This window comes from Alligator mississippiensis, chromosome 9, assembly GCF_030867095.1.
Source record: "Alligator mississippiensis isolate rAllMis1 chromosome 9, rAllMis1, whole genome shotgun sequence".
Lineage (NCBI taxonomy): Eukaryota > Metazoa > Chordata > Crocodylia > Alligatoridae > Alligator > Alligator mississippiensis.
In genome coordinates, this window is record NC_081832.1 from 910,422 (window position 1) to 1,157,344 (window position 246,923).

The window sequence follows — 246,923 nt, forward strand, 5'->3', positions numbered from 1 at the left end:
ACACTGGCGTCTGGGCCCCAACCCGCCCGAGCTTGCAAATGCAGCGTGCTGCACCCCCAGCCAAAGCCCTGCCCTTTGGCCGGGCCGGCCCAGCACTTTGCAGGGAAAGTCTCCCAAAGTCCCCTTGGAAAGTACCAAGAGCTGCTGAGCGTGGCCCTTTCCCGAGTCTTCCAGCCACCCCCGCCCCACACCTCCTCCCTGCCGTGCGCTGACAGTGGGCGCAGCGGTCAGGCCCCTCTGCGTGCGTCTGGGGCCCGTGATCAATGCTGACAAGGGCAGGGGAGTCCTTTCTCCCCTTGCCAGCCCTTGGCGAGGGAAGGGGCAGTGTAATGCGCAGAGCAAGCAGCCTACGGACACTAGCAGGCAGGAGCCAGCCTAAGCCAGAGGCAGATTCAGCCCGGGACAGGAGCAGCTGGTAGAAATTGGGATGATGCAGTTGGACTGGATGTGACCTCCTGGGCTCCCTCCCACCCTCCTGGTCTGTGATTCGATGGAATTCGAACCCCTTTCCCTAAAAACGATCTTTCGGGCGGCTGTTGCGGAAGTGAGAGCAGCTCTATGTCTGGGGCAGGGACAAGGACACGGGCCGCGGTGCTCTGGGGCTTTGCCCCGAAGGGAGAGTGCCGAGCCGCGCAGCACGTGGCGTCCTGCAGCCCGGCCCCGGCTCTGTAACTCGCCGTAGCGCGCTCACTCGCTCGTTCTGGGGCTGACGACGATCACGCGGATGAGGCTGCAAGCGTGACCCAGGAGGGCTAATTGCTGCCTGCGAGCCCATGTGTCAGCTCCTTTCAGGGAAAGGAGTTTTGGGAATCCAGCGCAGGCCAGAGAGGCTCAGGGCAGCTTTGCTGATGCAACAAGTCTCTTGCTTTATTCAAACACCTGCTTCCCGTGCTGGGAGCCGAAGTCCTGCAGCACCGTGCTGGGCACGGGAGCGCAGGCCTCGAGTCAGTGCGACGGGCGGCCCGGGAAGCATGACACGGAGCAGGGGAGAGTGGATGCCTCTTGCTGCTCAGATCCCATCCCTGAAGCTCTTGCTCTCCCCTGCCAGGAGCAGAGCGCAGGATGCAGCCCGGGGCTGGGGGAGAACTTGCCTCTATCTTCTGAACGCAGGGCAGGGCGGTTGTCAGCCGCGCCCGTGTTGCCAGCCCAGTCTCTGAGCATCCATCCCGCCGCGCAGGCCGAGCCTACAACTACAACGGATACCCGCAAACAAAGCCGAGACGCGGGGCTGGGGTGGCAACGCGCTATCTCCACGCAGGGGAGGGGAGGGCGGTGCCGTTTCTTTTAACGCCAAGCACCGGTACGAAGCACGGGCTGCCCGACGCCCAGGGGAGCTGGGCTGCTCTGAAGGTCGGTGCGGGGAGGAAACAATCCCAGGCACGGGAGCTCCTTTGCAGCACGGGGAGGGCAAAGGGACAGGCCTGCTCATCTGCTGCGAGCAGGGGCGCAGGGCAGCACCGTTCTCTGGGCTGGGGCTGGGGCAGGGCAGGAGGGACATCCCACCAGGCCCCAGGCAGCAGCAGTGCATTAGGCACCCGTCAGCCACGGCCTTTCCTACACGTGAGCCTGTAGCACTGGAGAAGCGCGAGCCCAGCCAGGCCCAGGCCGCCCACATCGGCTCCCCCTGGGACGGCCAGCGCGCCCCCAGGCCGGCAGGAATCTCCCAGCGAGTGTCCAGGGCTCCTGCAGCTCCTCCCTTCCCTGCGGTGCGTCGGTCAGGGAGGGGGTGGACCACGCGGCTCGGGGGCTCTCTGGGCCCTGGGCCAAAGCATCGCTCGCTCCCGCTGCTCCAGCTCGCCCAGCAGGTGCAGCACGTTGTCGGTGAGCTCGCCCCGGGGCCGGCCCATCCCGCCGAGCTCCACGGGCCGGAGGCTGGCGTGGGGAGGCGGGTATAGGCGCGGGCAGCAGACCCCGTTCAGCAGGAGCCAGGTGGCATCCGGGTCCACGCGCATCAGGTGGAGGAAAACGCTTTGGAGAGAAAAGGAGAGCAGTGTGAGAGGGGGCTGGCAACGGGTGAGCAAGCGGCCTCGGGCTCGGGACCTGGCGCCACAGTCGAGCAGGGCAGGGGGAAGCGCTGAAGCCAGAGGCCTGGGCGCTCGGGGAGTGAAAGGCTGACCCAGAGGAGGGGCCAAGGCAGGAAGGCGTGCTGAGGTCCCGGTGGACGTGGTAGCACCAAGGCCTCTGTGCAAGGGCGGGGGAGGCAGCAAAACTAGGGACCCCGGGCAGACAGGTGGGGACCTCGCTGCTGCTGGAGAGAGACGAGCTAAAGCAGCCCGTCCTCCCGCGGGCAGGCGCTGCTGGGTTTGAGATGCGGCCCCACGGGGCGCTGCGGGCGCGTCTGGGACTCGGGCTCTCCCAGCAAAACACTCCTGATCGGTCAGCTCGAGGCAGGCCGCACCGGTTCTGCTGGAGGGCAACAGCCCCTGCCTCCAAACACCCTGGCCCAGCTAGGAGCTCAGCTACCAGGAGCTGGCCCCGCTGGCTGAGGGAACAAAGCAGCATCCCACGTGGGCCCTTGGTTGGCTGTGCAACCCCGGGGTGCTCCAAACGCTGCCCCGATTCGGGGTCCTTCCCGGCAGCCTCTGCGCCTGTCCTGCTTCTTCCCGGGACAGGACTGGGTGGATTTTGTTTGAAAGAAAAGCAGCAACCTCCTGCCCTACTCCTGCTGCTTCCCCGAATGCCCCTCTGCCAGGGAAGGGTGGAGCGAAGCTCGGGGGGCGTCCTCTGGGTTCAGGATCTGAGCCTCTCGCACCCTTGGGAGTCTTGGAGCAGGAGGAGCCGGGGGCCGAGCGCACCGGCGCCCGCTTGGAGCTGGGCCAAATGCTCACAAGATGGCGAAGGGGGCAGCGTGGTGCCGGGGCCACGGCTTGCACACGTGCTCCAGGACCCGACTCCTGCTGAAACCCGCAGGTAAATCCCCAGGCCGCCTCTTTGCACCCGCAGACACCCAAACACCTCTCTGACTTCGGCCCCGACCCTGCAGACAGCTGGCCCTGACTGTCCGAGCAGGGCTGCCCTCGGTGGGCAACTCGGGGCCCGCGGCCACTGCTTGTTGCCATGCCCGCGCAGGGGATTATCAAACCACGCGAACGGGTAAGTAAACGTGGCTGAATGTTTGCACCGGGATCGGGATTAACAGAGCTGTTTTGCAGGAGGAGGGGGGTGTGAGAAGCAACCGCGACATCTGAACTCGCGACGCCTGTCCTGCCACGGGGAGGCAGAGAGAAGATGGGTCGTGGGGGAGACGACCAGGTGCCAAGGAGCCTGCGTGTCTCGACGGCACTGGACGCGTCTCCCTGCCTCTACAGAGCAAACCCGAAGCTGCCGCCCCCAAAACGAAGCCAGCTCCCTGCAGGGAGCAGCCCCCAGGCTGGGGGTCCTGCTGCCCGAGACCCCGTGCTCTCGAGGGGCCACGAGAAGCAACAGGCAGCTCGGACAAGCGCAGAAGTGAGGGCCAGAAGCCCCCTCCCCTGCCCCCACACACACCTGCAACCTTTGCGCTTTTGCAAACCATGCTGTTGTGCAACCCCCCCATTTGCTCTGCAAGCTGCCAGAGGAGCTGCCTCTACCGTGGGCACCACGAGCCACCAGCTTGTCGCACACTACACATTACTAGGGGTGCAGCAGGGTCCCCACTAACCTAAGGATGAGCTGACGCCCACGGGTGCTCGCATGCACGCGTGGCTGGGGCGCTCTTGTCCCGCAGACGCACCGGGGAGCACGGAGACCGCGGCTCCTTCGGCACGCACGTGCTTTTGCCAATCAGGCTTCCAACAAAGACGTCGCACTCCTCCCTCTCCCTGCCAGCCGCTCCGGAGAAAGCGCCTCTTGAGAGATTATCTCGTCCCTGGAGGACAGGAAGCACTCGGCAGCCTCTTGTGCCCATAATGGCCCGAGGCGAGTGATTATCTCCTGATAACCTGGAGTGCTGTGCCGCTGAAATAACAACTTGACTTTTACATTTTCAAACTTACTCCTTGGCAGTTCCTAAGCAACCTCTGTTTCCATGGCAAAGAATCCGGGGGATAATCCAGGGGGTTTTTTCCTTAAATTTAAATGTAATTTTATTGAATTTTGCTTTGTGCAGGTGGCCGTTTTAGTGCGCTCCAGCCCAGCCTGCCATTGACAGCTGTCAATAAGTATCCAATAAACTACGGCAGCCAAACCAGGAGAGGCGTCTTTATCGCTGTGTAATCAACTCTGGTGCCTAAAAGGCCCCAAAATAGCTCCGGTTTGTTCCAGTCCTGCTATACAATTCGCTCCGCTGGCACCGAGCGGAGGGCAGCTGTTCTGCCTGCCTTGCCCTGAAGCGCCGAGCGCAGCCACGGCAAACGCCGGGAAACGATGCGATCGGACGGCCAGACCGACGGCTGCTCTGTGGCCTCTTGCTTCCCTCTGCCGAACATCTCTAACCAGGCAAAAGGGCTCGTGGTGGACCTCGGCAAGGCCGGACGCAAGGGACACGCACCTACCTGTCCTGCAAAACCCTGTGATGTTGAATGGGTTTTTTCCCTTCCAATTTGACCCCCACGTTCCTTCGTGAAGCGCTTGCACCGCGCCGGGTCGTGTCAGGCTCCTCTCCAAGCCGCACGCCCGGAAAGGTGGTTCTGGGGAACGGAGGCCGTTTCTGGATGCTGCGGCCCTCCCGTCCGTCTCTTTGGGGTTTGAACCGATGCTGCCAGACGGATCTCGTGGGAAGTGAACGGGGATGTTAATGTTCGCGTTGCTTGTCGTTTCCTCGCACGAGACCCGGGTGGAGAGCAGCCTTTTCCTCTGAGACGTGTTCACTTCGAGGCGGTGTCTTCCTCCCCGAACACGTGTACTCCCCACCAGCCATGGCGGGGCCTGCCCCTTTCTACGTGGATTCGGTAACACGCAGCTCCAGCATGCACGGCCCCTTCCTGATCCCGATCCCGCTCCCGCTCCCCAGACCGGGTCAATAACCCCTCACTTGAGTCGGACCAGGCGGGAGGCGCTTGAACCTCACACCGATGCCGTTTCCTTTCCCCCAGCCGAGCTGGCTCTCCTTCTTGGTCGCTGTCTATTGGTGCCTGCTGGGTGCTTCACTAAGCTGAACTCGCCAAACTCATTTAATCCCACGAGCTCATCTAATCAAACGGCCAGCTTCCACAAATGGGATTAAAGAGCTTCCCAAAGGTGGCCCGGCGCTCCAGATGGACAGCCAAAACCTCGCTGTATGCAGCTGTGGCAGCTTGGCCAGGGACACTTGGCCCTTCCTTCTCCCTCCCTGATCACAGAAACCTCCCCGTGGGCGCCAAAAAGCGCTCAGATGGGGCCCACTCCACGGAGCGGTATGTGACCACGCCGGGTCCAACTCTGACCCTCGCTCTTGGCACGTCGGGCATCAAGTGGCGCAGTCAGGACCCAATCTGTAGATCGGCACCAGCTCCGAGCTGTGAAATGCCAGTGCTCGCTGCATCTAATCAGCGCAGGGACTCTCAGCCCCTCTTTGCTGCGGACGGTCGTTGCGGCGGCGGCGACACGTGTTCGAGCTGTTGCTCGCACTCCTGCTACGTTTCGGGCTGCTGTGGTATTTCAATGATCTGTTCCTGTTCTCACTTTGGTCTAAAGCTTCAGGAAGTCTTTCGCCCACTGGGAGGATGATTTCCAGCCTCGTGCCCTGCTTCCACGTGCAGGCGCTGCTGCAGGAGAGGCTGGCGCAGACAGCTGTGGTGGTTTTCAAGCAGGAAGAAGGACACTGCTTGTTATTTAAAAAGCAGCTCATGTGCTCAAACAGGGAAATCTTGCGTAGCGAGGAAGAGACTGTTCTGAGAGCAAGCTTGGACTCGCACAAGCTACAATCCCTTGCCGCCTGGGGCTCGCCTCTGTCCAACAGCGGCTAATACTTGGGGCACACGTAGCCACAACCCCCTCTGCACCCCAGAGGTGGAGAAACTGCAGTGTGTGTTATCCAGGGAAGCCGGGGGTCGAGGTCTGTGTGCTGGGGCGGCTGTGGAGCCCTAATGGGCTGAAGCGTGCAGAGCTAAATCCTGGCACGGCTGAGCAGGACATTTGTGATGAGGGCTTGCCCCGTGGTCAGCTAGCCTACCAGGGGGTCTGGCCTAGACAGCCAGGAGTCTGGTGAATGACCTGAGCTGGTGGCTGGCTGGCAGGGGTGGTCTGAGATCCCGGAGGGCGATCTGGAAACTCCCCTTGGAAGTCGGCTCTGCCAGGAGGAAGGTGGCCTTTGGCCTCACTTGCTTTACCTCTGTGCCCAGAGCTGTCTCTGGGGACTCGGCCCCTCGTCTCTCACCCAGGGCGCTCGCTGCTGCCTTGCTTGCTGCTGGGTCGCCTGCAGAATGAGGCTCGGGACCCCCAAGATGCTGGCGGAAGCTGTCTGCCCCTGCCTGCCTTGTGCAAAGGAAAGGAGCTTGTGCTAACTGAAGGGTCACGAGCCCATGCTGAGGAAGCCTCTGGAGAGAGAACGGTGGGAGCGGAGACGGAGAAGATGACAAATGCCACCCAGGTAAAACTGCGCCTCTGCCCCAGCTCAGACCGAAAGGGGAAGGCTCCTGTTTCCCCGAGCTCCAAGCCGCGTGGGCTCCTTTCACAGCTGAAGGGAATGCAATGGCATGGCACGCCAGCCATAACTCATCACAGCCACAAGCTCGACGGCTTGACAGCAGGCAGCCAGGCCAGGCCGTGCCGCAGCGCCTGTCAGCACGTCAGAGGCGAGTCCCCGTGCAGCAGAGGTGCCATGAGTTCAGCCCCTGTGTCTCAGCCCTATCTTCCCGCTCAGACAGCGAGCCATGCCTCCGTGCCAGCCCAGGCAGGCCCAGAGCGTGCGGTCGGCTCTCCCCGCTGAGCTGGGGAGGATGGGACCTGGCTTGCTCCTGTGCCCCACAGCAGGTTTGCAGATGGAGGAGGCAAATGCTGTCTCTGCAGGCCCCTCCTCTGGTTCCTACCCAGCAAAGACCACAGGCTTTTGCGGCCCTTGGCTCCGTGTGATGTGCGTCCCTGCTGGGATGCAATGCAAAGCACTTGCATGGTGCACTGGAGCAGCCAGCACCCTTCAGACTATGTTCCAGATGTCGGTGGGCAGAGTCCGACTGAGCCAGGTGACAACAGGAGCAGGGGAGGGAGAGAAACAGTGGGTACTGGGAGTCCCTTAGCTAATGACTGCAGGTCAGAGAACTGGCTGACGGCCCCTGTTAGCACCTAGCAGCATGGCCACTCTCCCTGGCTTGTCCCACGGAAAAGTGCCCAGTGTTGATACCTGAATGACTTGTCTCCCAGATGCACAGGAACGCAAAAAAACAACCACCCCGGCTGTAGGGGACAAAGGAGGGAGAGAGATGCCAGCAAGAGCCCCTGCCATAGCGTACAGTCAAAAGGGGAAAGGAGAGGTCGGCAGGGAGGGGGAATGCAGGACTCCGGCCAGAGCTGGGTGGCGAGGATGAGACTCCCTGGTATCGGGGAAGAGGTGCAGGAGTCCCTGTGGGGGACGGGTGTGGGGGGTAGTACAAGAGGAGCCCGTGGGGTGGTGGGGAGTGAGGCCCGGTGTGCAGCGCGCCTGGGCTGCAGATGTATCTAAGCTTGTCTCAAGGTGTAGGAGACAGATCTGAGGCCCCCGTGCAGGCTGGGACATCTGCTCCATCACCCGAGGGCCTTGCCTTCGTGTTAGCAGATGGGGCTGGGGGCGAGGGAATGGGGATACCCAGGTTTCCCTCCTCTTGCCAGATGCAGCCAGGCTGCACGACTGTGTGCTCACGTGCACGTGCGTGTGTACATGGTTACCTCCGGGCCGCCTCCTGCAATTTCACGGGCTGTCTGGCGCTGAGGTAAACCAGGCAGGCCCCCGCCACTCGATTCAGGTCGCCCTCGCCTGCGGAAACGGGAGAGATGAGAACAGCAGGTCACCCGCTGACCAAGAGGATGCACTGGGGTGTTGGGCTCCCAGCCCTCGGGCACCCGAGCCCACAGCTCTGCTCACCCGGCCCCTCCAGGGCCTTGAGGCAGGGCAGAGCTGGGGCCACGCGGCGCGTTACCCACAGCTCTCCGGAGGTGCTTGGAAATGGAGGTGTCTGGAAGGGATGTGGTCGTAGCTGAGCAGAAGCACAGGTCGGAGAGGAGGGATGGGGCCACAGACCTCGGAGCCCACCCCATCTTTCCCAGGTACTCACCCATGTCTAGCTTCTCGCACAGGGGCCCCAGGCCCTGCAGCACGGCCAGCTGCATCTTGAAGGCGAGCGTGTGGCTGTACACGGGCCCCGCTCTGGCGCTGACTGGGGCCTGGCTGCGGAGGGAACCGGCCAGCTTGGGCAGGACGTCTTTGGAGAACCGCTGCCTCAGGAAGTCACCACATTTCTCAGCCAGGGTACACAGCACCTGAGAGGAGCGCCAAGAGCCCGTGGTTATGGGGGTGGGGGGGTCTCTGAAGGGGTTGCAGCTCCGCAGCAGCCCTGGGGATCCTTCCCTGGTGGAGCAGCGTCTGCAGCCTCTGCTCTATGCCCAGGGCAGGGCAGCTGAGCTGGTGCATAAAGGGCGAGGCTGGGAGGTCGAGGTCCTGTCCTAGCCTTCCCGATACAAGTCACTAACCACTCCCTGCCCAGTTCCCTCCCTCTCAGTCGGGATAATAGCGTCGTAGCATGCCACGTGGCCTCGGGCCCTGCAATGAGACCTACGAGGTGCTGAGAGACCCTCTGAGGGACGATGCTGCAGCAACACATCTCCACAGGGACCACGATCCACGTTTCAAGTACGCGGTGGGGACTGGGATCTGCTAAATACGGGCGGGGGGCACGGCGCTTTCCGGAGTGACTTACAGGATGGCACCATAACCTCTTCCCGCTCGTCCCTAGGGTGGGAATGGGAACCTGTGTGAGGCTTGGACCTGAGCCTGCACGTAGCTGGACCATGTCCATGAGGGACCTGCTCCCCCTGGGATGCCTGCCTGAGGCCAGCCCTGGGCAGGGCACGTTTTGGGGCTGTCTAGCATGGTGTTTTCTGAAAGGAGGGAGGAAAAACCCCTCAGCATGGTGTATAATCATGCCCTGGACTTCCCGAGCTGTTAACTGGGTTCTGCATGATGGTCAGTCGCTCCCTTTATCTCGGGGCCGTGCTGGGCATACGGGAAACTCAAGGGAGCAGGCTCTGGGGTTGAGGCTATTCTGTCGTCTGTGCAAGCCGCCAAGAGGCACTTGCTGCAGAAACACCTCCTGGTTCTGGGCTCAGGAGAAAGGTAGGCTGGAGGGGGGAGAGGCAACCTGGAGGATGTCCCCATGAAGACAGAGTATGTGCGTGTGTTTGTGCAGCTTCCTGGGAGCCGGGCACAGCTGCCAGGCAGCAGAGTGCTCTGCAGATCTGAGCCCAGGGCCAGGGTTTAATACAACTGTCAGCTTGAAGATTTGCTTCTGGTGCCCCTACAGCCCCATCTCCCTTACACTGCCATCACCAGGCAGCCCTGAGTGCACACTCAACTCCTGGGCACTTCATAACGGTGCTAAGACCTGGTGGCTTGCATGGGGGGCCACAGGGGCAAGGGCACTGGGTGCCTGTCCATCATGCCCTCGGAGGGTAAAGGAACCTGGAACCTGCCTTCCTCCCCATGCCTGTGCAGCCAAAAGTACAGGCACTCAACAGATAACGTGGTTCAATGCAAGGAGAGTGTCAGCATCTCATTCGTGAACAGCGTGTGCCCAGAAAATACCTGACCGTGTGCTGCAGGGGAGCACACCTTTGCTCCGCATGGCATTTAAAATTCGCTCTGTGCTTTCCCCCTCCCGAAGCCCTGCGGACGACAGGGCAGCTGCTTTGCTGCTGGCTGGCTCTCCTTCAGCTCGAAAGCTGCTGGCAGGAACTTGCTGCCGTACCTTGAAGGCTCTGAGCACCGCCAGGGGGTCGTCGTTAATCAGCCGGGTGACGAGAGCCGGCCAGGCGCGGTGAGCCATGGGAAGCAGATGGTTGTTGTGAGGATGCAGCACCGTCACGCCAAGCTCCAGCACGTCCAGGACCTGCATGAAGGGCAAGGCACAGATTGCTGATGCCCCGAGAGCCTGGGGCCCCCACAGCTACTGCAATGAGGATGAAGGAAGACAGGGCACAGAGGCTTTTCTCCTCCCGACTTGGGATCGAGTGAGCAGGGCAGGGCACACAGCCCTATCCCATGAGCACCGTGCAGGGAAACAGCCCGACTGATGCCAAATCAGCTGCAGGGAACAGACTGGCATGAGTGTGAGATCTTGAGCCCTGATCCTGCACCTGGATCCATACAGCCAGACCTGCATCCCCATGGGAGTTGTGTGCCTGGGGTGAGCTTGTGGGACAGGCATGTCCCGGTGACCCTGAGCAGCAGCACTCGCGGAGGAGGACGCCTCTGTCAGCCTTATGACAAAAACCCCTCGGTGCTGCCTGGGCAAAGGGAACCAGCTCCTGAGCAGTGCTGTGCAAAGGACACGTCCCCGGCCTCACCCTGGATGATGCGGTTGGCTTTGTCTGTTATGGGGTCCCAGCTCCGGGTAAAAAGCAATCTCAGAAACAAAGCTGCTCTTGGGGATGAATCCCCTCTTCTCCCAAATGTCAATGCTTTCCCTTTGCAGAAAGCCTGCTGATCCCGGAAGGGGGGAAATCAGTTTCATCCCTGCTCTGTGCAGAGGAACGCGGGAAGGTTCCCTTCGTGGGCAAACCCCGTGCCCTGATATGCCATCTGGCACGCATGGTGCTAACCTTCAGCCGCACCCGGAGGCTCTTGTCAGACAGCAGGTGGATGCACCGCTCCATCACGTCCTTGGCCACCTGCGCATGGGCTGGCAACGGAGCCTCTCCCTCTGCACCGGTGTCGTTGCCTTGGGGCTCCTCCACAGGGGGCAGAAACACCTCTGCAAAACGGAGCACAGTGTGAAGCCATGGCACGGCCTGGAAGCCTCTGCACGCTTCTCAGGACATCTGGCTGACCTCCGCATCGCGGCTCTTCTCCAGAGGGCCAAGGGTGGCCTCTGGCATTTGTGAGTATGTGTGAGCTTGAGCCTGTGCCCCCCAGACCTGGCATGTGTGATGCACTACCCCAATGGCAGCAGCCCCTTTGGCTAGTTTCCGCTGGGCTTTCCCAGGCACAGGAGCAAGCACAACCTGGCATGTGTTCCCCGCCACGTCGCTCAATGGAGCCGAGAGCACCAAGCTCAGGACCGCGAGCCCCTTGCCCTCCCCCGAGGTCAGCAGCGTTCCCATGCCCAGCACTGACCCTCCTCCTCCGGGTCTGGCAGGTCGCCCTCTGCAATCTGCTTCTGCTTGATGTAGTCCAGGAAGAACCGTTCCACGTCCTGCCCCGTGGTGGTGGCGGCGGCTGTGGGAATGGCTCCTGGAAGCTCTGTTGCACCAGGAGACGTCTGGGCTCCCTGTTGCTGCTCACTTTGCTTGGCCAACACGAACCACCGGGCTACAAGAGAGGCACAGGTGTGTCCCTGGGAATGGCAGGTGCCAGCACCATGGGGAGAAGAGCCTGCCCATTCTGCCTGTACGGAGATGACCTAGAGAGCATCCAACAAAGCTCTCTGCTGGGGGCAAGGCCCAGAAGCAGGCACTAGTTGACTAACAGGGCTGGTGTGTCCTTAGCCAGGGCTGGTCAGAGCCTCAGTCAAAGGACCTAGGCCTTCAGTGGAGCATTCGGGCATCCCCCGTCCCTTGTCCTCTTCCAAAAAGAGGCGTTGGGTTTTGGGGGAAGAGCTGTCATCTTGTTGACAACTTGAGGGTCCCCCAAGCCCTCCACTGGGGCTGAAAAGAGTTTGGGGGATCATGCAGATAGGAGAGAACCTTTTCCTAAGCCCATCCCTGATGGACAGCAAGCCAGGGACATGCCAGGGATGGTGTGGGCTACCACAGGTGCTGAGAAGCGTCTGCCCCAGCCTGGGGCACAGGGAAGACTGCTCTTGGCAGCCGCTGTCAGGAGGCTACAGTCCAGTATAGCTGTGACCTCAGACAGGCCAGGTGGGATGGGAGGGACGTCTGACAAGTGCAGGACCCTGCAGATAGGCAAGGAGGGAGAGCGCACACGGAAACAGCCAGGCTAGAGGTCCATCTTCTCCAGTCTCCTGCCGCTAGTGGATGGCAAAACCCCAGCAGGCAGTTACCCATCTCTCCCCCTTCTCCCAGACCCCCTTTCCCATCCCCGTCTGGTCCCTTGCTCATTCTGAAGTGCTGCAAATCTGGGGGGTTTAACCAAAACTTTCACTGGCAGAAATGGATGGTTTAGTGCTCTCTCTTTTTCTGCCTGAGCAACGTCTGGAGAAGTTTCTTATTTCCCCTCCCGACCCCTGAATAACTTTATTTCCCTCTTTGGCCCACCTCCACCCAGTGACAGCCCTCCACCCCGGGGCTGTTGCTGGGCTGCACCGGTCAGCAAGGGGCTGAAGAGAAATGATTGGAAAATACCTAACGCTGCCATTAATGAGTGCAGGACCCTGAGGAAGGAGGCAGCCCGGGAGTCGTAGGACTGATCAAGTGTGAACAGAACGTCTTGGATCACGTCCTCGACCAACGGGAGCAAGCTGGCGTCCGAGTGCCTGAGCATGGTCTCCAGGACCCGGGAAGCGTGTGGCTGATGTGCCACGCGGCGCAGGCTGAGGGAGATCCCATTCACCAGGTAGTCCGTGTTCTCGCTGATGAGCTGCTGCACAGAGCCATAGCCACAGGCCTGGCAGATGTCCACCATGGTCCCCGTTGCTGTCTGGCTAATGAGCAGAGTGCTGTCCCCAGCCTTCTCGAGCACGGGGTAGAGGGCTGACATGAGCAGCACCCGAAACTCCTTCCCCAGGGCATGCGTGAAACAGCCGACCCCTTCCAGTTGGATGCAGATCTGCCAAATGTTGCTGTTCATGGAGCGGATGGTCAGGTTTGGCTCCGAAGCGGCAGCAGAGGACAGGATAAGAGTGCTGCTGTGTGCACCCTCTGGCAGGGCTCGTAGCCTGGACGGGGGCATTGCCAACTCGTCGCTAGGTTCCTCCTGCTCCTCCATGCTGGTGACCAAATGCCAGTTTGCCTGGCTTGTGTATTCTTCAAGGATGGACGTTATAGTCCCTTTGAGGTCGTCCACGCTGGGAGCGGCTTCCCTTTCATGAAGGACATCCACCCCCAGTCCAGCAGCTCCTGTGATCAGCTCATTGAGGACCAGAGCAGCCTGCTTCCGAAATGCAACGGACTCGCTGTACAGCCCCGTGAAGTGATCCACCAGCAAATAGAGGTTCCCATAATAGCCAAGAACCCGGCACACCTGCTGGAGGAGCGGAAAGATCCGCTCGTCGGTGAAGAACCGGAAATACTTCTTCTGGGCTTGGCCCTTCTGCAAACCATGCTGCAAGGAGGCAGGGAGCTCGCCCTGGCGCCGTTCTTCCACGATCTTCACGTCGGTCACATCCAGCTCCAGAACCTGCATCAGTGCTTTGGAGAGGCGGTGGAGGTGGGCTGTGGAATTGAGGACGATGTTCATCTTGGAGCCTAGCAGCTTCAGGGAGCCAAGCAGTATGTTCAAGGTGGAGAGTTTACCCCGGTCATCCTGGGAAGTCATCAGCCGTGGAAGAGCCGTGGCCAGGGAATGCAGATTCTCGGAGAGAACGTCAGCCAGAGCCCTGTTCTCCGTGATCACCTTCCGCTCCGCGATGCTCCGCAGGACCTCGCTGCTCCTGCTTTGGACCTTGGGGCTGTCATCATTAACGAGGCCCACCAAGGCTTTCAAAAGTTGCCCGACTGATGCCACCAGTGACTGACTGCTCTTCAGCATAAGGTGATGGGCCAACTCCACCAACTCCAGCCTCACCTTCCAGTGCTGGTGAATGGAAGAAGACTCAACTATCTTGTGGATAAGCAGGGAGAGTTTATCAGCAGTACTTTGTACCCAGTCGGGTCCTCTATGGACCATGAGGTCTGCTATTCTGCTTTGCTCCACTCCCGGCTTCTCTTTTTTCTCCGGAATTCTCCTGAGCTGCTCATCAGCCATGATGAAGCCCACGGTCTGATAAAACAGCTTGATGGCAGAAACCGTGATCATATGACTTTGTTTGATGTCTCCGGTGATCACTCGGGACAGCGTGATGGAGATCCCGGGTAGAAAAGAAGCAAACAAATCCCCACACCGCTGCGCTTCCTCCTTGTCTAAGAGTCTGTGATATTCCTGGCAGTCGCACTGCAGAAGAAGGGCTTGGAGGCACTTCAAAGCCGAGGTCCTAATTTCCTTTGCCTTCTCCTGTTCTGCCAAGGCCAGAAGCAAAGACACAGCAAATCCTAAGTGAGGAAGAGTGGAAGGCTGGTACAGAGACAGGAGGATGTCCCCGTAAGCCGAATGCATCAGCGCTTGGAGTGCTTGGATCACAGCCAGTTTTACTTCCTCCGACTGGGCAGGCGGTCGCTTCAAGCCAGAAGGGGAAGAGAGGCACGTGCAGAGCTCGGAGAAGAGCTCGTGCAGGAGGTCCGGCTTCTTCACGCATGTCTCAGAAAGGATGGACCTGATGCACTCCACCACGCTCTGGACAAGCCTCTCCCGTTTGGGCCCCGGGGTCTTCAGGGTGAACCTCAAAGGGAAAAGGACGTACTCCTGCAGTTCCTGGAGGGCCGCGGCACTGACCTTCTGCAGCTGGGCTTGCAAGCGCTCCACGTTCTCAACAGTCTGCACCTTCGTGAGCTGCACGCAGACCGGCCGCAAGACCCCAAAGGCCTCCTGCGGGGTATCGAAGACCGCCATTGCCTGGCAGCGACTCCTCCTATGCGTCTCTAGGGATCATCCTACAAAAGGGAGAGAAGCAACACCCTTTTCAATGAAAGCAGCACGACAGCGAAGGCAATCTGCCTCTTGCACATCACAAATCAAGTGGAATTGCAGCTGTGGCTGGAACTGTGACAGCAGGCGCCGGAAGGAGAAAGTTAACATAACTCCCTGCCCCGCAGTCAAGGCAAATACCGTGCAGATCATTACACTGCATTTCTGCTGCAGAAGCGCTCTGAGATCTCGAGTTGAAAAGAGGCGGGTATTCTGGTTTTAAGAGCTTGGCATTATCACAATTATTCAGATTCTAAAAAGCAGATAATCAAGCTCAATCCTGCTCATTTCCCAGTCACCCTCACGTATAAATACCTATAATGCAATGTACTTCAGTGAAAATGGCTTAGACTGGTCATTTCTGACTGTACGAAAAACAAGTCACTGGGTAGGGTTAGCGCTTAATAGAGGCGCTGTAGATTCCCAGGGGCCAGGGCCAGGCTTTCCGGTTAGGCAGAGAATATCTTCCGTTTTAAAGTGATTGATTTCTCTTGGGGTTTCTCTGCTCCTCCAGGATTTGACTCCCATCTCCGCTGGCTGCAAACCCGAGCATTCATAAACAAGCCTGCAACTCCGGTGTAGCCACACGGGCCTCAAACCATCACGCTGGGGAGGGACGCGGGGGTACTTCGACCGAAAAAACAGCACCCGCTTCTCCCCCGCCCGTGTGCAGGACCGCGGGGGGCTGGGGCCTGCGCTGCACGACCAGCACCCCTGGACCCCAGAGCCCCTGTGGTCACTGGTGAATAAAGGCAGTGTCCGAGGCAGTGTCGGGGACCCCCCGGCCTGCTGCTTCTGCACCCACGGCCTCTCGGGGGCTGGGCTGGCAAGGCAGGGGCACCCAGGAAGCACCCAGCACAATGGGCAGGGCATGATCACACCCCCCCCCGAGGTCAGGGGGGGCTGGTGCTAGGGGCTCTGACCCCCCCATGCAACCCAGGAGCTCGGGTCATGCCCCCCACATGCTGCTGGGGGAGCCCTGCCCCCATTATGGAGCAGGGGCAACCTCTGTTCCCTAGCAAAGAGCAGAACCCCCCGCCCATATCAGGGGCAGGACCCCCCATATCAGGGAGACACAGGTTCCCCCTGAGCCTCCAGCTCCTACCTGCACCACTATGGGGGTCAGCCACATGCCGGAAGTGCCGCCCAGCCCGGCGTGAAAAAAGTTCCCTAAGCATCACAGGTAGGAGGGAAGCGCCAGAAAGATCTCAGGCGAGCGCATACTGCGCATGTCCAACTGTCCGAGACAAAGGTTAGAGCGCATGCGCCGTTCACTTCGCGCGCGCTGAAGGTTAGAAAAAGGCCTGGCTGCGCATGCGCCCCGCTCGGGCGGCAACGGCCGGGCCCCGAAGCGGACGTAGCCGGGGGGGTCTTGTCCCTTTTGGCGCCCCGTAGCATGGTGTCCTTTGACCCGCCGCGGCGGGGTGACAGGTCGGGCGGCCATCTTGTGGCGGCGGTGGCGGCGGCGGGTTGTTGTTGCTGAGGGCCCGTCCCCGCGGGCGGCCCCGCCGGCGCCATGTCCTCGTTCTCCGAGTCGGCGCTGGAGAAGAAGCTGTCGGAGCTCAGCAACTCGCAGCAGAGCGTGCAGACGCTGTCGCTGTGGCTCATCCACCACCGCAAGCACGCGGGGCCCATCGTCTCCGTGTGGCACCGGGAGCTCCGCAAGGGTAGGCCCCGCGGCGGGGGGCGGGGAGCGGGGCTGGCCTCAGTGGTGGCAGACGGAGCAGTGGGCTCAAGCTGCGGAGTGAGGGTCGCTTGAACTTTATTTTAGCCTGGTTGTCCTAAAAGCAGTACCCCCCCCCCCGTGTGACCCCTGAGGAGCCTCGCGGCCTCCCTTCCCCGGGCCGCTCCGCAGAGAAACGCTTCATTTCGGGCTCAGGAAGCGCGTGGCTCGTGTGTGTCCGGCTTCCTCCGCGCCAGGAGACCCAAGCGCGTTGCTGGTTAAGTGAAGATCGGGGAAGAATAGGAGCCGCTCGGCGTAATCGTGGTAAAACAGACCCCCGGGGCGTGCGTTAGCGCGGGCGTGCGAGGGACACGCCTGCAAGGCTTGGGGTCACGCTGCTTTTCCAGGTCGTCCCTGGCGTGCGAGGCCCGGGGCCACGGGCAGAGCGAAAACAGCAGCACGGGCTGTAGAAAAAATATACGTGTATTTTACATGTAGATAGGTCTAGAATATACATATATGATCGTACTCATCTCTTTCACACACTTCGTGCTGGGAACACCCAGGGCGCTCCGGTGCCCCGAACTGGGAGCGCGCCGACGAGAGCGGGCGCTTCACCGCTGTTGCTCGCGGCCCCCGAAACTGAGCGAATGCTCGTTGTTTTCCCTCCAGCGCGCGCGGCGCTGCACGTGTTCCTGTTTGGAATCGCTAGGGACGCTTGTAAAAGAGTAACGCTCAAAATCTGCAGGAGTGTAATCGTTTTGCATGCTGCATTCAGCTGCCGGGAAAGCAGATGTTGGAGTTTTCTAACCCAGCGTTATCTAAGGCATTGGTTGTTATCGTAAACAGCAAGCTTGTGTTTCTGAAGAAACCCAGGCGGAGTCGCCAGGGGAGCCGTAGCTGAGTTTCTTGACTGTTTTGCGAGTGAAGATGTAGCCATTAGGTTGCAATGATATAGTTTTAAACGTATTCTAAAAACGATCCTCCTGGAGGTTCTGCGCGGGGTCGACTGGCATTGACTTACGGTGCGGGATGGAAACACTCAATGTAGACCGTTAAAAAAACTTGTTGCTAATTGGCTGTATCTATTGAGTATTGGGGGTGGGGGGCAGTTCTTTTAAATAAAAGATCCCAGTTTCAAGCTATTCCATCCCAGGATAGATGTTAAATTACGCAGATTTGTGCAAAACTAAAAACCGCTATTTCAACAAACTTGGTTAACACACAATGTCCGTTGTTATGTTGTTTTGCATTAAGTTGCGTTATCTCATTTCCATTTTAATCTATATGTGTGTTTTCGAGACTTAATGTGTGTGCAGTAGGCTGAGATCTGGAGATGAAAGATGCCTTAGCAGATAGCAATATTATCAGGACTGTTTGTTTGGGTTTTTTTAATACATTACAGAACAACTCTAGCTGAACAACTATGTGACTCAAAGCATTAGCTACTTTTACAACTCTGGCAAGATTGAAATGGGGAAAATGTCTTGCCACTTAGTCTAGAAGTGTGGACAATTTTGGGAAACGTACAGTTGCCTTTGGGTAAAATAATAAAACACAAAATGAAAAATAAATACAAGTAAATTTTATCTTCTGTCCTTTCCCAGCAAAATCAAGTAGGAAGCTTACGTTCCTATATTTAGCAAATGATGTCATCCAGAACAGTAAGAGGAAGGGTCCCGAATTCACTAGGGAATTTGAATCAGTTCTGGTGGACGCTTTTTCTCATGTTGCCAGGTATGTTGGTTGATCGTTAATTCATTCCTCTTCCTTTTCCCCCGTTCCCCTCCCTCCCAGCCCATCTTTTCCACAAGTTTTGAATTCAGGTGCTTTTCAGTTGTGGGGGGGGGGTGCTTGGGCCTGGAACAGTTAGCCAGTCTTTACTAGGCACTCAACTCTGACTCTTTGCCTGTATAGAAACTATTAATTATGCTTGCTCTTGGGAATCATGAGAGACATTGTGGGAGGCTGGTTCAATTCTGTAATGTAATTGTGTAGCAACAACTTTTCTGTGCAGTCAGTTCCTTTGTACTTTAAATATTTTGCAGTTATCATCCAGAAATCTCACAGCTCTGTTTAGAGAGGGAAATTATCCCATTTTTAAAGGTGGCGAAATCGAGTGGTTAAGTGACTTGTCCAAAGCAGATAAGCCTCCAGGAGAGTGAGTCGCTAATTATGTGATTCTACCTCTCAGTGGAAGAGCTGGAAACAGACCTCTGTTTTCCTTACTACTATATCTTTGGTCAATTTGCTGGACTCAGATTTTTCCAGCAGGAGTGTCAAAATTGTTCATGTTCATCACTGTATTAATATGAACACATTTAACTCCCGTTACAGCTTTCTGTTTCTGTGCTGTGGTAGTGTTTGGTTTTCAGACAAAATGTGGTTTAAAAACTCTTCATATTTAAGCTAATAAATCTAAGCAAATTCAAGGACTGGCTAATTTCGGGAGTGTATATATAGGAATGAAATGTTGCTGTCTTGGTTATTCCCAACGGAAATTTTTATGTAAACTTTTTTTTTTTTTTAACATTACTTGGCCAGTGGGTTAGCAGCAGTTCTTGCATGTGTTGTGCTTGCTTTTGTTTGAACTTTATTTTTTTTAAATGTGTTTGTAGGTAAGAGAAGATTCTGGAGTCAAATTATCTTTAGGCTTTGCTAGCTTTATAACAATTGTCATGTGATGGGTCGCTGGGGGAAAGGGCAGCTTTGTATGTGGGGAGGTGTAGGGTTAGGAAGAGGTGAAATGAAAACATTAGCTGTCACAGGATGGAGCACCAGCTACTTAAGACCTGTTATGATACTATTTGGGGAAGAGTTTAGTCTCTGAACCAAGCAGTTTATGGTGCACAAGGGAATTAAAGTGAATGTAGTGACAGTGTGTTTTGGATAATGAAGTAACTTTTACTACTATCTCTTTTATATTACTAGGAAGTCTTGATCGTTTAGGTGACACTTAATAAGTAAATTCTCATTTGAATGCCTAAGGACCATAATAATTTCCTTTTTAACTAAGATGTCATTGATTGAATTGCGAAAAGTGAGCATTATAAGCTGCTAAAAAATCTGTGGGTTTTCATAGCTGCTTCTACAACACCAAAAAGATACTGGGGTTTTCCCCTTCAGAGGCCCCTGTTTAATCTGGGAAAATAGAGTAGAGTACTCTTACATAATGTGATTTCCACCTTAAGGGAATCTCTTTATGTTGTATAGATTACACCAAACAGGACAAGAAAATCTGTCCCTAAGCTCACATATCCTGTGATGAGTGCAACTTCTAATTTGCAAGATGGCTTTCTAAAATGTGCTTGTGCTTTTTATCCAGGTTTTAACTATTCTTTAATTTTTGAACAGAGAGGCAGATGAGGGCTGCAAAAAGCCCTTAGAACGATTGCTTAACATCTGGCAAGAAAGGAGTGTGTATGGCGGCGAGTTCATACAGCAGCTGAAACTTTCTATGGAGGACTCGAATAGCCCTCAACCCAAAGGTAAAAGCATAATTCTTTCTTTTTTTTTTAAGTGACAGAGAAGCCTAATTTAAAAGGTTAACTACTTGCCATTTCCTGTTGCAACTCTTGATATGCAAGCCAGCTAAGACATTGTGAGCTTTGAGAATTAGTGCAATAGTTGGGCCTGGTGTTGGAGTCACTAAGATGGCTTTAAGCTTCTCAATCCATAGCGATGTCTCTGTTAGGGGCTTACATCCAGTCATTTCTGGCTCTTCAGTGCGAATGGACACACTCTGGATCTGTCTGTGTTGGTGTTAAGGAACCATTTTTGTTACGGTATTACCAGCTGCAGGATGAAGTTGGCATCTTTGTGCTCCTTGAAGAGGGGGGCAGTTGCAGTTATGATCCAGCCTTGCAGATAATGTGATAACCTGTAGAGCTCTAAAGTGCTCTAATAGTTAACAGATGTGTACCCAATGAGGTGGTTTATCTACCATGGTTTGAGCTTTAGCATTTGGATTTGTTTCATTGTGCATCATCATTACAATTCACCAGAATTTAACAATGGCTTTTGGCGGTCAGAAATGGTATGGTAACAAACCATGTTGCAAAGAGATGCAGGGCATTGAGTCTGTTGTTCTTTTCCGACCCACTGCTGTGGTGGACCCTGGAGTCTCAGCTTCTCTTTCATATCAGAAGAAAAGCTTTTCCAGAACTGGATAATTGCTGTCTAGTCAATTCTGAAGGAAGGAGGTTGGACACAAATGGTTTCCAATGAAGAAAAGCTTTCAGCCCACTGTGCAGCAGAGGTTGCATTTGAGAGTCTCCCTTGAGCCATGGTAGTTTCTTAGAAGAGAGAACACACAGCATCTTCTTTGATCGAGTTTTATCCAGTTACCTTGTCAGGGACCATATTTGCTATAGGAAGTTCGGCTCAATCCTGGGTGCAATGCGCTTCTTCCTTCCTAATCCAGTGAAAACTAGTCTAGTATGTCTTGGGTCCCTTGTCACAGAGACGAGCAAAACTGACTGGGAGACAATTTAAGAAACCGTCTCTTGGACACATCTGTGCCTGCTGTAATCCCTTTCTTCTAACGTGCTCTCTTTAGACAGAATCAGTAAGAAGGTGATAATGAGCTAGCTTCAACAGCATATGCGATTGTCCTTCTTAACATAAGCTCTGTGTAAGATTCAGAAAGTAGTATTAAGAGCATGTTGTCAGATTTCCATTAAACCCTTTTTCTGTTTCTCTGCCAGCTCGGCGTGCCCCTGGCAATGGGCTTTTTTAATGTGCTACAGTTCTATAAATGACTTTCCTGAGGCAAAACCACTTTCCCAGCAGCAGAGCCTTCCCAATTAAGGTCAGCAGGGACAGCCAAGCTGAATCCCTCTCATTAGGAAAGAGGCCTCAGCCAGAGTTCTCCGAGACTGGTACTTGATCCAAAATAGCCCAAAGGGTGGTGTCCTGGACACATTGCAAAAGATACCTGTTAGGGTAGGTTTCTTAAAATGGTGAAGGGTTACAAAGGAGTCGGCTGGCTAGGTTTCTGTTCAAATGAGCCAGTGCTGCTGTGGTATACGTTTTATGGCTAACCACTTGTTACCCGCTTACAACTCTGGATGGACATCACTGTTGTTTTAAATCCAACTAAAATGGCATTGCATTTTTTCTAAAGCCTTGACATCCAAAAGCCAGCATGTCTGATATTTTGCCACACTAAATGTAGTATTGTTGTGTGCTGAACTTAAAATAGTATTCATATTTACTTGATCTTCCTAACTGTAACAGGACTTCGTAGATATTAATAGAATAATATTTTAAGAGCTTCATCGTATATATCCAAAATTCTGGAAGCCGAGTTTTCGTCCAAGTAATTGAAAGATGCTGCAGTGTTTTACTTAGAAAAACATGGTTCAGAGTTTCTCAGAAGTGTAAAAATTGTTACTTTTTTTTTTCTTTGTCAAGTTGTGCAGTTTTTATTTGAAGCTCGGGAGATAGTTCTAGAACATGGAGATTTTCTGTTTCTGGTTTTGCCGGTTCATTTTGTACTCGGGTTAGTAGCAACTGACACCAGCTTTAATGTGGCAGAATTTCTGTAGCCGTGTGATTATAAATTGGCTTGCCTCCAACTCTTATTGGGCACTTATCTACATCATAAATGCCTTCATGAAAATTGGCAGCCAGGTCAAAGATTGAATGGATCATAAAGGAATATAGCAAACCTCTTGCTTGGTTTATTTTTGAGGCTTTTCAAGGACAAGATTGATTGTGGCTATAGAAACTGTACGTGTAATATTAGCATTCCTAAAAATCTGTGACGTTAACAATTTCTGGGTTTATAAACTACCATGGATGTAATAGGTTGGAAATTTATAGTATAAGTATATTCAATGTGGTAAAAGGTGGCTTCATTAAAAGAAAGTTTCTGAAACTCCTGGGACCATTTGGCGCTGTGATGATAATATTTTTCGTTCTTAGCCAGTGCAGTAAGTCAATGAAAAGAATTCTGTGACTATTTAATGCAATGCTGTGAAAAGCCAGTTATGGTTGGAGCCTGGTTGGATGGAGGCTGTTAGCCGAACAGGATGGTTCTGAACAAATTCCAGAGCGCTTACGAAGTTGTGAGACTTCACCCGATGTGGTGACACACGAGGAAAAGGAAAAACCTCCTCCATGTTCAGCACTCTGACTTGTTGAAATATTAGTTACCATTGCGCACTGATGCTTAACTGATGTGACTCCCTCTTCTTCCCTTCAGACCTCCTTGTGAAAGAATAGGAATTAACTTCTAATAAACTTAAATCATGTTGGATACATATCATTGTACAAAGTATAATGTATGAGTTAAGGAGACTAATGCATGAGGAGAGGAGGGTTCTGAAGTCCTCTCTCTTCCAAGCAGATTTATTTAATAGATTTCATCTCCTATGAGTTAGGGGCAACTTTTTATTTTGGAGACCTTTTAAGTTTTCTTGGGGAAACTTGAAGAATATATTTTTCTTTATCTACAAACAAATGTATTTGGACATCTCTGTTTAATTTGTATCGTTCTTGTATTATACCACGAGGCATCTAATACATCAATCAACTTGAATGATGTATCAGTTCCCACAAACTTTTCCCACTGATGAAGGGGCTTAAAACCCATCGTTGAAGTGGATGGTGCATGGCCACGGCCAATAGATTTTGACTATAGCAGTTTGAAATTTGGCACTCTGCATTTAAGGAGTTTGTATTAAATGTGCTTAGCACAATGCAGAAGTGATTCTTCTCTAACTGAGCCATAGTTAAAACTCCCAATCTCTATCGGTCTGCACGCGTTCTGAACGTGCAAGCCTGGCTCCTCTTAGCAAGCATTGCTCACTGGGGCTGTGCATGGGCACTGTGTTCCTCTGTCCTCGACAGCACGTGTGAAGGACGGAGCACCTGTAACTGCGGCTCTGTTCCTTCTCTTTCGTTGGTAAGTTGGCATCCCTGGTGGTTTCTTGCTTGTGGATTATGGTTTGATTGGCTGTGGTCTTACGTTTTCATTTAAACCTAATGGCTTTTAAATACCCCCCCCCCCCCCAAGATTTTCCCTTCTTACTTTCTCTAAATGTTTCTTCAAAACCAAGGCTAAGGGCTGATGGCAGAGAACAGGTCTCCAAGCTTTAAATTCTGCCTGTGCAACAGCTATCCCCCTGACTGGTTCTCATACAAATTCCTCTACTGCTGTTTGCTGAGCAGAATGAGCCTCCTGACCCAAATACGTGTGCTATTTGTAAGCCCTCTCAAAGGGCACAGAAGAACCGTGATGTCCCCTGCAAACACTTTTGACAGAAACTAAGTGTCTGTGAGTAGATCTCAAAAGTAGGCTGTTTCTACTGTTGCTCTTCTGGGGTGAAGAGACCCTCTGGCCTGAGGAAAACTTGCTACCTTGAAGCACTTTGAACCTTCTTGTCAGTGCTCTTCAGCCAATGGTTCAGGATGCCCGAAGTAGGGGCATACGTTGGGAGCAGCAATCTCCAGATGGGACATGATGCTTATCTCAGTCCTTGCTGCTGGCCCAGAGAAAGGGTACCGGTCATCACCTGTCCTCTGGAGTAGTAGAGGAAGAGTCTTCCAATTTCTTTAGTAAGGCCTTCATTCCTGTACTCCCTCATCCCAAAGAAGAGCAAACAGCAAAGTCTAGTTTTCAGATTTCTCAAGAAATGTCTCCCTTGCTCTGGGTTTTGGATGGCAAACTTTTTCTGAGCAATCCTTCCGCTACTGGTTAGTTGTCTACACATAGGGCCTTGCCTTCCATGTCTGTCCATATTTGCTTTTCCTGGTCCATGGGCTTCGCTGTTCATTTAGAGTCCTACTGCTTGGCCTTTCACAGCTCTGAGGTTACACTGAAAGCCCAACTGTCAGAGCCGCTCTCCAAAAGGGAGAAGGCCTCAATGTACATTCCCATCTCTACAGTGACCGAGCTGAAGTCATGCATAGCAGAAAGCTGCCAGGGATGTTCATGTAGTACAACCACCGTTTCCCAGACTTGTGTTTCCCTTTGCACAACCCACAGAATTTGTAGGAGCCATGCTGGACTCAAGGTTGGCAAAAAATAGGGTTTTCTTCAGTGATTCACATTATTTCATTCATTTGACCATGTCTAAGACTTGGTGAAGTATTTGCTGCAATCTGCTGGTTTCCATAGTAGCTCATATTTGAGTGACTATGTGCATACTTATACCTCTGATCTCTTCAGGTGCAGTTAAGTATGGCTAAACAGACTAGAGATGAGGTACTGGTCATCTCTGCTTTTGTTTCCAGATCCTCAGTACACCTGCTAGAGTAGAGTACTGTTTCATCCAGTGCCACTTTCAAAGACTCTGACCGATGCATCCATGTTGGGCTGGGGGCATGTTTGGGATCTCTTCATACCCTGCAGAGGCTTTCGCATGCATGTGCGCTAGAACTCAACTGGCCTGCAGAAGACTCCTGCCTCTTTGGGACACCTACCTCTCAGCTGTGGTAGTGTCCATCAAGATGTATGTAGTGTATAAAGAGACAAAGTAGAGTCCCCGGCCCCTTGCATCTGAAGGCAATGCACATCTAGGTCTAATGTGGTGTGCAGCGGATCAGCTAAGAGGAAAGGTCCATCACTTACTAGTAGGAGATAGGAATCTGTTCTAAGTTAAGAGTTTCTAGAATGGGGAGTTTCCCTTCATAGACCTGGTGCAAATAGTCCTGCTCTGGGGGTGGAGTAAGCCCAACATCTGTGGCAGAAGCATTTCTGACCTTGGAGAACAACCAGTCTTATCCCTTGTCTCCCCTTCCACTAATTCCTGAAAAGATAAGTCAGGACAGCTCAAGAAATTACACCTTCTTTATGGCCGTGTTATTTCTGCCGTCCATCCTGATGCCTTCGTCCAAGCACCTCTACTGCTTCTAAACCCCTCCAGTATCATTTTATAGAACCAAGACCTAACCCTTGGACTTGGCTTTCCATGCGTTTTGGGCTGCTTAGTGTCTTCAAAACACTCTGGACTCTTGATGAGCTCTGTTAGAGCTCCTCTGGCTGCTCTGTCTGCTTATTGCCTGTCTCCTGAGGGTCTGGTTTTTTGCAGTTTTTTCCTCCCATCCAGCAGCATGTAGATAACTTTGTTAAAACAGCATTTTTTTCGTAGCCATGACCTTGGCTTGCAGGGTGGTTGGAATTCAGGCTTTTTATGAAGAAAAGGCTGTGGAAAGCCTGCCACTGAAGAATTTTTTCTCAGGCCGCATCTTTTGGTTTAAAAAAAAAATGGTTTGGGGTTTTCACGTGAATCAATTTATATGCTTAACAGTAGTTTAGCAAAACTTCATGACTCTCCTGGGGAAGCTAGACTCCACACACACTACATGTTCTTAAGGCTCTGTTCTTTTATCTTCCCAGAACAAAGCCATTTTGTAAACCATAGAGGCTCTTTGTGGCTTTTGGTGATAAGTCTAAAGGGCAGGCTCTTTCCTCTCAAAGACTCGTTTTAAATGGGTTACTGACTGCATTAAGATTTCCTGCTCGTTAAATAAATTACCTCTTCCCTCTTGAGGCAGGGCATGGTCTGCTAATGCTTAGACAGAATCAGTTGCTTACTTTAGGGGAGTCTGAGACTTGTAGGGCTTCTCCTTGGAGTGTAGCTCATGTTTGAGTCGTGACCTTTTTTGGGACAGTTAAATCAGATGCGCAATTTGGAATGTTTAATAAGGAAGTTGGAAGTAGCGTTGCTGAGCAGGTCATCACTGGCATCCCCCGCGTGGACAAATGTATAGAGAAGAAAAGGCAAATTGAGGGGTACCTTTTGGTTCACACATTCCTACGGCTGTCACCTTTCCCTGCTGATGCAGAGTCCCTTCCTGAATGATGTGTACTGGTGAAGGAAGGCATGCACAGCCATGAGTGCAGCTGGCAGCAACATTGCTTTTCTGTGTGCATGGCACGTGTACCCACCATGACATCCATGCAGACTAAAGTAATCTCTCTTTTACTTGAATGCTTTTGACCATCCTCAAAGTGATGGATCCACAAAGCAATGGATTTTCTAAAGAAAATAAAATTGTAGGTGGATTTTAGAAGCTGTGATGGTGTCATTTGTTGAAAATGTAGAAAGAGGTTCTGTTCAAGTATGCAGATGTGATGGCCAACTTGAAGGTCTTGCATTGACACTTATGCGGGTCTTTAGTTACAGAGGAGAAGAAGTCTTTGAAGCGGACATTTCAGCAGATCCAAGAGGAAGAAGATGATGATTACCCTGGGAGCTACTCACCCCAGGACCCCACTGCTGGACCATTGCTGGTATGTCTGGAGGGCTGAGGCTGGAGAACTGTGGAAGTGACCTCTGCAAAGATGTATCCACAAGGTGGAGCCATTAACAAGTACAATCTAGTTAAGGGAGGCGTTCAATTTAGGCTTGGGAAGTCATTGTGGAATTGAATAAATTCCTGTCCTAAAACCATTAGGTCAAATCTTCTTGGGTGGACAAAAGGCAGTATGGCATCCAGGTGTGAAAGGCTTTTTAATATTTTTAAAGCTTGAAGTCAAACCTTGGGCAGACCTCTTGGTTCAACCAAGATCCTTATGATACTGCCAGTACAACAAAATAAGAGACTAATTAAAGGAATGTATTTAAAAAAAAGAGCGAGTGGTTTGTGAACTCTCAAGTAGTGTGTTTTGTCTTAAGAATGTTCACTCTAGATTTTGGGGAGAATCTAGTTCAACAAGAAAAGCTAACGGGTAGTTTTATGTACCCTGTGTTTGTCAAAGCTTGGTGTCACGTGGGTTTATAAGAAGATGAATGCTAAAGTCACTTTAGAAGACTCTCACCTTCATTTGAGAGACTGGGTCACTGGTGTTTAGTGATGGGAAGAGAATGGCATGGAATAAACGTGAGCAAAACCCTCCTCCTTAAAGGCTGCAAATTGGCCATGTATTAAAGCTGTGATTATTTGAAAGAGTTGAAAGTTTAGTAAACCATCTGCCAAATGGATAGTGTCTGTTCAAAAATTGACATGAGCTAAGAAAATAAGAACTGGCACCTTTAGGTACCTTTATAGCTTTTGTTTCTCTTGATAATACCTGCTTTACGTGTCAGTTACTAGAAATCATGGATGTCTTTTAACCCTTCAAGCCATATGAAGCATTGAAAGGGAGAGGGTTTTTTTCCCTTCAGAAATCTGTACATTTTGAATGGAAATTTTGTGTATATACCTCAATAAAACCCCATCTAATTTAAACTAGAGATTAAACGTTGGTGTTGTAAGAATAATAATAAAAAAAACTAGGGCTGGCAGGCATCTGAGGAGGTTATCTAGTTCACCCCCTGCTGCAGGCGGAGATAATTCTGTTTCAGCCGTTCCAGACAAATATTTGTCTAACCTGCACTTAAACTTCCAGGGACAGAGATTCCATAACCTCTGTGTAATCGGTTCTAGTGCTTAACCATCCTCCAAGTCAAAAGCTCTTTCCATTATCCAGTCTTAATCTCCCCTGCTGCAGTTTAAGCCTGTTGCTTCTTGCCCTGTTTCCTGTGGATTTTTAAAGCACAATTGATTGCCATCCTCTTTTAACACCATTTTTGTGTAGTTATCAGATTCCTCCCTCAGCCTTCTCTTCTCTAAATGAAATAATCCCTGTTCTTCTAACCTTTCTTCATAGGTCATATTTTCTAGACCTCTTTTCATGTGTGTTGGTCTCCTCTGAGTCTGTCCAGTTTGTCTAATTTTTTCAGGTATCAACAGAAGTAACAATTGTATCACCATCAAAGGATACAGATACACGCTGTGTCAATGTGAGTGTTACTTCTAGTGATTTATGTGACAATACATATGTAGCAAAAATGCCCCCATTTTAACCTTACTTCAGTCAGGGCCAGTGTTAGGGCGATTTTAGCTAACTTGCAAGGCAGGAACCTGCAGACCTAACAGATGGTGACAGCTGCTGTGCGCTTTGGAGCAGCAGCAGGGTCCCTCCTCCCCACTCAGTGCCTAACATGTCCACATGCTTAGTGTGGTGAGCAAAAATGGATGCTTTACTCCAGATCAGGTTTCAGCAGGGCTCAAGAGTGGAAGAATGACTTCCTGTAAGTTGGGTTATAATGCTTTTGTTAATAGCCTTTTCGCAACAGTGTTTTATTCAGTTTGCAAGGCACTGTAACCTCAAGAGCCTTCCCTGCAGATCTGCAGCCTGGTCATTTCCCATTTTTCATTTAGACATTTGATAGCTGCTTCTGAAGAGTAGTCTTTTGCCTGTGTCCTTGTTGGATTTCATCCTATTTCATTTCCAGTTTCTCAAGGTCCTCTTGAATCCTAATCCTGTCCTCCAAGTTGCCACTTAACCCACTTACTTGGTGTCACCCACAGATTTCATGAGTTTATACACAAGTCCATTAACAAGTATATTGACCAGTACTGGACCCAGCACAGCCCCCTTCGGGAAACCCACTTGATTACCTCCTCCCATTTTTACTTCAAACTGTTGATTACTATTCTTTGAGCACTGTTACTTGGACAGTTACTTATCCACGGTTGATAGTGGTCTCATCTGGCCCGTGCTACCTGAGCATACTTATGAGAACATCATCGACAACTGTGTCAAAGAGAAGTGTGATCTGTGTCACCCATTTCCATAACTGCCCCAGCTCCTTTCTGTCCCCCTTCCATAAGGATGGTTACCCTGCCATAGAAGGAATTAGGTTGATTAGGCACCATACCTATGTGCAAGATAAGCCTCCTAACTGTATATGTTTGTATTCTTCCTGCCTGTCTTTCCTTCTCCCTCTTTGAACTCTCTTTAATGCTTCTTTCTCCCAGATTCCTTTTCTTGCTAGGTTAGTGGGAACACCTTGGGTTTACGTTTGATTGCACTAATGACCTTTTTTCTGCGGATGTGTCTTGCTGGAAGTTGCAAAGAACTAAATGAAACTGGCAGAGTGGGATTGATGGAATACAATGCAGTCCACTTAATTATGATAGACTCTCGAAGAACCAGTTTAGCCAGAGGGGAATGGTAATGGCAGCTGCTCAATCAGGAGAGAGTGCTCCATAAAGTCAGCATTTAGCTGGTGCCAAGTGACTAAGTGGTGCTTAGCCAGGTGTCAGGTATGAAATTCCAAAAGTGTCTTAAAAGCAGATGTGGCCTACAGATCCCAGAGATTCGATTAAAAACTGCCCTGTCCACATTGTCTCAAGCTGTGCATACACAGTTGAATAAAAAGATGCCTGGAAGCTTGCTTCTCAGTCAAGGCAGGATAAAGGAACAATCCTTAAAGGAAGAATAGTACGATTAAAAGAAATAAAACCATACCCAGAGATGAAATGCATAGAAAAATTCTATTTTGTTAATAGTATAGTGTTAATTCTTACAGTCTTGTCTTAAATGGTTTTAATTGGATGTGGGACCATCCACTGCGGTGTCCCAATTAAGATGATTTGAGTGTGTTTATATGAAAGTCAATATATCTGGGCTATTTTAGAGTTTTAGTGGTGCTCTGTACAGTTAGTTATTGCAGCATTAAGGGGGGAAAAAAAGGAAGTAGGACAGTGAAGAGCACTTCATAAAAAGTAAATAATTTCAGCACATAATGCCATGACAGCATCTAAAGCAAATTGCATAGCACTAGTAGTATTTAAAACGTGGCTGCAGTGCAGTTATTTGGTGCTCCATTTAAAACACAGAACAATAGGCTGCTTTTATCTTTCTATCCTGCAGACTGAGGACTTGATCAAAGCCCTTCAGGATCTGGAAAATGCAGCATCAGGAGATGCAACAGTACGGCAGAAAATTGCTTCATTGCCACAGGAAGTTCAAGATGTGTCGCTACTGGAGAAGATTACAGGTAAGAAGATAGAGTGCAGTAACCATCAAGTACTGGCTGGATACATTTCGTATGCTTTTGGGGTGTTAGTCTTAAAGTTCCTGATGGTTTACAGGTAAAATTTTCTGGCATGTAATTGAAAGGAAAGGTGCAAGTCTCTGATCCATTCCCTTGGACCAAAGCAAGCTATGCATTTCCAAGAGCCTTTAATTGCTGTCTCTCAAATAGCTTTTAACAGTCTCATTTTGCAATGCTGTAAAGAAACAAGAGCCAGAACTTTCATACTTGGTTCCCCAAAGTTGAGCATCTTAATTATGCATATTTGGGTATTTTAATAAATGGCCTGATTTTTTTCAGAGGTACTGAGCACCCACAGCTCCCTTTGCAACAGGAACAGAAGCTCAGCACTTCTGGAAACCTGATCATTTTTATATAGATGCTTGACTTTATGCAACCATGTTTGAAAATGTTGTCATAAGAAACTGGGAGGACATGCAGACAGAACTGATTTGACTCTTGTTCTTGTAAGTATTTCTAATTTTAATTTAGACTTCTTTGCGAAGTATCACTTATCGGCTCTTGAGAGTGTGGAGTCACTGGCCGCACTACACATGCAGGCACTGACTGTGCAGTAAATTTACTACCTGCATATGGAGATAGATTTATTGTGCAGTAAAGTCAAAAAGCATTAATTGCACATGTAGATGTGCCCACTCTGTCCAGCTGTGGGAAGGACAGGTGTGCGTTTATAGGCAAGCTTGTATTCAGCATATTGATGAATATTCATAGATCAAAAATGCATGAAGCAGTGCACATCTTGCATAAATGCCAGTACCCCATGATGTAGGAAACTAAATTCTGTAGATGCAAGTTAATACTTTGGCGTAATTTAACAGATCATACAGGCTGCTGTTATAGCTCTTCTGTTACCAGATTTGCAAAAACTAACACAGAGAAGAGTTCATATTTTTTAAGTGTTCCTTCATGCTCAGGTTCTGTAGAGTCCTAGCCATTTGCAGGTACCTCTGAAATGTTTCTTGATTAGGACTCCATTTCTTTACAAAACCTGGTAAACACTTATGAATGAGTGATTGTGCATGTAGTTGGTGAATCAGCCCCTTTCTGTCACTGAATAAAAGGGTTTTAACTGAGTCATGTAAACTATTTACCACCTTTGCACCTAGACAAAGAGGCAGCAGAACGTCTTTCGAAGACTGTGGATGAAGCATGTTTGTTACTAGCAGAATACAATGGGCGACTGGCGGCAGAGCTGGAAGATCGGCGCCAGCTGGCACGCATGCTGATTGAATACACGCAGAACCAGAAGGATGTATTGACAGAGAAAGAGAAAAAGCTAGAAGTGAGTACTGCTCTGAGCAATGCTAGACACTTTACCCTGTCACCGAACATGTGCTTGACTTCAAGCTAAGAGGTTTTTAAGTGAGCACATGGTTCTAGCACGTATATTAGTGAGTTATCAATGATTTTGTTTTCTATGGGGAAGAAAACAGCTGTTAAATATTTTTGTTAAGGTATGAACCACTCAACTCAGCTGTCCAGTCTGTCATGCATTGCCTTGAGAAATGTGACAGGAAATGGAAAAAGAAGGCCTAGAATCTGCATTTGTTTGAGTGCTTTTATTTGACAGATGTTTCTGGTTTGGGGTCCAGACTCATGTTGGTCTTCTGTTTCTGGGTGAAATCCCTAACCCCACAAAAGTCAAGTGGCTATGCACTTCTCTCTGCAAGTAAATGATGCTTTTTTTAATATGTTGTCTATTGTTGGGTGCCCTTCGTTTGACTTCTAGGTCTTAATTCTTGAGAACTTGTCAGATATGTCTTAGTGCCTGCCAACCTACCCAGCTTAGGTTAAAAAAAAAAAAAAGTAGCATTTTTAATTCCTTTACCCATGAATGAAAATTTGCGGTGGAAACGACAGCTCAGATTTCATGCCAAAGCCAGTTTGAACTTGGAGGGCAAGAAACTGCTGTAAAAGTGAGACTGTTCTGACTGGAAGTCAGCAGTGACCAGAGCCCTAGAGCACATACATGGGCAACAGCAGACAGTCAATTTATCTGAAATGTTCTTTTTGTGCAGGAAATGTTTTCAGTACAATTCCCTGGGACTAATACGGGAGTTTAATTAACGATTCTGGTTGTATGTCACTCTGCCATCTGTTGAACTGCCCCTCAGCGACACATTAAGGACTTCCTCTACACTGTTGGCTGCTGCTGATTATGAACAGCTGCTGTTGGGTGGGACATGAGTTGCAGTAGAGGACAAAGTCTTTGAGAAGGAGACCCAAATGTAGAACAGTTCAGTGCTTTGCCCTCATCACAGCTTGTCTTCTAGAATTATGGGCGGTACCATTTAAGTTGAACTGCATTTTGACCACGGATCCTTGTTCCATGTCTGTACATGCTAACTTGTGAAAGTCTTTGGATTACAGTATATGCAATCACAAGTTAAGGTCAGCTAGAAGAATTAGAGTTGCTGCATTCAAAACTATCAGCTGCTGGATAGTTGCATCATTTGCTAGATCATTAGCTTTAGGAGATTAAAGCCTGAGAGTTGAGTTTATAGTGGTTTTCTTGTGATTTTTTTTTTTTAATTATAAAAACAGTTTCACATAGGAGTTTGAAAGGTGCTATAAAAATCCTCTTTGGTATGCAATGACTTTGTCATCAAGTAAGGCTCATGGAAACCACGTGTCATAGTCTTGTTTTGTCATCTTCAGTGCTACAGTTAGCTCCACTGAGTAGCTTGGTGTACGTTGCTGCCTTTTTGTGTTACTTAAATGAAAAGCCAAGGACCTTCCTAATGGGCTCCACAGCCTGTGTTTTAAAACCTGTCCATTTGAACAAGGCTGAAGCTTTGCAGTGCTCATTTGGAAACTTGGGCAGTTGCAACTTCAGATTAAAGCATATGATAAACAGCCAATGTCCCTTATAATTTAGGCTTATCTTTTTTTAAGGGCACTTCCGGCAAGGCACCTTATTTGAAACTTAAAGCTGGTATAGACAAGAGTATTGACAACTAAGGCCTCAATCCTTTGAGCACTGAAGCAGTTGTGCAGCTTTTATTCACAGCACTAACCTTCTTGACTTCAGTGGAACTAATTGTGCTTAATTTCATACATATGCCCAAGTCTCTAAAGCATCAGAGGCAAAACTTTATGAATTTTCTTAATGGGTTGAATTCTTTGTCACTTCAAAGCAAGGTGTTGATGTTGAAAAAGCACTGGGAAATCTTGCAAGGGTAAATATTTATAAATATGAAAGAATAAAGTCGGGCACCTCTGAAGATTTCACTTTTAAGTGCCTAACTGATATAGGAAGGAGCATGAGTTGCACCTGTTTCAAGCTGCAATCTTTAATGAAAGAATATACTGAAGCATTTCAGCTTTCCTGACTTGAAGTTCAGTATGTTGAAAGATGGTAATATTTGTATAAATGTAGCATGGACTATCTGTTTGTCAATTCTGCATTTGGGTTTGATGTTCTCACAATAAGGGGGTAGATGAGGCCTTGGATTTAACTTTGTAGCAGTAATAGACATCTTAAGTGGGGAATCTCTTATCAGAAAATCAGTAAACATTAACAGCAATTAAAAAAAACAAAACAATTAAAGAAGCAAGTGTAAAACACCCACTCCAGCTATTTGAAGTTATAAACATGAAAAATAAAACACTAGCAACATGATTTGCATTCAGCCTGTGCTGATATTTCTCATTGATATGACATGCTTTATTGTTACCACTTTCCAAAACTCTGGAACTGCTGGCTGTAAATGTTCCATCATCAAATATAAATCCCTTTGCTTTCAGATGAGATGTATTAAAACAAAAAAAAGTCTATGTTTTAGGGTAGTCTGTCTACTTCAGTTGCTTCACTGGTTCAGTCAAGGCTGATGGTACAGGAAAAAATCAGGCTTCTTGTTGGCAATATGAATGAGGCCTTTATTTTGTTGACAAGTGTAATACCAGGTCAAAACGTATATCTCTTTGCATCTTTGTGGCACTTGATTTGCTCAAGAGGGGAAATTTTTCACAGAGATAGTAATGAAAATAGTTAATCTACAGCTCTGGGAAAGCGGCTTTTGCTGTCTAAACAGTAGGGTTCTTATTTAATGTAAAGAGCCCAATAATACAATCACTCATCAGCTATGGCAAATTCTGCAAACAGACATTATTTACATGGATTGAGAGTATTTACTTACATTTGGCTGTAACTCAGGAGATTTTGAAATAACATAACTCAAGGGCAACTGTTGCCGGTTGTAGAAAAGTCATTCATCAAGGCATGATACTTTGTAGAACGTGAGCTTGGACAATAGGCTACAGTTCAGATGTGAGGCGAGTTGAAGATTTACCTGGGCAAGAATCCAAACATTCCTGTAGTACTGAGCAAGTCTCAAAGTTAGGGATAAAAAATATAGGAACTATGGTCTGGGGCACTATTGCCTTTAAAAAAACCAAAAAAACGCCAGGAACCTATGTAGGAGTCGGGTTTGAAAAGAATAGCAATTCCCAATGCAACACTGTGCTTAAAATGGATCTATAAACAGTGGACTATGGAGTAGAGCAAGAAAATGGTGTCGCCTTTTGTATGGTATTGGTGAAACTCCTCGTGGAAGACTTCTTTGTCAGTGTAACCACTTCAAAAGCAGTGTGGAAGAATTGGAAGCAGTTAAACTACAAAAGAAATTAAAGGTCTGAAATAGCTGCCTGCCTTGAGGCTGCCTAGAGAATATAGCAGTGATTAGGACTGGAAAGCCAAGATGAACCACTGAAGCTGACTACAAGCTCTCCCCCAACCTCAGTACATGCTGGGCAGAGTAATGAGGTTCTGGGCCGGGCCTTGCAAACAGTTTTGTAACAACTGAAGACCATAGGACTGAGTAAGATGAGAAATGAAAACAACAGCAACTTCATCAGGAGGTATCTTCCAGTGACCCACTGTTGGGTGGGGATGTGGATGGGCGTAAGCGTAGGAGAGATGTTAGTGAATTAATATTGCAGCGAAACAAGGACGCAGCGTGCCCTGGAGAACCGGGGCTCGCTAACTGTTTTTGTAGTACCGAGGCACAACAGCATCTTGTTGGCACTTCTCGGTGTTTATGAAGCCTAAGGCTAGGAACAAACATTTTATTTGTCCCTGGACAAATTGTGCTTGTGTTTTTCTTGGAATAGAAATATCTCAGGATTGACATGTACACACTGTGCCCTTCTAATCAGGATTTAGATTGGCTTCCCCGGGATTGCATTTATTAAATCATTCTGTGATGTTGCAGGATTAACTATTCGCACTCCTTATCCCATGAACTTTTTTAGGATTTATCCCAGGACAAGAATGTCTGAACAGTTGTGTTTTGTCCCAGGATAAAATGGTTCATCCTGGGACAAATGCAATGTCTCTTGATGGCCTAAGTGTTACGAGTGAAATAGCAACACAGTGTAAGCCACTTAACGTGCTAGCAAGCAAGGCCGGCACACATTTGCCAAATCCCATTGTTTTCAATACTAAGGGTGCCACTTAAGCCCATTTTAATCCTGACTGCTGTTTTATGAAGGAAAAGTCTGCTCAATTTCTCAACTCTTGTGACTGCTGGATACACAGAGCTTGGTGCTCAGCCCCTGCATAGCTGGTGGCTCCTCATTAAGCCCGAACTTGGAAAAATTGGCAGATTAGTCCATTTTAGGCCACTGAGGGCAATTGAGAAGGGCTAGAAGGATTTACATCCCATTCCATCTTACTGCCACACAAGCTCTCTATATACAGCTTAGACTGTACTTCAAAAAAGCACAACTCTAGAAATCATAGAGTGCTTATTGCCATATAATCATGTTGCCATATTTTAGGTGAGGTACAGTGCAGTGTTGCCCTTCTCCGTAGCATAAACAATGTTTGACTAAAGCTGAATGACTGGAAATCTGCTTGTGACCTAAGTCACAACTAGAGCACAACTATTCTTGAACTAGAATAGATGGCACTTAGCATGGAGGGATTGAATCCAGCAGATAATGTAAAATGTATTATTTCTACCATTGGTTGCACCGACTGACCATCTGGGCAGATGATGGTACTGCTTGAACATCAACCTGGTGTGGCCGGCAGACCGATACCTCTGCATGGAGCAGGGAAGTCCTCAGGGTGCAGGAATAATGTGTTCACGACTGGAAGTGTTACATGGAGTAACTTCTTAACCTGACCCTCCAGTGGGGAGCTGAGCAAGAAGAGCTACCGTTGTAGGGCCTGAAGTGCAACCAGGAGCAAAAACATCGTGTCCGGTAAATTGTAGTGAACAACACAGTGAGGACAGGAAGTGGGGCTTCTTATTTGAAGAACCAGAAGCAGAAAATCCCAGTTTGCCAACAAAAATGGCCCATCGGAAGTTCTGAACACCGGGCTGTTTCTTTAAGAGAAACTCGGATGAAGTCAAGTCCGTTGCTGTCTTGCTGCTGTGAAGTGGAAAAGGAGAAATGAGTTCCCTGCTGCCTGAGGCTGCTGTCTGCCCGCTCCAGTGTAGACCGTGGCGCAGATCTATTCACATGCCCGTTCTGCTCAAAGCTCCATGGGGGAAAAGGGAGCCACACTTCAGACACTACTGTGCTCTGTGACACCAGCCTTTCTGTCTTCAATTTGTTTTTAATTAAGATGAATTCTTTTTCTGCGTTGAAGAGCATGAAATCAGACAGATGGAGGATGGTTCCCTCTCTGCTGTATTATCTGCCTTTCTGCAGGGGGCAAATGGATTGCAGGGGCTTTCAGGAAGCCGTCAAAATAACCACGGCATCTATTCAAGCACTAACTCATCAGAACTTACCCAGGAAGTATCTGAGGGTGTGCAGTTCTCTTCATTATGGCCATGTGTTTTCCCCTCCGTTTGACCTTGAGAGCCATGAGATCAGACCGCAGAACCGGGAGAGGGGCCCTGGCGGATCTGCATTTCAAGCTAGTGTGTACAAACTGGGTCTGCCCTAAACCTGCTGAGATCAACGGCTAGCAAGGTGTCCCCCCCACACACACAGACTTTGGGCTCTGAATTGGCCTCTGGGGTCTCTAACTTTTTGCATGAACTGTAAATAAATCATAGCTGTTTATTCTTCTCCCCACTTGACTTGGATCTGTGTGCAGGGTTTCAAGGACTAGGTTAATTAGCTGGGCTGAGATGTTTCCTTATAAGGCTCAATCTCTCCTCTCCAGACAAGCTAGCCTGGCTTTGCAGCCAGCTGGGGTTTATAACTGATAGGGGGAACACTCATTTTTCCTGTTTTACTCTTAGCTGTTTGGCATGTTGACCAAAGCCTTGCACACAAGTGTGGGAAAATGCTGTTTGTAAAGTGCTAAGATGCTGTACAAAATGGGATGAAATGGTGTTTTTCAGATCCTCTTTAGTCCAGCAGGACATCTATGTGGTTGTAGAACCTGTTCAGACTTTATAGGGAAGGGCATGATACTCTGGAAACAGGAAAATCTTGCACTGTTTGTAACAGTAAAGTAGGGCAGAGTGGCTGGAGTTCAAGGGGCGTTGAACGTCCTCTACAGAAGTGTGCTTTGCAGCTTTTAACTTGCAGCCGTGGTCTTTTACCAGAGGTGTCCGTTAATTTAGAAGACCAGATTAAGGTTGAGGAGGCATTTTCTGTAACAAGGAAACAGTAAATGTCATGCTAAAATGTTAGTAGAGTTAATTTGTTTTTGTCCCATGTTTGTACCTGTTAATAATCCACACAGGGTAAATAAAGAATTAGGTTTTGTGGAAAACCTTATGGTCTTGCTTTAGTATGTTCTCTTGAAAGCTATAGAAATGTAAGAGGAGGGCTTTTTTTAGCCATGTGAATACTTGTTGCCCTCAATTTGGCAATAAAAGGCATATCATTTGTTTAAACTGCTGCTGTTCAATTGCAGTATTTTTCCCCGCAAAACTTCACGCTGGCCCTTTCCTACAAATACAGTGTCCCTGTGATAGTGCTGTCCTGACTTACATTTTAATGAGTCCACTTCCTGAAAACACCTTTAAATGCTGCCTTGAATGGCAAGCTGGAATAGCCAAGGGATGTCTGTCCAGGTTGTTGTATAATATTGCAGATCTTGAAGATCTTCGTGCATGCTTACATGATTTTAATTGTTCTTAAACATAGACATTGTAGCAAGCTTTTGCCAAACCAAATTCTAAACATCAACATTTGTACAACTTTCATGATTTTTTTCCCTAATAGTGCATGTTTTAAGTAGGCCTCAAAAATCCCATCATAAATAGAATTTTGCGCTTATGGAGAAATCTGTTTTGTAAGCTACAGCATAGATACTTGCAGCTCATTATCCACGACTCAAGCTTTTGTGCTACAATCCACCTTGTCCAGAAGAATTGCCTTCCATTCCAATTCCCCACGGTAAGAGCAAGTTAGGTTGTGTACAATCTGACATGCTTAAAATGGGGTCTTCAACATTTTATTTAAAAAAAAAAAAAAAAAAAAAAGAACGTTAACCTTGGCAAGGTTTAACAAAAGCTTGGTTGCAAAACGCTGCTGTGTTGATTCACCGTAAAAGAGATGAGGCTGTCTGATGCAACTTTGGAGGACTTAAACTGTGTTCTTATTAGTGCTGGGCATTATACACCAAGGGGGAAAAAAAGCTCTGGTATTATCAAAGCTGAAAGTTCGGTGCCATTTAAACGTGGGTCACTTCTTAAATGCTCATTTTTTTTCACCCTCTCTAGCACTATTTGCATAATGGCACTATGTAGATAATAGTCTTAATCAGACATGTCAAGCAGTCTGTGTTTGTACATACAATTATACTGCAGTAAGGCAGAAATGGATGTCCAGAGGGCTGACACCTTCTAAATGTCACACAGAATTTTGTTAAGAAAGCTAGAATAAATGCTTTTCAGTGGATGCAGTGCTGTAACAGCCGGCAAGCGTACTCCACAGTCGCAAGTGGAATCAGGGGTGGGCAATGCAAAGTCTAACCTAAAATTTAATCCACATAGTGAGACTTTCTAGAGCCCCCCCACACCGTAGCACAGCAGGGCGAGCCAAGTTCAGCAGCGTCCTTTCGTTATAAATCCCCCGCCTTGTCAAATTGCGTCAGACTGCTAATGCTCAAGGGTTGCTTCTTGAGAGAACATTTTCCCATCAGATCTTTCATCTACTCCCTGGAAGGAGGTGTTGTTTTTGGACCTGCGGTGGAAGGACTAAATGCTTTAGCTCACTGAACAGTAGAATTGTAGCTTATTCTGAAAGCAAGCACTGATTAGGAAGGGCACTTGTGTTGCACAGCGCCAGCTTTCTCCAGCTACAGCAAATATTGAGTCAGTTTTCATTACTTTGACCAAAAAAGGCAAATAACATCTAAATGCTATCAATCTTAATTAGAGCCTCCTATGCAACACGGCAACAGCTAGGCACGTAGAGTACAGGCTGAGACCTCTGAAAGCAGCAGTCTCTTTCAAGTGTTAGCTGTTTGGTAGAATCGAAGGGCTTTTGGCCCAAATCTTCAGATGCATTTTCAGATCATGTTTAATTGAAGAATATTGGGCTTTGTGTAAAAGATGACACCTGAATTTTCTGTTGCAGGGCACTCAAGCAGTTTAGTCTGGAATAACTAAAACCAGTAGCCTTAGGACAGGGTTGAATACTACTGCTAATGCCCAACCCTGAATGGAGAGGAGACAGTGTTTTGTTTTCTCAGGTTCTGTATAGGTTCTTGTATTGCTCCCCTTCCTGTACTAAGTGAGCATCTTTGTGGCATATTTAAGCAGTATAGTATGTCGTGTGTTATCTTATCCTCTGTAATGGACTGTAGAAAATGATATATGTTGCTGTATTTTAGAAGACAAGGTCAAATAAATATAGCTTGTATTTAGAGCCAACGATGGCAAGGTTTGCAGCTCTTAGTTATTATGGGAGCTCATTCCAGTCTCTGGCCAGCCCCACAAAAGCTGTCTCTTGTGGAGAAGAATCTGCCTGGCTTGGAGAGAGCTCCAGAGAAATAAAGCTGTCAGTGGTGGCCTCCATTCTGGAACTTGAGTTGAGTTTCTCGAACTCCATCACTGCAGGTGTATTGAACATCTGGAAGGTTAGGACTGAGGCTGAAAAGATGATTAGGCACATTAGAGAACTGGGAACAGGTCCAACATGTTCGCACCAGGCCGTTTTGTGGAAAGACGGCTGCAACCTTCTGTACCAGGGGAAATTTCCAACGACTGAAGTCTTCATGCCCAGGGATCGTGCACTGCTGTAGTCCAGCCATGGGGTGATGAAGGCATAAATAACTGAGGCTTGTCCGTCCCTGGCTCCTTGTGCATGTTGAGAGTTGTTCTGTGAATCTGCATCCAATGAAAATCTCTCTTGTCTTTTCCAAGAAAAAAAAAAAGGTTGGAGCTCTTACTTGAAGTTGTGCACTTCTGTGTCAGGCTTGTCATACCCGCTATGGCCAAGGCCTCAAGAAGTCAGGGTTCAGATGATGCTTTTCACATGCACAACATCCTTGACAGTATTGCAGCATTCAGCGTGGCATTTCTTTCTTTGGAGCAGGGTTAATTACTCCAGTTACTGACTCTGGCTTAAGGTTTTGACGCTGGCAGCAGAAATCTTTAGGAGGATAAGATGTAGAACCTTAATACTATATTTGGGCAGATGTCATGCCTCCTGTACTTTTCAGTGACCCTCTAATGCTATGATTTCCTTAATGTCAGCCTTGTCTGGAAAGATTCAACAGTAGGGTATTAGTGTCCTGTCTTTAGACTATAGCTTTCAACTCGGCAACGTCTGGGTTTTGTTGTGCCTGTCGGTCACTTCAGCTCAGTCCACTGCCTGATGTAGCACAGGTGTCTTTCTGCTCTTCTCTTGTCATCTCCCTCATCAACACAGTGTCTTCTAAGCACCAAGACAGATGGCAGTTATCAGCTGGAAAGTAGGTAATATCTCTAGTGCAATCTTTGCCCAAATTGGCAGCCTTCTGGGCTGTCTCAGACCCTTCGAGTTAACTTGCAGGCCTGTTACCCTGAGAAATGTCCCTGTACTTTCTCCTTCCCAGTCTCTGACTTTCTCTGAGCCCGGTTGTTTGTCAGCTTCTGGGATGGGTCATGTCTGTGGGCACCTCCCGCAATACGATTAGCAATTGGTTTTGGGGTAGGTGACACTCCTGTTAACCTACCTGTAGGGCAGACCTCTCAGAGCAGTGCAGAGCTGTGCTCAAGGGGCTTGACTCAATTTACCATTGATGCATGTTCAAAAGCCATTTAATCGCAGATGAAAAGCATTTACCTCATGGGACTGGGGGGTGCAGGAATTGCTCCGTGTAGGGCACATCTCTAAATAAGGGTCAGCTGTTAAATGCTCAGAACTGGTGATTCTCAGGTGGATATTTTGAAGCTGCTCATCTTAAGTGTAGGGACAGAAAGCCAGAGTCTGCACACCTCTGCAGTGCTGAAATCCAGGACTGATGAGCATGTTTGATGAAAGTTTTTGTGGGTAGAATTGGCATTTACTTCCTCAGGCTCAGCAAGGCATTTCAAACATTTAGGCAGGAGAATCTTTCCAGGAAGGGAGGAACGACTTTTTTTGTAAAGGCAAAAAGGGAATGATGCTGAGCTTCTAGTGGTGCTTGTTTTCTTGCACTGATGACTTTCTGCTTTCCTGCTTTCGCAGAGGAGGTTGGACCAGGCGACCTTTGAGGTCTCTCCCAGCGCTGCGATTCCATGACGTCAGCCTGCGGGCTGCGCTTGGAATTTGTATCGCCTCCCTCCCCGTGTCAGACGCTTTGCTCGCACTGGCCCTCTTGCCCTTCTCCATTTTTCTCCTGCCTGCAGTGAGAAGAGGGCAGGCTTTCTTGTTGCAGAGCCTCCTCTGCGTTGTGGAGCTCAGCAGTCCTGAGAGAGCTCTGCCCTTTTGTTCCGCTCCCAGCTCAGCATCCATCACTGTCTGGCAGATTATGAACGACAATTTTCAGATAGCCTTCTGCCAAGAAGCTGCAATCTCCAGACTCAGCAGTATTCCCCTTCTGTCTGTGAGCATGCATCGGACAATAAATACCTTTTGCTGTCTATATTCTGAATATACAGGAACTTGTGTACTACCAGCTCTTTTACAGTACGTTCCTTGCTCATTTGCCGAATTTGAGCAGACCGCTCCATTTGCTGTCATTCAAGGGATGGCTCTGTATAAAGTAAACCTTGCCATTGCTTGTGAAGTCACCATTGCTCAGGCTGGAGCAGGAAGGGCTGCTTTGCCCTCTGTGCTGCCCAGCATCCAGGCTCCTTTTCTTCTATATTGGCACCGGCGTCCTGCCAGAGAAATGCGTCATAGTGTAGGAATGTGCACATGCTACTTGGGCTCTCCGTGGAGATCTGTCCTGCCTCGGCTTCCATATTTTTGCTCTTGTTTCTTTTGCAAGGCTGAAGGATAAAAGGAGAGACCATCTGCCTTCTCCCCTATTTATCATTCCTGGTCTCCTTTCCCTCTCCACCAATTTTCTTGTCCCGTTTCAGTATAGGAAATCTGCTCACTGCCCTATGTTGTCTGGGTTTCACTCCTCTCGAATCCCTGCCTTTCTTCATTTGAATGGGATTTAAGTCATAACCCCTGACTCCAGTTTAGTTCAGGGTTTGTCAGCCAAGGGTATGGCCGTTGGGGGTACACTGATCCAAAGAGGTTGAAAACCCCTGGTTCAGTTCTTTACTAGTTCAGTTTCCTCAGCTGCCTCCATCTTAATATGAGCTCCTGTGCACCAGCTCCAAGGCCTTCCAGCACCTTTCCTACTTGGAGGTGCAGGAGCTCTTCTCCCTTGAACCCCTCTCTGGAGAGGGAACAACAGCAGTTCATGAAGGAAAAAAGGGCTATTTTCATCTGTACCGCTGGTTGACATTGGGCCAGTTTAATCCTGGGATCACAGAAGCACTTCTCAAGCAGTATGATAGAGCTGGGAATTGATCACCTTCCTACCAAAAAACCTAAAAAACCCCCTGCTCCACCAAGTTTTAAACTGAGACCACTGGGGGACGGGGGACTACCGCCACTGCTGGCCCGCTGAGCAACCTTTGCAAAGCCAGCAGGCCAAGGCACTTAAGGGAGACCACCCCTGCCCCAGCCCTGGTACAATCTGTGGGCAAGGCAAGAGCCCCCAAGGGGGACACTTGCCTGCCTGTACACAAATGCCAGGAGCTTGGAAGATAAGCAGGAGGAACTCATCCTCCTGCTTAACACAAACAATTACAATGTCATAGGGATAATGGAGACCTGGTGGGACTCCACCCATGACTGGACCACGGGGATAGATGGCTATACCCTGTACAGGAGGGATCGTGTAGAGAAAAGGGGCGGGGGTATAGCTCTCTATGTTAAGGAAAGCTACACGTCCCTGCAAGTTGATATTGGTGACCAGGGTGGACGGCTGGAGACCCCCTGGGTTAAAATCCGTGGGGAACACGGCACAGGGGACACGATGGTGGGAGTCTACTACAGACCTCCCACCCAAAGTCCTGAGCTTGACCAGGAGTTCTCCCAGGAACTGGCTGAGGCCACATGCTCCAGGACCATGGTTATCATGGGTGACTTCAGCTACCCAGACATCTCATGGGAGGATCACTCAGCAAAATCCGAGCAGTTGCAAAGCTTCCTATCGTGCGTGGATGACCTCTACCTGACTCGAGAAGTCTACAGGCCAACGAGAGGTAAAGCGCAGCTCGACCTAATCGGTAACCTAGTGATCGATGGGAAGCTGGGTGACAGCGACCACGAGCTGATCACCTTCACCATCCGCAGTAAAGCTGGCAAGTCAGTCAGCAATGCAGAAGTCCTTGCCTTCAGGAAAGCCGACTTTGACAAGCTCAGGAGGCTTGTCAGGCCCTAAGGGACCACAGCCCCAGGGGGAGGGGAGTTCAGGAAAAGTAGTTGCCCCTCAAGGCAGCGATCCTCAGTGCACAAGCTAATTCTATTCCATCTCAAAGGAAAGGCAGCAAGAGGGCACAGCAGCCCCCCATGCTCTCCAGGGATCTAGCAGACCCCCTGAGGCTAAAAAGAAAGGCCTACAAGTGATGGAGGATAGGATTCACCTCCAAGGAGGAATATTCTGCACTGGTCCGGTCCTGCAAGGAGCAAACCAGGACAGCCAAGGCTGCAACTGAACTCCATCTAGCTTCAAGCATCAAGGACAATAAAAAGTCCTTTTTCATATATGTGGGGAGCTGGAGGAAAAGCAGGGGAAACATTGGACCCCTGCTAAACCAGATGGGACAACTGACACCCAGGAAAAAGCCAGCCTATTAAATGGGTACTTTGCGTTGGTCTTTCATCAGTCCCATGGGACGCCCATGCCCGCTACGGGACAGGGAGGTCTGGGTGAGGGAGATCCCCTGCCCTTCATCAATGCTGACCTCATGAAGGAACACCTTGAGAAGCTGGATACCTTCAAGTCAGCTGGCCCTGACAATTTACACCCCAGGGTACTCAAGGAGCTGGCGAGCATCATAGCTCAGCCCCTGGCACGGATCTTCGAGAGCTCCTGGTGCTCTGGTTTAGTGCGTGAAGACTGGAAGAAGGCCAACGTGGTGCCTATCTTCAAGAAAGGGAGGAAAGTGGATCCGGCTAACTATAGGCCCATCAGCCTGACCTCTATCCTGGGGAAGGTCTTAGAAAAGTTTATTAAAGAGGCCATCCTTAATGGACTGGCCGACGCCAACATCTTAAGGGATAGCCAGCACGGGTTTGTTGCGGGTAGGTCTTGCTTGACCAATCTCATTTCCTTTTATGACCAGGTGACCTATCACCTGGACAAGGGAGAAGAGATTGAGGTCGTATATCTTGACTTCAAAAAAGCCTTCGATCTGGTATCCCATGATCACCTCTTGGCTAAACTGGCCAATTGTGGCCTTGTGTCCACCACGATCCCATGCCCAGGAAATTGGCTCCATGGTGGGACCCAGAGGGTGGTGGTTGACGGAAGTCAATTGTCATGGTGCCCTGTGACCAGCGGGGTCCCCCAAGGTTCTGTCCTTGGACCCAAATTGTTCAACATCTTCTTTAATGATGTGGACATTGGAGTCGGAAGGAGACTGGCCAAGTTCACTGATGACACCAAATTTTGGGGCAAAGCATCCACACCTGAGGACAGGAGGGTGATCCAGGCTGACCTGGACAGGCTCAGCAAATGGATGGATGAGAACCTGATGGTGTTTAACACTGAAAAATGCAAGGTCCTCCACCTTGGGAGGAAAAACCTGCAGCATCCTTATAGGCTCAGCAGGGCTACACTGGCTAGCACTACGGAAGAAAGAGACTTGGGGGTCATCATTGACCACAAGATGAACATGAGCCTGCAGTGCGATGCTGCAGCTAGTAAAGCAACCAAAACCCTGGCTTGCATCCATAGATGCTTCTCAAGCAAATCTCAGGACATCATTCTCCCCCTGTACTCAGCCTTGGTGAGGCCACAGCTGGAGTACTGCGTCCAGTTTTGGGCTCCACAATTCAAAAAGGATGTGGAGAAGTTGGAGAGAGTCCAGAGAAGAGCCACGCGCATGACCAGAGGTCAGGAAAACAGACCTTACGACGACAGGCTGAGAGCCCTGGGGGTCTTTAGCCTGGAAAAGCGCAGGCTCAGGGGTGATCTGGTGGCCACCTATAAGTTTATCAGGGGTGACCACCAGTATCTGGGGGAACATTTGTTCACCAGAGCGCCCCAAGGGATGACGACTAGGTCGAACGGTTATAAACTCTTGCAAGACCACTTCAGACTGGATATAAGGAAGAATTTTTTTACTGTTCGAGCCCCCAAGGTCTGGAACAGCCTGCCACCGGAGGTGGCTCAAGCACCCACATTGAACTCCTTCAACAGGAAATTGGATGCTCATCTTGCTGGGATCCTGTGACCCCAGCTGACTTCCTGCCCTTCCTTTGGGCAGGGGGCTGGACTCGATGATCTTCCGAGGTCCCTTCCAGCCCGAATGTCTATGAAATGGATGAGTACGTTTGCCCCTGAGCTCCTGCTGCACTTTAGCCTCGTAAGCAGCACATTTGGTTTATGAGCCTGGTTGAACCTCATTGCAATCCCATCCTTCCAAAACATTATACTGTGTATGTTCATGTAGGCGTTTGATATATAACGGTCTGTTATTCCCTCAGCACGGCAAATCTATACAGATTCAAAAGAAGACGCAAAAGGAAATTCTTATTTGTGTGCCTGCTGGAAATTTATATTATCCATTTATACTCCCACTCCAGGTGTAGGAATATTCTGCATTATTATAATTGACTCTCTGGTATTCGTGCTATTCTACTTCAAAGCAGTAAACAGATGAGAACATAAACCCATCACTCATGACTGTAGGAAATTCTCTGCTTTGACATTTGGGGAAGGTGGGAGAATTTCTATCATTGAGAAGACGAAAGAGATTCTGATTAAAGCTGTAAACCCTTCCAAAAGTTGTTTCTCTCTAATAAATGCCCATATTTTCTTCTTCAAAGATGAAGGATTCTGTAGTAAACTGCTCGTCTCTTCCTACCAATTAAGTAAGAAATCAAAGTAAATATTAAAATTGACTGTGTGGAGGCCTGTTTAGCATACTCTTTAAACTATAACTTTTGTTTCTCACAGATTACACCATAGTTTAGAAAGCACTTAAAAATGAAGAGCAAGCAGTTGAAAACATGAGGAAGAGCAAAAGTCGATGGGCCAATATGGATTAAAATAACCATCTTCTGTGTCCATTTGATATCTTAACGCTTTTACCCCATTTTCTGCAGAGAGAGTGCGCTCTCAGGGATCATGTAACTTTGTGAAGTGGATAAAAATCTTAACCGGATTTTCCAAGTAGACTGAGTTTATTTAACACGTCTGGGTATGAATGCAAGAGACTTCTCAAACAGTCTCAGAGTCCTTGCCAGTCTGTTGGAGTGGATGTCAGGCGGTTTTCCAGGTTCTCGGGCTGCTCGCTTTCCTCCGTTTTCCACAACAAGGGGTTAGGTGCATCGAGAAACTCCTCTTCAGACTGTGGAATTCGAGGCTGATTTCTCTAGTGTTTGCTTTCTGGGCTTCTGTGTTGGTATTTACTCCTGGGTACCAGGTTCCTGGAAGAAGTCTTTCAAGTGCCCTCCTCAGTATCTGTGGTCCTTCCAATATGGCCTTTGCTATTGCTGGTTTCTGAAAACTGCCAGTGACTATATTTTTGTTGTTTATCTCTGTCCCTCGATTTTTTTTGCATGCACATTTGGTGATCGTGTGCTTAATTCCGAGTTACTGCTAATACATCAGTCTAATGCTAGAGCTGTTATGGTCAGTAATCAGTTGGCTAATACAGTATAGATAAGCACTAATAATGCAAACTGCCTAACAGTAATGATTTCTCTTTATTCTCAGCTACTTTTATAGCCCACGAGGGAGTATCTACCTAGATTGGTTTTGATGCCGTTTTTTAAAAACATAGGGAAGAAAAGAGATTTCTGTGAGCTGGGAGATGACAGCTTTGTCTCTCACATACGTTTTTGGTAGAAGTTGATCTTCTTCTGCTGTAAGGGGGCACATTGACCTTCTGCAGATAGCTAAACCCCATCCAGCCCTATCACTCGTGTCTGAGGAGACCCTCGCCGCTTTCTGTGCCTGCGCCGTCATTCTAGAGCAGGGTGTAATGATCAATCGAAACGCACAAAATAGGGTGGATGGGACAACTTTACAGTCCAAAACGGCTGATTGGAAGTTTGGCGCTCTTAATGGGACTAGCCATCACTACCTTAGTTGGATCTTGTTCCCTTATGATTGCAGATGAAGTCTCCATGCTGCTTTCTAGGCTTGGCAGAAAGATGGCAAACATGCTTACAAAACTAGAGTATAAGCTGCACTGTTAATTTAGGAGGCAGTTAAAGGAAACCTTTGTGATGCTTTGAGCCCTGTTGCAGCCATGCAACCCAAGGTAATCTGGTTTTTTGTTTTTCAGATTCTCAAATTGATTTCTTAGATGAAGTGTGAAGAGCACAGTGCCTCTAGTAGTGATTAAGCATGCCAGCCACTGAGCTCTCTGCTAGTTTGCAGGGAAACTCGCACCCTAGGGACCACTGGACTGCCTTACCAGTAGCAGGTGTATATGTCCAGGAGGGGCAGATCCAGGATTTTTCTAAAGGGGGGGTGTGTGAGCAGTGATTGGCACTGCAGGGGCAGCTGCACCCCTGCTCCCTGCCTCCCCCCACCCCAGGGTGGGCAGACTGCACGGTGGGAGCAGCAACTGAGGTCTTCTAAGTTCCTCATCCAGGTAAGTCTTCCCTCACCCCTGCCTTCCTCTCTGCACAGCAGCATGTCCTGTTCCCTCCCTTCCTATTTCACCCCTTCCCTGCCTGCTGCTCACCACACTGTGCCCAGCTGATCTGCGGGGGGAAGCGGAGGGGTCAGAGCTGCTCCTGCTCTGCTCTGCTCTAGCCAGGCTACATGTGGAGCCCAGCTCAGCTAAGGGCAGCAGCGGCACCGGCAGCAGCAGGCAGTTTCCTTCCTCAGTGCCTGCTCCTGGGCTGGCAGGGATGAGGAACCTGCCCGCTGCTGTCACTGTCCCTTCTGAGCCTGGCTTCCTGCAGAGCCCAACTGGAGCAGGGAGGAGCAGCTCTGAAGTCTCCCCTGCCTCCATGCATGGGCAGCCTGTAGGCAGGCGAGCAGGGGCAGCAGTGGGGACATGCTGCTGAACAGAGGGGAAGGGGGTGGGATTCCTACCCAATTGAGGAACTTAAAATGGTCCCCAGCTGCTACTTCCATGGTGCGGTCACCTGAAAGGGGTGGGGGGGAGGGGGTGCCTCCCCCTCTGAATCCACCCCTGGCTCTCGAGTGCTGCAGCTTGTGGAATCCTTGTCAGTTTGTGCTGGGAAAATGAGCTGGGTGAATGTCGACAGCTATTGTCAGAGCTAGTGTTCTGCTTTCTGCTGCAGCCAGAGCTCTGGGAAGCTCAGACCGCATGCGCTGGCATTTATAAAAACCTATTCTTAATCTTCGTTCCCTTGTCTCTTCCCCTCAGGAGTATAAACAGAAGCTCGCTCGGGTAACCCAGGTCCGCAAGGAGCTGAAATCCCACATCCAGAGCCTTCCAGATCTGTCGCTGCTACCCAACGTTACAGGAGGCTTGGCACCTCTGCCGTCAGCTGGTGACCTATTTTCAACTGACTAGGACAAATGGTGCCCACATTTACCAATTCCCCTTAGTACCAGCAGAAGTAAGAAGACTCTCTCTGGTGTTGACTGGAAATCCAGTCTTCCAACGATCTACCATGGGAAGGGACATGCAGACCTATTTTTCAGACTACCAGCTGTGCATGCTCTCTCTGTATATTGTCTCATGTTGAGGGGAAGGTGAAGTGTGTCTGTGTGTCTGTGTGTGTGTATGTGTGCGTGTGTGCATGCGTGTGCACCAGTGTGTGCACTCCGAAGAGAGGGGTATAGAGTCCATATATATTTTGAAAAGACGAACCTTACTCACATTTCCTGTACTCAGATTAGTTTCCGTTTGCTCTTAGCACTTGTTACTCCCACAGAAGTCACGAATCGTGTACATATACCTTGGAAGCTTTCAAAGAAATGTTGGACTTGATGACACTTTTTTTTTTCTCTATAAAAGTATCAGATTATTTCTCAATCAGTTTTGTTTGTTTTAATCTGGTTTCTGAGCTTCATATCCCTGAGCAGTTGAATGGCTAGTGTCCTTTACAGGAGGGCGTGTGCATATGTACTGTACCATACCAGGGCAAGAAGGATGCGACTATACAACCACGGTACACCCGAACCTTTCGTTAGACCTGTACTTGCTCTTACTCTTGTAGGAGTTGTACGAAGCTGGTTCCTATTTGGTATGGTGCCTATGTGTATAAAGCGCGACTGTGGGCAATAAAAATGAACCATTTTCTTGTGCTAAGGGATAGTTTCAGAACTTATACTCTGCTGAGCAGTGCAGAACTGGATATTACCCAAGCATGAGTGAAGTCAATTCTGTTCCGGCTCCTTTCTTTTCTTTTTATATTTATACCACATTTATCTTCTCTGTATTATATAATCAAGAAATGTCCATGAAAGTTTTGGTTTAACTGCCACAGTCATGGGATATACAACTAGTGATAGCCCATCACTTTCACTTCCTTTGAATTTGAGGATGATTTTATTGAAAACCTTAAGGAATTTAGTTTCTTTAGCTTAAACAAAGTGATTTGCCGAACTGAAGTTTAAACGTGGTATAAATATCTTATGTAGAGAGTATCAACACGTGCAGACTTGTACGTGGGCACACATTCTCTCTGCCCATACACCAGTATACATGCACATATAATGTAGGAAGGTGTGCTTAATTTTGAATCACATATTAATGTAAGTTGACTTTTTTTTCTTTATATTGGAGAAAACTAAAAACAAAAAATGTACAATGCTCTCGTCTAATACCACGATCATGCCAGCTAGTATTTTACAGCTCCCATGGGTGTAGTCAGGTTTAAATTTTTGTGTATTAGCTCTAACAAACAGACCTCTCTGCTCATTGAAAACCATTCCAATCTGGCAATGTATCCTGTTGAAATTCAAACGCCTCTTGCTAAGATATTGCGAGATGCTGGAAACACTTGATCTAGTAATGTAGGTTTTTGTAATACAGAGGCTAAAACTAGTAAGGCTAGCTGTGTTGTATTTGTGCCTCGCTTGTAGTCTTAAACTGCTGTTTTCAAAGGTGTGAGAGGAAACCGATAGAAATATGAAACTCATTCTGTGTGCTCATTAATTTATTTTACAGGGAATTCAGTGACTTTTATTTAGCATTCAGCTAAACTGAATGAACTAGCATCTCTGGCTTAGCTGGCGAAACGTCCATGTGCTTTTCCATACCGACACTTGCTTTTTTTGGCCCTTTATTAAATTTCTTGCTGCCCATCTCTGGAGTCTGTTTTCCCCTTGGCAGAACTCTCCTCTTCCATGAATTGATGCAATTGGACAGTCCTTTGTCTAAATATTTTTGGACCATTTAAGTGCTATATATTCTCTGCTTTTGCCAAAAAAACCCTCGAACACCCAAACCAAAAGATGCACTTCTGTCCTGTCCCAGCTCAGCAGAGTTAGCCCAAGGCTATATTTCAACTGGTAATCATTTCCGACCAGCAATTGACTGCATAACTGTTATATGACAACAATGAAGCAAAGCTGTCGTAGAACTTAGACAATTGTGTTGGCATCTCAAACTGTGTGGGGCAGATTTTTCTGTGAGAGAGTTGTATTTTTTTAATTGAAATGTTTTGATTTTTTTTCTAAATACATGTGTGTGCGTGAATTGTTTTGGTCTAATTTAAATGAAGTCTTGTGGTTTATAATTTTATTTGGTTTTGCTTTTTGGGCAAAGGGTGCACCTAGTGACCTGAGTGGAGCTTTCTCCAGGTCAAACAGATTTTTCCCCAAAGCGTGTGTCTTTTTTAACAAAATTTAAATCTGTACATGAACTGATTTAGGAATTAATTTAGAAGTATAGGCTGCCATTTGTGGCAGCAGTATATTCTGAAATGTCTCATAGATATCTATTTTTGAATAAAGAGGGTGTCGTTGAAAGGCAGTTGTTTTATTTTTATTTTTCTATCCGCAGACTCCATGTTGCTTTGGCACGCCCTGAATTTTGCTCGGTTTAAAGCTGTAGTTTCAACGTGCAGCAGCTGCTTGAAGTAGTCTTCACTTTGAAGAGCTCTGTCGCTGTGAAGCATCACTTGAGCCTGACAAATTGACAGTTGCTCTTTAACTGCTTGCAAACCAAACTAATGCATAATTCTCCTAGATCATCATGGCATCAAAGCAGACTCCTCCACTGGACGATCTTCTGTTTGGAGGGCAGAAGGTTTAGAAGGCAAATCAATCCGTAATTAATCCAAGTTGCACTGAGGCACATGTGTAAATAGCTGCATCCTCTAATTAGAGGTGGGAGCCAGGAATCTGACACCGAAACAGTTCTTGGTGCCTCTGTACTACACTGTCTGCAACCTCGCAGTCAAACGTATTTGCCGTTGAGAAGAGTGTGTGAAAGCAAACATCACATGGAAGTATGGTATGTGGACCAGGGCATGTATGATGCTATCATGAGGCTCTTCTGTCTAGTTGGCTTACCTGAGGGCTCCTTAAGATGATTTTAGAGCAGACCCACCTCATATCTAACATACCTATCGGGCTTGGAGTTAGAGAATGTCCATAAAACATTTTCCTGGTGTTCAAATTGTATACCAGCTTAGAAAATCCTGACCGAAATTCAGGGCTACTTTCATGACCATGAAAAGCATTTGGGAAATTGGGCACCCTCTTCCAGGGAGTGAGGAAAAAACCCATTCGACTCCCTTCACAGTGAAAATTCATCCTTTCCTGGCAGCCTTAAAAACTAAGGGAAGACTTTGAAAGATGCCAGCAGCAGGTAGGTGCTAGGCTATCTCCCCTTCGAGTTAAAGTAACAAAGTAAAGAAACTTTTGTTTTATTCAAGACTCTGTCTTCTACTCTTCTGTATGCCCTGCGGTGCTGGAGGATGGTACTTGGGCCCAGCGTAGGCTGTAATTAGCTTTTCCCCGTTGCTAACCCTGAGCATGCAGGGCTGTTGTGAAAAGCCACTGTAAAACGAGCAGCAATAACGTCCTCAAAGGGTAAAGCAGCCTGCAGCTGCCCTTGTGCTTTAGAGAGGGGGTGGGCAAAGGAGATCTGGGCTTTGGTCCCTTCAATACAATGGCAGGATGGGGCATGTGTAAATCACGGAGCATGAGTGTGTGTCCTGGAAAGGAGGCAGACTCAATGCTTCGCCTGCCCAAACCTCTGGCCCCCTCTCTTCTCTGACCACCCGGTAGTCTAGCCATGACCGGATTGCACACAAAACATGCATGCATCTACATAGCTCAGTCAGCATCTTGAGACTTTAGTAAACTTTACTCCAGTGGCCAGATGCATTTCAAAGTGCCCCTCCCTACTGCCCCTTGGCCCTGAAATACTTATTTCAGGCATTGCGACCTTGCATGTGACGGGTCCCAACCAGTTGCTTTTCACAGTTGAATCCGATCCTGGTTATATAGTCTATTAAAACGAGCACCATTTTCAACATTGCTTGTGCTGCCAATGCCAAACCTAGGTAGTGCCATGTGATAGATGAGGAGCATCCCTAGCTGCATTCAAGTCGAGGATAAGACTTGGACTCTGAAGGGGAAATCTCCTTTCATGCTGGCAAACAAGTGATGTCATTTTCAAAAATATGGCCCCAAAAGTCAAGGCAGATCTCAAGATCCTAGGACAGTCGGGCTGGAGGGGCCTCGCGTAACTAGTGCAGCCCCCTGCTCGAGGCAGAATCGTCCCGGACTCGACCATCCCAGCCAAGCGTCTGTCCAACCTGCTCTTGAAAACTCCCCAGGATGGAGATCCCACCACTTCTCTTGGCAGCCTGCTCCAGTGCTTGACCGCCCGTGTGCTCAGTTCCTCCTAATCTCCAACCTCAGCTTCCCCCTCTGAATCTTGAGGCCATTGCTCCTCTCCCTGTCCCCTTGAGGAAAGCCCATCTCCATCTTCTCTGCCATTGCCCTTCAGGTATATGAAGACTTATCAAGTGCCCTGTCTTGCAAGGGTGTAGTTAAGACTCTTGTATAGTTTTATTTTTTTCTTTTCTTTTAATCTTTGTTAAAAAAAAAATTTTTAGCTTTTAATGTTGAAAAATGTGTGACATCCTGTCTGCAGGGAGCTGAAATTTATTTCCCTAATTTGTGTGCCAGTACTCTTGATATTGCCACAGCTCAGTGAATAACTGATACTTTATTGCTGCTCCCCTGCACAGAGGGAAGGCATAAACAATGAGCTTTAATGAAAGTGCAGTTCTTCTCTGAACAGTGACTTTGTAAAACTTGCATTTTCTTGAACACGGTGTGTTCAATTACACTTGCTTCAGTGAGCAAAATAAATTGTTCCTGCTCCTTTCTTCTGCTACCCTCTACCACTCAATGGGAGGTAGAAAGGGTCTCTTCTGGCCTGGGCAGAAACAGAGCCCGTTTTGGAGTTGGCTTTTAATAGCATGTCTCTTGAACCCATCCAGTACTCCTAACACAAGAACTGCAGCTGCCCAATAACATTAATCTAATCAAAAACATTCATTAAATCCTTTGGCGCAGTATCTACAAATAGTTTTCATTCTTCCAGCTCCAAAGGCAGAATTGTCTGCCTCTCTCTCGTGATGTTAGCGACGAAGAATAGTGTTTGATATCCAAACAGGAGCTAGCGTTTGGAAAGCTCTGCTCTACTTCAGAAGCGAAAAAATATTGGAGATGGAAATCACTGAGATGCAGCAACCGTGCAACTGTCAGTGGGATCTTTGTGCGTGTTTCTAAACTTAAACGGCTGGTTTCGGCATCTGAGGAAAGCTGTGGTGGACCACGTTTAAGAAAACACAAAAGAAGTCCAGAGTTTCTCTTTTGGATGGCAAATGAATTATTAAGGCAGTGAAATCCTGCCTCGCGATCTGCATAAGCGTCCCCTCCAGCACAGTGCTCTGGTTGTAAGATTTGTGATTTGACTTGAGTTGAGTGGCCTTGAAGGCTGCGGGGTTTATTTAGCCCTGGGTTTGCAATTCAACCCCCTTTTTCCCTTTAGAAGAGAGAAGCCACTATGGACAGGGATGCTCGTTCCCTCATGGATGACTCCAATAAAGAAGAGCTGCAGGAGGTCCAGCTCAATAAACGTGAATGGTGCAGGACTCGCTGCTGCTGGGGGTCGTTGTGTTAATCATCTTTGGAGTTGTCCACACAGTACGGGCCAATAGCTCCTCATCACCTTTCCACTAAAGGATGGTTTTCTGATGACAATGAAGATGCAACAGTGAAGTGTCACGGAGGTGAGACAACCACCCCGGCATCTGCCAGGTAGCTGGAAGTGATGGACTCCCCGGTTAGTGCGCGGCTTGGCTGCCTCTCATATCCCCTTGCATCTCTAGAAGCTGCTGAATCTGGCATAGAGCAGACCAGGGCATTTCCAGGGTAGTATGCAATGCCACACTGCAGCATGCTCCAGGGAGAAGAGCTCTGAAGACATCTCTTTTCTACAGTGCCACTTTTCAGAAGGTACTGGATTTTGGGGAGCATTTTTCCCAGAGAGGGAAACCACTTTGAATTTGCTTCTTGCATGTGCACATATGGACTCGTGGGGAAATGGGCCTATAACTGGACACTGATGATGCCTTGAAACACTGTTCTGTGCTCCAGCCTCTCTGGCTGTGGTGACCAGATCCTCGAGACCCACCAGGTCCTAACGTGGTGACATCTCTTGCTGGATGTCCCCGGGTCGGGGGACAAGCCGGGGAAATGAAAACGCCTGGGGCACTAGGAAGGCAGTTGGATGGGGTTGTGTCATGATCTACTTTCCTTTTGCCTTGCAGCTGAACTGCAAGCTTCTGCCATCGATTCCTGTTGCACTCAGAGGACGGGATGTCTGACCTGTCGTGTTGGTGGCAGAGGGTGACTGATTGCCCAGGCCACTGCCATAGCCACACGTGGTGTCTGGGGTATCCTGGGTCTGTCAAGGGCTGAGGGAGCAGATCGTGTGGATGTCGGGTCCCTGTTGCATTCTCCCTGCCTCTGCCGCGTTTGTCCTTTGGCACAGAGTGGGCTGCAAAGGATTTTCCTCCTAATCCCTCAAAAGCAGCTTTTTGCAGCTTCCCTGATAGTGCTGGCAGGGGGTGTTGTTATCTTAGGAGGATGGATGACTTCTGATGGGTTTTCTGTTTCCTTTCAATTAGCTGTATTAGTAGCAGGGGAAGAAGGGGACATATCTCCTGGCTGGTTTCCCTGCGCTCATGTTGCTGTGGTTACTGTTTTTTTTACAGAGGTACCTGGTGCCAAAGAGTTGCAAACACCACCAGCCAAATGTGCCACCTGCAACGGCTAGCAATTTAGGTATAATCTTCTCCGATTTCCAGGAGGGTAGAGAGAGCCCAAGTGCTGCAGCAGGGGAGCAGCAGTGAGACTAGCAGGCTCTGCCGACTCCAGCTTTGTCTTCTGTGACTTTCTCTGGTTGCTGGCAGGAGTTGTGTCCTGGGCCGCGTCGCTCTGGAGCAGAGACCGAGTGTCAAGCCAACAAGGAAGCCGGGTGTGCGAGCTCTGCAGGGCTCCCCGAGAGCCTTCCCATGCTTCTCTGGGCTCCCTTTGCAATGCCACGCCAGTCCTGCACGGCCAGGGCCTTTATCTAGTCAGCCAAGCCTGTTCTTGGCTCCTGCCACCGCCTACCAGTTGAGGGGAATGCAGAGACCAGGGGGGCACGGAGCAGGTGGCCTTGTGTCCTCCTCCTCGTCAGCATAAGGGTAACAGTCCCTTTGCTGGCCTCAAATGTTCACAAGCAGCCGGTCCCTAGCACAGGTGAAGGAAGCACAGCAGCTTCCTTCCAAGTAGGTAGCGCCCCTGAGTCGATGGCCAGCGCCGCGCTCCGCTCCTAGCATTGCTCTCCCGACCGTCCCTGGCAGGAGTTCAGGGCCCAGGCCTCTGGGAAACGTTAGTGAGCCCGTGCTTAGGGCCAGGGTGGTGGCGGAGGGCAATGTAGTCGAGAGCGGCAGGGGGAGAAGGGGAAGGTTGGCGGGTGAGCGGCCCCTCGCTGCGGCAGGGTCGGTGCCGCTTGGGCACTAGCCGCAGAACCCCAGTAAAGACCCGTTTCCGTCGGCTCAGCTGGCTGGTCGCAGACCGGTCTCTCTGCCGTGGCGGCAGTGGTTATGAAAGCCCCTTAAATCCCCCGCTGCTGCAGCCCCCCCGATCACTTCTCTCTGCCGCTTCTGCCTCGCCTCTGACAACAGATGTTCCTGGCAGGCGGCCCGCTTGCCTTGGGGGAGAGATGCATTCACCTGGCTCCTTCTCCCCGCAGCTCCGCCTCGCTAATCCCCTGGCACATTCCTCCTTGCATGGGTTTTGATAGCATGGGGGCAGCCTGGGGCCACTGGCTTATTCCTGCCATGCTGTTTTCTTGTGGAGCCGGGCCAGCCCTTTCCCAATGAGCCTTGCGGGCTCCGGGCTGTGTTGACTTACCCTGAAACAAACCCATGAGACGAGGGTGTGTGCATGTGTCTCGTTGCTCCATCACCCGCTGGTTCGGGCACTAACCTGGGATGCAGAGACCAGGGTTCAGCCCCTGGTCAGCCTGATTCACAGCAGTGTTATTCGGGCCGAACAGGCTCCCATAACTGGTATCTGGGCAATGGGGAGGGGGATCTCCTGGTTACTGCTTGACATGACAGATGAGCCCAAAGACAGGGAGACGAATAGGCTGCCAACAGAGCCACTGAGCCAAAGCACTGAGAAAAATAGCCCCAAACCTGATGTGAAACTATGCCGTGGGGTTGTGGTGGTGCTGGCTGTGCACGTGGGTACTCTGCTTCCACGTGCCCCTGGGGGTTTGCTCGGGTGAACGGGCACCGAGACGCAGCCAGCAGGCTAAATGCCAGGGGCAGGGACATGCCTTGTAGCCACAACTAGCACGGACCTCGGAAAAATCTGCCGGAAAGCAGTCTTGTCCCAGAGCTGCTCTGCCCCCAGGATTTAACGCGTATTGGCTATCTCCTTATTTCGTGTCAGCGGGTCTCCACTTTCAACTCTTTGCTGCTGTTAGGAAGAGCCCCAGTGGCACTTCAAGAGCAGCCGATGTTGGGACCTTCTTTCTAGGCTGCTTGGCTTTTGGAAAGGGATGCATGAGTGTGAATGGAAAAGAAGTGCTTCTGGCAGAGAGAGGCAGCTGCATTCGCGGCTCTGGTGTATTTTTACGTCATCCCTTTGCTTTGTGTGCATCCGTCCTGTGCTTCGCACCTTTCTTGCCGGGGTTGAAAGGCTACTGGGCCACTACAGCTGCACCCGGTACCGAATTGGAGCCAGCATCAAAACTCTGCTCCGGGTTTCCTTGGCTCCTAAGGGTTGTGTGAAGAGTTCGCTCCAGGCGAGCGCAGAGATCCTGTTCTCATCCTCCCGGTGACTGAAGGCACTCGGCAGAGAGCGTTGCTTCCAGGGCCGTGCTGTTTTTTGCGGTCTGTGAAAACTGCCTGGCTGAGCCCCTGGGATCCCGTTCCTCACTGCTGTCGAGTTGCCACACGCCTGGGCACAGGTGGCCGGTGCTTTGAAAAGGCGCCATTGAAAGTCCTACAGAAATGCAAAGCCGCATAGTTTTCTTTTTAGTGCAGCTTGCTGGTCCATTAACTGGAGCCCTCGAGGCCATGACAAGCTGGCTGGCATTTCCTGGGCAGGGCGGGTTATTCTCTGCCCGTTTGGAGCTGTCTTGCACCGTCTCAGCACTTGGAAAAGACATTCAGTGTCCAGCTGTGTCCATGCAGCTGCAAATGCTACTGCCTGTGCTACCGTAGTGCCTAGCAGCCCTCGCTGTGGGCAGGACACTGCCTGTCGAGCCCTGGGTGACCTAGAGCAGCGGTTCTCCGTCTCTGGGCCCTTCCTCCCAGCACCAGGCTGCTCTGTGCGTGCTGGTGATGGCAGGGACAGCAGGGCAGTTGGCGCTGAGAACCAGGGTGTGCAGGGGATGAAAGGCTGGGAACTACCGACCTGGAGCCTTATTCACGCGGTGGCTGCATCGCCCCAGCCTCGCGTTGGTATTTTACCCTGTGCTGGGAAAGACCCCAGCTCTGCTGGCATAGTCCGTCAGCCAGGCGTCGTCGTGGCTGTATGCAAGCGGCTGATGGAGAGGCCTTGCCCTTGTTCCTCAGCTCCTGGTGCATGGGGTGGGGTGGCCGCGGGGGGACGAGTTGGGCACAGAGCTGTGATTAGCACAAGCAGGCTCCCAAGCTCACCGGCCCAGCACTGCAAATGGATGCACATGATTAGCGCTGTGCTAATCATTATTTTATCAGTCCGGGTTGACTCCAAGTTATTTTTTTACTGATGCTTCGAGCCCCCGGGATCCCGGCTCGGCACAGCCATGCACAGTGATGGTCCTTGCCACGTGGCCCTGCAGCTTTCCCAGCACCGAGGGACGTTCCTGACCAGGCGGAGGAGCTGGGAAGGGGCCTGCCTTTAACCCCACGCTAGAGGCTCGGTGGCGACGGGGGCTCCAGGGCAGCCCGTCCGGCCCTGGGTGCGGTGCGGGCTGCAGCGGGTTGCATGCTGGGACTTACAGTGGCTGTTTCTGAGGCTGGAATGAACAAACTGGCTGTGCTGAAAGCTCCCTCTTCTCCCCGATCTGCTCAGCTGACAGACGAGAGTTCGCAGCTGGGGGTGGGCAGTCGCGCTGTCCTCTGTGTCCCCCGAGGCAGAGGTGAGGCCTGCTCCGAGTCGGCCTTGGAGAAGAACAGCCCTTTGCAGCAAATGCGAGCTCTCCGCTGGTGTTCACGGATGAATGCAAATCCAAGGCCCAGAAACGAGGGTCCAGCCAGCTGGGACATCTTCACCGCTGCTCCCCCCATGTCCTGCAATAGCACAAACTCATGGACTCACACCGGGGACTCGGTGGCTTAGGCTCATCCCCACTGATTTTGCCCCATGCTGTGCTGAAAAGTGGCAAGCCAGACGGCACGAGTTCAGTCGGTTCAGACCGGTGTTCACCCAGGGGACGTTCGCCCCCGCTTGCCCATTGTTGGATGCCGGCAGTCGTGGCCTTTTAGCAGCTCTGAGCGCTGAGGTTACGCGTGCAAAGGGGAGGTTGGGAAAAAGACAATTTCTGAAGCTAATTATTTTTGCTGGGCAGCTCATTACGTGAAGTAGAGCCTGGGTAACGGTGCGGTGGGGATTATTAATGACCCTCTACCTGCTCTGGAGAAAGTTTTACAACTGAAGTCATGCAGCGGGGGCAGAGGAGGGTGCAGCCGCTTCACGTGTTGCCTGAAATAGGAGCTTTGGGGGGGGTTTCCCCCTTCAAGGGCGTTTAAAGGTTTTGCCGTGAAGCACCGAGCCGCGGCAAGAGCTCCAAGCCAGGAGGGGCAGGAGGAGCTGGGTAGCAGGAGCCGGACCGCCCTGTAGCATAGACTCTGACCTCTGCATTGGCCAAGGAGGCTTCCAGCAGTGGTGGTCGTGGTGGCTTACGTGAGATGGACACGTGGCAAGAGGGAACAGGGCGCAGTCCCTGTCTGCAATGACCAGCGAGTAGATGTGCCCCTAGTACGGGGCAGCAGCTCACGTACATTGTAAAGCACGTAGCGTTTCCCCCCAAGCTGCCTCTGTCCTGCCCCTCAACTGATCACTCAACCCATCTTCTCCCAGCTGCCCCTGGACCACCCGGGTGTAGCTCGGGATGCTCTGGACAGGATACCCGGCGGGCAGGCAGCTCGGAGAAGTGTTGCATGTGCCCCTCCCCTCCCGTCTGCCTTTGCTCGGTGCCCAGCGTTTCCTGCTATCCCTTGGAAGTCGGGAAACGAGAGGAATAGGAAATGAAGCAGGGAGACTGGGCAAGGAGCAAACGTTTTCCCTCATCCTGCAGACACAAAGCAGGCGTCTGCAGGTCCCTGGATGCTGGCGTGCGAGCGCCGAGGGCAGCAGGTTTGCTGGGGTGAGAGTATGGCTCGAGGGAGATGCCCCGTGATAAAACCTCCCTCGAGAGAGGGCTCGGGATCCGGTTAGGCCCGTGCACGTTCCTGCTGAAGTCCAGGGACGGCGCAGACACCGCTGGCCCTGGAAGCAGCTCAGGAATGTGTCACAGCGCAGGCTTTTCTTGCTGTGAAAGATGAAGCGCTGCACACCCCGGGGTCCTTCCCGCATGTAATTACTGCTCGGAAACGGGCCCTGACATCCTTTCGCTGCCCGGCTCCGGTTCCCCACGGGGACCAGGTCTCCAGAGTGCCGTAAATCAGGAATGAAACTCTCAGCTGTAACCGTGTTTGTGATTCAGAGGTAACTTCCTTCTCCGAGGAGCAAGAGCTCAGCCTGCTTCTAGGGACAAAAACCCAGGCGTCCCGGCCGCGGCGCGCGGGGCTGTGAGCAGAGCAGATAGCAGCGGTGAGGCTGAACGAGAAGCTAGGGAATTCCTGGGTCTATTGGAAAATGTCCTTGGGGATGCAGTACATTGGCAGATTTGTCACGGTACTTTAGAAAATGTAAACTGCCTGCCGACCCGCTTTGTTCTTGATAGCATGCTTGCACATAGCTCGTCCCCGAGGGAGCAGCAGATGATCCAGGACTGGTAGGCCTTTTCCATCACTGTCTTCCTGGCTTCGGAGTAAATAAAGGGATTTACAGTGAGGGTGACTGAATGAAGCTGAGCATTCATTTTTTTCCCTTTTAAACGAAGCTTTTCCCGAAGTGAGATCGCTACATCTGTTGCAAATTGGACTAATAAGGTATTGCCAATGAGGCATTCCAGCTTGTTCATTAGCGTTACACGTCTTGCTTTCCTCTTTCTGTGACACGCCGCTGTGCCGTTACTTAACGAACGGTTTCAATAAGACTCAGCCTACCGAACGGCAAAGGAGAGTCCGAGATGTTCAAAGAAGGGGTCTTCTGTCGTGACGCTCAGGGCTGCTGCTGTTGTGCGCGGCTAAATAAACTGACTGGCCCTTGACACGAGGTGTGTTTTTTACTCTGCAAAATGCTGAATTCAGCTGTGGCATCTCCTTCACGGGAGGCTTTGGAGAGGAGTCCGCGCTCTGGGCCGGGCTGGAAGAGCAGGGGCTGCCGAGAATGGAGCTGGCTGACCTTGGAGGGTCCTCCAGCACCGCGATCCCTGGTTTTGTGTCTCTCCCTCGCCACGGCCCTCTGCTCCTGCTGCCCAAGGGCGTTCTGTGATTGCAGAACAGAGTCTGGACAGCTTTAAAAGCCTAGCAGGGTTTGAAAGGAATCGGTCCAGTCGTCCCCTTTGTTATATCTGGCAGGAGAAGCAAGTGCGCTGCAGTGCCGTCGGCCTGTGTTTACTTGCCTGGCGGGCTGGCGGAGACGGGGGCTCTGGCAGCATGGGGGGGACGTGAGGGTAACTGGAGGGAAGGGTCTGAGCTCCTTCGGCCTGCGCGGAGCCGCTTCGCCTCCTTTTTGCTCCGTGATGCAGGTCTCCCGTATTGCACGTAGGAGATGCGGAAGGGGCCGCGTGAGCGTTGGCCGTGCGCCTTCCAGGTGTGCTCCCAGTAGAAACGCACAAGCGGGACCGGACGTGAAATGCGGGCGTCTGGTTCTGGAGCGCGGTGCCCGCTGGAGAACGCTTCGCACGCGGTGGACGCCGCCTGGGCCTCCTCCGCTCGTTCTGCCTGCTGAAGCTGTGCTCCTCTTTGTCTTTCCAGATGCCCGGAGGCTCGGCCCTGCTCCCTGCCTCTCTGCTCTTCGTCTAGTCACTCTCCTCCGGCGGGGCTGGCGGGCCGGCCCTGCCGTCACTGCCCAGATGCCTCCCACGCAAGACATGACCCCGACGGGTGGCACCGCTTGGAGACCTGCCTACGTGCAGCTGAGATGGGCACGTTCGCCATGGCTAGGGCCGTGCTTGTGCCGCTCGACTCATCCATGCAGCAAAGCTCCCTGCGGTCTCCCATGACCAGGGGCTGAAGTCTGCCTTGTATGTGCCTGTGCTGCCCGTTTGCCGCCCGCCTCGGGCTGATGCTGCAGGAGAACACGCCTGGCCCTTAGCGCAACGCAGAACCGCCGCGGCGCCGGCGGGAGGAGTGCCCGGCGCGGGCAAGGACGGAGGCAGGAGCTCCCCGGGTGCAGCGAGCAGAACTTGCCCTGCAATGAGGTGGCCGTCCGGCCGTCCGGGGGCTCATCCATCCCCTCTGATGCCCAGGCCTGCTCCCATGCCTTGCGTGGCCCAGCTCCAGAGGAAGTCTGCCCTGGTGCATGGGGAAGGCTCATCCTGATAGCATCTCATTTCTCAGTGTAGAGATATGTCCCTCTATGAAGAGTACACGCGACCCTATTTTCCTACTCACTTTCTTCCTGTTAACCATCAGGGGTGGGGGAAGTTCATTTCTTTTCAGGGACAGGATTGAGCGGGGGCAAGTTGCACAGGTGCGTCCAGGTTGGTAAGGGCCCTCCAGGGTGCAGCTGCCTTGGGGAGGTGACGGAGACCCAGTCTGGGGACAGCGCGGGCAATTGTCCTGCCCGACTGCTGCAGGGTTCACGTGGAAGCAGCGGGGCCAGGACAGGAGGCAAAGACGGAGGGGCTGGCAGAGAGGATGAGCACCTGGGGACCTGGCGCAGTTGGCCCAGGCTGGTGCAGTGCTACAAGCCTCGTGCTCCCCCCGCCGCCTGGGCGACCCGTGCAACCAGCTGCCGTCGGTGGGCCTGGTTGTGGTCTGCTTTTGGGAATCAGTCCTCTTCGTGGGAGGTGTGGGCTGAGCCCTGGCTGCAAGGTCAGGACCAGACTCCTAGGGCCAGGAGCTCAAGGATTTAACGGGGGACGTTCCTATGGTCCCACACTTCCCTTTGCTCCTCTTGGCGCTTGCAATTTCCTTGCGTCTCTCCCGTGTCCTTGGGCCTGGCAGGCTCCGCAGACCTGTGTCCCATCCCTCTTTCCTGGCATCCTTGAACAAAGTCGAGCGCATTGGGCTGAATGATGGGAGGTGCGAGAGCTGCAAGAAAGGAGCCTTTAGTGATTCGGCCAGCTGGTCCAGCGCCCGCGGGAGCCTGACAAATGCCAGCACTGAGATGAGAAATGCCTGGAGAGACGCCCCTCGCAGCTCCCCCATCTCCACTGGCCTCGTGCCCTGCCGCCTCTCCCGCCCGCCCCTCACTCCGTCCTGGCCGGGGCTGGAGGCGAGGTTGGTGCTGACCCGGTGGCTCTGGGGCCGCGTGCTGCATTTAGCATGTCTGCTCTGCTCCCCCTGTCTGGCCCTCGGGGCCGGGGCTGCGTCCCAGCACCTCGGCAGAGGCCCAGAGCCTCCGTCCTCTGCCGCAGCCCTGGGGCCGAGGGTTTACAGCCCTGGAGCCTGCCAACCTGTTCACAGCCCTCGGGAGGTGCCTCCTGCAAAGGGAAGAGACCCGGTTCTGCTAACACGTCCCCGGCGAGTCGCGTGCCACCAGCAATGTTGGCTGTGGGCGCTCTGTCCCCTCCTGCCTCGAGATGGGTGTAGCTGTGGGGAGCTCTTCAGCTCCTACAGCAAGTTCCCTGCGGCCGGCCCGTGTTGTCCGCGCAGACGAGCATGGTCCCGCTCCCCACCGAGGTTTCTGGGAAACTCCAGCTGGATGCCGGCCGGGCAGCAAGTCCTCCTCCTCCAGCGCTTTGCTGGGTCGTGGGCAGCGTGATTTCTCTAGAGAGCTCGCGGCTGATAAAGGGAGATGATTTATTCGGGAATTATGCACGCCCGGAGGGTTTTTGGGAACTTGGTGATGGGAAGCATTGCTATTAGTTATGTGGAGCCGGTGGGGGGATGCTTCCAGGGCACAGGGTATCGGAGGAAATCCTTGGCTTAATCCATTTCTGTTCACAGCGTTTCTGCTGGGGCCGCTGGCACGAGAGCTTAGTGTCACTCCTAGCAGATGTCAAACAGGCCTGGACTGGGACCATGTCAGCAAGGGCGACCTAGGGGAGAGCATCCCATGGGAAACCCCTGCACATCTCCGGGCAGGGCTTTGCAGCACCACAGCCACCACGCTGGTTTCCCACTGTCCCCCGGCGCATCCAGCCCGGCACCACGGGCATATCCCAAGGGCCCCGATGTGCTCGCAGGCGGAGCACATAGATGATTTAGTGGGTGGGAGGACCGGGGGCTGGTGCCAAAGCCTCGTAGCCGGCTGGGCATGGAGCCGTTCCCTTTGCACCCCCAGCCTGCTGCAGTCCCGTGTGAGATGAGCCGCTCCTGCTGGGTCCAATTAGAGGCAACCTTTTGCAATGCATTCGCTCGTGAAATTTGCTGGCAATCTGGAACTGAGAAGGGAAAGGTGCAAAAGAGGCCAGAGCCGCCTCGCTGAGCCGAACCAGGAGCCGTAAAGGCTTTAACGAGCTGCCTCTTAGCCGCTCCAGCTGCTCGGGTGCCAGGGACATGGCTGAGGAGGGAGCCCTAAAGAAGATGGATCACTGTGCAAATCCCTCCCTAGTGCCACAGCAAAGGTTTAGAGGCTCATTTAGGGCCAGGCGTTCGGGATGAGTGTGTCTGCCGTCTGCTCCCAGCTCTGCTCTGGCTGTGGCGTGGGCTTCTCCTTGTTTGCAGGGCTCCAGACCTGCAGCTGCGTGCGCAGCTCGGCCAGCATCTGCACCAGGGTCCCCAGCAGAGGGGGAAGGCAGCCTTTGCAGCATAGTTGTGACAGGGTCCCTCCAAACTGGGCACCTGGCACCCGCCCCCAAGACGGCCAGGGTTACGGCAGCTAAATACCATCATCTCTCGGGTCCGGATCTCAACCGTGCCGTAGGCTGAGCTGTCCTGTAGCTGTCCTTTAATTGCAGGAGGGCAGGAGCTAGAGGCCTGACCCCTGTGCACCCGGGCACTGCACCCGCACGGTCCCTGCCCCAAGGAGCTGGCTGTTCATAGAGGCAGGGCAGGGAAATGCTGGGAGGAGAAACAGTGGGGGTGGAGAGGGCTCTGGCCTGTGCTCTGGGGCTTGTTTGTAGACAATGAGGTTTGGGGGACCTCAGGAGTCGCATCTAGTCCAACCCCCTGCTCCAAGCAGGACCAGCCCCAGCTGCATCATCCCAGCCAAGGCTTTGTCTACCCAGGTCTTCAAAACCCCCAAGGATGGAGACTTCACCACCTCTCTGGGTGACCTGCTCCAGTGCTTTACTGCCTTCCTAATATCCAACCTAAACTCCCCTTGCTGCAACTGGAGCCCATTGCTCCTTGTTCTTTCATCTGCCCCCACCGAGCCCAGTCCTCCCGCCCGTCTCCCGGGCTGTGAGGATCCTGTCGTTCCTTGTGACGGGACGGGCCGCCCCGCAGCAGCCCTGGAGGAGCTGCAGTAAGGATGGGAGAAGGAGAGGGGTCCCCCAGAAGGAGCTGGCAGGGGAGCAGTCATGGTGGAGGGCTGCGTGGGTGGGCGCGGGGCTGGCTGTGGGCAGGCGGCTGTGCGGGGGTGCAGGTTTCGCTGCAGGTGGAGGCTGGTGCAGGGTTTTATTGCAAGGTTTGCTGCGTGCTCTGCGTGGGGCTGGGGGCTCTCTGGGGTCTGCATGGCAGTGATGCCGTTGGCTTGGCAGCTGCAGAAGCAGATCAAACTATCTGGAAGTGCCTTTGGGCTGGCGCGTGGGTGGATGCCAGGAAAACCTCTGCGCGGGGGACCTCTCCACCCTCTGAGGCAGAAAGGAGCAGCATCGCCCCAAATTCAGTGGGGAAACACCCCTGCTCCCCCCGGGCAGGGGGACAAAGCAGCCACTCAGGGTCTACAGGTGGAAAATATCCTCTTTATTCAGTGCTCGCGCCGTTGGGCCGTTCCTCGCAGCACAGTATTAGTGGAAAGGGAGAAGCGAGCCCCTGCCTGGGCTCTGCTGGGGGGTGCGTAGCGTCTGGGTCTGGGTAGCGTACGGGAGCGTGTTGCAAAGCCTTGCTCTGCCTAGCGGGGCTCAGAAATGCTCTCGGCAGCGGGGACTGGGACCAGCTGTGGCCTCGCCGCTGCTTAGCTCCCAGCTCAGGGCAGCGTTTGTGCTGGGGTCAGAGACCGTGGCTTTCCCAGGCCTGTTCAGATGCCTCCTGGTTTTCCCTTGCACGCTCTGGGCGCTGCTGCTGGGGAGGTCCAGGGAGGGAGGGAGGTTCATGCACCTCCAGCCTGGATGATGTCCAGGGCCCAGGTAGCACCGTGACCCCTGTTTAACCCTTTCACTGACAAGGGACGCGGTGGCCACACTGCACGGACCCACGCATGCCCAGGACTGCGTGTCCTGATGTCCCAGTGACCGTCCCGGAGACCGGGAGCCCCAGGCCAGGCCTTAGGGACGCCCCATGCCTGCTGCCTGCTCTGTTTGCTTCCTTGCTCTTTCCCCAGTGACTTCCCAGGCTGGGAAGCCCCGTGGGCATGGGACCACCTGGAAGGGGCCTGTCCTGTGGATGAACTCAAGAGCGTGGGAGACAGAAGCGATGTCCTGTGCCCTTGCACATTTGCACTAGTGACTCTTCCCCAGAGCGGCGTGGGTCAGGGGTCACAGGCAGGGTCTGGGGCCCAGGCATCCCCAGGCGAGGAGAGTCGTGATGCACGAAGCCGTGCCGCGAGCCTTGCACATGCTCTGGCAGCAGCACGGAGGGCACCGGCAAGGGCACGAGCACCAAGGAGAGCCCCGAGCCCGGCGGGCAGGCCTCAGGGCCCGCTGGCTCCCCCGCTCCCTCCCCTGCCCCCCGAACATAACCGTGGGCACAAGCTGGCGGGGCGCTGCCTTTGCAGCCGGCTGCAGGACCCGGGGCGGTGGGCTGGGGCGCCCGGGCCTCCGTCCCATCCGAGGCAGGGGCTCACGCAGGGCAGGAGCGTCTCACGGAGGGCGGAGGAGGCCGGGCCCGCGGGGGCCTCACTTGGGCAGGGGGGCGATGATGACGTTGCGGAAACCCTTCACCCCCTTCAGCTTGTCGCTCTCGAAATCCACCACCAGCTTGCGCAGGCCGGCCTGGCGGGGCATCAGGTCCACCCGCGCCTTCGCCTCCTGCCCGGGCTCCACGGGGCAGTCGCTGCAGGGAGAGAAGGGGAGGCAGGATCAGCCCGCGGCCCCGCTCTGGCACCTTCCCCAGCTCCCGGCATGGGGGCAGGGGCCGTGCACCCTGCTCCGGTGCACCCCAGCCTGTGTCCTTGCCCCAAGGCTGGGGGCAGCCAGGAGCTCCCCCCGTCCCTCCCTCCCTCCCGGTGTCTCCAGGGCGTCCTCAGGCTCGGGACCCCCACCGCGGCAGCGAGGGCACCTACAGCTCCTGGATCTTCTGGCCCTCGGTGAGGCCGGCGCCCTCCACGGTGAACGAGCAGCCGTTGAGCGGTGTCGCCAGCGGGTTGGTCAGCGCGATCTCGGCCACCAGCTTCCGCTTCTGCTTGGGCTCCCCCAGTATCTGGACACGCAGAGGGCAGGCCCTCGGTCAGACGCAGCAAGCAGGGTCTTGCACAGCCCCCCCACGGCCCGGGCACCCCTACGTCTGCCTTGGCTGCACCCAGCCCCTCTCCTCCCTGCCCCTCCTCTGCGGGGTGAAGTCCTTGCCTTGCATGGCCCTGGGGGGGCAGAGGCAGACCGGCATGGAGATTATTGCCTTCCCCCTTCTTGCTGCTCGGCAAGCACAGCTGCTCTCGGGAGTCCCTTGCCTGGGGAGGGCAGCGGGAAACTCCCCACTCCCCGCCCTTGGAGCAGAGACGGCCTCTGCTTCCCCCCCCGCGCTCCCGTGCATGCCCCCATCCCACCCGCTGGACCGTGCCCCGGGCTGCTCAGTGACGTGGAGGGAAATCCTCGGCCATCGGCATCTGAGCCTCGGGGCCCAAACCCTGCTGGGCTCCCATGGCTGCTTCTGGAGGGTCCCAGGAAGGCAGGAGGGAGGCAGCTGGGAGACGTAGGGAACAGCTAGAGTCCCGGGTTGGATTCGGGCCCTGGGAGGTGTTGGGCTCTGCCCTCAGCCCAGGGCCGTGCCCGGCCGCGTTGCCAGCGCCTTACCCTGATCTTGATGTCCGGGTTCTTGACATAGATGTCTCGCATGGCCACGATGTGCTCCTGGGTCTGGTACTCGACCAGCAGCGCCACCACTTTGACCACGTTGTCCTGGGTCAGGCAGTGGCCGTACTTCTCATACAGGACGCGCAGCGGCACCACTTTGTCTGCAAAGGCAAGCGAGGCGAGGGGCCGGGATGAGCCGGGACGCAGGAGCTCCTCTCCCTCTGCCCGCGCGGCGCTGCACGGGGACGGCCGCGGCCCCGATCCTGCAGTGCCCAGGGGCAATGACGGTGATCCCAGCCGTGGGCCATCCTGTGCCCGTGCTGACGCGCAGGCCCCACGGGTGTCTACACTTCTCTGATAAACAGGGCTCTGCGTAGCTGTTACCCCGCCTCAACCACTGGTGTTTTCCAGCCCCGTGCCCCGGGTCCGTGTCCCAGTGCTGCAGACCAGGGGCTCGGCGGGCTGCACCGGCCAGCCCTCCCTCATCAAGAGAGAAGCGATGCACCGGGAAAGGGCAGGGATGTCCGCCCCAGGGAGCAGATTCCCAGGGTAGGGTTGTTGGGTACCCCCGGTCAGGCAGGAGATGCCCTGACCCTGGGCTGGGGTGGTTTACGCAGGGATCGTGGGTCCTGCTATAGGAAACCGCTTGCCTCGAGGCCCCTCTCCTGCAAGATCTCAGAGCCCTTTGCAGACAGAGGCCCTTTAATCTGGTGTAATCGTCCCTTCCGTCCGTGCCCGGGAAAACGCCAGCGAGCGAAGCGGGCAGGTTTAGTTAGACCGGTGTTTAATGGAGCCCGAGGAGCAGCGCAATGGGCTCTTTAAAGACAGCGGTGTGGCGGGACTTCGGCTGTACATCTTTTCCTGATTGCATCTCAAGACAGGGGCCTTTTAGAGGAACAAGCTTAATGCAGCTAGGCGAGCACGGGGTGATTCTTTTAAAAGGCTTCTGCTGTCTCGAAAATGCTGCGGCAACAAAGCTCGATAAGGAGGAGAACGCCCTGCATCAAAGGGAAATTGGATTTCTTCCCAGGCGCGGAGCAGCCCCCCACATCAAACAGCGACTAAACGAGCGTGCGCTGGAGAGACGGAGCCGAGAAAGCTTCACTTCCCCGCGCTCATTAATTCCAGAAAGTCATTTGATTAATCAAGGATCCATCTCGGCTTGTTCTGCAGCCTCTCGCACCTGATCAAAGGGGCGTGCGGGGGCGGGCGGGGGGGGGCAGCATCTGGAAGCAAGGCCCCGTCTGTGCTAGGAAAGGTCCTTTTGTACTGCCAACACTTCCCGAGTCTCTAAAGCCAAGTGTCCCCGGGGCCTGGGAGCCCGGCCCTGTGATCATTTCATGCACCGCTGCTATCCTGAAACCTAGAAATGAAACTCCGGCGCTCTGCCGATGGCGCCGTTCCTGTGTCGCCGGCAATATTAAATGTGCACGAGAAACACGGCTGCTCCCGGCTGCAGACGCCGAGTGTGAAGGCGCTCGGACGGTGACCTGCGTCATGAGAGCCGGCTCAACCGTGGCGCGGCGGGCAGAGACGCCGGGGAAGCGGGTGATGCAGACTGGGAGGAGGCGCGCAGAGACGGCCACCTGGGAGCAGGGCCGAGGCAGGGATGCAGAAGCTTTGGGGAGCAACAGCCCTCTTCTTGGGAAAGCTTGTGCATCTCTGTCTCCATTAGTCTATAAGGTGCATCGCTGCCCTGCCCTCGAGCTGGCACCCGCCTGCGGCGGGACGGCTGAGCGGGCTGTTTCAGTGCAAGAAGGAAGGATGTCGCACGTGTGATTTCTACCACACCTTGAACTCTCCTTTGCAACACGAGCTTTCGTTTCTCCCCAGGAGCACTTCTACAGTCGTTTCTCCTGTGCCTGAAGAAGGGTGCTTGTGCCCGAAAGCTTGCAATTAAAGACATTTTTTCCCCCAAAATCTAGTTGGTCTAATAAAAGATATCACCTCTATCACGAGTTGGGATTTCTTTTGCCTCTAGACCAATACGGCTGCAACCTGGATACCTGACTTCAAAGGCATTACTCTTTAGCAAGGCCAGGAAGGGCTTAAACGCCCCCAGGCCTTGGCCCACGCTCCACCCCTGCTCCATCCTCGGTGCAAAAGCTGCGGTGAGGCGGGGGCCGGGTCCCCGCTCTGCCTCGATCCCGGGTGGAGAAGAGGGAGCTGCGACACCCCCTGCGGCACCGGGGCATCGGCCACCGCCGTCTGCCCCGTGCCCGGCAAGGAGCCCAGCCAGGGGGTTTGCAGAGGCGGGTTTGGCCAGGACGTTCCTGCCTCTGGCGGGGCTCGGTGACCTCCGAAGCCCCCTTCCAGCCCGACTCCTCTGCGTGGCTCTGTTATTGCAGCTGGTGTTGGCCTCCGCAGGAGACGGGAGAACAGATTAGCTGCCTGGCTAGGTCTGCCACATTTAAAGCCCTGAAGGGTCTGTACAAAAATGATATAAACCAGCCAATTTAAAAAGACAAAATATCTTTCCAGTGACCTCTCGAGGAGAGGATCGGGGAAGGGAAGCGAGCCAGGGCCAGAGCCGCACGCCGGCAGCGTCATCCCAAGGACGGGGCAGCTGTGCCCTTTAAACGGCAAAAGCGCAAACTAATTAACTACAGGCACCGAGATGGGTTTTTCAGTACCCGGTTAACCCTCTCCTGTCCTCGCTTGCCGCGAAGGAGGCGCAAGTCCCCGAGGGCCACGGGTCAGGGCAGCCGGTCTCCTGTGGCCCAACGGGGCTGCGGAGAAGGGTGAGCAACTGTGCCCCGCTTGGGGAAACCCTCTTCCCTGGCCGGGGCAATGAAGAGGTTGCCCGTGTCTGAGTTTCCACGGGGGAGAGAACAAAACGGGGAGATACAGGCATCTTTTGGGAGGGCAGGGGTGAGCTTGGTGAGCCAGACACCAAGACAGAGAGGGAGCACGAGGCCGTGGTGCTAAGCACCGTGCCTTGGCTCCGTGCCGAGAGACCTCACACAGCTGCTTTTCCTCCTCTCGGACTCTGTTTCCTGCCCCCCACCTGATACTGCTCTTTATCCTTTCATCAGCCCTTAAACAAACCCAGGGCAGTCAATAAACAAGTGGAAAAATACTGGCGGGGCCCAAACCAGCGGAGAGGGACACGGCTTCTCAAACACTACCCCTTCGGAGTCGGGGCGCACGCGTGCAGCTCAGCACGGGAGCGGGGCTTGTACAGCAAGACCCCACGTCCAGCGGGGTCAGCCCGAGCAGCACCGAGTTACACGAAAGAAAAGCTCGGGGCACAAGCAAGGCAGTTGCACGAGCCAACAAAGAGCCAGAAACTGGCCCCGGCTCCGTTCACAGGGGGAATCGGCACTAGCACCATCCTGGTGTTGGGCTTCCACTAGCGTGTGTAAGTCTAGGCAAGCCGGGCAACGCCGTGCTGGCCCAGGTCACCAGCACTCATCTCCAGGCTTGCACAAGCAAAGGAAAAGCTTCACGCATGTATGCAGGATTTGCACAGGGCCGTGTGTTTGTGCACACAGGCTTCATTTGCACGGCCAAACGGCCGTGCTCGCAAAGGCTTCCACGTGCACAGGGCAGCTGGCACGAGACCCTTCGGGCAACAGGGTGCCGGTGTGCGGAGATCTGACCGTGAGGGTCTCATCCTCCCTGGACGCCGCGGCTGTCACTCCTCCCTGCTCTGCCGGGCAGGTTTGGCCTTCGGGGTGTGCTGACGGGATTGCACTGCCAGGCAGGTCGGGGAGCGCGTGCGTGCCGGGAGAGGGGAAAGCCGTCCGGACAGCTGTGCACGGACGTGGGGCTGAGCACAGCCCCGGCCACAGCGCCCATGCACCAAAGGTCCCAACAGGCAGGTAGCGCCCGCAGGGATTTAGGAAACAGTATGGAGAGGAATGAAACCGTATCCGGGTCCCAGATGCAGGGTGACGAGCCGCTAGAGCGTGTGCACCGCGCCGTGCGCTGCCTTCAAAGGCAAGGGGCATTAGCAAAGGCTCTGCAGCACAGGCTGCGCAGTGCCACGTCTGCCTGATGGACAAGAAAGCCTCTGGCTCCTTCCTGCTGCCTCAGACACGGCTGCTGGAGCTGTGCAGATAGGGAGTTTGGCAGCCCTTTGCAGCTACAGAGGCCCCAAAACTCAGCTGTCGCCAGCTGTTGTCAGGCCCCGGCTGGACCGGACGCTCCAGGCCAGCGGGGTCTTGCCCGGGGAGCGGAGAGCGCCTTTGCCCTGCTGGGCCGTGCCAGGCGGGCGCCCGTGAAGCCGGACCCTTGCCCGCGGGGACTGTCCCTTACCTCCACGGGGCGGCAGCGTGACGTTGAGCAGATCCTTCATGCCGCACTCGGGGCCCACGTTCCCGTTGTAGCTGGCGACGCGGGCGCAGAACATGAGGCGGCACTGCCGCTCGGCATCGGTGTCGTTGTGGATGGCGGCGACGACGTCGAAGTCGCAGCCGTTGTTGGCGCCCTGCGGCACCTTGATCCTCATGGTCATGCCCGTCTCCTCCTGGGGCACCGGCCTCTTCTGGCGTTTGGCTTTGGCGAACACTTCCCGTTCCTTGTCGGAGCCTGCACGGCCCCGAAAGACCGCGATTATTACCAGCCCGGCCCCGCCAGAGAGCCGTGGGGCTGGCAGGGACCCGCGGGGTCACGTCTTTGCCTTTACCCCACGGCCAGCCTCTGCACGATGTCTGCGGGTGGACCGGCCCCACGCGTCCTTGTTGCACGATGCTTCCCCAGCCTCCCTCGTTCGCCCTCCAGCAGAGCTCTGCCTTTCCCATCACCGCCGTTTCCCCCTGGAGCTGCCCCCACCCCGGCCCTCCCCGGGCCCCCAGGGCGTACCTTCGGGGTACTTGTAGAGGTGGGTGATGTCCTCCCTGCTGTCTCGGCCCACGCCCTTGGTGCTGATGCTCTTCCCCACGATGGAGGGGTGGACGGTCTTCTTCCGGGAGCCGTCGCTCTGCAGGATCCAGTAGATCAGGTCCGCGTTGACCTCCGTGAAGACGAACGGGATGTCGTACTTCAGGACCAAGTCGCCTTCCTTGATGGCTTTGACGGGCGAGGGGCCGCAGCAGTAAACCCCTGTGGAAGAGGGCTGGGTTATCGCCGCACGTGTGGCCTGCGCAGTCCGTGCGAGCGGGCGTGTGCAAGAAGCAGGGGTCGGGGGGGTCAGCAATGGGCATCTCTTTCCTCCCGACCTTCGCTCTTCTCCTGCGGAGTGGGGTCCAGCGCCTGCCACCCGTCATAGCCAGCGGAGAGGTCGGGACGGGCCATCCACGACTCCACCCAGCAGTGGAAGTTCCTGGGAGGAAAGGAAAGGGGAAAGGGAGAGTGGGCGGGCTGGGTGTTTGCCAGGGGAGCCTCCCCGCAGCGCCCCTGCCCGCTCACCATATCATGTCTTTGGATCCTTGCTGCAGGCTGCCTCTTTCGTCCAGGTAGCGGTCGATGACAAGGTTCTGGTTGGTGTCATGGGCAGAGTTGTAGTTGGTCACCACGCGCGTGGGAATCCCCAGGCACCTCAGGACTGGAGAGGAAGCAAGAGCGGGGAGAGGTGAGGCACGGCGTGGCACGGAGGGCACGGGGTGCGACGCAGCCCTCCCCTGTGCTGCTGCACGGACTGCCGAGGACCCTCGAAGCACCTGCCCGTGCGGGGCGCGCACCCCACCCTGGCATCGTCCCTGCCTCAGGCACTGATATGGGACCACGCTCTTCCCCGTCCCCAGGGCGGTAGATTGGCTCTTAGGTGCGCCATGCCCCGAGAGGCAGCTCCGGCAGGAAGGGTGCCATACGGGACTGGGACGGCACAGCTCGGAGATGCCGAGATAGACGAGGCTGGAAAAGCGCTTTCAAGGGAGGGCGCGAGCCCGCAGGACGCAGCACCTGCGCCTGGGATCTCTGAGCTGCTGCTCTCGGCGAGCAGGTCCCCGGCAGCGCGGGAGCTTCACGGGCAGCCTCCAAGAGCAGAAAGCTCCAGCCTTCCTCGTCCTCCTTTGAAAGCATCGTGTTATAAATCCCCAAGAGGATGCACGAGGTGTGTGAGGCCAAGTGCCAATCTTTTTTTCTTATGGCAAAAACTGCACCAGTGCGCGTGTGTGCATGCACGTGTGCACATGCATCAAGGACCGATTCGGGGCCTGACCCCGTTCTCGCGTGCACCAGCGTGAATGCCCGGCCCAGCGTGCAGTTGCTTTGCTTTACATCAGTCTGAGATGAGACCGGGGTGCTCCACGGGGGGAGGCCACGGAGGTCTGTCTTGCAGCCATGCACATCATCTCCCAGTGCCTCGTCTCTGGCTGGATCAGGTTCATGGTTTTAATGTACAAGGGCAAGTTTTGGTGGGCACAGCGAATGCCGCTCCTCTCCCCTGTGTGGTGCAATCTGCGGGCTGGGGGAAGCTGAATGGCAAACCCGATGCCTTTTGTCCTGCTTGGGGGTCCTGACATTTGGGTACAGCTGACATCGAGCTGCTGGGTGTTCAGCTCAGAGCAGGTGGCAATCACTGGAAGCCCCCCTCTGCCCCCCAGACCCTCGTGGGTGCCTGTCCAAGGGCCGAAGTCTGATCTTCTTGTGCCAGTTCGACTCTCACACTGATTTAATTAGAATCACTCCTGTCTTGCACCATCGTGAGCTGGCTCAGAGTCACAACCGGCGGGGAGTCTGAACTCCCCAGCCTGGCCACCCTCCGCGCTCCTCACCTGTACAGGCCACCGCCGCGAAGACCCAGCACTGGCCGTATCTGACGGGCTGGCAGCCAAACTTGCTCCATCTCCGCAAGATCTCCACACTGCCTATCCAGGACATGGGGCTCACCCCGTCGCTGTACTGGTTGTCCCAGCGCCCTGCCAGCACCCCCTGGTCGTCATTGCAGTTCACCTGCAACGCAGTCGGGAGGGTCCCCGGTGAGGAGCGCGTACGGGCGGGGTGGGCAGCAGGGTGTCCCGGGGCTGCGCTCGCACCGGGTGCATGCTCACACCGGGTGCACGCGTGCAGTCAGATAGATAAACAGAGTAAATGGCTGCACGCAGACGATCTGGGAAGGGCAGATGCGATGGGTCAGGGGCTCTTGGGGTGCTCCCGGGACTCACCATGGCGCTTACGACCCTGCCGATGTAGACGGGGCAGTTGCGGCGGGAGCAGTCCCGGTTCTGGTCCCGGAAGAACTTGGGGTTCGTGTCCAGCAGCAGGAGGCACGTTTCCACCATGTTGTCCTCGAACTGGTGCCGATGGAGGAGGGTGGGAGCAGAGGGGGCAGAGCCGTTAAACCAGCGGAGCGGGTGCAGTGCGGCGAACCCACCGGGGCTGAATGAGCCGTGTCCCGGGGGCACGAGACATCGGAGCGGGACGCTGCCCCTCCTGCCTCTCTTCCCTCATGCTGTCCCAGAGGGACATCGCATCCTCCCGCCAGCACGCCCGTGGCGGATACCTGCACCCGAGCGGGCCCAGGCACGTGGGAGCCAGACCCATCGACTGCCCTGTCCCGACACCAGCAAGGGGCAGCTGGCACTAGCCCCTCGGCTCTCCCCCTCCATCAAACAGGGACAGGACCCCACCTCCTGAGTCCAGGAGCGGGGTATAGTCAGGTGTTTGCACAGCAAATGCCTTGGCCAGGCCTTACTTGTCGACCTGGGGCGCGGGGAGCCAGCAGGAAGCTGTGCCCCCAGTGCCCCTGAGACAGTGGCTTTGCAATGGTGCCATCCTGGCATTTCGGGGAGGCTTTATCTGCAGGCCTGGAGCGTGCATGAGGGGGCGGGGGGGAGGCAGGGAGCCTGCCCGCGTGTGCTGTGCAGATAAGGAGCTGGTGCATGCCCAGACTTCAAGCCTCAGCATGCCCCGCTGAAGAGCGGGGCCGCCTGCCTTGGCGCTGGGCCACGAACCTGGGTCTCCCGCTCTGCAGGGAGCTCGGAGGCATGGGCAATCATCCCGAGCAGGGTGCAAACCCCTTGGGACCCAAGCGGCTTGTCTCCCCAGGCACTGGGGAGATGCAGCTGCCTGGGACGGAGCCCCAGGTCCCCCCAGGTCCCCCCAGGCATCGTCCGCGCAGGCGCACTGCACTCCCACCAGCGTACGCAGGGGCTCAGGCTCAGCCCGTATCAGCCCACGCGGCCGGCTATTGAGCAAGGGCCTCGCCGTGTTTCCCAGACAGCGTGTTTCTGCTGCAATTAGCCCTGCCCGCCCTGCTCCCCCCAGGCCTCTGTGTAATGATTTATGGGCCCGCGTCCCCTCCGCGCTTCTCCTGGGTCCTGCAGTCAGCATTTCCCCGGCCATAACGAGGGTGTAATTTGTCTGCCTCTGCGGCCCGGCTGAGCGAGACTTCCTCTGCAGCCTTGCTGGCCGTTATCGGGGGATGCAGGCGGTCGTGCCGGACACCGAGCGTGGAGGAGGCGCGGGGTTATCTAGCAGTGTTCTCTGCAGGGCCGGACTCTGCTCTCCCAAGAGCATTTAACATCCTGTGCATATCATGCGTGATCCCCATGTGCCACTGCCCAGCTGCGACGGGCTGGAAGGACCCCGGGGAGCATGCAAGGGTGCAGACTGGGCCCCGGGTGCCATGACTCAGGCATCCAAGCGCAGGGGCTCGGAGCCGGAGACTCACCTGCCCGAAGTTCCAGGGTGTGGAGACAATGAAGTCGTTTGAGCCCTGGTAGATGATGCCCTGCTGCGTCAGCACGTACTCGGTGCGCTGGTCTTCATCCTCCAGATAGACGGTGTCCTCTGCAGGGGGGAGAGCACAGGGACCTACTTCGGTGGGCTGACCGGTGAGGTTATTCAACAGCCTTCGAATGGTTTGGAGTAATACAAAAGCACCCTCAGCCAGCTCGCTTCTGGCATCGCCCGAAAAGCTATTGTTCCCTGCAAATGTGTTGGTGAGCCACTGCCGCAAGCTCTGGCATGCATCGGGCTGCAGCCAGGGGAAGCTGCCCAGCGCCCGTATCTCGACAGACTGGGCACCCAGCGCTGCAGGGCCTGGGAGTCGGTTGTGTCACACGGGGGGTGCCGGAGCTCAACGGGAGGTGGCAGGAGCACACGTCGTACCCGTGGGGGAGATGGACAAGGACACGGCAAGTCCCCTGTCCGGTTGCAAGCCTGGCCCTGGCCAGAGAGAGTCCAGTGTTGCTTCCTCCTTCGGGGCAGTGTAGGACCCGAGCTCTGCTGGGAGCAGGGGCTGGAAGGTGGGGGCAAAGGGGCTGCGGGACGATGCTCTTCTTTGTCCTGTGCGGCAAGCCGACGCTTACCTCGGTCCGCACTTATCTCAGGGCACCAGTGTCCTGCTGGGAGCTGGCCTCAGCAAGGAGCTGGGTGAGACCCAGATCAGACCCATCTCCCCCCCGAGACTGCCTCGAAGCATCACCGAAAGCCTCACCTGGACACCACGGGTTGAAGAGCAGGATGAAGTCTCCCAGCCGGAAGCTGGTGCCTTGGTAGCCGGTGGAGGCCTCCATGGTCAGGGTGTAGAGGCCGATGCGAGCGTCGGGCGGGGAGCAGAGGGACAAGGAGAGAGTCGTGCCATCCTGCTGCTCCACCGCCGCGCTCCACGCCGACGCCTGCAGGCAGCTGGAGACGGGGAAGTGGCTCCGGGTTCCCCAGGTCTCCGTGGGGCACGGTCCTAGCAAAGGCAAGGGATCTGTTAGCTCCACGTGACCCTGCCTCTCGCCCCCAGCCTCGGGGCACGTGGTGCTCTGCCAGCTGTCCTGGCCCATCGTGACACCAGCCCTGGGGTGCACCGGGGCCCTGCTAAACCCGTCCCCCTTTGCATGGTGTTCGCTCTGGAGGGGAAGGGGCAGCTGTACTGGGGGCCCCTGGGCAGCCCGGCACTACCATTGACTGGCTGCTGTGCTGCCCCGGCCCCTTGGCCGCCCTGCACTCGAGGAGAGGGTGGCCTGCATCGCTGCACCCCTCTCCTGCAGCCGGGGGGTCCTGTCCGTGCATCGCGGTGTAAGCAGCTATGGGGTCCTGGGGCCAAGGCCCTTCAGGGTGGGGAGAAATAGGGGTTAACCTTGAATGTGCTGGGCTAGATCCAGAGCCCGTGGGGGCTGCAGCTGTTGCCCTGCTCCTGCACAGAGGTTGGCTCCCAGCAAGGAGCCGCTGACAAAGGACTGATGGGTTGGGAGAGCACGACAGGTCCCTAATGAGCGACTGACGTGACGCAAAACACGTGTGAGCAGTGCCCCAGGGCTGCCGCTGCTGGGGCTGGCACGTCCTCCTCCCCGCGGGCACTGCTGGCGCGTTCTCGCGCGTCCCCGGGGAGCTGGGCAACTGGGGCTCGGGCACCTTCAGGCCCAAGAATGGGGCTGGGGATCATTTTGTTGGCAGCTTGCTTTTGTTTTCCCACCCCAATTCACTGATTTATGGGACACTGGAGAGTCCAGCAGAGTCTGAGCATTGCCCAGCCATCCTCCCTGGGCGCCAGCGCCTGTCTGGGGACCCAGACAGCTGAAACCCAGCTCGGGGCCATAGGGCAATGCAATAGCCTAATGCCAGCGGGTGCCTGCGGGGCGGGAGAGCGGGAAGCAGCCCAACGTCTGGTCAGGGCAACAGGACGGCCCAGTCCCTTTGCAAGCTCAGCTGCACCGGAGCCTCACGCCGGACCTTTTGCAATCAGAAACCGAAGGAGCGCAGGGCTGGACGGGCCCTCGAGGGTCCTGCTCCTCCAGCCCCTCGCTCGGAGCAGGGTCAGGGGCTGCAAGGTGTCCCCCCTGCACCAGAGCCTGGCCAGGCAGGCCTGGCCCCAGGGGCCGGCAGTGACGCCAGTAGCGGCTGTGCAGGACAGAGCCCTCCTTTCACTCCATCCCTGCCCGCAGTGGCAAGGTGCTGGGTTGCAGACACGCCGGATCCCACACGCGGCTCCTCCCGGGCCCGGGACAGAGCTGCCCTGTGCAGCCTTCCTCCCAGCGCTGGCTCTGGGCGGCCGCGATGCTGGCAGGGCCCCGGGGCAGGGCTCTGCGTGCCTCCTCCCACACTGGGAGCTCTGTGTTACCCTGGGGCCGTGCCCAGGCTCCAGCCCTGGAGGGGATGAGAGCATCCAGGCCAAAAATACACCCAGTGACACGGCTGCTCCCCGGCCTCGCTTGTTTGGGAGCAGCTCCGAGCCCCGAGCACAGAGGTGGAGCCGCAGCCCGGCTGGTTACTCATCTCCCCGGGGACCCCCACCCGGCGGGGACAGCGTGTCCTCCCGCTCCTCCCTCCCGAAGGCTCCTCATCCAGCGCGACTGCCAGGCAGGGCGGCTCTGGGAGCTTTCCACCCAGCTGGCACCGTGCAAACAGCTCTGCCTTAAAAATATCCCCTGCGTGTTTACACTTCAGTCAAGCCCCTTCTCGACAGGGCAGGGCTATTTCGGGACTGGTGCTAACCAGCTGGCGAGCCGAGGTCTGTGCAAGCCCTGCCTGGGACCAGTCTGCCGGCGTGCTCTCTGTGCCGGCTTTGAAGAGGTCCTGGCGCTTCCCTCCACCCTGCGTCCTCAGCCCATCGGCCTCAGCACCGTGCTGACCCACGCACAGCTGCGTTTCGCTGGGGCCTTGTGTCTTCTGTAATGGTCTGGGCTCGCGTAGGAGAACCGGCGAGCGAGGCAGGTCGCGTGGGCTGGACGGGGCACGGACAGCTGGGCTGCGGCTCAGCACACCCAGATGCTGAACATCTGGCGCTCGGTAATGGCTTGTGGCCTCTGTGCACTGGGAGTGACGAGCAGGTGCCCCCCGCACAAGCTTTCAAAGGACCGTCTTGCGAATGCTGCGGTGCTATTTGCAGACCCGGTGCGGGAGGGCGGGGGGCTGCCTCCCCCTGTCCTCGGGGGGCCGGAGCCAGGCACAGCCCGTCTGTGGGAAAATCGCTCTCCCTTTGAAGGTGGAAGGAGCCGGGCTGGGGACAGGAAGGCTGCCGAGGGCTTTCTCATCGGCCCCACAGGTCATGACTAACTCCCAAGACCTCCCTGCCAGGCCCTCTCTGGAGAGGCTGGTGCAGCGTGACCGTATCTGGTCCACGCAGCCGAGGTGCTTCCAGGTCCAAGGAGGATGTTGACCTGGTTGTGAGCTTCCTTGTATTGTTCCCTGCCTCTTCCTTGCTTCTCCTTGGCAGAAAGCAGGTTTCTGATGGGTCGAGATAACACACCAGTCAAGGTCTGAGCACGTCTCTCCCCTTGATCTCAGGTCCGGGGCGGCCCAGCTTGCAAATAAAGGAAGGGGCAGCGTCCAAAATATCTGGGGTTTTCAAGCAGGAGGGAAAGCCATCGAGCTTGTTTAGATGCTGCAAGTCCACGTGGCCTGCTGCAGCCTCGGCAATGCCGTCGGGTGCGGTGTGGCCAGCCGCTGCTGCGGGCTCCCTGTACGCGCCGTACCCCTGCCTCCGCGGTGTGCAGGCGTGCATATACCTACCACACCGGGGAGCACGACTGTAGCGTGCCGTAGCTGCTTTGCAGATGGCAGAGCCGAGGCCCGAAAGGGAGGTGACGTGAGCTGCCCAGGGGCACAGCGCGAGTCTGTAGCACAGGGACCGGGGCTCCCAATTCCTAGCTGGGCAAAGCTACGCAGGTATAACTGCTTTTCAGACCCCGTTACGAGACTCGCCAGCCACACGTTGCATGCATTTAACTCAGCTGGCGGGAGCGCAACCAGGAAGCGTGGACCCGGGGCCTCATGGCCAAGCGTGCAGCCAGGACTTGGGAGCCTCGGTCGCTGTTCCCGGCTGTGCTACGGACTCGCGCTGTGCCCCGGCATGGCGGCAACGCGAGGCTCGATGCGCTGGCCTTTGTTAGGCACCTGAGATACTTAAGCAAAAGGTGCTCTGGATTTATAAAGTATGGGAACGGCTCCTTTCCGCAGAGGTCACTCCAGCTTCGCCTTATCTTTGCAGCGAGGGACACGGCTTCCTGATCTACACTTGATTGCCGTCACCGTTGTATTGCGCATCCCTCGCGCCGTGCCGCGGGGATGGCTTCTGGAAGAGGCTCTCCCTGGCTGCCGGATGAGACCTCTCTGGCTTCGGCGGTCTCCTGACTGACGGGCTGTTATTATTATTAGCGGTAGTAGCAGCACGCCCGTGTTTTTCCAATTATGGTAACTCGCAGCTTGGCCGCGGAGGTGCTGGCTGGGAGTTTGGGGATGCCTGAGGCCCGGGCAGGTTTCAAGGCAAGCACCAGGCAGATGCGGAGCCTGCCCACCCCATCTGCCCGACTTGTCTCCATGCCTAAATGCCTCCGAACGGCTGGACAACGAGTGCCCGTTGCTGGCGGGGGGCAGCTAGCGGGAAACTCGAGCAGATAAACACCTCGGGCTTGTTTTTCTCTCCTCCGCGACCTCCCCTTTCCTCCCTTTGCTTGTTTTCCAAGGGTTGTGATGTGGAAGAGTCTCTGCCTCCGTGCTTCTCCTCCCCAGGACCTTGAGAAAAGCAGCTGTGACCTTGGGATCGGCTGCTGGGGGCTTTTAATTGGGGCCGTGACCAATTCCCGACCCAGGCAGCGTCTTCCCAGGCTTCGCACCGATGCAGGCCAAAGGGAAAGTCGCTTTGGCCCCAGGCTGTAGATTGACTTTGTGGCTTGTACAAACCAGCAGGCATGGTGGGCGAAGCAGCTGTTCGGCTTCCCGAACAGAAATGTGAGGGCTGCCGCTTTGAGGCTTATCCGTACCTCCGGTCTCTGCCCACGGCACGGGGGGACATGGCTCGCGGCCACAGCAAGCAGCTCCAGGCTTACCTGTTCGCACGTTGAGGGCAAGTGTGTCCACGCTGTCCTCATACCCCCGCCCCGCGAAGTGCAGCACGATGGTGAAGGGCTGGCCCCTCCTCACCACGAGCCGCTGGCTACCCATCTCCTCCGTCCTGTGCGTCACCCCGTTGCTCTCGTGCTGCAGGTCGCATGTTTCCAGCACCAGATCTGCAAAACCAAGAGCACCGTACGTTGCACTCTGGAAAAGCTGGGAGCCCGAGCCCCCTCCTGAACCCAGAGACCAGGCCCCAAACCCTGGGAGGGGGTTCACTCGCTGGGGATCCTTCCCTGTGGCATGACAGCCGTACCCGGGGCTGAATCTCACTGTGCACACACACTCATTCACCGCCGTCTGGGTGCACATGCCACGCACGTGCAATTCACACGCCACATGCACATGCAATGCACACACCACGGGCACGCAGTGCATATGCAGTGCACGTGCCACGCATGGGCCTCCCCTGCATTTGAGGGTGCCAGTGGCACTGGTGAAACCTGTCTGAGCTCCTGGGTTTTGTGTCCCTGGTCAGCGAGCGTGCACGGGCTCTCGTCCCCTCGGGTGCTTTGTCTCTGCCGGGGCTCCTGTCTCGGCTCGCGGGAAAGTAGCTCAGAACGGCCCGTGGTCGGCCCCCAGCTCCCATGTTCTCACTGGCACTAATTACTGGTGACTTTATCTTTGTAATTTAAATGGCCTGCTTGTCTGGGAGAGAGAAGTGGCTCTGATCCAACCCCTCTCTTGGGTCTTCATTAAGGGAACGAGCTTGACAGCATCCTCCTAATGCAAGCGCAGCTCCCCGCCTCCCCCTCCCCTGAGGGGTGCTGTCATCCGGCACAGCTGTCACTTGGGGTCTCCTCGGGGGCAGGCGTTATCCAGCGCGTGCCGGGCAAAGGGCTCTTGGACTGGGCCCGCGCTGCGGCAGCGAGAGGTAACATGCTGGGCCTGCGCCTGCAGGGCAGAGCTGGGCTCAGGACCGAGCTTTCTGTGCCCTGTCCTTGCACCACAGCCCTGCTCTCGGGCGCAGCGGCGGGAAGGATGGAGGACAAGCCGGGCGTGCGGCCAGGGCTGGGTCAGTCTCCCTGAGTCGGTCAGGGGTCAGGCATGGGGGAGCTGTGCTGCAAAGGAGCCGGCCGGCCGGCCGGCCTGCCTTTGGAAAGGGTTTGCTCCCCGGGTCCAGCAGGAAAGTCTTCCTCTCCCTTCTCCCAGCGCATTTGAAATCCCCACTTCTTTGCTAGGACTTTCCCTGCTCCTCTGCCCGTCAGGACAGCTTACGTGCAGGCCGGCCGGCCGTTCCCTGGAGGGGCCAGCCATAAACGTGCTGACAAAGGGACATGGGATGCAGGCCCGGAGCCAGCCGGCTCCTGTCTGACACTGATGGAGCGGGGCCTGCGCCGTGCGAGCGCTCGGCGAGCCAGGTAATTGCAGAGCCCTGTCCCTATTGTTCTAGCACGGTGCCCCCGGCACTACACTCTCATTCATCATTGTTCAGGGCCGGTGACCCCTGAATGCACCGCAGTCAGACAGATTAGTTCCTGGAATAGGGGAAAGTATTAATGTAGGGGAACACATCGCTCGCTCAGCGCCGGGCTGATGGAGCATGGACAACAGGGCAGGATTTACACAGCGACAGCCTCCGCGCTGGGCTTCTCGGCTCCTGCCACTCGGCTCCTTCCTCTCTCAGCCGCAGGGCACCCGGGCAGGGTGTCCAAGGGCTGCCCGGCGGCACGGGGCAGCCCCTTCAAGAGCAGCTGTAAGGACTGCTTCTCACCCCCTCCGTCCTGTCCCGTGGATGCCAAAACCCCTCACCACAACGTCGTGCCTGCTCCCCGCCCTCAAGGAAGGAAGCAAAAGAGGCGTCCCTCGCTTTCACCTGCTGGAGCAATGGGCTGCAGAGGAGAAAAGCCAGCATTTCTCAACAGCTGGGAGAGCTCAAAGGATCCACAGCTCAGGGCAAAGCAAAGCAGTCCCTTGGCCGGCCAAGCCACGGGACCGTGGCCAAAGCGTCATACTCTGGAAGAAGACTTCCAGTTCCCGCACAGCAGAGCTGTCGTGTGATCTCCTGCCCGGCTGGATGGCCAAAAAGTTTGAGACAAAGCAGATAAGGTGTTTGTGAGCGAGGAGATCTGCAAACCCTTTGTTCCCCTTGGGCTTTTCCCCCCGCCCTTGGCTGCGGCCGTCTCTGGAGCAATGCAAACTGGAAACTGCGGGTGTTGACGCCTGCCGGCCTCTCTGGGGCCCAGGACCTCGGACCGGGCACAGCTCCACGACTGCAACGAGAACAACGTGCGACGTGCCCACCGTTCCTCACGTGCAGGGAACGGTGCTTTGAAAGCACCCATCATCAGACTTCCCCGTGTTTGAAACAACCTTCACCTCGCACGGACGCTGGCTCGACAGCTGCACATCTGTCGGCCAGGCTTTTACCCACTTGTTTTCTTAAATGCGGAGGAGATGCTTGGATGCTACCGCGATGGGGACATTTAGCCCCTCGGTGCCCCATTCCCTCCTCATCCTAGGACCGCACAGAGGGACCCTTGCAGGCATCTCAGGGGGCAACACTCCCCGTGGGTAGCAGTGAGCTCAGCCGCATCCACCTGGCTGGAGCGATGCCTCCTTGCATCAGCAGATAATCTTCCTCCCCCATCTTCCACGCCAGGCACCTGAGCATCCCCAGGCCTCCCTACCCGTGTCCTCCAGCTGCCCTGTGGCACAAGGGGTGAGAGGAGCTGGAGGGCTGCTCTGCCCTCTCGCTCAGGGGTCCTCAGCCGTTGCACACTCAAAGCCCCTCCGAAAACCCCGATTCTGAGCTTTCCCTTGTTTTTTGATTGACAGAAAAATGCTACAGCAATTCTTCTGTTGCAGAGACCTCGGAGAGCCGCGACCGGGCAGGATGTTTGCGACGCCGTGGATCTCTGCTTGAAATCTGGGTTTCTCGTGGGAGTCACGCGTGGTGCTGCATACCCGACAGCACCCCGCCGTGCCCTTCAAAGGCTCTCGCGTCACCCCCGCGTGCCACGGCTCCCCTGCTCTAGCTGCTTCTGGGGGAGCATGGCAGCAAAGCGACCCCGCTTTCTTTGAGATGCCACATCTGCCCTTCTCCTTTGCCTCCCTTTCCTCTTATTTCATCTCCAGAATACGTTGCCGCTGAGGTCACGGGGGGCTGAACTGACCTAATCTGTGTTTTTGCACCATTCTTCACCGGTTTGACCCGGCTGCTGAGCGCTCGCGGCTGTGCGATGCCCCGAGGCACCGGAGGGTTTTACTGAGCCCGATAGCAAGGGTCGCACTGCTGGTTTCTGCACCCCATGGGTTATGCCCAGCTCCCTCGCACATGAGCAACCTCATTTCTCAAGACCTAGAAAAGAAAAGTCTCCCTTTCCCTGGGAAAGACAGCTCAGAGAAGCCCTCTGGTCCCAGGGGGATTTCTGCAAGCCGGGATGGTTTATTTTTTTTTTATGGCGTCTTCAGATAACTGCCTTAAAATAGAGCAAAACTTTAAGCAAATACTTTTACAGCGGCTGCATCTGGCACCCATCGAAAAGCAGCTCGCACTTGGCAATGTTGTTTTACCGTGTCGCTCTTCGCAGCGCCGCGTTATTACGACAATAGATGGTTATTGGCCTTGAAGTCTAGGAAAGCATTAACTCAAATATAGTTGTCTCCCGGTCCTCGCAATCTCCGATTTTCATCTTTCTCATTTCCTAACACGCCGCGCTAGCGTCAAGACTTTGCAATTCAGTTTTAATAACCTGACTGTCACATGAAGTCCCAGACCCAGAAACAAGTGCCGCGCAGGGAAAGGAGCCGGCTTGCTGCTGTGGGGTGGGTTTGCTGAACCTGCTGCAATGCTCCCTTTAACTCCTCAAGTGGCCTGCCTTGCACACACGGACGCATGGAGGAAGGCTAGTAGCCAGGCACGCCGCTCTACGTGCGTGCTTGCAGAGCAGCCCTGAGCCAGCAAAACTTTTTTCCACCTAGGAAAGCTTTAGGAAGCAGTTGGCAAGGAAAACGGCGTGAGCAGCTGGCAAGGAAAGCAGCCATGTATCCCCCCGTGGGTTTTACCTTCAGCCATGGTGTCCCGGGCAGGAATCCTGTTAACTCTGCTTGGTCTCGCCTGGCTGTGACCGTAGCTGAGTAAAGGAGCTAATAGATCAGCGCCCTCCTCCCCAGCTAGCCCTTTATAGAGGCAGGCACAGCCCACACCCCTCCGCTGGGTGGATGTCAGGCAAACTTAAGGCATGGGGGGGCGGGGGGGAACGAAGCTGCTTCCAGGAAAAAGTTAAGTCCACTTTTTTTGTTGTTTTTGAACTTAGAGCAGTGTTTGTAATAGCTCCTCTCCCCACACACAGGGAAAAAAACCGTATGACTAAGGGGCGGAGGGAGGAACTGGTGCACGGACACTTCTGTACAGATAAGCAGTCTCCCGCTGGCCCCTGCACCGGGCTCCGGGGAAGGGATCCTCCCCGTGGTCGTGCTCAGCCCCGGGAGAGGAGGGCAGGCTTTTCCCCATGACCGCTGTGCTCTAGAGGTTGCTGGTTTTTTCCCCTCAGCTGTTGGGTGTTGGCAGGGGAGGCTTGAAAAGGAAACCTGGTGCTGCTGCAACCCTCCTTCCCCCTCTCATAAACCATTCCTGGGGGCTTATGCAGGGCAAACAAGCCCCAGACACCTCCGGTGCGTGAGGTCCTTCCCTTGCCCTTGCCCCAGGCCTGAGGGGGAGGCGCAGGATGCGGCCAGGAGGTGCGGGGAGCCAGGCCTGGCCTCCCCTCCCAGCCCCGGCGATGTCCCCTGCGCTTTGCACCGGTTCCTGCGACGCGGCACGGCACGGCACGGCGGGACGGAGCAGCGTCGAGCGTCTCAGGAAAACCAGTGGCCAGCGCCGAGCGCCTCTGCCCACGTGCCAGCTCGGAGGGGAGGAAAGGCGGGGGCGAAGGAGGCGCTGGCAGGTTTATGGGCTCAAGTGAGGTGGCGATGGGTAAACCGCAAGCCGTGCCTGGAGGGGAGGTGCGTCCGCTCCTTCGCTCCAGCTCTGAACTCCAGCAACTGCCTGCCTGCGGTCTCGGACGTCCAGACCCACCAGGCCCTGGGACAGCTGCCCTCCAATCCAGCTGCCCCCCGGGAGCAGGGTAATTCATACAGAGCAGGTTCCCAAATGCTTTCCCTGTATTGACTCTGATCTGCCTCGGACTGGAGCTCCCCGGGTCCGGGAACTGCGTCCTATCCTGTACGTGGGTGCCCGGCGGGGTTGGGGGGACGGGACCTTTCCAGCCCACCCATCCCAGGAAAGGCAGTGGAGTCACTTTGGTCTGCCGGTGCTACTGAGACACGCAAGGTTTTCGCGGCTCCCCTGATTTGCGAGAGCGCTGGGCAGTGCATGCTCTTGTCTGCAGCATCCAACCTGGACTAAACCAGGTTTGTCATCGGGCTTCTTGCTGCAGTTCCCAGAGCTCCGGCACTGGCACAGAGAGCAGCAGGGGGTCGTGCTGACCCCTCCAGTGTCCACTGCAAAATTCGCAGCGTTCGTTCACTGTCTGGCATGCAGACTGTCCAGCCGTGAGAAGCCCACGTTCTGGATCAAGACGACCGACTCATTTGGACGCCGCAGCGCTAGGAGAGTTGGACACCCGGCTCGGTGGGATCGGATGGGAAGCCGAGAACACTTTTCATGCAGGGAAACGACAAAGCGGCGGGTTATCTAGGCAGAGATACCAGCGGTGGCGAGTTTCCACCCTGGCGAGTGGGCTTTCCCATTGCAACAAGAAAGGCGTGCGCTCATGGACAGTAGATGTGCTGGGGCCCAGACAGGTGAGCTGTGGCTGGGGGGAAAACCCTCCCTGCGTAAATGCGTGCTGGAAGACCAAGGGCTCTGGCCACGGGAATGACAGGCGAGGTCTTTGTGCCAGGATGGGTCTTGCAGGAGGCACGGCGCTGTGCCACGCTGCACGGCGGAGGCCTCAGAAATGGGCTCTCCGCAGTGCGTGAAATGGGGCAGGCAGGGCAGGGCGGCTGGCACGGGCTCGCAGCCCAGCTGTGGCCGGGAAGAGCCAGGTCATTCATAAGGCTTCGGAAGGGAGGCAGGGAACAACGTTCAAATGGTGCAATAGATCCTGCTCGAGCAGAAGGCTTGGGACCAGCTGTGGTTAATTAGAGAGTCCGCCATGCTCTAATTGGCTCCACCGCGTGTGCACGGCCCAGCGAGTCAGGTGGGAGCCGCATCTTGAGATGTGTTGCTGGACCCGCGGAGGAGCTCACGGCTCATGGTCTGCGCTGTTCACCCGCCAGTCGCCCTCCTCGGGAATCGACCCCTCATGCCACGGTGGCACTGGGCAGATGCCGAGCAATGATGCTGGATGGTCCAGGCTCTCCTCTCCACTGCATCCAACTCTGTTGGCTGCTATGAATTCCCCTCTGCCATGAAAGCTGGCATAAAGGACCTTGGGCCTGGTTGGAAATGCTTGGCATTCGTTGGAAAATGCTGATGCATTGAACAAGAAACATTTCATTTCCCAAACACATGGGAATATAGGTTTAGAGCTAAACCAAATCACCACCAGATTCCTCCCAAAGCAGATACCCTGTTTTGGCCCGCTCCGCACCGCACGTGTATGTGTACGCTGTAATGAAGTCATTCGTGAGATGATCACAATGATTATTTCTCAATAGTCCGTTCTGGACCAAGGACCTTTCTTGTCAGGACTCTTGATAAATGAGTTCCTTCAAAAAGTCTCTGTTCTTATAATGAATATTTCTAGCAACACCATTTTGCTGGAAAGGCCCCAACCAGCTCCACTCCAAATGCTTGCTTAGCACAGCTGGTGCAATTAGCAGCACAGCGCGCGCCAGGGAGGAACATGACTGCAAATAGTTTTTCTGCCCAGCAATTTTAAGAAAGGCCAAGGGGATGTGCACAACCAGGGGGCCGTTGTAGGATGGTCCGTCCGATGCCCTTGGTATTAGGGGAGAGCCTGAGAATGGCATCCACTTTTCAACAGTCGTTGTCCCTAGTTTAGGCGATGACTTTGCCTGTACAGCTTTGATGCTAGTCCCAGGAGGTTTGAAATGCCGTCGCATACGTTTTTCTCTCCTTGCAGTGGTTTCTCTCCCACTTCAACTCTGAGTGGATATTCACACTCCTCTGGGCACTTCCTGGGGGTCGGGCAGAGGGAGGAGGAATGAGAAATTCCCAAACCAGGTGTCTGGTGTGGAGTGCTACAAGAAGCCCGGGCACCGCTACAGCACTGGGTTATGACCCTTTATTACTCAGCGTTGGCCGTGCTCGTCCTTTGGAGATGCTGTCCTCTCGATGCACCTAGTCTGCTGCCTGTAATTTATAATAAATAGGCCAGTAATGGCCTTGGCTTCTCTGCAAGGCAAATCTAAACCAGATTCTTCTCGCTCTGTTTTCATTTGGCTCAGACACGAGCTATTTACTACCTAGCGATGGGGGTGTTTGTGTGCACGTCTGCTGGAAGGAGACCCAACGGGCAGGATGGGATAGTGGGGGAGGCTGTTTAATAGTTCGGGTGGGTTTCACCCATATTTGGGATCTCAGGTCAGATGAATACTGGGTCAACGATGATGTCCGACGGGTGCTGCCGTTGGCCTGGCGCAGCCCGGCTGGGCAAGCAGCCCTCCTGCCCGTGGCTGCGGCATCATCGGGGATCGGCAGCTCTCGGGGGAGCAGCGCGTGTGAGCTCCCAGCAACGTCCACAGGCTCCCAGTAGGCCTTGCTGGGCCCGGGGCTCTGCATCTTCTGCGTGGCATGTCGTCCTGATGGTCGATGGCCCCGCAGCTGGGTGGGATGTTACTCGCCCTTGGCTGTGAGAGCCGCTGTGGCCAGCGTCTCATGCAAGGAGCGGCTCCACGCATTCCCGGCCACCCAGCATTCCTGTGCACGCCGTGGAGGCGCTGGAAAGGCCCCCGGATGTGGGACGTGAGCCGCCCGCCCGCCCGCCCGGGCATGTTATTTTTGCTGTGCGTTGCAAGCGGCGAGCTCAGAGGAGGAAGGTGTTTGCCTTGCGGGTGCCAGCAGTTTGCTCAAGGAGGTCAGCAGACTTGCGACTTCCCCTCCTGCCCATCCTTGAAACAGGAGCCTCTTCACGGCATGCACCCTCCCTGCACAGACAGGCCCGGTGCTGTTTGCTTTGCCGGGTGTGGGCGCGCTAGTGCCCGCAGCTCGTGGGGTTGTGCTAGCAAATCCTGACTCAGGTGTTGATGCAGACGGGCGAGCGAGCCCCTGAGAGCAGGCGCGCTAGTCATCTCTCTGCTTCTTTCCAGACGTTGCTTCACGTTACATGGATACGAGGGCCACCACCTTCGCAGCCCGGTGTGGAGGGCTTCTCTAAGAAACCCCCGGGAATAAATGCGTCATGTCACAGCGCCCGGATAGCCCCAGGCAGCGGCCGTGCGAGTGGCTGGTGAGGGATGGGGCAGCCAGACCTTGGTGGAGCAGGTCGGGTCAGCGTGTGGGTTGGAAAGCTCGGAGGCACGTGGAGGGGTGGGAGGAGACGGGCTGGTGATGCAGGAGGCGATGGGGAGGGTGGGTGCAGACAGGCCCGATCTGAGCGAGCTGAGACCACTTTGCCTTGGCTGTCGTGGGTGGGCAGAAGGCGCTGCCAGAGCCAGGACACCCGAAACACATGTCCTGGGGCGTGAGAGCTGGCTCAGGGGTATCGAGGGGCTGTGGCTCCTCAAGCACGCTCTGCTTTGTAGGCATCCGTGAGGCTGCAGCGCCAAGCCCGTCCGAAGAGGAGCCGGCTTTTGCTGAGCCCACGAGAGGCTCCAGTGAGCGCTGTACCATGCATTTGATTAACTGGCAGGTGGTTTCTTTCTAATAGTTCAGGGCATCCGTTGCACTGGGAGCAGCCCGAGGCATTTGTTGTCCATATTTGTAGGTCACTTAGTGCCACGGGGCCGTATGGACGATGCAGGCCCCTGGGCCCCACAAGAAAGTAATGGAGTAATGGCATTATCCGATCACAGTCATTCCCATAGCGAGGACAAAGGACAGACTCTCATTTTTGAAGGTTTCTCCCCAGAGCCTGTGTTTACGTCCTGTGATGCCTTTCTCGGCAGGAAGGTTGCAGTAGCCGGCACTGCAATGATTATATAAGGACGCACCTAAACCCTATTGTCCCAGGCACCCAGCCGAAGAAGCCAGGCTGGGTGTGCGGGGTCCGTAGGGGCGGCGGGGAGGCATCCTCCCCTTAGTTATCATGTGTGGGGCAGGGAGAAGGGCCGGGTGGGGAGGGCTGCAGCACAGACAACGGCTCGGGTTGAAGGAGCGACAGATTGATCGGTTCCCGGGTCGCGCTGCCCCAGATCTGAGTGGCACGGCCAGGTGGCTTCCAGCCGGAGCCAGCGCACCGTAGAAATCCTAAAGCCGTTTAAGACCCGTTCCACATGAAAGAACAGGGACAAAAACACCGACTCCGGGGCTGGCCTGCACCATGCACCGGGCCCAGGGCGCTGCAGAACCGCACGGCCCCTTCCCGCAGGGCCTTCGTGGAGGCGCAGAGACAGGCGCAGGCGGGGGTCTGAAAGCAGGGGCAGCTCTGCAGACCTGCCTCCCAGAAGAGGTGACGTTGGTGCAAAAGCATTTCATGTGCTGGAGCCAGGGCAGGCCGGGAGGTTTGTGTCTGGCAGCAGGAAGCCTCGTGTCCCAGCCCCTGCCTCAGCTCCGGCTGCAGAGGATGGTGTCTGGCGGAGCAAGGCACGCAGCCCGGCGTGGCTCTGACGGCACACAGAGGCTTTCTTGGGGGAGCCCCACCTCTCCCCCGGTCCCCGGTGGGGCCCTGTATTCGACACCCCCGCGCTGCGAAGCAGCGAGGCAAAGTGAAGGTCCTGCAGCCATCCGGAGAGGACCGGGGCGGGCGGGGGATGCGGTCCCTCTTCCCGTGCACGGCTCCGGAGGACACGAGATAAGGGAGAGCAGGAGCAGGGGAGGATGATAGGACCTGGCAGAGACGAGCCGCGCAGCGTGGAGGGGAAGGGCCAGGCCTGGCAGGCGGCAGGGCGCTGCTCGTACTCACGCCGCGGCCAGGGCAGGGCAGCCTGCTTCGCCCCGCACTGGGGCAGGGGTGTCCGGGGCCGGCAGCGAGGAGGGAGGCGGCTGCCAAGCGGGGTGTGAGGCTTGCACTCCTGCCAGGCCCATGTGAATAGCCGGAGCCAAGTGCCTCGATATGTTCTGGTTTGCGAGCCGTGCACCATCCGCACGCTCGTGCCTCTCCCCTGCCAAGCGGCTTCCTCTGCAGCGGCCCCTTGGACGGCTGCTCCCCAACCCAGCTTCGGCTTGTGCTCGGGCCCGTCCTTACCCACGTGCTTTGCCCAGGGCTTTGGCACGGGCACGGGCACGGGCACCGGGTCTAGGTGCACGTTACGTTGCAGCCCCGTCAGGTGAATGACTGCCCCAGCACCACCAGGCTGCTGGGCCCTTGTCCCTGCCTCTGGGCCAGGTCCCCTGGGAGCATCATTCCTCCTGGACCTGCCAGCCACCTGCCAGGGCACCGAGCGGGGCCATCGCTGCCCTGCTGGGCTTGAGCCTTGCAATGTGGAGCCGATGGCGCCGCACTTCTCTCCTCTGCCGGCTCCGTGCAGCGCAGAAATGCTGCCTCTCTGTTCCCATCTCCGCTCCCCGTGTCCTTTGCAGCTGCGGGAGTCGGCATCAGGATTCAGTGGGGGTCGGACCCCAGCCGTCTTGGGTAGGTTTATAGCCTGGATCACAGTCCGTACAGCCCCGGCTACACTGCTGGGATCCAGCTGTGTCCTGCTCTCCCATCCCTGCAGCAAGGTTGCAGAGAGGATGGAGCTGGGCTGTGCTCGGTGGGAGCAGATGGCAGGACAAGGAGCAATGGGCTCCACTGCAGCAAGGGAAGTTGAGGTTGGATATTGGGAAAAACTCTCTCCCGAGGAGGGAGGTGAAGCCCTGGAGCAGGCTTCCCAGAGAGGGGGTGCAGTCTCCATCCTTGGAGGTGTTGAAGCCCTGGCTAGACAAAGCCTTGGCTGGGATGGTGTAGTTGAGGCTGGTCCTGCTTGGAGCAGGGGCTGGACTCGATGTGATCTCCTGAGCTTCTTTCCACCCTTGCTGTCTGTGATCCTGTGAGTTGGGGGAGCGCCAGCGCGGATGGCAGGCCTGGACGCTCTCCTCCCAGGTACCTGCCTCCGGTGCAAGAGCAAAGGGAGGCAGCGCTCCTGTGCCATCGCTTCGTCTTGTGATGACCCAGGAGAAGCGGCGATTGAATTCCCAGGGCAGAACATCCTGGACTTTGCTTTTCTAAAACAAAAAATGCACAAAGGAATTTATTATTGGAGCATTCTTGTTCTCTGGCCCAAAGCCCGTGGTTTTTAAGAGCACAAACACAAACCTAGCGAGTGGCTCTTGCTTTATGCATGATTTCAGAAATCCTGCCGACACAATGGGGGGAGGCGAGGGGAACGGTTTCATCTGCAGGTTCGCTTTAGCGGCAGCTGGTGATTTGGTTTGGAGGCTGGGAGCGGGGCCGGGGGAAGGTCGGGCTGGCGTCTGAAGAGCACAACGCTCGAGTCTCCTGGCAGAGGATGCAGATGGTGGGAAATTGGTTTTAAAATTGCAAAGCAGAGAGCGTGGAGGACAGGCGGGTCAGCGTGTCGTGGAAAATGAGGGTGTCTGGAGAGTCCTGTCCCTGCCTGGCTGCTGGGGAGGGAAGCCGTACCGGACACGGGGCCAGCTGCTGGCGGGGCAACGTGCCGGGGTCGGTGCTGCTGCAGCGGTGGAGCTGGGCATCGTAGGGTCTTCCCGCCATAGGAACGGCTGTGAGATTTGGGGGGCATTTGCTAGAGAAGTTAACCATTAACCCACGACTAGTCTGTGGGGCCACACTAATGCCACGGCAGCCTCCATATAGAGGTTATCTAGGCCCCCAGACTCAGCTGAACGGCGTATCTCAGTGCTGGTAGAAACCCGGCCCGGTCCCCGCGCTCTCTGCCCCCTCTTCCCCCGTGGTGGCGGCGTTTCAGTGGCCTCTAAAGAAATCCCTGCCTGGACACGCTCTGTTTGGTTTGCATGTGAGATGCTCCAGCTCTGGGGTCCTTTTATTGCCCATCAGCTTGCTAATCTGCCACATTTGGCCCAAGGCAGCGCGTCTCCCGGGGGTCAGCGTGGTCGAGCGAGTCTCCTGCTGCTCGACCCTGATGTCGGGCTGTCGCCGGAGTTGGCTTTGATGTAGGAGAGGATGAGGGATGAGGTGCTGGGCCCAGTGGCCACTTCTAGCTCTTGTTTAATGCTAGATAAGGAGCCGAGGGCAATGCCAGCCTTCGTTGGCCCTTGCAATCGTCAGCTGTGACCGTAGGCTGCGTCCCTTCAATAAGGAGGGCACGCTTCCTTCCAAAAGCCTGGCCACGCATCCCTGTGCCGTTCTCCAATCTATCATTTGCATGAGACGCCGGGGAAACAAAGACCGCGGAGCAAGACAAACCAGCGAGAGGATGAGTTATAACACGGGCCCGTGGCAGATTGAAATGCATAAATCTGGCTGAAGTCAAACTCCAGCCTCCCCGGCTGTGGCTTCCACCCTGCGGGGGGCAGGAAGGACCCGCGGGAAGCAGTCGTGCTCCGTTCTGGCTGGGCTGCGTGCCTCGCAAGGGGTCCGTCCCCCCGTCTCTGCGACCCCGGGCTGTCCGTCCTCAGAAACGCACTGGCCAAGCGTGCCGGTCGCGCTGCTTTGTGCTTTCTCGCCTTTCCTCGCGGGGCTCCGAGTGCCTTGCAAACGCGACGCCACTGAGCCGGGACCACGAGTGGGATGGAGCAGGATTATCCCCGTTTTTCAGGTGGCTTAACAGAAACAGAGAGACGAAAGCAACGTCCCCTCTTCCTGCAGGGCTTCGGGCTTCAAACAATGCCTCAAACAACCGCCTGTGTGTTTTCCAGCAAGGTGCCCGGTGTCATAATGGGAACACTCACAGTTTCCAACAGCCTCCAGAGGCCGGGCAGCTGGGTTAGTGGAAAACCCAGACCTCCCTTCCTTCCCTCCCCGAGGTCAGACCGGCTTGGATGTGGAGCCGTGACCCCTCATCTGTTTTCTCCGTTATTCTAGCAGATTCCTTTGCGTTTCCCAGAGCTCCCTTATCTCTGCCGGTTGCCGGCCGGGCGGCCGGAGGGGAAGGGCACGGCTCGAGGTTTCTCTCTGTTCCTCCTGATGGAAAGGAGCCGCTGACAAAGTCGGCTCCATTGCCAGGGGCCTCATCTGTGCTTGTAATTAAAACAAATGGTTCACGCAGCAGAGCTGAATGCTGTTCGAGGCCACGGCAGGCTGAGACGGGTCTCTGCATCGCTGCCCGCTCTGCCCAGAGCTCCTCGTGTCTGTTCGCCCGCCCAAGCCAAACCCACGGATGTGAGCGCCGCCGACCTCTGGGGCCACGCGCCCTCGTCTGACCGGGGATCCGCTCTGGCCCCTCTCCCTGGCACTGAAATCGGGGTCCAAACCCCTAGCCAAGCAGCACATAAAGTGCTCTCTTCTCAGCACAAAGGGGAAGGCCAGGGTCTGTGGGAACGGGAGAGCGCCCACGTCTTCCTCTGGCCTGCAGCATCCATCCTCAGGCGTGTTTCTTTCCATCTCGTCACCACCACCGCGGGGGAGATGCCCTCGCTCACCATGCTGTGGGCCCTGCCAGGCTCTAACGGTCAGAGCAGAAGCGTTTGGAGAACTTGGAGTCTGCAAGAAAACAGAGAAGAGGAACAGCCCCGGTGACCTGGGGCCGACACCAGCCGGTTCCTGCTCCCTGCACCAGTTCAAGCTGGGGGCAACTCTCCTTGTGCCATCTCTGCCATCTGGCCCCCTCTCTCTATAGCTTTCTGCAGAAAAGTCACCCTGGATTCACATGGTTCGTGCTCGGTCTCCCTCTCCCCAGGCAATCTCCCCTCCCCTCCCCTCCCCTCCAGCACCCTACATGCAGCCACATCTGGAGCAGAGCATTCACCTCTGCAGGGGATTTGGAGAAGAGCCACGCACGTGACTAAGGATCGGGGAGGAAGGGATGTAGGAGGAAAAGGAAGAAGTGACCCAAACATCTACGGCGTGCCTAAGCAACCATCGCAGCCCACGCGCTGTCTGCGGGCTGGGGACCTCCAAGGTGGGAGAGGAGCCCTCCAGGGAGGGGGCTGTCATGGGGCGATACAGGCTGGATATGAAGCCATGCTAATACTTCTACTGCGGCCTGGCTGCAAGAGGTATCCGGCCAGGGGGGAGTCTCCCAGGGAAAGGGGCGCAATCCCACTGCTGGGCCAGGCTGAAGGCTGCATTCGCGAACCGAACAGGCAGGAGCGAGCCTGCGTTGGCCAAGGGATGACCCGTGGCTCAGGAGCCCTTGTCCCACTTCCTCCTCTTCCGCTGCTGCAAAGTGAAGCAGAAAGCCCCCCCGCGCTGCGTGGGCTGGGGGGTATATTTGTCTCGGCGATGGTACTTATTAGCGCTGCCCTGGCTCTGGCCGGGGTGACTCACTTCCTCCATTACGTCGTGTGTTTTTAGCTCACATCTCTCCCATGCATCTCTCTTGCGTTGGGATCTTGCTGTTCTCCAGGCGGTCCCCGGTCGCCCGTCGAGGCACGGCACTTTCTGTGGTGCCAGACTTCTGCGGTGGGTTTTGGTGCCCAAAACGAGCTGCGATGAGTCCGTGCTGCTTAGCAAGGTGCAGGCCCCTGCAGCCGTTCGTCTCCTGGGGATGCTGTGCACCGGGCAGCGAGTTTGGGCAGTCTGAGGGCCCGGCGGGCTCTCCGTTTTCCGCGTGAGAAGCTTTGGGGTGGCCGGAGCCGGGGGAGGCACGTGCAAAGGTGCATGCAGGTTTCCTCGAGCGTGTGCGCGCTCCGTTCCCCGCCTGCCCCCCGCTCCCCGCAAGCTCGGACCCCTGACCCAGCGAGCGGTCCCTGTTGCAGGCATCCCTGCGCCCCTATTGTGGAGCTGCCGCTATTAGATTCTCACCCTAGTTTTACATGGGTTGCTTTTTATCAGCCACTTCGCTCCTCTGTTTTGCTTCAGAGATTTATTAGCTTTTCCCTTTCTGAAGAGGGATTATTTTCTCAACGCCTTCAGGGAACGACCGGTCTTTGGACTGCAAATAAACCCAGCGCAGCTTAAAATAATTGTTCACGTGAAACCTGCTCGGAGCCACTTCTCCTCGTGCTCGATCGGTCTCTGCGGCACAGCTGGGCAGCGGGGAGGTCGGCCACCACCGAGGCCTCCCACCAAAGCCCTTGACAAATGATTTTGCCATTTCGTGGACCGGGAAGAGACGATCATTAACTCCCACACTTGGCTTCTGGAAAGGTTACAGCTTAATTGGTCGGATCGCCAGCCATAAATCAAGCAATTGAAGGGTCAAGAGAGACACGGAGAAGTTCTTACGAGGCAGCTGGAGGGCTTTCCTTGGGAAGAGCCATCCAAATGAGCTCACAGAAACTCGGGGAAGGGAAGGGAAGGGAAGGGAAGGGGGCACCTGAGCTCTTCAGAGCAAAGCTGCGTCTCTCCGGGCTGTGGAAATGCTGGGCTCACGTCCTGCCAGGAGTCGCAATGTGCATTGTGGAAAGAAATGCAGGATTCGGCGGTGTTTGTTCCAAGAGAAGCGATGAATTGAGGGGTTCGTCGGTCGGTGGAGAGCCCCAGACTCACCGCGCGCACCTCTCCTCCCTTCCCCGGACAAGGAACAAGGAGTTAATGGGAGAGGACGTCTCTTCCCAAGACAGGAGCCCGCTGGATTTTCCTTGGTAAAGGAACAAACTCCCAGCCAAAATACAGATTTGTTTTCACCAGACAAATGTCGGCTACGTTTCTACTCAGCTCAGCGCACACCCAAGAAGGACGGGGACTGGCCTCTTGTCCTGCTTTCCAAGGGGGTTGCAAGACAGATTGCCTTCCTGTTAGACTCAGTCTCTAGCCTCCCTCCAGCGCACACGGGTAATCACCACCGTTGCCCGCGTGTCTTCAAGGAGAATATGTTACCCCGCGAGCCTCCTCGTAGCTCTATTCAGACAATCAGTCCTGGGGAACGGCTGCAATCTAGCGCAGCTAAATCATCTCTAGCGGCCTTTCTATTAGTGACAAACTACCTGCGATGGGAGATTCAGGCTCCGTCCATACATTACAGATGTGACAAGCACGAGGGGCACCTTTCCTCCTGCCACGTGCAGCCTGGCAGCTCTTCAGGGCTGGACTGAATCCTCTTGCGCATCGGGACAGCACGGCCTCATGGCAGCGCTGTGACGGAGGAGGGAAGGAAGAGATGAGCATCTGTGGGCTCAAGACTGCACGGCAATTAGCCATTAGTGAGGGCGTGACGACGGCGATGGCAATGTTGCCCGTCTCAGGATTGACCGGAGACCTGGCACCGCTGACTGCGCCCCGTGCGGTGAACAGCCAGCTGTGGTTGTCCAGAGAAGAGCCCGGTCCGAGCGGCTGGGCACCCAGCCCAGGGCCAGCCTTCCAAGCGCAGCCGCATCTGGTCTTAATTAAGTTCACCTTCCCATGCCCATGCTCCAAAGGAAGGTGTGCTCGTTCCTAGCCTCCACCGCCCGCCCTGACCCCGCTGTGCGTGTTTGCCAGCGGCTGCGGCCCAGGCAGGACCATGCACACGTAGAAAGGCAGGCGCAGGCTGCAGCGGGCAGGTGCTAGGCATGGAGCGGAGCGCAGGTCGAGTGCGCTGGCGCTGCTACCGCCCCGTTCCTCGTATCGCGGCGCCGGCTGGGAGCAAAAGCGCTGGTAGCCAGGGGTGGGGAGCGGATCTGGGCAGGCTTCGGTGCTGTTGTCACTACACATCGGAAAGCTGGCGCTAGCACTCCCGGGTTCGAGGGCGAGAGTGGAGCAAAGGCACTGCTTTGCGAGGAAAGGAAGGCTCCTAGCACTGCCTCTGCGTCCTCCAGCATTGTTGCTGGGGCCTGGGGACCGCTGTGCCCCCGACCCCCTTGCATGTGGTATGCCGGGCTGGGAGAACAGCTATGCTTTCGCACACCTAGGAGAGGGGCAGGGACTCAGCCCTCGTACGTACAGATCTGCAGCCACGGGTCCATGCACCGTAGGGCTAGCACAGGTCAGATGCAGCAGGCTTGGGGCTGGCATCATGTCCAGCTGCCTTGAACTCTCCAGCCTGGATGCTCCAGAGCCTGCAGGGCTGGACGTGGTACGAGTTGAACCCATGCCTACAAAGGCATCGCGAGAGGCCTGCTCCCCCGTGCCCACACATCGGTCCCTCTGACCCAGACACTCCGGATTCAGGTTGGGGGACGGACACACGTGTGGAGCCCGCACCTCTTCGTTCCCATGCTCCTCCAGCTGGGTCTGGCTCCCCATGCCAGCCGGGCACGACCCGCTCCTGTTCTCGTGCACCCGTGTGTGTGTGTGTGTGTGTGTGGAGGTGGGGCACTCTCCCAGGTGCTCACAAGTATTATTGTGCATCCAGGTGGGGAGCAGGCAGGTGCTGTGCTCATGTAGGACGAGGTCTGGAAGGAATCGGTCTTGCCGGGGGTGCCTACTCCAAGTGGCTAACGCCTTCTCCACCCCAGGCCCAACACAGCCCATCACCTGCCGGAGGGGAAATTGCAGGAGATTTCCTGAAGGCAAGGATTGCGACGAGGTTGGAAGCTGCATCTTCCAGAAGAGAGCAGAGCACTGGCTGCGTCCAGGCCCTTCTCTGAGCCAGGTGGGCAGTGCTGGGAGCCCAGCTTATATTTGCCCAAGAGACCAGCGCGTCCCTAGAGCACCCAGTTCTCCACGGAAAGGGCTCTCGGGAAGCTGAAGACAGACACTGGCCAGCAGACAGGGGCTGTTCTAGGAAGCAAAGGAAAATTCACTACAAAAGGGTATTTGAAAACCTTTTGTGGCTAATTTAGACACAAGCCCGTGAGACGGCAGGACCGTGGCAGGCCAGAGCCCGGGCTGACACGGGCAGGGACTCTCTGCAAGCCGAGTCCTCATCACCAGCAGAGCCAGCTCCACATTTCGCTTTGCTTTGGGTTTCTTTTCATCCCTTTCTTTAAGAGCCATTTTTATACTCAGGTTAGCTTATGAATGACCATGGAGAGACTTCCACTTTGCGAGCCAAAACCTTACCGTGGTTTCAAAATGCTTTCCCCAGTTTTTCTCCCTAACAGCTGCAATTACTGGCCATGTTGCACCCAAACTCCCCAGGGGGTTCAGTTCCTTCCTCCAAATTTGCCATTTGTGGTGAAATTTTTATTCCCAGGAAAAGGCAGCTCACCCCGCTCTAGTCCCGGGCTTCCCCTTGCCCTGGGAGGGTGCTCGCGGCGATGACGCACTCAGCTCTTTAGACAATGCAAGTACCCAGCGGGTGCTGCCTTCTGAGTCACCCGGCAGCTTGCTCAATCCCCCGGATCAGACCGCGCCAGCATCAGTCACCGAGCGCTAGAGACGGGCCCAGCCTTGGGCTGAACTTCCCTAGTGTTCAGTAGACTCCCCACTTCCTCCAAGGCCTGAGCAGCAGAACTCTCTGCTTGGGAAATCAAGAAATGAATGAGCTCAGGGGACGGCCGGGTATATCCCTTGTTCGTTTTGCCATTGCAGCGCTAGACAGGTGCCTCTGGCGTGCTCGGCTCTGCTCGGGCACCTCCGCTGCCGGCACGGCGCCCTGCCCAGCAGAGCAGCAGTGGCGTGCACCCAGGGGCAGCCGGGGCTCTGGCCCTTGTGGACAGGGCCTCTTCGCCACCTCCACACGCTTGTAGGAACAACCTTTCTTCTGGACCCTCCGTGCATTTTCCCTCTGGGTCAGCCGTCCAAGTGCTTTTTCACTGCAGGGGACACAGTGGGTGCGTCTACACGTGCGCCTTTACTGCTCAGCACGGGCGCGCATCTACATGCGCACACCCACCCTGTGCAGTAAATATGGCGACTGCGCTGACCTGCATCAGGCAGGTATCAAATTTACCCCCGATTATTTACTGCGCAGTAACGCACGTGTAGATGCATTATTGTGCGCTAACGCTGTGCATGTGAGGACTGACTTGGGATTCATTTTAGTCCCAAATCAGCTCACCCACAGTGTTGATGCACTTTAACACCTGCACATGCCCACTGACTGGGCAGGAAATTGAAGCCGGCATCAATGCACGTGTAGACGTGCCCCGTTAGAGCATTCCTGAGCAGGCAGACCTTTAAACACCAATGGACCCAATTCTCTTTTGCACGGGAGCCCCTTACACTCTTCCTTGCGTGCAGAGAAGCACTGAGGGGCAGAACCAGGCCAGGCTTTCATTGGGGAAGCACAAACCGCTGAGGGTGTGAGCGAGCAGGAGGCTAGCGCAGGCCGGCCTGCCCTGGGCATTGCAGCTGCTCGGGACATGCCCGCCCGGGGAAGTTCGAGCACGTCTTCCCACAGAGCACAGGGCCTGGAAGTAAGGCAAACGCCGCATGCAGACCTCTGCGGCCCTCTACCGAACGTGTCTGGATGCCAGGACCCGTCCCCCAAGGGTCAGGACCGTGCCGATCTCAGGGTTGCCTTTGTCTCTACTGGAAGCTGCTTTGGGCGAGCGATTCCCCAGGACACTGAAACCAAGCGGGCGAGGGCCCCGCGCGGCTCAAGGTGCTGGGAAGGGGCAGGGGTTTCACACCCTCTCTCCAATGCAGCCCAGGTGCCGATGCGAACAGCAAGGTGGTGCTCGAAGTCCGACCCGTGCTACAGCTCGCTCGTCTGTTGGCTGTTTTGGCAAAGAGATGAAGGGGTGAGCGGGCCATGCCCGAGCAGCAACGTGTCTCCCTCGAACAGCCTGGATGTCCACCATCGGGGAGAGGGCAGGGAAAACTGCACCCCCGGACTGTCACTAGACCAAAGGTATCACTCCTCAGTCCTGCAAACCTTCCGCAAGCACCTCCGTGACCCAAACCTGGGCTGCCGCAGATAGCGGCTCAGGCGTTTTGCCAGCTGGCTTGTACTAGACTGTGCGAAACCAGGCTTTGGCTGACATTGAGCAGACCCCGGCTCATTGGTGTGGGATGCCTCTCAGCTACTCAAGTGCTTTAGAAACCTCATAAAGCCCAGCAAGCCTTTTACTACGCAGCGTGCTTCCAAGGGCACTGCCGCAACCTCGCTATTGTTGGCGTGCTCTGCCAGGGAAGCAGGCCCCGCAGCAAGCAGCAAGCACAACACGACCTGCAGAAATGCAAGGAGAGAAACGAGTGACAGCATCCAGCCGGCAAACAGAGCAAGCCAGCATCGCCCTGCCCTGGAAAGCCAGATCCCAGGGCTCGTGAGCCTGCGGGAGCTGCCGTTGCAAACACTGCCTACCTGGGATTGAGGCGGCACAGGGGATGCCAGGGCCCTGAGAGAAGCAGCACAGGAGCGATAGCAACCTGGGGAAAGCAAACATGCATGTGGATGATAGCAGGGCAGTCGCTGTAGATTATATGGGTGCAGTCCATCGCACGGGGCACGAGGACACAGTGACTTGGGGCTGACAACAGGTGCCTTGCACTCTCAGTAGGAAGAGCGGGGCCTGGGCTCCTTACCCCAAGTGACCTCCTTTCCATTAGGACAGCTGGCAGCGAGGGCCCTGGTCCCGCGCAAGGCGCTGGGATCCTGGACCCGGCGCGCACTGCTCAGGGACGTCCAGGTCTGCAGCAAGATGGGGGCTCTGTGGCACGCAAGTGTGTTTGCAAGTGGGAAAATGTGCATTCACGTTTATTTTTGTATTAGTAGTGTGTGTCTGTGTGTGTGTATGTGTGTGAGCGTGCACATGCATGTGTGCGTGTGTGTGTGTGTGCGCACAGGCTGACCTTCTCCTGCATAAGCCTCATTTCTCTGACTGCAGATCCCTTCCCTCCTGCAGTCCTGATGGCTCGTAGCCTCCGTACAGATCAGCGCTTGGCCAGGCTGCTCGCTGTTCTCGGCGGCAGGTTTTCGAGATGGCCCAAGCAGCAGAGCTCCGATCCAGACCGCACTATACAGCGCAGGGTGAATGCTGGGGTCTGGGGGCAGGCGGTATAATTTGGACCTGCACGCTAGACTCCCCACAGCATGCAGCAATGTGCAAGGCTTAGATACAGCAATGTGCTTAGATCAGTACATAATGGGTGCGTGCAGTCCCTTTTGCACAGGAGCTTCGGAAAACTGCATACTTACAACCCAGGTAAAGCCAGTCAACCCCGGCAGGCACCCTTTTCCATTTGGGAGCTGGGATAGATTCAACTTGCCCCGTAAAGTAAGACGGCAACGTCGTAAGGGCAACCAGAACCGGGCTCTGCCCTCCAGGCCATCCCAGGCGGTGTGTGCAGGGCGCACGCGCACCCCACGCAGCCACGGGAAACGCCAGGAAAAAGCAAAGCCCAAGAAAAATCTTCCTGGAGCACCGTTGTTATTATTCTTATAAACAAGTAAAGTACTTTAAAATCAATATGGAATTTCACTCGGAGCCTCGAGAGAGATTTCATCTCCTGAATTACACGATCGGATAAACTAGCCCCCAGTCCACCTGCCATCTCTGGGATCAGCGGCTATCTCTTCAAAGCCAGGCTGAAAGACCCGCAGAATTAATTAGAATAATCAATCCTAAAAATGACAGAGGTATTGATTAGCACGCTCGTCCCTTCCCTGCTGAGCAGTGCCGTGAGTCTGGCAGGTTTATCAAGGTGATAAAAAGCAAATGGCTAAAGATGGAAGATGCTTATCCAATGACACAGTGTGACAGCCTAACATCCAGCAGCTTTTGTATTCAGAGAGGGTCTTGTTCTAACACTTTTATATTATGTTATTTTCAGGAATCATCATAGCCTTCCTCTTGCTCTGATTTATTTTATGCATCAGCTAGTTTTTAATGCTTGTTGATGCCTTAGTTTTCGGAAAGAGAAGTATATGGGTGGGTGGGTGGGTGGGTGGATGGATGAATATTCAATTCAAATGTAAAAGGGGAAGTCACTTGTGCACCAGTCCCTTGCAACCCGTCTGTTCGATCAAGACGGCTAGTTCCTGGTACCTCCCAGGACACCGGGATTCAAAATCTTTCCCCCCACCCCGGCAGCCTGCTCCAAACACCCTCACCGAGCATCTGACCATTTGCTTGGCGTGCAAGGACACCGTTTCCCTGGAAAGGTCCCACTGATGGGCCTGGAACGTCCTTTTCACCACTGGCCTTCGCACACAAGCTTTGCGTGTGCAACAGGCACTGACGACCGGGGCTCACTGTCCACATACGTACGTTCAAAGCTGGCCAGCTACCCCCCTCTTCACATTTTGGCTCTGGCATAAGCTGAACTGCAAATCTACCCAGATGGCTAAACGGCCAAACCTTGTGTCCTGCAGTGACACCAATGGCAAGTCCAGCTGGTGCAAAGTCGCAGGCCTGGACTCTGCACCTGGACAGGATGGGAGTTATCTGACACTGTACACTGGAGCACGAGATCGCCTCGCCTCCAGTTAGGCAATGGCCTGAGACTGAGCCCAGCGATGCACGCGGGAGGGCTGTAGCATCCGGAACAAATGATCACAGAGAACCGGGGTCCGGTAAGAAATTAATACACCTATTCTGTTTTAATTGCAGTGGCCAATGTGCAACTGGGGGGGTAACGAGGTGGAGGAAGGAAATAGAGCAGCAGAATTATTTACGGCCGACTTCAGGATTTGGTGATAGGATGCGAACAAGACTCGCGGGCTGCAAGATGAACCCGACCCACCGCAGGCAGCCAGTCCCATTGCCAGCCAGGCTGCCACGGGACCGAGCCAACTGGAGCCTGCTTGCTCCTGAAGGCAGCCGCAGCGTCGCTAGCATCTGCTGAGAATCCCAGACAGCCCGCTTACCGTGCGCGGCTCATGAAAAATTCAGAGCCCGTTGACTGTGGCCGAGGACGGCGCCTTCTCCACATCCATCTCCTTCTCTCTCCGTGTTTGCGAGCGTGTCTGAGACGTCTGCAGACATGGCCGCACGCGCCTGCCTAGACAGAACAAATCACGCTCGCTCTTTCCAAGGCCTTGGCGGGGCCAGGAGCGCGGCCGCGGCGCAGCTCAGCTGTGACTGGGATGCGGGAGTGCCCCGGGGGGTGAATATATTTTTCTGCACCTTCCTCATGGCCAGGGGCTGCCCAGGGGCCCCGTGCGTAGCTCCCAGAGCCAGGGAGGCTGGCCCACCATAGCTGTAGGCTTTGCTAGATGCCGGCCAGTGCCGCCAACACCATCCAGCCCTATAGAAACACAGGCAGGCAGGGCTTCACCTGGCTACCTGCAAACATTGGCTGGCTGCCGGGTCTAAGGTAGCACGGCAATAAACTGGTTTGAGGACGGAGCTGCTCAGCCCCTTGCAAGGGACTCTGTGACAAGGAGCAGCGAGGGGCCTGGGCTCCTGTTGCTCGGTGAACGGGCCTGGGAGCGGGTGCACCCCAACCCGGGCAGATGCCTGCAGCGGGGGCATAGCTGGGAGGAGAGGCAGGGGGAAGGTGGATCAGGGCTGGGTTTGGGGTTCCCGGGGATTTATTCCCACGGGATTTCTGTTTGGCAGCCGTGCACTTCCTGATGGCAGACCTGGCCTGACTTCTGCAAAGCTGCCCTGCCGTGCCACGCACCGACCCCTCGGAGAGCTCTGCATTGGGGTCGATTGTGGTTAATAAAGCCAGTCCTGTACAAAATAAGTGAGACCGTGGTCGGCACCACCGCGCCAGCGCAGCACCGTCGGCTGGGGAGGGGAGGGGGCCGGAGGGGAGGAAGATATGGGAACAGGGGAACGGTCCCGAGCAAGGGGGTCTTGGAGGAGGCAGGGGTGGGCTTGTGATGGCACGCGGGGCTCGGACAGCTCGGCGTGCTCAGCTGGTGGGCGCGGGCTCAGCACGGCCCTCTGCTCCCGCCGCAGAGCAAGGACCAAGCGGAGGAAGTCACGGGCCGGTTGGCGTAGGTGGCAGCGAGGGGACGGGCCCTTTTTCTGCTCTCACGCAGGGTTCAGCTCTGCCTCTTCTGAAGGCAGCTAATGACCCAGGAGCAACACGCTCTTCCCGCCGGGACCACAAAGCCCACAGGGGTTACGGGTTCATCCTGCCTCGCAGCACCCCGCGAGGTACGGGAGGGTGCTGCCCCGGGCGGGGAAGGCAGGCACGCAGAGAAGTGACCTGCCCCGGGGCAGGCAAGGGGCCAGCGGCCGTGGCAGGGCTGCCTCTACTCGGCGCTGGCTCGCGCTGGGCTGTCCGCGCGGTGCTTCTCCAGATACAGGATCCCTGCGGACTCTCCCTGGGGACAGGCCTGTCGAGGGCTCGGGTCCCCGGACACGACGGCGCTGGCTACGGGCGAGTCTTCGGCTGAGTGCTGCGAATCGGTGTCTTCAGAGGAAAAGCTGCTGTGTCTGGACACCTGGAAGTACTGGGCTGCATCTGGCCTCTTACCAGCGCGCCGGCCGGGGGCTGAGCGGGGCCCGTCACGCGCGGGGTGGCTTGCGCTGGCCTCCAGGCGCTGCCCCGTGTCTGAGCCACAGGTCAGCGGAGGCTCCTGCGTGGGTGCGGGGACGCGGTCGGGCCCTTCCCGGCTGGCGTCCTGAGCCGGAGCCCCTGCCTCGGTCAGGGCAGCTCCCAGGACCCCCTCGGGGCTGCAGCACCGGGGCTGCTGGATGCGGCTTGGCCCGGTGCAGGGGTCCCCATCCCCGCTCTCCGCCTCGCTGCTCTCTCTGCCGCCCAAGGCTGCACCTTGCTGCTCACGTGCAGGGGGTGCCGGGTCGGATGGAGCGTGGCAGGCGTGAGGCTCGCCCCCCGACTCTGCAAGAGCTTGCGCCTCCTCGGCCTTTCCCAGCATCTCAGCCAGGGCCTGCCGGGTCTCGCGGTACCTGCCCCAGGCCTCGTGCCAGAGCCCCGGCCCCCAGCAGTGGCGCACGGCGCACGCTTGTGCCTTCATCGCCTGGAGCCGCGGTGCCGAGAACTCGGCCGACAGCTTCTGCAGCGAGCCGGCGAGGCGCCGCAGGGCCTTCGGGCTGCCCGCCTGGCTCTGCCCCAGCTGCGCCCGGGCCGCCAGGTGCTTGCAGTCCAGGCTCAGCCACATGACCTAGAAAACAGGGCAAGGGGGAATTTATTGTGTGCTTCCTCTTGCTCTGCGATCACCTGCTGCCCTCCCAGCCATCACCGACGCAACGCCGTCTCCTACAGCGTCGGCCAGCTGGAACAGCCGGAAATTTGAGCTCTTCCGAGTCACCGCTCTCTCGTTCCCGCTCTGCTTGTCTAGGTCTTTAGCTGCTCCCTCTCTTTCGCTGCTGTCCTTAGGTTGCAGCAAACAGCAACTTTTAGAGCATCCAGAAATCCCGCTCATGCAAACAGTCGTGCAGTTGCAGCGCAAGAAAGGGCAACAAACGTGGCGTGTACAAACGCCGACGGAGAGCGTTTCATCTCCCAGGATAGCAAGAGGGGGTCGTGATCCGTGTTGGCTTGCTCATGCTGCCTCCTTGGCTGAACGCAGCACGATTTACTCAGGGATGCCCCTGCCCTAATGGAAAGCAGCTCCTTGTTCTCCCACCCAGCCCCGTCTCCCCGTTCCCGGTCACGTGCCCGTGGTCTTGGCATATTCACCTTGTCGTAGAACCGGTAGAGGTTCAGCAGAGTCTCCAGCTCCGCTTGCTGCCTCTCCACATTGGTGTAGAAACTCGACAGCCTCGCCTGGAAGGCCCCTCTGGCTGCCTCCAAGGCTTCTGCCTCCGGGCCCGCGGAGCCGTGGAAGCCGGCCGCTTCCTTGCACAGCACCAGGCCTTGGTTGTAACGGGCCTAAAGGAAGATAAAAAGGAAATAAATCTCTGCTCTGATGCATTTTGCTCTGGGGGCCTGTTTGCTGAGGGCCAGATGTTCTGCAGCTGTGAAATCCCAGAGGGACACTTTCTGTTTGGGAACAAAGTCTGCTCCGGGCAGCAGCGAAGAGACAGAAGGGGTGAGGAACTTTCCCCCTTCGGCACTTCTTGGTCCTGGGCCCTTGCTCCTCACCCGTACACTTGGTCCTGCCTTGCAAGAAACCAACAGCGCCCGATTCTGCTCCTGGCGCAGGCCCAGTGCAGCGCTCAGGGCTGTGTGGGCTCACGTCTCAGCAGCTGCAGAAAGGCCCTTTCTCCAGCGCACCTGCCTAGGGAGAGCCGTGTGCTTGCAAACGGCTGGCTGCCGGAGAGGAGACCGGGATGGTAGGGCGCCCACATTTCAGCCCCCACGTATCCCAGAGATGCCGGGCTGGGCTAACCTGGGCAAGCTCCTTGCAAAAGGCAGGTGAGAACCTGGGATTTTAGCACCTGGAACGAGCTCCTTCTCGCTCAGAAATCATTCCCCAAGCAACCGTTTCGGGGAGATTTTCAGTGAAACCAGGCTGCTTACTGCCAAAGCATGGTGAGAGCTGAGATGCTTTAGCTCTGCAGGGTCTGGGGGTCATTCTGGCTATCTGGCCCAGCCCCGGAGCCGGCCCCGTGCTGCAGAGATAGGAGAGACACATCCAGGATACCCCCCGAGAACCTACTGTCGCCTGGATGAAGAACTCCTTGAAGTGCCGGTAGGATTTCTCCGGGCTGTCCGGGCCCCACTCCGCCGCGCTCAGCTCACGCAGCCGAGACTCGCCTTCTTCATCCATCCAGCCGCTGAGCTGTAGGACGCAGCGAAGGACCCAAGTGAGCCGTGAGGTTTGCGCGGGAGCTCGGTTATTCACCACTGCCTGGGCCGGGGACTTTGTCTTCCTGCCCCTCTGGACGGTGACATAGGATTTGCCTAGCAAATAGCTCAGCCATCCAAATGCAGGCTGCAAGAAAACCCTCCTCTCCTCCGCGCAGCACCCCCGGGTGTCAGGGGGGACGTCTATGCTGGCCCCAGCGCTGAGGCAGAGCAGACTTCAGTCCGAGGCGTAGTGACAAGGGCCTGAGGACCCCCCACAGCCCCCGCGACACCAGCCCTCACCTTGCCGAACTCGGCTTCCAGCTCCCTGATCTTCTGGACGTGCTCCAGGCGCTCCAGGCAGCGGTTGGACTTGGCCACCAAGGTGTGGACTTCCTCCTCCACCCGGTTGTAAAGACCCAGGGCTGCATCCATGTGGTTCCTGCAGACCGAGGGAGCCCTGGATGGTCAGGCCTTACGGCCTGCTACCGCCACGGCCTGGTCTGAGCCAGGAGCAATGCACGTGCCTACAAAGTCCCTTCTCTTGCCCCTCGCAGGGACCCAGAAGTGCCGAGGGGCAGCTGGGAGCTGACCACACCAACCCTGACTTGGGGCAGCGGCACCAAGGGACACGGGACTTGTACCCGTGCCAGCCACCCCTTGGATGGTCTCCTCCTGTGCGGGGTCACCTCCTGTCCACTGGCCGAGTCCTGGGTGCCCGCCGTGCCACGCCGCGCCGTGCCGCAGCAGTAGTGCCAGGCTGCCGCACGCCGGGAGCCTGCAGCCCAGCCGAGCGGGTTGGAGCCGCGAGCGGGGCGCCACGGGAGGGTGGCACTGGCTAGCAGGGCTGTCTGGTCCCTCGTGCTGTCAGAGCAGGAGCCCAGTGAAGGAAAGCAAATGGGCTGGATGCAAGCGCCGGAGTGGGACCGGTTTCACATCCCTGGGGCCTGGTGCCATCTAGCGGCCCTTTGGGCAGCAAACCGGAGCACGATGGGGCCAAGGTTGCCTCCGGGGCCTGGGGTGCCGCTCTTCCCAGGGCGCTTGAGAGAGCCCCCCGGGGCCCGCGACTGCGAGGGGAGCTAGCAGGGCGGTGGGATCCCCCGGGTGGGAGCGGACCAGGCGAAGCAGCTGCCCGAGTCCAGCCCAGCCCCAAGGGTGCGGAGACAGACGGGAGACGTCCTGTCTGCAGTACCTGACGTCGGGAGAGGAGCTGAGCCGCGTTGCCTCCTTCCTCAGCCTGGCCAGCGTGGCCCCCCCGTCCCTCTGCAAAGTGTCCAGCTGGGGGTTGCGCAGCACCGTCCTCATCAGCTCCCGGTACCGCTCCGTGCACTCGGTTGCTTCCTGCAGGAGGATCAAACACACGGGCAGGATGGCCCTGCGCATCCACCCGCCCCATGGTCCATCCCGTCCACACCCGTTCGGAGCCTCTGCCCTTGCCGTGGCATGTGCTGGGCGACATGGCCTCCATTGGGGCTGTCCCTAGCAGGCTCCTTCATCAGTGCCCAGGATCTTTGGGAACTTCTCTGACCCTGCCCGGAGGTTTTGACCAGAGTGCACCTCCGGTGCAGCCGCCTCTGGGGTGGAGCATGGCAGGGCTTGGGGCCAAGGAAAGTGCTGCACCATGCAGCGCGGCGGGTACCTGCAGGCCCTCCGGCAAGGCGCCCCTCTCCAGCTCCCCGATGGAGCGCCGCAACAGCTCCGACACCGCCGTGAGATCTGCGACGAAGGGATGCAGCTTCTGCGGGGGGAAGCGCCCGTGGTCAGCGTGTTGGAGGCCGGGCAGGGCCGGCAGAGGGGCAGAAAGATGGGCGCGTGGGCAGAGAACAGGGAAGGGATCGGGCAGACCCTAGGGCTGTCGAAACCGGTCGGCACGGGGTACGAGGTGGATGGCTGCAGCAGGTGGGAAGCCAGGCAGTTAATGAGCAGAGAGGGGGCTGCACACCTCTGGGGGGCTGGGGTCAGTAGCCATGTGCTCCCCCTATCCTTCACCTTCTGGTGAGCTCTTGGCCTCACGTGGACGCCGTGGCTTGTCCCAGGACCCCCGCCCCATGCACGTGTGCTGTGTTAGGACACTGCAGCATGGCTAGCATCACCTGCCGGGTGGCCGCAGGAAGGCCACCATGCGCTTGTTGCAGGGCACGGGCATCCCCACATGCAGCTGGCCAGCACTGCCAGGGGCAGGGACTGCGCCCCGGCCTTTACTGCAGGACCGGTGCCACTAGGAAGCAGGCAGGTGGCGGAGGAAAGAGGGGAGAGCTAGAGGCCATGATCGTAGACACCTGGAAGAATTGAACCCACTCGCTGTGGCAGTAAGGGAAGGTGCCGTCCAGGTCCCGGGTCAGCTGGCCGGGGTCCACGTAGCGGCCCAGGGCTTTCAGAGATGGCAGCACCTCCACCTGCGGGAGACAGCGTGCGGGAGCTGGATGGCGAACAGGGAGGGGCTGGAGTGCACGGTGGGGGGCAGCGCTCCCGGGCCAGCCGGCCGGCGGGTACAGACGCTCCCCTCGCCGTCTCCCCCTGGCTCGGGCTTGTCCCAACCCCATCTGTGTGCAGGGCCCCCGTGGTGCGGGGCTGCTCTGTGCCCAGGAGACAGCAGACATGCTAATAATCTGCTAGGGCAGCCGGCGGGGTAATGGAGCTCATTAATATTTCACATTAGATTAATTAAACGGAGCCGCATTAGCAGAACAATAAACCCTTTCCAGTTCTGAGTTATTATCCCGCTGCCTGTGTCCGGCGGGTGGAGGTAATTGCGAGAGCGCCAGCGCCCCGGGCAGCTGCAGCCATTAGCGCTGTCTGGCCACGCTGCCTGGGAGAGCTGGGGCAGGCGGTCCTTGGCGATGGGGAGAAGGGGTGTCTGATCCCAGGCTGTCCCTGGGGGGTTTCAAGTGCCGGGTGCTGGGGTGCGGGAGCACGGCCGTTCTGCTCCAGCCCCCCGCAGCATGGGGGAGAGACGCGGGCCGTGCTGGTCCTGCCCTCACCTGCGTGCCAGGTACCTTCTCCAGGTGCGCAGCTGCCTCCTTCTCTGCCAGCAGCAGCAGGCTGTGGATGGCGCCGGGGGACGAGCGCTGCCGGGAGAGCAGAGGGGAAGTCAGTGCATGAATGCCCCGAGCCTTTCTCGGCGCCCCGACCCCTCGGGCCCTGCGCAGCGAAGGCGAGTGAAGCAGAGGACGAGCTCCCGGCCAGGACGGAGTCCGAATCACTTCTACCCTCCTGCACTTGTGTACACCAGGCCCCGGTTTGCACATCCCCATCCCACGGGCAGTCTCCCAGTCTCCTGCCGGGTCTGGCTCCTGGCTGGTCCCTGCCTGGGGTGGGGGCATCAGCGCAAGGGCTCGGCCGTCTGTCTGCTAAGACTCCAGGGAGTCTTTGTACTTCTGGGACTGACTCCACACAGCCGTGCCCCTCCGTGGCCTGGCCTGCCGACGATGGTAGCTGCAGCTGCGGGGTCCGGTGTGCAAGCACCGGTGCACGAGCCGTGCAAGCACCAGCGTGCATCGATCTCCCACAGAGCACAGGACCAGGTGCCGGGAGGCATTTGGCAGGGAACGGAAAGGTCTCCAGGGTAGCAGCAGGGGGAGGCTTGATGTTTCCTAGATCAATGCATCGTGCTGCAAGAGGAGGCAGCTGGGACCAGGCTGAATAAATCATCACGGTGACGCCTATAGGCAAAGCCGGGGAGGAGATCAAAGACGTGGCCGCTGGGCACAGCAGGCAAAGGGACTGTCGAGTGGAGCTGGAAGCCCAGAGACCCGGGCAGGTGCCGGCAGCGTTGGGGCGGGGGTGGCGAGCGGGATCTCTTGCTCCGAGGGCGGCCGGAGCAGAAGGCGCAGGGAGGCCGGGGAGTCTCCGTTGCTGGAAGTCTTCACGTGCAGGTCAACAAACCCTTGTGTGGGGTGTTGCAGACAGGCCTGGCCCTGGCCCTGGCCCTGGCCCTGCCCCGGGCAGGGTGGGTGTAAGAGGAGCCCTCCGCAGAGCCTTGCCGGCCCCGCTTTGCTCCTATAACGCGACACTCTCCAGGCAGAGCTTGCGAGGGGCCTTGCAGGACAACAGCGAGGGGCAGCACGTGCCACTTCTCCATCCGCGCAAACCCCGCCATGGCCAGAGCAGCTGAGAAGAGCCTCTTGTCTACAGAAACCTCCCTGCTACGAGGCCCCCGTGCCTACCTGGGCTGACGTGAGCGCTGCGTTCAGCGCAGGGGAGGGAGGCTGCCGTCTAGCGTCCACCACGACGGTCAGCCCCACGCCTCTTGCCTTCCTCCTGGGGGTGGGAGCAAAACCGGGTGATGCCACACGCCAGGAAGACCCCTGCATTAGTTACCGACGGCAGGTGATGGGCAGTCCTGACCCCTTGGCTACTGCCCTTCCCCGGGGACCTCCACCTGCTCGTCAGAGGATTCGGCACTGAGGACTGGAGGCAGATTGGAGATGGACAATTTTTTTTTCCCAGGCTAATTGTGCAGTTCTGGGACACCCAAAGCAGGTGGGATTTAACGGCTCCTTGCTGGCCCACGCTCTGGGCTCAGGAGGAAGCCTGGTGATTGCACGTATTTCTCGCACAAGCCCTGTCTGTGCAACGAGGGGATCCCACGGTTCACACTCCGACAGGTGGCAGTGGTGGACACTGTGCGAGCGGGCATTGACCCCTTCGCATGAGAGTCGCCCCTGGGCAAGGACCCCATGTCCCCCTTACCTGGGGATGGAGCAGAGGTAGAGGAGGAGCCGGGCGACCTCTCTAGCCGAGCACCAAGAGGCTTCCCACGCTCTGCTGCTCGTGCTCACCTGGATCAGGGCCCGGCCAAGCTTGTCCGTGCTCCCTGCAGCCGGGAGAGAGCAACAGTGGGTCTCTGCCCTGCAGCATCACCGAGCCCAGCCTCAAACCACCGGAGCCAGGTCCCCGCGTCGTGAGACCGGCTTACAGCTCCTGAGGTTGTGGCAGGGTCAGTGCCGGGCTCCCTTCCTTTGCCATTTGCTCTTTTGTCTCTACTTCTCGGGGTCATGCCTGCGCCCTCTTCTCTCTGCAGCCAGCAGAGCTGGAGACCAACGGGGTTTGGTTTTTAAAATAATAACAGCAGACGCCTTGCCTTGTTCGCGCGACTCCAGCAGCTGGGACTTTGAGGGAGGCGTCGCGCACAGCAGTGCATGCTGGCGATGCTGCGTCCCCGGTTAACCGGAGACTGCAAACTATCCCAGCCCCCTCTGCCGCGTGCTCCCTCAAATGCCCGGCTCCCACGCTTCCCTTGCCCGGCCTCGAGCGACGGCAGCTCCGCTCCCTTTTCCCCGGGGACCGCGCTGGAGCCCGGCGTGGGATGCTGGAGCTCCAGCCCGACCTCGCTCTCGGGGCCGTGCTGTTTGCAGGTCACAGCCCAGAAAGGCGATGCTGTGACGTGGAGCTGGGAGCTCTGACCCTACATTTTCAATTTTCAGGAACCCAAACCCGAACACCTTTTAAAAAAATAACATGAATTAATGTTTTTGTCCCCCCGTTTTAGGGTTGTTGGTTGTAGCCGTGTTGGCCCAAGGACATGGGTTCTTTGGGTAGATGCAATCTCTTTTATGAGACCAACTAAATAGTTGGAAAAATAGTTGGGAAAAGTGTTTGTGCCTGAAAACTCGCAAAGAACAATTTTTCCAGCTATTTAGTTGATCTCATAAAAGATGCCGCATCTACCCGAAGAACCTTGTCTGCCTTCGTCCCTTCGGTCACTGAAAGCAGAAACGTTCCCACTGGCCAAGTCGGGCGAGAAGCTCATTGCGGTGGAGATGCTTTCCCAGCCAGCAGGTTTTTGGGGCGTGTTTTTGGGTTTTCTCCATTTTGAGGTTTTAAGTTTTGCGGCCGAGTCTCAGCCAGCGCTGAGCAAGTCCTTCAAACCCTCCCGCTCCGGCTGCGAAGCCGCCTCTCGTTGCAAGGACGTTTCAGGTGAAAGCCCCTGAGCGGGTACCTGGCAGGCACGCCACCCCTGAGAGCAGGAGCTGGGTGCCGAGGCCCTGCCAGCGGGGCAGCTTCGGGGCGCTGCCTTCTGCAGGGAGAGGGTCTCGGGCCATGGCGGGAGCACGGGGGCCGTTCCTGCAGCCGGTGCCGTGCGGAGAGCCGACGTGGAGGCGAGCGGCATCCGCCTGGTCAGCACCTGCCGGGCAAACACACCGAGGGTGAGGCACAAGCGGGGAGGGGGCCGAGGGATGCGGAGGAGAGGCACGGCGTGCTGCTGTGGCGTTTTACACCCGTGTGCAGGTGCAGAGCCGGGGGTGCCCCGGGGCACATGCACCCCCTTGGACTCCTGCTCTGCCCCGCATTTAACCCCCCGCCTGGCAGCGACAGCCGCATTTCTAGCCAGGAGTCACTTGACTTCGTGGCTCCGTCCTGTACCGGATCCCTGCTCAACTCCTCATCCCACCAGGGCTAACAACCCGCTTTTCTTCTACACGGTCTCGACCCCGCCGGCCCAGCGCGCCTCCGTTCTGCTCCTGGCCACGTCGTTCCTACGTCTCAGCCCTGCAGACTCCTTCAATGCAGCTGTCTTGGTTTTTGCTTCAATCCTAACCTGCCCCCGGCCCCTAGCATGTTAGCACAGCTCCTAGCATCTTTTTAACCGGAGAAAAATGCGTGTTGTTTTATATGGGATGATGCAGCTCACCCCCTGCACCCCCTTTGCACGGTCCTAGATCCGCCCGTGCACGTGCGCGTGTGCAAGACCCGGTGGGCTGCTACCTTTCCCCGCTGGCTTGGCTCTGCTCGTCCTGGGAGAGTAAAGAGCCGACGTCTTCCTCCGAGACCCCTCGGGCTGGCTGGCTGCTCTTTCTGCAGCGGCCTCGGCGGGGGCGGCCGGCTGCCGCGGGCCCTTCAGGAAGGGGAATTTGTGGCTGGTGGTGGGAGACTCGGACCGAGAAGGGTTTCTCCCTGCACCCGCCGGAGACTTGAGCAGCTTGAGGTATCCCTGCTTGGTCGCCTCCTCGGCTTTCGCTTCCTGGGGAGGGAAGCCGGAGGGGGGTCGGGGAGCGCCAGCATCCCCGGGCCGGTGCCTGTCTGGGGGCTTCACGGCGGCGCTGGCGGGAGGGAGGTCACGGTTGGGCCCATCGGACTCCTCCTGGATGGCGGCCATCGGCCCGGCGCCGAAGCAGATGGGGTTCTGGATAGCGGCCACGTAGGACTCGCGGTACCGGCACCTCGGCCCGGGGCACTGGGGGTCTCTGCTTAGCTTCCTCCTCAGACACGGCGTGCAGGGACCCTCTTCTGCGCTCGGCCCTTTCCTGCAGGCCCAGGTCTCAGCGGCCGGCTCTCCAAGCCCTGGCTCGCTCTCGGACGGCGGCTCTGCTTCTCCAGCAGGCGCCGGCTGCTCCGACCGGGGGTGTGGATCGGAGCCCCCTTCTGCAGAGAGCTCCAGCAGGTCCACGTACTCGCCCTCCAGGTCCCGGCTGAGGATGTCGCAGAGGCTCGGCGCGACAAGCCCCTGGGCGTCCGGCTGCCAGGGACCTGCCTGCTCCACCTTGATGAGCCCCGGGTACTTGCTCGGGCCGCGCCTCCGGGGCACGTCTTTGCACTCCCGCACCTTCCCTGCCGCGTGCCCGCCGGAGCCTGGCACCGGAGCCTCTGCTGCGCCAGGAGACGCCCAGCTGTCCCGGTCCCGCGCGCCGGCCGGAGGGGTGGCTGCAGCCTGGGCCAGGTTTGGAGCGACCTTGGGCTTCTCGATGAACTCCGGTGTGGCGATCTTACTCCAAGGCATGGGCATGACCCCGCTTTCTGTAGCGACCAGGCAGGTGCGCAGCGGCGCCCGGTCCAGGCCGCGGTTGATTTCCTCCAGCCACTCGTTGGTGAAGAGCAGCGAGTAGGAGGCTTGGGGGACGGGGATCTCCTCCACCGTGCGCAGGTCCCGGGAGAGGCACTTGAGGACGATGCCGGCCGACTGGTCCTGGCAGGGCTCTGCCTGCAGGTAGAAGTCCCCCGGGCGCAGGAGCAGCGGGTTGAGGGGCGCGAGGTGAACCACGACCTTCTCGCGGAGGCACAGGGGCCAGCCCTCGTGCAGGAAGAGGCAGTTGCAGTAAGGCGCCTGGGAGAGGGGAAGACACTCTCGTTAGTGAATCCGGCCCGTCTCTGATCCCCCAGGCCCTCTGCCCTGTGCATTTTGCCACCTCCCCATGTGATAGAGAAGTGCTCTCGTGCCCGTCTCGCAATGGGGACTGAGGCACTAAGTGAGTTGCCCAAGGCGCTATACAGAGCTGTGGCAGAGAAGCACCTGCGTCCCAAGCTAGGCTTTGACCCAGCAGCTAGCTGAGTGCCCGACCCATCCCAGGAGCCCTGGCTGGGGTGGGAGGATGCCGAGAGGGGCAGAGACCTGCCTGCTGCGGGTGCTGGGAGTCCTGGCCCATTTGGGCCGACACCGGGCGAGCGCGTGAGCTTCCCTGGCCAGCTCAGCCTAGCTGAACGGAGGGTCCCGCCTGGCCCTGCGCATCGTAGCATGTCTCCAGGGCTCTGCCTATAGGACTCATTGCTGTGGTGTGAAATCAGGGCTTGCCTCCCGGGCCGGAGAGCCAGAGCACGGACAACGTGGACGCTATGACCCATGGACTTACGCAGGCCGCCTGCCGCACGTGCTCGAAGAGGCGCTTGGCCGGGATCAGGAAGTCCAGGAGGCAGCAGAGCCCGTCCCCGTGGTAGTCGGTCTCCAGCAGGCGGAAGACCTGGCTGAGGACCGTGGGGGCCGTGGCGTCGAACGGAGGGTACAAGGCCTGGAGGGCGCTCTGCACCGCGGCATCCAGGGACTGCGGGTCCTGCGCGGGGAAAGGACGGCTCGTTAGCAAGCACAACGCACGGGTCCGTGGGTTCCCCCATGGGAGACCCCCGTCTCCCCATGCTCCACGGCCATCGCTAGAGACCGCCCTACTTCGCAGCAGCGTACAGTCGCGTCCAGGAGGAAATCCACCCCAGAGCGGCCGCCCAGCTGAGCCGGCAGCGTTCCTCGGGGACGCACATGGTTTCGATGTTGGGAAATACCTACTGTGTGCACGTGGCGCGGAGGGGTGGCCAAGCTCCCAGACAGCCTCCGAACATGCAGCGCAGGGGGCTTTGGACTTGGGCTGCCTGTAGCCTCGGCAGAGGCTCGTGGAAAGTTCATTGAACGACAGACCTGGGACTCGGAGATCAGCTCTGGGGCCAAACCCCAAACCCCTCGAGGCTTCGGAGCGCTCCTGCAGGGTGCACGGGCTCGGGTCCACGCTCCCCTGCAGTGTGGAAAGGCTCTGATTTAAGCCTGTAGACAATGGAGGGGCTGGATGGATAAGCAGATGAAGGACAAATGGGGGCGAGGGGGGGTCTTGTCCAGCCTCAATCCCTGGAGAACCCAGTATGAATCCACTGCAGGGTTAGGGTGTGTTGCACTGCGGCGCAAGCCCCCGCACCCTGACCCGAGCCGCGGCTGCAGCGAGACGCACGGCGCGCTCTTCCCAGCTCTGCACCAGATCCTCGCACGCCTCTCGCTTTCAGGGCCGCTGATGGAGCCGGGGCACAAAAGGGAGCAATTGGGTTGAGCCCAGATTACACTTCAGTGGCATTAGGGAACGTCGAGGGGAAAATAAGATGGTTGGAGAGCCCCGCGCTGGTCGGAGGCAGTGCTGCCTCGGAGGCTGTCGGCTTTTGGCCCCGCGGTGAGGCAGCAGCAACAGAGCTGCAGGAGCCTCCTGCAATCTGGCTCCCGGCTCCTGCGTGGGTTGAGCCAAGAGCGAGCGGACGGGAAACACGGCTGGTTTCTGAGCGTGGGCTTGCTGCAGATCTGGGAGCACCGGGCTTTCTCACAAAAGTCCTGGAAAAATCTTGCTGGCTGCTTGCACCGTCTTAATTCAGTCGCTGGCGACGCGGAGCTGCATGTCCGGCCTCTCAGCCGCATGGCCTGGGAGGAGGGTCAGCGCCCCAGTGTAACTGGACTGGACATGGCTGGATTCCCAGCTCAGAGCAAGCCTTCTTGCAGAGAGGCAGCTTGGTTAGCACGAGGGGGTCCAAGACCTCGTTTCCCGCAGCAGGTGAGCTGCATTGGCGGTGGTGTCATGGCAGTCGTGGGCTGCATGGACTCTGCCTGGCAAGCACAGGGCCAGGAGGTGCATCTCCACGAGGACAGACATCCCAGCAAGTGAAGAGGAATTAGCCAAACATGCACGTACAAAGGGCTGAACCCTGCGCAGACGCCCCACTTGAGGAGCCACGCGGCCTTGAACCCAGTCAGGGCTGGGATCTTCATGTGCTTTATCGCCGGTGCTTTGCAGTGAGTGCCACAAGCCTTCCTGGAGCAAGGCTGCAGGGCCCCATCTCCTGGCATCTGCGTGGCAGGTTGGGCCGCCCAGGCCTGGGAAAGTGCTCGGGCGCTCCCTCCATGTGCCCTCACCCTGAGCTGGGCGGGAGAGAGGAGCTCCTTCTCTCCCGGTACCTGCTTCCTCCCAGGCCTCTGGCTCTGTGCGGCTCCGACTGGCGATGCAGGACCACTGCTTTTCTCACCCCGGTTGCGTTTGGTTTGCAGCGAACGGACGACGGGCTGCAGCATGCTTCTGGCTCTTGCAAGCGCGGTGCACCGCTGCCTCGCGCCTCTTCTAGCGCCGGCGGCTGAGAGCGCGGCCTCGGGAGCAGCTGCCGTCACGCCCAAATCTCCACGTCTTGCCTTCTCGTGCCCTCACCTCCCTGCCCGGGCGAGGGAAGGAATCCAGTGCACGTCCCACCGCCGTCCCACAGCGCGGGGGCACCGAGGGAGCCAGGCCAGCTCCTCCTGCGGCCACGAGCAAGAGTCTGAACCCAAGACCGGCCTCAAATCGCCTCCTTCCTTCCTGGTAGGTGGCCTGGGTGAAGCTGCCAGGCCCAGCCCCTGCTCAGCACTGCTGGATTTGGGGATAGACGTGGGGGCTTGGAAAGCTAAGGTTCCAGATGTGCCCTCTCCAGATGTTGCAAGTGTGGCTTGGGGGTCACGTCTGACAGCGCCTCGCTGGCGGTCTGCCTGCCCTGGGTGACCCTCCCGCGTCCTCCGACGAGCTCCAAGACCAGCTCTTTGTGCCGCCAAGAGCTCGTCCCGGCTGAGCTCATCTGGAGCTGGGAAAAGGGAAAAGAACGATCCCCGTGGTGACAGGGCCTCGGCTCGGCCCTCCCAGGACAGACGCTGCAGCTTTGCTCCTGCCGGGGCCGCGTGGCGGGGGCCGAGGGGCTCTGGACCGCGGCTCTCATTCAGCCCTGCTTTCACGATCCCTGCGCGCTTCGCAGCCGGCTCTCTCGGGCTCGCCCTGCGCCTGCGTGCTGATGGAAAGGAGACGTCCCTCCGGAGAGGGGCAGAGGCCGCGCCGGGGCAGTTGTACAAGAACACTTTTCAGCAGCTCCTCTGCCTACCGCCCGCCGTGCCCCGCGCCGCGCCACGCCGCGTCCCAGCAGCCTCCTCGCACCCGGTCGTGCCTCCATCACCGCCCCCGGGGAAGGCTCCGTTGGCATCAGTGCCAGCAGGATCTGGCCCCCGCTGCCTCCCCATCTGCAGCCCACAGTGGGAAAATCCTCCATGTTCCCCAATCCCCAAGGCGTGCGCGGTGCACGGGCATCCGCATGAGGATTCGGGCCTGGCTGTGGCCGGGAGGGAGGTGGTGGGGCTTGGGAGGATACCCGGCGATTTGGACTTTCCTGCTCGCCATTCGCTGGCTGCACGGTCTGTGCCCGAGTTCACCACTGACCCGTTGGTGGCCGGCCGAAGCCGGACAGACCCGAGCCACTCCAGTGGGGTTTGCCCGCGTGACACGCAACCGCGGCGGCTGGTCTGGCATGAAATGTTGGTGGATGTGCGCCTGTCCTTACCCAGCGGGTTTGGCCTCACAGCCCTCATCTTTGCTCCGTGAGGTTTCCTGAGCTCAGTTATCCCGGTTTGCAAGCAGCGGGTTGCTCTCCGGCCCGGTCAGCCACGCAGCCTGCAGGCCCTGCCCCACGCCACGCAGCCCCCGCAAACTTTGCCGTGACCAAGACGTGACAATGCACACTCAGCCCCCTGCCTGCTGCCACAGCGCCCCAGGGCCCCCGGTGCACGGGGCTGCTGCCGTGCCTCGGTTGCTCCGACCGCCTGAGCCGTCAGAAACTTGTCACGGGAACAAGCCAGGGAGCAGGACACGGCTCGCGTGCACCGGGAGCAGGGAGGACGTCTCTGGAGTCAGCTGGGGCTTTGCCAGGGGGCCAGGGCAGCGCCCGAACACCCGGGGGTAAAGAAGAGAGATCCCCGAGGCAAAGCCCACGGGGATGCTGGCTCGGCCGGAAATGGCCCGGCCGCTCATGCACACACACGCACGTTCGGAGCGTAGTGTGCAAAGGCATCGTCCATCACCGAACAGCAGGCCCCTCTCAAACCTGTGTCAGAGGAAGAGAGGCAGCTGGACCAAGCCTCACGTGTCGATCTGTTATAAAAGGGGGGGGGGACAGGGGGAAAACGGGGCTTTTCAGAGACATACGGAGGCAAAGGTGCCCTGGCTGGGACCCCCCTCAGCTCCGCTGCACCAAGGAGGATGAGATTTTGGCCCGGGGCGACTCCGAACGTGGCCCTGCAATGTTCGCGCCTCTGCGGGCGGGGGTTTGGTGATCCTGCAAACACAGGATCGATTCAAACCCGAAGGGAACCAGGCCCCGCTGCCCTTCTCTGGCTAACATGAAAGGCAAAGAGGAAACAAAAGGCGCTGAGAGCAGAAAGAGATGTAGGCGCTGAAAGAGGTTTCTCTGCCGGCCGCCCCGGGGCTGCTAAGGCTTTCTCCCCCAAGAGCCACCGCTTTAAAAGCCGGCAAACAAAGGTGTTTCTGGGGCAGGAACCGGAGCCCTCGAGCCTTTCTGAGCTCGCCCGGAGGAACGGAGCTGCGGCCCCCGCTTTTCTAGGCATAGAAGAGACGGGAACAGGGCTCGAAAGCTCCAACTGGCGAGAACAACCCTTCCCTCCCCTCCTCTCCCCTCTCCTCTCCTCTCCTCTCCTGCAGCTCTTCCCCCAGGACGAGCTTTGCCAGAGCGAGGATTGCCGGACCCAAACTTTTAAGTGTAGCCAGGCCACGAGGGACGTCGAGAGCAGCGTTCGGGATAGCGGCCGGAGCGAGGCGGTGACGGCCAGGAGCCCGGGGCCGGTGACCGGGCACCCTTCCCCCTGCGCGGGGCATGTTTTCCAGGTCTCATTGCCTGCGCCGGCGGGGGAGGATGGAGCTGCAGTCGCTCGCCGTCTCACGCGCTTCGCTCCAAACAGCTGCTAGCGATCTCTGCTCATTCTCTGCAGCGGTGCCAAGGCTTTGCTCGGCCTCCCGGGACGTGCGCTCGGCCTGGGAAGGGAGCTCTGCCCGCCACCCCGAGAGACGGGCTCTGCCGAAGGGGCTCCTCCGCCTTCCCACCCAGCCGGGAGCGGCCTCACGCCTGGTGCTATCGGCAGCGTCCAGGGCCCGTCGGGTGCGCTCGGCGCTGTACAAAGGGTTGCGGGAGTGGCAGCGCCCGTCGTGCTCGGGCCCCGACAGCTCGGGCTTCCCTGCGGGCCGGGGGCAGGTGCCAGGAGAGGAGCAGCCATGGGGAAGGGGCGAGGAAAGACAGAAGCAGAAGGCATTACCATGGTGGCAGAGGGGCCGGGGCAGCGGGCAAGGCCCCCGCCGCTCCTCGTCCTTCCCGGATGCTAGCGTGGTTCCCTATGGCCTCCAGCTGCCCCGTCCACGCGCCCCTCCGCAACGCGATCCAGGTGTGCACGGGACGTCCCGATGGGGCCACTGCCCCGGTGCCTGCATCCCAGCCTCGGGATCCCTCCCGTCCTCGTCCTCGTCCTCGTCCTCGAAGAGCAAGGGGAGGGCCAGGGGAGGGGAAAGGGGGGAGGAGGGAGGGGGCTGTCTGGGAGAGACGCCTTAAACTCCGTCTCGCTCGCGGCCGCGCTCCTCTGACTGCAAAACATCCCCAGCGCAGCGCCAGGCCTGGGAACAGCAGCTCCCATTGTGCCCGCAGACACAGGCCCCGCTTCGTGCCCAGCCGGCGGTGGCATGGGCTCGGCGCACGCTGGGGGAGAGGGGAACGGGCAGGGGAAAGCCCGGTCCAGCCCTGGCGTCGTGCACGGCATCCAGCGCGGTGCCTCCAGGGCTGAGCTTGGCCCGTGGCGCCTGCCAAGAGGAACACAAGACGCCCACACAGGCTTGTTTTTCTAACCATTTCTGCTTCCTCCCAAAGAGGTTTCTTTCTTTCTTTCTCCCTGAAAGGGGCCTGCCAGCCAGCGCCGTGGATTGTCCTCTCCTGCCGCTGCGCCGCTCCATTGGCCGCTCGCTTCCTTTTGTCCTGTGGCAAAATCCACGTCCCCCTGGGGCAGCCTGGGGAGCGCGGGAGGTGCGGGGGGAGGAAGGGAAGTCCCGGCCAAACGAGCCCGTGCAAGGGACTCTGCGGAAGCGGAGGCCTTTGCGGGGAGCCGGGTCTCCACCTCTGCAGAAGCCGATGGGGAAATGACCCTGGGAAGAAACCACGGGAGCAAATCCCACGGTAGCGCGGCATCAGGGGACGCCGCAGCACTGGGACCGCGTCGTGTGCGTGTAAGAAGCGGGCACGTGGCTCGCCCGGGCTAGCTGCCTGCCGCAGACGCCGTCAGCGTGCTAGGCCAGTCTGCGCGGAGCAAGCCGTACCCCAGGCCATGGGCGCGGAGAGCGGCACGCAGAGGGCAGCTTCTCCGAGGGGGAACGGAGGGGCTGGGCCTGGCAGGAGGCTGCCCACCACATGCCCACCCGTGGGAGAGGCACACGCCAGCTCCGGGACTGGAAGGGGTAAGCCCTGCTGCTCCTGGGCGCCGATTGTCCGCCCTGCCCCAGCGCAGCGTGGGCCTGCTGGGAAGGGACCGCAGCATCAGAGCGCGGGGATCCTGGACGAGCCGGCGGGGAGGCAGCTGCAATAACAAGCCGGCGGGCAGGGATCAGGCGGCGGCCGCACAAAGCGCTCCGCAAACAAGCAGAGCCCGGGGAGGTCTGGCGAGGGGGAGCGTGGTGCTGCTGCCACGTGGACTCTGGGCCGGGGACCGCGTCTCCCCCCGTCCGCGCGCAGGCTGGACGTCCACGCGGCGCTTCGGGAAGAGCTGGTTCCAGCTTCGGAGCGGAGACTGCTGCATCCCGGAGGAGGCAAGGTGACATCCTCGTTGCAACACGGCCTGGCCCCAACCTCACCCCCACAGCCGAGATCCTCCCCCCAGTTTCCCAGCGCCCTTGGCCCAGGCTACCAGGCTTCAAAGCACTTCCCCTCCACCGGCAGCGCCCCCGGGTTAAATCCCTCCGGTGGTAAGGGTCCTCCAGCACCTTCCCGCAATGCCCCCACCCCTGCCCTGTGCCAAAAGGGACAGGTAAGTTCTCCCACAATGCACTGGGAGCATCCTGGAGATGCTCGTCTTTGCAGCTCAGAGAGCCCGGGGACGTGCGTAGCAGCACGATGAGGGGTGCAGCGCTCCCGAGGATACAGGTGCGCCGGCTAGGCTCGGGCAGCTGAGCTGCTAAGCTAACCCTGGTGCTGGTTTCCCGGGTCTCTTTGCAGCAAGGGCGCAGCTTGCACTGGCAGTCCCAAGGCTGCTGGGCAATGGGACCCAAATGCTGGAGACTTCTGCACCGCGTGTGTCCAGGGAGGAGGCAGCCTGAGCACGAAATGGCTCCCCGAGGATGCCCCTTGCAGCAGGTGAGACCCCGTCCCAGCTGGGCTCAAGCCCCCGGCAACGCCCGGACGTCTGGGCACCGCATGACGCCGGGCAGAGCTCCTGGGGGCAGCCGTGCAGCGCTGACCGGGGCAGAGGACATCAGGGCGTGCGGTTCTCCTTCCCCCCACCCCGCTCCTGCCTGTCACTCCCCTCCTCCGCCTCGCTGGGCTCCAGCAGCTGTGCAGACGGCTGGATGCAGCTTTTCTGTCTGGCCTTTCCCAGCACAGAGGCCCATTCAGAGGCTGGGTGGCCTGGGGTCTCTCCGGGGTCACTGCTCCTGCGCCCGGAGCCGGATTTCTGCAGAAGCATCGTCCCCGCGGCTCTGTGTCGTTATTGTCTCCCACGAGGCTCCCAGACGCGGTGTCACGGAGAGGGGAGCACGTCTTTCCGGGGATGATGTCACCGCCTTGGAGCCTTGCTGGGTGTCACAGCGATGCCGCTAAGGGCTGGGGCCAAGGGGCATGACCCCCGACCCTTCTGCAGCCAGCAGCTGGGTCTGCAACTACCCACGGCCTCGTGCCGCTTGCCAGGGGACCCGGGGGCACCCCAGCTCTGCACCCCACGGCCTGGGGCTGCGTGCACAGCACGGGACCCCTGCAGGCTCCTGCAAGGGTCCCCCTGAGCTCCGGCACAGCTGCCCCCACACTGGGACCTGTCACCAGGCATCAGCTTGGAGGTGCTGGGGTGGGGGGCAAAGAGATCTGGCCTCCAAATTGCCCATTCTGTAGCTCTGGGGGGGTGAAGGGGTCTAGTGTGCTGGAAAGCCTGGTGCTAAGCGGTCCCCTCTGGGTCCAGGAACGGCAGAGGATGAGGATGCACGGCGTGTCTAGGAGCACGGGCAAGGCATGCAGAGGTCAGTGCACCGGGGCCTGCGCAGGTGGCATGTTTGCACTGAGATCCAAGTGAACAGATGCCAGCCCCCGGGGCTTGCCCTGGCAGGGGGAGCAGGCGAGAGCCTGCGGTCAGCGAGCCCATGGCCACGGGGGAGGGCAGCAGGCAGAGGACAACGCTTGGCCCAAGTTCCTGATAAAGTTACTTCCTGGCGTGTTTCCCAAGCGTCCGGGGTGGGTCCTAGATTACAGATGTTCGGGGCGGAAGGGACAGGAACGAGTGCTGGGTCAGATAACCCCAGCCAGGTGCTTGACCCCAGCTAGGTGCTCGGGTCAGCGGAGCAGCTCCCGGTGCCAGATCAGCAGCTGGCGGCGCGGCTGCCTGGAGAGCTCTCCTTGCACTAGTGCTGGCTGCAGCAGGGAAGCGACTGGCACGGCTGCCCCCCACGCCTGGCTCTGACCTGCAGTGCCGCAGCCTGGGCCGACCGCATGGGACCCCCCGAGCGGTACCACACGCTGCTGCAGACGAGGCATGATCACCTGCTACGAATCCACGCTGGCTTCCCTGCCGCATTATTTCTCCCACTGTCCTCCCGCAAATATGATCCTTCATAATCTTTTCAAAGACCTTTGCAAGGATGGAGGTGAGACAGACTGGTCTATAATGACTCGGATCCTCCTTCCTCCCCTTCTTGAAAATAGGGACCGCATGGCCCTTTTCCAGTCCTCCGGGACCTGCCCCGAGCGCTCGAAAAGCCGTGCCCGCGGCTCTGCTACGACCCCGGCCAATTCCTTCAGTGCCCTCGGATGCAGCTCGCCCGGGCCTGCCGACGCGAACACGTCCCGTCCATCCACGTGACTCTGCACCACGGGCTGGTGTCCCGCCGATGCCCACCTAAGAGCCCATTAGGAGACTTATCTTGCCCCTGTTCAGGAACACCGAGGCAAAAAACTCATTGACTAGCTCAGCCTTGTCCCCCCGTCTGTCACTAATTGCTCCCCCTTGTTCAGTAGGGTCCTATGCTGCCCTGCGCCTTCCTCTTCCTCCCTACACACCTAAAAAAATACTTTTTGTTGTCTTTGTGTTGCCAGCCTCAGCTCTGCAGTTGCTGTGGCCCATCCAACTTCCTCTTGAAGACCCCCAGGGTAGGGGAGAGCACCACCTCCCTTGGGAGCCCGTTCCAGACCTTGGCCACTCGAACTGGGAAGAAGTTCTTCCTAATGTCCAGTCTAAATCTGCTCTCTGCTAGCTTGTGGCCATTGTTTCTTGTAACCCCCGGGGGCGCCTTGGTGAATAAAACCTCACCAATTCCCTTCTGTGCCCCCGTGATGAACTTATAGGCAGCCACAAGGTCGCCTCTCAACCTTCTCTTGCGGAGGCTGAAAAGGTCCAGTTTCTCTAGTCTCTCCTCGTAGGGCTTGGTCTGCAGGCCCTTAACCATACGAGTGGCCCTTCTCTGGACCCTCTCCAGGTTATCCACGTCCCTCTTGAAGTGCGACACCCAAAACTGCCTACAAGCTTATTGGGGGGATCAACAGCAAACAGGCAGAGCCCTTTTCTCCCCAGCACCACCTGGGGTGACGAGGAGCAATGGGCATGAGCTGATGGAGAACAGGTTTAGGTTGGAGATCAGACGGCAATATTTTACAGTTAGGGTGGCCAAAATCTGGAACCAACTTCCCAGGGAAGTGGTACTCGCCCCTAGCTTGGGCAAATTCAGGAGGAGGTGGGACGATCACCTGTCTGGGGTCTTGTGACCCAGCATCCATTCCTGCCTGTGGCAGGGGGTCAGGATAGATGATCTGTTCAGGTCCCTCCTGACCCGAGCTACTGTGAAACTGTGAAACTATGAAAACTGCATGCAGTACTCCAGCTGCGGTCTGACCAGTATCTGATAGAGGGGAAGTATCACCTCTTTGGATCTATTCGTCATGCATCTGCTGATGCACGATAAAGTGCCGTTAGCTTTTCTGATGGCTTCATCACACTGCCGACTCATGTTCATCTTGGAGTCCACTAGGACTCCAAGATCCCTTTCCACTTCCGTGCCCCCCAGCAGGTCATTCCCTAGGCTGTAGGTGTGCTGGACATTTTTCCTCCCTAGGTGCAGCACTTTGCATTTCTCCTTGTTGAACTGCATCCTGTTGTTTTCTGCTCACTTGTCTAACCTGTCCAGGTCTGCCTGCAGCTGTTCCCTGCCCTCCGGCGTGTCCACTTCTCCCCATAGCTTTGTGTCATCTGCAAACCTGGACAGAGTACATTTGACTCCCTCGTCCAAGTCGCTGATGAAGACATTAAAGAGTATCGGTCCAAGGACCGAGCCCTGCGGGACCCCACTGCCCACACCCTTCCAGGTCGAGACCGACCCATCCACCACGACTCTTTGGGTGCGGCCCTCTAGCCAATTCGCCACCCACCGGACTGTGCCGTCATCCACGTCACAGCCTCTTAACTTGTTCACCAGTATGGGGTGGGATACCGTATCGAAGGCCTTCCTGAAGTCTAAGTATACGACATCCACCCCTCCTCCTGTGTCCAGGCGTTTCGTAACCTGGTCATAGAAAGAGACTAGATTGGTCAGGCACGATCTGCCTGCCACAAACCCGTGCTGGTTTCCCCTCAGCATAATTTTTCCAGCTGAGCTCTCACAAATGTGAGCCTTGATAAACTTTTCAAAGACTTTACCAAGGATGGAGGTGAGACTGACCGGCCTGTAGTTACCTGGATCCTCCTTCCTCCCCTTGAAGATGGGGACCACATTGGCCCTCCTCCAGTCCTCCGGAACTTGGCCCGTGCACCGCGAGTGTTCAAATATTCCCGCCAGTGGCTCTGCAGTGATGTCGGCCAGTGCCTTCAGCACCCTCGGATGGAGCTCATCCGGGCCTGCCGACTTAAACCCATCCAGTCCTTCCAAGTGACTCTGCACCACCTCAGGGTCAGCGCTTGGCAGTCTGGCGCCTTGCTGCTGCCTCTCTACAACCCCAGTGAGAGACTTGTTGTGCCCCTCGCTTAGGAACACTGAGGCAAAGAACTCGTTGAGGAGTTCAGCCTTGTCCCCCCTGTCCGTCACCAATTGCTTCTGCCCGTTCAGGAGCGGTCCTATTCCTCCCTGGGCCTTCCTTTTACTCCCTATAGATCTGAAAAACAATGTGATAACTCGTGGCCCCACAACATGATGATTTGGCTTGGCTGGGATGATGTAGCTGGGGCTGGTCCTGCTTTGAGCAGAGGGTTGGATAGATGTGACCTTTCTAACCCTAACTTTCTGTGTTTTCTGATGCCGTGCAGGACTGTGCAGATGATTCCTCCTCTGCGTGCGTTGTGCAGTAATCGCGCCCAGCCCGGCACCACCCTTCACCCCGCGCACACACAGCTACCGGCTCTTGAGCAATTGCTTTGTTGCACAAATGTCTTCTTTTGGGGCGGGGGTACTCTGGGACGCCAGGAAGGCAGCAGCGTGCGTTCACCCGGGCAGCCCTGCATTTCGTGGGTCCACAGCTGAGACATGCGCGGCCCGGTGGGGACACGCGCCTCTGCACGGAGGGACCCCGGCCTCGTCTGAGTCCCTGCAGCATTTAGTGCAGCGCTGAGCCCTGCCCGGGGAGCAACGTCTGTGGGTTGCAGAAAGGAAACGGTCGCAGCCGCAGCTCCTCCCTCTGCAGCTCCTTGAAGATGCTCGAGCAACTTTCTGCTTCCTCCCCGCCTGCCCCACCTCAGTTTCCCTTTTTAGATGGGCTGGAAACGCCTGGGTTATGCCACAAGGGTTGGAGGGCAGGGAACCCCTCAGTCCGCTCGGCACGGCTCCGCGCGGCTCTCGGGATGGCGGTGCAGAGCCTGGCGCCGGCTGCCCTCCTGTTGGCGGTCTCCATCACGCTAGCCAGGGCCACCAAGCCCGGGATTGTGGCTAGAATCACCGGTCCGGGCCTGGACTATGGTAGGTTCCCAGCCCATCTTTCTGTCTCTGTCTTTAATGCACCTGGGGGTCGAGCTGCAAAGTCACCTTGCCCCGGCTGCTGCTGGACCCCGGCGTCTTGCCCCCGCTGGCCTCCCCACCCGGCTCCTTGCCCGCCGTGCCTTCGTGTTATGATGCAACTAGGCCGGGCAAGCCGGGCAGCTGACCGGCCAAATCTTGTCAATTGACCAAACTCTACTTGACCGGTCAAACAGCCAGCCCCAAATGGGACAAGGAGGCTGCCCCTAGACGGCAAAGGGTCTCTGTCTGGGGTGAGGCCCCCCAGCCTCAGCCCATTTTGCAAAGCGGGGCCCTCGTGCCCGAGGTTGGCTGTACCAGGACCGAGGCCGTGCAGACCAGCCGTGGCGTCCAGGAACAGGGTTGCCTCAAGCAGCCCCGGCTCCATTGCAAGGGCCAGGCAGTGACGTGTCTTCCGCCCCCGCAGCCCTCCAGAAGGGCATCTCTGCCCTGGAGAAGAAACTGGCCGAGATGAAGCTGCCAGACCTCTCAGGGTCCCAGGAGACACCCGTAGGAGACGTGTACTATGAATTCTCCCGGTGAGACGGCTGCCTGCTTCCCCGGGGGAGGCTGGAGGAGGTTTGGGAGGGAGGCAGAGCGGGACCAGACACCTCGGGCACGGCGAGAGGAAGACGCCTGTCCCGAGAGCTGGGAGAAGCCCTCCGGAGACGAGCGGGTGATGGCGGGATGGCTGCCCCTCGCGGGGAGGCAGCGTGGGCAGGGAGGGGTGCGCGCACGAGCAGGATGCGACGTGGCGCCGGGGGGGGACAAGGATGCCGGTCCATCCGGGCCCACCCTGGCCTCCATCTGACAGCGCCTCGCTCCTTTGCAGCTTGAACCTCCGCAGCTTCCGGCTGCCGAGCTCCCAGATCACCCCCCTCCCCGACGTGGGCGTCCAGGTGTCCGTCTCCAATGCCTTCGCCCAGCTGACGGGGAACTGGAGGTGGAAGAGAGGGCTCTTGTGAGTGCCCCGGGGCTCCTGCGTGCCCTCACCCCCGTGCAAACCGCTTCGTCTCCTGGAAGGCGTTCGGGCCTTTGCCTCCGCCGGCTCTGCAGCTCGGCTCCCCCCGGCCGTGCGGGTTGCAGGGGGCTGCTTTTGCTGCAATCTCTCCTGCCTCTATACGAACAGCTGCTGGGGGTAGTGAGCAGCACAGAGTCCAGCCTGAAGCAATGGGGGGCCAGTCCCTCCACACACCCCGTCCAGGGCCCAGCGTTGAGGACTGTCAGGGTTATCTCCCAATCTGTCATTCCTCCGATCACAAAGGAAGGGCAGAAAAGGCAGCTTGATGTGCCGAAGCCTCCTGGATGCGCCCTGCCATAGGGACGCCCAGCGAGCCGGAGCAATCGCACTGGGAAGGGAGGGAGCGCGCCGTCCGTCTCCGTCGCGGGGTCTTAGGAGTGCCCCTGACTCCCTGTCCCCTCCTCCCGTTAGTGGGGACGACGGCCAATTTAACCTGAAGGTCACCGGTCTCAGCATCTCTGTCGGGCTGCAGCTGGGGAGAGACGCCTCTGGGAAACCCACCGTGACCGCCTCCGGCTGCACCACCTGCATTTCGGATGTCGACGTGGACGCTGGGTATGTAGCTGCCCTTCCGTGGCCGGGTTTGGGGGCCGTGTGTTGGAGCCCGTCTCCCAGGGGACACAGATCAGCCGCCTTCGCCTGGTCGTGGCTTGCTGCCTCCTCCTCTTGGCCCGGATCCTGCTGGCCCCCCCCCCACGCGGCTTCCCTTGGAAAGGCTGGAGGGGGCACGTGGATAAGGCAGCCCTGTACTGTGCCCTTATATTGGCCCTAAGGCATTATTGCTGCCCCTGATGATCAGACATCCCCTGATCTCCCCGGGGCGATGGGCTGGTCAGGAGGAAGCTAGTAAAAGGCAGAGCTGGTGCAAGAGGCGGTTGCACATGGCTGCGCTGGGTTCGAATTCGGCCTGCGAGGGGGGTGCTTGCAGTCCGGGGGCACCGCTTCGACCAGGCCAGCTCTTTGCCAATGCAACATCTAAGACAAAGTGGGGCAGCCAAGCTTTGACCGCAGGCCGATACGGAGAAGCGTGCCTTGTCGGTGGGAAGACACCGTCCTGCGGCTGGAGAAAGGTGACTCTCGTGCTCTCTCCTTAGCTGGATTTACAAGCTGATCATCAAGATAATTAAGTCGCACATCAAGGCACTGATGCAAAGCCAGGTACGCTGGCTGGGGCGGGGGCCCTTGCCCTTACCAGTCACGAATGCGTTCGGTGCCCTGCGGGTTGATTGCAGCTGCTGGGCGCAGCGGTGACTTGCGGGGGGGACGCTGGATGGACCAACGCAGTCACCTTGGCCTTGCGGCGGGTCACCGCCAACGCTAAATCCGCAGCGCTTGCGAGCGCCCACTGTAACTGATTCCCAATTAACGAAGACCGCTCCTTCCAAGCAATCAGCTAATTAGACCTCGCACCTGAGCCAAAAGCATAGCAACCCCAAAGACCAGCCAGCGGCCTGCCACTCCTATCGGTTTTTGGGGAGGGGGAGCTTTAGGTACAAACACTCGCGTCTGGCGTCTCAGGCGCTTGCTGCCTTGTTTTAATGGGGCCCGTCAGGGAAACCCTCGTACCTACGGCACCGTACAAAAGCCTACATGCAGGAGACCTGCAACAGGACATGGAAACAAGCTGTTAGCAATAATTACTACAAGGCGAACTGGCACGAGCTGCAACCTCTCTGGATGCGAACCCGTGCAGGAAGGCGGCGATTGGCGAGCGCAGCCAGCCCATTTATGCAGCAGATGGAAAACGCGGGGCCGGCGGCATCGCGCTACGGCTGGTGCCATCTAGTGGCTTTCCCAGGGCCCCGGGGAGCCCCCGAGCAGACGTGCCGGCCCCGGGGCCGTCCTGGACGGGAGGGATGAGGACAGCATGTCTCAGCAGCATCTTTCTCAGGGCACCCACGTCCCTTCCACCCGGTGCCACCAGGCCGGCCCCCCACCCCTGGCTGCAGCGTCCAGCCCGCGCCTGTCCATCCCGGGAACGGCGTTGAGCTGCTTTGTCCCCCCTGGGCTCTCCCTCTGCACCCAGGAACCAGACCGTCCGAGCAGCTTTTCGAGGCCTTCCTCCTTCCCGTCGCGCTGAGCCACCCCCTACTCGGCCTCCCTCCCCGCGCCCCTCTCCGCAGGGCTGGGTTGTCCCAGGGGCTTCTCTGCAGCATGATGGGACTCAGCCATCGCAGGCCAAGGAGATGCCTTGCTGCAAGCAATAGTTACTACAAAGCGAGCTGGCACGAGCCACAGCCTCTCTGGATGCGAGGCCGGGGGTCCCCACTTTGTTTCCCGCAGGTCTGCAGAGAGGTGAGGAGCTTCGTCAGCACCCAGCTGCAGCCCTACCTCCACGCGCTGCCAGGTACCACGCGGCGATCGCTGTGGCTGTGCACGAGCGCTCCCCTCGGCCAGGGCCCTGCCCTGCCCTCCTTGCAGCCCCTGGGCACGAGGGGCGAGCGGAGCCACGTCGTGGGCAGCTCCCTGGAGCATCTCACGGATGTTGCACGGGAGTTTTCCCAAGCACGAAGGGCTCGGGGGTCTAGGGTCGGCTGGGACCTAGAGACCCCCCCGCTTCCTGCTGCTGAAGTGGGCCCATTGGGAACAGTGGCTGCAAAGCCCCGTGCCGCGGGGACAGGCACTTCCACGTGGGCCGTGGGGGAGCGCCGGGCGCCGGTGCCACATAGCCGGGAGCAGGTGGGTGTCTCCTTCTGGGCGCCGGGAGGGCCCAGTTCCCTGCAGGGTCCGTTGTCTCCCCCGTTTCCCAGTCACAGCAGCGATAGACACGGTGGCCGGCGTTGACTACTCCCTGGTGGCCTTCCCCGTGGCGACAGCCCAGTATGTGGACGTGAGTCTGAAGGTACGAGGTGCCCGGGGGACGGGCAGGGTTGGACTTGCGCTTCCCATCGGCATCCCTGCCTCACGTCAACCCTTTGGGGCTGCCTGTGGCTGCAGCCCCAGACCCCGCAGCTGCCCAGGCCGGGAGGATGGAGGGGAAGATGCTGCACAAACCCGGGGCCCGTGGCCACCCCGCAAGTGCCAGCGCCTGGCACGGGTCGCTCTTCGTTCTCATCTTCCCTAGGGCGAGATCTTCTCCCGGGCTCACCGCGCGCCGGCCCCCTTCTCTCCCCCCGCCCTGGCCTTCCCGCCGGAGCACGGCCGCATGGTTTACCTGGGGGTCTCCAGCTACGTCTTCAACACCGCCAGCTTTGTCTACCAGGCCGCCGGGTGCCTGGTCTTCAGCATCACCGACGACGTGGTACGAGGCGCAGGCGGGGAGGGCACGAGATCTGCTGGGCCACGGTGTCTGCACCGTGCCTCGGCTGGCGACACTGCCCTCGTGTCCCGGGGAGGGGTGGTGAGCGCCGGCTTGCCGGGCGTGGGATGGAGGAGATGCTCCTCGTGCAGCCGCTTGAATGCAGGCAGTGAGGAAAGAGGCAGGTGCGGGCTGATAGCACAGAGGACCCTGCCTGGCGTCTCCGAGGGCACTCATTTTGGGTCGGGGCTCGTCTGTGCCGACCCCTCAGACAGGGCATTGCATTGCCAACCTGTCTCCACCGCCGCAAACTCCAGCATGGGTGGGCACGGGGGAAAGAGGCCAGGGCTCCTGGTGCGGGCAGACAGGATTCCCGTCACCGCTCAGGCCGGGGGGAGGATGCCGGGCTGCTTCGTGCAGGGGTGAGCGGCACCAGTTTGCAGCCCGGTGCCCGGAGCGGACGTCCGGCTGCGGTGACAGGTGTCCCAGCTGCGGCTGCGGGGCGCGCGGGCTGGCACGAGCCCCGTGGCTGCGCCGTGTGCTGTTCCCACAGTGAACTGAAGCTTTCTCCTGCTGCAGTTTCCCAAAGAGGGCTTTTTTCACCTGAACACCTCCACCTTCTACCACTTCGTGCCCCAGGTAAGTGGGCTGCTGCCAGCACCCTTGAGCCTGGGACTCTGCAGCCCACTCCGCTGCGGCAGGTGCAGGGGAGGGCATGGCCGCCCGGGCGAGGAGGTCATGCCTCCGGCTCCATCCCCATCCCCGCCACCTGTGTGTGCAAGCCTGCCCCGCGCCCCCTGCTCTGCCCCCAGCTGAAGCAGCGGTACCCAGACCGGCTCATGAAGCTGCAGCTCACAACCCCCTCGGCGCCGTTCCTGACCATCGCACCCGGGGGCCTGGAGCTGGCGCTGGTCGCGGACGTCCAAGCCTACGCCATCCTGCCCAACGCCAGCCTCACCCCGCTCTTCCTCCTTCACCTGGTCAGTCGGGGCATGGCTCCGGGGTGGGGGACGGAGCCCAGCTCAACTCGGGGCCCTCCCCGTATCCCACCGTCTCCCTGGCCGCGGCACGGCTGCAAGGCGCGGTGGATGTCCTGACAGCGCAAGCTGACGAGCTGATGTGGCTGCTCCTTCTGTCCCCAGACGAGCAACGTTTCTGCCAGCGTCACCGTGAGCTCTGCCCGGATATGCGGGGCCTTGGCATCTGGCGGGTGAGCGGCGGAGAGGGGGAGTCGAACCCTGACCCTCCAGCTCCAGGCATCTCCTAGGCCAGAGGAAGCCCACAAAGATGTCCCCCGGCTGGGTGGGGATGCTCGTTCGCTCCGTGGCCACAGGGCTCGGAGATGACCCGGATAAAACCGGCTGCAGAATTAGCTCCGGGGCCAGAAACTGTGATGACCAGCACGTTAGCCAGCACGTGGAGGGGGGTGCTGACACGTGTCTGTCCCCGTGCAGGCTGGAGCTGTCGCTGAAGCACTCGGACATCGGCCCCTTCCCTGTGAGTTGCCCTCACGGGCCCTCGATTGCGCCGGCCCTGCCTGGAAGACCTGGTGGGCTGGGTTCATCCCGGCGCATCCTGCAGCCAGGGGAGGGCAGGTAGCGGCACGGCTGCCACCCTGCCAGGGGGCAGCTTGCGACTCCAGCCAGGCCCCCTCGGACCCGCTACCTGCTCAGCCCGTCAGCACCCGGCTCCGGCCTCCCTGCCCCATCCCCGAGCTCCAGAACCACCCCAGTCCCGGCCTGAGCATCACGGAGGGGATGCTCTCCTGCACCCCAGGCTGCTTGACCTGCCCCAGGGCTCAGCTTTGCTGCTTGCAGGATGGCCGCTGCGTGTACTCGGTTCAGTCTCGTCCCCCAGCGCCCGGCCCCTTGTGCGTGGCCCACCCCGCAACCCCCTGCTCCCCCCTTTCCTCTGCTTCCTCCGGCTGATGGGCTTTTCCTCCCCTTCATGGTCCCCAGGTGCTAGGGCTGCAGCAGTTCATGAACTTCCTTGCCTCCAACATCCTGCTGCCCTTGGTGAATGGTGAGCATCTGGCAGGGGCAGGGGGTGCCAGGCCGGCCTGGGAGCTGGGGTCAGCCAAGGCCTCTGCCCATAGTCAGCTCTGGAGCGTGGCTAAAAGCTACCGCAAGCCAAGGAGCCCCGGGCGGTGGGAAAGCAGTGCAGAAGCACAGCCGGCGCGCATGGGGCTGCAGGAGGCGGGTGGCTCCGCAGAGACCGTCTCCGGGCTGCGACTCCGGGGTTGAAGCGAATGCAATGGAAAGAATGAGCCGGGCACGTGGCTTAATGGCTTCCAGACCCCCGCTCCCCGCACGCGGAGCAGCAGAGCCCGCCGGGGGACGGCTCGCACGCGGGGGAGCAGGGCCAGGCAGCCTGCACGAAGCCCCCCAGCCCTGTGCAGCGGCTGGGGGAGCTCCCCTGCCCCCACCCCCGAGGGGCTGGAGCCTGGGGCATCCGGCCCGTCTGCCCCCCATCCCGGGCTGTCACCTGCTGTGTTTTCCAGGCAAGCTGGAGAAGGGCTTCCCCCTCCCGCTGCCCGCACACGTCCAGCTCTCCAGCTGCGTCCTGCAGCCACACCAGGTCAGTGACACCGGCCGTGGTGGGGGGGCATGCACGCCGTCGGGGCTGGGGGGGCTCAGGGGATCCTTCCCACCACCGGTGGAGGGAGAGAGTCCACTGGAGCGGACCCAGTGTTTGTGAAGCTTTTGGGGTTCGCCTCAGGGATGCTAAAGACATGCAACCTGTTTGTTAGCACGTGCGAGCCCCGGGGGCTGGCCTGGAGCGCGGCCCAGCCCGTCCCAAGGGGAGATGAGCTGCAGGACCCCTCCTCCCCCAGAGGGAGAGGGATGTTCAGCACAGCTGGCACGGCTCGCCGAGCACAGGCGAGGCTGGGAAACAATAGCTGGCGCCGGCCCCGGCCCCGGCCCCGGCCCCGGCCCCGGCCCCGGCCCCTCTGAAGCGCAGCCAGCTCGCGTTCCCGGCGCTGAGCCGTGCACGTGCTGCGCGGCTGCTGGCTGCAGCGCACCGAGTGCCTGGGCCCGGGGGAAGCTGCCCCCTTCCCCGCGGCAGGCCGGGGGGTTGTGCTTGGAAGCCCCCACGGCTGACAGCGTCGTGGTCTCTCGCCTAGGACTTCCTGCTGCTGGGAGCAGACGTGCGATACGGGCTCTGAGGACGAAGACGGGCTCCCCCTGCATTGCGCCTGGCCTTGCACCCAGGCCCTTCTACCTGGCCCCGGGCTGACGGCACCGATTCTGCCCCCGCGGGTCTCTTCTCCCTGCCTGTGCTGTGATGCCGGTGGGGTCCGATGCTCCCCTTGCCCTGCCAGCCTTTGTTCCCAGAGCCCCGTATCTGGAAGCTGAAAACCGCAGCAGCTCCCTGGCTGCCCTGGGCATCTTGGGAAAGCACATGCGAGTATTAAAAAGAAATTGCAAAAGGCAAAGCCGTGCCTGGATCTCCCTTTGTCCCGCAGCCTTCGGGGCCCGGCTGGGCCAAGTGGAGAGCGGTGCGTTGGGACCGCCGCAGGCCAAGGATGCAGAGAAGGGCTCCGTGTCCAGCTGTGCAAGAGCCCAGGTGGGCACGGAGAGCAGGGCCCGGCTCTCCCAGAGCTGGGATCCACCCTCCGGGCCCCTGCCAGGCTGCAGCAGGGCTGGGCTTTCTCTTCTCTAAATGCTGGGCAAGGTGAAAAGCACCAGAGCTCCCAGCCAGGCTGCCAGAGGCTCTTCTCCCTTGCCCTGGACATCTGCATGTGGCCTGGCTCCCCACCCACTCGCCCCTGGGGCAGCGACAGCAATGCCCCTCAATGGGTGGTAGAGGCAAGAGGTCTCCTTGCAGAGCCACCTGGGACCCCTCGCCCAGGCTGTTCTTGCACCTTCCTAGCCGAGAAAGGCCTGGATGGAGGGAGCGGTGGAGCCGCAGGTCCTGCGGGGTGGGGGTCCCTGCTGCCTTCCTCCCCCAAACCATCCCCACGGTGGCTCGCCTCGACGGGGAGCATGTCAGCAAGTTTTAGAGCCCGTTTTAGCAGGTTACAGGGAAGCAGCCCGGGGCGATCGAGGCCGCGGGGTTTGGGAATTGCCGGCGCTGGAAGAGGAGCGGGATTTTCGGAAATATCTGAAATAACAACGCGCTGACACAGCGTTGCAGACGCGGCTGCAGCGTCGGTGTGCGGTGAACTGGCCCGCGGAGGTCGATGGGAAATCGTCCACCGCCTTCGGTGAGCTCTGCCGCAGCCCAGCCCGTCTCCGCTCCAAGAATTTCCCGGCTCCGTTGCAAGCACTAATGACTAGAGCCGCTTACGGTCTTCCCATCACAACGGGGGTTTCTTTTTCAAGTGAAAAACAGCCTTTGACACAAAGGGAAGTTTTGCAAACATGTTTTTGCTGGGGAGCCAAGAATATGGAAACCAAATGTTTTTAAGCAACCAAAACAATGCACATCTTTTTTTCTAGGTTTAAAGTAAAAATGTGGGAGCTGGGTTTTTCCAAGTAAATGTGAAAAAACTGGCAAGAATTTTTCTTGCGACTAAAACAAAAACAATCTTTTTTCTTCCCCAGAGATTTTCCTGGGTGCTGGGGGAATCATTTTCTGAGCAGCATGACTAATTTAATAAAGCCAGCAGGGGAAGTACCCATTTCACAGGTGGGAAAAGTGAGGTGAAGCAGAGCGGTTCAGTGATTAGCGTGAAGGCAGAGGCAGGAATACAAGCCAGGAGTCCTATTAGCAGCACTCGATGCACGGGGAAGGACAGACCAACCCTGTGCCCTGGGCACCAGGTCCTCTCTCCCCCGAGCAAGAGGGAGGAGGGCAGAGGGTGGCACCGCTCCCCTGGGCGCAGGGGCCGGCTGCAGTCCTGGCGACCCCCCCTGCAGCAATGGGCACCCTCAGGGCTCGGCAGAGCCCACGCTTTTTCAGCCAGGTGGGATGTTTCTAATTAACGGTTGTGCGGCGGAGCTGCCAGACCTCGCCCCGGCGTGCTGCTCAGGGCTCCAGCCCCCAGATGCAGCCGGAGGAAGGAGGCTGAGCTGGCCTGCGAGCTGCAAGCCCCCTCCTTGCAGAACCAGGCGCCAGAGCCTACGGCTCGTTGCTTTTCCTGCTGATAGCATGCTTTGCACCCTGGGCCTTCTGGCTTTGGCATGCCCCCAGCCTCTCCCCACAGCCATGCATGCTGCAAATGGACAGCGGAGGTTCACGCTTCATCACGGGCCTCCAGGAGCTGAGGCTTTACTTGGAGGGGGGAAGAAAGAAGCGTTACTGGGGTGGTAGATGCAGCACAGCACGGGACAGTCAAGGGGTAGGAAGGAACGGTAGAGCCAGGGCCCAAGGTTGGAGGGGAGCTGCGTGCCCAGTGCAGGGCTGGGCTGGGGCAGCTCCATGCTGGCTGCAGCAGGGCTGGGTTGGGCGCGTGCACTGCCCCCTCCTCTTGCAAGGGAGGCCCCGTGCGGCAGGACCTGGCCAGCCCCTGGGCCTGGGCACGGCTCCCTCCATCCCCATGCAGATACAGCAGGCCCTGCTGCAACGGGAGCCCTGGGTTTGCTCTGCTCGGATGGTCTCTGCTCAGGTGTGGGGCAGGGAGAGCTTCCCTCCCGGATGCCCTGGCAGCCCCTGGCTCCCTGCAGCGCAGGCACCGCTGGGCTCCCGGACTTGCAGCTGGAGCCCGGGTCCAGGAGGGAGCTGACTGTGGGGTGGGAGAGGTGATATCTTTTATTAAACCAACTAGATATTTGCAGAAAAAAAAATCTTCATTTGCAAGCTTTCAGGCTTAGGCACCCTTCATCGGGCATAGGAGATTGCAAGGAGGATTTTACAATCTTTGCAATCTCCTGTGCCTGATGAAGGGTGCCTGTGTCCAAAAGCTTGCAAATAAAGCAATTTTTTTGCAAATCTCTTTTTTAGCTCATTACACCCTCCTCCCCCCACGCACACAATTTCCTGGTGCAGTCACGTGCCTGGATGACATTAGTACACACTGTGTGCCCACCCCCATAGTACACGCGGGCCGGGTTGCAAGAAGCCCAGGGCAGAGAAGGCACCCCCCTCCCCAGGCGGGCTCGCGGGCTCCTCTGGAAGCTGGCCAGCCCCAGGCATCTGAGAGCGATAAAGAGCCAGGAGCTGATGGTGCCATATTAGCCCCGACACGCAACATTGTACAGTAATTTTCCACCGTGATCACTGATCGTTTGCTCCTCATTATCCAGCTTTAATGGGCTTTAGGCTGGTTGTTATTCTGTGCACATGTCCACACCGCTCAGTCTCTACCGAAGCCAGGAGCTCTCCCCCCTCAGCCGGGATCCCAGGCTGCTTGGCAGAGATGGGGCAGCTCACCAAGGCCTATTTTAAGCGGATTCAGGAGATCTGCTCCGCTCCGTGTCTGCCCAGCGCTGCCGTACCGGGGCAACGGCGAGGGTTTCTGCTGTGCTGGTGGACAGCCCCAAGTGCGGAGGTCCAGGCTCCCGAATCCTCGTCTCTCTCGGCCTTGGCCATCACCCCCGCTCTGGTCTCCCCTCCAGCGCTGCACATCCACACGCCGAGAAAGAGAAGCAGAACCTGAGCAAGGACCCACTTCTCAGGCCCAGGAGCCCGCCTTGCACTTGCAGCATTGATTTCACATGGGAGATGCTCGACATGGGAAGCAAGAGCTAAGTGCCCCGTCAACGTGGCTCCCAAAAGGTGCAGAGCCAGGCGCGCTCGGAAACTATTTGCCATTGGCAGGCACAACCCCTCCAGAGTGAGGGACCCCACTATGCTGCTGCATCATCCCAGCCAGGGCTTTGTCTACCCCGGTCTTAAACACCTCCGAGGATGGAGACGCCACCACCACCGCTCTGGGGAGCCTGCTCCAGCGCTTCACCTCCCTCCTCATGAGGAAGTTTTTCCTAATATTCAAACTAAACCTGCCTGGCTGCAGCTTGAGCCCATTGCTCCTTCTGTCGCCTGCCCCCACTGAGCCCAGCCCAGCTCCATGCTCTTTGCACCCCGCTGCAGGGAGGTGACGGCTGCTGTTCAACCCCCCTCGGTCTTCTCTTCCGCAGACTCAGTCAGCCCAGCTCCCTAAGTCCTGTGCTCCGGCCCCCCAACCGTTTCCATTGCCCTCCGCTGGACTCTCTCCGAGTCGCCCACGTCCTCTCCTGCTGCCCATTCTGCTGGTCCGCAATTACAACGGATTATCCCCCACATCCGGCCAAATCCCCGAGTTTCCAAGCACCTTCCCCCTCTCCCCGAGCCCTTCTCCATATTCTAATTGACAAAAGATGCCTGGAAACATGCTGTAATATCTTCCCAGCGGCCCGGTTGCGGCAGGAGACCCGCCGTTTACATTTCTGATTGTCTACATGCTCCTTCCATTAAATTGTCTCTTCCTAATAGCGTCTGTTCTCCCCGCGCGTCTCTCGCAGGGCTGGGAGTTGGATTGCGTTTGCGAAGCCGGGGATATTCAGCAGCCCATTGTATTTCTCGGGCTCTGTGGAGCAACAATCTGAAAGGCTTATGGATTCCATGTGCCTGTCTTTGATAGCAGCTCCCTCGGCTGCGGTAATAAATGGCAGTCACTGGGAGTTTTACATCCTTTCTAGCTTCCCAGTGAGAAATTTATCTGCTTTATTGGAGGAGGCTATTGAACGTGCTGCATTCGGAAGGAGGAGTACTCGGGCGTCCTCCGAGGCCTCTGATTTAACCCGTGCTTTGTGTTATTTATAGCTAACGCCATCTCCCCGAGGCAGTGTTATTTCATACCAGTTTTCTGATTGATTTATTTGTATCCCCTGAGCCTCCAAGTGCTTTTTTCTCCCTGCTCGGTGCTCTGCACACCAAGACCTGGAGTCTGACAGGCCTGCTGCCTCTACGCGAATCTACGCGTAGCTTTAAGCCTCCTTTGCATTTAATGAACCTTGCACATGGGTGTGTCTACACGTGCGCTTTAATGCGCATTAGCATATTTTAATGTGCATTAAAGCCTCACATAAAAAACCATGCTTCGTAATGCTCATTAAAATAGTCTAATTAGCATTAAGCCTCACTTAAAAAGCGTGCTCTTTAGCTAATGTGCATTAAGCCAGGTTAACGCGCATTTTCCTAGTACCTCACAATGGAGGTACTCGATTTAATGCATATTAACTACAGCGCATTAATGCACATGTAGATGCACCCACCGGTTCCTGGAGAATCCGGTCCATCTGCAACGTAGCACAGACATCCCTGAGCCAGTTTTAGACTAGCCACGGCAGCACAGAGCTCACCTCCACCCACCTAACCCCAGAGCAAATTAGCCCGGGCCAAGCCCTGCAGTGTAGCTAGACTACTAACAGCAGCCATGCTCGGGTAGGTCGTTTCCAACTAGCTCAGGTACTCCATACGACACTGCTCTGACCGCGGCACAGACAGACCTCACCGAGACCAGAATCGCAGCCACTGGATCCGTTGTTGCAGTCCTGTTGTAAGAGACTTCGGATGCAAACCCGGATCTAAATGCTTCTGGAACGTTACGGGTGCCCAAATTAGGCTCATCAGTAGGACAGAGGGTCGGTGTGAAGCCGGACGTGGAATTTTGTCAAAGCTCAGAGGAGTTAGGACCCTGAGTTTGGAGCCCGGCACCCTCATCCTCATCCTCCTCGTGCATTTGGAATTTGGGAAGCTTTGGAAAAGAAAATAAGGAGAGCAATGCAGAGAGAAAAGATGCTTTATTGAAGGAAAAATGCTGTACTGTCATCACGATTTCACAGCAACTGCAAAGGTTGAGGGCCACGAGGGAATTTTACTTAGAAAAGCCCAAGGAGCATGCAAGGGAGTAACATCTGTGGCAACAGTTAGCTTCAAAGGAGAAAGAAGGGTTTTTTTGTCTTCAAGCCCTATCATGTGCATCTTAACCAAGCCCCAGGAGCACCAGCATGAACTCAGTGTTGGGGCATAGTCCAGCAGCTCGCCGTCCTGTTAGCCTTGCCGCGTGCCTCGGCGCAAAGCTCAGACCTCGAGGACAGGTGGCAGGAGCCGGTTCTGCAAGACACCGAGCAACCCCGGGCGTTTTGTACGCTGGAAACATTTGGACCTTGCCTGTGCTGCTAGGAGGGGATTCAGACACGTGCATTTTTCACCCAGAAAAAAGTAGACGCGCCCAACAAGGGGCAAACGACAGCATTGCCGAGCAGCGGTACCATTACCTGGCGAGGCATAATCATGGCTTCCTCAAACGAATGCCCTCCACGACCGGCCGTGGGGTCCCTTGAACGAGGAGCTCGGCAACGAACAGACACAGCTCACGCTCCTGTGCCGGGGCACAAAGCTGGTGCCACGGTTTCGTGTCCCCAACGGACCTTTCCCCACCACGTCGCTTCAGGCTTGCACAGGGCCCGGGACCTGCAGAGCAGACCCTGTTTCCCGGTGCATGGGGGGCAGCAATCCTAGGACAAGAGTCCGCAGGAAGGACCGCCGGACCCTTCATCAGCCTCAGGGGCCAGAACGAGCGTACACCAGGACTCTTTGCACCGACGGTGAGCGCGTGTTTTAACGCAAGGGAGGCGCTATGTGGTGGCACTGCAGGGAATTACCCATCCCATCCGCCAAGAGCTTGGCATTACAGGCGTGCACAGGACCGACGCACACCCCGCGACGGTGCACTACACACCACCAGCGCCCGCGCGGTCTTGCCGTTCTCCTTTAGCAGCAGCATCGCGTTCGAGACATCTAAAAGTTCATTCACAGATGTCCGCTCTGCAAGCGATGCGAGCAAATCCACGGCGCGTCCTGCTTAAGCGCTCCCGTCAAGACAGCCCGGCGCGGATCCTGGCTGATAAAGCACGGCTCTCGGGCTGCTTTGTTTTATCGACGCGCCGCCTGTCAAAAACAGCTCGGATCCGTTCCCTCTGTTTCCATCACCGCAAAGGGAAAAATTGAAGCCATTATTATGCTGGGAATATCTATTAAACGGCTCTGTCAGGAAATGAAAGGGCTCAGGTTGTAGCTATTGAGCGGAGCCTGGGAAGAGGGAATATTTGCAACAGCCGTTCACTTGCACGCGATATCGAGCAGGAAGACAGTCGGGCTCTCGTATCTCCAGAGTCCAGGGACCGACTAAGCCATGTGGAAGGGGGCACAAACAGCGTGTTAGGGGTTATTTTATCGAGTGGTCCCCATCCCCTCGTAGCCCACTTGGGGACAGGGTGATTTCCAGGCATCCCACACATCTTATGGGGACCGAGCCCTGCTCCTGCGGCCTCATAAGAGCCATGACATGGGCCTGCTCTTCCCCTTGCATTGCAAAGAGGGGAACAACTCACTGCACCAGCTTCTTTTCCGGGCCTGACTTGAAGCTTGGGGCACGAATGAGACAGAGGAGGAGGTATGGGAGTCAGCGCTGGGCTCCCCCAGACACGGCGAGTGCTAAGCAGGCGTCATCCGTCTCTCATCACTCGTGGCTTCTCTCCCGGAGTGGGCTGATGGAGCCCAGCTCCTGGGACCTGAACACGTGCCCCACCACAGCTTCGTTTCCCTGCACGAAGACCGTGGGCAGGTCGGAGGCGGTTACCCTCAGCACCGCATCGGTCTGCAGAGGATCAGGTCTCCAAGACACGGATCAGCCTGCGTATCTCCTTGCTGCTGCCTTGCACGAAAGAGCCCCAGGCACGCTGCAGCGGGGTTTGCACACCCCGTCAAAGGCTGTGCGCGGCTCTGGGAGTCCAAAGCCAGAAGGATATTGCTTTCCCTGCCCCGTGCATCTACGCAGATGCCAAACACCATGCCAGGAGCCTGCTGCGGATTGGGGATGAGATGTCTTCCCATCAAAACATGCCGGCTTGTGGAAACCAACACTGTTTGCACGGCCGGGTGACCTGCCCCGACTCAGAGCGCTGGAAGATTTCCCACGATGACATTTTTCAATGAACAAAAAAACCAGGCTGACTTCCCAGGTCAAATCAACAGCTCTGTTTTGCCGGGTTACGCTTCAGGAAAGAAAAAGCAGCGGGGAGCGAAAGGAAATCCTTTGAACAATTTGTCGCCGTTAACCCCAAGCCCATTTGTACCCATTTCTTCATCTGCCGTTTGGCAAAGTCCTGACCTCCGGCAGTTTTATGGAGGCCCGACAGCACGACCTAGCAACGGCGCGTTGAGCAGGAAGGAACATCGCTCCTTCGACAGCAACGGCGCAGCTTCCCGGTGCCGAAGTTCCCAGCGAACGCTGCAGAACCGGTACCGCACCATTCGCACAGATCAGCTCGGGAGGTGGCCCTAGTCCCAGTGCATCCCAGCTCCAAGGGAAGACGAGTCACTAATGCACAAAGGAGGCCTGGACACAGGCGACCCCCCGCCCTCCTGCAGGCAGGAACAAACGGCAGGCGTGCGCCCAGCGCTGGGTGCGAGTCAACATGCTGCGAGCACGCTGCATGTCACGTGGACTCTGCACGCTGCGCTCCCCGGGCCTTCCCCTGTGGACCCTCCTGTGACAAAGGACCGAGAATGACGTGTGCTAACCTGGATGGAGCCCGGCCAAGGCCCCCCCGATCTCCCCCATGTCCTCACCATCTCACCAAAGGGCGTGAAGCCTTTTGTGCTTCCACCCTAACGACCCGTCGGCTGTGGACATCAAGTTCAGGTTGCCAACGCCGCAGGGACATCAGCATGCACTGTATACAGTAGCCGCAGGACCGAACAAAGAGCTCTTTCTCCGACTTGCCAGCTCACAGCGGCCTTTCTCCAAATCCCTTTGCCTCCGGTGCTGGTGCTGGCAGTCGGTGTGCTCGTGGCACAAGCAAGTGTCGCGAGTGGAGCCGGACGAGCAGCTGGAGTGGCTGCAAGGAGGTTTCTGCCACGTCTGGTCTTTCCAACCTTATTTACAACCCCAGGTCTTTCCGTCTAAGCAAGACCCCCAAAGAAGGGAACAAGGGGAAGCACTCGCGGCCAGAGCCAGGGGTGCTCAGCACCCTTCCCCTGGGCCAGATCCAGCTTGCAGAGCCACGTCATCCAGCCCACGGAGTCCCCAGCGGGGGAGCGGTAGCAATTAACACTGCTGCTGCTGCTCCCCCGCCACCAAATTTCCCAGCCCTGGATTCACCCCAGCTGGACCAGCACCGCAGACTGGACTGGGCCCGTGGACTGAATCCAGCTCACGGCGTAAGCTGAAGCTCATTAAAGTTAATGGCAAGACTCCCGTTGCAGATTTTACTGGGCGCACGCAGAGGCAAGAGAGCCAGGTGGGTATGCAAGGGAAGACGGACCATGTTGTTTGTGGCCAGTCTCATGCGGCCTCCCGTATCGTTCAGGGAAGTCTGCGGGCTCGTGTTCGTTCCTGCTTGACTTTGATCTGATCTTTCAGGGCAGCATCCAACCAGGCTTTAAACATGTCCAGCCTCCTCCGGAGAGCCAGTGGCCTACGCATGCTGAGCTCCTGCCCTGACAGCTCCCGGTACGCCAGGCTTCCCCAAATCTTCACCAGCTCAGCACCTCTCCAGACCACGCTGCCCACATGCACCAACGTTAGCCAGAACAGGGTGCCTAAAGCCAACACCAAAGGATAGCCTGTACTTCCTAGCTGGCATGGCACCCTGATGTCAGAAGAAAGGTAGCAAGCTAACAAGAAGGATCACGGCAGATGGAAGACCCCGGGTATCCACTCTATGGTTGCACAGAAGTAACTAAATGGCTAAAATGCAAAAGAGTTTTGCATTTTAAAATAGCTCTTGGACATGCCGGCTGACGGGGCGCCGGAGGTTACGGCCGACAAGCTGACGTGCAGTCGGGTGCCGTGGACAAACACCTCGTTTAAGACGAGGACACAAGAAGAGATGGACAGGGCAAACGCAAGCTCAGTCCCTTGGCGAGGGTGCACCGTTTGGCACCGAGGCGGGGAAGGCAATCCAAGCTGAAGGTAGCTGCGCACCGAGCGGAGGGATGCCGGGGTCAGACCCGGCCGTGTGCCAAGGCAAGGGCCACCGCATTGCCAAGGTGAAGCCAAGCTGCACAAATGAGCGAGCTTCTCAGGGAAGTGGACGCCCTGCACTACCCACGGGGACCTCTGTCCACCCCCTTTCCAGCTGGCTTTGTCGTTTGGCCTTTTGGTGCAAGCACGTTGATTTGGGGTGGGAGGGCGTTCCACTCCAACCCGCCCCCTCGCCCCAGCTCGCAGCCTCCTGGCACCCAGCAAGGTTACTGGCGGTTCCCTCATCCTTCACACGAAGCAGAAGGGGCGAGGGGGGACACCGAGCTTGCCTTGCTTCTAGCTTGGGCAGCAGCAAGCTGCATCGCACGGGGGCTTCTGGGCGCAAGAAGCACGCTTTTGCCTTCAACGCTTTGTTGGCCGAAAGGATCTTTCCTCTGCTGCCTTCCTCCAAATAACTCTAGGCGAGCGGGATTGATCTGTGTGTTTATGACAGCATCTGCTCAGCTTTGCTCCCTTCTCCTGCTACAGCCTTGTCGCCAACCTTGCTCTGACAGATGCCAAGCGATGCGCGCCAGGGTCTCCGTGCACGCTCTGCCGCTGTCAGACACGGCTTGTGTTGTCTTTGCTATGTCAGGATAAACACGGAGTCCCCCAAAGATAAGAAACACCAGGCAATAAACTGACAGCACTCGTTAAACTCTGCCCTGGAACAAGCTGGGAAGCCAGAAGTGGCAAAACTCAGGGCCCTGGTTTATGGAAATGCCCGAGCGCAGGGTATGCCAGGGGCTCTCGGCCTCGTCAGGCGCGAGGCAGGAGCAAGGGGTCACTTGCACCCATACCCGTGGCCACGGGCAGAACATGTGTCTCCAGCAAGAAGTTTGTATAACAAATGACTGTCAGACTGGTGCGGCAACCCCATGGGGACGGCAGGAAGGAGAAGTGGCGCGGCTGTGCCCCTCGCATATGGGCAGGGTGGCAGGAGCCCGGCCGCGGCTCTCCAGCTCCCAGGAAGTGCCGCCCAAGACGGAAACACCTGGGCAGCTGCTACGGACAGCCTCACGGTCCCGGTGGCCCCCTGCAAATCACTTTGCAACTCAACACGGCACCATTAAGCAGCGGAGAGCGGCTTCCTTCCTCCCCGGCACAGGCTTCACTTGGCTTGGCAACGCAGACGCTGGCTGGGAGGAGAACAGCTGTCTGCAAAGCAGTCGATGCCACGTGCTAGCTTCGCACAGACCATCGAAGGTGGTGTTAGCTGGCAAAGACACCGGGCACTACCAGCCTGGGATGCATCCCAACACCCCTGCCCTGAGCCAGCTACGTCCCTGCCATGCAACACAGGCACCTGATGTGGCAGAAATGCCACCGTGGGTGCCCCTCTCCAGAGATCTGTCTCCACCAGCCTGGGAGGCTGGTGTTGAATCCCTCAGGGCGGGGATCTCCCACCTGGTCTACATGACAAAAGCCTGGCGCCTGGGAGGCGATGCTCTGGTCACCTGGGCAGGGGGGAAAGACCCGGCCCTGCGCGGGCCCAGGTAGCCAGGGATGCGGGGGAGATTGGTCGGTTTGTAGCCAGTATTGGCAGCTTCGACTGGACCGGGCTGCTGAGGTCAGAGAGGTTATTTAAGGGCTCGGTCCAAGAAGAAGGGGGGCAGCCATTAGCCATGCGGTCATCCAGGTGAATCTGAGCCTGGCTCTCTCCTCATCACCGCATGCTCCAAGAGCGCCCTGCCTCCAGAGGAAACTCCAACCACCTCTGGACGATGAGAGTGAGTAAGCTACTAAACATCCGATTAGATATTTAGCTTCAGTAACTCAGATGTGTTTAAACGGCTACCTCAGCCACCCTGGTTTGCTCTATGGATTCCTCTGATATTTCTATGATACTGCTCTACCTTTTACCCTGTTTCCGCCCTACCCCCTGTCATCAATACAGTTCTCCTTGTGACCGGTGTGGGAGACTTATTGAGGGGTGGGTCTACATTATGCCGAGGAGGCCCCTTAGGTCTGTGGACTAAGGGAGACTTTCCTAATAAGCCCCTGACTTGAGGAAGTGCCCAAGTGCTGGTATTGGGTCTAGCACCCATTGGACGATCAGGCCTGCGTTCTCCAAGGTGCGCAGAGCCAGAAGTGAGTCCAGAGCCTTGGATGGTGGCAGCGGGACCCCAGGCTAGCGGGGGTGCTCCAGGGAAGGGGTCGGCCGGACGGGAGGCACCCCAGGGAGGCGCTCGGAGCCTGGACGGTGGTCGGGCGTGGGGAGGTGGGCGGCTCCATGCAGGAGCGCCCCGACTGGCCCGCCACACCTGATTCATCTATAAAGACAAGGCATCTATGCAAGATATTCATCCCTTAAATCCAAATCAGCAGAACTTCGAGTTGTGCCCTCATCTAATGCGGCCAGTCTAACTTCTCAGAAGGGCGTTTGCTCACAAAGAGCTCTTGGTTCAATAGTTTCATTTCTTCTTATCATTTCTTCTTCCCCACCTGCTCCGTGGCTCTTGTGCATCCACGTAAAGCCGTTGCTCCTGTGTCCTTGGCTGGCCCGAACGTACCCAAAGCCTGCTGTAGGATGAGACCAACACAGCGGTGAGAGCAAAGGGCCTCATTTCCGACATACTGCTGTCCTATTTGCACTTGATGTCCCCCAGAGTAAATCATTGGGAAGCAACATGAAAAGTGCACGGCCCATCCAAAGGTAACGTCCGAGCGGGCCCTGCTACCCGGGATACTTGCTCTCTCCTGGAAGGAAGCCTCGAGCCTCCGGCACACTCCTGGCAAGCATCAGGCTGCTGGTCAGTGCAGTCGTGACCGTAGTGTGCAAGCCTCAGAAGTGCATCCAGCCAGCCAGGCTTTCCTCTGCATGGCTCGGTAGTGGCCGAATCCGGATGAACCGTGCTGCCCCGAAGAGACGGAGAGTCACGGCGCGTTGGACTGAGGCGCTTTGTGCCCGGGCTTTGTGCCCATCAGCACTTGCCCCCATCCGGCATCGGGGAGATGTGCTCAGGATCTTGCTAAAGCCCCGCGGTTTGCACGGGGGAGCCTGGCAGGGTTTGACTCGCTGGCCCAGGTGCAGGGAAAGAGTCACAGGAGGGACCTTGCTGATGTAATGGCCTTTTACACGGATGGTACAGAATTACCGTCGATGCGGAGCGGTGTCGAGCCTTCTTCGAATCGCAGGGCTTTTTATCTGCGGCTGGTCCTATCACCAGCACGTCCTCAAAGCACTCAATTAGTGCAGTATCTCTTGGCCTTTAATCAAGCTGTCCACATCGGGTTTATCGAAGAACTTACCTTTTGTCAATAAAAGGCAAAATAGATTGACTAAGCGTCATGACATTCAGAACAGCCGGTCCGTCTTTGAGTAGCGCAGACAACATGTAATCTTTCGGGATTGCTAATTTAATTAGGCTAATCACTGATACTGCAGCTTTTCTCAATGCTGCCGTAAGTGCCACTCGTTTCCCAGCTCCTCCGGTGGTTGTTCACGCTGCTGCTGGTCGGGAGCGGAGGTCTGGGCTCGCATTAGCTTTTCCTGGAGTCTTGCACATTAAAATAGGCCAATGCACATTAAAGCACATTAATGCACATTAAAGCACATGTGTAAGCGTGCCCTGAGGTACTAAATTTAATGCACATTAGCAAAAGCGCATTAATGAACATGTAGGTGCACCCTTTTGAGAGCCAAATGATGCCAGCAGCGTGACAAGCACAGACTTTCCTGGCTGCTCTTTCACGGGAGCTGCAGGACATATTTTGCTAGCCTGATGCAGGCCAAGCAGTTGCCGCGTGCACTGGGATCTGGGTCTGCAGAAATCGTTCCCTTCTCGCGTTTGTCGACAAATTGCTCGGCAGCAGGAAAACAGCCTTGTTATTCTCCCCCTTCGCTCCCATCCAGAAGTAAGATATAATTGGGCACAATTTGCTGCTCTCGGCTGCGTTGCCTCAAGAAGCGCTGTGGGCGCCGCGTGGCTGGAATACAAGCAGTCGAGGCTCAGGGCTGCGGGAGCCGGGGGGGGCAGATGGACGCTGGCTGCCGAAACGCCGCAGGTGCTCCGAATCCTCATGCTAGAGGACCAGCCCGGGGGCGGAGGGCTGCGGGCAGCAATAGGGGCTCAAACTACTACCGCCCGCGTGGTGAGAAAGCTCCCTTCACTCCTCTGCGTTTCTTCTCCTCTCACCACGCTGGGGCTTTGCAGCTGCCGGCTGTGGAAGAGCACCGGCTCCCCGTGGCTGAAGTGGTGGGAGCTTGGGGGTGGGTGATGGAGGGAGACGTGGGAGCGGGGCCAGCGAACGTGTGACCACCTGCCATTTGTCCCGGAGGGAGAGCTGTGGGTCCAAGGGGCAGAGAGATGACTGCAGTAGGGGGGTCTCTGAGCCGCCCTGCTGCGCGCCCCGTGCAAAGACCCCCTTCTTGCAACAAGGCTGGCAGCTGAAGAGCAGCCCCTGCGCTGTCAGCACCCGGCTCGCTGGGGAAGAGGGAGGCAAATAAGAAAAGTAAATGAACCAGAAGACTCAAGAACAAGGGCAGCATAAATCTGCATAAAACAACTCGGGGAAACGCTCATTCTTCAGCTCCGATTTCATTTTTGCAGCTACTTGAAATGGCAAGAGGCCTGCCGCCTCCAGGGCCGGGCAGGATTTAGATTCCAGTCCAGGCCGGGATCTCGTCGTGGTGCACGCTTCTCCGATGGGCTTTTCTATTCAATATTCTTTGGGCATCAGAATAACTTCTGGAGCAGAAAGGAGAAATGAATAGCAAAACCCTGGCAAATGCTAAAATCCTTTGCCTGTTTGGAAGAGAAAATGACTTCAGAGGCAGATGAAGAAGGATCTTTTATTGGAAAGAGAAACACAAGAGATGCGAAACACCCAACCCGCGATGCGATGCAATGCAATGCAATGCTCACCCAAAGCCACATGGAGATTATTTGCTGGGGTAACACTGATTCTGATCATTTCCAGGTGTAAATGCTTGCCCACATGCTTGCTACCTGTGCATTTGGATTATGCTTTTTTGGTTTTGAACTCAAATCGCCGGAAACAGCACGACGTCTTTGGTGTGCGGCCAAGCACTGGAAATGCTGGCGGCAAGGAAAAGAGGTCTAGTGCAGGTTCCTTCGGTCTCGCTCTTCTCCCCCTCCATCACGTGGGACGCTTCCAAGGGGTGCAAGTTTCTTCCACCAGCAGGATTTCCCGGAGCGGTCAGACGCCAGGAGAAGCCCTGTCCAAAAGAAAAGCTTTATTTGCCCTGGCGCCAGGGCCTGATACATCGGCCTCAGCCCATGCAACGCTGCTGCTGAAGTCCGGGAGGGTTTTGCACGAAGGAGCATGTCAGGTGCTGGCCCGTATCCTTTAACAAGATCTCCTGATGCAAGTGGGTTTTACAGCAACCGACTCAAAGAGCGTTACAATCAGGAGGGCGCAAGGATGTGACAAGCTAGAGGAGTGCCGAGCGCGCGCACAGCAAGGGGTATTGGGCACTGGGCACTAAGACACATGCTCCGGAGAGGCTGCTCGTCCTCAGAAGTGCTTGAGAGCAGGTCAGACAGACACGCAGATGAGACCACTTAGACAGGGATGTCCCTGCCTTGAGCAGGGGGTTGCACTAGGCGACCTCCCAAAGTCGCCTCCAGGATTTTGTGCTTCATAAACAAGAGCCCAGACTCCTACTTCAACGGCATCGGCATCCGCACAAGCAACGTCTGCCGAGCAGCCGAGCCCGAGGGCACTCCTGGAGCTCGCCGCGCTGAAACGGAAAGCGAAAGAAATGCCCGTTTTCATCCCGCTCTAGCTCCCCGTTGCTCTCTGTCTGCGTCTCACCCCAGCAAGCCCCTTTCTCAAGCCATGGGGATCAGCCGTGCAATTTCTGGGTGGGAAACAGTGGCATTAATGACTCCGCCACCCCCAGGCCTGAGCACCAGAGTGGCCCTCTCTGCGCTGGACCAAGGCCTTTGCCTTCTGTCCTGAGCTTGCCAGGCGCTCACATTAAACACATCTGCAGAGAGCTTAAGGTCAGACGGGACCTGTCCTCACACTGCAGAAGTCAGCAGACTTCGCCCTGCCACTCCGGCACCCAGCCTGGGGTCTCAGTGAAAAATACCCCTTGGAAGAGTTTATTTGCTGCTAGTGTGTACGGGCTGTGCTTGGCAAGCTCTGTTCATCTTTCCACGGGAGGAAAAGCAACGTTTATGGAGAGTTCAGCTGATCAGCAAGCACTCTGAAAAGGTTCGGAGAAACAGGTCGATGATCATTGCTGCAGACGGTGTCGATGCTCCTTGCATTAGCCCCGCACGAGGCCACGGACGTCGCAGTGTTACGTTCCCGCATGCGATCGTGCGAGCGTCGTGCACGACGCAGAAGCCCTTTGCTAGCAGCCAGGATCCCATGCGCAGGGCATGGGCCAGCTTCTAACCCGGCAGCAACGTAGCGCTTCACCTAGGCTCGTCTGCAGGTAGCACGGCATGCACGTGCTTACCCGCCCGGGGGCTCGGGGCAGCCCGCCTGGCGCTCTAACTCTACCAAGCGGACGTGGCAAGGGGGCTCTGCATTTGGGGCCTCCAAACCATTCCCTAGCCACCTGGTCCAGCCATCCTTACCCTGGGTTGCCTGCTGGGGTCTGCCGGGAAGGAGGTCACGGGCTGAGCGCTGCAGGGTTGACACCTGAGGCTGGGAGAGATTCAAGCGAATGGGCATTAGGAGAACTTCCCCTCCCACGTTTTGCCGTCTCTGGCTCTCCGACCCCCAGCTGCAGGCCTTTCTCATCAGCTCAGATGCTGGTTGCTGTAATGCTTTGCTTTAGGTCATTTCAAGCGCCGGCGAAGTTAACAGCCTTTGACCTTGCAGGGAAAGATAACTCGGCGCCTGCCAGACAACCACCGTACATCTCTGGAAAGGCTGAGACTGCAGGCATGCCCTCCTTCTTCTGTACAATGTCCTAGATGGGTCTTAAAGATCCCGGTGCACATTGCAAATACGAATCAGGCCTCACGGCATCTTGCAAGGTAGGGAAGCACTACAGCGACTCCCTTTCTCTGGATAAGGAAAGCGAGCCCTAGCGATGTGCAGGATCTTCTCTCCACCCACCTACGAGAGCAGTGGGAGAGCCCCCAGGAGTCCTGGCTCATAACCCCCCAAGGGGGGCTTCCCCTGAGATAACAACCAGACAAAAGTAACCAAGACCCAAGCACCCTCTTCTCTAGGCTCCCGGGGTCTCCGAGGAGAGAGCCGCGCCGGACGCAAGCTTACCCTGCAGGAGCCAGTTGATGAAGGTGCTCGGGAAAGGTGCATCCTACAGAAAGAGCCCGGAGCCGTGCATTAAAACCTGGCGGGCGCCAGGGACCACCCAGCTGTCGGGGAGGCGCGCAGGCAGGACAGCGAGCGAGCGCGAGGCGGGCGGTGTTTGAAGGCCCTGTGGTTTGTGGCTGGGTCCCGAGGCCACTAAGCGGGGGGGGCAGGCCTCTCATTTTTGAGGGAACGACTCGCACATCTCTGCCAGGGGAGCCACACGAAAGCCCACCTCCCGACACCCCGTCCCGCAGGCCAGGGAGATGGGCTAGGAGGGGCAGGGGGCCGGGACAAAACATCCCCAAGCCCAGCAGTCGCGGGGCGGGAAGCACAGCCTCAGAGATGACGGGTGAGGACAAGCCGGTACCTGCAAGTCCACTTCAAAGAACTGCCCCGTGGACACGGGCAAGGCGGAGAGGGCAGAGTGGATTTTGCTCAGCAGCCCAAAGGAGATGGTGCCTGCGCGGGGGAAGGAAGCCCGTTAGGAGGAGAGATGCAACGCACCAAACACCGCCCGGTTTGCACCTCGGAGACCGCGCACATCCCCGTGCCCTGCCGCTTCTGGGGCGCCGGAGCCCGCGATTAGCTCCGGAGAGGAACAGAGCAGGCGGGCCGAGACCCCAAGCGTCAGCAGAGGAAACAAGACCCGCGCCCGCACTTACTGTCAAGGAAGTGCAGCTTCATGTTGATGAGGTTGACCCAAATATTGACCACGGGACACAGCTGCAACAAGCAGAAAAGCCTCGGTCAGCGACCCACAGTCGGATGGACAAGTTTCCCTAGCTCGACCGGTCACCTCCGGTTCAGGGCCTTGGAAGCAAGCTGGACGCAGCTTTCTCCATGGAGCAAAGCCATACAAATTGCTTAGCCCCCTTTGCCGAATGGCACAGACTCTATTTAACAGAATAAAAGATTTTTCTAACAAGTGGCTTGTTACTAAGTGATCCTGTCACTTCTGTTTACCGTGCCTTCTCCGGACTAACAGGCATTTCAGAAAGCAATTGCTTACAAATTATCCTGTAACGTTGCATGATGGAATTTGAATTACCTTTAAGAAATAAATCCTGGCTCCCAGAAAGATCAAGGAAGTATGCACAATTCAATTATGGGTTTTTGTCTGTGACTATATATACGTCTATACGGATCAGTCCGTTTTCTTAAAAACCTGCCAGGCACCGTTGAAAACAATAGCAGCTCCGGCCAAGTTGCCTCTTCCCGCCCGGCCCGCAGCCTTACCAGCGTCGGCAAGAGGGTGCGAAGCGTGCTGTTCAGCAAACCACTCGCCAGACTGCCGAGCAGACTAGGAAGGAAGAAACAAAGAAGTTCAAGGTAATGTCAACGCGCGTCTCAAAACAGGAGCCCCGGCGTCCCGAGCACCTCGCCGGTCTGGATCGGGGAAGAGCCCAGCATCCTGACGTGTGCTGGGTGCGAAAGGCACTGAACATCCGCCGTTCCCAGGGGCTCGGGCAGGACCGGCGGGCGTCCAGCGCCTTTGAAAAACCCTCCCATTAGCACGTCTTCCCACGTGCAGATTTGAGGCAGGAGCACTTCTCCCTTGCAGACGTGCAGAGAGCCAGCCTTAGGGCTGCGTGTTATTTTAAACACGGCTCTTTGTGCAATAGAGGTACGTGGCTCCTGCACTCGTCTATGGAGAAAGCTGCTCTTCTAGCGGCCCCTTCTGCTCGCTGTGCAATGATCCCGCCGTGCAGGCCGCCGAGATTTCCTCTGAATGACGCCGAGGTCTGGGAATCAGTGCACGGCCGCTCTGGGGTGGTCGTGGGGGCGAATCCTGCATCCGGGCTGAAACGAGGACTGGAGAGGCGGCCGCCGTGCAGGTCACCAAGCGAGTCCCGCTCGGGGCATCCAAGCAGGACTCGGGGTCGGACCCTTCCTTGCAAAGTGCTAGGGATGAAAAGCTCTCAGAAATGCAGAATCACTTATGCACAAGAAGCGAAGCCCCCGAGTGCAGCGATCTGGGGTGCAGGATGGCCCGAGAGCACGACTCTTCCCGGCACTCACCTCTTGCGCAGGTTGACTTTAATGCCACCGAAAAGGCCCTGGCAATCCTTAACAACCAGCTTGAGGTCCCCGGGCGTCTCCTGCGTGACGCCGATGTGCGACGTGAAGTTCGCTTCCAGCGAGGCTCCGCTCAGGAGCGAGAAGAGGCTGGAAGAGAGGCCCAGACAGGTCATGCATTTGGGGAGGGGGCCGAGCTAACCTGGGAAAGCAGCCTGCGCCCTCCACTCCTGTGCCGAGGCCACGCTGTCGCTGGGTTTCACGCGGCAGCAAAACCGCCACTGGCCTGGCCCCAGCAGCTTGGATGAACGGGTCACCAACAAGGGCCGCACCGAGGGGCTGTTGCGTTTGGCACAATGCCCGTGTCTGCTTTTCCGTGGCATCTGCAGCTGCTTTACAGCCTGGCAGCTGCTCGACGGGCAGCTCAGGATGGAAACCCTGATGCTACTAAAGCCAATGCAATTTTGCCTGTCACTTCAGGAGCTGGGACGTCTCCCTCGAGACCCCGCACGTGCCAGCGGAAACGCACACGTGCACGAGGCAACAGGAGCTCTCGTGCTGGGCACCGAGGCTGGCGCCTCACACTGGTGCTTTCGATCCTTCTTTTTCAAGCTGACGAGCTTGGAGAGCCTCCTTTTAACTTGATGAAAGCTGGACACTGAGTGGTTCAATGGGACGGGAAATGTTGGGATATGCCATTAGCTACCAAGCTGTCTTTTAACGTTAGTTATCGTATTATTATAGGGCTGGCTCATGCCATGGCACTCCGGTTTCTGGGCACATGCCTGGCAGCAGCCGTGCTTGCTAACCCCGCTGTCGCCTCCTCACCCGGGCAGGTTCAGGGTTAGCCTGGACTGCAGGTTCAGCAGTAACTCGGTTCCTCGGAGGACTTTCCACGACACGCGGATCTTCTCCAGGTTCACCATATTTAACCTGCAGGGCAGACACAAAAACAGAAGGACGGGAGTGGGTTGGCCCTGGCATATTTCCCAATCTTGCTAGTCTTGCCCTTAAGTCAGCCTGGTCTTCTGCTCACCCCGCAGCCGCGTGCTCCCCGGCACAGTCATACGGAGATGCCCACGGGGGCATTCACGCGCGTGATGTCTCTCCAGGAGGAGCGAACAAAGGGGCTGAGGCAGCGATGGGCCACCGGGCTTGTGAAAATCCACGGCTGGGGGCCCCTGGGCCAGTACAGGTGCTTCTCATATGCTTAAGGCTGGGATTTTCGACAGGGCTTCAGGGAGTTCATCAAAGTCTTTTGGACCCGGCTCCTTTGAAAATCCCAGACTCAAGGAACTAGTGCCCGTGGTCTTTGCTCCTATGCCGGGCACGTGAAGGCATAGAGTTCAAAGGCAGAAGGGGAGGCAAAGGGACCTGCTGTCAGCATCACCCGGCCAGATGCAGAGCAAGCTGCCGGCTGCATCGGAGGGCCTGCCGCGCCTGCCCGCAGCGGGGAGGAACGTACGTCCACAGCCATCCCACGTAACGCCCTTCACTACTGCGCTGCCGCCTCTACACCCTGTTAAATCCAAGTGGTGACACCGGCGCAAGCCAGAAACCGGCAGCGGTGAATCGGACCCACCGACTGCATGCCCTTTAGCAAGAGGCAGGGGTAATGGGCCAACTCCAGCTGCTGCCCTTTGCTGTGTGGAGCCATTTAGATCTACATAAAGCCCCCACGTTCATGGTGGAGTCAGTGGAGCTGTGGCAATTCGTGACACCCGAGGCTTTGGCCCCTCGTTGGTAACAGCACTAATAATGCCACTGAACGTCTTTGCATGTTCACTCACCATGTAAAGCCTGGCATTGGCCCCTGACGGCCTCCTTCGCCCAGAAGACCTTGTGCTCCCAGCAGATCACCCAGGCCAAGCAGACTTCCATTGCCGAGAAGACCTTTGCCAAGAAGACCGTCGCCGCCAAGAAGACCTTCGCCGCCAAGAAGACCTTCGCCACCAAGAAGACCTTCGCCGCCAGGAAGACCTTCGCCGCCAGGAAGACCTTCACTGCCAAGAAGACCTTTGCTGCCAGGAAGACCTTCGCCGCCAAGAAGACCTTTGCCTCCTAGAAGACCTTCGCCGCCAGGAAGACCTTTGCCTCCTAGAAGACCTTCGCCACCAAGAAGACCTTTGCCGCCAGGAAGACCTTCACTGCCAAGAAGACCTTTGCCGCCAGGAAGACCTTCACCGCCAAGAAGACCTTTGCCTCCTAGAAGACCTTCGCCACCAAGAAGACCTTCGCCACCAAGAAGACCTTTGCCGCCAGGAAGACCTTCACTGCCAAGAAGACCTTTGCCGCCAGGAAGACCTTCACTGCCAAGAAGACCTTTGCCGCCAGGAAGACCTTCACTGCCAAGAAGACCTTTGCCACCAGGAAGACCTTCACTGCCAAGAAGACCTTTGCCTCCTAGAAGACGTGTGTCAAGCAGACCACCTTTGCCAGATTGACTTCCAGCATCAAGTAGGCTTCCACTACGTGGTTGGCTTCCACTACTCTGGGAACCTCCGTTAGCAAGAAGACCTGTACCAAGCAGCCCACCTTCTCCAAGCTGACCCGTACCGAGCACACTGCCTCCACCACCTTCATTGCTGAGAATACCTGTACCCGCCAGACCCCCTTTGCCAAGAAGACCCGTGCCGAGCACACCACCTCCACCACCTTCATTGCTGAGAATACCTGTACTCGCCAGACCTCCTTCGCCAGGAAGACCCGTGCCGAGCACACCACCTCCACCGCCTTCGTTGCTGGGAATACCTGTACTCGCCAGACCTCCTTCGCCAAGAAGACCCGTGCCGAGTACACCACCTCCACCGCCTTCGTTGCTGGGAATACCTGTACTCGCCAGACCTCCTTCGCCAAGAAGACCCGTGCCGAGCACACCACCTCCACCGCCTTCGTTGCTGGGAATACCTGTACCCGCCAGACCTTCTTTGCCAAGAAGACCCGTGCCGAGCACACCTCCTGCAGCAAATAAACTTTCATTACTCACTTGACTCTCAGTGCAGGGAAGAACTTCATGGCTGAGACCGCTTCATTTAGGCACAGAAAGACCAGAGCCGTGCACACCTTCCTGGCCACGGGAGGCCATGCTAGACGTGTTTTCATGGTCTAGAAGACACATGCTAGGCACATTGTCATGACTCACGAGACCCAAAGCAGACATGGCTTCATGGCCAAGGAGGTCTATGCTACGTGCACATGCCAGGCCTGTGTCCATGAGCGGAAAGGTCTGTGCAAGACCCATTTTTGTGGCTTAGCAAATCAGCAAAAGATGCATTTGAGTAGCCAGGAAGTCTTGTGCTGGGCATGCCTTGATGGCCAGGAAGATCTCTGCTCCGAGAGTCTTCAGAAAAGCCCCATGCTAGAGGCATTTCGGTGCCATTGCCTAGAGGGCCCTCCCCTAGTAATGCACCTTTGGCAAGCAGACCTCCTGAGCGGGGGAGACCACACGCTCCTTGGCCTAGCCCACCTCCATGGTTGGGCAGGGATCCTGCAGCCTTTGAAGTCAACGGCAGCTTTGCCACTCGTTTTACGGGAGCCCGGCAGGGTCCAAGTCCTCTAGGCTTCCCATTAATCTATTCTGGGTGAACGTGCCCTTGGCAAGGGGCTCTTGTGTGCCATGCCCGAGGAGCTGATTTCCTATTTTCCCGGGTACCGAACGGCAGGAGAGGAAAGCTTGCAGCGGCTTGCTAATGGAGCCGGGGCAGCGACAGGTGAAGAGCGGAGGTATGAAGAGGGACTCTGAGAATCGAGAGCAAGGTGATATTTGCCTCGCTAAAAATGCAAGCTGGTATGCTGCGACGTGCTCCGGGAAGGTCAGAGAAACACACGGGAAGAGGCCAGCTCACCATTGCCAGCCTTGTCGTTCCCCAAACCAAGGAGCCCTCCCAGGCCGAAGAAGCCTCGAGCCGGGGTCAGCAAAGCACAGCAGAGGACGATGCACCAGGCCGCCGACATCCTCAGTCCCGATGCCTGCTGAGAAAACCGTATCAGCGCAGGTGCAATCCCAGCTCAGGAGGATGCAGGCACTGGTCCTGCTCCCCGGGGTCCCAGCATCTGCGCAGAAGTGGCCAGGGAACAAGGAGTGGGGAAGGAGCCCCCCGGATGGGATAGTGAGGCATTCAAACAACGCCCGTCTCTGCATTGCTGCACCCCCACAAATCATGCGCAAGATCTCATTCATTTTTCCCTCCGCAAAGAGCTTGCTTTTCATGGGGGGAGGGGGGATTTCACTCCACTCAGACAACAAAAACAGTCCATTTTATATGTATATATTTTCACTTAATTTAGTTCTAATCAAAACCAAGCCCCCTTTCAATTCCCATAACGTAGCACCACGTTATACTTTTGGATTGCGAGCGCCGTTCCAGAATCTCTCTTTATGCAAATAAATCTGCTTGCCTTGAAATTAAAAAAAAAAGCAATCAAAGAAACATTTCTCCAGGTCTTCAGCTTAATGGAAACAGATGCTTCCCAAATCTAAATGACAGGCCAAATTGAACCCACCCTTGTCCCTTTAATGAAAGGCGCTGTGCAATCTGCATATTGCTGAGTTTCAGCACAGAGAAATAACATTATTTAGGTCACACTGAACAACTTCTTTATCTGTTCAAGATACTTTTTTAAATCCCTTTATGACAGTTCTTGGCACAATTAAATTAGACTTTAATTCGCTGGAATGTCTCTTACATTTTCCCTTTGATCAGCACATAATGATTCTCAGCTCCTGTAGCAGTGATTATTGAACAGAGGAGAAAGATAGAGGCTCAAGCAGCTTCGATTGAAAATCGCGTCAAATAAAATCAGTGGGATTTGTTGGAGGGTCTCCGAGAGACGTGCCCGGCATTGGAATGGTTTGCAGAGGACGCGCGCGTACCGTGCCGTGCCGTCGGTGGAGAGCTGTGCATCTCTCCCAGGCACCATCTCGAGAGGTTTTGTTCATTTTTAGGGCTTAAAGAACTAGATGGGCCAGAGCCTCAGCAGATGCAAATCTGCGTACGGCTTTCCAGACGCCAGCTAACGGCCAGGCCCAACATGTCCAAGCAGCGGGTCAAAGAAATCCTCTCGCGGGGTTACCTGCTGCAGCCGTGGCCAGCGGAGGAGCCGGCCCCGGCACTACCGAACCGTTCGGGTTGTGCCTCCCCTGCCCAGAGCAGCGATCAGCGACCCCAGCTGCACGCGCTCACTGAGGCATCATCACAAATTTAGCACCGCCACGAGCGAGCGCTGTGGATTTGGCATGCCAGATCTTCTCTCCCCGCTTTAAAAATTAATTTTCATAAATGATTAAGGAGGTTGCTACAGCAATCAAAGGAAACATCATTAGACTCCCTCGCTCGGCTACAGCTGGGCTCCACTTTGCAGTCGATCCTTTCATGGGGGAGTGCTGCAGAGATGGGAGCTTTCTGGCTCTTACCTGCCTCCTTTGAAGTTCACGCGCACTTGCCTGGAGCTCTCTTCCGTGGTGCTGATACGGAGCAGCTCTTATATAGCCAGGCAGACGGCAGGTATGAGGAAAATAAAAAGGGATGATGAAAGTGCAAACACTTCTTCCCCGGGGTCAACCAAAGGGTATGCTTCAGCTCCCTGCACCAGCCTGACCCTCGCTAGGACGTGGCTGATAGACTCCAAGGGATGGCGAACAAAGAGCCCTCCGCGCAAGGGCTTGGGAAAGGAGCGCCGTCCCGCACGTGGTCCGGTCTCCCCTGGGGAAAGGGCTGGAGTCTGCAGAGAGGTCACTTAGCAAAGACATCTAACGTACAGCATTAGCATCCTGCCAAAGGCTTGGGCCATTGCTCATCAGGAGAAAAGTGGTATGCGTGGTTGTTGGCACCCCACGTACTACGACGGGCTCGCAGAGCTGTGCTCAGCCCTGCATTGACGGGAGACGCTGAAAGGACCTCTCCCTGGCGTGCCACAGCTCCGGGTGCCGGGGCAGCCCCCGGGCTCCTTTCAACCCAAGGACCGCAGGCCGGTGCATCTGCACAGGGGGGATGAGCACGCTCCTCTCCATCACGAGCAGCTGGCCTGCTTTCCCCAGACAACCCTGGTTCTCCGCAATCACAGCAATCCACACGAGCGTGCTGGGTTTGCAGTTGTCCACGGCAAAAAGTGCAGATGACGAAACCGCAATGGTGGTGCGCGTGCCACGTCTCTGCTTCTGATTCACCCCGACTATTTTACCTTGCGTAGTTTGGTTTCCAAGTTTCCTCCATTTTGTATTATAGTCATGGCATGTCCTTCATTTTGTATTATATTGATGGCAAATTATATGATGTTAAAGATATACTAGGTGGTCTATTAATAGGATGCAGGTGGTTTAACATCATCTACTGCAACCGGTTCTTTATAACAGACTTTAATACTCTCCAAATCATAGAAAATGAGGGTGGTCATATCTAGTCCAACTCCAAGCAGGACCAGCCCCAACTGCATCAAGGCTTTGCCCGCATCTTAAACACCTCCAAGGATGGAGACTGCACCACTGCTCTGGGTAACCCCTTCCAGTGCTTCACCACCCTCCTGGGGAGAAAGGTTTTCCTAATCTCCAACCTCAACTTCCCTTGCTGCAGCTGGAGCCCATTGCTGCTTGTCCTGTCGTCTGCCCCACTGAGCCCAGCCCAGCTCCATCCTCTTTGCAGGGAGGTGAAGGCTGCTATTCAATCCCCTCGGTCTCCTCTTCTGCAGACTCAATCAGCCCAGCTCCCTTCGCCTCTCTGCACAAGTCATTTGAACGCTCCAAGATCGAAATATTTCAGAACAATTCATCCCATGAAATATTTAGAGATCTCAAGGTCTGTGTGGATTCAGGGCAAAAGCAGTTCATCGCCTGCCATGTGGGACGTTCTCATCAGGTAGGATTTCATTTCCCGGCAAGCTCCAGTTATGAAGTGCCTCGATACCTGTGGGACGAAAGCACTCGGGGTTAGGTAAATACTGCCTGCGCGGTGCCCTGTGTGGGTGAGTGAGCGCGTTTCAGGAGAGCATGAGAAGCTGGTCTTGGGGTTTTTTACATTCAGGGAAATGGTGTTTGAATAAGCAACTGGCAGAACATTTTCTACTCCCATCTCATGCGCTGGAACAATGCAGACTGGAGCCTCCAGGGCTTCACAACCCTCAAGTACTTCCGTGGCTTGCTTCACTCTTAGCACATACCAGCTCCCTTCCCTCCTCCTGTCCGCGTGCTGCAGATTCAGGCTGCCCTGGAGGTCTGCAGATGCGACTTGGACCCTGGACGTTGGTCTAAATCAGGAGCCAGGCCACTGCTGGCAGTGGGTTGCACGGGGGAAAAAGGATTTCCAAGTTTCCTGTAGTGCCATGGGTGACATGTTAGGCAAAGTGAATTGTTAGCCAATTTGCACGTTCACAAATGGTTCGCACGGCACTAAGACACGGCGTGGATTTACTGCGGGTGGAGGCGTGGGTGCTCCCTTGCACGGCTCCCCCGAGCCCAGGTGGGCAGAGACGCTCTGAGCCTCTTCCTTGCACCTCTGACAAGGGCCGGGGGAGCTAGGGATGGAGTCGCCGGGAAGTAATCAGGGGCTGGAAGTCGCCGCTCCAGGGTGGTGGTAGCACGTTTAGTGCCTTCTCTCCTATTAGCCCCTATCCCTTTCCTTCTGCCCTGCCCCTAGCATTTCTTCCCCCCTTCGCCTGCTTATAGAGTACCCAACTCCAGCAGTCGCCGCAGTCGCACTGCACAGCCAGACACAGCATTTTCTGGCTTCAAGAAAAAGGTGAAGCAACCAGGGTATCAGATGCTGAAAGACACTCCTGCAACACTCACCCCGAGGGCCAGGCTTACAAGCACCAGTCAGAAGCAGGACTTTTCCTCCATGAAACTCCAGAGGAAAACTTTTCACTTCATTTGCACCCGGTTTTCCCCTCCCAACATGTTTGGGGAAATTTGCTTTTTTCATTAAAAAAACAAAACACCTGAATATTTCCAGCTATTTTGCAAAACCACAGCAACAAAATGGGCTCCTGAGGTGCTGCGCTAGGGTGGTGGGTGATGCAGCTAAACCCGAGCCAGGGTAGAGGACTCAAGTGATTGCAGGTGGCTGGGGCTCCTCTTCCTCCCCTGGGATAGCCTCAGGTGGGCACAATTAGGCGGTTAGGGCCCGCAGACGAGGCAGTGCAGCCCGCAGAGCATCACAGCACAGCGGGGTGGAAGGGACCTCTGGAGGTCACCTAGCCCAACCCCTGCCTGAAGCAGGATCATCCCTGTCCAAACCATCCGAGACAAACCCGAATCGCCCCGTCATTCGCAATGCAGCCCGATGGCTACTAGGTGTCACCCTTGCTTTACGCACAGGTCAGGCGGCTGACGCAATGTTAGCACGCAGCAGCCAGGCGGGAGACGGAGACGGAGACAGCTTGCCAAGCTAACTGCCTCTCCCAGATTCATGCTGCCCACCTGCAAGTGCTCAGAGGCCTGCGGGAGCACAGGCTTCGGTAGTAATATAATATCGTTAGCATTATTCACGCTGCGCTTATCCCAGCGGCTGGCAGCTGCAGCAGCGTGCGAGCTTGGAGCCAGCGCTGGCTCGGTGCAAGAGCCCAGGGCTGCGTGCGTGGGGGTGCAGCCTGCAGCCACCCCGCGCTGCTTCGGTCCTCGCCTGCGCGGTGATTCAGTGTCCTCGTGGGAGGGCAGGGCTAGGATTCAGAGTGACCCGAATGGACTGGGCCAAAAGACATCTCCTGAGGTTCAGCAAGGACACGTGCAAAGTCCTGCGCTTAGGTTGGAGCAATCCCCTGCACCGGGGCAGGCTGGGCAGCAGCTCTGCAGAAAAGGACCTGGGGGGACAGGGGACAAGAAGATGGATACGAGCCAGCAGTGTGCCCTTGTTACCATGAAGGCTAACAGCATCCTGGGCTGCATTGGGAGGAGCGGTGCCAGCGGATGGAGGGCAGCGATTCCTCCCTCTATTCAGCGCTGGGGAGGCCACATCTGGATCCTGCGTCCAGTCGTGTCCCCCCACTACAGAAAGGATGTGGGCAAGTTGGAAAGAGTCCAACGGAGAGCAATGAAAATGACTTGGGGCTGGGGGACAGGATTTATGACATGACCCAGTCCCCCTCCCTGCTTCTCAGATCCCCCCTTTTATCCTGACTTCAAAGCACCTGGACAATCAGCAGAAGATTCACAGCGGGAGCCGACAGCCCTCCTCCGGGAAGAGCGGCTGCGCCCCGACGCGGCGTAGTTCACGCAGGATTTGTCCTCACCGGACAAATTACTCCAACGCCTCTGGCTTGCAAGGTGCAGGATTTCACCTAAAGTGAGCTTGGCAGGTCTCTCGCGTTCTTGGCACGTCCTTCCAGAAATACAAAGCCGACAGAGCTTAGGATAGGTAATACCACGATGAGCCCAAGGGCTGTGATCGCATCTCCAGCCCACGAGCACATCACCGCGCGCTTGCCAACTCGAGCTGCGACCTTGCCTCTCTCTGCCAGAAATGTGCCCCAAACTTGGTGCGACTTTGGGTATCTCACAAGGTGGATGTTATAGGGCATGGGCAGATTATGATTTTTAAGCGGGGAGGGAGGGAGGGAGGGTTGCCTAATGCCTATTTGTTTTTACAGGTGAGACAGGAGCTGCTCTTGTTCCAAAGTAATCCCAGCTCCAAAGTAAACCCTCTTCCAAAGTAATCCCAGACAAGCACAGCTCTGCAGGAGCTCGTCCTCCTGGAACAGACTGGCGACCCATTAAACAGCTGGGGCAGCTGATCAAAGCCCCTTGCAGACAGTGGAAAGACGCCCACTAACTCTGGAGCGGGCCTCGCTACGGACAACATGCAAGACCTTGCGGTTAATCCTGCTGCTATGCCTTGTGCCGGGTATTTGACAGACGTGGGCAGTGGCGGGCAAAGCACCGGGTCTTTACAATGCGGGACATCCTGCCCAGCGTGCGGCTCGGTACTTCGATGGGTTTGCCAGCTGCCCTCAAACGCGCAATGCCAGCCTGCGGTGCAAATGGAGCCTGGGCAGGGGCAGGGACCGCTCCAGCTCCAGAGACTCGACAGCACCCAGTCTCAATGCGGAGAAAACAGGACCTTTTTTTTATTAAAACAGGAGCAGGGGATTCCAAAAAAAATACAAGCATTTTTCTGAACCAAAATGTTCCTGGCAATCACAAGCTGCGGCAAGCGGGTGCAGAGCTCCACGGCCCCAAGCGGACAAGCTACGTTTGATTAAAGTGGCCGATGGGACAGAGCTGTTCTACGGGAGAGCTAAGGTCTCGGTTCGATGCGCTGGGTATGAAGGGGACCCACTCCAGAGCCCGCCGGCAGACTGGGCTTCGCTGCTCTTTCCAGTGGGAGAGGTGTACGTCCGCAGGACTCTTTCCCAGTCTGGCTTCACGGGCTCACGCGGATAACACGAGGAGATCCTGGTAAAACATAATCAGAGCGTCGAGCTCAGGCCTGGGAGCACAAGGAAACAACTGGTCCTTGGAGCGAATGCGGGGTCTGCTCCTTCGCCAGCGGATCCCAGGGTCAGGAAACACTGCGGGTGGACGGGAAGGTACAAATCTAGCTAAGGGCCGTGGCGCACATCTCGGGAGGGACTTGTGTTGCTTCCACGGTGCGCAGCATGGTGCTAAGGGGCATGTCTCTGCCCACCCCGTTCATGCCAAGCACGGGCACGAGGCAGCGAGCAGAGGTTTCTGTCTCTGGATGCTGGGGAACAGGAGACGGGAGACCGCAGCGGGGCTCCTGGCCGTACCCCTGGGTTTTGCACAGAGATCAGGAGCAATGTACAGCCGTCCATGTCTCAAATTGACCATTAAAAGAGGCTAAACCCAATCCAGGGGGAAGCAGCTTTGGAAACACCTCGTCCTCCCCGCTCCAATGTTGCATTACAACCAAAACACACGTGCCCGCAGAGTCTTTCTCCCCGGGAGTCGGAGGACCCGTGACGCGCCCCAGGAAGACACAGCCCGGGCTGGTCACACTTACTTCAATGACATCGATGTCAGCGTTGTTGAAGTCAATGTTGAGCAGCTTGGGGAGAGGGACGCCTTCTCCCAGGATGCCTGCAAGGAGGAGCAGGAGTCAGCGCCAGCGCTTCGGGCGGAAGGAAACGGGAGCATCCCCCCACCCCGACCTCGCCTGGCCCTACGTCTACTCCAGCTACGTCGCGTGCAGCTTCTGCTCACGCCCCTGAAACATCCCCGGGATGGAAACGCGTGCCCAGAGCCAGTCGTGCGAGGCAGTGTACCCTCTATGTTTCGTGAGGGATTTCCTTCACTGCCTGACAACGTGCAGTCCCCCGAAACCCCTCTCCCCTCCGGAGAGCAGATTTGCTCCAGTGGGTTCGACTGCAGAGAGCTCGTGGAAGTTGGACACAAAGAGGGCATTGCACCGCGCCCGCTCTAGCGCAGAATAACTGAGGTACGGACAACAGGGAGGTCCTTACTATTCATCGCTGGCAGGAAGGCGACGTCAAAAATCTTGCTAACCAGCATGTCCAAAAGTGAGATCTGTGGGAGGAGAGAAGTGATTGCATTAACGCGGTTTATTCACTACGCCACGGGCCAGATGCTGCTGGCGGTGACATGGAGAGATGGCTGCTCTCTGAAGACCACTACATCTGGAGTCCACTCCTTCCCCCCTGGAGGGCCCAGGTACTCCAGCTCAGCTCTCGGGATCCGAGTGCAGCCTCTGCTTTTGGTGTAAGCCGTCACTTTTGCACCCAGGATGAATGCCACGCCGTGCACCAATTCCCAGCTCGAGCTTCATGATGTCTATCTGCAAAATGAACCTTCTCCAGAGGCCAAACTAATGTAGCTGCTTGTTAAACTAAGTGCGAACCCTGAGACTTCTCCTGAATTCTTCTTCTGTCCCCAGCCTAACAGCGTGAGGCATCTTCCCCATCACCAGGAAAGCTACCAAATATATGTACCAGGATGCTTTAGGCATGATGTGTGGAGTTCGGAGCCTCGTTCTGCTATAGCGAAAGGTGCAAGAACGGAAAACCGAGGCAAAGAAGTCCAGACTACCAAGCAATCCCTGCTATCAGAGAGCATTTTCCACTGTGCAATGAATACTAGTGACCCAAAAGCTTCTGGGAATTTCAGTGGGGGAGGCTACGTCTACGCTGCAAAACCAAGTGCAGGATAGAGACGCCCAGGTGCCGGAGACCGTCCCGCTGCGCCATCATGCAGCTCAGTATGGGCTGCTTTGCCTTCCCCGCATTTCTCTGTAATAAAAAGACTTCGCTATCCCAGTCTGTCCCCACCTCAATCACAGGGACGGTTCTCACTTTTCTCACAGCCATTTTTAAACACACAGATTTGCAACGGCTTGCAGGAAGATTGCCCACAGAGCATCCCATGCAAATACATCCATCTCCAGGGGCAAGACAAACGTGGTGTTAAAACACAACAGGCACGGCACGCTGCGCCCAGCCCTCCTATCTCCAGCTCCTCGATGCAGCAGCACCCACTTCCCGAAGGAAGTCTGCACCCATCCTGTATCCTTACATCAAAATTGCCGAGGGTGGAGGACGCCAAGGAGAGACGAGTCCTGCGGGAAAAGGAAAGAAGTCGGGTAGGACGTTGCAGATTTGCAGAGATCGCTGAAGCTAGCAGACAAAAGGAGACCCAGGACACCACCGCCCGCCCCATCCCTGCCCACTGCTCCGGATCAGGAGAAGGAGCGATGAGAAGAGACTTCCTACTTGTCAAGGCTGACGCTGATCTTCAGCTTGTTGTCTTCCACGGAGAAGCGGGCCAGCAGAGAAGCATCCTGCAATTGGAGAGCAAACGCCAGTCAAGCCGAAGAAGTCGGCTCTTCCCCGAGCTCCCTCGTGACAGGGGACGCCGTCTCAGCTCAGGTCTGAAGCAGAGACTTTCTGCACACCCTCCCTTGAGGACGCCACGGGGAGATGAAGCATCTGTTCCTAAAATAATCGTTTGCTGACAGCAACGGCGCGGCTGCAGAAGAGGTTTCCGCAGCGGGGCTTTGGCCGCTTCCCGGTACGTACGATATTGAGCCGGCAGAGGGTCTTGTAGGCATCGCTGGGTTGGGCGACCATCAGTTCGGCAGTCGCGAGGAGGTGTATCAAGCCTTTATCTTTGGCCAGAGTCACCGTGGGAACGCCAGGGACTACGACCTTCAGCAGCAGTGCCCGGGGCTCGGGGTACTTCTGGAAAACCTGCAGACAGCGGGAGACACACAGCTCTGCACACCTAACCCAGGATTAATTCGGAATAGCTTGCGACGGCAAACAGATCACAGCTCACACAGCTTTAATACCTAGGTGCAATGCTGGGGTGAATCGGGAGTCGGCTCCACTTCCAGCATGAGGCATCGTTCTTCCCCATCACCGGTAGCTTTCCTGATGCTGGGGACGATGCCCCGTGCTACTTCTACAGCCGCGTAAGCCCATTGATTTAAACAGACTACAACTGCCGCAGCATTGAGGCAAAACAGACCCCGGGAATATTCTGCCTCGAGCCGGTGGCTCAGTGCTGTGCATCTCAGCCTGACCCGAGCACTGGGACACGGCACCAGAGGAGCCCAAAGGGCTGCATCATAAATCGGGATCAGGCCCTGCTGCGTTTTGGCACATTGGGCCCAATGCCAAGCTCGTTTCAGTCAATGGGCTTCTGTTCATTAACTGCAACGGGCTTGTCTTCAACAAGAGCGGAAGAAAAAGGGAGGGGATTTGTGCCTCTGGATACTTTTACGGCTCTCATCCCTGGAGCGTAAAATAAAGACAGAACTCACTAACCGCAGGAATCAATGCTCCAAGAGTCGATGTCGTTAATGGAGGGAGCTCAGGAAACTGTTACAAATGAGAAGGAAATAATTCAATGAAATGTGTGCAATGGCTCCCGCTGTCCTACCCAAGCAGCGTGCATCTCTCCCTTCGCATCTAGAGCTCTGAGCATGTCTTGCAGCGTCTTTCACTCCTCTTCCTAAGCAAGCAGCACACCTTGCCATCAGCCACGAGCTGCTAAAACGCTCCAACTGATGCACTCGCAGCTGTACCATGCCATGACGTCTTCCGGACAGCCGCACTAAGCAGGGAGCATTCCCCCCGGGCTGCATTCCCACTCACCATCCCGTCCGAGATGTCGATATCTAGAGCCCCTTGTTTCTGCAGGACAGCTATCACGGAGCTAAGGAAGTTTACGGAGAGGCCAAGCTGGGAGGAGGTCTTATCTTCCATCGGCGGCAGTGATGGCATCGGTACCCTGGGTGGCATCGGTACTCCGGGTGCCATCGGTACCCTGGGTGGCATCGGTACTCCGGGTGCCATCGGTACCCTGGGTGGCATCGGTACCCCAGGTGCCATAGGGACAGCTTCTGGCTTGCCCAGGGGGTAGTCAAGGAGGCCTCCTCCGACGCTCCCGACCACAGTCTGAAACCACAAGAGAAAGGTAAAACCTCCAGGAATGGTTACGCAACATCTCCACGGCATTTTGCCCTTTTAATGCTCATTTTAAGCCCACTTGATTAGGAAGTGACAATAAATACGACCAGAAGAACATAAGCAGGTAACAAGCCCAGGCCAGAATCTGGCGGGCAGCTCTCTCTGCAGTTTTGTAGGGAGAAAACAGAGAGGTAATGGGGGCAGACGCCGAGCCCGGTCCGGCTCTGGGGTTGGGTTTTCCAAAGCAGCAGGATCACCGCACAAAGGGCACTAAAGGCCAAATTTCACGGATGCCAGAGGGAGCTTTTCACATCATGATCAGCTGCTCCCATAGGCGCCCTGCTCGGGTCCGCTGACCTCCAGAGACCCCTTGAGAAAACGGGACCGGGACCCTTCACCGCGGCGGCGTGCGCCCGCACAGCCCCTGCACACAGGTGTAACGGGCAGGACTTACATTCAGATCTACTTCAAGGAACTTGCCAGTTACTAGCGGAAGGCTCGATACGGTGTACTGGACACTTCCCAGTATACCCAGTGGCACCAGGGCTAGATCGAAAGAGAAGCAACAGCAGTGATCCTCGTTCGGGCTTGGAGAGAAGTCCTACGCACTCACACTTTTTTCTCCTACGAAGGTGACCGAAGCGGGGAAGAACCGAGAGGGAAGGTCCCTTCTACTCCAACCCTCGCTCAAGGTCTAAACCATCCCAGACAAACGTTCCTTATAACCTGGATGTGAAAAACCTCCAGCGATGGCGACTCCAAGCCTCTCCAGGTAACCTGCCCCAGTGCTTCACCACCCTTGCCCTCAGCAAATTTGTCCTGATACCCAACCTAAATCTTCCTTCTCGGCGTGACCCCTTCACTACATCTCCTGATGGCCACCCTCTTTGTAACTCCTCTTTCTGCGTTGGAGACTTCTATCCAACGCCTCCCTCCTTCTCCCAAGAGGACACTCGGGGAGCGGGAACAGCTTGAGATGAGTCACAAAAACTTACAGTTGACAAGCCCCAGCTGATCGTTGACGAGTCCCAGGGCAACGTCCACGACGGGGCAGAGCTGCAAGAGGTAAAGCTCGGATCAGAGGAGTTCAAACCCCGGGTCGGGCACGAGAAGGGGGGAGCAATGCATTCAAGTGCCCTTTCCACCAAGGGATCACGACACTTCGGCAGGTTGCCTGGCCCAGATCCTCACGGAGTATGAACTGGCCTAGCCCCATCACACTCCCATGATTTGCTGCTACCAGCATCTGGTAGGGACCGAGGACCGAGATCCCAGCCCGAGGGCACGTGAGATCGGCAGCTGGAACAAAATGTAATGACCTGAACTGTTCTCTCGCTGTAACCCATCGCTCTCCCCCCGGCTAAGGCTAGGGGCAGCTGCACGGAGAATCGACAGAAAGAACGGGCGCGTTTAGGACGGAGCTGCTTTTCTCAGTGCTTGAAGATCCTCAAACAGGCAGTTTAGTTTTGGGACAGACTGAAATATTTTCTTGTTTAAAGTCTTCCAGTAGCATCTTCTAATAGTGCTTGGCTTGGGGTACATGAAGCCCTACCAGGATCTCTTCTCTGACTTACCAGGCCAGGAAGGAGTCCGTTCAGGACCCGTGCCAACAAGTTATCCACAATGGGGAGCAAGCTGAGAAAAAGTAAAACAGGAAAAGTCACTGAGAAACAAAACCCCTTGTCGGACGGCTCCGGCGGGGCGCTCGTACGCGTCGTGCGTCGTTTAGATACACGACTCAGATAAGCGCCCAGTGTTCAAGGACCGCAGGCGTGCTATAAGGAGGACACCAACTAACAGTAAAAGCAAGTCCTCATGTATGCCCACTAGCCATAAGCATGCGCGGTTCCCAAAACTGCCGTGATTATACATGAGAATCCCGACACGCGCGTGCAAAAAGCAGTTTTGGTGCACGCGGCGTGAAACTCTGGGCCCAAAGAGCAGGAAGGCTCATAATGCGATTAGCACGACGGTCCGTTTAACGTGCTCTTACCCTCGGAGGAGTCGGACTTTAATATTACCGAGGAGGGCATCGCAGTTTTCTACCCGCAGTTTGGGGTAGCCGGTGCCGTCCATCGTCAGCCTGACCCTTGCCGTGATGTTCACCTCCACAGCGATGTCAAGGAAACCGAGGAGACTGCGCAAGGGGCAAGGGGCAACGTCAGGATCCACGACGTCCTCCTGTGTCTGCTCACAGTAATGCAAGCAGTGACCCCCCTCCCTCCCCATTTTAATTATGGGAGACGACCCCCAAAGCTGGCCCCGCATTGCCAGCGACGGTTGGAGACGGCCCCGATCCGGCAGCCTTCCTGGGGGCCTGCCCCGAGTCGGGCACTTTCCAAAGGACGCTCCGCTCACCTCTTTCCATTGAGGGCCACCCTGGTGTACAAGTTCAGGTGGACGCCGATCCCAGGCAGCAGCCTCAGGGACACCTTGGGGAGGGTGAGCTCCACGATTCGTAACCTGCGGGACACAAACATCTGTAGGGAGGGGATGAAAGCTCGGGAGCTCAAGTCTCGGCACGGAGACCCTGGCACGGAAGTGCCACGTGTGCAGGACGGCCAGAAAACCCCGGGCAAACGAGGGGCCCGAGATGCTTCAGGCCTGAACCATGCGCGCGCAAAGGCTGCAGACCCTGCGATGAGAAATGCACCGCTCTGGGCGGCAGCCGGGCGTCCTCCACCAACGCGGGATCGCACCAGAGCCCGCTCCAGCGCTCAGCGACTTAACTCGGTCCCAAAACACTCCCATGAAAGGGATGCCAGACCATGTAGACAGCACTGGGAGCAACCGGATTCTCCCCACTGGTTCCCAGTGTCCTGTGCTAACAAAGGGCCTTTCAGCCCCGCTATGACTATAGCCGATGGCTTCCTCATGGGGCTATTTTCAAACTGCAACAATACGAGTGCTTCAATACGAGTGGTTTTATTGCTTGCTCCTGCGTATTTTTGGCCGGTGATACAGTTGGCAAGGAGAAAACCACGCACAGGGACCTCACACGGAGGTGGAGGATTCAACCGAAACATTCATTTTTGCCTGCTTCCGCCGGTAGAGCCGACGCAGTGCTCCGAAGCGGCGCTGTTTGCCCTGATCTATGCAGGACAGGATCGCTAGTTTTCCCCCGTCCACAACCAGGAGTCCGGGGGATTTCTAGCCTGCTTTCTGATGCTAGGGAGCTTGCAACTTTAAAGCAAATCTGTGAGCCAGACAAAGCTCCCCTCTGGGTTATGCCTGGGGCTGGGCAGCGATCCCGGAGCAACCGCTGTGCAGAGACTAGAAAGAGCTGTCCTTACCCTGTAAGCCCCTGGACCGTGCTGAGCAAACCTCCTTCTCCGAGGATCCCGAGCACGCCTCCACCACCGAGCAGGCCTCCATTCCCCAGCAGACCTCCGTTGCCCAGCAGACCACCTTGGCCGCCAAGGATACCTGCAGTGCCAAGCAGACCTCCTTGTCCTAGCAGTCCTCCGGCAACGCCATCGGGGACGCTTCCTCCAGGAACACTGCCACCCGGTAGGTCTTGGCCAGCGTGGTTCGCCGGGCTTCCACCGTTAGCATCACCACCACTGCCAGGCAGACCTCCGCCGCCGCCGCCACCCAGCAAGCCACCAGTCACCCCCTCAAGCAGGCCACCGTCACCGCCACCACCACCGCCACCAAGCAAGCCGCCGGTCAGCCCACCAAGTAACCCACCACCGCCACCGCCACCTCCTCCACCACCGAGCAAGCCTCCGGTCACCCCATCGAGTAACCCACCACCACCTCCTCCACCAAGCAAACCACCAGTCACCCCATCAACTATCCCACCACCACCACCTCCACCTCCTCCACCACCGAGCAAGCCTCCGGTCACCCCATCAAGTAACCCACCACCACCTCCTCCACCAAGCAAACCACCAGTCACCCCATCAACTATCCCACCACCACCACCTCCACCTCCTCCACCACCGAGCAAGCCTCCGGTCACCCCATCAAGTAACCCACCACCACCTCCTCCACCAAGCAAACCACCAGTCACCCCATCAACTATCCCACCACCACCACCGCCACCTCCTCCACCACCGAGCAAGCCTCCGGTCACTCCACCGAGTAACCCACCACCACCGCCACCAAGCAAACCACCAGTCACCCCATCAACTAACCCACCACCACCACCGCCACCTCCTCCACCACCGAGCAAGCCTCCGGTCACTCCACCGAGTAACCCACCACCACCGCCACCAAGCAAACCACCAGTCACCCCATCAACTAACCCACCACCACCGCCGCCACCACCAAGCAAGCTGCTGGTCACCCCATCAAGCAGGCCACCACCGCTGCCACTACCACCAAGCAAACCACCGGTCACCCCACCAAGTAATCCACCACCACCAAGTAAACCACCAGTGACACCTCCAAGTAGGCCTCCGCCACCACCGCCCCCAAGGCCGCCGCTGAGCAGGCCGCCTCCTCCTCCATCTGCGCTCGGACCGCCGTTGCCCAGGGGTACTTCTCGGAGCACACCTTGGAGGGCGCTGCCTTCTGCCAGCGAGCCTTCCACAGCTGGAAAGATTGCACATGGTAAGCACACGACCGAGGAGAGCCCGCTTCTCTTCTGTGCTTTGGCCACTTGATTTCAGGAATGGGGATGGCCACCTCGGGTCCCTGCGCGAGACCGCGTAGTTGTGGTCCGGCGCGGCAAGCACGAGTTGTTAAGGGGCTTGCTTCTCCCATCACCGACAGCGCGGCATGGCTTCTAGCTGCTGCAGCCGTGTTATTTCCACCCAGTCCCGCTCTCTACAGAATGACAGCAAAGGCTGCCTGGACTTATCACACGCTAGCTAGATACTCTATATATGAGGCAAGCCTTTTTAAGTAGGAAACATATATTGCACATTGCCAAGAATTTGCACTGGGCCAGGTCCTCAACACGTCTGTTGACCACTGCTCCTATTTTCCAGTCTAGCCCTAGGAGGGCACGCAGTTCAACTTACCGTTGCTTAGTACCCCTTTATTGACCCTGAGGACGGCATCGGTTGGAAAACGGCCTAGAGCTGGTGTCAGCAAACCGCACAAGAAGGCGATGCCCCCAAACGTTAGCATGGCGGTGCCCGCTGCCTGCCGAGAACATCACCAGTTAGCAACGTGGCACGTCGTGAGAGAGAGAAGAGGCACCGAGCAGACAACAAGGCGACCAAAGAAAACTCAGGACAGAGAAATGGAGAAGCAGCCTCAGGACCGACCCCGGTCCCACCGACCGCAAGGGAAGGGCTCTCTAGTTACAACGGGGCAACTGCTTCTCACTGAAATTCAAATTCACTGAAAAACGGCGTTTTGGAGACGCTAGAGCCAGCCACAATTTTTTACTTAGATTTTCTTGGTGTACAAAACCAGAGACTTGCACAAATGTCAAATCGCCTCGTTCCGACATTTGCAAACATGAAGTCTTCTCGGCGCTGCCTATCTCGTGTCAAAGTCAAACCGTCTCGACTTTTGTTCAGAAGAGCCGTTCTTTGACCTACTTTCTTGATAAAGAGAAAAAAACACCAAATGGTTTGGCGATCTAAAGCTAGCTGAAAAACCAAACCACGCATTTCACAGGCGGTTATTCCAAGGCGTTCGCAGTTGACCCAAAACACATTTTTTTCATTTTGTTGAAATATTTAAAAAAAAAACTTTCCTGTTTCGGTTCAAACCAAATTGCTTCATTATTTGTTTGCTTTGTTCGCTGCGTGGCCATCAAAGCAGCCCGCGCTCACCCAGCTCTGCTGCTGGTCCTAATTGTCTGGGATCGTTTTAAAATCAAAACATGACAGCAGGAGTTTGGAAAAAGAGGCTGAAATATAAATGGCAAGCACTTCACAGACACTAATGAGATCACAGGTCTCAGTAGTAAAACTAAACCATTGGGCAGCTGGGCTCCCCCAAAATTAAAGGTGCTCGGTTACACCGCCTGTCCTTGCGTTACCTGGACGTCTGCTGCGGTTGCAGGGATGCTGCTGGACCCGGGTCTTGGGCAGCTGGAGGTTTGTAGCTGCCTCTGACCCCCTGGCTCCTCTCTGCTGTGTCCTCTCTGCTTGAGCCTAAAGGCAAGGCAGGTCTTTTATAGTGAAAGCCAGGTGCTGGGAGAGGAAACAAGCCTAAAGTATAAAAGCTGGGATAATGGGTTGAGTAAAAAAAAGAGAAGTTTGTGGTTTTGACATATTCCAATATAAATAATTTTTTGTACATCTGGGAGAGCTGTTAAGCAACAGGTAGTATCACATACACCACGGGTTCATTGCTTGGTGGCAGCCAGTGCTGTTACCCAACATCCCACCGCGCTAATGCAAAGCTCCCAGGCTGCTCCCCGCCCAGGCGCCGGCAGCCGTGTGCCCGCGTGGCCGGCACGTTGCAAGGGTTAAGCCCCGGGGTGAGCCCAGCGGCCGCTCAGACACGCCACGAAGCCCTGGACCAGGTCGGCTCTGACCTTCCCAAATACAGGCCCCCACTTTCCCGTTTGCAGCGCAGCGATGCACCGTTTCTGTGTTTAACTAACGACCGTCCCATGCTGAGCTCTGGGAGACGGGCCCGGAGTTCGAGTCTTTTTATCCCGTCCCTGCACCGGAGCGCCGTGCCGTCTGCAAACCCCTCCGACGTGCACAGCGAGGGCGGAGGGTGTCCCCCAGACTACCCCGCCACCGGCAGATCAGGGCACTTGCCCCGGAGGTGGGAGATGCAGGTCTGGATGCCTTCCAGGAGCCAAGATCGCCCACTGCCTAATGCCAGTGCCCTCGGCACTAGACTGCGATGTGGAAGGCGAGGGGCCGCGACACCAACACCATGCCCATGTTGTTAATGCTGCCCTTTGTGGCAATCTCCAGGCTGTTTTGGGGGGTGGTCGGTGTGCTCAGACCATGCAAAGTCCCCTGTGGGCAGAGCCACGTCCTCGCTGCACTGCAGCGGAGCAGAGGCGGGCATCGGGCGTCAGGCCACTCGGCCCAGGGTGTTCCCACCAGTGTCGGGGACTCGGCCGTGCACCGCGTACGGGCTGTGCACACCGCTTGGTTTGCACGAGCAGTGATTGCTCCTCTAGATTCACAACCACTTCAGGCTGGTCCCCTCCCACCCCAGAGCCTGGGCGCTGTTATGTTCTTGCAGCTTTGCAACTTGAAATCGCTATTCGCAATCCGCAGAGCGCACCCAGGGCCAGATTAGTGATGCAGCGACATGCTCAGTGGTGCAAAACTGAGTCTCTGGGATTCCCAGGTGACAAAAAGAGCAGGACCAGGACTAGCGGGGTTAGACTCGTGAGCGCCCAGACCCAGCATGAGAGCATGCCGTTGCCTCCCTTCGAGCACCTGTGAGCATCTCCAGGTACTTTCTGATGGGTTTCCATCTACTTGGCTTCTCGTCTGCTCAGGAAACCTTCTGACTACGCCAAGGGCTTCTCCCAAGGACTCTCAATCATCAGAAAAACACATTAAGCAACAAGGTCCTTAAACTTTCAACCTGAGAAGCATTTCCTGAAGATTATCCTGTCCACGTCCGCAGCCTCCACCACCGCACTGATAGACTCGACACCCTCAGCAACCACAGAGAAGGCCCGGCCGAGCAATGAATGGAGACGTGGTGTCAGCTGAAAACTTAAGTCGCCTTCAGACACAATGGCGCTTTTGTCCTCATTTCCCCAACAGTCAATACCTCGTGAGACGCAATCTGCTGCTAGATCCTAGCCAAGGCTCTCAAGTGCACCTTATACAATACGGGAAAATACCTTTCCAAAGATGGTAATAACAGCTTATCCGTATCAGGCTTCTTGGAGAGCCTTATATAACACCTCTCCTCGTGGTCTCGCATTAGGTGCAGCCCTGAGAAGCGCCGTCGGGTGTTCGATTGAAAAAGCGAATGCATTCAAATGGGCCATCTTCCCAGTTCGAATCCGAGCCATTGAGGGTGGGAAGGGACCTCAGGAGGTCACATCTAGTCCAGCCCCCAGTCCTCACCCCTGCAAGTTGGCAGAAGGTCTGCAGACCTGCAAAGCCACAGACGTCTGACTTTGGGGATCAGCAGCCAGGTTCCCATACAGCCCCGCTGTGCAAGGTGCACGGTGCACGGTGCGTGCGACCTGTGCTCAGCGACCACCGCCGCGCGTGCAGACGGGCTGGACCGGGGCGTGGAAACTGCAGGGAACGCCGGGCAAGTAGAGGGGGAATCATTTACAAACCAGGCTCAGGCTTTCCACCCAGGACCACTAGCACTGCTCTCCTGGGTCGCTTTTCCATCACTATTGGTGCAACGGGTTTTTTGGGGCACTCCATGCCAGTGAAACCCCGTAGCCCCTGGGAGGATGAGCACACTGGCCACGTACGCCCTGCCAACCCATCCCACCGCAGCGACACTCCAGATCCAAACACCGACACGCGGAAAACATGGTTTGGGGCTAAGCAAGAGGCTCTGCAAACTCCCTGCGGCCCCGATCCCCCGCAGGAGAAACACCGATGGGCAGAGGGCATGGACGGCGCGTGGACCGGAGGGCTGGCAAGGCTGGGATGCGCTGCAACTCGAATCCTTGAGCAAAAGCAGCACGTTCCCAGCAACTCGTGGCCTGAGCAAAGCCCAGCTGCATGGCTTTGGGGAAGGGCAAATATCCCAGCGGCTCCAAGCAGAACAGAGCGCTTGAGGCCCCAGGTCCGTGGGTGAGGTCAGGGCCCCCGAACAGGAGCCACCTCTAGAGGGGAAGGCATGGAGATGCCCTTGCAGCTGGAGGACAGGGCTAGGCTATTTAGCATTGCTAAGCAACAGTGCTTATTATAGTCTAGCTCTCATTGCTAAGCAACAGTGCTTATGATAGCGGAGCAGGCTAATGAGCCCACCTGCTGCCCTGGTTCTGGGCTCAGAGGAGCCTCGTTGCAGGAGCGCTGCCCTTGGAGGCAGCAGGACTCTGCATCTAACCAGAGGGATCCTCAGCACGCGGAGGACGGGGAGCAGAGAGCGAAGCTTTCAGCCGAACCCCTCGGGAGCTGCTGTGGCTTGCAAGTCCCTCTCTTCCTGTTTGCAGAACGGCACCACGGCCACCGCCTTCCAGCGGGTAACACAGACGCCTTTCTTTTGTAATCCTGCAGCACGTAAAACATGCCAAGGAGTTTTGCACGGCGCTGAGGCAGCTGGATGCTGCTTCAAGCAGAACTGCTCTCCTCCAAAGGGTTTTCCCCAAAGCCCAAGGCAGCAGCAGCCCAGCTGTGCTTCCACTTTCTGGGGAGCTCCCAGATCCGGTGGCAACGCACGGTCTTTAATGACTTAAGGCCACATCCTTGGCTGGTATAAACTTGCCCCAGATCCCCAGACCTCACAGGCATTAGGTAATGCATGACTGACAATTGCTGTCATGAACATCAAGTGCATTTCCAGATTGCTCCTGCCTTGGGTACACCCGGACACGTGTAAGGGCTGGTGCACAAGCCTTTTTGTTTGTCCTGGGTCAGGAAACCGCCTCGATGCCCTGAGCAATAGGAGATGGGGCTGTAACGGTATTTCAGACTTGTACCAGAGCCGGGGCTGCCCTACATCAGAGCAGATCCGCTGACCTAGCATCTTTGCTGATTGAGGTCTGCGGCCGAGCCGCGCCGAGCCGCTCTCTGTCATATTCCCAGCCAGCCAAACTACTACTTGGCTGCCAGTTTGCACATGCATGCTGTGGCAGAAATGCCACCGTGGGTGCCCCTCTCCAGAGACCTGTCTCCACCAGCCTGGGAGGCTGCTGTTGAATCCCTCAGGGCGGGGATCTCCCTCCTGGTCTGCATGACAAAAGCCTGGCGCCTGGGAGGCGATGCTCTGGTCACCTGGGCAGGGGGGAAAGACCCGGCCCTGCGCGGGCCCAGGTAGCCAGGGATGCGGGGGAGATTGGTCGGCTTGTGGCCAGTATTGGCAGCTTCGACTGGACCGGGCTGCTGAGGTCAGAGAGGTTATTTAAGGGCCCAGGCCAGGAAGAAGGCAGCCATTAGCCATGCGGTCATCCAGGTGAATCTGAACCGGGCTCTCTCCTCATCACCGCATGCTCCCAGAGCGCCCTGCCTCCAGAGGAAACTCCAACCACCTCTGGACGATGCGAGTGAGTAAGCTGCTTGAGATCCCACTAGATATTTAGCTTCAGTAACTCAGATGCGTTTAAACGGCTACCGCAGCCACCCTGGTTTGCTCAATGGGATTCCTCTGATATTCCTGTAAGATTTCTATGATACTGCTCTACCTTTTACCCTGTTTTCACCCTACCCCGTCATCAATAAAGTTCTCCTTTGTGACCGGTGTGGGAGACTTATTGAGGGGTGGGTCTAAATTATGCCGAGGAGGCCCCTTAGGTCTGTGGACTAAGGGAGACTTCCCTAATCAGCCCCTGACTTGGGGAAGTGCCCCGAGTGCTGGTATTGGGTCTAGGACCCATTGGATGATCAGGCCTGCGTTCTCCAAGGCGCGCAGAGCCAGAAGTGAGTCCAGAGCCGTGGATGGTGGCAGCGGGACCCCAGGCTAGCGGGGGTGCTCCAGGGAAGGGGTCGGCCAGACGGGAGGCACCCCAGGGAGGCACTCGGAGCCTGGACGGTGGTCGGGCGCAGGGAGGTGGGTGGCTCAACGCAGGAGCGCCCCCGACTGGCCCGCCACACATGCATTGACCTCGAGCAGCCATCTCCCAACCAAAAAGGGAGATCTGAAAACAGAGGCTGACTCAGGATCCTGGGAGGGCCGCATCCATACTTTGTGTGGGGAAACCTCCTCTGACCTCCGCAGAGACTCAGGTGCTCTTACCAGGTCTGGCTTTGGCTCATGCACATACCACCTAACCCCTCAGACAACAAGCTCACGAGCAAGGCATACACTTTAACATGATGGAAATAATAAAGGGTTTCTGGCCTCATTCGCCGAGGTGCTGAGAATATACATGCAGCCTCCGAAATCACCCGGACCGGAGCGCGCTCAGCACCTTCGAAGCCAGGCCGTGCACTTAAGCGGGCTCTGGAAATGCAAGCGCAGGCCCTCAGCGGCGGGCTCAGCCCTCTTCTCCAGGTGTGGAGGCCTCCTTGCTGTCGAGCACAGAGCCCGGCTCCCTTGGCCTGACCGCCCAGGACCTTCCTGCAAAGGGCCAGAGGCACCCTGGGCACTGCCCGGACCTGTCCAAGGGAGCCACACAGCGCAGGGCTTTGGGAAGGAAGGAGGGTCGAGGGGGTGGAGCACGGTATCGGCACTCCTGAGATCAGGGTTCAAGTCCTGATTCCTACAGACTCCCTGGGAAACTCTCTTAGTTGACCTGCTGCCTCAGTTTCCCACCTGTAAAGGGGGATGATAAGGTTAAAGATGGTGAAGCACTTGGATGAGGGTTGAATAAGTACCGCGACTCTTCCCCAGGGAGCACAGGGACTGCTCGGAGAGAGGCGGCCAGGTGGGCAGAGACAATGCAAGCCAGTCGAGGTCACCGAAGAGCACCTTGCATGCTACTGCTGAGAGCGCCCGCACGCGGAGGGAGAAGGGGCTGGGTGCAAGCTTCGTGCACAGCTCACACCTCAGGCTGGTCTTAGAAGCCCCTGCCTCCCAAATCTCAGTCCCAGCTTCAATGCCCCACCGGATGCAAACCCTTCAACTCCAGGGGGGAGACTGGAGAAGAAGGGGAGCAGGGAAAGGCATGGCAAGGAGGAAGAGATGCGCAGAACGACTGCTGATGGAGTGAAAGCTTTTATTGGAAGGGAAGCACCAGCACCGGATGCAACCGCTGCACAGCGCGAGAGCCTGAGAGAGTAAAGCTGACCAAGGAAGTTCTCAGAGAAAACCCCAACAATTTTCAACTAACTAAGTGACAGGCTGCTAGCACTAACCCCAGCGTACAGTTGAATTCATTAGAAACAGAAGAATCACAGTCTTGAAACGAAGCATTGCTCAGAAAGCAGTACGGGAGTGCAGGACTCTCCAGCTGTGCAGGGCACCGCCTCCTTCCAGATGTCCCCGGCGGGAGTGCCTCGTTCTGGTCCTTTCCCGGGCCCCTCAGACCATTTTGGTCAGCACCACCGCATGCTGTCGGGAGGAGAAGGCATGTCAGCAAGAATCCCCCTTAGGTTTGCACCTTCTTTTCTCTGCCCCATGGAGGTGCTCCCTCCTGTCTGCTCAGACACGCGAGCCAGTCGATGGACGGCCAGTCGGGGCTAGTGCCCCCGGGTCTGCTCACGGGTGGAAATCAGTAGGAGGTGTGGGGCGGGGGGCGAGTCATCTACTCTCAATGTGTCCATCCATCCCACAAAACCACGCCATGGTTTTGTATAACGGGTGGCCTCACGGGAGAAGACCCGTGATTGAACGGTGATGAAGAGCTACATCATCGCTTAATAGACAACCGGGCTATTCAATATGGTATGCCTGGATGAAATCCAGAGAGCTCCTACTTGCCATGGGCATGGTTACCCGTGTCTCAGCCTACAGCAAGAACTTTGCTTTCCAAATAAAGCAACAGCGCGTTGGTGCTTTTGGTGCAACTGGGTGCCTTTGACCAGGTTGAACTCTGCTGGGAACAGCAAGATATTTTTGCAGAAGGCCGCAGGTCAGGAGCAGCCTCCACTTCTCTGACAGCTTTCTGCGCTTTGCAAATCAAGGTGTGCACAGTTTTGAGTGTCCAGCTTAGCCCTAAAGGTCTAGATTGCACTCGCGCCCCGGCCGTTTAGTCAAGCAAGGACGGTGGAACGGCCCTGGAAGGACAACGCGGGTGTCAGATCACCCGCAGAGCCGGGGCTCCCGCAGGAAGCCTGGGGCGAGGGCTGGCAGCCTCCACGGGCCAGGGAGAGCCCGGAGGAAAGAGCAGCGCGGCCGGAAAACCGGACAGAAACAAACCGAGCCGGCACGTACGTCGGCGATGTCCACAGCAGCATTGGTCAGGTCCATGCCGAAGAGCTTAGGCAGAGGTATGCCATCTTTCAGGGCAGCTGAAAGAAAGAGACACGGCGCTCAGCACCGCGCCGGGCAGCGCGAGCGCAGCCACGCAGGACAGGCGAGGCGGCCCCGAGCCCCCCGCTACGCTCTAAAGGGCAGAAGATTCAAAGACAAAAGCAGCCTTACTCCTGAGCTTGGGCAGGTGCAGAGACTCGATGATCTTACGGAGCCAGTTTTCAAGGTCAGAGATCTGCAAGGGGAAGAGGAGTTTTAGCAGCTGCGCACTTTATGACCGAGGAAGAGAGCCTCTGCTTCCCCATGACGGAGACCAGGCTTGCCCGTGTCCCCGGCCGGCTCGCTTCATGGGGCTTTGTCTTCAGTGTGTGGGGAAGCATTTCTCAGGTCGTGGGTGAGGAAAGGGATGGTCCAGCCGGCAGGCCACTATCTCTAATGTAAAGCCCGGGGGGATATAGGGCTCACAGCAAACCCATCGCTGGACGGGCACCAGGTGACAGGTGCTGTCCTGCCCCCAATTCGCCAGAGCTGAGATGCTCTGTAAGAGCAGCCCGCGGGGAGGAAAGTTGCCTTTGCCCTTCTGCGCGTGTCTACTGGGCTGGGAAACCACGCGGGACAAAGACAAAGGTAGCGAGCAAATGCCATCAGGGAAAAATTGGAGCTTTATCCCAGAGGACCAGCTGGATGGGGCTGAGATAGATTAAACCTTTAGGTCGTTATCCCTTGGCTACCGTTCCTAGCATTAGGCCACTTCACGCAGCGCGCGGTTGCGTGGCACCACAGACTTACATCAAAGGGGCCGAAGTGCGACGAGGCCAGCCAGAACTGAACTCTGCAAAAAATAAAGGCAGTCAAGACCGGTTCAGAGCCCGTTTATCCGTGTATCCCCTGTATCCGCGCGGTGGGTGGGAAGATGCAGGAGCAGATCGCAAAAATGAGCGTTTCTTTGGGACGAGTGGAGATCTAGCTCGTTATGAAATCTCAACAGCCCGGAGAAGCTGGAGCGTGAAGTGCTAACGCCTGGTTTCCCTTGACTTACAACGCACCGTGGCAATGCTCTGACATCCCGTTGGATCATCTCTGGAGTTTGTCTTGTATGCGAGGTGGACTTTCCCACCAAACTGAAAGCTGGGGGAATGCTTTTGGAAGATTTCAGAGGTCACATTTCAAGTGGGCAGTCTCGGCAAAACATCACCAAGTCCGGTGCATTTGTTCAGCCGTGTCCCCACGATCACCACGAGGACTAGCCCAGCGTAGGCACGGTGGACGATTCCCCAGGCTTACCTTTCCACTTTAAAGTCGAGGTGTAGTTTGAGGTCTTTCACACTAAGGCCAAGACTCAGAATGATATTCTGCAATTAGAGCAATGACATAGAGGATACTGGCTCTGTCCTTTCCCACTTTGAGGCAGAAAACAAAACCCCGCATTTTCGGAAGCAACCCCATTCACCGGAGGACGCTTCTGTTCGCACGCGCAGCTAGGAGCGACTCCGCCAGCTTGGTTTTGCACCACTGCCCATCTTTATTTGGAGCTGTTTCTCAAAGGTGTGGTTTTATCCACTTGCCTGACAACAGTGCAGCTCATCACCTGGTCTACTGGCCTTAACTAAGTCTTCCGTCGGTTGTGTCGCTTTTTGGATACGAAAAGCAACCCAAGAGCAACTCTGTCTGGACTCTGGAGACCCAGTGAAGGAGCGAATGCCAATGCGCTCGCTCCGCACTTACCCCGTCCACTGTGAAGAGGGGCTGCAGAGTTGCATTCTTGTGGCGGATGAGCACCTCGATGGAAACAGTGACGTTCAAAATGGCTTTCCCGTCTTGCAGAGTCACTTTAGGGGGCGAAGCGAATCTGAACTTCACCACCAGCGGCAGGTGTTTTGGTATCAGGTGAGACACCTGCGTAAGGGCATCACAACGGGGTGAGGCAGAGAGTGGGAGGCTGCAAAGGGTCGACAGACACAGGCAGAAGAGCTCGAAAGCCAAGAGAGGTACTGACCTCGGGGATCTTGGGCTTGATGGCATCGGTCGTCAGTGGAATGAGAGTGTTAGCCTGGGGGAGAAAGACAGTGCAAAGGGACTCAAAGAGCTGAGCCGCTTCCAAGAGAGAGATTGCACCTACCTAACAACAGCCTTCTGCCCCTCCCTCCACCCAGAAACATGATTTTCTGCCTTGTCCTTGCTTTCCTCCAGCCGCATCCCCAGGTTTGTGTCTGGTTTGTTTGCAGCGCTACTAGCGGTAAGCCATGCCAGTCCTGAGATGGCAAAGACACGGCGCATAATCCAAGCAGCTGTGTGTGCCTCAGCGCTCCCTCCGCGGCCACTTCACCCCTGCTGCAGAGCTGGTCCGGGCCCGGGCAATGCACAGCCATCGACCACGGGCGCCGTGCAATCCAGCACCCTGCACGGCCGAGCTCGTCACACTGCAGACAGTGCAGGGTCGCTCAGCCCTGCGCGACAGCGGGACGCGCTGCACGGAGGGCTGGGCTTGACAAGGCGTGGAGGGTCCACGCACCGAGACAAAAGCAGCTCTCAAGCCCCTTGTGTCGGGGGTAAGAACGAGGCAGGAGGTGGGCAGAGGACAGACGTGCATGACGGGCACGTCCGCTTGGCTTAATTGCAACTAAAAAGGCGGTGCGTTTTCCACCATTTGGAAGCAAAAGTGGATGAGTGTGCACAAAACCTGTGAACCCCGCACAGGTGTGTGCCAGATCAGGGGCTGCAGGGAACCAGCATGGGGTAGTCTGTAGGGCTCACCACGCGATCGGTGATGTCCATGTCAAGGTGCCCTCCACTGTGTAGCAGGGCGAACACCGAGTCCAGGAGACTTTCTGAGAGGACAACCTGGGAAGTGTGGTCTGACGCAGGGGGCAGAGACATGGGCGCTCCAGGTCCCACCCAGGGGGCAATTACCTCATCCACAGCGTCCGTAACGAAAGCCTGGGAGAAGTTTTAAAAAGCAGGATATCCGTATTACCACATGGAAGATGAGGTATCCGACGGGAACTCGGGATCATCGCGGTCCCGCTGTACAGCGAAATTCAAGGTACAAATGCTTGTATAAAGAGTTAATGCCTGATGAAGACATGTTTCCACAAATGGCTAATTGATGGCTGCACATGATTATAGGATCCAACCAGGAGGTCGTGTTTAGCCCCAGATGACCGACTCCTATAAAATCTCTTACTGACCTACAGCAGTAACAGAGGCTACCGATATCCATAGCCTGCTTATGAGCTTAACGAATCGTGCATCTGCACCCCGTTATCAGCTTAATGAATCATGCATCTGCACCCCATTATAAGTGGAAACTGCATTGAAAGGGTGATCACTGTTACTTTATAAAACACAATCGTTGGGTAGAGCGGATTAAAGAGTAGTGATGTTTTACTGAACAGTATCTAACGTGTCGGCGTGCCTTATCACCACCACTAAGGAAGACCAGTGTTATCACATGCGGTTGCCCGGCCGCACAGAGCAGCATCTGCCGGCGTCTCCTCGGCAAACAAGGAATCTCCTTGAATAAATAGTCACCGCCCGACGGGGGGATTTGCACGTGTTACCCAGTGCTGCAGACGCGGGCATGTCTGAGCCAGGAAGAAGAGTAATACCTACATTTAAATCCAGCCGGAGGTGTTGGCCGTCGACCGGTGGAAGGCCTTTGACCAAGTAATGGATATGTCCTAGTTTTCCAACTGGGGCCACAGCTGCAGAGAAACAAAGACATGCTCTTACAGCGTGATGAACTGCAAACTGAGCACGGTTGTCCCAGGACGTATCTGTATCCCCGAGCATCCCTGATCATGACCTTCCCATTCAAACTCCCCGCTGGAGCGACTGCTGGGAAGAAGTCTATCCAGCTGCTTTCCTGGGACACAAACCCAGAGCCAAGCCACCCTGAGCAGGGATCGTCACACTGGAAACGGCTGCAGACCCCTCCACCCTCCTTGCTGGAAAGTCCCACAAGCGCTAGGGATCCAGAAACATTTTGGAAGGAATAAAGTTACCAGAAACTTACTGTCCACGATGCGAATCACAATGTTTGCGAGGCTGACCACAGTATCGATCACAGGACAGAGCTGTAACACAGAAAGGGAAGGCCACGCTGCGTGAGACTCTTCGAGTGGATGCTGGACCGGACGTGTTATTCTGGACACGTATTATGAATATCACAGATCCCTGAGCGCAGCAGAGAGCTGCTGCAGGGAAGCCCACGAAGATCGCTGTCTGCGCAGGGAAACCTCTTCAAAATACGCTCTTCCCCCTGTGCCCCGACGGGAGGGGGGCCGAGCAGTGGTCATGTCCTGCTACAGCTCCAGCGGCACAAATCGAAGCCTCAGCCTAGAGTGGTGTAGAGTGGTCTGCCTCAGTCAGCCCAGCTGCAAAAGGGGGCCGATGGCTACTGCACCCATGCTTGAGGCACACTAGCCCAAGGGGCTGCCCGCATCATAAGACATCAAGACCCTCTCTGCTAATGACCAGTGCTGGCCCGTGAGGAAAGGCTTCTTGCAGTGCATCAGGGGAACAGACGTCACTTTTGCACACCTCAGCATGACTCCTGTACAGAGCTGCGAACAAGCGAGGTTTAAGTTGGATTTTAGGAAAAGCTCCCTCCCGAGGAGGGAGGTGAAGCACTGGAACGAGCCCCCAGAGCGGTGGTGCAGCCTCCATCCTCGGAGGTGTTTAAAACCCGGGTAGACAAAGCCGTGGCTGGGATGATCTAACTGGGGCTGGTCCTGCTTGGAGCAGGGGGTGGAGGGGATGTGACCCCCTGAGCTCCCTTCCACCCTCCTTGATCCTGTGCAAGCATTTCACACCAAGGGCAAGGCTTCTGCCACTTTTCTGAACAGCGCATACACCTCCTTAATGCCCGCATGGACTGGGCGTGCGTATGGAAACGCAGCATTAGTCCATCCAAAGCGTGAGACCGCTTTCCCTGCATCGTTGCACAACAGGCTTTCTTTTGGAAGATGAGCCTTTAACCATCTCAACGGTCCTTATTCACAGGGTGGGGGAAAGGGCGGAGGGGTCCAAGTGACTTCAGGGGAATGACTCGAGCAACGGGGACCGCTTGCATGTCTCCCTGTTTGCAGGTATCCTTCTGATCAGATCAAACGTGTGTCACGATGCAGACTTACCACTTTAGGCAGGAACTTGATAAGGGCGTTCATTAAGACCTTTTCCACATGGATCAAGCTAAACAATGAGACAGGAGGTTAAAAGTGATGCCTGTTTACACGGGGCAAAATGACTACAACAAGCATAAGAGAGGTCTACCCCCTCGCCAACACCCCCACCCCGTCCTCTGCAGAGAGCAGGGCTGTGTCGGGATTTCTACACGAAAAATGCACTCGGGCCCCACGTCAAAATGACCACGTGCGTCGCTCACGCCTGCGGCACGGTGCAGAGAGGCTCTGCACTTCCCCGGTCAGGCCAGACCCTGAAAGACAGTTACTCATTCACAGAAAATCATCCCAACGTTTAGCCACCCCCAGTGCCAAATAAAAGGAGCGAATGAATGCATTCCCTCTGAACTGCAAGAGTAGAAGTGTCCGTTGCAGGCAGAGCTATCGCACACAGCCAGGGGACGTAGCCGGTATCACTGGCACCTACCTAGAAATGGCCTGAACGTTACCAATATGGGTCTGGCAGTCCTTGACAACTAGCTTGATGCCATCTTTGCCATCCGCTTGCACAGCGACCGCCGCCGTGATGTTCACTTCCACCTGGAGAAGAGGCGTCTCGCCCGAATCTCTGGGAACGGACAGAGGGATTCAGTGCCCTTCCCTGGCAAACGCTCCTGCTGCCCGCCTGCCCCGGAGCCCAGGTGAACGGCCCAATAAAGAGCATATTCATGCTAAAACTGCTTGATTAGCCCCTCGTTATTTCTGAACCTTAAGTGCACCTCGTCACCTTTGAAAAGTGAAAATACAGTTAAAAAGGACAACTGCCTCATTGACCCCCGCCTTCGAGTACCCTGTTAATGAGGAGCCCTAAGGAAGTGAGAAGCGTGCCCTGGTCTGAGGTTTCTCTGACTACAATCCCCTGCTTTCGCACCCCCTCGAGGGAAGATGCTCACCTCCTGCCCTCACCGATTGACACTTTGGTGTAAAGAGTCAGCTCGAGCCCGGGTCCCGGCAGAACCTTTATCGACACTTTGGGGGGAGTAATGTGCACAATTTTCAGCCTGGGAAACAAAGCAGAATGAGAACCAGCAAGTGAAGCGATTGCTGCAGATGCCGTGCCGCGCCGCGCCGCCACCCCACGCCATCCCACCCGCAGCTGGAGCTGCCATCTGGCCTGCGCGAGCTACGTTTGAGCATCGCTTGAACTCTGCTGCATGCTTGGAAGCTCTCCGGGTTCAGAAATGGTGCAAATGAGCACAGAAACTGCCTCAGGGAGCCACGCTGATGCCTGCGTGCTGAACACCCAACCCCTGCCCGCTCTGCTTTGAGAGCTGGTTACAGCGTCTTGCCCACACGTGCCAGAAATGAACTGAGGGGGATTTGCAACGCCTGGGCCATGCCCTGACTTACCCAGTAAGTCCTTGAACCGTGTTCAGCAGACCTCTAGTCTCAGGGAGCAGACGTCCAGCCGCGCCGAGCACACTGTCCAGGGCGCCTAACCCAGCTCCACTGACTTCTCCGAGGAGGTCGGCTTTTTCCACTAAATCTTGCAAAACTGAAGAAAGGACAAAGAGTTCAGAGCAGGTCGTGTGCATTCAGATCCCAGCGGTGCCACGGCCTGCCCGCAGCTCCCCCAGGCCTTGGCTGCCCCGTTTGGAAAAGGGATTTACTGAGGAGGGCTTTGAAAGCCCTGGGCACACAGCATCCATCAGTGCAAGGTAGAATCGGTCACCCCAAGGCTTTGCTCCTGTACGCCGGCAAGTGACAGGAAGGGCAAAACGATTCACTGGATAGTAATAAATCTGGGACATCCCACCCCTACTCCGTTATTTAGCAACTACAGCAATGCTTACACTTTTGTATTACGCTGCCATCCAGATTAGCAATAACCGAGGGATTTTCAAGGACAGCCCGAGATGGCACCAGGACCCCACAAAACAGGAAAATGGCCCACAACTTCATCTTCTTTGCGTTGGATACCTGCAAAAAGCATCCCCGGTTAGCAGAACAGGCTAACAGACATGAGGAGGAACGTGGGGACTCGAACACAGATGTCACTGCAGGAGCAGGGAGCCAGGAGAGCAAATCCTCACCTAAATGCCAGCTTCTCTGACGCAAGGACAAACACAGCGAAAGCGTCTGCTGGTATTAAAGCCCCTTTTCTATCAGTATGTTAAGCAAAAGCATAACACGCGCATTTTAAAACTTTGTTTGAATTTTAGGGACATCCTTACACATGCCATGGGATTCCCTACACGTGAATGGGCCGCGCAGAGAGAGCTCAGATACTCTCAAGATGCAGAATGAACTTCTTCATTGCTCCCACCGTCCCAGTCCGTTCCCAAGGCATTTAGGACAAAACAGAGCAAAACGCACCATTCGCCCTGGTTGTAAAGCTACCCGAGTGAACAGTTACAGAGAAGATCATTTAAGCCATGGTTATTTATGAAACCCTTAAAATAATTGTAACACAACAGGCCCATATAAAAGCCACGCATAACATCACCCGTCTCCCTGTGCTGGTGCGCTGAGGATAAGTCTAAGAGACTACTCTTCGGATCGTCTTGTTCTTACCTTGCCGAGATCTTGGTCAGGAAGATGTATCTCAACCCCTCGTCCTCCTCTTCTGCAACGGGCCCTCTTATATACAAAAAAATTGGTGGCAAGAACAAGGGAAATGGTGCAATTGAGGAAAGCCAAGATAATTGGTTGGGTGTTGAACAAATAACATGTGGGTTTTGATGTCATCCAGTGCAAATATTTCCTTAGAGAAGTGAAAAGTCAGGTAAATTATTGAGCAACATATATCAAATGCAGGGGCCAGCTCCGTGATCCGTTGTTCTGGGGGGCCGGTCCCGCAGAGCCACGTCTCGCTGCTCAGGTCAGTGGGCAAAACAGGGACCGATGCAAAGGATGGCCAAAAAGGGTATCAAACCTTTAAGAAAATCAGCAGCGAGTATTTTTCTGTGGGTTTCCACTGGACGGCATTTATATTAAAAAAAATAAAATCCCTATTTTAGGGGTGGGCGAGCCCCAGCAACGCATCCTCTTGACCAATGCCCGGCCCCGCTGTAGCATTGGAGCCGGTCAATGCGGAGTCTCTTTGAGACCCGGGTCCCTGCCTCAGCCACCCAGTGCAACTCGCCGTGTGCTGAACAGGCAAGGGAATACAGCATGTGGGCTAATGGTGAGCAGCTTGGGTGCAAAAGTCAGGGGGATGCTACGTGTTTGGTTTCTGGATCTTCATGCCACAGGTGCGCTCCAGGGGCTTGTCTTTTCCTGACTGGCCTGGTCTGCTCTGGGGATTGCGGACAAGCAGACCCTGCACCGACGAGCACAGCGTGGAGATTTCCTGCCCGGTGCGTCGAGCGGCAGCAGTGCAGCCCGTGTGCGCAGGCACGTCACCTAGGGCCAGACTCCGGGTCCGGGCGGGAGCGATGTGCTCCCTGCCCTGGGACCCAGTGAAGAGGGTCCTTGGAGGAGGGGGCAAGCACTAGCTGGGGAACTGCTTAGATGGAAACTCTTCATTCGATGCTTTTGATGACAAACGCGACTGCCTCATGGGTTGTTCTCTAACTGAGGGGACCTTCCAAAAGGGCACTGTCTTGGACTTAATACTTTGTGCAAACTTCTCGTGAAAAGACAGGTTTCCAGGAGATCAGCTCAGGTATCTTTTGTCACATGCTAATTCCAGCCTTGAATAGGGCATTATCTAAAAGCCAAGGGAGGGGGGCACAGGTACCAACGCACTTACAGTGTTGTCATTGTCCCATCAACTGGATCCGTCGGTCACCTCAAAAGCACAATGGGTTCCTGTGCTGGCCAGATCTTGACATTTGATAAAATAAGTGTACGCCAGCACGACAGTCTCATGTTATCGCCCCATCGCGTCCACGCCAGGCTATGAAAGCATCAAAACAATCAGCAAGAGAAGAGCGTAGCCAAAGCCCTGTGCAATAGTGGGCACTTCCCTTGCAAGGCATCTTTCCAACATGCTTGTATCTGGGCTTCCTGCCAGCGGCAGGGCTACGGCAGTCCCTTGCTTCATACACAGTGAAGATGATGTTGAGGCCTGCGCCCAGCTCCACGGTCCTCCAATAAAAGCACTCTCCAAAGCCCAAAGAACAAGAAATTAAAGCATTGCAGGAGGAAAGCAATACAGGGGACTGTTTAAAGGGAAAATTACCAAATGGTGCAGCAGGCAGTGTGGGGCCAGCAAGCAACTCTGAAAAGGACATTTAAGGACAGATACATTCAAGACCTGACAGGACAAGGAGCAATGGGCTCCAGTCACAGCAAGGGAAGTTGAGGTTGGGTATTGGGGAAGACTCTCACCAGGAGGGAGGTGAAGTGCTGGAGCAGGCTCTCCCGAGCGGTGGTGGACTCTCCATCCTTGGGGGTTTTGAAGACCCAGCTCGACAAAGCCGTGGCTGGGATGATGCAGTCGGGGCTGGTCCTGCTTGGAGCAGGGGGTGGACGGGATGTGACCTCCCGAGCTCCCTCCCAGCCCTCCTCGTCTCTGATAGCACACGAAAGAGGAGCGTTAGACAGCTAGGACACAAGTGAGACAAGAGCAGTTGTGGCAAACTCACGGGTGAAAAGAAAGACTGGAATCCTTGACAGAAGATGTTTTGAGGTGTTAGGAGCATGTGAATGGTATATAATTCAGCTGTGCCTTGCACAGGGGACCTCACCAGCGTCCGTTAGGGTTATATAGGCTTGGCAGAATTCAATTTTTATTTTTTTCCTTTCAACAGATAATATCAATGTTTACTTTTAAGCATTTATTTCAGGGTTATTCATTAAAATGTTCAGGGTTGCATAAAATTAGGGCTGACAGGGGCAGACAATTTATTAAATGATAGTATACTATTCTTATAGTGCAAGTTAACTGCTTGGCATGACAAAAATAACGCCTGTAGGACTGCTGCCAGCTGAGCGCCAGAGCTGCCCTCGGTCCCCTTGGTCCCCTCCTCTCCTTTTGCTCCCAGTCCCCTGGGGTTTCTGGGTGTTGCAGTCCAAACCAGAGTCAGCGCGGTGCTGTAGGCTTGTTCGCCCCGACATCACGCACTCCACCGAATCCAGCCAAGCCTAGTGTTATGGGGAAGGCAGGGTAGCGTTGCACCTTATAGACTAACTAAACCGGAGATGCACATAAGCAGCAGCAAACGTCACCAGCTGATCGTGCATCCAGATCAACGAGCCCGAAGGCCGGCAGTGATGGGGGGCAGACGTACAGGGACACACTGCAAACGCAGGAACTGTGGTGGCTGCACCGATGTCAGCAGAGCGATCTGGGTGACATCAGTGCCACCCGAGAGTGGCATCTGGTCAGAAAGGATTTGAGGGCCCTTCTCCATCAGTGAATTGGGCACAGAAGGAGAATAAAACACGCTCGCTCTGACTTCATAATAGCAGGTAGAGGGGACCTCTGTGCTGCACCACTGCTGGAATGTGTCCACAGGGCACTAAAGGACCCTTCAGCTATACCCTTTGCAGCTCAAGGAGCAGGGCCTGGATGGGATCCTCCAGCCTCCAAGGACGGACTGGAGATGACAGCCCGCGCCGCGAAGCAATCTGCAGACGGGGCGGGCGGCTAATGCTGGGTCCTTCGCACATCCCCAGCTCCAGTCCAGCAGCACCAACACCCGCACCCAGTGATACACGTAACCATTGTGCCAGGCGCCAACATTTGGGAGTGCACCAAGTGATTTGGGGCCAGTCAGCTGGGTGTCACCTGGGGCTTTCAGTTCGATTTCCTTTTTTCCCCCGCGAGGTCACGAAAACGTCATTTGAAAGTTTTTCTCCTCCTAAGCGAATGCAAGTTTAGATGACTTGATTTTGCATTACTTGTGGCAGGGACAATAGTGAAGATCTTCAGGGCTCTTCTCTTTTATTATTATTTTTTAGCATTGAAAGTAATGGGAAGAGACGACACCGCAACTCCCACCGGGACACATCACCACACCGCTAAGCCGCTCTCTTCAGTGCTTTGGTTTTTTTGAGGGGGCCGATTTCTTGTGAGCGTTACAAACTGAATGCCTCCTGTATTTGGTAATGAAGGCAGGATAACAATACTAGTGTTCATAGTTTGCCTCTCCAGGCATTTTCTGTGACGGTTAGCAAACACCTGCAACAACCCTTTCAAAGACCGTCTTAGTTCTGCATCAGCTACCGGCTGAATGATGTCTGCTGAAGTATTTGCAAATGCTTATTGTGAAAGCAGAGAGCACCAAGTAATTTCTCCTTTCCATGCTTTACCGTAGATTATTTTTTTCCCTCCCCTGGGGACAATTTCTTGTAAACATGTGCAAAGACCTTTTCAACATTAACCTTTTAATTCTATAGCAGCTCCTGGATGAATGAGGTCTATTGATGTTTTTGTTGTGAAAGCAAAAGCCAAAAGGTAATATTTATTATATGCAAAGGTGGTCGCAATCGTGGAATACCGTCTCGCTGTTCTGTGACCGTGAACAAAGCTGCCTAACAGAGTACTGCCCGATTTCACTTGCATGATTAAAAAGCCCCCAAAACAGGCATTCATTTTCCATACAGCTGCAAGCCAAGGTGTGCAATGCGCTGCAGGGATTGTACTGCTCCCCGGTGCCCCCAAAACCCAAATGACCGCCTGCACATGAACGGTGAGAAAAGCCACAAGCTATACTATCGAGTCCCTGTCCCCGTTCGTTGAAACACTTTCCTTCATTATTGGGTTTCTTTTAAAGCAAATTTGGACATTATGGGGGCACTTTTAGTAAGAAGGATACCCCTTCGCAAAGTGATGGCATTAAAAAAGGATGATTGCAAGCTTGGAAGACCAGGAGTTTTATGGGACGGTGAAAATGCAGTCAAAGCATATGAAAATCATGTAACACATGGGCAGGCACGGTTCTTTGGGGGGACGTGGTATCTTTGATTAGACCACCCAGGTCGACCCCGCTCCGGTTGGCGTCGCTGCAGGCATCAGACGCCGTATGGAGCAGGCCTCAGAAGTGCCAGACCCTTTCTAGACTCGCGTCACAACCAGGCCAGCGATAAAATCGTGGCAGAGCTCGCGATTCTTGTGAATGACTCCAAATTTCCTGAGGAGAGGGTCGGGATGAGGAGCGCCAGGCCAGGTCGGAGAGCATTGCCCATGCTGTGTGTAGACACGACTGCTCGGCGGTGCTGAGCCCCCAACCACCTTAAGAGCCACGTACGAGAGTTAAAACCTCGATCGAAGAGAGACAACACAGCAATGCGGGGAAGGAAATGAGAATCTTTTATCACAAAAAGTGGAAGCCTGTTACCCACAAAGCATTGCCGCTCTAAACTCTTGGGAAGGTTAATACAAGCGATGACCAACAGCACGGAGAAAAGGGCACGCGCACACCCACTGGATTGCACTAGAGACAGTAGTTACACGCCACGCTCCAATTATCGGGTGGCCTTTTCGCTTTAGTTGTAGTGTCAAAATGTCAAATAGAAAAGCAAGCAAAATGCACAAGGCCTTGCCGTTCTCTCTCGTCCTCCTCCCGGTCAGACCTACTTGACGCGCACGTTCAGCACCAGGGCGCCCTGACAACGAGAGAAACAAAACACGAGCATCAGTACCGAGCTATTTCGGGGCTGCCACGGCTGCAGGTGGATGGGACAGAGCACGCGCCCCGTACCTCAAACATGCTGATCTCGGTGTGGCTGTATTTCAGGCCGAACAGGTAAGGCAGGGGCATCCCTTCTCGCAGCGCCACTGGAACGGGAGCAGAAAGCCTGGTTAACTGCCTCGAGGAGCTGTCAGTGCTCTTCGCGCGCCCTCTTCCCCATGCACAGCTCCTGCCGGGCGTGCTTTGCAATCATCTACGAGGGACTCCTTTTCCCAAATTCTGGTGCACACTAGCCCTACGCCCAGCACCATTTTGCACGCCAGGCCCTGGCCCGACTCCCCAGAGATGCTCTTTGTGACCTCAGCAGAGCCCTCAGGAGAGCCCGTGCCACCGCCGGGAGAGGCCGGAGGTGCTAGTGGTCGGCATTTGCGAGAAGGTAAGCAGCTTCCAAAATGAAAACCATCTCACTGCCCTTACCGTTGAGTGCTGGCACGTATGCAACCTGAATAATGTCCGCCAAAAATCCTTTCAGTGGTGTCTCCTGAAAGAGAGCTGAAGTTATTCAGTGATCTTTGTAATCATGGTGGCCACAAGCAACATCGCCTCGTTTGCTCTCGTTAACTCTCCTCTGACTGCCCCCGCTAGGCAGCGGCCCAGACCTGAAGCACGCTGCACTATCCCTGCAAGGGTGAGCAGAAAACTATGAAACAGGGAAGAAAAATGCCTAAAAAGACATCCACGACTGATTATTCCCACCCCCATTTCTTCTACCAGCTCTAATGTTTCCTTCGGCCGCGACTCGTGGTCATTTCACGTAACGGGGGGAGATCACGGAGCGGCGAGGCCGAATAGATCAGCTCCTCGACAAACCGCAAGGCCTGCCCAAAACGTTTCTGCACGGACATCATCTGAGCACCAAGTAAGACCTGCATCCCTCCCACGCTGCGTGCTGAAGTCAAGGTTTGGGCGGGGGAGCGAGGAAACAAGACCTTGCGGTGCCCGCGCTGCCGATGCAGGAGAGATTTGCATCGCGGCGGCACGGCAAGCATCGGGGAGGGTGATGGATTGGGCCCCAAACTCCCAGGGATGAGCGCGAGCGCATTCATCAGAGGGATCCCTTCCCGGTCGTTAATGCTTCGTGGCAAACGATGCGATGGTTTTGCCGGTTAGTTTGTCACTAGCTTCAGCCGCGCAGCTCGCAATACCGGTTTGATTTATGGCGCTGGGTTTCCTTAAAAGGAAGCCGCTGCTAGGACCGAGGAGCGTCGGCCTGGGCTCCCCAGGATGGATTCCAATAATAGGCATTTTATACAGACACGTCAGCACGCAGATTCATGGACACAATTATTGTGTGGCATTTGCATCGGCGGTTCCCGGCACACACCGCTGAACTCACGTCAAAAGGGCCGACGGAGGAGGAGGACAGCCCCATTTTATACAACCTGCAGGAAGAGGAGAGAGGCGGTTTCACTCCCCCTGCATCGCACGTCTCCGGAGGTCTCCTTCCCCTCGTCCGGCTGCTCCGCTCCCGACGAGGGCCCGATGTCTGGTCCCGTGGCCTTTGGGAAGCCTGGGACGTGGCATACTCCTGATTTACACCCGTGCCAAGAACACCTGGCTGCTTTTGCTTACCACACAGAGGAGGAAGCACGCTCGTTAACTTAGCATAGCTCCTGTTCGCCCTTTCCCTTCCCGAGAGCTGGCCCAGAAGCAGGTCCTGTGTCTCATGAACATTCATTCCCCCAACCTCAACCAGCGCAAGGAGGCAAAATCTGGGCTTTTTTAACTTTTTTTTTTTTTTTTTTTGGAAAATCATTGGTTTCAGTCACTCAAAACCCGTGGTTTCAGTGTTGTCTTTTTTTTAAAAAAATGATTGCAACCATACTTAGGCTTAAATTTGGCAATGGCAAGTCATCCCCGAACAGAAAAGAGGCTGGTTTCCTTTGGAAAATGAAAAGCTTTGATAATGTCATCTCTTTTTTTTTTAAACATTTTTGAGACAAAAAGAAAGGCAGCTGAAGCAGAGCCCTGCGCTTGGGCTTCACCGCGCTGGCATTTACTGGGGGGAAGACGACATTTAATCCCGGACCTGCTCTCCTGGCCAGCTCAGCCCGGCTGCGTTGGGACGGCGCCCAGCTCCATAGGAGATAATTATACATTAGGAAATAATGAATATCGCAGAGGAGGTGTGGGAGGAAGAGAAACCGAATCCCCTTTTTGTTCACTTGTCATTATGATTTCCTCATCGTCTTTTAACCCCAAAGTGTCAGGACTCACTCCTGCGAGCAGCCTACCCTCCCGCTGCTCGCGATGCTTTTCCTTCTGCTCCAAGGGAGGCAGCAGACACACACCAAGATTAGAGGCTCGCAAGGAGGAACCGTGGAAAGAAATGCTGGCAAGCCAAGGTACCTGTCCAGGGCGACGGAGATGTGCAGCTTCTCTTCGCGAACAGAGAACTGGGTATCCAGATTGATGTGCTGCCAGGGAAAGAGGAAAGCGAGCCGGTATCAGACGTCGGGGCAGCCCTGCACGAGGACGGCGAGCCCGATCTCTGCCCATGCACACAGGGATCGGGCTAGATGGGGCTTCACAAGGGGTGCAAAGTTGGCAGAGAGAGCCCCGCACCCCCTGGTCCCACCCTGCGGAGACCCAGGGACCCCGCGGGTGAGCTCTGGACGGACCACAGACGATTTCCACTTACAGTCTCCAGGACGAAGAGGGGATCACGGCTGTCACTGGGGTCCCCAGAGAGGAACTCCATGGTGGCAAAGAGGTGCAGGAGGCTTTTGTCCTCTTTGATGGTGACCAGAGGTGGTTTTGTGACTCTGAGTTCAATCACCAGGGGCTTTGAGGGAGGCAGCGACTCGGAGACCTAGGAAGAGTCAAAACAGAGGCCAGGCAATATCAGTCCCTCAAGCGCCTAGAAAGGAAGGCGCCGGACTGGGAAGTCCTGCAGGTCCCCTGGAGCTCTGCTGCTTTGGGGGAAACTCGTCTCCTCATCGCCCCGCTTCATGCAAGCACCAGATCCCTCCCTTTTCCCCAGGGACGTGCAGGCCCTCTCTGCTGCAGGGCATTGCACACTGAGCGCACGTGCACGAGAGCAAGGAGGCCATCGGCTGCTGGTGTGCAAGCCCGCAGGCCGGCACTGCACCCGCTGGCAAGGGAGCCCTGACGCCCCGCGTTAAGACACCTGGCAATGCAAGTGAAATGAATTTGTCGGGCAGCGCGTCTCCCCAGCGCTCGCAGCCAGCGAAGGGAGAGCAAGCCGAGCTCGGGAAACCAGCCAGGGCCGCGGGACGCTTGGAGTGTTGCATCTGCATCTCCAGGAGCCCCTTGGAGGTCCAGGGGAGACCCGGACTGAAGTTCACCCACCTCTGGGAGCAAGGAGGCGAGGGTGGCTGTTGTCAGCGGGGGGAGCTCGAGAGCCTGTCGGGAGGACACAAAGAGGTGGCGCGTTAAGCAATGAAAAGGAAGGGTGCAGGTGGGGAAGAGAAATCATCCGAGAGGAGGAAAACCATGACACCACAGGGGCAGAGGGGTGCTGTGAGGGAGCGCTGATGGGCTCCCACCACCCTTCTCCCTCCCGGACGTCGGAGCCTGCTTTGGCCCCAACCCAAGTATCGAGCAATCCTAGGGATGCTAAGTTACACCGGCTGCATCCCCTGGCCCACGCGCTGCTGCCTCTGCCCACCCCTATGCTGGGGAAGCCGGGAGAGGGCACAGGCCGGGCTTATGCCCACTGCCACATCAGGTATCCCTTGCACAAGCTGCCCCATTTTAGTGATAACAAGCAGCTAAAATTATCCCCAAGTGCAGGGTATCGGGGCGTAAGCGTGGTGTGCGTAGGGGTGTACGTGTGCAGCTCGCCTGAAGAGGTATCAGGTTTTTCAGAGAAAGCACTAGACCAGGGAGGATGCGGGGCGGGGGCACTGGGGCCGTCACACCCCGCCTTTGATTCCCGGTTGACCCCAAGTTTCCAGCCGCCTGCCCAGCAGTGGCAGCAGCATTTCTATTCAGGCAGTCACTTGACATCATGGCTGAGGTCATCATCTACCTGATTCCTACTAAACTCTTCATTCCCCAGGGGTTAGGACACTCTCTCCTTTTCAACAGCCCGGATGTCCCATTTAAAGCTATCCTTTCTTCTGCAGTTCTGCTGTCTACGAGCTGCTCCTGGTAAGGCAGCTCCGACTTCACAGCCTTGCAGACTGTTTTTAGCCCTAGCTAAAGCCCTTAACCCAGGTGTGAAAATAGCTTTTGCATTGTCAAAATGCTAGATTTTGTCATACGAATCTGAAAAAAAGAGATGTACACTTAAATCGAATAAAACAACACATTTTGATTCTTCTTTGCCTACTTGGTCATGTTTTCACACCTAATATACGAAATAGCAAATTAACATGCATTCCACGGCAGTTCCATTTGCTTTTGCTTCAAATTTAAACTGATTAATACATCCCAGGGGGCTCTAGCTTATGAATAAAGTCTCTAGTTTCTTTCTAACTGGAGAAAAATATATGCTGAGCTGTATGTGATGGGGCACCTGCACCTTTGCAAAGTCCTCGATCTTCCCCTGGCGCCAGAGGTCAGAAGCAGATTGCTCACCGGGTTGTCCGTGACGTTCAGGTCGAAGGATGCTTGCAGGAGCGTCAGCTCCCCAGCCAGGAGATTCGCCGACAGGACGATCTGGGTACCAGGCTCTGTTTTTGGCAGCAGGGAGGCCAGGGCTGGTGGGTCTGCAGGAAGGTCGACTGGATCTCCACCCTGGTGCTGGAGAATGGGCTGAAAGCACAGGTGGAGATACCCATGTCACGGGTGAGGCTCAGCACCAGGGGGGTGGAGGGATGGCTACAGGCAGGACAAGTGGCCTCGTGGTGAAAAACGTGCCGGGCAATAGCCTCCGTGTGAAGAGCTGGATGGAGAAACTGTCCGCTGCACATCTCACAGCCCACCGTCCTGTCCCGCACACCCCAGGAGGTTTCTCGGAGGACCACCCCACAGAAGAGGGGCCTGCTGGCATGCCCTGGCGACGGCACTTACCTTGAGATGCAGCTCTATGAAATCTTGGCTTATGATCGGCGGGCTCAGCAAAGTGAACTGGATGCTCCCCAGGGCACCGAAGGGCATCTGGGCTGCAGAGAACAGACGGTGCGTTGCAACCCGCTGTGGTGGGCACTGCAGCTCCTGCAGACCAGGGCCGTGCAGCGCAGGCGCGACTGAGGGCCGTTTGCAAGGAAAGCCGTCCGGCGCAGGGCTGCCACAGGCAGGACCCACTCTGGTGGGATGCAGCCCCCAGCACACGTGCCAGCTGGAGGCCAGACCATGTCAAGAGGACACGGGATGCCTGTTTGGCTTTGCAAATGCCAGGTTGTTTAATAAAGCACTTTAGCAAAGAGCTCCATGGGCCACCGGGATTGCACAGCGAGGGCCGCGTGTTGCACACCCCTGCTTGGGAGCAGGAAGGGAACCGCACGCAGCCGCACAGCAGCATCCCTCCCAGTGCTTTGCTTAACCAGGGAGGCTAATTAGCACCGGTGAGCAGTGGTATCAATCAGCCCACCCTGTGCTAATTAGCCAGCTGCCAGCATTGCACAGACGCGACTCCACTGCCGCAGGCTAAGAGGCAGGTTGCACGGAGCCGCGGCGCTTGCCGGGCTGGAGCGCGATGTGGCCATGGCCTGAGGAGTCTGCAGAACAACCAGCTACCTGCTGAGGTCCCAGGTCAGGGAAGCATTCAACAGGCTTAATCTGAAGCATGTGCGACTTCACTGGGACTCGAGCATCTTTTCAGTGCTAAGCTCGTGCTCAGATGCTGTTCCCGATAGGGACGTCTTCCTGAAGGAGGGGCAGTGATGGGGTGGACCAACTAAGGCCACCGGCACAGGATCAGGGCCTTCCCTGCACCCTTGCGGGTCCTGGACATGTCTCGAAGCAGTGGTATCTTTCCTGCTACAAGTGCACGAGCCGGGCTCATGTTGGGCTTAGTCCCATCCGGCCTTTTGCTCGGTCTCCATAGCCCGGCTGTGCCGGCAGGCGTTGGGTTTTGGTGGGTTCATTCCACGTCATGGGAAAGGGGGATAAGAGGAAGCCACCAACTTACCCATCATGGTGTCAAACTTGGCGTTCATGAGTTCAAGGACGGCACCCACCGCTGGACACAGCTGCAGAGTGAGAGGAAAGGAGCAGCTCTCATGAGACGCGGGCAACGCAGAGGTATGAACTCCCGCTCGGGTGAACACCTTGCACTCCTGGCTGCTGCAGCGAGGTAGGTCCCTGCAGCTCAGCGTCCGCCCAGCCGGCAGCATGGCCGTGTCGGACAAAGGAGGCACCTCCTACCCCTGTGCTCGCTCTGTTTTCCATTTCTTTCATATCACAAGGTGCAGGGATAATGCGCATGCACGTGTGCGTGTACACACATCCGTGCAGCGAGTAGAACCAAAACACACACTGGTTTTACAAAAGCCAGTGCTGCTTTAAAGGCCAAAGTTAAACAAATAAAACTTTCACTAAATCCTAAGGAAGAACTACTCCCGGGAGGAACGATGGCCAACGGGGGATGCACGTACTTGGACTTACCATGCCTGGCATGACTTTCTTAAGGGTGCTATCCAGAAACTTATTCACCATTTTGGGGAGCATGCTGAGCAAAGACAACAAAGCGACACAGTCATTAGAGAGGTTCACAACACTACCAGTCCAGGTCCCCACCCCAGGCTACGACTCCGAAAGAGCAAAAGCAGCAGCATTTCCCAACTGAAATATCTTGTTTTTCAATCAAGATCTTTCCTGCTTCAGCCAATATATTTTTGCATCAGAATTCCTGCCCCCAATATCACTTGTTGCCCACGGGCACAAATGTTTGGGCAATTCACCCCGGACAGGCAGGCGGTGCAGGACCTGTGCCCAAGTCACGTCCCCGCCGCGCCCACGAACAGAACGAGGTCATCGCTGTTTTTGTGCAGAATCCGGCTCTGGTTTTCAAACCCATGATTTACAACGCGCCCTGGACCTTGAGCCGGGCACCTAGCAAACATTACGGCATTATTCATACTGGCAAACCTAGTGCACGTTGCCCTTCTTTGTTCTCGATGGCAGGAGCCGCCCTGACCACTCACTTGCTGGGAAGGTTGGTTTTAACACTGACAATAGCAATCTGGCAGTTCTCAACGCTGAATTTCGGGCTCCCCGAGTCGTCCTGCGACAGCTTGTTCTTCGCGGTCATGTTCGCCACCAGTGAGATTTCCATATTGCCACCTATGAAGCTGTGCAGAGCAAAATTCAGTCAGGTCAAGGCATGCTCCGGGTTCGGGTCCCGGCGTCCTGCACCCCGACCGCTCGGGGATTAGCCTCAGCGGGCACCAACCCGGCGATACAGAGCAAGCCTGGCTCCATGGCCAGAGCAGCTCCCCTTTCCAAGCTCGAAGGATTGAGCGGCACCCATGAGCAGCAGCGCTTTTTAATCATGACCTTTGAATATTGCTAAAAGGGCGCAGGGAGCTGGAGGGGGGCTGTCATAGGAAAGGGAGCTGCAAGACTGAGAATAAATTGTGTATAAAGTGAGACCAAGGTGGCTTGCCTTGCTCCAGTTCCCCTAAATTGACCTATTTCTCACTCCTTTTCAGGTTGTCTTGCTTGATGGAGACCTGGGATATTATATCCACCAGCTGGAGATGCAGATGTAAGACCTATAACTGTGCTGTGCTAAGGGGATCGCGGATGAGCCAAAATGCTGCATGCACAGGGGTAAGGGCTGTGCACCCGGAAGCTTGCAAAGAAGAGTTTTTCCAACTATTTGAGTTGATCTAATAAAAGGTGTCGGATTCACCCCCAAAACCGTGTCTGCCAGGGATGAGAGCAGCTCATCGTGTCGTTTGTCTGATGTGGACCTTCCGGGGGGGGGAGCAATGCACCACGGGGTTGTACAAAATTCCCAGTTCACACGACTCGCCCGAGTTGAGCGCCCTCCCGCATCTCCCGCTCACCTTCTCCCAGCAATGGTTATTTTGGTGAGAACGGCCATGAACAGCCCCGTCCCCGGTACGAACGTCAGGGAGATCTCCGGGGGCTGCAGGTCTTTCACCATCAGCCTAGGCGAGAAAGACAGAGGCAGCGGAGCAAGGGAAGAGGGGTTAGCAGAGCAGTAAGTCTGTCTACATGCCGTGCAATGGGGCTGGCCAGGAAACAAGCCTAAAACATCCAAGTGCTGTGCTGACTCCGGGTTTTTGGGCCACACAAGAGCTTCTTTAATCATTTCCCCCCAAAAAATGAGGCCCAGGAGGGAGATCTGCTGCAGAACAGCAAAAGGTTTGTGTGCAGAGCCAGGCTGGGTCTGCCACGAGCCAGCGCCCCGAGTTTTCCTACGTAGTGACCAAACCGAAAGGATTGGGGAAAATAAGGGGTCCTGGTTAAATTGAAGCAGAAACGTCTTAAGGAAATAAAAACTTGTTTTTTGGGCCCATTCAAAACACTTCAGGCAGAGGGTGTTTGTACCCAAAAGCTTGCAAAGAACAATTTTCCCAACTATTTAGTTGGTCTGATAAAAGAGATCACACATTTACCCAAGGAGCCTTGTCTGCCCATTTTACCCCACACATTTTCATTCAAAAAAGGGACCCGGCGCTACGTAGGGATGCACGCAGCACCCCTGCCGTGGGCGACCCTGGCCCTTTCAAACACCTTCACACTCGCGCCCCCCGTCTCTGACACCGTTCGTCTCCGGGAAAGCTCCCGAGGGGGCCACGCCGCGTGCCAGGACCTTGCACATTGTACAAGCCTGCTCCCAAACTAAGCAAGGGCGACAGGATTAATGTCTGCGCCGCTTTGAAGTAGCGGTTCTCGTGCTGCGTTGCCCCCCGGTTACACCTCCGCTTACTTCTGTAGGGAAGCGAGGCTTATATTACCGGCACGCCGCTTGCCATTGAAATCACTCCTCTTGGTGGCTTCAGATGCATTTGCTGCTTCTGCCTTTGGGCGGACGCTTCCGTCCCGAACGCTTTTCCCCACCGTATTTCACCATCAAAGGATGCACAGCTGCAATCTCCCACTCACCCCGTGATGCCTTTGATGGGTTTAGCTCCTGGCTGCTTCTTTGACGCGGCTTCTGCCAGTTTCTGCAGCACGTTGCTCTCGGCCATGGCGGTGGTGACGGCTGGAAGGTTTCCACAAAACAAGCCGTGCTCAGAAAAGACCCCTCGTCTCCGCAGGGAGGAGGCCGGGGGAGCGCGGGAGGGCGAGGGGAAACTCCTCGCCGCAGGTCAATCATTCGTGGCCCCGGGATTTCTGCCCCGGTAAGCGTAGGTCTGAGTGGAGCAGCGGGTGGGGGATTTGCCCGGGGACAGCGACTAGCAGTGTGTGCAGTTGTGCTCCGTGCGGGCTGCAGCCCATTTCTGCTGCCCGGGCCGCTCAGTGCCAGATGGGAAATAGCTTTTATTCAACGAGCCGGACTCTCCAGGCTCCCACCACACAAGAAAACCCCAGACTGCCTAGGACACCATGCTCTGCTGTCCCGACAAACAGGCCTTGCAGCTTATTTTACTGCGACGCACCCCAGCGCAGCACGAGCGCCAGGGCCCAGTCCCCAGGGGCTTAAATGTGACGCGTTCTGCTGTTAAAATGCAACACGCGGCTGCCGCCTCATCGACCACCCGTGTGCTCAACTCACCTTGATCGATCGTTTCGATATCGATCTTGAGAACGGCCCCGGGGGCATCGGTCCCGTGAGATGAGACCAGCCAGCCACAGAGGAAGAAAACGCAGCAAATCCTGGACCTCGGCAGCTCCGGCATGGCGCGCGATGTCCCAGCCGGCAACGCTAAGCAGAAGTTTCAGCCAAAATGAGCAGGAGATCGTCAGCCCCTGATCTCTTGACAATAAAAGAAAAGTCGAAGTTTTGTGGGGGGCGGGAGGACCCATTTAACACCTGTGCAAACTGCCTCGTCCCTCGACCTGGATCTGAAGGCAGAGACCCGAGCTACTAGACCCACCCATGCCCACAAACACCTAAGTTATCAGGTTATTTTCCCAGGGAAGAAATGCACTCAGCAAAGAGAGTTAGCACAGGATTGCCCTTGTCCAAATGGGCATGCGTCTTGCTGCGCGTAGGCCTGTCACATCCCCATTGCCCCTGCAAAAGCCAAAGGATGGTAAAGACCCTCTGGCTTAACAGTCAGATGATTTTTAATTCAGTAAAAAGGTCTGAGACCAGCCAAAGGCTGTACAGACCCCACGGCTCTGCCTCTCCACGGCCTCGCACGGCGCCGGTGCACCAAACTAGCGTGCTGCCACCAGCCTCGGCGTTTCCCACCACCGGAGACTTCGTCAAGGAAATGCATTGCTCTCACCTTCACGGGTGCCCCTCCGGTGCAAGACCTGCTCGGGACCCGCCAGAGCCTGCACCCTCCCTGCTCCCGGCGACCCAGAAGCGGCTGCCTTTATATGTGAACATCCTGAACGAGCATGGGGGGAGGAAGGAAAAAAAAAAGGGAAAGGACGGATTAAAAGGCAGGATAATTCACAATGTAAAATTAACTCCTGGGTGGTTGCTGGCATCTTCCAATATAAATAATGTTGCTAATGAATGTGACGGTCTGGGCAAGTCCCTGAGCCGTGGGTATCAAATGAATGCTCAGCACGCGCACGGAGCCAACATCTTGCTCAACTTTCCAGCAGAGCCGACTGCATGCAAATGCACAAGGGCAGCGTTTTCACGTCTTGAATGAGAAAAAAGGATACGAATGATGGTACAAATGGAAATGGGGAGGGAGGAAGGAGAGGATCAGTAGGTCAGTTGTGCTTCTGGAGAGAGGGGCTCCGTGGTACACCTTCCCCACGAGATCTGCCGCCGGGCACCCGCTCACACCGAAAGGCATTTGCCATCCTCGTATAAATCTCCAAGGAAATGGGGCTGATCTACAAGCCAGTGAAGTTAGGTGGGGAGACTACTGATTCCCGTGGCGTTGGCCGAGGTTCACAACGTATTGATGTCCAGGGGTCGGAGCAGGGACCAGGGAGTCAGGACTCTGGACGGCCGTGTCTAGCTCTGCCACCGGCACGTGGCCAGGAGGGAAGTGTCCAGACTTGATGTTCTTGCTCAGTCCCACCAGCGCTTATGTTGCCACATCATGGAGGAAGACAGAGGAAAGGGGCAAAAAGAGTGAAAACCAATGCTATTTTTTCCCAGAGATAATACAGGCACTTCACTACTTTCTTATGCGCGTCTGCTCTACCGATCGCAGCTCATTGCCTTCCCCATCACTTCTAATTCTCCATCCCCCTCGGCTCCGATCAGGGCTGAAGGCAGAGCTGTAGCTGCTTTCCCTGCTATTTCCGCTCCAGACAAAGAGAGACACCTGAAAACAAATCTTTCGGGAAATGCTGTTCTTACTACATTTCCAACCCAGTTTCGTAGATTAGAGAGACCAAGACAAAGCGTGAAGAAGTTTTTGGGGGCAGTCATCTATGCATCTGCAGTCTCGGTTTACCTGTACGTATATCGGGGTTTGCAGAACATCTCTCCCTGCCTGCACATCTCAGTACTGACACCTCCTTGACACCCCTGGTCCCCCAGACCCTGCTTTGCCGAGTACTGGAGGTTTACCACCGCTCTGAGGACCAAACCCGCTGATCGCGGGCATCCATAACCACACACAACCAAATAGTAACAGGCAAGTGATTGATTCCCTCTCTGTATTTCTACATAGTGTTTCCTGAAGCTAAAACCTCTTAATATCTTCCTTTCACAAGCACGCCTGAGGTCTTCCTCCCAGGCACCAAACCCAAGTTGGAAGATTTATCTCTTATCTAATAGGAATTAAAGATTTACAGTCAGCTCCAGCTTAACTGCCCATCAAGTTAGAAAGATGCTTTTGTGCTGGTAAATTGATCGGCCATTACCCTATAAGATGACATCTAATTAAATCCCCACTGGGACAGGCAGGCAGAGATAGAAAGCCATGTCTAAAAGACACGGGGTTTTCTTATCCCCTCCGCTTATCCCCATCCGCTGAAAATGATGATCACGGGCCAGGAACGAGTGCGGCGGAGGGCACCGTCGGCATTAGTTACACGACAAGGCAGCTTAAGGAGGGCAGGGGTGTGCTCAGCTCCCTGTCCTATAACAAAATGCTTCTTTGTTAGCCCAACTCATAAGGTCTGGTCAGAGCTAAAATGCTCCAGAGTTTTGAATGGCAAAACTTCTCTTTCCCTGCGGATGTTTCCACGGGCCTTCAGGCACCTTCATCTTCGTCATGTGGCACCTTTGGGGGAGGGAGGGGTACAGTTGATTTTTCCCAACTGATTAATTGCCCCTGCCTCGGCTGTGTGTGTGCAAGCTAGCAGTCCACGTTCAGCCCTTTCTTAGTTTTCTTAAATGCATCCAGCTGAAGTTTCCGGCTGGCGCTGCCATTCAGATGCCAGCCACGGGAAGATGCAACGTGGCAGAGCCTACGTCTCCTTCGGGCGTTTCTTCATCCCGCCAAGAGAGGAGGCAGCCGCGTGCTAGTCGGAGCCAACGGTGCCGAGATGCACCTGCAGCTGGAGCCCAATCACTCACCCGGCCACAGCTGTGCGCAGGACAATGGGTGTGCACCAACGTGGCAGGTGGAAAGCAAACACCGAACAGGATATCCTACTCCCGAAGGATTCAGACACGAATGGGCAGGTTGACCCTCGCCAGAAAACTGCTCAAGCCTGGAAACCCACCCTAGGAAGGGAAAGCCTGCAGCAGATGCAAGAGCGAGGGAGAAGTGAATCAGCACCTTATGCTCTGCGAAGAGCGAGGGAGAGAGAGAAATCACACCGGCCCCAACAGCCGGGCTTCTCGACGGCCTCCTGCCTGCCAGCCGGGGCGGATGCGGCACACGGGAGAAGGTCAGACGTGCCGAAGCCCACCCGAGCCCTGCAGCCTGCACCAGCGTTTATAGCCAACAACATGGCGCTGAAGAAGGCAGGGGAAATTTGCACCTTACAGACTAACTAAATCAGAGATGTCTAGCATAAGCCTTTCTAAGCAAAGGCTTACTTCATCAGACGGAAGTAAGCTTGCAGCTGATGAACCCTCAGGCTCTCTCGCTCCGATGGAGGGCGTCTACACAAGATGCTTTACTGCACAGTAGACTAATCCACTGAGCAGTCAAGTGTCACCGGCTGCACGTGCAGGCACTTACTGTGCAGTCAATTAGTTTACCGCGCGGTAGAGCCAAATACCATGAATTGCTCATGTAGGCGCACTTGGTGCAAATCTACCCTGTCTTCTGCTTGACCTCCGATTAACACCGTTAACTACCTCCCTCGAGCACCAACCACATTGCCACCTACTCCACGGGCCCAGGTACTCCCTGCCGGGGCAGCTTGCACCGAGCATCCAGAGCAAGGCTCGCACCCGCGTCTCTGGAGACGGAGGGAGAAGCTACTCCTCCTCTGCCACGTGTCTCTACAAACGGTGGAAGAAAGGTGAATGCTTTCTGTCCTTCCAGGAATGGGGCAATAAAGGGGTGGCCGACATCTGTCGCTGTATCCAACATCCATTGAGGGAGTGGTTGTGGGGAGAAGTCCCCGCAGTTATCTGGGTGTTTGCCCTTCACTCGCTTTGTCTGGGAGAGCAGCGGGGACTGCACTATGTGGGACACTTGCAAAATTTTATCCAGTGCCCCTTAACACCTGATTGGGGACCGACACAAAATGAGTTGGAGCCAGTAGAAACCCCCTTCTGGACCGCAGAGGTTTTCGATAAAGCTCTGGCTCAGCAACGAGCTGGCCATGCGTCCCTGAAGTAGGTTAACATCACTTTGCTCCCAAGTCCCTGTGCTCGACACCCGAACCCCGGCTGGCCTAAGCCTCCCAGCAACGGTACCGACCCGCCCGGCTCCACCCCGTTTGGAGACCGCCCAGCGACCACCTGCAAGGTGTCGAGAAGACGTGGTAGCTCTGCAGCATAGAAACTTATGTTTGCTCACGAACAATGCCTGACTTCTTGGCACCCAACGTCCAGTGACCTCTGGGCACCTTCACAGCACAAAGAAAGGCAACCTGCCCTGACCCCCGTTGCTCACTGGTTTACCTAGGCAGCTAAATCAACAGCCAACATAATCCATGTCCTGGAAAACAATAAAACGGATGGAAAACAAAGTGTTCACACTCCTAACGCCCTCCTGCTTTCCATCCTTCCTCACCGAGGTCTGCCTCTGTCAGCCTATATAAAGCCAGCACGAGGTCCTTGCTCTCACCGCCTGCAGCAGGGGACCGAGGAAGAGCCCAGCAGCTCCCATCACCTACCAACCCCAGACGCAGGTAAGTGATGCAGGAGGTCTCCTCCGGCAGCCTTCCTTCCCGGCGGCCAGAGAGGCCGCGCACGGTGCTTACTCGGCTCCCTTTTGGAAGGGTTGACGCCGCTGTCGGGGCCGGATCGCCCCGTGCAAAGGTGGTGATACCGGCACGTGCTTCACGGCAAGGTAAAGCTGGGGAGCGGGCGCTTTTCTTCAGCTTTGCAGAAAGCCATCGGTCACTCCAAGATATTTCTACGATCCCTGAGCTTGCAGCTGCACCCAGAATGCATTGCCATCTGTTCTACTTTGACTTTGCCAATGCCTTCAGTTTCTCCTTAAACTCGTACTCTCTCATTTACTTCGTATGGCACAACAGGCACCCGTCAACGAGATGGGGCGAGGCCACCTTCCACCTCCCTCTTGCTGCAAAGGCTGCTTAGGTTTAGGTTGGGCAGCTTGGCACAGTCAGCTCCCTATTTCTTCGCCCCTGGAGTTGTTCAGGGACAGTTGCATGCACTCAGCTTAGCTCTAAGCCCCTAACTTGTGGTCCCAGCAATGGAAATGTCCAAACCCCCTGAACTGAAGTGTTCAGATGCATGCAGGCACATTTCAGCAATTCACTTTTTGTGAAAAAAAAAAACCTAGGGTTTTGACTGGTCGAATAAAATTTGGTCAATTGACCAGTCAAATAGCAATGAAAAATTGTAAAATATTGCCAATAGGGCCAAATAATACAGAGAAAAGCCCAAAATTTGGATTAAATGTGTCAAAAATCAAAAATCATATTATGTCAAGAAAACATACACACGCACGCACGCACATACACTGTGTATGTGTGTATGTATATATATGTGCACGTGCATACACACACACATATGCATGCATGCACGCACACTGTGTGTGTATGTATATATATATATGTGTGTGCGCACACACACACACACACACACACACACGATTTTATTTTATTTGTAAAATTGCTGTAATCTTTGACTGGTCAAAAAAAGATGCAGTCAGCTGCCCGGCCGAGTGACCAGTCCGCTCCCAGCCTTTGCCTTCCGCCCTGACCACAAGCCCCCAGAGTCCAAGCCACGAGGCAGGCTTGCAGGGGTCACCCCCACACCGCCAAGCTAACCCCCCCCCGGTCCCCAGGGTGCAGCGGCGTCCCCGTGCCAGGAGCAGCCACGATGCGGATCTGCGCTTTGGGCCTCGTCTTGAGCGTGCTCGTTTCTGCGTGCGTCGCCAGCTCGGCAGACTGCGAAGCAAGAATCAACCAGGCAGCTCTAGACTATGGTGAGTGAGCCCCGGTTTGCATCGACACCAGCACCAGCGGAGAACGCCCCGGCCTTTCCGCAGCCTCGCTCCTTCCAGCAACCAAACCCCTTCCCAACGGCACAGGGCGGCTCGTTACCCATCTCCCCATTCTACAGATGGAGAAAGCGAGGCACAGGAAAGTTGAGAAGTGCCCTCGTTGCTACCCCAGCAGTTGTCGATAAGGCATGATCAGGGCTGAGACTACAAGGAGAGGGAAGATTGCCGTTCTATAAAGCACATTATTTATTAAGAGAGAACATAATGCACGGACGAGCGCGGAGGTAGCTCCCCTGCCCAGCAGCTGTCCTACCCTCAGAGCATTGATCGGGCAGCTCTTCGCAGGTCACTTGAGCAGTCTTGAGGGCATGCCCAACTACCCTCTTTACACCCTTGCCTTTTATTAGCTTGATTTGATCCATCTACGGCACCAGCATGCCCTGGATCTATTGGCCTAACCCACGCACACATCACTGCTGCCCACACAAGATATTCAACCCCTAGATCTCTTCTGCCTGGCAGGAGGGTTAAAAACTTCAGCTCAGCTTTAGCCGGGACAAAGTTTTGCACCTTGCCTGTTTGTTCATAAACTCGGCTCTTGCTCGTGTGCTTAACGAGCAAGGAAATGTGGGTGTGGGTCCTGGTTATATGGCCTCCACCAAAGCCAAGCGAACAGAACCCCATTCCTACGCTGACCAGAAACCCAAGAGGTCCTAACAACATTTTCCCCTTTTCCTACAGTTTCCCGAGTGGCCAAAGTTGAAAACGAGATACCCTTAGAGAAGGCACTAGCAGCCATCTCCATCCCAGACCTCTCCACGGTTCCCCAAAAGCTCACAGGGTGAGTCCAAGACCGTACCTCGTTCCCGGTCTCAGCACTGTATCGGCAGCTCATCCTGGTGTTTAACTGGGACGCTCCGGCAGTCGCACCCGGCACGGCTCGGGGTGCCCGGCAGAGGCAGCCGAGGGATAGCCTATTTTAAAAGGTTTTGTCAAACACTGAGTTTCTGCTCTGCTCTTGGAGGCGACAGCATGCAGCGTGACAGCTCAGTGCCAACAGGTCCCTCAAGCATCCCCACGCTGGGGTCTGAGGCTTTGGCAATGACTGTACATCCCCGGGGTTACTCTGCCTTCCCCGCAAATGCCATGAAAAGCAGCTGAGAGAGGGGAAAGGTCCCGCATCACTACCAGAGTCAGGTATCCAGGTTGTAGCCGTACTGGTCTAGGGGAAAAAGCAATCAGGACTCGTGGTAGAGGCGATCTCTTTCATTAAACCAACTTGATTTTTGCAAATTATTTATTTTTTTTTTTTTTGCAAAAATCAAGTTGGTCTAATAAAAGAGATCACCTCTGCCACGAGTCCTAACCAGAGTCAGGCAGTCCAGACACACGGCCAGGAAGGCAAGGCCTTCCCAGACAGAAAGCGAGCCTGCTTTAGGTTTACCATACAGATAGCTGTGGGAGCCCTATGCCATGGTTTGCAGATTTTCCCGTTTCTGATTTAAGCTTTCCAGGTAAAGGAGAAAACTAAGAAGCTGGAACTGAGCTATATTTCAGGCCCACAACACCATGGCCACTAGTAACACGTCTACACATTCAATTAATGCATGTTAGGTAATGCATATTAAAGCTCATACTTCCATTGCGAGGTACTAGGAAAATGCACATTAGCCTGGCTTAACGCACATTAACTGAAGTGCACGCATTTTAAGTGATGCTTAATGCACATTATCCTACTTTAACGCGCATTATGTAAAAAGCACTTTTTATGTGATGCTTTAATGCACATTATCCTACTTTAACGCGCATTATGTAAAAAGCACTTTTTATGTGATGCTTTAATGCACATTAAAATAGGCTAATGTGCATTAACATGCACGTGTAGACGCACCCTAGGTTCCTACAGATGCGGGCCTCTCAGCCCTGGCCTGGGACTGGCTCTCAAACCTAGCTCTGCTTGTGCAGAGGGGGCGGGAGAAGGTATTTCAGAGACGATGTCCTGATCCTATCTTTCGGGGAGCTGTTTTGTCTTGTAAATGTTCTGGATACGATACCCTATAAATGCGAGGCAGAGCTCGGCACCCCGCGCTGTCCCCACCGATACCTCCGTTCCTATTCCCACAGGATACGTATTAAGAGCGTCAACCTGCTCAATCTTTCCACGACGCTTCAGCCTGGCGCTGGCCTGCAAATGACTGCGGACCTGGACCTCGGCCTCTGGGGCCAGCTGTGAGTGTGGGAGCAGTCCTTACACCGGTATAAGTCACACGAGTGGTGTCAGTGGGGTGTGAGAGCAAAGACGCCATCTGCCCCTCTTGCCCTTGGGGAGGGGGGAGAAAGGGGTTGCCATCGACTTGAACCAGGGGCAGGGTTAGACCCGCGGCTGCACCAATTCAGTCTCTGTCTCTCTCTTGCTTGCGCAGCATGGACGCTGCGATGGAGATGACAGTAAAAGTATCCATCAGAGCTGAAATCCATGCAAGGCTGAACTCTGAGAAGAACATTGAACTGAGCATTAGCGCCTGCAAAACCATCGTGGGAGGCATCACCCCCGGCTCGAAAAAAGGCAGGTGAGTGCCACAGAGCCCCCCTCGCTCTGGGCATGACAGCGGGACGGGGCAGACCCCGAGACAAGCAAACGTCCCTGCCATGCCTCCGGGAGCACAAGGACACCCGGAGGGGAGCAGTGAAAACGTCTCTGAACCCCCCCGGTTTCACAAAGGTTCGCACAAACATCGATCATCTCCCTGCCAGAAGTTTGCTATCGGTCACTAGTTATTTGCTTCAAAAAGCGGCGTTTTGCACTTGGGGAGCGAGAGCAAAACCATGGGCACGGTAGGAGACTGGTCACAATAAACCGCAGGAGAAAACCAGGCTCTAAACAAAGCGCTGGCCAAAGCCATCGAGTCAGAGCAATATTCCTTGGCAAGTATTCCCAGGGTGGAATAGCTCTGCTGCAACGAGGACCGGCTCGCAAGCACCACGCCAGCCAGGACCGAGGCGGCATTCCCGGCAGATAGCCCTTACCAACCCTTGACTACCGTAGCATGGTTAGGACGGAGTTCACCGAACCGTCTCTCTTCGCAAGGATTTTTAACACTCAATTAGATTTGACAGCATACAGTGGGGGTGGTCACCTGCAGCGCCCATGCCACAGGCCCATGGGCAGCCTCCGTGCATGGCCCGCGGCAGACCTAGGAGGAGACGGGGCACGTGGTGGCAGATAGGAGAGGGAGCAGAAAGCAGAGCAGCAGGTTGGGCAGGGGAAGGGGATCGGAGCGGCACTCGGGGAGCTAATCTGTAGCACGCCTGCAGAAAAGACTGGCCGGCGCTGGCACGGAGAGTCATTGTGAGCAATGCCGCACGCCGTGCAGAGTCAGACCGCACACGATCCCCGTGGTCCTCTGCTCAGGCCGCTCTTTCTTCCCATCCAGCCTGCAGTCGGTGCTGAAGGAGCTGAGGGCTCATATCCACGCTGCGTTAGCCGAGAAGGTAAGCCTCCAAAACCTCATCCTGCTCCTTTGGCGCCGTGGGCAGGTTGGTGAAATGGCAGCAGTGAACTCGGGGCTCGTCAAAGCCGCTACACTGACGGTGCTTCAAAATGACTCTCCTCTGTAAAGAAAAGCAGCGTGTCCAGCCACCCCGCCTAGCCTGACTGACTGACCGGGCAGCACAGGGCCAGCTCTGCTGCAGCCGGCCCCATGCACGCTCAGTCCGGTCCCCCACCCCAGGGCATGGGACCTGGCTCTGGTGCCGGAGCCTCTTGCAGCCAAGTGACAACAGCTGAGAGCAATCAAACCATTTGGGATCTTGCTGCACTCCTGGCTTAGGAAACCCACCTTGTAAATGTGAAACAGCTGCTGCAAGAGAGGCCTCCTATTCTCCTCGAGCAGACACGGACCCCGAGTCCATCCGGAGGAGGGATATTTGGAAGTGAATCCCACCCCCGCCACCCCGGCACTGGGCTCGCGGAGGGTGGCAGCCTCCAGGCTCCCACATGCCCCTTCACTTGGCTTTCTACCTTTGTCCACAGGCGTGTTTGCAAATCAGCACCATTGTCCTGAGGCAGAACAGCAAGATAGCCCGTGCGACAGGTGAGCTCCAGCCGGCTTCAATCTAGTCACGGGTCGAGAGCCCAGAGCAGCTGTCTGGAGCCAGGCAGCACCGAGCAGGGACATCCCAGGCCAGCTCTGCGAGTTATAGCTCCACAGCTAAAACCCACCGAGCCACGGTAGTGCAGGTGTTCAGCGGGCCGAGGCGCGGCACCCCGCCAGGGTCGCTGTCGGGCTTCCAGCTCCAGAGCCGGCCCGCTACCCCTGCTGCGGACGGTGCAGGCGCCAGTCTCAGTCGCAGCACGCTCAGGGTGCATGCACAGCGCCGCATTTGTGCTACGGAGAGATAAACCCTGGTGCAGCTTCAAGCTTCAGGCAGCAAATCCTGCAGGCGCCTGCCTTGCAGGAGATGCAGAAGCACGAGCTGTTGGGTGAGCGTCAGCCCAGGGGTCTCCTATGTCTGGCAAGAGCAGGGCGAGGGTGTGAGATCCCGCGGGACGGAGCGAGGCCACGGCTGTTCTCAGCAGGACTGGAAGGAGTGGTGCAGACATCTGCGGAGGGGCAATCAAAGTACCCTGCCCTCGTGCATCCCCTCACGTGCACGGGCTCTCTCCGTTAACGAGGGCGGGGATGGGAAGGGAGACCCATCTCTCCCCGTTTTCTGCTCCACACCTCCCACATCCTGGCAGCCTGGTCTAAAGGGTGCTGACTCCAACCTGGGATGGGGCTTCCCTTTCGGGGTCCCTGAGCAAAGGCCCTGCCCCTGCTCAGGATCAGACTAAGCATGCATCATAATGCGACCGGGCCCCGACCGGCTCTGGGCTCGTGCAGGCGCCCGGTCTGCACCAGACTGCTTCCCCCGGAGCACCTGCATCCCCGGCCATTAGCACAGATGCAAAAGAAGGGCGAGGCTCAGGAAGCACTTCCCCAAGTCCTTCCCTCCTCGCACACCTCCATCCATGCAGGACAAGTCGGGGGCCACAAACTGTCTGGAATCAGGACATGGCTCCAAGTCTTCTTTACCCGTAACTGCTTTATTGGGGTTTTTTTCTCATGTTCCCCTGGGCGCGCTGGCTGGTTGCAGACAAGCTGCCACTCCTTGCAGAAGGCCAGATCCAGTACGTCCCGCTCAGCGCTCCTGTGTTTGCCAGAAAATGGATCAACCTGCCCTTGCAAGTAGGTGCTGGGCTCCTCCCGGGCCTCGCATCCCAAGGCACGGGGTTTCATCTTTCCTGGAGGCTCGGCCGCCTCCAAGCCTAAACGCTGGAGAGACAAAGGGGACCTGTCTGCTGTCCCCGGGGCAGGGGCAGCCTCCTCTGAAGTGGGGTCTGGCTCACCCTCCTCTTGCATCTCTTCCAGACCACGTTCTTCTTCGGAGAACAGGAGATCCCCATTCCTCCCAGCCAGGCCCCCTTCGCTCTGCCGGAGCAGGCGGCCGACAGCTCCTCCCACGTCACCATCGGCCTGTCCCAGGAATTTTACAACAATTTCTTCCTAGCCCTACAAACGGCCGGAGCCTTCAACCTGACCATCCAGGTGAGCAGAGCCGCTGTGGGCTGCAGGAGGGAGGGGGCATGTGGGGGCACGGCTGGTTCGTTTTCCCCCCCGACTCCGCCACCAACCACTCGCAAGAGAGCTGCTCTCGCACAAGGGGTACTGCTGGCAGAGAACCACAGAAATCACAGGATCCTAGAAAACGAGGGTGGAAGGGAGCTCAGGAGGTCACATCTAGTGCAACCCCCTGCTCCAAGCAGGGCCAGCCCCAACTGCATCATCCCAGCCAGGGCTTGGTCTATCCGGGTCTTCAAAACCTCCAAGGATGGAGACTGCACCACCTCTCTGGGGAGCCTGTCCAAGTGCTTCAGCACCCTCCTAGTGAGAAAGTTTTTCCTAATATCCAACCTCAACTTCCCTTTTTGCAAGGTGAGCCCATTGCTTCTTGCCCTGTCGTCTGCCCCCGCTGAGACCAGCCCAGCTCCATCCTCTTTGCAGCCCCCGCAGGGAGGTGAAGGTGGCTATTCAGTCTCCCTCAGTCTCCTCTTCTCGGGACTGAATCAGCCCAGTTTATGTGCCCCAGCAATTTTCATTGCTTTCCATTGGAGCATCTCCTGGAAGTCACCAGCTGACACCCAGGAGCTGCAATGGGTTGTGCCTGGTCCCATCAGCCAAATCGCCAACCCAAATGCAAGCCATGCATCTTCCTCAGAAACATCAAAGCCACTTGGTTTGGGACATGCCCAGCGAGGGCAGCGATGCCTTTTCACTTAGTGTCGCCCAGCCCCGAGCTCAGCAGAGCTGGAGCCGCACGGGAGCCACCCAAGTCATCACTGCCCATCCCGTAACCGGGTTTATTCTCATTTTTGCAGAGCGAGCTAACGACCGCCAGCCTAGCACAGCAGGGCGCTAAGGTGCGTGACACTCACTGCTCCCTTGTCCCGAGCCTCGGAGGTTAGCAACGTGTCTGCGGTTCACCTTCCTTTCTCTTGGAGCAGACGGGTGCTACGAGGGCACCGAGTTCGGGGAGGGGAGGCATCGACGGGGCAGGCTGACCCTTGCCCCAGGGTGGCTTCCCTGCTCTTGGGAGGTGGTTGGACCCAGCTGGGCAGGGATGAAGGGCAGAGCTAGCAGCAGCAACCATGCACCGAGCCCCATGGAGCGGGGCACCTGCAACCTCCCTTATCCACCCCCGAGCTAAGAAAGCTGCCAGGGCCACCGATGCTGAGGACCCCTCAGAGCCACGGAAAGCGTTGACTTGGTCGTGTCCGTTCTGCACAGCAACAGGTCAGCACCCAGTACCCGAAGCCCTTGGCTCTGGTGCTAGCAGTGGTGTTCCCCAAGCCACCCGCAGTGGTCCTGAATGAAGGCGAGGCAGTCGTGGTGCTCTTTCCCACCATCCAGATCGGGGTCCAAAACCCGGGCTTCCAGGTCCTCCTGAGCCTGGATGTGGTAAGCAGAGCCCTGCAATACGTGCTCGGCACGGTCCCTCGCCTGTCTCGTGTCCTCCACCCACGGACCGCCGGGGCCGGCTGTGCGCCGTGCCGTTGGCTGTCCGGCAGAGCAGCGCGTGCGAAGCGTGCACGGACCGCTTTGGAGGCTGACTGCCTTCTTCTCCAACCGCAGGAGATGACCGCGAGCCTGCAGGTTGCCGCTGACAACGTGAAGATGATGCTGTCTCTTGAAGAGGAAGGGTAACGAGTCCACCGATGCCTTTCCCTTGCCGGGGGTGGGAGGGGGTGCTCCCCAGCAGCAGCGGCAAGGGGGGAAGGAGGCCGAGGGGTCTAGGCAAAGTCTTCCAAGAGATTCCTCCATTTCAACGAGAAAATATTTATTGGGATCTTGGTGCATTGGGTGGGCATCCATGCAAACGCCGACCCCATTTGAATCAAGGGGGGGCACCTTTAGTCATCGGTGAGAAGAGCCAGCTCCAGAGACGTTTTCGTAGGAGAGCTCGCAGCTAGACCTCGGTGAATTTTCCCCCAAGGGACAGGGCACGATCTCAACCGGGTTTCCTTTCTGCAGTAATTTCACGCTCTCCGTGGCCTCTTCTAAAGTGGGCGCCGTTGAGGTAAGTACCTGATGACTTCCCGTCTCAGCGCTAAGGAAGCCGCACGGCGCTGGTTTGCCTCCGGGGCGGGAAGGGAAACTTTGCTTCGTGTCCACCGAAGAGTTTGGTCCGTGGCAGATGAGGTGTTTGATCCAAATTACAACCTTGGTCTCGTGTCCCCTCTTTTTCTCCGGAAGGGGAGCGCCCGTATTAGTTTCCCTGCACGAGGCAAGGGGATGCTTGCTAGGAACGACGGCTGATAGTCCGAGCAGCGGCCTCTGACTCTGGGTGTCTCCGATTTGGGGGGTGCGGGGGCAACCTAGCCTGAGCTGGTTTGTTAATGCACTACTGTATTTACCCTGGTACTGACGGTGCCCTTATCTGGGCCGAATCAGACCCCGGGGTCAGCAAGAGCAATATGGGGTTAGCAGAGCCCAAAACCCAAGTGACCACGGGTTTGTTCCCTCTTTGTGGCTGGTTTCTCCCTTTCTTACGGTGTCGACCCGTCCCACGGTCACTGAGCTTATTCTCCTTCGGCAGGGTGACCAACTGAAGGAATTATTTGGCGATGTAATTCAGAAAGAAATCTTGGCCCGTATGAATGGTAAGGATGCCGGGGTCGTTGTTTATACGCAGGAGGCTCTGACCGCGATGGGCTGGATGCAACCCCCCGTTCCTCGCCACGCGGTTTAGGCGCCGGCCCACGTTAATGGCAGCTTTGCGCCCCTGCCGGGGCAGAAACTAGAGCGGTGCCTGCCCCGGCCCCCTCCCCTTGGGCTTGGAAAAATCCTCTGTATCTTGCCCTCTACCTATCAAAGTGGTCTGCATCATTTGGCACCAGGAAGGGTGACTGCAACCCTCCAAAACCTTCATGTCCCTAAGCTTGGTCCTTCCACCCAAACCGGTGTGCTTCTTCCCAAGAGAAAAAAGCTCAGCATCTCCCTGCAGAATCGCACGCGCTGCCCAGCCAGACTATCCTCTGCCACGACCTGCGCCCTTCCCTCCCGGGCCCATCGGTGGTCATCAGCTGGTTACACCAGTCTGAACTGGGTGTCTGGAGTGGTAAGCGCGGCCGGCCTCCAGCTGCGAGAAGGAAGACAGGTTTCCTCGCAGCTGGAAGCAGCAGAGCCAGGGACGCGCGCCCGCGAGACCGAGCCCTGGCCTGCAGCAGGGCGGCGAAGGAAAGCCTCCTCCGAGTCAGGCCACAAACAGACCCATCACGGGCGGCGGAAAGACTCTGGCTGGCCACAGTGCCGAGGAGATGAGAAACCGGCCCTCCGTTGGGTGCTCAGCTACAGCCCCTTGCAGCTGCATGAGGCTGTGGAAATAATTAGCGCACATAAAACAAATGCCAGCCTCTCTCCGAGCGCCCCGGCGGCATTTCCAAGCTGTCCGGGTGATGGACTTGCAGGCTAGCGGAGGAGAATTAGCAGAGTGCCATTAAGATCTGGAGGGCCACGGACTGACGGGCCGAGCCTGAAGGCGGTTTTACATTATCCAGATGCAGCCGCTCATTTCCTCCCTCTCTCTTTGTCAGAGCTGTTGCGTGACGGGATCTCCCTGCCACACCTGAGTCTCATTTTCAACTACGTTGATACCAGCGTCGCCATCCACAAGGTGAGCAGCTCCCTCGGTAGCTGGATGCCGCCCTGGCGATGCACCCTCCGGTGAAGTCTCGGGCACGCGCGGCCAGGGGATGACTGGGAACTATGTCTGTGGGCACCGTGCTTCGCTCGCTGCTTTCCCTTTCCCAGCGCACGGGCGCTTCCCACCTGGAAGTGGGGAGGAAGCGGTGCATGGGAAGGGAAGGCAGGCACGGGGGCTATTTCCCACGCCTTGCGCCCTTGCAGAAGTTCAGAGCACATGGAAGACGCCACGAGGGATTTCAGGACATTGTTGTCTGCAAAAGCTGGGATCCGGACTCAAAGGTCCTTGCACAAGTTCTCCGTCACGGAGAAATCCTGGCGTGGGGCTTTGTTCCTTTCTCTAAAATGGAGGTTAGAAGTAGGCATGAGCCCTGGCTCCTCCGGGCTTGCAAACCCCCAGAACTAAGTGTTATTGCCTTAAATAAAACAGCTCTGCCCTCCATATCCACGTGTAAGGGATGGGCGTGCAAGAGGCAATAGTGCGAGTGGCAAACTCTCTGCAATGAGGCACTGGTTTTATAGGCCAGCAAAGCAGAGTGAGATGAGATCTCAGGAAAAACTTCCTCGTGATTAGAAAAGCAAGGCTGTGGGGTAGCCTGCCGGGGCCACGAGAGCCGCCTGCGCTGGGACTGGCGAAGGGGAGGCCGGACGAGCACGGGGCACTGGACAGGGATGGTTTAAAAAGAGCATTGCTGCATTTGTGCAGGGGCTGGACCAGACGCCGCCGGAGGCCCCCTCTCACCCCGGGAGCCTAAACTAAACCACGAAAACCAGGAGCCGTGTTTAATCTTTGTTTTTCCCTTCTGCAGGGTTACGTGCTGATCCCTGTAAACCTCGAGTACATCGAGGGAGAGGGGCAGCAAGCCACTGAGATCTGAAACTTCGCTGGGAGCTCCTCTCCTCTCGTTTTATCCCCAAACGCTTCAGGTCTGCAGAGAAATTGTTCTTCGGTCTCTCTGACTGGATGGATTCAATAGCGAGCCATGTTTCTTTCCTTGGTGAAATGTTAAGCATACTTCTTTGCTTTTCTAAGAGTAGTCTCTTACGTTGAGGGTGCAGTCGACGTTGTGCTGGCAAGTCTTGCTCCTGTCCGGCTCAGACGCGGGGTTGTAACAAGGTTTCCTCCTTTCATTAAAGACTTCCTCTCGTGCCACGTTTCTGGTCTGATTCTGGTAGCGTTTTCTTCCCCATGAGCTTTACACCTGTGCAGAAACGCACGGCCGCATGCCGACGCGGGTGGCACACAGCGGGGCAAACCTCCCACCTGCACGGGGGCGTGGGCATGGGCACGCGCGGCCAGCTCGCAGCAGAGGAAAGTAGCTCGTTGCCTCTCGGGGGCAAAACAAAGTGGCATCATTTACCCACAAAAGTGCATCTGCTGCCGGTGTTGTCGGGCTTCTCGCCCCCGAGCGGATCCTCACGCCGATTTGTACCGAAGGTGCCACCAGTGTAGACGGGTCACTGGGCTGGGGAGCGCGAGACGGCCAGATGCGAGGCTAGTCCCATCGCTCCCTTCTGTGCTGCTAGCCATAGAAAGCCACGCGGCTCCTTGCACTGAGCCGGGCTGCTAAATGCAGGAGGGCTCTCGCCTGCGTGACCGCCGGCCTTTCCCGGGCACAGCTGGCCTGTCGGCTTTCCCTGAGCCACGCGAGAAAGGAGAAGCATCCGCTTTGCTGCTGGTCTCTGCTGTTCCCTGCCTCCAGATGAGGCCACAGCTCTCCTACAGCTCAGCTCCAAGCTTCATTTTTTAAATACTTCCTCCCACCCCCCGCAAAGTTGGGCGGCAGAGAGAGCACAGCCCCCAAAACGAACAGAGACCCCGGGCAGGGAACGCGGCTGTGCCCTGGGCGACGCAAGAGCCCTGCTAAAGGGAAAGCAGCGCCGAGTGCCGCGTGGATGGGCCAAACCCACCCGTTGGACTAAAAATACCCGATTCCTGACCCAAAACACAGCTCCTTTTTATTGTAAATGTCCTCTTTTCCTAGCCCTTCCTCTACAGTTTTCCCCACAACTCCCAATTTTGGGGCATCCCTTCAGTGGCCTGCAGTTTTCAGCAGCAGCAGAAACAAAAACATCTAAATATGCCTGAAAATAAAACCTATGGCTCTGCCTGAGATTGAGTCCATTTGCAAGCTCAGGGATGCCTGGATACAATCCAGAGCCGCTGGAAATCAGCACAGCCCCATCTAAATGCAAAGGGGCTCCACCAGTTGACACCAGCTGAGGAGAAGACCCCAGCCCTTTGGATGGTTGCCTCAACCTCCAAGCATTTGGAGGTGCGCTCGTCTCTGGGCATCAAACTCGCCTGCTGCCGTTTCCTTTTTGCCCATCCCTGCACTGCACATCTGGCGCGAAGCGCAGGCGAGCTTCGCCTCTCGATTTAAGGAGGGCTGTAGTGACCTCTCCTGGTTTCTGTGCATACAGCAAACTCCGCACCAAGATCTCAGCAGGAAAAGCACCCGGCGTCGCAGCGACAGACCTAGTTCTCCAGCTAGCAGAATCCACACGCAGCAACAAGTGCGGGAGCAGCACAGCTACAGCTACCAGACCTCAGGGCCAGGGGAGGATGTCAAATGCACACCCAAAATGAACACACACAGGTGTGTAAATGCCGACTGCTCCTTCTTTGTGTGTGCCGCTACCTGATGTGAACGTGCAGCAAACGTGCACACAGATCTGCTGCTCAATTGTCCTTGCAGAGGGAAGCTACCTTTGGATCTGCGCCTGCTTGTCTTTGCAAGGGGTCTTAAATGATGTAAAACATGTTCAGCTGGAATACCCCCAGCCCTGAAAACGCACAGCATCCGACCCACGTGGCCCTCAGTGCTCAACATGAAACAGCAGGTGTGCGGCAAAGCCAAACGAGCTTGAGGGTCTGCTGTCTTGGACAGAGAGAGATCTCAGGACTGGCACAGGCGCGTTGCTCCAACAAAACCCCTCTTGGACCAGGAGGAGAACAGATACACGTAGAGAGCGCTTGTGAGGACAGGTACCAGCTGCATCATCTCTCAGAGCAGCCCCCAGCACCCAGCTCATGGGGAGACAACGCAAGGGAACGTGGCGATGACGTGGCGAGTAAAACAACCAACTCACCGGGGTGTTGATACCCAGCAACACGGCCAAGAGCAGGATGAGCAAAACCCCGTCTGCCTACAAGACAAGGCAGTGGGCTGGTGGTGGTGGAAGCCACGGTGGGGTCTGGGGAGGGGCAAGAAGCAGGATCTGGTTCATAAATATCCTTTATTAGAGCAACTACGCAGCTGGGAGAGTTGTTCTGCAAGCTTTTGGGAACAAAGGGCGCCTCTACACATGTGCATTTACTGCACAGTAACCAAAATCACTGCACAGTCTGGGCACATGTCTACACGTGCACTCCTGTACTGCGCAGTAAACATGGGGACTTACACCAACTTCAGCATAAATTTGATACTCACATCATGCAGGTATCAAATTTACTCCTGATTAGTTACTGCGTAGAAACGCACGTGTAGATGTCTTACTGCACAATAACAGTGTGTGTGCGGACTGACTTGGGACTAAAGTTAGTCCCAAGTCAGTCCACCACATTGTTTCTACACAGTAACTAATCAGGAGTAAATTTAGATAAAGTTAGGAGTAAAGTTGGTCCCAAGTCAGCCCACACACAGCATTAATGCACTTTAATGCCTACACGAGTAGACACCAGCCTATTCCTGCTTACTGTGCACTAACTTGCTGGGCAGTACATTTAAGCTGGTGTAAATGCACATGTAGACATGCCCAAAATGCCCTTCCTCAGGTCTGGGAAAGATGCAGATGTTGCCTAAACTAAGTAGAGCAAGCGCAAGAACGAGAGACACCACCCCTGCCAAATGCCAGCCGTATTAGCTGCAAAGTCGTGCAACGAAGACGCACTGATTGCTCTTCACCTTTAAGCCATCAGATTCATGGACTGACACGGCGACTATTTTGCCAAGTAAAACTGTTACGCTTTATTCCTCTTTGTTCCTCTCCTCGCTTCACTGCTCATAGTCAAGGCCACAGCTGACCGCAGCATAACCCTGTTGGATGAAGAAATGAGGAGGATTAAACAACGCTCCTGCTGATGTTATCTCAGCTACTCCTACTCTGGACACGGTTGAATGACTTAAAATATCTGCAAGGTGTCTACTCCAGGGCTCCCCAAACTCCTAAACTGGTGGCACTGGACTGCTGTTGGCAGCAGTGGGAAACTAAGGTTTCCTCGGCGGAGACCAGGCGAAGAGAAAGGAAGCAGCCTCCGAGGCTGAAGGTCAGTTGTGAGGATGCCGGCGTGCTCCCACGGCGGCAGAAGGAGCTGTCGACTCTTGCTCCTGCGAGAACGTGTGTCAATGCGGAGGGCAATGGTGCTGGGCATCTGGGTGATAACACGACGACGATAGTATGAACGCAGCCCCACCGTCAGAGGCAGAAAGGTCGAGGGGCTGAGTCACAGGAAGCAGCATCCTGAGAAGCACTCAACCAACGCCTTCCCGCAACGCCAGCCTCAGACCACTCGAAATCTCCTCATTTTAGTGATCAGGAAAGTTAAGAGCCAAGACAAGACTCGGAGTCCCCCCACCGATACCCTGACCCCTCTGATGCAGTGAAAGCGCTCACTTTCCAGCAGCAAACCCCTGCGCAAAAAGCTGTTAACAAAGAGCGCTCCACATGGCAGAGACATGCAGGTTGGAGCCCACGTCCGGGCTTCTTCCACCCATTACTCAGACGTTTCCATGCCCCCCTGCGAGGGCTGCCAGCAAGTGCCCTGGCCACTTTGCACCTCGTGGGGCTGGACCCCTCGCCCAGAAACAGCAGCAGAGACGCCTGGTTTTACCGGCGCCGGCAGCCCCCCGCTCCGGTTCACGGCTCTCCGCCGAGGGATGCACCGCCAATCCTTCTCGTGCACAGGACCTGAGAGAGGGCACCGCTGGGAAATACCCCGGCTCTTGCACACTCACCTTGTGAACCTCAGCATGGGGGTGGGCATACTTGATGTTATTCAGGCACGGCAGATTTATGCCCACGCTCAGCACAGCTGAAAACGGAGACAGACAAACAGCAAGCAGCAGGCGGTTAAAACTACAGGAGCCATTTGCAGCCCAAAAGGCCACTGACCAGCCCGGGAAGAGGATGCCTGGTGATAACTCTCTGCTGCACTCAGCTGCTTCACGATGGTGCCATGAAGGGTCTTGGCCGGTTCTCCAAACTCGCCCCGGGAGCCTGCCCTGGCACGGTGCTGCCGAGCAAGGCGGCTCAGCACGGGCAGGCGTTTATTCTGCCACGTCTATTCTTCAGAAGAAAGCAAGGCCTTCTGAAGCAGACAGATTAGAGGGGCTTACGCTGGCAGACTACGTGGTTGGATGTCTCGGTCTACTGGCTCATTCACTGAGATGACCAGCACGGCCCGACACGAGTCACGGGGCTGGCACACGTCATCTCTCTTTCTGCATTGCAAAGGAGTAATGCAAAGTCGCTTAGTTGTATAGACTCCTCTCACCCTGAATGGGTACACCACTCTCTGCAGAGGCGATCTGTCCAGACTGACCCCGTACGCTCCCCCAGCCCTCCGCGGAGAAGCGCTGGGGGGAGCTGGAGCCGCTGGCAGAAAGCCACGGCTTTCTCTATTGATGCTCTGGTTCTGACATCAAGTAGCTTAATCCCCCTTAGAGGGGGAAAAAAACCCAACACATCTGAACCTTCATGTTACCAGCCTCTTCTGCATCGCCTCGGAGGGAGGGGAGCATTTATTATTGCTGTTCTAGAAATGGGGGAGGCGAGCGAGGGGCTAGGACGCTGGTGCGACCCAGCTCACCTCTGCCTTCGCGGGGGAAAAGCCTGGAGTCGCGGGAAGGCCTGTGCAAGCCAAGCCTTTTGGAACACGATGAGATTTAATGGGAAACATTTCGGAGGTGCCCTGGGCAAACCACCCCCTCACCGGCAGGGGTGGCAGCTCCCCTTCCCTCTGCCCCGTGAGAGCCAGTAGAGCCCATAGTGGGGGCCAAGCAACACCCCCGCACTGGCACCAAACGCCGTCCTGCTTACCGTTCAGTCGAGCCACGAGCGCCTCCTCAAAAGCGGAGGCGATGAGACAAGCCACCCGGGAGACCTGTCCGCAGAGAAACAACATGGTCAACCCAGCTGCGTTACCTTGCAGAGGATGTCGACATCACGAGGAACGAGTCGATGGGCAAGAAAGAGCCTGTTGCAACCTGGTTGTTAATATTGCGCGGACTTTGGTCGCACGAATGCATTCACTGTTGGGCCAAGACATCGTGAGCCGACGGTATCCTTGCACTATGGGTCCAGTCCCCTTCTTACTTTCCTCTGGGCCCCTAAACTCACTACCGCGCCGTATCATCCCAGCCCCACGTGAAGCGATCTCTCCAGAAACGGCATAGCACGGACTAGGAAATGGCATTATGCTGTAGGGTAGCCTTCAGCACAGATACCAAGGGACTGTCACCCCCGGAAAAACTAAAACAGCATAGGCGGTAGATGAAGAGGAACATGACACCAAGACCGCAGCAAAGATTCAACCCCTGCCCCCAAAAAGCTTTGCAAATTAATGGCTGCAGATCGGCCCGTAAAAACAAAGCCACCCCTGGGTAGCAAAGCGAAGCAAATCAGTGGGTAGTGACCACGTCTCCCCCGAAGATGAAATCTGGCTGCCAGACATAGAAGAAGGTAGGAAGATGGGCACTTACCTTGACAGATCCAACTCTGGAAGAAACCAGCACAAACCTCAGACCACTAGAGGGGAAGAAAAATAAAGGAGGTGAACAAGGAGAACTTGCCCCAGGTGCTTTGGGCGGAGGCGAGGCGGATCTCCAGCGATCTACCCTACATTAAGCTCCAACCTGTTCCCAAATGGGAGACATTTCTAGAACGGCTGGTTTGCTCGCTCTTACTTTCTGGAGCAGAAGGCAGGTTATAAATGGGCATCAGAAACAGCCAGATCTCTTGTTTGAAGGGGGGAAAGGGAGTTAAACACCGAGCTGCTTGTCAACACCGCCGGCCCCCCCCTCCCATCAACAAGCAGTCCAGGCATAAAGCAAAGACAAAGGCAGCAATAAAAACCCAGCCTCTTCCTTTCACCGCCCTTGGCCACCACGTTGTTTTGAGCAGCAATGAATAATGTCCCGTATAGACTACAAGGGCCCGAGGGAGATGGCACACATGTATTGCACCTCTCCCGCAGCTTTGCAATGTGCACCGGTGCTGGAAAGGGCTGCTGGTTGTTGGTCGAAGGACACAGGCAGATGAGGCTCCTTGGGTAAATGTGCTATCTTGCATTACACCAGCTAGAAGTAGTATTTAGTTGGTCTAATAAAAGAGGTCACATCTACCCAAAGAACCTTGCCTGCCTTTGTGCTGCAAAGACGCAGGTGGATTGATTACTGCGTTCTCTACTGGATGCCGACATCTTTTCAAGAGTCCAAGCCCCAAAAATTCCTCCGGTCCATCAAACTGCAAAGTAGTTTTCTGAACTGCTCTGTCCTCAGCACTGCCCAGCGCGGGTCCGAGGGACTGTCCCGCATGAGCAAAACTGAATTAGACTGACCCTTGCAGAGAGACAGAGGCCTGCAGCTTCACTTCTGTCACAGCAAAATGGAGAACCAAAGCCACATCCTGCAAAGAGATTCAAAAAGAGCCGTTAATTAAAAAGGTGGCTTCATCCCGTCTGACTTCTTGCCTTGTTAGGACTATTACACTCAAGAAAGTAAATCTGCCGGGGACAAGCTGCTTCATCACTGTGCTGCCGAGTGACTTAAATGCAGGTGAAGCAGCCATGCACGAGGCGACAGGCAGCGAGGCAATCTTTGCCCCGAGAACAGGGAGGGGAAATGGAGCAGGAGTGACCAGCTTCAGCCCAGGTCCTTGCAGGCGGAGACCCCGTCCCCAGCGGGGATCAATCCCAGCTGCAGCAGAGGTGGGGGAGAGAGCGCCGAGACGTCTGTGGGAGGCCGGTTCTCTCTTCCACCCGGATGCAAGCCCGCTTGGGCCCGAACCGAGTCGCTGCCACGGCACAGGTCACCACCACGTTATACCACGCTGAGACCCGGCCTGCAGGGAGCCATCCAGCCAGGTTAGCAAAGCCACGTTCGTGGAAGGGTGTCCAGGAAGGGGTGAAAACTCAAGGGAGAGAGGCCGGGCCTTAGCTTGATGGCCCCTCTCTTCTTCCGAGGGAATGGGCTGGGGATGGGGGAATACGATGGGATTAGCCCCACTTACGACGTCCAGGGTAAAGAGAGACTGCGAAGCAGAAGTCCAGGACGACAACGCCGCCACCACCTCGACGGAGGGATGCAGGCTCAGGACGGCTCTGCCCTCAAAAAAGGTGACGATGGGGGCTTTGCTCACCGTCACCTTCAGCCCAACGGGCTCCGGGCGCGGGAACTGGTGAGCAATCTGCAAGGAAGAAGAGGCTTAAGGACATGAGCGCACAGAGCTGGACGGGACCTCCCAGGTGACAAGGAACGGCCCTGTGCCGCGCTAGGCAGCCACGCAACACACACGTGTCCAAAACGGCCCGCAACGGCCACCGCTCACCCCGCCACAGACTGCCCCAGGACAAACTCGGGACCCTTATACCAAATGAAAGGCACCTCTGGGGTGACTCGGGGAGGGAGCAGGAGACACAAGGGCACCAGGAAACATGCGTGGATGACTGCAGGACCATGCCCCACGCGGCAGAAAAGGGGCAAAAATGCAAAGGTCCGTGGGGAAAATTTCAAGAAGGCATTCAAGAAGTCTCTCAATGCCCTTGGGAGCATTAGCACACCCCGCCGACCTCTCACCTTTACCTACGGCCAAAATCTGGTGCTTCGGAGAGAGGGCTCGCATGGCAGACATCTGCCACGTCTGCTTCTCCGTCCCTTTCTGTCACCCCCACCACACACACTCGCATGCACACGCACATTTATCGAACCGGGAACTTTATCTCAAGCAAGGGGCAATGATTTTCCCCTCTGCCTGAGGGCCCTGCTCCTCGGACTCGCTGCCGAAGGGGCACCTGGGCGTGGGGTGAGTCTGGAAGGACTCTTGTGGCCAGTGCACCTCCGCGTCCTGCCCCTGCCAGGTAGGAGTCACCTGAGGAACAGCTGCCCCCACTTACAACACCCTGAAAGTCCCTGCCATGGACGAGCTCCAGCCCAGGGACAGACGGGGGCTAGGGCCACCACAGGCTACCCACCACTTTGTACCAGGGCCGACGCTCCGTCCCCTGTGCCCGCTCAGGTGCACAGGATCACAGACCCTCTGTGGTCCCTGCAGCCCCAAGACGAGGACCCCAAGCCTCCCGACTTGATGGGACCTCTGCTCCCCCATTTGACAGTACGGACGTGCCATCTCTCCCCCTGCGTCTCTGCGGATCCGGACGTGCCGGCCGCTCCGTGCTTGTGATTTCCAGCAGAAGGATGCAGGAAAGGGACCGGCACGACCCAGTGTCCCCATACAGAGGCCGTGCCGAGCGATGGCAGCTCCAGCCCTGCCCTGGCCTGCACCCCTTCCCTCACCCCGCGCCCCCCAGCCCACGGCAGGACCGCGCCTGTCAGCACCGAAGACAGAAATACCCCTTACTGCGGGGATGAAGGAGCCCAGCCGGGATGTTGTCAGGTGACCGATGGACGCACTCTGGAAAGGAAAATATCAAACCCTCAGAAAATGGTAGTTGTTGTCCCGACGAGCTGATTCAGCTCCTGCACAGGCCAAAGCAGATACACCCCATTGTTTTACTGCCCTAATGTTCCCAGAGCACAAGACAAGCTCTCGCTTTCCATTCCCTCAGCAGATTCCCATTCATCCTGCTGGGCCAGACTATAACAAACCCCATTATGAGGGGTTTCAAAGGCGTTCGGCTCCTTCGAAAACCGTAGCCCTAATGAATTCAGCTTCCCACCTCCGTGCGCCCTTGTGTGCTAGCATTTGCTCGGGTGTTTTGCAACCACTCCCTCCCCTGCCACCCTTCTAGGCGGCTGAAGAGTTGCTCAGGCTTTCCTGAGTCTTCGCTCAGCCAAAACCTGCAGCGAAGCCAAGGAGGGTCAACCCCTGGAGGACTTTTAGAGCCAGCCCAGCGCACACGGATGAGACGCAGGCGGCCCTCCATTCCCCCTCCAGGCTGCACTGACCGTCTGCCGGAAAACGTGGAAGTTGAAGCTCCCAAACTGCTGTGCCATGGCCAGCACGCTGTTCAGCAAATGCTCCGAAATTCCCAAGACGACCATGGAGTCGCCGGATCCCGAGGTCTGCGGCAGGGAGAAGGGAGGCGGGCGGGCGGGCGAAACAAGAGGCTTCCCCATGAGCGTGAACACAGCCTGAGAGCACAAGCAGAAGGGAAAGGCAGTCGTGCTGGGACGCGGGACGCACCAAGCTCTGCCAAGACCAACCGGCCCGGCCCCTGCACAAGCACCCGGCTTCGCTTCTTGGGTCTGGAAATTGCATGACCTTTCTATGGCAAATAGGCATCCTCTTGGGCATCCCCATCAGCTGATGCCATGCAAAGGTTTGCATTTGGGTTGACGTCGTCCCCCACCCACTGCCAGACTCAAAACCCCGGTGCTTGAGCCAACCGTCCCACGAACCCAAGGATCCCGGAGCACGTACATTTAGATCCAGGTCGATGTAGTCCCCAGTGATCACGGGGGGCTCTATCATGGTGTAGTGGAGCTGGGACACGGGGCTGAAGGAATTTAGTCCTGTAAAAATATCCAGAAGGTTGGGTTTTACAGACATTTAAATAAGGAAGAGCCTCGGTTTTGCAATGACATCCCCAAAAGGTTTCTGTCTTGATTTACCCCGACAACAGTAACCCCAACAGCTTGGGCCGCAGCCTGTTAAGAAAGCTAGCTTCTTTGTGGTGTCTGGGGATGGCAAAATCAGGTATAAACTGCTTCACTGCATTTCAAATTAAAACTGGTCGAGAATATACAAAAAAACAGACTTTTCTGTGAAACACTGAAAGTCTCTGTACTTGCACACGGGGCATAGAAAAAGGGGCTGGAGGGGACCTCCAAGGGTCACATCTAGTCCAAGCCCCTGCCTGAGGCAGGATCAGTCCTTTCCAGACCATCCCGTACAACCAAAATCTGAACTCTCTGTAAGACTACGACTTAGACCGAACGCCCGAACCTGCCCCAGGAAGGAGCCGCTTTAAAACCAGCTGGAAAGCATCTTCCGCTTCTTCATCCTTGGGATCCGATCCTGCCGGGTCCCCAGACTGCCATCAGGGCAATGCCCGCAGCTGCTCTGGGCCTTTCGAATAGGGTGGGATAAAAAATAAACAATAGTGAGGAGAAAGGAGGGACCTCTCTCGCTAGCCCTGCCCGCACAGGAAAGTGCTTGGGGATGTAATCAAAGGTGTGAATTTGGACAGATTCAGTTTTAGTGCTTTCACGCTCTTCACAGATCCTCTTCTTCCAATATAAGCATCTTTCCAAGGTCAACGTTTGATGCTTAGGAAGCAATGGATGGTAAGACAAAACAAGACACTTCTAGGTCTGAAGAGCACATGCCCACGCACGGCTGCAAACTGCTGAAACCGTGGTGGTGTAGGTAAGGCCTCAGGTCCCAATCTTGGATCCTGCTTCTCCCTGGAAGCCAACCTATCCCGAGTGTGTGGGTTTATTAGAAGTGGGTCTCCACAGGGCACGGCTCCAAAAGCTCCCCATGCCGGTCACATCTTTGCAAGCAGAGAAGTCGACAACTCTACTTTCCCCGCTCTGTACTGACATGATTTCTGCTGGAACAGGGGAAATACAAAATCTCTGCCCCAAACAACGTCTATGCGACAATAAAGTCCAATGGCTCATCTTTCACCGTCCAACACCAGCAGTTCGGCCGAGCGGAGAGCCGGGTAGGCAGTCCTGTATGCAGCAGATAAAGACTTGCCGGGTACAGCACCAGACCGCATCGCCGGAGCCGTAGTGAACTCACATAACACAGCGAAGTGACAGCTTAGCGCGTACCAGGAGAAAAGAGCCTCCTGTACCAACTCCTCCTTTCACCCGATGACGACGACAACTATGACTACAACTTGCCGCCTGCTTGCTGAGCCTGGACAGCGCGCCTGGTGCCACGCAGGCCCAAGTCATGGGTGGGTTAGGAGCGGAGAGCGAGGACCCTCCTTGCGACCAGAACTTACCGACCAAGGTGCCCAGCCTGGCGTTGAGCTGCAGGAGGGTGCTGGAGATGCTCAGGCACATCTGCAGTCAGTGAGGGAGGGACAAGAGAGGGGAGAGTGCTGGTGACCACAGCTGAGGACACAAACACACCCCTCGTACCCAGCAGAGCCTGCGGGAGACTCCCAGGGTACACGAGGTTTGTCCTTTTTAATTAACCAAATCCCAGAGCAACGTAGCAGTGGGGAGCTCCCAAGGCATCCCCATTCACACCGCTGCATCAGTCAAGGTGTGCATGGAGGGGGCTTTCACAAAGCCATCTGTCCTTGCAGCAAAAATGAGCCCGGAGAATTTATGGACCCGACTCCATGCAGCAGGTCGCTGTGCTGGGCAAACCCCGCACGCCGGGGCTGAAAAGCAGCCCCTCGAGGCAGGGCTGAGGAACCAAAGGGATCTTGGAATTAGGGACAGAAACATCCCGTGGCATGATCTGGGCCGGGATGGCCAACCCCCGCGGGGCACAGCAGCTTCTGTATGTGGCACACAGCAGCCCAGCTGCAAGTAGGGCGTGAAGCAGAAAGCAGAGCAGCAGATCAAGCAGGGGGCACAGGACTGGGAGCAGAAAGCAGAGCAGCAGAGCAGGCAGGGGAAACGGGCACCTCAGGGGAACAAACCAGGTTTGGGGGAACGGAAAGGCCGTCCGGCTCCTTACCTGATTGACCAGTATGGCACGCAGGTGACTCTGCAGCGGGTTCAGGAACCCCAGCAAACTAGAGAAGGGAAGCAAGAAAATGGGTCGCAGGTAAAAAGACACTAAACACGCCCAGAGTGCAACTTCACCGCAGTTAGAAAGCAAGCCCGCAGCCGGCAAGAGAGGGCCTGGGCTCCCAGCTTGTCACCGGGGTTCGATTCCCAGTGGCCAGTGGGTCCCCACGCTGCAGCCTTGCCCGGGCACCTGCAGCAAGGTCACTGCAGCGCCAAGCTGGCTGGGCCGTACGGGCTGCCGTCGATAGCCTGGCAGTGGCTCAGCCGTGCACACCCAGCAAAGGCCGGATAGTCTGTACTTGGGCAAAGCTCCCACGGGACTTAATGGAAGCTTTCTCAGGACAGAGCATCAGACTCTGCCTTAATACAAGTCTTTAGGGCCAGAGGAGCAAAGGACCCCAGAATAAAGGCTTGCAATGAAGAGCTAAGAGCACACGTCACTCGAATAGATATGTTAGTGGTCTCAAGGAAAGGATCATCAGGTATTCTGGGCCCTGTGATTATAGCAATCCCTTCTGGTCTTAAAATAGACAAGCCCGTGAGTCAGCAGCTGGTCAGAAAAGATGAATAAAGCTATTTACTATGGTAAGAGGAAGCTTAAAGACGCCTGTGAGGCATGAGAGGTTGTATTTTGCGGCACGGTAACAGCTGTAAACACTGCAGGATGCACAGAGTAAATGGAAACCCTCCTGACACTCACTCCCTTCCTCCCAGGATAATCTTCACGTCTCCCAGAAGGGACTTGCAGGCCGAAACTTTCAATACGGGGAAGCCTGCGGCAGTGCGAAGAACGCGGACGTCCAGCAGGATGGATGTGCCCACTCTCAGCTCGACTGGCACCAGGATGCTGCAGGGGCAGAAGAGAAACGCGGCACGTGAAGGACTGGCTCCTGCCTTTCTGCAGCCAGCCTGGGGCTGAGCACTTGGCTTCAGAGAGGGCTGAGAGGACCTGGGTCCATTCAGGCTCACTCTGGTTTAACACAGTCACTAAGGGGCTGGGAACACCCCCATGACCACCACTCGTTGCTGCCATCCTCCGATCCCCTGGGGGAGACCCGTCGACCTTCAATGCAACAGTGCTTGGACACCTCTTTTAAAAAGGGGCTTTGAAGCCTGAACCGACTCCTTGGGACCAGGCCATGTTTTGGGCTCGGCGTTTCCACAGCACTTGGGGCAACGCGGTTCTGGTCCATCGCTGGGATCCCAAAACGCCCCCGGAGAGCTGCATCCTCCAGCCCTTCCCTGCCCGCCCAGGACGGCAGGTGGCAGCACACTCACAGCCGGGCTCCGATGTGCAGATCCGAAACGACGGACACTTGAACGCCAACGTTAGGGACGAGTTTCACTGACACTTGCGGGAGCTGAACGTTCAGGATCCGGATCCTGCGGGAGCAGAGGGTGCCGTTAGATCCACAGGCTCAGCGTAGGAGGCATCTGGCCTGAAGGTGCAAATCAGGGAGAATTCAACACACACAGAGCAAAGCTTCAGTGAGCCCAGCCAGGACAGCCAGTGCTGCCAGCTCTGGCAATACGAGCCAGCAGCGTGCCCTTGTTGCAAAGACGGCTGGCAGCAGATCTGGGCTGCATCGGTAGGAGCGGCGCCAGCGGATGGAGGGCAGCGACTCTTCCCCTCTGTTCTGCACCAGGGAGGCCACATCTGGATCCTGTGTCCAGCTGTGGGCCCCCCACTGCAGAAACTGGAGAGAGTCCAGTGGAGGGCAATGAAAATGGTTGGGGACTGAGGGACAGGACTGGTGAGGAGAGGCTGAGGGACCTGGACTGACTGAGTCTGCAGAAGAGAAGACCGAGGGGGATTGAATAGCAGCCTTCACCTCCCTGCAGGAGGGCTGCAAAGAGCATGGAGCTGGGCTGGTCTCAGCAGGGGCAGACGGCAGGACAAGGAGCCATTGTTGCAGCAAGGGGGGATTTGGTTGGATATTAGGAAAAACTCTCTCCCGAGGAGGGAGGTGAAGCGCTGGAGCAGGCTCCCCAGAGCGGCGGTGCAGTCTCCATCCTTGGAGGTGTTCAAGACCCAGCTAGACAAAGCTTTGGCTGGGATGATGTAGTTGGGGCCGGTCCTGCTTGAAGCAGGGGTTGCACTAGACGCGACCTCCCAAGATCCCTCCCAGCCCTCCTTGTCTGGTTCTGCGATCATTTCATCGAGGGTCTGATGTCTGGCCTTTCCCGTAAAGCCCCTGCTCTGCACTCCTGTCGCTGTGCCTCAGTGCCAAGCTTTCACTTGGGAAACCCGCACAAACTCTGGCCTTGCCAACGGTCCAGAAATACTTGGAGCCCTGAAACTTAAAAGCCCCCCAAATCAGAGAAGAAATAAAAGAAACATTAACACCCTCCCACCCACCCACCCACCCAGATGTTTTAGGGGCCAAATTCACAGTTTAGGAGCGCCCAAGGTTGGCAGCACTGGGCTCCGTCCCAGCAGGCTTGTCCACGTGAGAAAGGGGCCGTCCACAGGTGCTGCTGATACCGCAAGAACAGCTCTTTTGCTGAAGCAGCTTAAGCCGGATCCCCAAAAGCTGCGTCAAGAAAAGGGCACCGGTGCCACTACAGTGACATCTGCTCGAGGGCTTTGACCAGCAGAGCCACGGCCCTCAGGGCTGACCGCTCAACCCTCCCAAGTCCTGCAGCTCTGCCAGCAAAACTTTTAAATGCCAAGCAAAGGTTTAGTGAAGGATAAACTCAAGTCCAAAGGTTCAGCACAGTTCATTTATCCTTTGCGTAACCAGATTTACTTAATCCCATTTGGCCTAGCCCTGGCACGAAGAGCATCAGACTTGTGACAGTCTCTTCTGAGAACGGACAGGACGGGTCCAAGAAAAGGGCGGTCGCTGCATTAAAGTTTCTGGCACAAATGAAATCCATCATCTTCCCGGAGAGTTCGTACAGGAACTGAGATGCTACGAGGGAAATGTTCTGCAAAATGGGGCAGCTCTCCATTTTTTGTCACCCGCAAAGACACGGGAAACGTCCAGCAAAAGCCAAGGGCGGAGGAAGAATAGATGAAAACCTCTGCCCTGTCTTGCCCCCCACTCCTCCCACCAGCCCACCTCCGTCGCACGACCAGCGAGATTTGCCCTCGTGCGGGAGGTGCCGGTACAGGATCTGTGCACTGTGCGTGTCCCCTTGAAGCCCTCCGAACAGGAGGTAAGTCATCCCCAGTATCAGTCCAGCCACGGGTCCCCAAGAGGCCTGGAGCCCTGTTCAGAGCTTCACTCACCCGACAATCTTCAAGAGCGATCCCAGCAGGTTCGGTCTGCCCACGAAATCCGGGATAGGGATGACCTGCAGGGCCTGCTGCAGCGGGGCTCTCCCGGTCTGGCACGCTGCACGGACAAAGACACTCGAGAAGCATCTCCCAGCGAGCAGGACTTGTGCCAAGTACCACTTGCCCCATGCTCCCACCATCAGAAACCCAAACCAGGGGGCACAGGCTCTTTGCAAGAAGTTTTTGCTAGGCACGCAGCCCCTCTCTGGCTGGGGACCATTTGCAAATAGATTTTGAGTTGTTTGAGTACGCTCATTATCCATCTACATTTGCCACGATTACTCAGAGGTTGTCAAAATGCAATCATTACTAACAAGACCCCGGTGACTGCAGTGAATTAAACCCAAGGCTCAACTTCACGAGCGTTTGCACAGAGCGAAGGCTTTCCCCGCGCAGCCAGTTCCAGCGCCGAGCAGATGTCAGAGTGCGGCTAGGCCGTTATTTCAGCGATAACATCCCTTACGAGGACAGCGCTGATGGGCTAGTCCAACCATTTGGCAGATGAAGGCACAACCCGATGGTGGGGCGGGGACGGGCAGTTGGCTGGCGAGCTTAGCAAAATAAAAAGCATCTCACTCTGGGCGCGCTGCAGGTAGAAGGAAGTTTTTCTTACCGTATTGCAGGGCCTCCTGCTTGACTCTCACTATGGTCCCAGGAACGGTCCCATGAGCCGGGATGAAGAGACAGAGTAAAATGCTGAGGGTGCAAAACTTCAGCATCTTTCCCTCTGCAACGGGGACCGACCAGCAACCTACGGAGAGCGAGACGCTGGTGATGAGACAGGACTCGGCCAGAGCAATGCTACCCATCTGGTTGAGGCCGCCAGCTAGCTAGGATCGGTGACGGCCCTTGGGGCTGGTGCTGCCTGGAGCAGGGCTGGACTGGAGGTGACCCCCGAGCTCCCTTCCAGCCCTCGTGGTCTCTGATCCCACGAACGGGGCAGGGTCTTGGCAGTCGAAATGTTTTGGTTTCTCTCGTTTGCTCTGAATGTTGCTGCCAATTAACCAAAAGGCTTTCTATCAGCAAAACCACCAGCCCCGCAGTGGGTCTTGCTTGTCGAGGAGACAATTTCATAGATTTCCCAGACGTTGGGGCTGGACGGGACCTCGGAAGATCGTCGAGTCCGGCCCCCCGCCCAGGGGCAACTGTGCATGGCTCATTTACTGCAAAAAATCTAGAAGTCTTGGTTCAGAGATGAGACCTTTTATTAACCCATCGCAGTCGGTCTGATAATACAAGGTGTCGTCTTTGAACCAAGAGCTCTAGACTTGTGCATTTCTCTTCGTCTCAGACCAGCACAGCTACCAAATACATCCCTGGCTCATTTACTGGCACTTTGATGTTTAAACACCTTACACGGAACCGTGCATTTCCTTTTTCTTGCTTTTTTAAATATTTGCTGCCAGTCCGGTCACGGACACCCAGTTTTCAGCACTTGGCACAGTAGTGCTATATTTCCAGAAGAAAACTGATTCTCCAGAACGAGGGCGGCACTAATTGTTCCAGATTAGCCTTGTTCTCCTGCACCGGCACAGCCCAGGTGGATGCCATGCAAAGTGCCTTATATGAGAACGTCTTAATCCGCTTCTCGTAGACCAGCATTTGCAATAGAGTCTGTCAATCCTGGGTCAGCCTCGCTAGCCACCTTCGGACCCATAGATAAGACAATAACGGAAGACAAATCATCCTCGACCACGAGGGATTGCCGTGCCGAAGAAAGAGAAGAGACCAGTGCTAGCGCGTCCATCTGCGCTAGGGAGTTGGACCCGTTTAACCAGACCAGCGGTTCGGTTTTGGACAAGTCAGGAAGCCCGAGGGGATCCAGGTCTTGCAGCCGCCTCCCAGGAGGAGCAGTTCAGAAAACTAATCAAACTGCTTTTAAGAAGCAGCTCGAGAAATCGATGGAGGGGTGGCACAACGTCTTACCTTGCAAGCTCCTTCCAGCCCCGGCGCCCCTCCATCAGCCCCCTTCCTGTGAGGATGGAGGGACAGACCGCAAGCACGGCAACCCCTCCCGCATGGTGTAAAGCCTCCTCTCTCCTTACCTGTCCGGCACGTGGTTTCCAACCGGGCTCATCTCTCTTACCTCAATCCGGCCTCGGCTGGCGATGGTGCAAGGGCAGATGTGCAGCACCTTCTCGCACGGGGGCTCCCTTTGGTCTGAGAAAGGAGGAAAGCCGGAGCTTTATAAACCTAGGCAGGGCGGATAGCACGGTGGAAACGAAACAGAGTGAGAGGAGCACAAAGATTAGGCTGAGTGTAGAGTTTACTTGTGGTTCATATTGTTTCTCAGTGTACCCAGAACATGAGTAAATTTGCCCATGAACCTCACCATTTGCATTTGGCCAAACAGAACCAAGCCCAGATGTGCCGAGAAGAAGGATCTGCCCTCCTGCGTACCCGGCCCAGGACGTCCCCTGGCCCCGTCCACACTCGCCGGCCCCAGCAGAGATGCGCAAGCCCTTTGTATTGTCTTTGTGGATGTAACCTTCAGCTCACCTCAGCAGAGCAAATTGCTGACCAAAAAGGAGCTGAGACAGGTATCAAAACTAATGCAATCATTTAGCCTTTCTTCCTGTCACCAGTTGACTTATGATCTGGCCCCAGTTGCTACCAGTGTTAGTTTTAAGGGGTGTGGGTTGTAGCCGTGTTGGTCCAAGGACACAGGCAGACAAGGATCTTTGGGTAAATCCAATATCTTTTGGTGAATAGTTGGAAAAAGTCTTCACTGCAAGCTGTTGGATACAACCACCCTTAGTTTTAAAGCATTCGCCAATTAATTTGGAGGAGTACTTCTCGAGTCTGTGGCTGGTTTGCTTTAATAGTTCCCGATCCACTGTTTGTTATTTGGCTGCCCGATTGGACGGGTGACATTTTTAAAGATGAGAATGATGAAGAGCCACCTCCCAAGGACAGGTTTCTGAATGATTTCCTGTGCTGTAATTTGTGAAACTTTCCTGATTCATCAACTCTTTTTAGAAATATCCACAGATCATAAAAATCACTGACAAATAATGAATCGTTTGATGATCCCGCGAAGCAAGTCAGCCTATATGTGCATTAATATAATTCCAAATCATCTGAGGTTTTTATTACTATTACTCCAGCAGCTCAGTTAAATATAAAATTGATACAGCATTAAAATGCTTTCTAACCCAAGAGAGAATCCTGCTTCCGCGCTGGCGGCAGCAAAGGAGGAGATAGGAAACTCTTCCCCCAATTTCAGTCCTCATTCTGCACACATTTTATTCACATTCAGTCTACTTTTCAGGGACCGTATCTATCCTCTGAAGTTTTGCATCCAGAATCCTTACGTGCGAGATAAACTGTGGGTTCAGATATAATTAAACATGCAACTACCTTTCTGTGATGGTGCAAGAACAGGCACCAGAACTAGACACGTAACCAACACCGTTGGCAATGAAGCACTTTGCAAGTGTCACTCTGAAAACGAGACCATCCGCTCTACAGCCTTCCTAAAACCTTTAATCAGCGCAAGGAGGAAGGAGCAGGTGATGAGACTGGTACGGCCATGTCTTAAAAGAAATTTATTTTTAAATTAAAAAGGTCTCTTTCCATTGCGGTGGAATTATCTCGGACGACGAGCAGGAGACAGCAAGCCAGACTTCCCGTGTCCTGCTCCTAGTTCCATCAGCGACTCACCGGGTGCGTCTACATGTGCGCTTTAATGTGCATTAGCCTATTTTAATGTGCACTAAAGCATCGCTTTTTAAAAAGTGCTATTTAGTTAATGTGCAATAAGACATGCTAGCGTGCATTTTCATAGTACCTCACAATGGAGGTACTAGATCTAATGCGCATTAATGCACATGTAGACGCACCCGCAGCGCAGCTTTCCAAGCTCTCTGGGAAGCTGATGGAGCACCTGCCTGCCGCAGGCTTTGCAAGGGTGAAGGGATGTTTGTAAAGCATTTGGAGAGTCCGGGAGGACGCAGGTTAAACAACAGGGAGGTGTCTTCTTTGTTTCACAGCTTGTCAGGTCAAGCATCTTATTTGCTTCTCCAATTTCCTGTTTTAGATCTAATGCACCCTTTTTATCCAGGGGACATACTGCGTGCTTATAGAAAAGTACCTCAGCACAAGCACTAATTGAGTGGACTCTTCCTCAGTCCATCCAGACCTCACAAAGCAAAGTATTCTTGCTGCAGTATTGCTGCACCGCTCACAGACCATGAAATGCCGTTCAGGTGAGCGCATGTCAACACAGCCCTTCCGGTCAGCGCACACATGCTGGTGTGCAGAGCAGCCCGCCCTGGGGCTGAAACTCAGCAGCAGATATTGCACTGACAATTAACCAAAATTGTCATACAAGATGAGAGTCTTTTGGCTTCCACCCACAGAGCAGTTAGAGCCCACTTCTGCAATGCGCATGGGGAAAGCAAACCCATCGCAGTCATCTCATCCATTTGGGCAAATGAAGATTTCGGGCTGGTGCAGTGGTGGGCCGGGGTAATGTGCAGAGACCATCATCTCACCCACAGCATAGCTGGCTGCTCTCACATGATGAAAGATCATTCATTTGCAAGTATAATTTACTGTATCGTTAACACACCCTTCTTCTCACTGACATGCTAAATTTGCGGTTTTCCTAAAGACTTACTCAGCCTTGCTTGGAGTTTATATCCTTAAGAGGGAGGATACCGAAAGAGGTCAGTGACTCATGAGAAACAGCATGCAATGATCCTTGAGGTGTTTAGATCCTAATGGCAGAGAAGTGGGGCTGAAAACGGTCACAAGGTTAGGGAGGGAGCGACAGCGCAGGCCCTGCCGCGGGGGGCAGGCGACTCCAAACACGCCTCGCGGCCCACCCACCCCAAAGCGGCGTTGCCTCTGAAGGGCCACGCTGAGTTACACTGGTGGGAAACAAGGTTCTTTGGGTGACTCTGATATCTTTTATTAGACCAACTTAAATAGTTGGAAAACAATTATTAAGCAAGCTTTGGGGTTCAAAAACCCTTCGTCAGACTAAGGATGCTCCTGCAGTCGGTGTGTGCTCTTCCTGGAGGGAATGAAGAGTCAAGAAGCCAGCGGCTGGGCCGGTCCGCATGCAAGACAGGCAGTCAGTGAAACTGTAGATTAACCTACCCCGTCACTGGTGGGAGACGGTCTCTAGCAGGACTGCCAACATGCAGCTTACATCCGCTGGGTCAGAGCAACACCTGACCCCTCCTTCCGGCACTGCCCGAAGGACTGTGAACATCTGGAGGCTGCAGAAACCCCCTGTCTGTACTCTTTTCTGGAGCGCCGGCTCTCCGAGAGTCGTAGACAATGCCGGGCTGAAGGGAGCTCAGGGGTCACATCCAGCGCAACCCCTGCTCCAAGCAGGACCAGCCCCAACTGCTCCATCCCAGCCAGGGCTTTGTCTGCCTGGGTCTTAAACACCTCCAAGGATGGAGATGCCACCACTTCTCTGTTCCAGGGCTTCACCACCCTCCTCATGAGAGCTTTTCCTAATATCCAACCTCGACTTCCCTTGCTGCAACGTGAGCCCATTGCTCCTTGTCCTGCCATCTGCCCCCACTGAGACCAGTCCAGCTCCATGCTCTTTGCAGCCCCCCTGCAGGGAGGTGAAGACCGCTATTCAGTCCCCCTCAGTCTTCTCTTCTGCAGACTAAATCAGCCCATTTCCCTCGGCCTCTCCTCACCCGTCCTGTCCCCCAGCCTCACAAAGCATTTTCATTGCCCTCCGCTGGACTCCCGTGTCCTACACGAGTTGCCCTTAACCAGATGAGCAGCAATGCGCTAGGGGGGTGGCTTGGGGCTGTCCTGGATACCCTCTGGGGTCTCTTCTAGCCCTACTTTTCTATAAAAAGTCTGTAAATAGTCAGAAAACATCCATTTGGGGGAGACCGGATTGCACCTGCTGCCAGAGATGAAACAAGAGGTTTTGGCCTCAAAATGGCCAGCCCGTGGCTAACTGTGAAAAAGAGACTAACGACTTCCTCTGGGGTTTGCAGCCTCCTTGGGTTTGTAAAACTCCCCGCAGATCCTCTGGGAAACGTCGCTGCTTCGCTCCACGAGAGCCTTTTCTTCAAGCCAAGCATGGCCCTGGGAGAATGGCACAGCACCGAGCCACCCCCTGCAGTGTGTCAACACGATTAATGCCCTCGTGCAAAGCGCAGAGCACACGGAAGTACTTGCGAAAGAGGAGTGCAAAGAAAATAAAAACCGCTGAACTTTACTTATCCGCAGAAGATGTTTATTCTGGAAGCGGGACAAGGCCTTTCTGTCTTCACGGACCCTGCCTGCCAGCCCACTGCTAACAAAAACGGGCCCAGTAGCCAAGCGGGGACAATGAAGAGATGCTTTGATCAGTTTAGTAACCCCTTGATGGCAGAGATAATATATCGTATAACAGCTCCCTGTAAAGCAGCCACAGGTAGCAACCGGTGGAAACCCAGTCACGTGCCTGCTCTGTGGCTATTCCTGCGCTCGCCGTTGTCCGCTGGAGCGACAAGTGCAATATCCTGCAAGAGAAGCCCAGGAGCTTGGCTTTACAATGCAACCCCATCCCACGCTCCGCTTTAAATCGATTTGCTCAGAACATGCTCAAAGAGCATTAGATTGCACTGAGAAAAGGAAAAATGTCCCAGGGTGGGGGGTGCACCCAAAGCACCCAGCACGGGTCTCCACGGGACAGGCTGCTATGTGGAGCGGCGCTAATCCAACCTAAATATTGGTAGGTTCCTCACCTGGAGTGCTTGAATTACTGCATAAACAATAGGAGAATAAAGGCAGACCTTCAAGACGGCCCCGGTGATTGCTATGGACGACTGAAAACCGCCGGCGCCTGCTTGGAAAGGAAGCTGATGCACTAGAGCCACGGAGGCATTGGCAGCCTTCATGCCTTGGAAGGTGCCCACTCAACGCATGTCATGCATCTGACCACTCCGCTAAGGGTCACCTGCTTTTGATCCGTCCAGAAAGGCGGCCAACCAAACGAAATGCATGTACTCAAGTTAGACCTCGTCTTACAGCAGTGCTGTGTCGTAGGTCACCTCTGATAATATCCCAAACCAGGATATCGCGTTTGGATTTAAACCAGATGAACCTTCCTCTGCTGTAATTCACCCCAGTGATGTACACAAAGCACCGGCACTGCCTGCACCACTGCTACCCCCTTAAGGGCAGGTGAAAAATGCGGCAAAATCCATTGAAACCAGGCAAACTGTGCCACATGCTACAAAGCACTTGGATACAAGCCTGCTCTGCAGCGAGAAAACGTCGTAGCCAACACGGTGCCCATGAAAACACCCACCACTGCCTTGCTGCGAGCTGCAGGTCTACAACTCCGCTGGGCATCGTCGGACAAGTGCCCTGGGCCTTTCTGTTCTGCAAACAAGAGGGCTTATTCAGTCATTATTTTTACTGTCCTTTGAGCTTGCATCTCTGAGGTCTACACCCCACTGGCTTCAATAGGACCCATCAGCATGTATCCGGGGCAGGAGAGAGCTTGCAAGCACGTCTCACCAGCTCAACAATCTTCTTATTCGGTTCTTTGGGGAACAGAGAAAAAGGACAGGTCAGACCAGGCTAGGCTATAGGCACTTATCCAAATGTACGGAGTTAAACTCATGCCTCGTGCTCTTTGCATCTACTCCTTGGCTCAATCGTCGGCAGTCTTGCTTCTTCCAAACTCTGCCCAGCCGTCACTCGAGTAGATTTGTGAAGTTATTTTGGTGCTCCCTCGGTTATCCGCTACCGACGTGCAGGTCCAGCCCACCCTACCCACCCCCTGCAACGCCCAGGGCCAAATCCCCCACATTTCCAGGTCCTGCAAGCTACAGATCAATGGTGTATTCACCAGGAGCGAATCTCAAAGGCAGTTCCTGGCATGTCTAAGATAACAGACCTGGGATTACAGAAGCAGGAGAGGCAACATCCTGCATAGCACAGACCCCGTGACGTCCACACCTTCGTTCTCGCTGGAACTGCAGCAGAGTTTTTAGTAAAACATCAAATCATAGACAACGAGGATGGAAGGGACCTCGGGAGTCAAGTAGTCCAACCCCTGCTCCAAGCAGGATCAGCCCAACTCCGTCATCCCAGCCAGGGCTTTGTCTAGCCAAGTCTTCAAAACCTCCAAGGATGGAGAGTCCCCCACCTCTCTGTGTGACCTGCTCCAGTGCTTCCCCCTTCCCCTTCTTGCTGTCAGACTCAGGGAGCTCATGCTGCTTGGTGTTTCACTATATGGCATTTGATCCAAACTTGTCATCGTTCCCAGCTGAGCACGGTGCTCCCAAAATGCTAACCCAGTCACCATTCAGCAAGAGCAGATCATCAGTCCTGCACCCTACCTCTGCAAGCTCCTGGGATGCTTGGTGCAGGTGTTTGAGAATTTACACATAACCGGTTGCTTCTGCGGCTTGCACCTATTTGTGCAAGCAGCAAACTAAGCATCCGGGAAGAGACAGGGTGGAGTCTGCACAGATAAATGCAGCTTTGCCCGTGTGTGCTGGTAGCTCCCCTGGACTGCGGGAGGGCTGGACCTGGCGTGCGCGTGAAGCCACGCGGGGTCAGAAGCTGCTTCACAAGATGCAAGCAGCACAACGTGCAGAGCCATCGTAGCCCTGCAGACTAGCTGTTTGGCACCATTACTGAGATCCAGTCCTTCCCAACAGCCCAGAGCCCAGTCATGCTCAAGCCACGTCTCGGTGCCAGCTTACACCCGATGTGGGCATGGAACAGGGCGGCGGCAGCCTCCCCTGGGGGATTAGTACATTGTTGAAACAGGAATTACAATATCCATGTTCAAAAACATTTTTAATGGCACTGATTCTCCTCTCTGCGGTGTAAAGCTAGCGATGAGCATAACAGGAGAGAACCGGGCCAAGAATATTTCTAAATATCCTGACCCTGCTCCTTTTCCAGACTCCAGCGTGTGCCCGTCCCGTGTCGTGTAACCGGCACATTTTGATGGTCACTGATGGCCTCATTCGATTCTCCTCCAACGCTGGCATAACTCCACCGGCTTTGGCAAAATTAGCGACAGTTTACACCAGTGCAAAAAGAAACGCACCTTCTTAGCTTCTTTTATCCAGGACAATCCCTTGTTTTAGAGTAAAATATCACCCGTTCTGCTGCCACTGTGCGGGTGGGCAGAGCAGCTGAACGCGCAGGTATGCATCGTTGTGGGTGCACAGGTGCTCTCCAGTGGCAAAGAATATTATAGCACGTCTTCAAGACCTAGCAAAGGGAGCGTCGCCCTTCAGTTTCTGGCCACCAGCATCCACGTCACCACCTTTTGAAACGTGGTGTGCTCCCGATTCTCAGATTTGCATTTGGTCAGGTACACACGCCATTGCTTCCTTGTCAGGGACAGCTACCGGGTGTGCGCGAGGGGATCCAACTGCTTATTTCTCACGCCAAAAACCTACCAGCCAGTTTCCCAAAAACATGAACTGAATCCGTCTACACGAAGCTGAGACGGAGCAAGTATCCTGGGGAACGCTGGAAAAGAGCACGGAGGGCACGTTTGCATGAGACACTTAATGCCCATTGGACTAATTGTACTGCACATTAGCACAGATGGCAAAAATTGCGCGAATGCGTAGCAGATTAGTTAAGCATCACAAAAAAGTGTTCGTTTGTGCTAATGCACAGCAGCACCAATTATGGAGCATTAAGTTAGAACCTGTTATTACAGGTACTAAACTTAATCGCAGTGTAATTATGGCACATCAATGGATGTGTAGATGCACCCTGAGAAGGGAGAAAGGTTTATTAGAAGAGCTGCACAAGAAGTCAAAAGCCCGCATCGAGTGATCGGCGTGGGCTTTCCTGCACGTGGAGGGTGCTTCCATGCAATTCGAGGTATCATACATCTTCTCCATATAAAACTCAGAACCACTTACTGCATTTTTCTTCAAGAGTCATCGCTACCAAGCGTCATCCCTTTGCAGCAGCCCAAAGGCCCGTTATGTCACAGCCCGTGTAAAAATGCTGGTTTATGCACGGGCCAATCTCTCACAAGTTGTAGCCTCCTTCCAGAAGTGTGCGGCGTAGCTGAGCGGTGCAGGCAGGTACACACACCATTGCACGCGTCCCTGTGTGTGCACCGTTGCTGTCCGGTGTCATTACACTTCTTAGCAAGGGGAGCATCTCCCCCCTTCAATGTTTAATCACCAGCATTGACTCCACGACCCTTGAAAACATGGGGCATTTAGAGACATTACGTTTTGCTAAGTTTGATCTGGACTACAGCCCTCGCTATATATGCATGGATGTCTCTGGTCCGAATTCAAATTGCCTCCAGTCCGGATGAACTAATCCTCATTGAACGAGGATTAAAG

The 246,923-nt window shown here is 56.0% G+C and overlaps 9 protein-coding genes and 1 long non-coding RNA gene across 17 annotated transcripts; 3 read left to right on the plus strand and 7 right to left on the minus strand.

The window, feature by feature from the left end:
* Positions 1-841: 841 nt before the first annotated feature.
* Positions 842-16,020, minus strand: TTI1 (TELO2 interacting protein 1). Of its 3 annotated transcripts, none has more exons than XM_006259188.4 (8): positions 15,870-16,020; positions 12,388-14,730; positions 11,201-11,395; positions 10,687-10,838; positions 9,834-9,974; positions 8,145-8,349; positions 7,759-7,846; positions 842-1,968 (listed from the first exon to the last, which is right to left on the minus strand). In XM_006259188.4, exons 2-8 carry the CDS (start codon positions 14,687-14,689, stop codon positions 1,716-1,718), a joined length of 3,336 nt encoding a protein of 1,111 aa, XP_006259250.2. In that variant the 5' UTR covers positions 14,690-14,730; positions 15,870-16,020; the 3' UTR covers positions 842-1,715. The 3 variants fall into 3 exon arrangements, with proteins under 3 accessions (XP_006259250.2, XP_019332143.1, XP_019332142.1); XM_019476598.2 differs by lacking the exon at positions 15,870-16,020 and adding an exon at positions 15,080-15,853; XM_019476597.2 differs by lacking the exon at positions 15,870-16,020 and having other exon boundaries at positions 12,388-15,068.
* Positions 16,021-16,080: 60 nt separating this feature from the next.
* RPRD1B (regulation of nuclear pre-mRNA domain containing 1B) lies at positions 16,081-62,980 on the plus strand. Of its 3 annotated transcripts, XR_009454987.1 has the most exons (8): positions 16,081-16,431; positions 18,035-18,164; positions 19,782-19,915; positions 26,558-26,670; positions 30,082-30,208; positions 31,372-31,547; positions 51,766-61,656; positions 62,360-62,980. XR_009454987.1 is itself a non-coding variant. In XM_059713117.1 (7 exons), exons 1-7 carry the CDS (start codon positions 16,281-16,283, stop codon positions 62,405-62,407), a joined length of 879 nt encoding a protein of 292 aa, XP_059569100.1. In that variant the 5' UTR covers positions 16,081-16,280; the 3' UTR covers positions 62,408-62,980. The 3 variants fall into 3 exon arrangements, 2 of the variants coding, with proteins under 2 accessions (XP_059569100.1, XP_006259249.1); XM_059713117.1 differs by lacking the exon at positions 51,766-61,656; XM_006259187.4 differs by lacking the exons at positions 51,766-61,656; positions 62,360-62,980 and adding an exon at positions 49,177-51,731 and having other exon boundaries at positions 16,083-16,431.
* A 3,399-nt stretch (positions 62,981-66,379) lies between these two features.
* TGM2 (transglutaminase 2) lies at positions 66,380-86,434 on the minus strand. Its single transcript, XM_014610306.3, has 13 exons — positions 86,323-86,434; positions 82,251-82,430; positions 77,930-78,172; positions 77,162-77,280; positions 75,654-75,782; positions 75,264-75,441; positions 73,957-74,092; positions 73,767-73,870; positions 73,411-73,650; positions 72,865-73,137; positions 68,605-68,765; positions 67,878-68,014; positions 66,380-67,648 (listed from the first exon to the last, which is right to left on the minus strand). Exons 1-13 carry the CDS (start codon positions 86,330-86,332, stop codon positions 67,492-67,494), a joined length of 2,067 nt encoding a protein of 688 aa, XP_014465792.1. The 5' UTR covers positions 86,333-86,434; the 3' UTR covers positions 66,380-67,491.
* Positions 86,435-104,723: 18,289 nt separating this feature from the next.
* Positions 104,724-122,590, minus strand: KIAA1755 (KIAA1755 ortholog). The gene is made up of 14 exons (XM_014610305.3): positions 122,371-122,590; positions 117,371-117,568; positions 115,512-116,847; positions 114,745-114,930; positions 113,496-113,619; positions 112,970-113,063; positions 111,785-111,871; positions 111,083-111,199; positions 110,443-110,541; positions 109,996-110,144; positions 109,107-109,245; positions 108,676-108,798; positions 107,754-107,945; positions 104,724-107,235 (listed from the first exon to the last, which is right to left on the minus strand). The coding sequence occupies exons 1-14, from the start codon at positions 122,371-122,373 to the stop codon at positions 106,363-106,365; spliced, it is 3,720 nt and encodes a 1,239-aa protein (XP_014465791.2). The 5' UTR covers positions 122,374-122,590; the 3' UTR covers positions 104,724-106,362.
* Positions 122,591-122,673: 83 nt separating this feature from the next.
* On the plus strand, positions 122,674-203,465 carry LOC102569209 (bactericidal permeability-increasing protein). Of its 4 annotated transcripts, none has more exons than XM_059713113.1 (18): positions 122,674-123,906; positions 124,308-124,445; positions 125,260-125,317; positions 128,584-129,229; positions 129,693-129,804; positions 130,098-130,226; positions 130,698-130,841; positions 131,381-131,444; positions 132,570-132,633; positions 133,037-133,128; positions 133,351-133,527; positions 134,104-134,163; positions 134,337-134,504; positions 134,667-134,734; positions 134,979-135,021; positions 135,483-135,546; positions 136,025-136,101; positions 203,255-203,465. In XM_059713113.1, exons 4-18 carry the CDS (start codon positions 128,968-128,970, stop codon positions 203,312-203,314), a joined length of 1,584 nt encoding a protein of 527 aa, XP_059569096.1. In that variant the 5' UTR covers positions 122,674-123,906; positions 124,308-124,445; positions 125,260-125,317; positions 128,584-128,967; the 3' UTR covers positions 203,315-203,465. The 4 variants fall into 4 exon arrangements, with proteins under 4 accessions (XP_059569096.1, XP_059569097.1, XP_059569098.1 ...); XM_059713116.1 differs by lacking the exon at positions 203,255-203,465 and adding an exon at positions 136,649-136,960 and having other exon boundaries at positions 122,676-123,906; XM_059713114.1 differs by having other exon boundaries at positions 124,308-125,317.
* Positions 151,206-155,403, minus strand: LOC109286357 (uncharacterized). Its single transcript, XR_009454905.1, has 6 exons — positions 154,901-155,403; positions 154,327-154,387; positions 154,032-154,123; positions 153,626-153,668; positions 152,977-153,046; positions 151,206-151,601 (listed from the first exon to the last, which is right to left on the minus strand). It is a non-coding gene; the product is annotated as an uncharacterized LOC109286357 (long non-coding RNA).
* Positions 165,719-183,991, minus strand: LOC102568977 (uncharacterized). Its single transcript, XM_059713043.1, has 19 exons — positions 183,966-183,991; positions 183,716-183,758; positions 183,098-183,161; positions 182,888-182,964; positions 175,024-175,147; positions 173,347-174,592; positions 172,412-172,516; positions 172,047-172,190; positions 171,628-171,688; positions 171,049-171,109; positions 170,508-170,599; positions 169,739-170,041; positions 169,409-169,462; positions 168,659-168,829; positions 168,353-168,420; positions 168,156-168,198; positions 167,090-167,153; positions 166,630-166,706; positions 165,719-166,061 (listed from the first exon to the last, which is right to left on the minus strand). Exons 1-19 carry the CDS (start codon positions 183,989-183,991, stop codon positions 166,038-166,040), a joined length of 2,847 nt encoding a protein of 948 aa, XP_059569026.1. The 3' UTR covers positions 165,719-166,037.
* Positions 195,288-205,488, minus strand: LOC106738810 (BPI fold-containing family B member 6). Its single transcript, XM_014596870.3, has 15 exons — positions 205,294-205,488; positions 204,681-204,780; positions 203,615-203,719; positions 202,748-202,894; positions 202,209-202,272; positions 201,733-201,793; positions 200,673-200,764; positions 200,238-200,414; positions 199,005-199,058; positions 198,334-198,504; positions 198,042-198,109; positions 197,029-197,074; positions 196,110-196,173; positions 195,702-195,778; positions 195,288-195,606 (listed from the first exon to the last, which is right to left on the minus strand). Exons 1-15 carry the CDS (start codon positions 205,415-205,417, stop codon positions 195,574-195,576), a joined length of 1,383 nt encoding a protein of 460 aa, XP_014452356.2. The 5' UTR covers positions 205,418-205,488; the 3' UTR covers positions 195,288-195,573.
* Positions 205,489-211,023: 5,535 nt separating this feature from the next.
* LOC106738360 (protein TENP) lies at positions 211,024-221,590 on the plus strand. Its single transcript, XM_019500325.2, has 15 exons — positions 211,024-211,186; positions 211,946-212,045; positions 213,329-213,433; positions 213,628-213,774; positions 214,639-214,696; positions 215,238-215,298; positions 216,341-216,432; positions 216,616-216,792; positions 217,623-217,664; positions 218,032-218,202; positions 218,377-218,444; positions 218,776-218,821; positions 219,341-219,404; positions 220,338-220,417; positions 221,256-221,590. The coding sequence occupies exons 1-15, from the start codon at positions 211,081-211,083 to the stop codon at positions 221,322-221,324; spliced, it is 1,386 nt and encodes a 461-aa protein (XP_019355870.1). The 5' UTR covers positions 211,024-211,080; the 3' UTR covers positions 221,325-221,590.
* Positions 221,591-223,812: 2,222 nt separating this feature from the next.
* Positions 223,813-231,099, minus strand: LOC106737773 (BPI fold-containing family B member 2). Its single transcript, XM_014596869.3, has 9 exons — positions 231,049-231,099; positions 230,574-230,759; positions 230,026-230,079; positions 228,679-228,855; positions 228,008-228,075; positions 227,151-227,196; positions 226,489-226,552; positions 225,405-225,481; positions 223,813-224,486 (listed from the first exon to the last, which is right to left on the minus strand). The coding sequence occupies exons 1-9, from the start codon at positions 231,097-231,099 to the stop codon at positions 224,445-224,447; spliced, it is 765 nt and encodes a 254-aa protein (XP_014452355.3). The 3' UTR covers positions 223,813-224,444.
* Positions 231,100-246,923: the final 15,824 nt, after the last annotated feature.

Coding starts and splice junctions, on each gene's coding strand:
- TTI1 (XM_006259188.4), bottom strand. CDS start 14,689: ATGGCGGTCTTCGATACCCCGCAGGAGGCCTTTGGGGTCTTGCGGCCG. Junction 10,839..11,200: donor GCCAGACCCGGAGGAGGAGG/GTCAGTGCTGGG, acceptor TCCGTTTTGCAG/AGGTGTTTCTGCCCCCTGTG. Junction 7,847..8,144: donor GTGCGAGAAGCTAGACATGG/GTGAGTACCTGG, acceptor CCGTTTCCGCAG/GCGAGGGCGACCTGAATCGA.
- LOC106738810 (XM_014596870.3), bottom strand. CDS start 205,417: ATGCCGGAGCTGCCGAGGTCCAGGATTTGCTGCGTTTTCTTCCTCTGT. Junction 202,895..203,614: donor ATAACCATTGCTGGGAGAAG/GTGAGCGGGAGA, acceptor TGCTCTGCACAG/CTTCATAGGTGGCAATATGG. Junction 198,505..199,004: donor TCGCCTCCTTGCTCCCAGAG/GTGGGTGAACTT, acceptor GACTCTTCCTAG/GTCTCCGAGTCGCTGCCTCC.
- LOC102568977 (XM_059713043.1), bottom strand. CDS start 183,991: ATGTCAGAGCATTGCCACGGTGCGTT. Junction 183,759..183,965: donor GAGCATTGCCACGGTGCGTT/GTAAGTCAAGGG, acceptor TATTTTTTGCAG/AGTTCAGTTCTGGCTGGCCT. Junction 175,148..182,887: donor CTGCTGTGGACATCGCCGAC/GTACGTGCCGGC, acceptor TGTTCTCGGCAG/GCAGCGGGCACCGCCATGCT.
- TGM2 (XM_014610306.3), bottom strand. Junction 75,783..77,161: donor CACCCTGGAACTTCGGGCAG/GTGAGTCTCCGG, acceptor CATCGGCACCAG/TTCGAGGACAACATGGTGGA. Junction 68,015..68,604: donor ACCCGGACATCAAGATCAGG/GTAAGGCGCTGG, acceptor CTGCGTGTCCAG/ATACTGGGGGAGCCCAAGCA.
- RPRD1B (XM_006259187.4), top strand. CDS start 16,281: ATGTCCTCGTTCTCCGAGTCGGCGCTGGAGAAGAAGCTGTCGGAGCTC. Junction 18,165..19,781: donor GCTTTTTCTCATGTTGCCAG/GTATGTTGGTTG, acceptor ATTTTTGAACAG/AGAGGCAGATGAGGGCTGCA. Junction 30,209..31,371: donor GCTACTGGAGAAGATTACAG/GTAAGAAGATAG, acceptor CTTTGCACCTAG/ACAAAGAGGCAGCAGAACGT.
- LOC106738360 (XM_019500325.2), top strand. CDS start 211,081: ATGCGGATCTGCGCTTTGGGCCTCGTCTTGAGCGTGCTCGTTTCTGCG. Junction 212,046..213,328: donor GTTCCCCAAAAGCTCACAGG/GTGAGTCCAAGA, acceptor CTATTCCCACAG/GATACGTATTAAGAGCGTCA. Junction 215,299..216,340: donor CAAGATAGCCCGTGCGACAG/GTGAGCTCCAGC, acceptor GGCTGGTTGCAG/ACAAGCTGCCACTCCTTGCA.
- LOC106737773 (XM_014596869.3), bottom strand. CDS start 231,099: ATGATAGAGCCCCCCGTGATCACTGGGGACTACATCGACCTGGATCTA. Junction 228,076..228,678: donor CTCTCTTTACCCTGGACGTC/GTAAGTGGGGCT, acceptor ATCTCTTTGCAG/GATGTGGCTTTGGTTCTCCA. Junction 226,553..227,150: donor CCAGAGTTGGATCTGTCAAG/GTAAGTGCCCAT, acceptor CTCTGCGGACAG/GTCTCCCGGGTGGCTTGTCT.
- KIAA1755 (XM_014610305.3), bottom strand. Junction 116,848..117,370: donor ACGTGCGGCAGGCGGCCTGC/GTAAGTCCATGG, acceptor CCCCTCTCCCAG/GCGCCTTACTGCAACTGCCT. Junction 114,931..115,511: donor AGCCAAGCCAGCGGGGAAAG/GTAGCAGCCCAC, acceptor TTTGCCCGGCAG/GTGCTGACCAGGCGGATGCC.
- LOC102569209 (XM_059713114.1), top strand. CDS start 128,968: ATGCTCGAGCAACTTTCTGCTTCCTCCCCGCCTGCCCCACCTCAGTTT. Junction 129,230..129,692: donor CGGTCCGGGCCTGGACTATG/GTAGGTTCCCAG, acceptor CCGCCCCCGCAG/CCCTCCAGAAGGGCATCTCT. Junction 131,445..132,569: donor AGGCACTGATGCAAAGCCAG/GTACGCTGGCTG, acceptor TGTTTCCCGCAG/GTCTGCAGAGAGGTGAGGAG.